The sequence below is a fragment of the Ranitomeya imitator genome, chromosome 2 (genome assembly GCF_032444005.1).
Source record: "Ranitomeya imitator isolate aRanImi1 chromosome 2, aRanImi1.pri, whole genome shotgun sequence".
NCBI lineage: Eukaryota > Metazoa > Chordata > Amphibia > Anura > Dendrobatidae > Ranitomeya > Ranitomeya imitator.
The window spans coordinates 524,813,790-525,061,866 of record NC_091283.1 but is presented as its reverse complement, the minus strand read 5'-3'; the positions used below and the strand labels follow the sequence as shown (position 1 = coordinate 525,061,866).

The 248,077-nt window shown below is 44.6% G+C and overlaps 2 protein-coding genes across 8 annotated transcripts; both read right to left on the bottom strand.

Moving 5' to 3' along the window:
- Positions 1-50,034: 50,034 nt before the first annotated feature.
- Positions 50,035-186,684, bottom strand: ATP6V0A1 (ATPase H+ transporting V0 subunit a1). 7 transcript variants are annotated; one of them, XM_069751817.1, is made up of 22 exons: positions 186,412-186,684; positions 130,331-130,482; positions 126,983-127,061; positions 126,562-126,659; positions 123,238-123,366; positions 99,883-99,989; positions 97,179-97,305; positions 92,771-92,853; positions 91,854-91,947; positions 91,327-91,539; positions 90,810-90,960; positions 90,573-90,712; positions 83,084-83,247; positions 81,159-81,249; positions 80,959-81,077; positions 80,609-80,825; positions 74,562-74,669; positions 72,001-72,108; positions 70,241-70,258; positions 65,913-66,030; positions 62,542-62,713; positions 50,035-51,660 (listed from the first exon to the last, which is right to left on the bottom strand). In XM_069751817.1, the coding sequence occupies exons 2-22, from the start codon at positions 130,445-130,447 to the stop codon at positions 51,567-51,569; spliced, it is 2,547 nt and encodes an 848-aa protein (XP_069607918.1). In that variant the 5' UTR covers positions 130,448-130,482; positions 186,412-186,684; the 3' UTR covers positions 50,035-51,566. The 7 variants fall into 7 exon arrangements, with proteins under 7 accessions (XP_069607918.1, XP_069607921.1, XP_069607922.1 ...); XM_069751820.1 differs by having other exon boundaries at positions 99,883-99,965; XM_069751821.1 differs by lacking the exon at positions 186,412-186,684 and adding an exon at positions 130,573-130,850 and having other exon boundaries at positions 99,883-99,965.
- LOC138664834 (uncharacterized) lies at positions 133,194-135,989 on the bottom strand. The gene is made up of 2 exons (XM_069751824.1): positions 135,628-135,989; positions 133,194-134,843 (listed from the first exon to the last, which is right to left on the bottom strand). The coding sequence occupies exons 1-2, from the start codon at positions 135,866-135,868 to the stop codon at positions 133,333-133,335; spliced, it is 1,752 nt and encodes a 583-aa protein (XP_069607925.1). The 5' UTR covers positions 135,869-135,989; the 3' UTR covers positions 133,194-133,332.
- Positions 186,685-248,077: the final 61,393 nt, after the last annotated feature.

The window sequence follows — 248,077 nt, the reverse complement described above, 5'->3', positions numbered from 1 at the left end:
GACTACATCTTCCCAAGTACAGGTGCAGGAAAGCCAAATAAATGACATCAAGGCAGGAGGTCGGTTACAAAAATTTCTAGGGGGTTGGCAGAAAATCTCAAAATCCTTGGATTCTGCAGGTAATTGCTCAGGGGTACAAACTAAAGTTCTCCAACCGTCCCCCAGAAACATTTGTAGTAACCAGACCCTGTCCGCTCTTAGATTCCTCTATGTGGAGAAACATCCAGGAGTTGTTAGAGGCAATCATCCCGGTACCCGTCTCAGAAAGAGGCAAGGGCCATTATTCTCACTTGTTCTCAATAAAAAAAAAAAAAAAAACCTTCGGGAGACTCCCGAACGATCATAAATTTAAAACCCTTGAACAAGTGGGTCAGGTACAAAAGATTCAGGATGGAATCTATAAGGTCCACAACGCCTCTCATAGACAAAGACAAGGTGATGTGTACCTTAGATCTAAGCAATGCATACTACCATGTCCCAATACACGCTTCCTACCAGAGGTTTCTGAGATTCGCCCTGATGAACAAAGGAGTAATGTATCACTTCCAGTTCAGATGTCTCCCCTTCGGCCTTGCTTCAGCGCCCAGAATTTTTACCAAACTAATGTCGGAGGTAGTAGCCTATCTAAGGAACCAGAATATTGCCATAGTGCCATAACTGGACGACTTTCTGGTAATGGCGAGGTCGGAGAAACTTCTCAAGATAGACTGCAGCTTCACACTATCCATTCTACAGGACCTGGGGTGGATTGTGAATTGGAAAAAATCATGCCTGGTCCCAAATTCCAGAATGAAATTTTTGGGGGTCATATTAGATTCCAATGCCAGAACATCTTTTTTACCAGAAGACAGACAGAAGGCCTTGATCAGGCACATAACCAATTCAGAAGGAGTACCCCTTCCATAAGAGAGGCAATGAGGATTCTGGGCCTAATGATGGCATGTATACCCTGTGTGAAGTGGAGCCAATTCCACTCGCGAGGGTTACAGAAAGAGATTTTGAAATCTTGGAACAAGAGACAGGACTCTCTACACAAGAAGATGATTGTTTCTCCGTCAGGAAAGAAATCCCTAACCTGGTGGACCACACTGAAGAACCTAAAAGTGGGGGTTCCATGGGTCCTCGATCCCTGTCACTGTTACTACAGACGCCAGTCAATTCGGATGGGGCGGACATATAGAAAGGACATACTACCAGGGAGAATTGAGTCCTCAGATTGCCGCAAGGTCGTCAAATTTCAGAGAGCCGTATACGATCTGGAAGGTGCTATACCACGCCCAGTCACAGGTCAGAGACAGACATGTAAGAATACTGTCCGACAATGTGACAGCAATGGCATTTCTAAGACACCAAGGAGGTCCGAAACATCCACCGCTGCAATCAGGGCCGGCTCCAGGTTTTTGAGGGCCCCGGGCGAAAGAGTCTCAGTGGGCCCCCCCTTTAACACATATCACGATTCATGATCGCATATAAACACAGCCATGTAGTATATAACACAGCCCACGCAGTATATAGCACAGCCACGTAGCATACAACACAGCCACATAGTATATAGCACAGCCCACGTAGCATATAACAGCCCATATAGTATATAATATGGCCCACGTACTTTATAGAACAGCCATGTAGTATATAGCACAGCCCACGTAGCATATAACAGCCCACATAGTATATAACACGGCCCATGTAGTATATAGCACAGCCCACGTAGCACATAACAGCCCATATAGTATATAGCACAGCCACATATTATATAACATAGCCCATGTAGTATATAGAACAGCCATGTAGTATATAGCACAGCCCACGAAGCATATAACAGCCCACGTAGTATATAACACGGCCCACGTAGTATATAGAACAGCCATGTAGTATATAGCACAGCCATGTGGCATACCCCCAAGAATGGCCCCATAGTCCAGTACTCACTGTTAGTTACAGAAAAAAAACACTCACCTCTCAACGTTCCCGCGCCGCGCTGCTCCCTCCCTGCTCCAGTCTCGGCGGCTGCCGCTGCACTGCCTGACACACAGCGTCCCGCAGCTGCAGTGTCAGGGGCAGAGTGGGGAATGATGGGAGAGGGAGCATCAGGTGACACTCCTCCGTCATTTGCAGACGCCGGTAAAGTTCAAAGCGGCGGCGGGGGAGTTGGCGCTTGCGACAGGCGGCCCCCCTGCCTCACAGGGGCCCCATAGCAGCTGCGTGATGTGCCGCTAGCTGAGGGCCCCTGGGGGAGCGGGGCACTGGCAGCTGCCTGCCCCTAACGCCGGCCCTGAATGGGCCCCCCTGTCTCGCCAGGGCCCCGGCACTTGCCCGGGTACTGATGCCGGCCCTGGCTGCAATACTTAGCAGACCAGATCTTCAGATGGGTGGAGAAATCTGTCAAATCCATCTCGGAAGTTCACCTGGAAGGCGCCAAAAACCAGGTAGCAGACTTCTTGAGCAGAACGCCTGTACATCCAGGAGAATGGGAACTAAACCCAGAAATATTCAGCAGTCTGTGCTAGCAGTGGGGAACACCTCAGGTGGATCTTTTTGCCATCAGGTCAAATGCAAAGACCAGAGCATTTTTCTCTCTCAATCTTCTAGATGGAGCCACAGGAGTAGACTCCTTGTCTCAGTATGGGGGGAGAAGGTCTCCTGTACGCATTTCCGCCTCTTCCTCTGATACCGAAGACACTCAGGAAGATACGGGATGAGAGAGCAACTGTAATCCTGGTGGTTCCTTTTTGGCCAAAAAGGAGCTGGTTCTCTCTACTATCCAGAATGTCAACAGAGAAACCAATCTTACTACAGAACAGGCAAGACCTTCTACTGCAGGGGCCCGTGTTCCACAAAGACCAAGACTCTCTACACCTATCTGCTTTGATCCTGAATGGCGAACCCTAAGATCCAGAGGCCTGTCAGAGGATGTCATTACCACACTGCAGGCAAGCAGAAAGCCGGTGACCTGAGCGATCTATAACAAAATCTGGAAGCGTTATTGTTCCTTCCTAGGAGAGGTTCCTGTGGATACTTCAAAACCTGACATTCCCAGAATCCTCAACTTACTGCAACTCGGTTTTGAGAAGGGCCTCCGGCTTAGTACTTTAAAAGTACAGATTGCAGCGCTGTCTTTTTTGAGATGTCACTAGCCTCCCATCCTTGGATTGCAAGATTTTCCAGGGCCACACAGAGAATGAGACCACTTGTAAGAAAATCAACTCCTCCTTGGGACCTAAACTTGGTCCTTAATGCCCTGTGTAAAACCCCGTACTTGTTATCAGAAGATATAGGCATAGCCAATCTCTCCTTTAAAACTGCCTTCCTGATTGCCATCACGTCAGCTAAAAGATTGGGGGAGATGCAGGCTCTATCCACTCAGGACCCATATCTTCAGATCTTTGATGACAGGATAGTCTTAAGGTACCTTCACACATAACGATTTCATTAATGATATCGTTGCAACGTCATGCTTTTTGTGACGTAGCAACGATCCCGCTAACGATCTCGTTATGTGTGACAGCGACCAACGATCAGGCCCCTGCTGGGAGATCGTTGGTCGTTGGGGAATGATCAGGCCCTTTTTTTGGTCGCTAATCACCCACTGTCATCGCTGGATCGGCGTGTGTGACGCCGATCCAGTGATGTGGTCACTTGTAACCACCGTAAATATTGGGTTACTAAGCGCAGGGCCGCGCTTAGTAACCCGACATTTACCCTGGTTACCATTGTAAAAGTAAAAAAAAAAAAAAACAGTACAAACTCACATTCCGATGTCTGTCACGTCCCCCGCCGTCAGCTTCCCTGCACTGACTGTCAGTGCCGGCCGTAAAGCAGAGCACAGTGGTGATGTCACCGCTGTGCTCTGCTTTACGGCCGGCGCTGACGCAGTCAGTGTGGGAAGCTGAAGGCGGGGGACGTGACAGACATCGGAATGTGAGTATGTAGTGTTTTTTTTTTTTTTTTACTTTTACAATGGTAACCAGGATAAATATCGGGTTACTAAGCGCGGCCCTGCACTTAGTAACCCGATGTTTACCCTGGTTACCCGGGTGCTGCAGGGGGACTTCGGCATCGTTGAAGACAGTTTCAACGATGCCGAAGTCTTTCCCCTGATCGTTGGTCGCTGGAGAGAGCTGTCTGTGTGACAGCTCCCCATCGACCACACGACGACTTACCAACGATCACGGCCAGGTCGTATCGCTGGTCGTGATGGTTGGTAAGTCGTATAGTGTAACGGTACCTTTAACCAGGCCTTCCTCCCCAAGGTAGTGTCCTCAACAAATATAAATCAGGAGATAATCCTTCCCTCATTCTGCCAACACCCTAGAAACACAAAGGAAGGGGTCTACCATAACCTTGACGCTAGGGAGACTGTTCTAAAATACCTGGAGCGACGGAAGGTTGGTGACGGGACACTAACTTGTTCATACAGTACGGGGGTCCAAATAGAGGTTGTAAGACAGCAAAATCAACCATGATAAACCAGCATATACAGACCAAGGGAAATATCCCCCGGATATTCTTAGAGCCCATTCAACTCGAGCTATCTCTACATCATGAGCAGAGAAGTGGGGAGCCTCAGCAGAGCAAATTTGTAGGGGGCGACTTGGACCAGTCTTTCTACCTTTGCCAGACACTATAAATTAGATGTCTCATCAGATCAGTTAGCTTTTGGTAGAAAAGTATTACATGCAGTAGTCCCACCCTAGTTTACCATCCTTTGGTATTTCTCCAATGGTGCTGTCAGGTGGTGAACTGGAAAACGGTAATTAGACCCACCGGTAATTGTATTTCCAGGAATCCATCCTGACAGCACTACTAGTTCCCTCCCACTGCAAGTTTATACTATTGACTAATGTGATGTAACATTGGTGTAAAACTGTTAATAAACGCTCTTTTTTGTATCCATCCAGATGTGGTACTTAGAAAATCACTGATGGGTGGAGTGGGGAGGGTACTTTTAACCGCTTGTTGTTCCTGTCCCACTGAGGGTAAGAAGGACGTCCTCCAATGGTGCTGTCAGGATGGATTCCTGGAAATACAATACCGGTAGGTCTAATTACCGTTTTTTCTCTGAGTTCCACTCCTGGTTTTGGCATACAAGTATTGATGTAAAATACTGATGTGTGAATGAGGCCTAATTTTTTGGGGTTTATGGTGGAGTATGTTAGCATTCGGGCCCCCACTTTGTCTAAAACTGGCCATGGCCGGAGCTGTGCAGTTCAGCAACTGAAAACATCTGTCTGGCAGCAGAAACAGCTGATTAGTAGGGGTCGCCACACCCCCACCAATCTTGTATCAATGTCCTATTGATTTGAATAGGAGGCGGATGTGCAGTTCCCTGCAACCGCCACTACAAGTAGACGGAGCAGCTCGGCAAGTGAGTGCTTCAGGCCACTGACACTCATAACAGCTGACCGGCAGGGGTGCCGAGTGTCAGACACCAGCCAATCAGACATCAATGTAAAAAGTAGTGGACAACGTCTTTCAGACTTTTTCTACTTTCTTGCCCTCTCCATTCTATATTTATATTTTACTGCTTTGTTCTCAAAAGAAGGGCAAGTTATACTGTACATGGAATTCTTAAAGCCTAGTGTATGTTTAATATTCCTGTGATAATTATAGTGTCCGGTCTGGAGTGTGGAAGCTTGTGGTCTGCTGGTGACGGACTGCTGGAACACCACCCTCATTATTGACATATGCATGAAACATCCTCACCCCATCATCAGACACTGGAGACATTGAACTACGAATAGGTCTTCATTATATTCTGTAACATCAGAACAGTGCTGTCCAAATTTGTCAAATGTGCAGGAAACAGACACGCTTGGCCTATGTTGGATATATTGGGCAAACCGCGTATATAAATCACACATGGAATACCTAAGCTACTGCAATGCCCTGCACATGGGGTAAGCAACATAGCAAATCAGAAGAATTACACTATATTTCTAATTGAAGATATTTCCTAATATTATTACTATTACTACACCTACTACATATTGGGATAGGATCTGTGAGATGGGAATACCCCTTTAAGGCTGTGTTCACACGTTGCGGTTTTTTCGCAGTTTTTTCGCGTTTTTTCCCGATAAAAACGCTATAGAACCCGCAAAAAAAACACATACAATAAGCATCCCATCATTTAGAATGAATTCCGCATGTTTTGTGCACATGATGCGTTTTTTTCCGTGAAAAAAACGCATCGCGGCAAAAAACGCAGCATGTTTATTAATTTTCCGGTTTTTTTGCGGATTTCCCACTCCAAAATGCATTGGGAAGTGTCTGGAAAAAACAGCGGCAAAAACGCGGCAAAATCGCGGCAAAAATGCATGCGGTTTTCTTGCAGAAAATGTCCGGAATTCTCAGGAATTTTCTGCAAGAAATCCTGAACGTGTGCACATAGCCTAACTCTTCCATATACCTGCATAAACCTTGTAATATGACATTTAGTCAATCAGCGCCATCTATGGGTAACTGCTCGAACTGCAGATTTAGTTCGACTTTTAAAAGTGACTGGATTTTCTCACTGAAGTGATGATGGATTATGAATAGTGTATGTAGCTCTTCCACAGACAAGTCCAGCAATTCCTTTAACATTTCCAGTCCATTCCTCAGTTACTGAGAAATCAAGATTTTGATAAGCAAAACTAAGCTGAAACACTATTTGTAGACCTAAAGCCTCTGTCACTCCAGCTCTTTTCCCCCACACAATATCGCCTCCTCCTGCTTGACCAACAGCCACTGCGCCCTCTCACTTTACACAAAAGAGTTGTCAATCAAGAGCAGACCTGGGCAAGATGCGGCCCGCGGGCCGCATCCTACCCGCCTGATGATTTTAAATGGCCCGGCACCGCTCAGCCAGCCGCCAGACACTTCTGAGCAGCCCATGATTAAGATGGCCGCCGGAGTGCGTTGGTCATATGACTGCACCCTGCCATACCCCTTGACTCCGCCCGCTGTCTGATGCCTTGATCAAATGGGGCCCCATGTGATCTTGCGTCGGCGTTCAGGGCGACACTGGTGGGTGGGCGGGGCGGTGCTCACTGGCCGGCCCTTTACATCATGTGCGTACGTCACTCCAGCGCCGCGCAGGATGTGCTGCGGTGAAAGTTGCTGGCTGGCGGTGTCCTTCGGGTGAGTATCCGCGTGGTCGGGGGGAGAGGGTTTCCCTGTGTTGCTGGGGAATGTGAGGGAAGGGGGCTACTACATGGGGCTGCCGCGGCTATCACATACTGGGGGGGGGGGGGCAGGGCAGGGCAGGGGGGAATGCTATCAGTGGGGATCACCTACAAGGGATGGCTACATTAAGGGATAAAATATAGTATCCCTATATACAGTATACAGTATCCCTAATACTATATTGTATCCCTTAATGTAGCCATCCCTTGTAGGTGATCCCCACTGATAGCAATCCCCCCTGCCCCCCCAGTATGTGATATCCCCCACTTCAGGTAGTATTCTCCATGTAGCACCCAATTATTGGGGGCCACATGGATAATACTACCTAAAGTGGGGGATATCACATACTGGGGGGGCAGGAAGAATAATCTTTTGGCCGACAGTTATGAGCCCTGATCCTCCCATTAAATCACCCGAAACACAAATTATGGCGGACCAGCTTAGAGCCTATGTTATATAGGGTACGCTGCCATATAGTGCAGCCACCGGATACCCAGGGTGACACGGGGGTGCAGGATACAGAGAGACACAGGGGTGCAGGATACACAGGGGTGCAGGATACACAGGGAGACACATGGGTGCAGGATACACAGGGAGACACAGGGGTGCAGAATATACAGGGAGACACAGTGGTGCAGGAGACACAGGGGTGCAGAAAACACAGGGTGACACAGTGGTGCAGGATACACAGGGAGACACGGGTGCAGGAGACACAGGGGTGCAGAATACACAGGGAGACACAGAGGAGCAGAATACACAGGGTGACAGTGGTGCAGGATACACAGGGGTGCAGAATACACAGGGTGACACAGGGGTGCAGGATACACAGGGTGACACTAATTGGGGGCTACATGGAGAATACTACCTAAAGTGGGGGATATCACATACTGGGGGGGCAGGGCAGGGGGGATTGCCATCAGTGGGGATCACCTACAGGGGATGGCTACATTAAGGGATACTACATATTGGGGGCTACATGGAGAATAATACCTAAAGTGGGGGATATCACATACTGGGGAGGGGAGAGTTTAACATACTGTTTGTTTATGAAAAGATAGCATATGACATATGCATACTATTGGGTAAAAATTAGTTAATTATATTAGTCCGGCCCTCTAAAACCATCCCAATTTCTCATGCGGCCCCATGGCAAAACTGCCCACCCCTGGTCAAGAGGAAGCACCGCTAGACTGGGAACAAAGCTGGAGTGACAGAGGCTTCATTCAGATCTACACCAGCTCTTCAGCATTGTTTGCTGACGTAATAATCCATCCATGTGCCCTGGGCCAATTTGACCAGCGACAGATTATTACATCATGTTAATCAATCACGCACCAGGGTGTTGTGGGGGCGATAGCCACCAGGTGTCAGCTGATTCAGACAGCTGACACCTGGGACTAAGTGCCAGGAGCGGTCACACTCTGCTCCTCGTACTTTAGCCCCTGAATTGATCGCAGCATTCTGGGAGCCAGCAGAAGGCTGACAACCCCCCTGCCTTTGGATTGGAGACCCCGCCGCGGGGTCCCAATTGTTGCCATGATGACCCGATGTCATCACTAGTTAACCCCTTTAGTAAACACCATAAAAATAAAAAACAAGGCAAAAAACAATGCTTTATCATCATACCGCTGAACAAAAAGTGGAATAAAATGCGATTAAAGATGGATATAAACAAACATGATACCGCTGAAAACGTCATCTTGTCCTGCAAAAAAACAAGCCACCATACAGCTCCATCAACAGAAAAATAAAAAGTTATAGCTCTCAGAATAAAGCGATGCAAAAATAATCATTTGGTCTATAAAATATTTTTTATTGTGTAAAAGCGCCAAAACATAAAAAAATATAAATGAGGAATCGCTGTAATCGTACTATCCCGAAGAATAAAGTTGTTTGAACCCCACCTCCTCATATCCCACCTCCGAAAAAAAAAAAAATCCTGAATTGATGGTTTTTGTTCATTTTGCCTCCCAAAAATCGGAATAGAAAGCGATAAAAAAAAGTCATGTGTCCGAAAATGGTACCAATAAAAACGTCAACTTGTCCCACAAGAAACAAGCACTCACATGACTCTGTGGGCCAAAATATGGAAAAATTAACCCCTTCCCGACCCATGACGCCACGTAGGCATCATGAAAGTCGGTGCCAATCCAACCCATGACGCCTATGTGGCGTCATGGAAAGATCGCGTCCCTGCAGATCGGGTGAAAGGGTTAACTCCAATTTCACCCGGTCTGCAGGGACAGGGGGAGTGGTAGTACAGCCCAGGGGGGTGGCTTCACACCCCCAAACCCCCTTCCCCCCCCCGTTGCTACGATCGCTCTGATTGGCAGTTTCACTTTCAACAGCCAATCAGAGCTATTTGTAATATTTCACCTATTAAAACTGGTGAAATATTACAATATCATCCAAAAGCGGATTTGAATCCAATTCACCGCACGAAGAGATCCATAAAGGTTAAAAATAACATATCTTTATTGATAATACAATATAAAAACACACACAAAAGACAAGACTTGATATACAAATAACAAAGTGTCCTATGGGGGGAGAGACATTACCGCACTGGCCGCAAAATATATCGCAAAATATATCACAAAATCAATCAATATCCCAGATATATAAACGAATGTAGCCACTGCTAAGGCTGCCACTTGATATCATGGCACCAAGAGGTTGGTACACAAAATGAGAATGCTTGGTCTGGGGGAAAATGTGTGTAAATGGGTTAGTAACTGGCTTAGTGATAGAAAGCAGAGGGTGGTTATAAATGGTATAGTCTCTAACTGGGTCGCTGTGACCAGTGGGGTACCGCAGGGGTCAGTATTGGGACCTGTTCTCTTCAACATATTCATTAATGATCTGGTAGAAGGTTTACACAGTAAAATATCGATATTTGCAGATGATACAAAACTATGTAAAGCAGTTAATACAAGAGAAGATAGTATTCTGCTACAGATGGATCTGGATAAGTTGGAAACTTGGGCTGAAAGGTGGCAGATGAGGTTTAACAATGATAAATGTAAGGTTATACACATGGGAAGAGGGAATCAATATCACCATTACACACTGAACGGGAAACCACTGGGTAAATCTGACAGGGAGAAGGACTTGGGGATCCTAGTTAATGATAAACTTACCTGGAGCAGCCAGTGCCAGGCAGCAGCTGCCAAGGCAAACAGGATCATGGGGTGCATTAAAAGAGGTCTGGATACACATGATGAGAGCATTATACTGCCTCTGTACAAATCCCTAGTTAGACCGCACATGGAGTACTGTGTCCAGTTTTGGGCACCGGTGCTCAGGAAGGATATAATGGAACTAGAGAGAGTACAAAGGAGGGCAACAAAATTAATAAAGGGGATGGGAGAACTACAATACCCAGATAGATTAGCGAAATTAAGATTATTTAGTCTAGAAAAAAGACGACTGAGGGGCGATCTAATAACCATGTATAAGTATATAAGGGGACAATACAAATATCTCGCTGAGGATCTGTTTATACCAAGGAAGGTGACGGGCACAAGGGGGCATTCTTTGCGTCTGGAGGAGAGAAGGTTTTTCCACCAACATAGAAGAGGATTCTTTACTGTTAGGGCAGTGAGAATCTGGAATTGCTTGCCTGAGGAGGTGGTGATGGCGAACTCAGTCGAGGGGTTCAAGAGAGGCCTGGATGTCTTCCTGGAGCAGAACAATATTGTATCATACAATTATTAGGTTCTGTAGAAGGACGTAGATCTGGGTATTTATTATGATGGAATATAGGCTGAACTGGATGGACAAATGTCTTTTTTCGGCCTTACTAACTATGTTACTATGTTACTATGTTACTATGGCAGGAAGGCTGTAAAAAATACTAATGGCTACGGTACAGTTCAGGGTGGGAAAATGCAAGGTGGAGCCCTAATGCCCCCATGTGCCAATGCAATAACCTTGTCCACATACCATACACTGTGCTATATAACCAGACTTCCCCACAATCACTGATACAGCAAGCACATAAGCCAGCGGAGTGGAAGTATTACCTGATGGTGCGGTGTGCCTCGATTCCCCCATGCGCCCCGATGCGCGTTTCGCCCAAGTTTCTTCCGGGGGCGGAAGAATCCCCCGGAAGAATCTTGGGCGAAACGCGCGTCGGGGCGCATGGGGGAATCGAGGCACACCTCACCATCAGGTAATACTTCCACTCCGCTGGCTTATGTGCTTGCTGTATCAGTGATTGTGGGGAAGTCTGGTTATATAGCACAGTGTATGGTATGTGGACAAGTTTATTGCATTGGCACATGGGGGCATTAGGGCTCCACCTTGCATTTTCCCACCGTGAACTGTACGGTAGCCATTCGTATTTTTTACAGCCTTCCCACCATGATATCAAGTGGCAGCCTTAGCAGTGGCTACATTCGTTTATATATCTGGGATATTGATTGATTTTGGATATATTTTGCGGCCAGTGCGGTAATGTCTCTCCCCCCATAGGACACTTTGTTATTTGTATATCAAGTCTTGTCTTTTGTGTGTGTTTTTATATTGTATTATCAATAAAGATATGTTATTTTTAACCTTTATGGATTTCTTCGTGCGGTGAATTGGATTTAAATCCGCTTTTGGATGATATAGTTAGTTGAAGTGCCATATATAGCTCATCTATAGACATTTGTTCATATGAAATAATACAATCCAGCCATGGCTGATGCTGCAATATCATCGGCCATGGCTGGAAACACTGGTCTGCACCCCCCTCCACCCCACCGATCTCCCCGCCAGTCCTCCGATCAGTCCTGTACACAGCTCCGCTCCCCTCCGTCCTCCTGTCCGCTCCCCCCCGTACTCCAATCCCACCCCCGTGCTCCAATCCACCCCCCCTGCACTCCGATCCACCCCCCGGTGCTCCAATCCACCCCCCCGTGCTCCGATCCACCCCCGTGCTCCGATCCACCCCCCCATGCTCCGATTCACCCCCCGTGCTCCCCCCCCCCACCCCATCATACTTACCGAGCCTCCCGGGGTCCGTCCGTCTTCTCCAAGGGCGCTGCCATCTTCCAAAATGGCGGGCGCATGCGCAGTGCGCCCGCCGAATCTGCCGGTCGGCAGATTTGTTTCAAGTGCATTTTGATCACTGTGAAAACCTATCACAGTGATCAAAATAAAAAAATACTAAATGACCCCCCCAACCTTTGTCACCATCATAGGTAGGGACAATAATAAAATAAAGAAATTTTTATTTTTTTCTTCCACTAAGGTTGGGGTAAGAACTAGGGTTAGGGTCCCTAGGGTTAGGATTACGGTTAGGGTTTCGTTATGTGCACACGTATTCTGGTCCTCTGCGGATTTTTCCGCAGCGAATTTGATAAATCCGCAGTGCTAAACCGCTACGGATTTACCGCGGTTTTTCTGCGCATTTCGCTGCGGTTTTACAACTGCAGTTTACTATTGGAGCAGTTGTAAAACCGCTGCGGAATCCGCAGAAAGTAGTGACATGCTGCGGTATGTAAACCCCTGCGTTTCCGTGCAGTTTTTCTGCAGCATGTGTACAGCGATTTTTCTTTCCCATAGGTTTACATTGAACTGTAAACTCATGGGAAACTGCTGCGGATCCGCAGCGTTTTCCGCAGTGTGTGCACATACCTTTAGAATTAGGCTATGTGCACACTGTGCGGATTTGGCTGCGGATTCGCAGCAGTGTTCCATCAGGTTTACAGTACCAAGTAAACCTATGGAAAACCAAATCCGCTGTGCCCATGGTGCGGAAAATACCGCGCGGAAACGCTGCGTTGTATTTTCCGCAGCATATCAATACTTTGTGCGGATTCCGCAGCGTTTTACACCTGTTCCTCAATAGGAATCCGCAGGTGAAATCCGCACAAAAAACACTGGAAATCCGCGGTAAATCCACAAGTAAAACGCAGTGCCTTTTACCCACGGATTTTTCAAAAATGGTGCTGAAAAATCTCACACGAATCCGCAACGTGGGCACATAGCCTTAGGGTTAGGGTTGGAATTAGGGTTGTGGTTAGGGTTGTGATTAGGGTTATGGCTACAGTTGGGATTAGGATTAGGGGTGTGTTGGGGTTAGTGTTGGAGGTAGAATTGAGGGGTTTCCACTGTTTAGGCACATCAGGGATCTCCAAACGCAACATGGCGCCACCATTGATTCCAGCCAATCTTGTATTCAAAAAGTCAAATGGTGCTCCCTCACTTCCGAGCCCCGACGTGTGCCCAAACAGTGGTTTACCCCCACATATGGGGTACCAGCATACTCAGGACAAACTGCGCAACAATTATTGGGGTCCAATTTCTCCAGTTACCCTTGTGAAAATAAAAAATTTCTTGCTAAAAACATCATTTTTGAGGAAAGGAAAATGATTTTTTATTTTCACGGCTCTGCGTTGTAAACGTCTGTGAAGCACTTGGGGGTTCAAAGTGCTCACCATGTATCTAGATAAGATCCTTGGGGGGTCTAGTTTCCAAAATGGGGTCACTTGTGGGGGGGTTCTACTGTTTAGGCACACCAGGGGCTCTGCAAATGCAACGTGACGCCCACAGACCATTCCATCAAAGTCTGCATTTCAAAAGTCACTACTTCCCTTCTGAGCCCCGACGTGTGCCCAAACAGTGGTTTACCCCCTCACATAGGGTAGCGGCGTACTCAGGAGAAACTGGACAACAACTTTTGGGGTCCAATTTCTCCTGTAACCCTTGGGAAAATAAAAAATTCTGGGCTAAAAAATTATTTTTGAGGAAAGAAAACGTATTTATTATTTTCACGGCTCTGCGTTATAAACTTCTGTGAAGCACTTGGGGGTTCAAAGTGCTCACCACACATCTAGATAAGTTCCTTTCGGGGTCTAGTTTCTAACATCAGGGTCTCTGCAAACACAACGTGACGCCCACAGAGCATTCCATCAAAGTCTGCATTTCAAAAGTCACTACTTCCCTTCTGAGCCCCGGCATGTGCCCAAACAGTGGTTTACCCCCACATATGGGGTATCAGCGTACTCAGGAGAAACTGAAGGAACGTAATAGCAACAATGGATGTTAAATATATATAAAGAATAATAAATAATAAAAAGTATATGTATATATATATAAAAACTAATCACTAGTTGCTAAAAAGTAAAAGAGTGGCAGACCACCCGGATTTAGTATAAAAGAATCAAAGAACTTACAAAGGACTCCCAATACTAGTAAAAAAATATATATGTATATATATGAGACAAAACGATATACTTATATATATAAAAAGGCACAAAAAGATAAGTCAGATAAAAAAAAGCCTTTATTTATAATAGTATGGCAACATCAGCACAAAAGTGCATGTGCTTGGGAATAAATATACACAGGTGTACAGGTAGACAATACGATATAAAAAATATATATAAAAACAGTCCCACAATCTAATTATAAGCGCATGTATGAGAAAAAGTTATTGTTATGTGCATACAAGGGGAATAGTGTAACAGGTGAAAAAAAGTGCTAAATCTAAACTAAAAAATTGAATAAAATCTATTATATAAGTGTGTCCTCAAAGAGACAACGTGCAATAAGTGTAACCATATGATTTGTGCAAAATTGCATATAAAAGGAAAAGAGACAAGGTCTACAGTGATACATATGTCCCCCACTGCACAATAGTATCAAGACATGCGCACAAATATCCGCTGTAAAAGATATGTGGGAATTGACAAAATGCTGAACGTATATATACCTGTCGGTCCTGCAGGCCCAAGCACAGAGCACCCCGACGCGCGTTTCGGTGATTTCTTCGTCAGGGGGTGATGTGCAGGCAGAACCGAGAGGTTATATATACTCACCAGAGGCGCCAATAAGAGTGGGCTGAAGACTATTGCGGCGCACGCGCCGTCAGGAGGACACCGGAAGCGCTCAGAGCCAGCGTCACACAACCCGGCAGTGGAAAAGCGGCTGCTAGGCAACCAAGACGCTGGATGAGAGCCAGCCGGGACACAGGCAGTGCATGCGCACAGTCATGCCCAACGCTATGGACGCTGGAAGGTTGGAAACAATGCCAGGTATGGACAAAAAACAGGGCTGGGGATGAGGAAAAGAGGGGGGGGGGAAGGGGGAAGAGAAGGGAAGGAACAAAGTAATCCAAATGAAACCGCTTTGTTTGCTAATCTAAAAAACGGTAGCTGCCATATGGTGTACATTGTGGGTACAAAGACCGATTTGAATAGAAATATATAATATGTGCAAAAAATACATATAACCCAATACATAAAAATTAATAATAAATAACGAGGTTATCTCATTTGTATATAGTATATAATGTAAGAAAATAAGTGCATCGTAAGAAATGCACAAAGCATACCGCATGTATATCAGCCCCTAAATTAATAATAATAACCATAGATGTATAGAGATAAGTCTATGTGATATTTGATGAACAAAAATGCATATGACATGAAAGAATGGAAATTATAACATAAATATAATATACAAAAATTCTTTATCTTCCATCCAGTGGGATCCATATGGAGAAATCTTGACCCGATGAATAGTATCATAATATCACGAAGTCACTCAGGGAAACATCATTCCAAACAATACGAGCTTAAGAAAAAAAATATATATATATTTTTAAGTAAAATTACCATTACAATTAAGAACATTAAAATGGAGTCAGGGGGTAAGAGAGGGGGGGGGACAGGGGAGGGGGGGGGACAGGGGAGGGGGGGGAAGGGGGAAAAAAGGAAGGGAAGGGGGAAAGGGGGGGGAAGGGAAAGGGGGAAAGGGGGGGAAGGGAAAGGGGGAAAGGGGGGGAGGAGGAGAAGGGAGGGAGGGGGGAGGAGGAGGAGGAGAAGGGAGGGAGGGGGGAAGGAGGAGGAGAAGGGAGGGAGGGGAAGAGGGGTAAGGAAAAGAGGGGGAGAAGATATTGGGAGGGGGGAGTGGGGAAGAAAAGGGGGAAGGAGAAGGGGAAGGAAAGGGAAGGGGAGAAGTGTTATGACCTGGTGGTTAAGAGCACCCGACCTGATAGTTAAACTCATACAGGACGAGCTCTGGGATGTGGGAGCTCTGCTGACCGCAAGCCCTAATCCTATCGCACACACTAGAAATAGCCGTGGAGCGCTCCTGACGCTCCCTATGCACCTCATCACAGCCTAAGAGCTAGCTAGCCCTAGAGAAGAAAATAAAGCCTACCTTGCCTCAGAGAAATACCCCAAAGGAATAGGCAGCCCCCCACATGTAATGACTGTGAGTAAAGATGAAAGTCACAAACACAGAAATGAGATAGGTTTCAGCAAAGGGAGGCACGACTTACTAAATAGACAGAGGATAGGAAAGGAATCTTTGCGGTCAGCACAAAATCCTACAAAAGACCACGCAGAGTGTGCAAAAGGGTCCTCCGCACCGACTCACGGTGCGGGGGGTGCCACCCTGCATCCCAGAGCTTCCAGCTAGCAAGACAAAATCAAGATAACCAGCTGGACAAAGAAACAAGAACAATAATAACAATCAGGAACTTAGCTTCTGCAGGAGAAGACAGGACACCAGACAGATCCAGGAGCGAACTGAACCAATGCTAAAACATTGACAGCTGGCATGGAGAAACGATCTGAGTGGAGTTAAATAGAGAAGCCAACCAAAGGATAAACCACGTCACCTGTGTAAGGAACCTCAGAAGCAGCAGCTCCACTCACAGCCACCAGAGGGAGCCCACAGACCGAACTCACCGAAGTACCATTCATGACCACAGGAGGGAGCTCGACAACAGAATTCACAACAGAGAAGAGAGGAAAGGAAGGGGGGAAAAAAGGGGGAAGGGGAAGGGAGGAATAAAAGGGGGGAGGGGGGAAGTAGATAGGGAAGGGGGAGGGGGGGGGAGAGGGGGAGAGGGGAAGGAATGGAGAATATTAAAATACTATAAAAATGTCCCTATCTTGCTGTCATGGGATATGTCAACATAAATATAAATGTATCAGTTTATTATTATCCAATTTAAAAATATATAACATAAGCGTAAACAAAGATTACAACTCAACCCAAAACAGCAACACAAGGGGAAAAAAACATCATAAAATGCCATACAATATCAAATAAAAATAATTATAAATAAAAAATGGGGGGTAAGTATATACTAAAACAAATCATAAGAGTATTTGTGATGTCTACACACAATATATAATATATATCTACCATTATGGGATATAAGGATATTATCATGTATTATTTTGTGTGTATACAAAGACATAGTCACAAATTCACTTGCGTAAATAAAAAGGTTCTGAGCATGGAATACTACTAGTTCACAAAAAAGTGACAAAGCTTAAATTTTCGTTCAGCCCGAGAGGTGTAACCATTTTTAGGGTCCAAATCCACTTGGCCTCCATCATGGCCAAGGGAGTACTTACCTTACCAGCTCTGATGGTAGGATTAATCATATCAATCCCAATAACACATAGAAGAGAGGCATCAGAGTTATGGAAATTCTTAAAATGCTTGGGAAGGGTCTTCAGTGTAGTTAAATCTTCCACTTCCTTAGCTGCAATAATGCCCCGTCCATGCTCCCGAATTCGTACTTTTAATTGTCGTGTAGTGAGGCCCACGTAAATCAGTAAGCAAGGGCATGTAGCATAATAGATTACAGCTTTGGTGTTACATGTTATGGGATATTTTATTTCATAAGAGTTTTGACCATCTGAGCTGGAGAATGTTTTAGCTCTTCTGATATTTGGACACGCCACGCATTTACCGCAAGGGTGACAACCCCTCACTGGTTTCTGAGATGATAGGAAAGAATTGGGTTCGTTAGTATAGTGGCTTTTTACTAACTTATCACCTAAATTGGCACACCTTCTGAATGTTATACTGGGCTTCTTATCAATATATTGGGAGATTATTGGGTCAGCCTGTAAGATGGGCCATGATTTCTCCAAATAAAACCTTAATAGTTCAGTTTGACCATTAAATTGAGTAATATATCTTACAGTTTGATGGGTACTTGGTGGTTTTGAAGAATACAAGGCTTGATGTCTAGTTGTGTTTTTTGCCCTGTTATAAGCCCTTTTAACTGAACGGCGGCTGTAGCCACGGTCCAAAAATCTCAATTTTAAATCCTCAGCCTGTTTTTTAAAATCTTCATCATCTGAGCAAATTCGGCTAAGCCGTAGAAATTGGCCGATCGGAATTGACCGTATCATTGATGGTGGATGTGCAGAAGATGGATGTAAAAAGGAGTTGACTGCTGTGGGTTTGCGGAACAAACTAGTCTTCAAACAGCCATCATTATCCCTACGAATGTTAACATCCAAAAAATGTATATGGTCCTTGCTATACTGATATGTCAAATGTATATTATATGCATTTTGATTTAGCTGACCAATAAATACCTTTAAAGTTTCGGCTGGTCCCTGCCAGATCAAAAATACGTCATCGATGTACCGCGCCCAAAAAAGGACACGGACCATCGACGGCATATGATCTGACAGGAACAGGTCCCTCTCCCACAGCCCCAGAAACAGTCCAGCATAAGCAGGCGCAAAAGAAGCGCCCATGGCTGTTCCCTGGAGCTGTAGGTAGAAGGACCCTTTGAAGAGGAAAAAATTATGGGATAAAGAAAAAAGTAATAGTTGCTCCACAAAAGATCCCATATGGTTGGATGTAGAAGATGATTGTAAAAAGTACTTTGCTGCACGAACACCGTCTGCATGGCGTATATTTGTGTATAATGATTCGACGTCGCACGTCACTAATAAAGTGTCCGTGTCGACGTATAAACCATCCACTTTTTTCAAAAATTCATTTGTATCTTTAATGAAAGATGGTAAGGTTTCCACAAGAGGTTGTAATTCGAAATCCAAAAACCTATTTACGTGTTCCAAATAATTTCCGCAGCCAGAGATGATTGGCCTTCCCGGAGGTGTCGTTTGATTTTTATGGATTTTGAGCAGCAGATAAAGGGTGGGAATGGAAGGTTCACTAATTTGCAATACAGAAAATAATTCCCCATTGATAACTCCATTATCCTTTGCTTCCCCTAATTAAGCCAATAATTCAGCCTGAAATTTAATCAGAGGATTGTAAGTTAATTTTTTGTAGCATGTGCCATCCTTCACTTTATTAGTGACGTGCGACGTCGAATCATTATACACAAATATACGCCACGCAGACGGTGTTCGTGCAGCAAAGTACTTTTTACAATCATCTTCTACATCCAACCATATGGGATCTTTTGTGGAGCAACTATTACTTTTTTCTTTATCCCATAATGTTTTCCTCTTCAAAGGGTCCTTCTACCTACAGCTCCAGGGAACAGCCATGGGCGCTTCTTTTGCTCCTGCTTACGCTGGACTGTTCCTGGGGCTGTGGGAGAGGGACCTGTTCCTGTCAGATCTTGTGCCGTCAATGGGCTGCATCCTTTTTGGGGCGCGGTACATCGACGACGTATTTTTGATCTGGCAGGGACCAGCTGAAACTTTAAAGGTATTTATTGGTCAGCTAAATCAAAATGCATATAATATACATTTGACATATCAGTATAGCAAGGACCATATAGATTTTTTGGATGTTAACATTCGTAGGGATAATGATGGCTGTTTGAAGACTAGTTTGTTCCGCAAACCCACAGCAGTCAACTCCTTTTTACATCCATCTTCTGCGCATCCACCATCAATGATACGGTCAATTCCGATCGGCCAATTTCTTGTATTCTTCAAAACCACCAAGTACCCATCAAACTGTAAGATATATTACTCAATTTAATGGTCAAACTGAACTATTAAGGTTTTATTTGGAGAAATCATGGCCCATCTTACAGGCTGACCCAATAATCTCCCAATATATTGATAAGAAGCCCAGTATAACATTCAGAAGGTGTGCCAATTTAGGTGATAAGTTAGTAAAAAGCCACTATACTAACGAACCCAATTCTTTCCTATCATCTCAGAAACCAGTGAGGGGTTGTCACCCTTGCGGTAAATGCGTGGCGTGTCCAAATATCATAAGAGCTAAAACATTCTCCAGCTCAGATGGTCAAAACTCTTATGAAATAAAATATTCCATAACATGTAACACCAAAGCTGTAATCTATTATGCTACATGCCCTTGCTCACTGATTTACGTGGGCCTCACTACACGACAATTAAAAGTACGAATTCGGGAGCATGTACGGGGCATTATTGCAGCTAAGGAAGTGGAAATTTAACTACACTGAAGACCCTTCCCAAGCATTTTAAGAATTTCCATAACTCTGATGCCTCTCTTCTACGTGTTATTGGGATTGATATGATTAATCCTACCATCAGAGCTGGTAAGGTAAGTACTCCCTTGGCCATGATGGAGGCCAAGTGGATTTGGACCCTAAAAACGGTTACACCACGCGGGCTGAACGAAAATTTAAGCTTTGCCCCTTTTTTGTGAACTAGTATATTCCATGCGCAGAACCTTTTTATTTACGCAAGTGAATTTGTGACTATGTCTTTGTATACACACAAAATAATACATGATATCCTTATATCCCATAATGGTAGATATATATTATATATTGTGTGTAGACATCACAAATACTCTTATGATTTGTTTTAGTATATACTTACCCATTTTTTATTTATAATTATTTTTATTTAATATTGTATGGCATTTTATGATGTTTTTTTCCCCTTGTGTTGCTGTTTTGGGTTGAGTCGTAATCTTTGTTTATGCTTATGTTATATATTTTTAAATTGGATAATAATAAATTGATACAGTCATATTTATGTTGACATATCCCATGACAGCAAGATAGGGACATTTTTATAGTATTTTAATATTCTCCATTCCTTCCCCCCTCCCCCTCTTCCCCCTATCTACTTCCCCCCCTCCCCCCTTCTTTCCTCCCTTCCCCTCCCCCCTTTTTCCCCCCTTCCTTTCCTCTCTTCTCCCTTTCCCCCTTTTCTTCCCCCCTCCCAATATCTTCTTCTCTCCCTCTCTTCCTTACCCCTCTCCCTCCCCTCTTCCCTTCTCCTCCTCCCCCCCTTTCCCCCCTCCCTTCTCTTCCTTTTTTCCCCCTTCCCCACCCTCTCTTACCCCCTGACTCCATTTTAATGTTAATTGTAATGGTAATATTACTTAAAAATATATATTTTTTTTTTTTCTTAAGCTCGTATTGTTTGGAATGATGTTTCCCTGAGTGACTTCGTGATATTATGATACTATTCATCGGGTCAAGATTTCTCCATATGGATCCCACTGGATGGAAGATAAAGAATTTTTGTATATTATATTTATGTTATAATTTCCATTCTTTCATGTCATATACATTTTTGTTCATCAAATATCACATAGACTTACCTATATACATCTATGGTTATTATTGTTATTAATTTAGGGGCTGATATACATGCGGTATGCTTTGTGCATTTCTTACGATGCACTTATTTTCTTACATTATATACTATATACAAATGAGATAACCTCGTTATTTATTATTAATTTTTTTGTATTGGGTTATATATATTTTTTGCACATATTATATATTTCTATTCAAATCGGTCTTTGTACCCACAATGTACACCATATGGCAGCTACCGTTTTTTAGATTAGCAAACAAAGCGGTTTAATTTGGATTACTTTGTTCCTTCCCTTCTCTTCCCCCTTTACCCCCCCTCTGTTCCTCATCCCCAGCCCTGTTTTTTGTCCATACCTGGCATTGTTTTCAACCTTCCAGCGTCCATAGCGTTGGGCATGACTGTGCGCATGCACTGCCTGTGTCCCGGCTGGCTCTCATCCAGCGTCTTGGTTGCCTAGCAGCGGCTTTTCCACTGCCGGGTTGCGTGACGCTGGCTCTGAGCGCTTCCGTGCGCCGCAATAGTCTTCAGCCCACTCTTATTGGCGCCTCTGGTGAGTATATATAACCCCTCGGTTCTGCCTGCACATCACCCCCTGACGAAGGAATCACCGAAGCCCGCGTCGGGGTGCTCTGTGCTTGGGCCCGCAAGACCGACAGGTATATATACGTTCAGCATTTTGTCAATTCCCACATATCTTTTACAGCGGATATTTGTGCACGTCTTGATACTATTGTGCAGCGGGGGACATATGTATCACTGTAGACCTTGTCTCTTTTCCTTTTATATGCAATTTTGCACAAATCATATGGTTACACTTATTGCACGTTGTCTCTTTGAGGACACACTTATATAATAGATTTTATTCATTTTTTTAGTTTAGATTTAGCACTTTTTTCACCTGTTACACTATTCCCCTTGTATGCACATAACAATAACTTTTTCTCATACATGCACTTATAATTAGATCGTGGGACTGTTTTTATATATATTTTTTATATCGTATTGTCTACCTGTACACCTGTGTATATTTATTCTCCAAGCACATGCACTTTTGTGCTGATGTTGCCATACTATTATAAATAAAGGCTTTTTTTTATCTGACTTATCTTTTTGTGCCTTTTTATATACATATAAGTATATCGTTTTGTCTCATATACAGTGCCTACAAGTAGTATTCAACCCCCTGCAGATTTAGCAGGTTTACACATTTGGAATTAACTTGGCATTGTGACATTTGGACTGTAGATCAGCCTGGAAGTGTGAAATGCACTGCAGCAAAAAAGAATGTTATTTCTTTGTTTATTTTTCTTTTTAAATTGTGAAAAGTCTTTTCAGAGGGTCATTTATTATTCAACCCCTCAACCCACCAGAATTCTGTTTGGTTCCCCTAAAGTATTAAGAAGTAGCTCAGGCACAAAGAACAATGAGCTTCATATGTTTGGATCAATTATCTCTTTTTCCAGCCTTTTCTGACTATTTAAGACCCTCCCCAAACTTGTGAACAGCACTCATACATGGTCAACATGGGAAAGACAAAAGAGAATTCCAAGGCCATCAGAGACAAGATCGTGGAGGGTCACAAGGCTGGCAAGAGGTACAAAACCCTTTCCAAGGAGTTGGGCCTACCTGTCTCCACTGTTGGGAGCATCATCCGGAAAAGGCGGAAATGGAAGGCTTATGGAACTACTGTTAGCCTTCCACGGCCTGGACAGCCTTTGAAAGTTTCCTCCCGTGCCGAGGCCAGGCTTGTCCGAAGAGTCAAGGCTAACCCAAGGACAACAAGGAAGGAGCTCCGGGAAGATCTCATGGCAGTGGGGACATTGGTTTCAGTCAATACCATAAGTAACGTACTCCACCGCAATGGTCTCCGTTCCAGACGAGCCCGTAAGGTACCTTTACTTTCAAAGCGTCATGTCAAGGCTCGTCTACAGTTTGCTCATGATCACTTGGAGGACTCTGAGACTGACTGGGTCAAGGTTCTCTGGTCTGATGAGACCAAGATCGAGATCTTTGATGCCAACCACACACGTGACGTTTGGAGACTGGATGGCACTGCATACGAACCCAAGAATACCATCCCTACAGTCAAGCATGGTGGTGGCAGCATCATGCTGTGGGGCTGTTTCTCAGCCAAGGGGCCTGGCCATCTGGTCCGCATCCATGGGAAGATGGATAGCACGGCCTACCTGGAGATTTTGGCCAAGAACCTCCGCTCCTCCATCAAGGATCTTAAGATGGGTCGTCAATTCATCTTCCAACAAGACAACGACCCAAAGCACACAGCCAAGAAAACCAAGGCCTGGTTCAAGAGGCAAAAAATCAAGGTGTTGCAGTGGCCTAGTCAGTCTCCTGACCTTAACCCAATTGAAAACTTGTGGAAGGAGCTCAAGATTAAAGTCCACATGAGACACCCAAAGAACCTAGATAACTTGGAGAAGATCTGCATGGAGGAGGGGCCAAGATAACTCCAGAGACCTGTGCCGGCCTGATCAGGTCTTATAAAAGACGATTATTATTAGCTGTAATTGCAAACAAAGGTTATTCCACAAAATATTAAACCTAGGGGTTGAATAATAATTGACCCACACTTTTATGTTTAAAATTTATAAAAATTTAACTTAGCAACAAAACTTTTTGGTTTGTAAGATTTATGCATCTGTTAATAAATCCTGCTCTTGTTTGAAGTTTGAAGGCTCTAACTTATTTGCATCTTATTAAACCTGCTAAATCTGCAGGGGGTTGAATACTACTTGTAGGCACTGTATATACATATATTTTTTTTTTACTAGTATTGGGAGTCCTTTGTAAGTTCTTTGATTCTTTTATCAGGAGAAACTGGACAACAACATTTGGGGTCAACTTTCTCCTATTACCCTTGGCAAAATAGGAAATTCCAGGCTAAAAAATAATTTTTGAGGAAAGAAAAATTATTTTTTATTTTCGTGGCTCTGCGTTATAAACTTCTGTTTAGCACCTGGGGGTTTAAAGTGCCCAATATGCATCTAGATAAGTTCCTTGGGGGGTCTAGTTTCCAAAATGGGGTCACTTGTGGGGGAGCTCCAATGTTTAGGCACACAGGGGCTCTCCAAACGCGACATGGTGTCCGCTAACGATTGGAGCTAATTTTCCATTCAAAAAGTCAAATGGCGCGCTGTTGTGAATTCTGTGGCAGAGCTCCCTCCTGTGGTCACAAGTGGTACTTCGGCTGATTCTCTCTGTGAGCTTCCGTTGGTGGAGGAAAGTGGTACTGCGGCTTCTGAGTTTCCTTCCTCAGGTGATGTGGTGAAGTCGTTAGGTGCTGCTCTATTTAACTCCACCTAGTGCTTTGATCCTGGCCTCCGGTCAATATTCTAGTATTGGACCTGTTTGCTCCTGGATCGTTCCTGTGGCCTGCTGCTCTGCATAGCTAAGTTCTGCTTTGCTATTTTGTTTGCTGTTTTTTTTCTGTCCAGCTTGTCTATTTGTTTTTATTGCTTGCTGGAAGCTCTGGGACGCAGAGGGTGTACATCCGTGCCGTTAGTTCGGTACGGAGGGTCTTTTTGCCCCCTTTGCGTGGTTTTTTGTAGGGTTTTGTGTTGACCGCAAAGTTACCTTTCCTATCCTCGCTCTGTTCAGAAAGTCGGGCCTCACTTTGCTAAATCTATTTCATCTCTAGGTTTGTCTTTTCATCTTAACTCACAGTCATTATATGTGGGGGCTGCCTTTTCCTTTGGGGTATTTCTCTGAGGCAAGGTAGGCTTATTTTCTATCTTCAGGCTAGCTAGTTTCTCAGGCTGTGCCGAGTTGCATAGGGAGCGTTAGGCGCAATCCACGGCTGCCTCTAGTGTGGTTGGAGAGGATTAGGGATTGCGGTCAGCAGAGTTCCCACGTCTCAGAGCTCGTTCTATGTTTTTGGGTTATTTTCAGGTCACTGTATGTGCTCTGACCTCTATGTCCATTGTGGTACTGAATTACCTTATCATAACAGCGCGCCTTCCCTTCCGAGCCCTGCCGTTTGCCCAAACAGTGGTTTACCTCCACATATGAGATATCGGCGTACTCGAGAGAAATTGCCCAACAAGTTTTAGATCCATTTTCTCCTATTGCCCATGTGAAAATGAAAAAATTGAGGCGAAAATAAATTTTTTGTGAAAAAAAGTACTTTTTCATTTTTACGGATCAATTTGTGAAGCACCTGAGGGTTTAAAGTGCTCACTAGGCATCTAAATAAGTTACTTGGTGGGTCTGTATATACATATTTTTTTTTTTTTACTAGTATTGGGAGTCCTTTGTAAGTTCTTTGATTCTTTTATCAGGAGAAACTGGACAACAACATTTGGGGTCAACTTTCTCCTATTACCCTTGGCAAAATAGGAAATTCCAGGCTAAAAAATAATTTTTGAGGAAAGAAAAATTATTTTTTATTTTCGTGGCTCTGCGTTATAAACTTCTGTTTAGCACCTGGGGGTTTAAAGTGCCCAATATGCATCTAGATAAGTTCCTTGGGGGGTCGTTTCCAAAATGGGGTCACTTGTGGGGGAGCTCCAATGTTTAGGTACACAGGGGCTCTCCAAACGAGACATGGTGTCCGCTAACGATGGAGATAATTTTTCATTCAAAAAGTCAAATGGCGCTCCTTCCCTTCCGAGCCTTACCATGTGCCCAAACAGTGGTTTACCCCCACATGTGAGGTATCGGTGTACTCAGGAGAAATTGCCCAACAAATTTTAGGATCCATTTTATCCTGTTGCCCATGTGAAAATGAAAAAAATTGAGGCTAAAAGAATTTTTTTTGTGAAAAAAAGTACTTTTTCATTTTTACGGATCAATTTCTGAAGCACCTGAGGGTTTAAAGTGCTCACTATGCATCTAGATAAGTTCCTTGGGGCGTCTAGTTTCCAAAATGGGGTCACTTGTGGGGGAGCTCCAATTTTTAGGCACACGGGGGCTCTCCAAACGCGACATGGTGTCCGCTAAAGAGTGGAGCCAATTTTTCATTCAAAAAGTCAAATGGCGCTCCTTCCCTTCCAAGCCCTGCCGTGCGCCCAAACAGTGGTTTACCCCCACATATGAGGTATCAGCGTACTCAGGACAAATTGGACAACAACTTTCGTGGTTCAGTTTCTCCTTTTACCATTGGGAAAATAAAAAAATTGTTGCTAAAAGATCGTTTTTGTGACTAAAAAGTTAAATGTTCATTTTTTCCTTCCATGTTGCTTCTGCTGCTGTGAAGCACCTGAAGGGTTAATAAACTTCTTGAATGTGGTTTTGTGCACCTTGAGGGGTGCAGTTTTTAGAATGGTGTCACTTTTTTGTATTTTCAGCCATATAGACCCCTCAAACTGACTTCAAATGTGAGGTGGTCCCTAAAAAAAATGGTTTTGTAAATTTCGTTGTAAAAATGAGAAATCGCTGGTCAAATTTTAACCCTTATAACTTCCTAGCAAAAAAAAATTTTGTTTCCAAAATTGTGTTGATGTAAAGTAGACATGTTGGAAATGTTATTTATTAACTATTTTGTGTCACATAACTCTCTGGTTTAACAGAATAAAAATTAAAAATGTGAAAATTGTGAAATTTTCAAAATTTTTCGCCAAATTTCCGTTTTTATCACAAATAAACGCAGAATTTATTGACCTAAATTTACCACTAACATGAAGCCCAATATGTCACGAAAAAACAATCTCAGAACCGCTACGATCCGTTGAAGCGTTTCTGAGTTATTACCTCATAAAGGGACACTGGTCAGAATTGCAAAAAACGGTCAGGTCATTAAGGTCAAAATAGGCTGGGTCATGAAGGGGTTAAAGCTCTCAAAATTTGGTGATGCAAAAAATATTTTTTTGCAATAAGAAGCATCTTTAGTTTGTGACAGCAGCCGAACATAAAAAGCTGCTATAAATCTGGTATCGCTGTAATCACACCGACCCGAAGAATAAAGTCACCTAATCACATACTAGACGAGGGACGATGTAAGAAATAAATAAAACCAATTCTTCACCTGCTGTTGATTTTTTCATTCAAAATTCCAAAGATCGCAGTAAGGCTCGGGGCACATTTATCCTGTGCTCTGCGCTTACACCGGGGTTTCCGTGTAAATATGTGATTCAGACGGAAACTCTTGCGGAAGGTTCCCTATAATGAGACAGATGGAGCCACTGTGGATGCCATAGGACCTGTGATCCAGCCGTGTGTGTCTTTTTAGGATTGCATAAAAGGGCAGTTGGCCACTGTTTTCTGCTCTTCTGAAAAGAACACCGCTGAACAGAGGCAGACGGAGTCCAGAGTAACTCTCCTGCCTCATTATAGTGAATGGATCCATCGGGGGTTTCATATGAATCACATCCCTCAGATTTGGATGGAAACCCCAAACTAAGTGGTCAGCATAGAGCGCTGGATAAATGTGATCCAAAAAGTTAAGTAAAATGTTCCCAATAAAAGCTTCCACTCAATCAACAAAAAAAAAAAAAAAAGGCAAGCTCTCACTCAGGTCTGTCATCTGTTAACGTTACTCGTAGCACATAGGCTCTGGAAAAGCGAAATGGCTCCTCACCCGCCAAAAGAAATTCAGCAAATTCTCTGCTCTCAAATCCATATGGCCCCTCCCTTCTGAGCCCCAGTGTTTCTAAACCACATACAGTGGGGAAAAAAGTATTTAGTCAGCCACTAGTGATGAGCTAGTATGCTCGTTACTCGAGTTTCTCCGAGCATGTTTGGGTGGTCTCCGAGTATTTCGGCGTGCTCAGAGATTTACTTCATGTCGACAGCAGCTGAATGATTTGCGGCTACTAGACAGCCTGAGTACATACCTGATAGGCAATCCCCACATGTATTCCAGCTGTCTAGCAGCCGCAAATCACGCAGCTGCGTCAACAAGCTAAATCTCCGAGCATGCCAAAATACTCAGAGATCACCCGAGCATGCTTGGAGAAACTAAAGTAACGAGCACACTTGCTCCTAAGCCACCAATTGTGCAAGTTATCCCACTTAAAAAGATGATTAAAAAAAATGGGATATAGAGGTAGATTTTTCTCTGTGCCGCTCCTAAAATTAGAACTCCAATTAAGTAATCCAATAAAAAAGTGGCTTTATTCAATGCATTTCGGAGCACCACGGCTCCTTCATCAGGATACCACATGAAATATCTATGATGAAGGAGCCGTGGGGCTCCGAAACACATTGAATAAAGCCAGTTTTTTATCGGATTACTTAATTGGACTTCTAATTTTAGGAGCGGCGCAGAGAAAAATCTTACTCTGTATCCCATTTATTTTAATCTTTGGTGTGGTCACGAGGAGACCGCTTGATCTGCAGCAGTGTAAGTCTCTGAGCCTTTGTAAGGGCTGGGTCTGGTGAGTAAATTTGATTAGAATTTATTTCTTTATATCCAGATAAGACCCTATTGCACTGTTTATTTCCTTCTAGCCCTTCACGGACTTAAAAAGGGAGAGGCCTGTAATTGACATCATAGGCAGACCACAACTATGAGAGTCAAAATGAGAAAACAAATCCAGAAAATCACCTTGTCTGATTTGGCAAGATTTTGCAAATTATGGTGGAAAATAAGTATTTGGTCATTAACAAAAGTTCATCTTAATATTTTGTTATATATCCTGTGAAGGAACAAATTATGAAAGATTCTCCATTTTGTGCTTTGACTCCATTTTGTTGTTGGTTAAAGATAAATTCTGTTATTTACTTAGGTAGAAGGTTACAGCTGCTATGAAATAACTCTGTCCTGTTTCTCCCGAAGATAACATTTTGTTATTCAGCTAGTCTATGGTTCATAATTGGTATAAAGACCTTGAGTATTCTAACTCGAGTGAGCCAGATAAGAGACTCGTGGGTGTATCGCTATACAAGACTGAGGCATCTGTTAATATGTTTTTTATGCCAAAAAGACACGACCATATCTGTAGTTTCCATTTTTCCTGTATCCTCATGGGTTAAGTTTTTCCTGCATTCTTATAGGTTAAGAATTGTGAGCGTATTCTTATGCTGATTCGTTGAAGTATAATTTCTATGACTATGAAAACTCATACACAATAAACGGGGGCCCAGAGATCTGCTCGATCCCCCACACAGAGGCACGAGTCTCCGTCTGGTCATTTTCAGTTGCCGGCAACGCCCTTTAGATTAATTTGGAAATCACTGAGTCAACCGTGAAGGACCACTTTAGATCCTCCCTCAACAGCTTGGCGCCCGTAACGTGGGGCCCCAAACAGGAACGCCTCTGCCCCCCGGAGGACAACAAGACAAAGGACCCTCGGAGCGGACACAGGCACTGGAAAATTGGGACTGATCATCCCCCACAACAACCACGGTAAGTTGGCAGTTATACTGTCCAGACTGACCGTTTGGTGTGGTTTTCCTGTGTTTGTTGCTGCAAAGAGGATCTGAGGTTTGTCCCCGATGGTGGGGTGATTTTTGGGTGGACTCATAGAGGTGTAGTTCCGTTGGGAGCCCAGTGCTCGAACCGTACCTCATAAGAGACGGACACCCCGGATTGACCAGTGATGTAATTCTCTTTATAGTCAAAATATCCTGAATTCCTGATCATTGTTAGAATCAGGCGCGGTGAGGTGATCAAAGATTGGGTAGGATACGTAACTCAGGAATATATAGAAATATACAGTATATATATCCAGAGGTATTCGGAGGGAAGTCTAAGATGCCCTCCTCCTTTCACTGAGTACCACGTTTTTGGGTTGTCCCAGCGGGGGACAGGTAAACCTAGTGAAATAGACTATATACGGCCGCTCTGGTACTATACACGACAAAGTAAGGATATTTAGCTCTAAAGGAGAATTATGTTTCCATGGAAGTAAGAGAAGACTTTGAATTTGTGTGATGAATCTGATATTGTTAGCCCAAAGATGAGGAAAATATTCTCAATCATTGGTTTTTCTAAGGTGTTCTGGCATATGAATTGTGTGATGAAGGTTTTGTAGAAATTAATTAAGTCTGAGAACTCCTGTATTCTGTTTCTGTGTATAGATTTCCAAAATATCCGATGGGAGGGGTAGGTCAAACAGCTGCGCTATTGCTTTCTTTTGTGTTGAGGAATGCTGTGATGTTCTTATCTGTTCTGTGTTTCTGGTATGGAGGGGGCACAATGCTGCGTCCTCTCTGAATTTTCTATCCTTGTGTAGCATGTGCTGGGAGATCTGTGCTGTATTTAAAGCAATAGTACAATATTGTATTGAAGTAGAAAGAAATATTGTAAGTTTAAAGTAAAAAATGGCGCCTAGTTTTAGAAGGAAACTTGAAAGAGATTGTTTGGTTATCAGTGTGATTGAAAGATTGGTAAAAGATTCACCTGCTTCAAGTTGAGTGGTTGATATATAGCAAATTAAGGATTAACAGAGAAAGTGAATTCTGATTTGTTTTTGTTACGTTGAAAAAAGGAAAGTTGTCTATTACTATGACAAAAACTGGATGTTTGTGGTGCAAGAAGGAACTGAGAAAGTGATTGAGGGTAATGTGTTAGAAAGACAAATTAAAAATAATAATCTGAAACAGGGAGTCTCCCTGCTAGATGATAAGGTCCCTCCCCAGGAAATCAAGCCTCTTCTCCCGACTGTAAGCTCTGTGCCCCTTAACCCCAAAGCTCCAATATATCCTGGGTTGCCAAAACTCAGTGCGCCCCCACCCTATGATCCTGCCGGGTGGATTTGTGATGTATGCAGAGTTACTAATTCTCAGTGGAGACAGGTCTGTTACAATTGTGAAGCAAGAAGACCTGGAGTTGTAGCCCCCACCTTTCCCTTGCTAAACGCTGACGGCACTTATTATCAGCCACCGCCAGCACCAGTCCCTGCTATGCTTAGTATTGCTAGTGGTTATGAGTATCCACCCCCTCCTACTTTAGTTACCCGATTCAGAAACATCCCCCATGGCCTTCTATAGACAAATAGCAGCGAATCGAGAGATTTATTCCACTCCCCGGAAAGATCTGTTACACTTACTCCATGTGAAGGCTGGAGAGGGGTATTTTCCAATTATTGAGGGTGGCATAATGTATAATGTGAACGGGGGAACCTATGAGAGTGATGTTGATTTCTGTAATGCTTTAAGGGTTTGGGCACAAGATAGACTAGCGGACCAAGCTACCTCCCTCACAGATGTCACACAGGACAAGGGGGAGACTGCCGAGAAGTTCTATGGGCGTCTTATGGTAGTACTTAAAGATTTGGGGTTTTCACTGTATAATAAAGCCCATTCACACTTATTTGTGGCAGCTTTGATGTCCGGCCTTAAATCTGAATTGAAAGAGGCAATAATGTCAGTTAGACCTGACATCGAGAATTCCACTCCGGACGATGCACTAAAAGTAATTAAAAGTTTTCAAAAGAATTTAGCACATTCTGCATCAACAGTAAAATCAAGGGTTAACACTGTAGCTGCAGTAGCTGCAGGGATTTCTGCTCCAATCTCAGCCCCCCCCCACAGCTGGAAGGACGCAGCTCCATTCCTTATCAGTGGGCCCACCAGACTCCAGCTCCAGCCCTCCTCCCACCTTACACAAATCCAGTCCCATACTCCAATATCCATTTTAAGCCTATGTCTGGGAATCTCCCTCCCAAGCCTCGCCATGTCAATTCTCAGATCGAGAGCTTGTTTTAATTAGAGTAGATGGCAGACCCAATAAATATACTCTCACAAAACCCATCCCTGTGGGACCTTTCCCTGAAGTTACTGCTCAGTTTGTAATCTCTCCCTCATGTCCGGTAAATTTACTGGGGGCAGATTTATTATCACAGTTCCGCTCCAGAATATAATTCCAAGATGCTGGTCAAATGGTATTTACGTTCTATAACCCCTATGCAGATGAACATAATGAGATGTATAACTTACACGCCCTTCCCACGGTTATGATGGCCCTGATGGGCCCAGATCCACCCTCAATAATGCCTGTAAAACCAGTAAAAGTGTTTCTCAAACCTGGTGCCCCTTTCCCCAAAGTCCATCAGTACCCTTTGAAATATGATCAGGAGCAGGGCCTCAAGGGGCAAATACAAACGTTTCTCGATAATGGTGCCCTGGTACCCTGTGTTTCTCCATGTAACACGCCCTTGTTTCCCGTTAAGAAAAAGACCCCACCCAGCCAACCCCCTGTGTACCGGCTGGTACAAGACCTACAGGCAGTTAATGCAGCTACTGTTCTAGAAACTCCAGTGGTGCCTAATCCACATACTCTTATCCCAGATACCTCAAGACGCTGCTTGGTTCACAGTTATCGACCTTGCCAATGCCTTCTTCAGCATTCCATTACACCCAGATTGCCAGTTTCTGTTTGCATTCACTTATCAGGGATGACAATTGATGTGGACAGTTATGCCACAAGGGGCCCAAAACAGTCCCAGTTTGCAAAAAATATGGGCCAATGTCTTTTACCCTGGCAGTTAGAATATCCTTATGTCACGCTGCTTCAGTATGTGGGTAACCTTTTGTTGTGTGCACAGACAGAGCAGGAAGCCATTGTTGCCACTGTTAGCCTTCTCAAGTATCTGGCAGATCTGAACTGTCGGGTTTCAGCCTCGAAACTTCGGTTCTGCCTTGGTCAAGTGATATTTTGGGGTCACTGTCTCCTTCAGGGTGCCAGACACCTCACAGAAGAAAGAAAAATAGCAGTCAGCTCCCTTCCTTTCCCAAAAGATGACACTGCACTCCAGCGTTTTCTTGGACTATGTACTTCTTGTTGTCAGTGAATACCGGACGCATCCCGCATAATGCAGCCTCTCAACAATGCCCTGAAAGATGGTTCAAGATATGATGATTTTAGCAGATTCCACACCGGATACGCTGTTACTACGGAAGACACTGTATTGCCCGGAGCTGCACTCCCTCCCTCACTGTCAGCACAAGAAGTAGAATTTCAGGCTCTGTCTGCTGCATGTGTTCTGGCCAAAGACAGGCGGGCTAATATATACATGGACTCACAGTATGCATTTGGTATTGCTCATGATTTCGGAGCCCTATGGTCCAATCGAGGATTTGTTACTACTGCCGGGACTCCAGTGAAGAATGCTGAAGCTGTTAAAACCCTCATGGACTCAATCAAATTACCTACTCAGGTGGCCATTATCAAAGTTAAGGAGCACGGTCCTATGAACAGTCCAGACTGGTGGTAACGCCTTTGCGGCTATGCAAGCAAAAGCTGCTGCTCTTCTACCCGTTGAACCACCCATACCAGCTATGGTGACCACACGCTCTCAGCGTAAACAGTTACAAGAAACACTGACTCTACAGGAACCTGATGATCTATGCCAGACTGAGGTTTTCTGCCGGACCCCGCGAGACCGCTTAATGACGATGCAGAGAATATCTCCAAAGGAAGAGGTGAAGCAGTGGAAGGCTGATGGAGCATGTATGGACAATGGTCTCTGGAAAAAGGACCAACTTGTGTGTCTCCCTAAGCGGATGTACCCTGCTATTGCCACGTGGGCACATGGGCCCACATATCGAGAAAAAAAAAAAAACAGGCCCTAGCCCTGGTACAAAAATTCTACTGGGCTCCAGGTATTTCTACAGTCCTGACAGCACTCAACCGTATATGTAATATCTGTCAGACCTGCAATCCCGGTCAACTTCAAAGTGTACCCCCGAAGCAACTTGCTAAGCCCGACTATCCTTTCCAAAGGCTCCAGGTGGACCATATCACGTTGCCTAAGTCTGGAAGGTATGAATATTGTCTGGTGGTTGTCGACATGTTCTCCAGTTGGCCGGAAGCATTCCCCGTTACCAACATGACTGCAAAGACCACAGCAAAGAAACTGGTGATGGAAGTTATATGCAGATATGGTGTTCCAGAAGTCGATGAAAGTGACCAAGGCCCGGCCATTTCTTCTCATGTGTATCAGGAGGTTCTGACAATGCTTGGATTCACTGTAGCCCTCCATACTCCGTACCATCCACAATCCAGTGGGAAAGTTAAGAGGCTGAACGGCACACTGAAGGGACAATTGACCAAAATGATGCAGGAGACTACAGCTCCATGGCCAGGGCTCTTACACATTCGTACTACCCCTATTGCAAAACATGGCCTGTCCCCATATGAGATATTGTTTGGTGCTAGGTTCTCAGTTGCAAATTTCCAGTCTCAGTAGTTATCAGAAGAAACTGACCGTGCTGTTCAATATGCTATTCAGCTTAGTAAAAATGTTGCTAACACCCATGTTTTAGTTTCTTCTTTCCTTCCAGATTCAGCAGAAACCGACACTTGTCACAATTTGAAGCCTGGTGGTTTAATGGTCGTGAAAAGCTATGTCAGAAAACACGGACTAGAACCCTTGTATGACGGTCCCTACCAAGTCCTCCTCATTACTCCTATGTCAGTAAAGCTGGAAGGAAGGCCGACGTGGATCCACGTATCGCACTGCAAGCTGGTCAAACAGACTAGTGGCAAATAAGGGGACATGATGTTTTGGTTTTTCGTATTTCCATATAATAATATTGATAACCGAATGGGACAGCCTAAATTCTCCAACATCCTTGAATAATAAGTTTGTACAATATCATGAAAGATTAATAGTACGGATGGGTATAGCCAATAAAATTGTTAGTTCTATTTTCATTTACCCTATGATTACACAAATGTGGGATAAATTGCTTAGGGCCACAGATTATCCAGATGATCAAATTTGGGATATATTGGATATACTTAATACTACTGTTGCTGTCCAAAACTAACTTATCATAGTCACTAATCAACACACTGTAGTACTGGATTACTTAACAGCAGTACAGGGTGGTATGTGTCAGATTATTGGACCCGCATGCTGTCATTATATAGAACCCAATAGTACAATAAAGTTAAAGTTAGAGGACATTCAAAGATTTAGAGATCAATATGATAAAGACAATGACCGTAATAAGGACAGTTGGTGGTCTGACATTCTCCTTTCTTAATCCAGCCAATTGGTTTGAGGGACTTGGGGGCTGGATAGCTGGAATCTTGTAAAGTTTGTTACACATCGCTGCCTTTATCCTTGTCATGTATGTAATACTAAAACTTGTTCTTTGGTGTATTTCTGTATGTATTAGGAAATTCTGCACTAAGACAACTAATGATGAAACCAAAAGCGTTGCCACCCCTGCTCTCTACACCGATTTCACAAAGTTACCAGATGAAGATGTTGAAGCCAAGCGCATGGCTATCTTCAAAAGATCCCCACCACCGTTATCAACAATTGTTATTCATAAATTCTAGTATACAGGGGGGACGGGTACGCCGCAACAGCCATGGCTGGTAACATGGCACCAGTCATGTGAAGACCAGTACCCCTCGAGCTTATAGCTTGGGATAGTACCTCTGATGCTGGACATTAATTAACAAAATTTATCTACGGGGGAATGTGAAGGAACAAATTATGAAAGATTCTCCATTTTGTGCTTTGACTCCATTTTGTTGTTGGTTAAAGATAAATTCTGTTATTTAATTAGGTAGAAGGTTACAGCTGCTATGAAATAACTCTGTCCTGTTTCTCACGAAGATAACATTTTGTTATTCAGCTAGTCTATGGTTCATAATTGGTATAAAGACCTTGAGTATTCTAACTCGAGTGTGCCAGATAAGAGACTCGTGGGTGTATCGCTATACAAGACTGAGGCATCTGTTAATATGTTTTTTATGCCAAAAAGACACGACCATATCTGTAGTTTTCATTTTTCCTGTATCCTCATGGGTTAAGTTTTTCCTGCATTCTTATAGGTTAAGAATTGTGAGCGTATTCTTATGCTGATTGGTTGAAGTATAATTTCTATGACTATGAAAACTCATACACAATAAACGGGGGCCCAGAGATCTGCTCGATCCCCCACACAGAGGCACGAGTCTCCGTCTGGTCATTTTCAGTTGCCGGCAACGCCCTTTAGATTAATTTGGAAATCACTGAGTCAACCGTGAAGGATCACTTTAGATCCTCCCTCAACAATCCTTTGTTGACAATGAGAGGTCAAACATTTTCTGTATGTCCACACAAGGTTGGCACACACTGTTGGTGGTATGTTGGCCCATTCCTCCATGCAGATCTCCTCTAGAGCAGTGGTGTTTTGGGCCTGTCGCTGGGCAACACGGGCTTTTTATCTCCCTCCAAAGGTTTTCTATGGGGGTTGAGCTCTGGAGACTGGATAGGCCACTCCAGGACCTTTGTAAGATTCTTACAAAGCCACTATTTTGTTGCCCTGGCAGTGTTCTTGGGATCATTATCATGCTGAAAAACCCATCCACGTTTCATCTTCAATGCCCTTACTGATGGAAGATTTGCACTCAAAATCACACGATACATGGCCCCATTCATTCTTTCATGTACACGGATCAGTCATCCTGGTCCCTTTGCAGAGAAACAGTCCCAAAGCATGATGTTGACACCCCCATGCTTTACAGTAGGTATATGTTCTTCGGATGCAACTCAGCATTCTGTCTCCTCGAGTTTTGTTTCTACCAAACATTTCTACTTTGGTTTCATCAGACCATATGACATTCTCCCAATACTCTTCTGGATAATCCAAATGTTCTCTAGCAAACTTCAGACGGGCCCGGACATGTACTGGCTTTAGCAGGGGGACATGTCTGCCACTGCAGGATCTGAGTCCCTGGCGGCGTAGTGTGTTACTGATGGTAGCCTTTGTTACGGTGGTCCCAGCTCTATACAGGTCATTCACTAGGTCCCCCGTGTGGTTCTGGGCTTTTTGCTCACCGTTCTTGTGATCATTTTGCCCCCACGAGGTGAGATCTTGCATGGAGCCCCAGATCGAGGGAGATCAGTGGTCTTGTATGTCTTCCATTTTCTTCTTATTGCTCCCACAGTTGATTTCATCACACCAAGCTGCTTGCCTACTGCAGATTCAGTCTTACCAGCCTGGTACAGGGCTACAATTTTGTTTCTGGTGTCCTTCGACAGCTCTTTGGTCTTCACCATAGGTGACCAAATACTTATTTTCCACCATAATTTGCAAAATAAATCTTGCCAAATCAGACAAGGTGATTTTCTGGATTTGTTTTCTCATTTTGACTCTCATAGTTGTGGTCTACCTATGATGGCAATTACAGGCCTCTCTCATCTTTTTTAAGTGGGAGAACTTGCACAATTGGTGGCTGACTAAATACTCTTTGCCCCACTGTGTTGTGCACACATTTGGCATTTCTGAAGCGATGCGTTCACATATAGGGTTTTTTTGTTCTGGCACCTCAGGGGCTCTGTCAATATGACATGACAAACTGTATGATGCAATTTCTCCTGTTACCCTTTTGAAAATCCAAACTTGGGGCCAAAATAACATTTTTGTGGTGAAAATGTGATTTTTTTTTCATTTACACGGCTCAAAGTTATAAACTTTTGAGAAGCACCTGGGGGTTCAAGGTGCTCACCACGCATCAAAATACATTCCAAAATTGTGTCACTTGTGGGGAGTTTCCACTGTTTAGGCACATCAGGAGCTGTGCAAATGGAACATGACGTCCGCTAATTAATCCAGGAAATTTTACATTCAAAAAGTCAAATGACGCTCCTTCCCTTCAGGGCTCTGCCGTGGCCCAAACAGTAGTTTTCGCCTTCATATTGGGTACCGGCGTACTCAGGAGAAATTGCACAACAAATTATATTGTGCAATTGCTCCTCTTACCCTTATGAAAATGCAATATTTTGTGCTAAAAACATTTGTGGGTAAAATTTTATTTTTTTTGTCTAAACGTTATAAATTTCTGTGAAGCACCTGAGTGCTCACCACACATCTATATCAGTTCCCTGAGGGGTCTAGTTTCCAAAATGGTGGCACTTGTGGGGGACTTTCACTGTTTAGGCACGTCAGAGGCGCTCCAAACGCAACAGGGCATCCGCCAAATTGTTCCAGTAAATTTTACATTCAAAAAGTTGAATGGGGCTCCTTCCCTGCCGAGCGCCCAAACAATGGTTTTCTCCCTCACATGGGGTATCGGCATGGTCACGAGAAATTACACAATAAATTTGGGGGTACATTTTTTTCCTGTTACCCTTAGCAAAATAAAAAAAATTGGATCTGAAGTAATTTTTTTGTGAAATAAAGTTAAATGTTCATGTTTTTTTCCACATTCCAAAAAGTCCTGTAACGCACCTGCAGGGCTAATAATCTTCTTGAATGTGGATTTGAGCACCTTGATGGGTGCAGTTTTTAGAATTGATTTTCATATCTTTTATCATTTAAACCCCTCAAAGTGACTTCAAATGTGATGTGGACCTTTAAAAAAATGGTTTTGTAAATTTTGTTGTAATAATAGTAACATAGTAACATAGTAACATAGTTAGTAAGGCCGAAAAAAGACATTTGTCCATCCAGTTCAGCCTATATTCCATCATAATAAATCCCCAGATCTACGTCCTTCTACAGAACCTAATAATTGTATGATACAATATTGTTCTGCTCCAGGAAGACATCCAGGCCTCTCTTGAACCCCTCGACTGAGTTCGCCATCACCACCTCCTCAGGCAAGCAATTCCAGATTCTCACTGCCCTAACAGTAAAGAATCCTCTTCTATGTTGGTGAAAAAACCTTCTCTCCTCCAGACGCAAAGAATGCCCCCTTGTGCCCGTCACCTTCCTTGGTATAAACAGATCCTCAGCGAGATATTTGTATTGTCCCCTTATATACTTATACATGGTTATTAGACCGCCCCTCAGTCTTTTTTCTAGACTAAATAATCCTAATTTCGCTAATCTATCTCGGTATTGTAGTTCTCCCATCCCCATTATTAATTTTGTTGCCCTCCTTTGTACTCTCTCTAGTTCCATTATATCCTTCCTGAGCACCGGTGCCCAAAACTGGACACAGTACTCCATGTGCGGTCTAACTAGGGATTTGTACAGAGGCAGTATAATGCTCTCATCATGTGTATCCAGACCTCTTTTAATGCACCCCATGATCCTGTTTGCCTTGGCAGCTGCTGCCTGGCACTGGCTGCTCCAGGTAAGTTTATCATTAACTAGGATCCCCAAGTCCTTCTCCCTGTCAGATTTACCCAGTGGTTTCCCATTCAATGTGTAATGGTGATATTGATTCCTTCTTCCCATGTGTATAACCTTACATTTATCATTGTTAAACCTCATCTGCCACCTTTCAGCCCAAGTTTCCAACTTATCCAGATCCATCTGTAGCAGAATACTATCTTCTCTTGTATTAACTGCTTTACATAGTTTTGTATCATCTGCAAATATCGATATTTTACTGTGTAAACCTTCTACCAGATCATTAATGAATATGTTGAAGAGAACAGGTCCCAATACTGACCCCTGCGGTACCCCACTGGTCACAGCGACCCAGTTAGAGACTATACCATTTATAACCACCCTCTGAAAAATTGCTAACAATAAAAAATTGTTCCAAAATTGTGCGGATGTAATGTAGACATGTGGGAAATGCTACTTTTTGTGTGACATATCTCTGTGATTTAGGGGCATGAAAACTCAAAGTTGGAAAATTGCAAAATTTTCGCTAAATTTCCATTTCTTTTACCAATAAACTTAACTCATATGAAAGAAATGTTACCACTATCATGAAGCACAATATGTCATGAAAAAAATCTCAATCACCAGGATCCGATGAAGCGTTCTAGCATTATAGCCACATAAAGTGACAGTGGTCAGAATTGTAAAAATTGGCCTGGTCATTAACGTGCAAACAACCTTCAGGGGTAAACGGGCTAAAAGAGCTGCAAGAACAAAAATTGTTTGGGGGGTGAAATCCTGCTGACAGATTTCCTTTAAGTGGTGGGTCATTTCAAAAACTGCAAGCCCCAGAACACAGTTAAATAATATATAGGAAGATCTGACTCTTCATGGACTCCAAAAGCTCAATTTATATCATCAAATCATCTACTACAGTTTATTCTGAACTTCCATCTCCAGGCAGAGGAATGCAGGCTGCCCAGTGCCACTCTCCTGCAGGAGAGCAATTTTATGATTTTTTTTCTTCAACTTTTCCTTGTCTATTAGGATATATATACAGATAAATATGACACATCAACATGGTAATCAGAACAATCTTTAGAATTTCATAGATATACTCAATATATAAAAATAAATATATATACCATGTAAACTACAACAAAGGAATTGTAGAGCCTATCATCAGTTACTACATAGACAACGACAAAAAAGATGATCAAAAGGCCAAATATTACTAATAAAATCACAATTTTTATTGAAAAACATTATAAAAACATGCAGCAAAGGTGCACAGAGAGAGACGAACCACTCCAAAAATCACATTCACCCATATACACGCACAACCACGGAAAATAGAGTAATGTCCAAATCTATCTGCTATGTCCTAGGAAACAGCTATTATTATAAATAATCTATATAGTCGTCCTCATAATAGGACACTCCACATACACCTATAATGGGCAGGACATAAGTCCCAAAGTATGTGCTACCTATATGTAAAGCTCTATCACATCTCCCGGGCATAGATACATCCACCGCACAAATAGAAAATGGTACCCGACCAAGAGGCTACATAATTACCTTGGTATGGTAGTGGGGGATGTGACTCACACCCGTAGCCGCGCGTGCGCCCCGACGCACGTTTCGGTCTCCTTTTTCAAGGCCCCTTGAAAAAGGAGACCGATACGTGCGTCGGGGCGCACGCGCGGCTACGGGTGTTAGAGTCACATCCCCCACTACCATACCAAGGTAAATTATGTGCATGGCTGTTTATAATATGTAGCCTCTTGGTCGGGTACCATTTTCTATTTGTGCGGTGGATGTATCTATGCCCGGGAGATGTGATAGAGCTTTACATATAGGTAGCACATACTTTGGGACTTATGTCCTGCCCATTATAGGTGTATGTGGAGTGTCCTATTATGAGGACGACTATATAGATTATTTATAATAATAGCTGTTTCCTAGGACATAGCAGATAGATTTGGACATTACTCTATTTTCCGTGGTTGTGCGTGTATATGGGTGAATGTGATTTTTGGAGTGGTTCGTCTCTCTCTGTGCACCTTTGCTGTATGTTTTTATAATGTTTTTCAATAAAAATTGTGATTTTATTAGTAATATTTGGCCTTTTGATCATCTTTTTTGTCGTTGTCTATTAGGATATATGCACAGTGTTTTGAGGCAACTAAACTGCGATTTCTACTGGAAACTGCTTTGAGAAATGCACCAGGTTGAGGTAGTTTTTACCACCCCAAGAAGAGGTTTTGAAGTGGGTTTTTTTGCAGCCTTTTAAATGGACAGTTCCCAGTTTGGAGGATTTCCATTGGGAAACGCATTTCTCAAATCCTGAAAAGGAAGAAAAATGTTCAGTTTTTACAATAGAAGTGAATAGGAAAAGTCTTTCAAGCATTTTTTCCAAGACATTTTTGGAGGGGAACCTGTTCCAAAAGACTCCTCAAATACCCCTATGTGCATATACCAAAAGTCTTCCTACACAATCTTCGCCGTCTCCACAAAGACAAATAGTACCCCCTAAAAAGTAATTACTAAGTGGTATATTTGAAAACATAAGTATAATAGTACATCCTTTAGTCACATATAAAAGAATTGTGGAAAACACCTTAATAGGCATGAGTGGTCTTAGTTACTATTCTGAATACTCATTCTGCTTTGCATATATAATTGTGATAGTCTTAGTTACTCACCGGATAACGGTGTTTTTCGGTGTCCATGACAGCACTATGGAGAGAGGGGATCTGCCCTTCAGGAACAGGAAAACCTACAGATACATAAGGGCGGCACCTCTCCCACACATCAGTTGGTTTACAGAGCACAAGAGGACCACCAAGGTTAATAGCATACATAATAAACAATGATACAATAACTAACTTCACTACCCGTGAATTATATAAACAAAGGAAGAGGTGTACACCCAGAACTTAAGAAGACGGGAGGGTATGTACAGGTGCTGTCATGGACTCCGAGAAACACCGTTAACCGGTGAGTAACTAAGACTTTATCGGTCGTCCATGATAGCACTACGGAGAGAATTACAGAGAGTAACTAACTAGGGAGGGACTACGGCTTGCAGCACTCTTACACCAAAAGAGAGGTCAGAAGAGGTACCCAGGTTCAATCTATAGTGGTTATAGAATGTGTTTGGAGAAGACCAAGTAGCAGCCTTACAAATTTGGTCGATCGACACCTCCAATCTTTCCGCCCACGAAGCCGCCATAGTTCTAGTGGAATGCGCTTTTAGACCTTCAGGCGCCGGCTTGCCCTTTGAGACGTATGCCAGCGAGATAGCCTTCCTGATCCATCTAGCTAAAGTAGATTTCGATGCTCTGTGACCTTTCCTACTACCCTGATAGGATACGAATAGGGCGTTATCTATCTTCCAGGGATCGGCTACTGCTAGATATTCCAGGATACATCTTTTTACATCTAAAGTGTGTAGCTTCCTTTCCTTATCGTTAGTAGGATTGGGGAGAAAAGATGGAAGAACTATTTCCTGTGTTCTGTGGAATCTGGACACTACTTTAGGAAGATATGCAGGATCAGGGGACAGTACTACTCTATCATCGCTAAGCTGCATGTAAGGGGGAACCCTGGATAATGCTTGGATGTCGCCTATCCTACGTGCCGATGTTAGGGCCACCAGGAAGGCTACTTTAAAGGTACCGTCACACTTAGCGACACTGCAGCGATACCGACAACGATCCGGATCGCTGCAGCGTCGCTGTTTGGTCGCTGGAGAGCTGTCACACAGACAGCTCTCCAGCGACCAACGATCCCGAGGTCCCCGGTAACCAGGGTAAACATCGGGTAACTAAGCGCAGGGCCGCGCTTAGTAACCCGATGTTTACCCTGGTTACCAGCGTAAAAAAACAAACAGTACATACTTACATTCAGCTGTCTGTCCCTTGCCGTCTGGTTCCTGCACTGACTGCTGGCCGTAAAGTGAAAGTGAAAGCACAGCACAGCGGTGAGTCACACAGCGGTGACTCACCGCTGTGGCTGTGCTCTGCTTTCACTTTACGGCCAGCAGTCAGTGCAGGAACCAGACGGCAAGGGACAGACAGCTGAATGTAAGTATGTACTGTTTGTTTTTTTACGCTGGTAACCAGGGTAAACATCGGGTTACTAAGCGCGGCCCTGCGCTTAGTTACCCGATGTTTACCCTGGTTACCAGTGAAGACATCGCTGAATCGGTGTCACACACGCCGATTCAGCGATGTCTACGGGGAGTCCAGCGACGAAATAAAGTTCTGGACTTTCTTCCCCGACCAGCGATCTCCCAGCAGGGGCCTGATCGCTGCTGCCTGTCACACTGGACGATATCGCTAGCGAGGACGCTGCAACGTCACGGATCGCTAGCGATATCGTCTAGTGTGACAGTACCTAATGAGATAGATTTTTAATAGAGGCTGAAGAAATTGGCTCAAATGGGGCCTCTGTCATGGCTGAGAGGACTAGGTTCAGGTCCCATGGCATGACCCTATTCTTTACCATTGGCCTAGACCGTTTTGTCGCCCTGATGAATCTGCTGACCCACTAATTCTCAGCAATGTTGCAGCCAAAGAGGGCCCCTAAGGCCGATACCTGCACTTTAAGAGTATTTGGGGATAACCCCATATCTAACCCCCTCTGTAAGAATTCCAAAATCTGGTCTATCGGTATTGACTGACCAGCTATTACCCCCGAGATCTGAAGAAATCTCTTCCAGATCCTGACAAATTTTTGTGGTGATTATTTTTCTGCTCTTCAGCAGTGTTAATGAGACCCGGAGAGAACCCCTATCCTTTAACAGTGCCCACTCAAAATCCACGCCGTCAGATGAAGGCCAACCGCCCGAGGATAGTAGACTGGGCCCTGGGATAGGAGATCCGGGATGTCTGGCAAGACCCATGGGTCGGATATTGACTTAGCCCTTAGGCATGGAAACCACGTCCTTCTGGACCAGAAGGGGGCAATTACTATCACTGTGGCCTTGTCCTTCCTGATTTTCCTCACCACCAGAGGATGTAGAGACAGGGGAGGATAGGCGTAAGCTAGCCTGAAGTTCCAGTCTATGAGGAGGGCGTCTACTGACAAAGGGTTTTCTCTGGGGTTCAGAGAGCAGAATTGTGTCACTTTTCTGTTTTCTTTTGTGGCAAACAGGTCTACCTCCGGTTGACCCCACCTTTGCACGATGAGGTCGAAGACGCAGCCGTTCAGGGACCACTCTCCCTGGCTCAACGTGTTGCGGCTTAAGAAATCCGCCAGTGTTTTCTGCTCCTCTTATGTGAAGAGCCGTCAATGAGAGAAGATGTTGCTCTGCTAGCTGGAACAGACAATCTGCTACGCACATTAGGGATTTGGAACGGGTCCCGCCTTGGTGGTTTATATATGCCACGGTGACCCGATTGTCCGAGAATACCCGCACATGGTGGCCCTGTAGATAGACAAGGAGTGTTTTAACTGCCTGTTCCACTGCCGTTAACTCCTTCAGGTTGGAGGACATTTCCATCTGACACTGATCCCAAAGCCCCTGGACCAATATATCCCCATGTGAGCCCCCCACCCAGAAGGGCTAGCATCTGAGGTGAATATACGAGTTACATTATATTCCCAGGGGACCCCCGTGGACAGGTTCTCTCGGTCTAGCCACCATTCAAGGGATACAATAGTGTCTTGGGATAGGGTCAGCAGGCTCTCCAGACATCCCCCCAACCTTTTTTTGTTGTAACAGCACCTCGCCCTGAAGTATCCTCGTATGATACTGGGCCCATCGGACCGCTGGAATACAGGACGAGAAAGAGCCTAACAGAGACATGGCTCTTCTAAGGGACATGGTGGGGTTTTTAGAGGCGTTTAGCACCTGAAGGTGCAGGCGATCAATTTTCTCATGAGGCAAACGGCATTCCTGAACCTGGGAATCCAGGGTCAGGCCTAAAAATCGCTGCACCGTTATGGGCTGTAACCGTGATTTTTTAACATTTAGCATCCACCCCAGACGCTCCAAGGTAGACATTACTTTATGTAACTGTTCCAGACAGTGATCCGCCGTTTTACCTACGATAAGGAGATCGTCCAGGTAGGGGATTATTAGAATGTCAGACATGTAGGTGTGCCATAACTTCAGCCATTACCTTGGTAAACACCCCAGGGGCGACCGATATACCAAAGGGGAGGGCCCTCTACTGGAAGTGTCTGACTACCCCATCCAACCGTACCGTCACCCTCAAGAATCGTTGGTGTCCTGCATAAATGGGGATATGGTAATAGGCGTCCTTTAAATCCAATACTACCATAAAGCAGTTTTTAAACAGTAGCTTTATTGCGGTGTTAATAGTCTCCATTTTAAATGATTGTACGGTCAGGAAATTGGTAAGAGCCCTAAGGTTAATAATTGTTCTGAAGGAGCCGTCAGGTTTACGTATCAGGAATAGAAGAGAATAGAATCCTCTACCCTGTTCTCCTTCCGAAACCTCTGATAGGACATTCTTATTGAGCAGGTCGTGAACTTCCGTTTCCAGGGCCGCCTGTTCTGCTGGAGAGGACCTGAGTGGCGTAATTCTGAAAAAATTCTGAGGGATAGAGGAGAACTCTAGCCACACCCGTAGCTATTATTCCCAAAATCCAATCGCTACTGGAGATTTTGGACCAAGCCAGGTAGAAGGCAGATAGTCTACCTCCCACCGGGGCGACTAGTCATTGGGGTGGTTTTTTGACCTCACGGGATGGCTCCTGACGTCCCCCACCTCCAAACATAAATCCAGTACCTTTCTTCTTTTTATCGTCCCATCTGCTCTGGTCTCTAGCTGGTCTCCTTCAGAAGAACCTTTTCCCTGCGCAGGGACGCCTGTAAGAAGTAGTCGGTAGACTGGAAAATTTCTTCTTCTCGTCTCCGGCTTTCTCCAGCAGTTCATCTAGGACTGGACCGAACAGGTATTCCCCTTCGCATGGGATAGAGCACAGACGAGATCTGGATTGAAGGTCACCCGGCCAACATTTCAGCCATAGGGCGCTGCATTTGACAATCCTGCCGCTCTAGCCGCCATTCTTGCAGAATCTGCAGATGCGTCCGCGAGAAAGGCAGCGGCATTCTGAATTGTTGGCAGGAATTTTAACATAGATTCTCTGGAGACTCCCTCTTCCAATTTGGACCCTAGTTGACCCAGCCAGACCATCATTGATCTAGCTGCACATGTCGCAGCTACTGCAGGTCTTAGGGCACCCGCCGACATTTCCCATGTCCCTTTAAGAAAAGAATCAGCCTTCTTATCAAGAGGATCCTTTAGGGAAGCCATGTCGTCAAAGGGAATAGATGATTTTTTTTAGACGCTTTAGCCACCGCTGCGTCCAATTTTGGTGCCTTAGCCCATGTGTTCACCAGGGGGTCCTCAAAGGGATATCTACGTTTAAAGGACGGTGGAAAGGAGCCTTTTTTCTCTGGCTTTTTCCATTCCCTTTTGATAAGGTTCTGAACCTTGTCATTAAGCGGAAATGACCTACACTTTTTGGGGTCTAGACCGCCAAACATTAGGTCCTGCGCTGAAAGTTCTGGCCTTTCGTCAGCCACCCCCATGGTCGATCTAACTGATTTGATCAGCTTGTCCATCTGGTCCAGCGGGAAACAGAAACGATTAGAATCCTCTTCTGAAGAGGACGCCGAGGAGACAGAGGTTTCTGAATCATTCTCCCTTCTAGGGCCAGCGGATGAATCCGAATCTGAGGCGCTAGGCTCCCTTCTTCTTTTGGAGGGCTTCCCCCGGGACAGGGATTTCAGGGAATCTTTCACCTCCTTCCTGATAATCTCCCTAAGGTTTGACATCAAATCAGGAGACTCTTCCGCCACCTATGGGAGCGGAGAAAAAGGCTATGTAATTTATCCGGTGCTACCGCTATACAGTGTTCCCATCAATCTATTCCCTACCGTCTGCCGCACACACGACTGACAAAGTCTTTTAGGGTAGGCGTCTGGCAAAGGGCAACTGCATAGTGCGCACTCCTTGTTTTTTACCTTACCAGCGCATTTTTTCCCCTAAGGAAATAAACATGGGAAAAGACTGCATCAGGGTACGTTCACGAAGATCTCTTACCCAGGCAATAGCGGTAGGTACCGGATTACTGGGGGGTCGGTCCAGATCCTTCTGTTTAGATCTGCGACTGGGCTGATCACTGCGTCCGCGGGTCTTCGGCTGGGGGTTCGCATGGGACCTCTCCGAGGCTCTGTCCTGCTCCTGCTCCAGCAGACAGACGGTAGCTTCTGGCTCATCCATAGCTGCAGATGGGCTCACAAGCAGCCCTGCAGCGTTCTGTTCGGCTATATATAGCCCTTCCACCGGATCCGGAACATGTGCAGGTGCGTGGCCAAATTCACCCCCCCAAGTGCCGAACCCTGCTCCACCCCCCTCCGCCTCCAATCACTCCCTCCCTGCCCCCGCCGCATGCAGGACAGCGGCGTTCTCAGTAAAAAGCCGGCCGGCGTTTGGTTTCCGGTCCTGGCCCTGCGCGTCACTTCCGGTATCGGCCAGTGCGCTCAGGGATGCGTACGGAAGCCGGGGACGGTGCCGCCGGACCCCCCAGCCGCCCGCCGCCATACCACCGCCGCTCATGGCCGCAGCACAGCGGCGATCGCGGCAGAAGCCGGCGTCCGACCCCCGGCTCCAGCCCCGCCCCCGCCGACCTCCGAACCGAAAGGAGCGCAGAGGGCACTCCTGGAAGCCTGCACCGCACCGACGAGGACCAGAGGCGGGGAAGACCGAGGCCCAGGAGGGTGAACGGACCCGGGGAGGGGGAGGGGGGGACATACTCACCTCGCTGGCCTCTGGGGACGGACCTCCTCCGGACGCTGCTCCACCCTGCACTGCTCACTGTCGTGGAGTCCTACCCGGACCCACCGTGGCGCTTTCAGGGACCCGCACTGCCCGAGGTAGGAGACCCCCTCGCTACCTGGGTCGGACAGTCGGCCTGGGTATTGATAGGTGAACGAAGTCGTCGTATCTGAAGGGAATCCTGTCCTCCAGGAACAGGAAACCAACTGATGCGTGGGAGAGGTGCCGCCCTTATGTATCTGTAGGTTTCCTGTTCCTGAAGGGCGGATCCCCTCTCTCCGTAGTGCTGTCATGGACGACTGATAAAATGCGTCTTTACTACCACAATGTCATATATTTGATTAAGCAATTAGCATTGACTGTTGTCATAATTGTCTTTGCATTTACTTTGGTTCCCTTATATAACAGGAGCATAATTATGCACTAGCACTTTATATGATGTAAGATGGTTACCGGAGACATAGTTAATGGGAGGTATAAATCAGAGAGGTGGTTCTTGTCATCTGTGATGTACACCTGCAGTATTGCGTAAGTGCACATAGTACCAACAGGCTTGCTTGGTGCATCTGGGCCAGATTTTACAGGCAGCCTGAGAGATGGGCGGGTCTGGCTGCCCACATAACCCAACTCTAGGTGTGATTCAAATGGGGTCTGTTGTTTGACACATGGTCTGTGTGTGTGGAAGAAGTCCTCCTGTGTGTTATCTCCACACTGAGCCAGTATACTGGATGTTATCCAGCCTGTGTGACCAGTACTCGCTATAGATGTCAAGAACTGCTTACTTTGTTTTGCCTGCACTGAAAGGCAGTTTATTTTTCCTTTGCTTGTGGCTCATTTATGAAGAACCAATAAACCAGCATGGACATTTAAATGCTAATGCTTCTTATGTTGCCACATGACGCGCCCAGGTAAGTACCAATCTCACAAGGTTTTTTTGTATATTTATAGGATATCTTATAGGACTATATCTTTGCACTAGCACTTTATATTTTTTCTTTGCTCCTATATAAAACATTGTCATTATACATCAGCAATTCATACTATTCTCTGCCTATGAGATATTAACTGTGTAATAATTTAGCATTTTTATATGTACTCAATCACTCCCTCTGGACATTGGATATTTCCCCTTTTGTCCCCGTCATGCTTTTATGTTTTTTATGGTTATTGGTTTGTTGTTATCTTATTTGTTGTCCCCTCGTTATCAATAAAATATGATTATATTTCACAATATGGTGGTTGGAAAAAAAATTACCGTATATATGTATATACACACACATTTAAGAATACACAGATACTCCACAGCAAAGCCATTTTTCCCTTGTTTTATATCTCATCCATCATTGTGGCATACGGCTAACGAATTTGAGATGTCTGCCAGGTGCTTGAATTGAATCAAGCTGCTAGTTATAGAAAATGCTTGCATCTGGGCTGCCACAAGAGAAATCTTGCTAAATGCCAATTACTATGGGAAGGCTTAGTTTAGTTTTAATGAGTGCCGCCAACATGAGATTCTGTTGACAAGGTGTTTAAATACATCTGGCCACAAGGGGTCAGTGTTGCTTTACAGGTCAATGTTTCATTAGCGCATAGTAGTGGTAACGCCCAGTCTAAAAGCCCCATACAGAGTAGGCCATATAATGTGTATAAATGTCCTCCTGAAATTTGGTATAACAGGCATTTTGAATTTCAAAGCTCAATTCATTTACTATCACTGGAAATAAGTCACCACTACCGATGAGCGACAGCCGCTTCCTCCATTTTCATAGAAAACTCATGAACATTGCAAATTAATCATCAGATTTTCTAAATAACATCAGAAGATGTAGTTCAGTGGAATCAGAGCAGAAGACAAGTGCCCATTTCCTGGTTGTCATAAATTAACGTTTTATTATCAGAGGCAGGGAAACTTCATTTACTGATTCACAGCAGCAACAATAGGGTCACATCTGAATTTGACAGCAAATTTAAGAATCACTGACGTAAACACATATGATACAGTGAGAGTTGTCGGCCACGATGGATTAATATGTCTGTAAATTAGAGTTAAAAGTGTACATGTAATTTCCAGAAGGTGGCGCTACAGCCCCTATGGACTAAGTAATTATTCATTTACTGGACATAAGCTAACCCCTCAGTTGTGTCACCAGTGGCCAAGAGTCATACTGATACAAAATAGGCTTGTAAAAGGTCTACCCCGTGTGTGAAAAGTGCGCTGCACACTATATAACAGCCATCTAACAGCCCCCTCCAGAAATGAATCCGGTCCTTTTCTTGCATTATAAAAGGGAAGAACCAATAAGTCTCCAGTTCCGAGTGCATATATTATAGCCCAATATGTTACACCTGTGCAGAGTAATCACACATTGAAGTTCCACATCCTACTGGCATGGTGGCCTGTGACCCTCTGCCAACACCTCCAGCCATAAAGCCCTGGCAGATAAGTGTCATCACTGGGTCATAGTGATACTAATCAGAGTTCAACTATTTCGGCGTTTTGACCAGCAACCTCAACGTCTGATAACTACACCGGCGTTAGACTTTTTAAAATGCAGGAAATGACTTTTAGATCTAGAGTTCTCCTTTAATGAAGAGCACCATGTTATTCTTCACGATCAGCAACCCATGTCTTACTTTCCAAGGCTAGCCTTATAAGTGCTCTGATCAGGAGAGGCCGACAACTATATGGAAACTAGATTGGGTACATGCTGATGGCTCAATATTGCCGACCCCCACACATCCGAAGATGGATGATGTTGCTGCAATGGTCATTAATGATAGAGGACATTTATCATTAGCCCACTGCGATCATCAAGAGGTTAATAGTTGATTTATAATTGTTGTCAACATTTCTGATCCCAGAGACCATGTATAAAGATGGGGCAATGGTGTGGTGCCCCCATATGTGGCTCCGAGGATGAGCTATGAGAAATTAGCCCTGAAGTAAATGCTATTAAGTACCCAATAGGATGGTGTCTTGTAAGAGCCTTGGTAACACAACATGGGATTTTATCTTCACATCCATTTTTGTGTATTAAGTGCCAAATAATTACTGCAATATAATGAGCGATGCAAAAAAAAAAATTAAAATTCCTACTGAGAAAAATAATGAGGTAGAGGATGGTGCGGATAACCCAGATGTGTGCACATGAAGAACCCTCCTGTTCTGTAGCTATGATTCCACAGAGAGAGCCCCCTAGTGGCAAACACTGTTACACCCCCACTTCTGGTGGCTGCCAACCACAGCGAGGCTCCTCTGTGCAACACACCAAGTCCGGACTATCATGAGACTACTGCGGGCCTATGAAGCATGAAGGACAGGAAGGACACAACAATACACCACGGCACGGCAGGACGAAGGGGAGGCGGAGTGGCACACACTGGATGGTCGATTTCACTCATCAAATCGGCCCTCTCTGATGGTCTCGAACGAGAATGGCATGAACTTAAACCCTGTCCCAACGTAGAACTTGTTCTGAAATTCCACCCTGGAGGAGAAAAAGAAAGAAAGGCAGTATTTTATTAAAAGATGGAGGATGACGCAGATCTCTCTTCATCTTCTCACATAGGTTTTACAGCAACTGGTGAGAGGTGGTGGCTCAGTGGTTAGCAGTTACCTCACAGCACTGGGGCCCAACACAACAAATCCATGGCGTTTCCATGTGCTTTTTCACATTTCCTCAGAGTACTCTGCCTACTTTCCACATGCCAAAAACTTGCTAATAAATTGGTCCTAGTCAATGCTGGAGATAATAAGGCGCCCCCTGGGGGCAGGAACTGTTACTGCAGAATATGTAGGCAACTGGAAAACCCCTCAACCCGGGTGCTGAAGAACCTCTTTAAGGCTTAGTTAACGGATTCACAGGTGGCTCTATCACAAAATTCCCCTTTCTTCAAAGACTTTTATTCAGGCATAAAACATTTATTGTTATTTGGGTATTTTCTGTCATATTGACCCCCCCAATCTCACTTCAAATGTGAGGTGGTCCCTAAACAAAATGGTTTTGTAAATTTAGTTGGAAAAATTAGAAATTGCTGGTCAACTTCTAACCCTTATAACGTCCTAACAAAAAAAAATTATGTTTCCAAAATTGTGCTGATGTAAAAGTTGACATGTGGGAAATGTTATTTATTAACTAATAATACCAAATAGATACCACGCTTGAGGAGAAAGGAGAAAAAACCTCATAGAGTGACCCAAGGATCAACTACCAAGCAAAGCCACAATTCTACTCCAGTTGGTAGAATGATAGTATAAATGGTTAAAATAGTTAAGACAACCCAATAAACTGCTGCATAATAAGCTTGTATTCCTGTCAACAAAAAGAAACCCGTAGCTACCAGCTTACCTATATGTGTTAGGTGCTACGGCGTGTGGTGCGCTGTTGGATGGAGGTTTACTTGCTGGTTACAGGTGACCGAGGCTGCGGCGCTGTCTGTACCAGGTGGTGGAGCGCGATGTGGGACCAGGGACGCTCCGGCCGGTAGCGCTTTCTGGAAACCACGAGGAGTGAAAAAAATGGCCGATAGGCTCCTCCTACTTGTGACATCACGTTCAGTATGGAGCGCTAAGGCGCTCAAAAAAGGGGGAAGAAGGAGACTAACCAACGTGTTTCAAAGAGGCTGCGCTCTTCTTCATCAGGGTTACCGCTATCCAAACACCCCTGCCATATATACACTCTAGCTGTATTTGCACACCACCCACCCTTTTAACCCCGAACTCCCCAACAAGTGCCCATACCTCCAAGTATTACTCCTGTATGCATAATAGAAAGCGAGAATTTTCATTGATCAAGCATCAGAAATGTGCCATATTATATTTATGGTTACTTCACAGATGCTTCCGCTGTAAATAAGTGCACATATGTATTTAATTTTTGTTTTTAAAATACATATGTGCACTTATTTACAGCGGAAGCATCTTGGAGTAGAATTGTGGCTTTGCTTGGTAGTTGATCCTTGGGTCACTCTACAAGGTTTTTTTCTCCTTAAGTGCGGAATCTATTTGGTATTATAAGAGGTATATATATCTAATATATAATTGCCTAGAATACTACTTCCTGCAATTTGTGCCAACTTCCGTGGCTTTGTCCGGAGCTAATGTCCGGAGCTAATGTCCGGAGATAAGTGACGTCAACAGTGTCCAGTGTCTGATTGGTTGCCGCCTGCTGCGAGCGACCAATCAGAAACGTGCCGTACTGTGACACACTCCGCCCGCCATTTTGGTGTGATTTTTGAATTTTTACCTCACAGCAAGTTTCTACTGCGTGGAGGCGGGCCCAGTGACGTTGCTCTTCAAGCTCCTGCCGAATTTCGTCAAAAAATGATAATACCATTTACCAAAACTATATATATTTAGTTGTGAAGTGGTTCAGTGACATTTTCACACCAATTTTGAACTTTTGTTTGGTGTTTTCTCCATATACTGCCTATTATTCACTGACTGTTATACTGAGAGACTGCCGTTTATTAACCTCTTCTTTGCCACATCTAATATATAATTGCCTAGAATACTACTTCCTGCAATTTGTGCTAACTTCCGTGGCTTTGTCCGGAGCTAATGTCCGGAGATTAATTGCCTAGAATACTACTTCCTGCAATTTGTGCCAACTTCCGTGGCTTTGTCCGGAGCTAATGTCCGGAGCTAATGTCCGGAGCTAATGTCCGGAGATAAGTGACGTCAACAGTGTCCAGTGTCTGATTGGTTGCCGCCTGCTGCGAGCGACCAATCAGAAACGTGCCGTACTATGACACACTCCGCTCGCCATTTTGGTGTGATTTTTGAATTTTTACTTAAATAACAAGAATTGTCAAGAGCTGGTGAGTGCAGCCATTTTTTGTTCTTTCTTACCATTATTTATTAATTGTATTATTCTTACATTTGAATAAATAAAGTATATATGGATTCTAGACTCCCGATTCTTTAGAATCGGGCTGCCATCTAGTGTATATATATATATATATATATATATATATATATATATATATATATATATATATATATATATATATATATATATATATATATATATATATGTGTATGTATATATATATATATACACACACACATATTACATATATATATACAGTGGGGCAAAAAAGTATTTAGTCAGTCAGCAATAGTGCAAGTTCCACCACTTAAAAAGATGAGAGGCGTCTGTAATTTACATCATAGGTAGACCTCAACTATGGGAGACAAACTGAGAAAAAAAAATCCAGAAAATCACATTGTCTGTTTTTTTTAACATTTTATTTGCATATTATGGTGGAAAATAAGTATTTGGTCAGAAACAAAATTTCATCTCAATACTTTGTTATATATCCTTTGTTGGCAATGACAGGTCAAACGTTTTCTGTAAGTCTTCACAAGGTTGCCACACACCGTTGTTGGTATGTTGGCCCATTCCTCCAGGCAGATCTTCTCTAGAGCAGTGATGTTTTTGGCTTTTCGCTTGGCAACACGGACTTTCAACTCCCTCCAAAGGTTTTCTATAGGGTTGAGATCTGGAGACTGGCTAGGCCACTCCAGGACCTTGAAATGCTTCTTACGAAGCCACTCCTTCGTTGCCCTGGCGGTGTGCTTTGGATCATTGTCATGTTGAAAGACCCAGCCACGTTTCATCTTCAATGCCCTTGCTGATGGAAGGAGGTTTGCACTCAAAATCTCACGATACATGGCCCCATTCATTCTTTCATGTACCCGGATCATTCGTCCTGGCCCCTTTGCAGAGAAACAGCCCCAAAGCATGAGGTTTCCACCACCATGCTTTACAGTAGGTATGGTGTTTGATGGATGCAACTCAGTATTCTTTTTCCTCCAAACACGACAAGTTGTGTTTCTACCAAACAGTTCCAGTTTGGTTTCATCAGACCATAGGACATTCTCCCAAAACTCCTCTGGATCATCCAAATGCTCTCTAGCAAACTTCAGACGGGCCCGGACATGTACTGGCTTAAGCAGTGGGACACGTCTGGCACTGCAGGATCTGAGTCCATGGTGGCGTAGTGTGTTACTTATGGTAGGCCTTGTTACATTGGTCCCAGCTCTCTGCAGTTCATTCACTAGGTCCCCCCGCGTGGTTCTGGGATTTTTGCTCACCGTTCTTGTGATCATTCTGACCCCACGGGGTGGGATTTTGCATGGAGCCCCAGATCGAGGGAGATTATCAGTTGTCTTGTATGTCTTCCATTTTCTAATTATTGCTCCCACTGTTGATTTCTTCACTCCAAGCTGGTTGGCTATTGCAGATTCAGACTTCCCAGCCTGGTGCAGGGCTACAATTTTGTTTCTGGTGTCCTTTGACAGCTCTTTGGTCTTCACCATAGTGGAGTTTGGAGTCAGACTGTTTGAGGGTGTGCACAGGTGTCTTTTTATACTGATAACAAGTTTAAACAGGTGCCATTACTACAGGTAATGAGTGGAGGAAAGAGGAGACTCTTAAAGAAGAAGTTACAGGTCTGTGAGAGCCACAAATCTTGATTGTTTGTTTCTGACCAAATACTTATTTTCCACCATAATATGCAAATAAAATGTTAAAAAAACAGACAATGTGATTTTCTGGATTTTTTTTTCTCAGTTTGTCTCCCATAGTTGAGGTCTACCTATGATTTACCGTATTTTTCGGACTATAAGACGCACCGGACCATAAGACGCACCCCAAATTTGGGGTGAAAATTGCAGAAAAAAAGATTTTTTATAACATGGGGGTCCGTCTTATTGTCCGAATTTACAGTATCTTATGGCGGTGGCAGAGCAGGGTCACAGGAGGCAAGGTGGGGTGATGCTGGGATGAGGAGGTGCTGGGATGAGAAGGTGCTGGGATGAGAAGGTGCTGGGATCAGGAGGTGCTGGGATCAGGAGGTGCTGGGATCAGGAGGTGCTGGGATCAGGAGGTGCTGGGATCAGGAGGTGCTGGGATGAGAAGGTGCTGGGATCAGGAGGTGCTGGGATCAGGAGGTGCTGGGATCAGGAGGTGCTGGGATCAGGAGGTGCTGGGATCAGGAGGTGCTGGGATGAGGAGGTGCTGGGATCAGGAGGTGCTGGGATCAGGAGGTGCAGTGAGAGGTATGGCGTGAGAGGGGTCCCTGGCGTACCATGCAGGCTTACCTAGGTGGCAGAGGTGCGGTGGCAGAGGTCCGGTGGCAGAGGTGCAGTGGCGGGGGTGTGGCAGCAGAGGAGGCGCAGGAAGCGGGGTCCCTTTCCCCGGTATGGTGATGCAGCAGGCCCGGTATGCAGCAGAGCCGGGTGAATCCTCTTGCTATCGGTGGGCGCGGCCATCTTCCTGAGGCCGCGCGTGTGCAGATGAAGCGCTCTGCTCCCGGGGCTTCAGGAAAATGGCCGCGGGAGGCCGCGCATGCGCAGATGGAGATCGCGGCGGCCATTTTCCTGAAGCCCCGGGAAGCAGAGCGCTCCATCTGCGCACGCGCGGCCTCCGGAAAATGGCCGCCACCACCGATAAGAGGATTCACCCGGCTCTGCTGCATACCGGGCCTGCTGCATCACCATACCGGGGAAAGGGACCCCACTTACTGCGCCTCCTCTGCCGCCACACCCCCGCAACCGCACCTCTGCCACCTAGGTAAGCCTGCATTGCGACTATTAGACGCACCCCCCATTTTCCCCCCTTTTTTGGGGGGGAAAAAGTGCGTCTTTTAGTCCGAAAAATACGGTAAATTACAGACGCCTCTTATCTTTTTAAGTGGTGGAACTTGCACTATTGCTGACTGACTAAATACTTTTTTGCCCCACTGTATATATGGGTTGGCACTGGTTTGGTTCCAGCAGCTGAGGAATATTGCTTTCTAGGGTGAGCGCCAGTGTGATTCTATATTATTACTTATTTATTAACTATTTTGTGTGACACGACTCTCCATCCAATATAATTGCACAAAAATTACAAGATTGAAAATTGCTAAATTAACATTTTTTTTTTCATAAACAAACGCAAGTTATATCGAAGAAATTTTACCACCAACAAGAAAAACAATAAGTCACAAAAAAAAATTCTCATAATCAGTGGGATCAGTTGAAGCGTTCCAGAGCTATAACCTCATAAAGTGACAGTGGTCAGAATTGTAAAAATTGGCCTGGTCATTAAGGTCAAAATTGGCTCGGTCACTAAGGGGTTAAAGTCTGCAACAACGATAAATACTTTACATTTTCAACACAACTATCTAACTTTCATAAGCTATGTATAAATACCTCCAGGAAAACCATTAATGTTATGAATATTGTGGACAAGGGCTGTATAAATCCCACACAAGTAAGATCCATAATTCTGCCTTTAAAAAAAAAAAAAAAAAAGGGCTTTGGACGACGTTTATGCTTTTCTGCTTAAGATTTTTGCAGTCAGAGGCAGGAATGCTGGAGGTCTGCCATGGCTTCCACCAGCTCCATCCAAATAAGGAAAAAAAAAGACAATTTGCTTCCAGATATGATGAGCGGAATAAGTCCCGTATAAGGAACTATTCATAGTGATGGGTCGTGTAGAGTACTTATCCTCCCAAAGTCACTGGACCCATAGTGTCATCATGAAAATCACAAGTGGTAACGGTGGGCTGGATGCCAAACTCTGATGAGTCATTTCTTTTTGATCTGGACACCAGAAATAATATTTTGTCTGTGGGAAACTACACAGCAGTAATTTTGCTATATAAAAACAAGCAAAAATAAAGAGGTAAAGGAAAGACCATCATGTAAAGTTACAGCCAAAAACAGGAGTTGGTGAAAAATGCAGAAGTGGTACCGTGCAAGTAATTCTATTATACTTTTTCTCTGATTGTTCCACTTCTATCACACACTGTATATATAAATTTGCAGGATGTGCTGCAAATGTTTTCATAACAATTTGAGAATGTTATTAAATGTCCTATAAATGTCTGCTGTGTTCCTGATCTATAGATCTAGTCTTTTAGTGGAGATGAATCTGTGCTGCACTTTATGTACATGCTCAGTAGTGACCAGTGCTCTGGAGTCTGAGTCGGAGGTTTGGCTTACAGACTCCACAGCCCTGTATAGCATTATGACATTATTCCTATTTACGGTACCTTTAATTAGAAAACCAGATTTGTTTAGTCTGGAAAGGTTAATTTTAGTACATTAAGTTAGCTGCCATCTTGTTATACTTAACAGAAATCTGTCCTGGAATAATAATAGGACAGGAGCCTGTGAGCATGTGCAGTAGGAAACTCCCTTGCTGTGACCTGGAAAGCTTGACAGTACATGGTATAGGTCATCTCCAGGTCACAGCAGCAGAGTATCCTACTGCACATGCTCACAGGCACTTATCTCAATAACGATTTAGGACCAATTAATTCTAAAACATTTGGTGGCCACTTTAATTCTCCCTAGGCAAAATGAGTATAATACGCTTCTTAAAAGGTATTCAGGAATTTATTCAAAATTACATTTTCTCTATTTATGTATTTTTCACAATTCTCGCATAACTCGATTAATTTAAACCAAACCTGTGCAGTAGACTCATCGGATGTCATTCGGTCGCCCATAAGTGTTCCACCTAGTTTGCTCTCTATGTTCCTCCTCAACTGCATGTGAAAATGCAATCATAGTAACTCTTTAGTAGCCCCATTTTAAAGAGGGCCTGTGCTTGTTAAAAAAAAAAATTGAGTTAAATACCTTGTAAAATTCATGGGCTCCCCCAATTCTGTTGCCTTTTTCCATTTTGCGTTGCTCCACTGTAGAGATATTCACATTTGTTGATTTTTTGAGTGGAGTATGGAAAATCTCCGCTTGCAGACCAACTGAATGTGTCTTCAGTAGTCTTTGAGGGAAAGTGCATTCACCCCTTCCTCCCAGATGCCGCCTTCTTGACTGTTTTGAAACTGGTCAGTTGCTGAGCTGTGATTGGCAGTATATGGGAGTGAGGGGTGAAAAAGCGCATGCCCTCACAGAAGACTCTGCTTACGGACAAACTGGGCATCTCTTCAGAGATTTCCCATACTACGCTCCAAGAGCAAAAAAAGGTAAATATTTCTGAAATGGAGCAAAGCAGTACGAAATGAAAAAAAAAAGTGGCAGAATCAGTGGAACTCGGCAATTTTTCCAAGATTGGTATTATATTTTTTGGAGCACGTGACAGGTCCTCTTTAGATCAATTTTTCAAAAACATGTAGCCTTTGCAAGGCATTTTAATGTAGCAATTACCACTGTAGCCATTGCAAAGAAAAGTAGCCATATGCAGTGTTACTGCTGCCTAGCAGAGGTACTGTTATTCTCTATCTTGTGCAATGAACCCCTTCTGCTGCTGAACCCATGGATACATGATATGGAATAGTATCATCTGCTAGCTTAGGCTACTTTCACACTAGCGTTAACTGCAATCCGCCGCAATGCGTCGTTTTGCAGAAAAAACGCATCCTGCAAAAGTGCTTGCAGGATGCGTTTTTTCCCCATAGACTTGTATTGACGACGCATTGTGACGGATTGCCACATGTCGCATCCGTCGTGCGACGGATGCGTCGTGCTTCTGCGGACCGTCGGGAGCAAAAAACGCTACATGTGACTTTTTTGCTCCTGACGGACCGCTTCTTCCGACCGCGAATGCGCGGCCGGAACTCCGCCCCCACCTCTCGCACCTTACAATGGGGCAGCGGATGCGCCGGAGAAATGCATCCGCTGCCTCCGTTGTGCAATGCGTTAAACGCTAGCGTCGGAATCTCTCCCCGACGCATTGCGACGGGGAGATTCCGACGCTAGTGTGAAAGTAGCCTTAAAGTTCCATCCTCTGAGCAGGTGACTCCTTAAAAATGCAGCAGCTACTTCCAACAATAAGGCTATGTGCACACGTTCAGGATTTCTTGCAGAAATTTCCTGAGAAAATCCTGAAATTTTCTGCAAGAAATAGGCATGCTTTTTACCGCGTTTTTGGTGCTTTGTTTGCGGATTTTTCCGGACATTTCCCAATGCATTATATAGTGGGAAATCCGCAAAAAAAAAAATCGGCAAAATTAATGAACATGCTACGTTTTTTTATCGCGATGCGTTTTATTCGCGGAAAAAAAATGCATCATGTGCACAAAAATTGCGGAATTCATTAAAATGATGGGATGCATAATGTATGCTGTTTTTTTGCGGTTTTATCGGAAAAAACGCAAAAAATCAGCAACGTGTGCACACAGCCTAAATGATATACCTTCTCATTCATTCAACGCAGGTGAAATCTTTACTACAGGAGGCAGCGGTGCAGGGAGTACACAGCAGGCTTATCTACTCCATGTGTTAGAGATATGACAGGTATGTTATTGCATGTCCAGAAGTGACAATCTCGGGTTTCATTGTGATTCCAAGCTTAAATTAGAGCAGCTCTGTAGCTGAGCACTCACGCCACCACTGAGCAAGCCATGTGAATCCCTTCCATGTGAGCAGACAAATATTTAATTTGTCCTTTGGTTGCAGATATATGGATTTAACCAAATTACCTCCATGACAAAAAAAGTGGAAGCATTTTCTCCTGTGGCTCTTCAGCTGTTACAAAGCTACAACTCCCATCATGCCATATCTAACTGCGGCTGTCAGAAAAGGCTGGCAGTTGTTGCAGTTTTGCAACAAGAGAAAAGCAAGAGGTTGTAAACCACCATGTTAGACCATCAAAGTAACCAAAACATTACTATTTTATGACTGACATCCTGCGATTATTAGCAGGTTCCCTCCAAAGCTGACTGCTATGATGTCTCCCATGCACTGCACACAAAGAAATATTGAGATCTTGATTGCCTATATTTCTAAAACCTCTTTCACACCTTCCATTTTTAACAATCAGTCACAATCCGTCAAAATGATGAAAAGACGGATCCTGTGCAAATTGTAAAAAACTGATGCACTGGATCCGTTTTTTTGATGGATCCGTCGAGGCAGTTGCTGAAATTTAAGGCTATGTGCACACGTTGTGTTGTGTTAAGGCTATGTGCACAACACAACCCATTAAATTCAATGGGATTCTCACCTTCCCGTGGCCCCCGCAGCCTTCCCGCTCCTCGCGATGCTCCCGGCAGCTCCCGTCTCCAGTGATGCCTTGCGAGATAATGACCCATAATGACGTAGTGGTCTCGCGTGATGCTACGTCATCTGTGGTCATTTCGCTAGGCATCACTGGGAACGGGAGCTGGCGGGAGCATCGCAAGGAGCGGGAAGGCTGCCGGAAGGTGAGAATATCAAGATTTATTTTTTTTTAATTATTTTTAACATTATATCTTTTTACTATTGATGCTGCATAGGCATCAATAGTAAAAAGAGAGAGAGCGAGAGAGAGAATTTCCCCAACTGGAAATTCTTCAGCGCATGCTCAGTTTCAAAAGACTGAAGCAGTCGCTGGATTCCATCTTTTGACGGCCAGCGACGGATCCTGCGTCCATAGGCTTCCATTATAGCCAACGACGGACGCAGCTGCATCCATCGCTGGCCGCTTTTTTGACGTACAAAAAAAGTTCCTCTGTGCGTTGTCTCCGCCCGACGGACAGCAATTCTACAACAGATCCAGCGCATGACGGATGAAACGGAAGGTCATCTGTCACAATCTGTCGCTAATACAAGTCTATGAGAAAAAAACGGATCCAGCAGAAACATTTGCTGGACCCGTTTTTTTCTAAAAACGATGGATTGTGACTGATGGTAAAAAACGGAAGGGTGAAAGAGGCCTAACACACACTGCATCAGCGCGGAGGACATTAGACAGCAGTACTGAGTGGTGTAGCTGTGAACTCAGTCTGTGTAACTGTACCTCATTCTAAATCTGCTCCCGCCTACTCTCCATCTGCAAAGACTCCATTTGGCATCAACTGTAAACTGATCTATATCACTACGGCGATAATCTGTGTTCATCTTTGCCTCTCAGAACATGCATTTACTAGTGCAATTAAGGGTGAGTAATCAGGGCAAAAAAAGAAGGGGAAAAAAAGTGGTGTATAAGTTAAGAAAAACATTTTTTGTGTAAAAGCTTCTTGCCCATGCTTGTAATATAAATATATGGAAAACTTTAAAATGACTGCTGTTCATAAATTTTTATTTATTTTTACTCACTTACATAGCACCATTAACAGCACAGCGCTTTACAGATATTATTGGCACGGTCTCCATTGGGGCTCACAATCTAAATTCCCTATCAGTATGTCTTTGGAATGTGGGAGGAAACCGGATAAAACCCACGCAAACACGGGGAGAACATACAAACTTCTTACAGATGTGTCCTTGGTGGGATTTGAACCCAGGACTCTAGTGCTACAAGGAAACAGTGCTAACCACTGAGCCACAGTCCTGCCCCTTAAGAGGATTTTTATCAGCAAAACTATTTGTACAAAGATCACTTTTACTTTAGAACAAAAGAAGCCAACATTGATTTGGTATTGCTACTTACCAGTGCAGACGAAGGGCATGCAAGAAAGCTGACAAACCCTCCATGATGAGCAGGATGGCAATGGTGAGTGTTGAAAATGCGGCAAACACTAAGACCAGGAGAATGCCGCCTCCGAGGTTACCCACATTCAGACCAACATGCATCACCATCGTCCACAAGACCTCAGAGAGCTCTACAGAACAATGAGAACCAAAATTATAATAACTACTATCATTTTATTAGTTTCCCTACTCAAGATCATAGTTATGCTCACTGCAGCCTCATTTATGCTTTCCATCAAGTCATGATTGTCAGGAGAGACCCTTGTATCTTAGGTTTACGATAATGTTGTGCTGTGTTCAATCATACCATAGAATAAAAGGTTTCCTTAAATCTTTAAAGGGAACCTGTCACATTACACATACAGCAGGTACAGAAAGTATTCAGACCCCTTTACATTTTTCACTCTGTTTCATTGCAGCCATTCAAAAAAGTTCTTTTTTTTTCTCATTAATGTACACTCTGCACCCCATTTTGACTAAAAAAAAAACCCCAGAAAAGTAAACATTTTTGCAAATTTATTAAGAGAGAAAAACTGAAATATCACATGGTCATAGGTATTCAGAGCCTTTGCTCAGTATTGAGTAGAAGCACCTTTTGAGCTAGTGCAGCCATGAGTCTTCTTGGGAATGATGCAACAAGTTTTTCACACCTGGATTTGGGGGTCCTCTGCCATTCTTCCTTGCAGATCCTCTCCAGTTCCGTCAGGTTGGATGGTGAACGTTGGTGGACAGCCATTTTCAGGTCTCTCCAGAGATGCTCAATTGGGTTTAGGTCAGGGCTCTGGATGGGCCAGTCAAGAATGGTCACAGAGTTGTTCTGAAGCCACTCCTTTGTTATTTACTTTCATATGTCTTGCACTTCAAAATTTTCGCAACATTTCTGTTTTTTTCACAAATAAACGCAGGTAATATCAAATAAATGTTACCACTACCATGAAGTACAATATGTCACGAGAAAATGTCAGAATCATCAGGATCGGTTGAAGCGTTCCAGAGTTATAACCTCATAAAGGGACAGTGGTCAGAATGGTAAAAATTGGCTCGGTCATTAACGTGCAAACCACCCTTGGGGGTTAAAGGAGAAAAAATGAACTTTTTTTGAATTTACCAAATGGCTGCAATGAAACAAAGAGTGAAAAATTTAAAGAGGTCTGAATACTTTCCGTACCCACTGTACAATGTTATAGTGGACAACATTGTATAGAGAAGCTGCGCAGAATGGTATGTAGGCTTGTTGGAAAAGATTCAGTATAACTATTTTATGCAGTGAAATCTCTGGTGTTTGTATACATAAGAGTCCAGTGAGCGGTGACTTGCTACTGTGATTGACAGTCTTCCCTGTATGACTGTACATGCAGAGACAGTTGTCAATCACTAAATGCATATAGGGGCTCAGCACTGTACTACCAGGCAATATACCTCATTCAGCCTAATATGCACTGTAGACACTTTACTTAGTTGCTGCTATATCCCATTACCAACATACTGGACTTATCTGTTGCACATTATAGGAGTCTGCATTATCTGACAGCTTTATGATGCATAGCCACTGTGCCTTACAATGCACATGAATATATTTTATTTATACTGTCTGGTGTTTTTTCTGGACATAAATCTAGTCTACAACTATTTATACATGCTTTTTACATCACTTTTTACTATGGATGCTACGTATGCAGCATCAATAGTAAAAACTTATAATTTTAAAAATAATTTTAAAAAAACCATTATATTCTCACCTTCAAGCATCCGCCTTTCCCGCTCCTCATGAGGCTCCGGTCCCAAAAATGCATTGCGGCAGTAGCTCGAGATGACGTAGCGGTCTCGCGAGATGACGTAGCGGTCTCGCTCATCACAGGTTATTGCCCCAAGGCATTACTGGGAACGGAGCGTCGCGAGGAGCATCGTTAAAAGCCTGGGCTGGATCCGGGGGCCGCTGGAAGGCAAGTATATAACTATTTTTTATTTTAATTGTTTTTTTAACAAGGATATGGTGCCCACATTGCTATATACTACGCTGCTGTGCTATATACTACGTGGGCTGTGTTATATACTGCGTGGCTGTGCAACATACGTGGGCTGTGTTATATACTGCGTGGGGTGTATTACATACTACGTGGCTGTGCAATATACTACGTAGCTGTGTTATATACTACGTGGCTGTGCTATATACTACGTGGGCTGTATTATATACTGCGTGGGCTGTGCTATATAGTACGTGGGCTGTATTATATATACTACGTGGCTGGGCAATATACTACGTGACTGGGCAATATACTACGTGACTGGGCAATATACTACGTGACTGGGCAATATACTACGTGACTGGGCAATATACTACGTGACTGGGCAATATACTACGTGACTGGGCAATATACTATGTGGCTGTGCTATATACTATGTGGGCTGTGTTATATGCTATGTGGGCTGTGAGACTCTTTCGCCCGGGGCCTTCAAAAACCTGGAGCTGGCCCTAGCTTCACTGATTAGTCGCGCCCGGCCGGCCACGAACAATCAGCGACAGATGCAGTCCAGCCACAAATTGGCGCAGGATTTGAAACCACGCATCGCTGATTGGTGGCGCCCAGCTGGCCGAATCCTGTGTATTCATTGTATTATTCTGAAATCTTCATAAATAAACTATATTCTAGTATACCCGATGCGTTAGAATCGGGTGACAATCTAGTCTATATATATTTGAATATGTGCAGTTTGCTGCTAGACTGTCTATGGTGCACTCAAAGATAATTATTATTTTTTCAATGTGGAACCCCCACATGCCAGTGGTGATATATACATGAGCCAATGGGGCTGATTGATTGTTTATTGGAAATACACTGGCATGTGTGGATCTCTATTGTTAATTGTTCACTCAACCTTGATTGAGTTCCCTGTATCAATTATTGGGCCTTCAATGAATACCTGTTATGACACTGATCATCTAGGCGTTGGTATGTTGTCTGTGTAGTCAGTTTATTTTTGCATTTGTATCGCCTTTAAAAAGTGATTTTATGTAAGGTTTTTTTTTTATCCCTTTTTTGATTCAATAAAAAATACATTTATTTTACTAGGCATATTCTTCCTCATCTTTTGTATTGATGGAAGTTCCTAAATTTGGGGCCTGTAAGTAGGTGGATTCACTAAATGCATGAGTCCAGTGGGTGGTCCTATTCAACCAATAGGGATTTCAATGAATAAACTCCCACAAAACTCTAACCAATCTGATCAGCTCCTCCAGCTCCATAACATCATGTCTGCAGATCAGATACCATTTTCAACATGAGGGATACCCTTTAATCTAAAATACATTAAAAATGGCTAGATACTTACGAGCATGTGCCAGACTCAGAGCCCAAAGTCGGAGATATGAGGCTGTATTAGAAATGCACCCCAGGCAGTATTCGATGGTATGAATGGCCTGGTTGACCACAACATCTCCAAAGTTAAACTGTAACCATAAGAACATAGGACAGCAGGTTACACTGAGGTACTGGATGATCGTGGTTTTCATGCTGTGAAGGATGGCCCAGCAGTTGCGTGTTCACCAGTGATAGACGCATCACACCCATACAGCCAAAAACCAGAATGCGTGGTGGATGGACCCGACCATGAATAGGTGATAGCACTATCGTGCCACAAAAAGCCGACTTGGTTGTTGTTACAGTGGCTAATAAGAGCTCACCCGTGAGAAAACATCACCCTTATTTATAGTGCAAGTCATCTTTGTACTTACAGATTCGACTATTACCAAAGAAACGTGAAATTCCTCTAATTCCGTGTTAGAGACCTCTACATCTGTATCCGTGTTAGAGACCTCTACAGAGTCTGATTGATCGGAGTACTGGGTATGAAGCTGGGGAATGGAGGGGCGAAATCAGAGACCAGACATGGTGCATTGCAGGACCAGAATCAGGAGGCATGATATGAATTAATAATAACAGGTACAGGTATCGGGTCTATGGCTGCAGCCGGAGATCTATCCTGTGTATGAACCTTGCAGCGTTGAATTTTAAGGGGAAGCTGCAAGTTGTAATCACGTGGGCATCTTAAAAGGGTATGGTCCCATATGTGAATGCAGATTGTGGTCGAATACCACGCCAATGAGTAGGTGTGAATGAGAGCAGGAGTTTGCCAGTAACACCTACGTATTAAAAGTACAATTTTGCAATAAATCATATGTGCAGATGAGAATAATCAGCAGCAACACCAAGGGTCCACGCCTTACCCTAAGGTTATATACAACTTTCCACTGAATTTTTTTTATTTTTGTATTGTTCATTTGATTTCCAGATGAAAAATTAAGCAACTTTCTACATGGTCTTCATTATTTGTCCTTCATATAGCCAGCTGGTCCCAAAATCTGACACAAATTCACTCTGTTCCCCACTCCTATTTTCTCAGTGTTCAGGATAGCAGTCAGTATGAGAAGGGGCCTATACATGACAGATCAATGAGGACAAGGGGAAAAAAAACATTTATCTTATTAGGGAGGATAGCCTACAGAGTCGTCATTTTAGGAGGGGCACACAAAGAAGGGGGGGGGGGGGGGAAAATCACTACAGGAATGAAGTTGTGCCCCTGCCTGAGAGCTAGTAAAGACATCAGCACCCTAGACAAACAAATCTCACATCCAGCCTCTATTACCAAGAGGGACACTCTCAGAGAAAAATCTGAATCCAGAAGCAAACTGTTCAGGTCTGAAAATGGATGAAAGAATGAAGACTAACTTCATGCACCAGTTTTAGTAAAGGAACCCCTAACATATACAGGTGCATCTCACAAAATTAGAATATCATCAAAAAAGTTAATACAGAAAGTGAAAATCATTATGTAGTCATTGCAAACAGAGTGATCTATTTCAAGTGTTTATTTCTGTTAATGTTGATGATTATTGCTTACAGCCAATGAAAACCCAAAAGTCATTATCTCAGTAAATTAGAATACCTTATAACACCAGCTTGAAAAATGATTTTAAAATCCGAAATGTTGGCCTATTGAAATGTATGTTCAGTAAATGCACTCAATACTTGGTTGGGGCTCCTATTGCATCAATTACTGCATCAATGCAGCGTGGCATGGAGGCGATCAGCCTGTGGCACTGCTGAGGTGCTATGGAAGCCCAGGTTGCTTTGATAGCAGCCTTCAGCTCCTCTGCATTGTTGGGTCTGGTGTATCATCTTCCTCTTTACAATACCCCATAGATTCTCTATGGGGTTAAGGTCAGGTGAGTTTTCTGGCCAATCAAGCACAGTGATACTGTTGTTTGTAAACCAGGTATTGGTACCTTTGGCGGTATGGACAGGTGACAAGTCCTACTGGACAATGGACCGGGGTGTGCATGATAAAAGTATATCTGTAAGTCTGTTATAATCATGTATTATGGGACATGGACACCTGATTTTATCTAATTGATAATTGATTATGGAGTCAATTTTAACTATAATCACGCAGCACGTAATGCATTATATTTATTAACAATGAATCTAAAAAGATTTTTTTTCAATTTGCACAGATGCACTTTTTTATTGATTGTCACTTCATGCACTTTTTAACAGTTTTGTAATATTGCACATAATGAATTTATTAATGAGATATGTATGTGTTTCATATAAAAGGCTGTCTCGCTCATGTGTTCACTGCTTGAAAAAGGATATTACATCCGAAACGATGCCACGCCGTTCAGGCAATAAAGTCCACTCTTTCTCTTCAGTTTTTTGTGCTGCTTTCCTTTTTTTGATTTGACCATTGGATTACTGGTTGGGAAAGCTTTGCATAACATTTGAGGTAATATTGGATGCTGTTCCAACTTTATATATATATATATATATATATATATATATATATATATATATATATATATATATATATATATATATATATATATATATATATATATATATATAAAAAAAATTTCACTACAAAAGGGTGACAATAGCCTCCGAATTCCCTATCTAATGGTGACTTCTTACGATATTGGACTTAGTGAGAATGTGTTAAAGAAAGACTGCACTGAGAAGGTGGTTGGTGATAGGTATAAAATGGATAATAAAGAAACAGAAGATTTTATTAACATAGTTAAACCACTGAGCGGAAAAGGGTCGATTTACCAAACCGTTTATATGGTGGCATTTTAGGTTAACACCCAACCTCATACTGATCTTTGAGGCTCTGTGATAATCTAATGTTAATTTGGTAAAACTGTAGGGGCTGCAGGAGTGACTGCCTTAGTAATGACCCTAAAATGGATCTGTATTACAACTCTGTGACTTGCCTAATAATCATTAAATAGTGGCAATGGGTCCAATTCTAAGTTCATCTGGTAACACAAAAATTGTACGCCTGTCCTTTCTTCCCACCCCCTCCTTTACTATAAACTTGGAAATATTTCTTACTACATTTAGCATCTTGGCGATATATTTACAGGCAGGTAATTTAAACGTTCCAACCGTTTCATGCCGCCCATAGAATAATATAGGATACTGCGGCATTTTAGAGAGAATGGCTGAACCTGGCGCATGGAGAGGTTCCTTTTGAGGTCTGATGGACGAGGCTTTCTATATTTGAATATAGAAAACAACCTGTCAATCAAGCAGTGCCAGGGGAGGGGGAATGGTGGTGGTAAAGCTGGCGGTGCCCGCCCAGCAGACTCCTCCTATTTCCAAGCAGTTTTCCGGTTAATGCTCACTTCTATGGTCGGCGGACAGAAGGGACGGTAACATCTTATGCAACCTTTACACTGCTGACGAACAACAGCAGATTCATGAAATGGTTAAAACAACTCAAGATATGTGATGTAACCAGTCCAAAGACGGCTTATAACATCATCAATATCATTCTATTATTGTGTGGCCCTTTTACAGGTAGTGGGGCCACATCAAGGTTGGTCAGCACAGGCCTCTGCAATAAAATATTATACATTACAGATTTCCCATACCAAAAGATTACTTTGGCATCAATCCCAAGCATAATTAATATACTACAAAACACTCACAGAAACATAACTAGATAATAACCACACAGATTCACCACATATCAATCCACACAAACTACAGATGGGACTACTGTCACTGGTAGACGCTACACATACTGGTAGACTAGCCACACATATTCAATATAACGCAATACCAATCACTGATATATATGTATACGATTACCTATACATATATAAAAAGGGACATCTTATAAATTATACTCTCTGCATTATACTTGACAGTTAAAAGTGCAGTTCCTGGAGATTCTTTGCCAAGTCTTCACTTACACGGCATTTTTTCTTATTCACATGCTATGCGGACCCACATAATAAGGCATAGCAAGAATGTAAACACCAGAAATACCAATATAGCACAAAACGCCAAAAATGTAAGATCTAAACTCACATCATTAAACTGCTGAGCTTTTAGGGAGGGGAACTGCACTTTTAAGGCTATCCAGAGAAAGCAAAGCAACTATACATCAGGATGGGACATGAAGACGGACATGATGTTATTAGCTTATGGATGATTCCTGGAGCCCCTTGAAAGCCCGCCAAGCACATGAAAGAAGTCACAATTAAAACATCAGCCCTGTAATGGATAAAATTAATATGGCGGTGAAATAAAATGAAAATTCCAGGACTCCTCGGCTGATTCGAGGGCATGCACAATGGACGTCAGTCTTACCACTTCCTCCACGGCAGGCTTGGAATAATATAAATCCAGATTTAATACAGGGTTAAAAGAAAAAGGAATACAGGTTAGACAAAATATCGCTTTAAAACTTCAGTCCCTCTAAATAGGTCCTAAAATGGAATTAAAAGGCAAAAATAATACTAATAGCAGTAGTCATAGTAAGCCTACGGCAATCATATGTAGACTGCGGGTATGAGCAATTAATCAGAAGAGGTTTCATGTTATATAAATGGAAAATAATCAGTGCATGAAAGGGTTACATGTAGTGAGATTAACTATACGCTGTCTGGACAGCACAAGCAATACAATGGGCAGCAATACCCCAATGCAAGAGATTGTTTACTCATTCAGTCATGGGAAATAGTGTAATATCTAAATTCTCAAATATAAAATGGATTGTATGTTGTAATCCTGCAATAGCCCAGAATAGAGAGCCGTGCACCAAAAGTAGCATCAAGCCCGTCCATCGTAGTGCTGCCGGGGGGAGACATGGCAGCAACAGAAGAATGCTGAGGGTTCACAAAGCTGACTTTTATCTAAAAAAAAGGGAGGTCTTTATAGGACCCCAAGTGAAGGAAATCTTAACACAAGGCTGATCCACTGCGGACTCAGACATGACAGTGCCAGTTTGGCGGATATGGTGGACAATCAGCAAATATTGGAACAGTTTGAAATACCTCTTTCTATAAAAATGTGAGCACTCTACACAAGTGCGTGCATCGCAGTCCGATGGCTGACCGCAATGTATGAATGTGTGACTATGGCCTTAAACTCAGTACATGTACAAGCCTCATCCAAGATCAAACCAGGCCAGTCTGTCAAAAAAAATTAACAAAAAATATCGGTTTTCCATGTGTTTTGAACGGATCCATTGCAAAATGTTAATGTGAAAAAAAAAACAGAATTCAGTTTTTAAAAACCGATGAAAAAAAATTGAGCTTAAAGGGATAATGGAAAAAAAACAGGTCTCGAGGGATGTAAACCCAAAAACAGATGTGTGAATGCAGTCTTATGTCAGTGTTGGACGTCATGATTTGGATGTGGAGCGTGTATGGACCCGTCCATGCTCCAATTCCGATACATCTAATTTACAGTCAAGAATGGTCCTTAAAATTGCCACTTTCTTACACTGTTTTTCTACAGCAACCAAAAACAACTTGTAACCCTCTTGTAGGAGAGAACACTCAATGACGACACTTTGGAAACATTAGCTAAATGTTCTCATTGTGGATTTGATGGAGAATTTCTGCTGCTTATCCGCAGCATTCCCGCATCACATGCGTTACATGTGGATTTTATTGTGTATGTCAGCCTATACATTGCAGGAATGAAGACCGCAAAGAACGGACGTGCTGCGTGTTGTATAATCTGAACAGCAATCTGTTATGTGTAAATGTTTATTACATGTAGTTGAGATTTTCAAAATGTCACTGACTTAGCTGGCGCTACCTTACGCTACCAATTATCTGCATGGAAAACCCACAACTTTGGCATTTATCCTTTGGCAGGAGGATACACATCCGGCCTGCAGCTTTGCATCCAGGTGTTATAAATACACCCCAGATGATGGGAAAAGCTGCACAACAGTCTGAGGGACTGACATTTCAAAGCAATGGACTGAGAATCAGATCTAAAGGCAAGAACACTGATTAACCCTTCAGAGCCAGCGCCGCTTGCAACACTTCGCACACTCAGGTATTGCAGGCCCCACTAGCAGTGATGGGGAGAAATGACAATGTAAAATGCTTTACCTCTTCGCCTTCCTCCGAGTGCATGGACAGCTGATCGTGCTGAATAATTTCGGCATCTTCTTCCGTGGGACCGTTACCAACGCGGATACCTCCGAAGTTATGCGTACCCTGGATTAGTGGGTGCGGGGAGGGGTATTTATAAATCAGGGTCAGGGCTCTCAGCCTATCAGCATGCTCTATTTCCTCACCCCGCATTTATCATCCGAAATCTATCTGAACCCCCTCGTAAACTTGGATTAGTTTAGCCGGCTACCACACAGTTTGGCTATTCCACACATTATATTAAAAAAAAAGTCTTATCCCAGAATAATAGCAGTTTTTGAAAGAGAAACCCTGATTTATAATTTAATAGCGTTAATGCTACGTGCCACTTACGTGATAAGAGGGGGTCTGCCACACACACTGTAATAAGACGGTGTCCGCATCTCTTACCCCATAACGTGGTGGTGGCACTAACCTTATTAACTTATAAAACACACCAGGAAAAGCTAACCCACCCTCTAGGAAAGAGAACATGCTGGAATATAGAGACAGCACAGCTACAGAGGAGTTTAAAACAGAGGTCACAGATTTAGCTGGTGGCAAGAAATCCTGTATTTATGAGGCGAGGTTTAAAGGAAAACTCAACAAAGACAATGCACGAAAAACAATATCCCACCACTTCCTCCCATAATCTCATTTTCTTGTATACTATTTTGTCTTGTATTACAAATACAACCGCAAAATATATAGGGGAATCTTCTCTCTGAGTCTCTGGCGTTCCATTCCTCCTTCACACTGTCCTGTGCCTGGCTGTGCGACAACTGGCTGCAGCAGAAAGCTCCCCCTCTGCAGTGGGATAAAAGATAGCTAAGCCCAGTCGCTCGTTAAGGTGGGGTGGCTTTAGTTGGCTATCGGGCGAATGTGGAACTGGAAAGGAGATCATTTTCTGCAGAGCTGTCCGTTGCACAATAATGCAGAAAATTCTAGACTTCACAGCGAAGGCAACTTTAATTCTTATTTCATTTATTCATTTATTTCTCAGCTTAGTGTTCCTTTAAAGCCCAATTGCTTATGCCTAATCCTTTCATTAAGAAAACAAAAAAAATTAAGGGGTTATCCAGGACTTTTGAGATTATTTCCTCTGGGCCCAAGAACTGTTCCGGCCTGTTCTGCACTGCTACAATGTCTGCCGGACCAGAGCGGTCAGGGACCACTCCTGCTGGCGATTCTCCTGCTTCCTGTGAGGTCACCACGATAGAGCAGCTTCTCTTCTAAACTGCTGTGCTTATGGGGTGTCACTGCTGACATCATGCTGCATGACAGCTGGCTTCCCTCTGCCAAACTGCAGGGAGCCGGCTATCAATCAACATGAATTCGGCAGTGACACCCTGTTGACAGTGCAGCCCGGAAGAGGAAGAGCTGTTCAGTTAATGTGAGGTCAAAAGAAGCAGCACACTCACCACCTGAGCCAGGAGAGATGTCGCCGGGCAGCTGCCATAAAGCTCTTTGCCCCATAGAAAAACAATCCAAAACTTCTCAATAACCCATTGAAACTCCTAAAAAGAACTCTTTCCACATACATCACCAACCCCATTTTCAAATCGGTGTTGCATTTCGTGGTTCAAGTCTGCATCCAAACTTCGGCTGAAATGGGCAGACATGTTCCATAACTACTTCTAGCATGAAGGGTGGAGTATTTCTGCCTTGTTCTCTCCTAGGTCCATATCTGAAACTTTGTCTGAGACCACCAGTGTTGGGGTTTGTTTACGCGGGCCGACCTGGGGAACTACATGATTGCAGATCAGCTGCTTGTTTTCTGATCGGCAGTCATTTAATAAACTGTTTACAGAGATAGACCGCTCTTGACGAAGCGCACTGAATGCTCTGTAAAATAGATCGCCAACTGTACATAAGCTGCCATTGTTCCTGGAGTGCGAGTTCTGTTTACACAGGAAGATTTGCTGCACGGAATGAGATGATCTCTGCGCAGACCAGAAGACCATTTTTGTTAAGAGTTTTGCTCGGGTGACGGGTGATCGCCGCCTGTTTCATTCACTACAATAGTGCAGTGTAAAATGACCACGATGTCTGCCAAGATAAGATGGGAGGAAGGTGGCTAACTGCGCTTCATGGCATGTTGTATCTGGTAACCTGTAAAAGGTTGTTTGTTTTTAAAGGGATTTTGCATTCACATCAACACTAAAGGATAAGTTATCCGTAGCTTGTGATGGAGCAATCTCTAACACTGAAGCAAAGACTTCAATACTCAAACATAATCTATAAAATGTAACCACTGTTTTAAACTCGTGAGAACAGGTAAGAAAGGTACAGATCTATACATACACGCACACATCAATGAATATTTCAAAAACAGTCATCTCCGATGAATATTAGGAGATGACATGTGATAGAAGGCGGTGGATGCCAGATGTGTCCGTGCATATACACATTTTGGAAGACAAGAGTCCTCACCACCTGCAGAGTCACTCCATCGTTGCATATCAGCAGACCCCATGTGACAGGGCAGGGGTAAGGTATCGAAACAGCAAACAAAGGATTTATAAGTGCCTGGTACTCACCAAGTGCTTCCTCCTAAGGTATTGGTGGCGAAGCATGACAGGCTTAAGGACCAGCATCCAAGGCACACAGAGAAAAGCACAGACCACCAGGAAACACTGCAGTCCTTTCTGAAAGACACAAGTTTACAACAATAAGTGCAAATCTGAAAATGAAGAGAACATTGGGCGCTTAAACACCCCGATATAGGGTGTATGGATATAGACTAAAACAGATCACTAGTCTTGTTTATCATAAAATACTATATTTTATTAAAGTCACATAGACAATACAGGTCATAGTGTAAATATATCCACAGTCCCCCTGAGGAAGCCAAAGCGAAACGAGCATTGTGGTCCGGGTGTGACGTACAGGCACTTCAGTACATATGGGTAAGAGGATTTTAAACTATTTAGTCGATTTGTTACAATTTGTCTTCTCATGGTTTATATCTATGTTCATACCTGTCTCCCCTGCCATTCAATCATACCATCATGCAGTGACAGAAATTACCTGGGACGTCTGGGGTCGCATGTGTACGAATTGTAGAGGGTTTATTACTCACCATTAGAGGTATATATTGTGTTCACAAACTCCCTCCATTTACAGTGGAATTGTATGTACAGATATTCCATGTACAGTATGTCGGTCTTTCATAGGGAGCCTGCACTATTTGGATACAAAATTATGTAGTTATACCTGTCTAATAGCTCCCCTTGTTTTGGATATTATTTTCTTGCCTGCACTGTCACCCCATGGTTGTATAGTTGCCCGTCTCTTTATATAGATGTTACTTCTATGTGTATATATTTACACTATAACCTGTTTTGAGATGTGACTTTTAGAAAAATTACCGTAGTATTTTATGATAAACAAGACTAGTGATCTGTTTTAGTCTATATCCATATACCCTATACCGAGGGGTTCTCTATTCATTTTCTGCATTGTTTGGGGAGTATTATTAAAGATGAGGGTTCTTGTTTCAATCCGCAATTCTGGCTATGTATATATAATAAGTGCAAATCTGCACAGAGATTGAACCATATTGTCCAATTATTACAACGTCACAGGAAATACAGGGTGGAGCGCGGTAATTTGCTGATTTGGGAATGAAATAAAAAAATTATGATTAGAAAAATTTATTTTATATTTTAATTATACTGAACAGTAATGGAATTTTTAAATTACATAGTTTTAAATAGTGTATCTGGCAAATGTCGACCTTCGCTATCCACACACTGCTGCATGCGTTTTCTGAAGTTTTCATGAACTCTAACAAGCATGTCCACTGGTATTCTGCCAATTTCAGCTTCAATATTGTTCCTTAGGTCTTCCAAGGTGTTGGGACGGTTGATATACACCTTAGACTTCAGGTAACCCCAAAGGAAAAAATCGCATGGGGCTAAATCTGGTGAGCGTGCTGGCCAGTTCACATCTCCCCTCAAAGAGATAAGCCGTCCAGGAAACATTTGCCTCAAACAATTCATGGTAACCCTCGCTGTGTGTGTGAAAATGTGCCTCATCAGAAAAAAACACAATTGCGTCACGGGGTATCGTTGCCAACATGTCTTCACAAGAGGTCCGCCGTGTCAAATAGTCCCATGCTGACAAATGTTGGACCACGCACATTTTATACGGGTGAAAATTCAGTTCATCATGAAGAATCCGGTGGAGAGAACGTCTTGAAATGCCAAGAGCAAATGATTGCTTCCGAGCAGAGCGTTTCGGAGATTGCAGTACTGCTGCTCTAACGCTCTCGATGTTTTGTGGTGTTGTAATCCTTCTCTCAGGTCCCCTTCGTACACATGACACATTCCCTGCTGTTCTGAATGCATTCACCCAATTTACAATTGATTGCCGTCCAGGAACACGTCCGCGTGGAGGAACAGCGAATTGTAAACGAAAAGCACGCTGCACTGCAATGATCGAGTGGGCATTTGAAAAATACGCTTCAACACAAAATGACCTCTCCTCACGTGTCCACTGCATGATGGCAACTGAAAGGCAGAGGAATACAAATCTCCCATCAGCCACTGTAAGCCACACCCACTCTCCCCTCTCTTCGACCGACAGTGCTGCCACAGCATGCAGTGCAAAAAAGCAAATTACCGCGCTCCACCCTGTATAACACAGCAATTATATACAGTCATGGCCAAAAGTTTTGAGAATGACACCAAAATTATATTTTCACACGATCTGCTGCCCTCTGGTTTTTATTAGTGTTTGTCTCATGTTTATATCACATACAGAAATATAATTGCAATCATATTATGAGTACCAATAGGTTATATTGACAGTTAGAATGAGTTAATGCAGAAAGTCAATATTTGCAGTGTTGACCCTTCTTCTTCAAGACCTCTGCAATTCTCCCTGGCATGCTCTCAATCAACTTCTGGACCAAATCCTGACTGATAGCAGTCCATTCTTGCATAATCAATGCTTGCATTTTGCCAGAATTTGTTGGTTTTTGTTTGTCCACCCGTCTCTTGATGATTGACCACAAGTTCTCAATGGGATTAAGATTTGGGGAGTTTCCAGGCCATGGACCCAAAATCTCTTTGTTTTGTTCCATGAGCCATTTAGTTATCACCTTTGCTTTATGGCAAGGTGCTCCATCATGCTGGAAAAGGCATTGTTGGGCACCAAACTGCTCTTGGACGGTTGGGAGAAGTTGCTCTTGGAGGACATTCTGGTACCATTCTTTATTCATGGCTGTGTTTTTAGACAAGACTGTGAGTGAGCCGATTCCCTTGGCTGAGAAGCAATCCCACACATGAATGGTTTCAGGATGCTTTACAGTTGGCATGAGACAAGACTGGTGGTATCGCTCACCTCTTCTTATCCAAATAAGCTGTTTTCCAGATGTCCCAAACAATCGAAAAGGGGATTCATCAGAGAAAATGACTTTGCCCCAGTCCTCAGCAGTCCACTCGCTGTACCTTTTGCAGAATATCAGTCGGTCCCTGATGTTTTTCTGGAGAGAAGTGGCTTCTTTGCTGCCCTCCTTGAAACCAGGTCTTGCTCAAAGAGTCTCCGCCTCACAGTGCGTGCAGAAGCACTCACACCAGCCTGCTGCCATTCCTGAGCAAGCTCGGCACTGCTGGTAGTCCGATCCCGCAGCTGAAACAGTTTTAAGATACGGTCCTGGCGCTTGCTGGTCTTTCTTGGGTGCCCTGGAGCCTTTTTGACAACAATGGGAGCTCTCTCCTTGAAGTTCTTGATGATGCGATAGATTGACTGAGGTGCAATCTTTGTAGCTGCGATACTCTTCCCTGTTAGGCCATTTTTGTGCAGTGCAATGATGGCTGCATGTGTTTCTTTAGAGATAACCATGGTTAACTGAAGAGAAACAATGATACCAAGCACCAGCCTCATTTTAAAGTGTCCAGTAATGTCATTCTTACTTAATCATGACTGAATGATCGCCAGCCCTGTCCTCATCAACACCCACACCTGTGTTAATGGATCAATCACTAAAACGATGTTAGCTGCTCCTTTTAAGTCAGGACTGCAATGATGTTGAAATGTGTTTTGGGTGTTAAAGTTCATTTTCTGGGCAAATATTGACTTTGCAAGCTTACATTGCTGTTAAGCTGATCACTCTGACATTCAGGAGTATATGCAAATTGCCATTAGAAAAAAGGAAGCAGTAGACTTTGAAAAAATTAATATTTGTCTCATTCTCAAAATTTTTGTCCATGACTGTAGTGCTTTGGTTAGCTATGCAAATCCCAGCATCATGTCATGTATGGTCTTTCTTAGCAGTACTTTCTTTTAAAGTCCAATCTACAGACACTGTGTGGCAGCAGCGCCTTAAATTTTGTGAGGGGTTCCCATAATCTGTACATATTTCATAAACATGTCTTATGTATGTCTTGGGCAGCACGGTGGCACAGTGGTTAGCACTGCAGCCTTGCAGCGCTGGGGTCAGCATCTGCAAAGAGTTTGTATGTTCTCTCCGTGTTTGCGTGGGTTTCCTCCGGGCACTCCGGTTTCCTCCCACATTCCAAAGACATACTGATAGGGATTCTAGATTGTGAGCCCCATCGGGGACAGTGATGATAATGTGTGCAAAACTGTAAAGCGCTGCGGAATATGTTAGCGCTATATGAAAAAAAAAATAAAGAAGATTATGTACATGGGATGGGCAAAATCCCTACAACTGTGATGTACTATATTATCAAACCTTTTCTATGGATACTCACAATGACTCTGTAATTTCGGGTTCTAGCTCGGACGTTACTAATTAAACAAAGGCAAGGCTTAGATATCAGAAAAAAAGGAAAAACAGGTTTCTAACTAATGATAACTTCTCTGGTGGTGTAATGAAGTGATGGGGTGAATGCCACTCATTTATGTACTCCAAGTTAGAAAAGGGAGGTATCAGTAAACTCCTGGGTTTCTGTGCAGCGTGGAAAGTATACACAACCCTTATTCACATATACATAGTAACATAGTAACATAGTTAGTAAGGCCGAAAAAAGACATTTGTCCATCCAGTTCAGCCTATATTCCATCATAATAAATCCCCAGATCTACAATCTTCTACAGAACCTAATAATTGTATGATACAATATTGTTCTGCTCCTGGAAGACATCCAGGCCTCTCTTGAACCCCTCGACTGAGTTCGCCATCACCACCTCCTCAGGCAAGCAATTCCAGATTCTCACTGCCCTAACAGTAAAGAATCCTCTTCTATGTTGGTGAAAAAACCTTCTCTCCTCCAGACGCAAAGAATGCCCCCTTGTGCCCGTCACCTTCCTTGGTATAAACAGATCCTCAGCGAGATATTTGTATTGTCCCCTTATATACTTATACATGGTTATTAGATCGCCCCTCAGTCGTCTTTTTTCTAGACTAAATAATCCTAATTTCGCTAATCTATCTGGGTATTGTAGTTCTCCCATCCCCTTTATTAATTTTGTTGCCCTCCTTTGTACTCTCTCTAGTTCTATTATATCCTTCCCGAGCACCGGTGCCCAAAACTGGACACAGTACTCCATGTGCGGTCTAACTAGGGATTTGTACAGAGGCAGTATAATGCTCTCTTCATGTGTATCCAGACCTCTTTTAATGCACCCCATGATCCTGTTTGCCTTGGCAGCTGCTGCCTGGCACTGGCTGCTCCAGGTAAGTTTATCATTAACTAGGATCCCCAAGTCCTTCTCCCTGTCAGATTTACCCAGTGGTTTCCCATTCAGTGTCTAATGGTGATATTGATTCCTTCTTCCCATGTGTATAACCTTACATTTATCATTGTTAAACCTTATCTGCCACCTTTCAGCCCAAGTTTCCAACTTATCCAGATCCATCTGTAGCAGAATACTATCTTCTCTTTTATTAACTGCTTTACATATAGTCAAAGCCCTTGCTCAGCTCCGCCCGCACAAACGCGCAGGCCCACAAAACTCCGTCCGTGCACACGTGCAGGCACGCAGAGCTCCATACATGCGTAGGCCCGCAGAGCTCTGCCAGCGCGCACACACAGGCCTGCAGAGCTTCGCCCGCGCCCACGCACAGGCCCACAGTGCTCCACCCACTCACACAGGCCCGCAGAGCTCCACCCACTCACACAGGCCCGCAGAGCTCCACCCACGCACACAGGCCCGCAGAGCTCCGCCCGCCCACACAGGCCCGCAGAGCTCCCCCTGCGTACATATACATAATCACACATCACCAATTAACCCATTTTTCTGCTGTCACACTCTGCAGGTATCCTTCATCAATTTAATTCATGAGTAGTTCAGTACCAGGTATAAATTATTCTTCATATTGCATCCTAGGAACCTCCAGATTATCAAATGTGAAATCCTGGAAGGTGCTACAGCTAATTAGGACCTTGCAGGTCATGTTCAGTTTCCCAATGCACATATTTTAAAGGGAATAGAAAAATAAGATGCTTTTTTTTCCCTAGAAAAGGCATCACTTTTTAAATGGGTTATGACAGGGATTACAATTCTGCAACATGAATGGCATTTTCCATAATACAAAAAGAAAACACATTATATGTCCAATATTTCTCAGATTTTTAAACCAGATTTAGCACCCCACATACACTAATGCTCCTACCTGTCCACTATAAAGCATAGGAAAAGATGGATCACTGTAGTTGAAGAGGAACATGTTAATGAAGTGAATCAGGAGACTTGGTGCATCCTTCGAGGTGGAGGCATCATAGGCGCACCACTTGAAAAGTATAAGAATAACCAAGTAACCAAAAAGAGATGACATGAAGATCATTTCCGGTATAAACCCAAGGTAAATGTTCAAAGGCTTCTTGAAATATCTAGAAAACAAAAGAAGAGCAGATACGGTCTTGTTTTCAGCAAGTATCCAGCTTAGCCAATATGTGGAAAACTATGGACAAGGCAGCCATTGTCAGAGCTGCTGTTTGCAACCCTTTCAATATATGTACTTACAGATGGTTAAGGAGACTAAGTGTAACCCCAAAAAGCATATGTACGATGCCAAGGACAACAGACATTTTCATTTTGAAGGAATTCAGGAAGGTCAGCTTGTTAGTTGCTATGCTCCAAATCTGTTAAGAAATCGTGAAAATAATGGCAACCATTCAATAAAACATAAGAAATATCTGCTAAGAACGCAGTTAGCCACTTACCGGATCAATCCCAAATGGATAAGGTCCATTGAACACTCCATTAACGTCTGGGTCCAGCTGGAGGACTGATGCACTCTTAAGAAGTTCCTCTCTATAATGGAAAATGAAATGTGACCGATATGAGAACGTTCACATCACAACAGAAGTATTTTGACAGTGCCACGCAAACATATTGAAGAGAGTAGGTCTTGGAGTTGGGACATGGAGAACTTCAGTGTTTATGTTTCTTCCCGCGCAGACTGAAACCTCTCTGACTGTGGCCTCGCACTGTGGATCTTTTGCAGTCACTCATAGGTTTTTGACCACCTGCCTCCTCAGGAATATTGTGGCAGCTATTAATACCTTCTTCTTTCCGCCATGTCCAGGTAGTGTAGCCAATGTGACTAACTTTGGACTTACGAACTCTGCATCCAACTGCATCTCTAGGAACATTCAAAGAATGTCTTGAAAGGGCTAAGATTTGCCAGTAGTGCTGCTAGAAGCTGATGTTTACCTATACATCATGGTTGCAGCACATCACAACAGCCAAAAAAGGGGCTAATATTTTCTGATACGCAATTGTCATTAAAAGTGGCATTTTGTGATAAATTTGGAGAAGCCACTTATTACATTAGTGGTGTTGAGCGATTTATGTTGTTCTTGTTTCAAATCATTTATTAGCAAAATTTACAAATTAATTTACAATGAGGGTTAAACGATTTTGATGGCAACTATATGTGGAAATTTGACATGTAAATACCTTCTGCCATAGAGCACATTGGTGTGTGTCCTGTAACCCACAGGAATTACTTAAAAGGGTGTTCTCAAGTCTCAAAAATTCTCTCTTATAATGTGTATAGGAGATAACTTTCCAACCACTGTAGACCCAACTGATCCAGAGAACCAGACATCTTCAGAGCCCCAACTGATTCGACTGGAGGGTGATCACACTGCTTCTCCATTCATTCTAATAGAAGCACCAAAGATCAGCCAAGCACTGCACTTGATAATTTGCATTACTCACATTAAGAATGAATGGAGCGGTAATGCACATGATCAACTTCAGCTCCATTCAGCCAAATTCAAATAGACTTGGAAATATTGACACCTAGGTCAATTGTCAAAAGAGGTTTCAAGGTGAACCTTCCCTTTAAATTCTGCCATGCATAAACACACACAATGGTGGAAATGTGATTTAACACAAGTGTTAAGGTACCGTCACACAACGATATCGTTAACGAAATCGTTATGCATGACAGCGACCAACGATCAGGCCCCTGCTGGGAGAACGTTGGTCGCTGGGGAAAGTCCAGGACTTTATTTCGTCGCTGGATCTCCCGCTGACATTGCTGAATCAGCGTGTGTGACGCCGATTCAGCGATGTCTTCACTGGTAACCAGGGTAAACATCGGGTTACTAAGCACAGGGCCGCGCTTAGTAACCCGATGTTTACCCTGGTTACCATTGTAAATGTAAAAAAAAAACACTACATACTTACATTCCGGTGTCTGGTCACGTCTCTTGCCTTCAGCTTCCCGCACTGACTGGTGAGCGCCGGCCGGCCGTAAAGTACAGCGCAGCGGTGACGTCACCGCTGTGCTTTACGGCCAGCGCTCAGTCAGTGCGGGAAGCTGAAGGCTAGGGACCTGACCAGACACCGGAATGTAAGTATGTAGTTTTTTTTTTTTTTTAACTTTTACAATGGTAACCAGGGTAAACATTGGGTTACTAAGCGCGCCCCTGCACTTAGTAACCCGATGCTTACCCTGGTTACCCGGGGACTTCGGCATCGTTGGTCGCTGGAGAGAGCTGTCTGTGTGACAGCTCTCCAGCGACCAAACAGCGACGCTGCAGTGATCAACATCGTTGTCTAGATCGCTGCAGCGTCGCTTAATGTCACGGTACCTTTAATGGAACTGAAATCACCCAAACTATCGGATACTCACGTCCAGTTGGCCTTTGTATTGGTAAACATGGGCCTAACACTCCAAGAAGAGCCAAAAAGGTTAAGAGCCTTGGAAAAGCAATCATTGTAGATAAGGCCAGTGTAGACGGAGAAAATGCCCATCAGAAGAATGATATATCTGCCACTAAACACCATGTTGAAGAGCTGTGAGCAAACAGGAAATTGTTACAAAGATTGGCAATAATACACACAAATGGGTTTTACTGTGCTAGAAAAGAAAAAGGTTGTCCAGGCATCTAATATTGAAAGATCCTTAGGATATGTCATTGATATCAGCACCCCCACTATCAGCTGTTATTAGCTCTGGGAGAGTATGAGTGGATGCGAGTTCTCTGCAGCAGCCACTATAGGCTGAATAGTACCGAGATGTCCACAATGTCTACATCCAACAGCCGCCAGAGCGAATCCAAGATGGTTGTGGGGGGGATGTAGAGTGTTGGAACCACACGGATCTGATACTGATCACCTAGCCACAGGATAGATCAGAAATATTAGTTGTCCAGATTACCCCTTTACATTTTTGTAAAGGCATCTTTTTCTATGTTTAAAGGTGACAATTATTTTTACAATAAATGAAAAATCATAAAAATGGTATCTTCCCCTGCACCACCTTGGGATTTTTCGTTTTTGCATTTTCACTTTTTTTTGTTCCCCTTCTTCCCAGAGCCGTAATTTTTTTATTTTTCGGTTAACCCCTTCCCGACCCATGATGCCACGTAGGTGTCATGAAAGTCGGTGCCAATCCGACCCATGACGCCTATGTGGCGTCATGGAAAGATCGCGTCCCTGCAGATCCGGTGAAAGGGTTAACTCCCATTTCACCCGATCTGCAGGGACAGGGGGAGTGGTAGTTTAGCCCAGGGGGGGTGGCTTCACCCCCTCGTGGCTACGATCGCTCTGATTGGCTGTTGAAAGTGAAACTGCCAATCAGAGCGATTTGTAATATTTCACCTATTATAACGGGTGAAATATTACAATCCAGCCATGGCCGATGCTGCAATATCATCGGCCATGGCTGGAAATACTAACGTGCCCCCACCCCACCCCACCGATCGCCCCCCCAGCCCCCCGATCTGGCTGGTACACTGCTCCGGCTCCCCTCCATCCAGTGCTCCGCTCCCCCCCGTGCTCTTGTCCGCTCCCCCCGTGCTCCAATCACCCCCCCGTGCTCCAATCACCCCCCCTGCATTCCGATCCACCACCCCCCTGCCCCCCGTGCTCCGTTCCACCCCCCGTGCTCCGTTCCAGCCCCCCCGTGCTCCGTTCCACGCCTGCCGCGCTCCGATCCCCCCCCCACGTGGTTCCCCCCCCCCACCCCATCATACTTACCGATCCTGCCGGGGTCCCGTCCGTCTTCTCCCTGGGCGCCGCCATCTTCCAAAATGGCGGGCGCATGCGCAGTGCGCCCGCCGAATCTGCCGGCCGGCAGATTTGTTCCAAAGTGCATTTTGATCACTGAGATATAATCTATCTCAGTGATCAAAATAAAAAAAATAATAAATGACCCCCCCCCCCTTTGTCACCCCTATAGGTAGGGACAATAAAAAAATAAAGAAAATTTTTTTTTTCCACTAATGTTAGAATAGGGTTAGGGGTAGGGGTAGGGTTAGGGGTAGGGTTAGGGGCAGGGTTAGGGGTAGGGTTAGGGGTAGGGTTAGGGGTAGGGTTAGGGGTAGGGCTAGGGCTAGGGTTAGGGCTAGGGTTAGGGCTAGGGTTAGGGGTAGGGTTAGGGTTTCGGTATGTGCACACGTATTCTGGTCCTCTGCGGATTTTTCCGCTGCGGATTTGATAAATCCGCAGTGCTAAATCGCTGCGGATTTATGGCGGATTTACCGCGTTTTTTTCTGCGCATTTCACTGCGGTTTTACAATTGCGATTTTCTATTTGAGCAGTTGTAAAACCGCTGCGGAATCCGCACAAAGAAGTGACATGCTGCGGAATGTAAACCGCTGCGTTTCCGTGCAGTTTTTCCGCAGCATGTGTACATCGATTTTTGTTTCCCATAGGTTTACATTGAACTGTAAACTCATGGGAAACTGCTGCGGATCTGCAGCGTTTTCCGCAGTGTGCACATACCTTTAGAATTAGGCTATGTGCACACGGTGCGGATTTGGCTGCGGATTGGCCGCTGCGGATTCGCAGCAGTATTCCATCAGGTTTACAGTACCATGTAAACATATGAAAAACCAAATCCGCTGTGCCCATGGTGCAGAAAATACCGCGCGGAAACGCTGCGTTGTATTTTCCGCAGCATGTCAATTCTTTGCGCGGATTCCGCAGCGTTTTACACCTGTTCCTCAATAGGAATCCGCAGGTGAAATCCGCACAAAAAACACTGGAAATCCGCGGAAAATCCGCAGGTAAAACGCAGTGCCTTTTACCCGTGGATTTTTCAAAAATGGTACGGAAATATCTCACACGAATCCGCAACGTGGGCACATAGCCTTAGGGTTAGGGTTGGAATTAGGGTTGTGGTTAGGGTTGTGATTAGGGTTATGGCTACAGTTGGGATTAGGGTTAGGGGTGTGTTGGGGTTAGTGTTGGAGGTAGAATTGAGGGGTTACCACTGTTTAGGCACATCAGGGGTCTCCAAACGCAACATGGCGCCACCATTGATTCCAGCCAATCTCGTATTCAAAAAGTCAAATGGTGCTCCCTCAATTCCGAGCCCCGACGTGTGCCCAAACAGTGGTTTACCCCCACATATGGGGTATCAGTGTACTCAGGATAAACTGCGCAACAATTACTGGGGTCCAATTTCTCCTGTTACCCTTGAGAATCTAAAAAAATGCTTGCTAAAACATCATTTTTGAGGAAAGAAAAATGATTTTTTATTTTCACGGCTCTGCGTTGTAAACGTCTGTGAAGCACTTGGGGGTTCAAAGTGCTCACCACATATCTAGATAAGTTCCTTGGGGGGTCTAGTTTCTAAAATGGGGTCACTTGTGGGGGGTTTCTACTGTTTAGGCACACCAGGAGCTCTGCAAACGCTATGTGACGCCCGCAGACCATTCCATCAAAGTCTGCATTTCAAAAGTCACTACTTCCCTTCTGAGCCCCGACGTGTGCCCAAACAGTGGTTTACCCCCACACATGGGGTATCAGCGTACTCAGGAGAAACTGGACAACAACTATTGGGGTCCAATTTCTCCTGTTACCCTTAGGAAAATAAAAAATTCTGGGCTAAATAATTATTTTTGAGGAAAGAAAACGTATTTATTATTTTCACGGCTCTGCATTATAAACTTCTATGAAGCACTTGGGGGTTCAAAGTGCTCACCACACATCTAGATAAGTTCCTTTGGGGGTCTAGTTTCCAAAATGGGGTCACTTGTGGGGGGTTTCTACTGTTAAGCCACATCAGGGGCTCTGCAAACGCAACGTGACGCCCACAGAGCATTCCATCAAAGTCTGCATTTCAAAACGTCACTACTTCACTTCCGAGCCTCGGCATGTGCCCAAACAGTGGTTTACCCCCACATATGGGGTATCAGCGTACTCAGGAGAAACTGGACAACAACTTTTGGGGTCAAATTTCTCCTGTTACCCTTGGGAAAATAAAAAATTGCAGGCTAAAAGATCATTTTTGAGAAAATAATTTTTTTTTTTTTTAATTCATGGCTCTGCGTTATAAACTTCTGTGAAGCACTTGGGGGTTCAAAGTCCTCACTACACATCTAGATTAGTTCCTTTGGGGGTCTAGTTTCCAAAATGGGGTCATTTCTGGGGGATCTCCAATGTTTAGGCACACAGGGGCTCTCCAAACGTGACATGGTGTCCGCTAATGATTGGAGCTAATTTTCCATTTAAAAAGCCAAATGGCGTTCAAAGTGCTCACCACACATCTAGATAAGTTCCTTTCGGGGTCTAGTTTCCAAAATGGGGTCACTTGTGGGGGGTTTCTACTGTTAAGCCACATCAGGGGCTCTGCAAACGCAACGTGACGCCCACAGAGCATTCCATCAAAGTCTGCATTTCAAAACGTCACTACTTCACTTCCGAGCCTCGGCATGTGCCCAAACAGTGGTTTACCCCCACATATGGGGTATCAGCGTACTCAGGACAAACTGGAGAACAATATTTGGGGTCCAATTTCTCCTATTATCCTTGGCAAAATAGGAAATTCCAGGCTAAAAAAATCATTTTTGAGGAAAGAAAAATTATTTTTTATTTTCATGGCTCTGCGTTATAAACTTCTGTGAAGCACCTGGGGGTTTAAAGTGCTCAATATGCATCTAGATAAGTTCCTTGGGGGGTCTAGTTTCCAAAATGGGGTCACTTGTGGGGGAGCTTCAATGTTTAGGCACACAGGGGCTCTCCAAACGCGACATGGTGTCCGCTAACAATTGGAGCTAATTTTCCATTCAAAAAGTCAAATGGCGCGCCTTCCCTTCCGAGCCCTGCTGAGTGCCCAAACAGTGGTTTACCCCCACATATGAGGTATCGGCGTACTCGGGAGAAATTGCCCAACAAATTTTATGATCCATTTTATCCTACTGCCCATGTGAAAATGAAAAAATTGAGGCGAAAAGAATTTTTTTGTGAAAAAAAAGTACTTTTTCATTTTTACAGATCAATTTGTGAAGCACCTGAGGGTTTAAAGTGCTCACTAGGCATCTAAATAAGTTACTTGGGGGGTCTAGTTTCCAAAATGGGGTCACTTGTGGGGGAGCGCCAATGTTTAGGCACACAGGAGCTATCCAAACGCGACATGGTGTCTGCTAACGATGGAAATAATTTTTCATTCAAAAAGTCAAATGGCGCTCCTTCCCTTCCAAGCCCTGCCGTGCGCCCAAACAGTGGTTTACCCCCACATATGAGTTATCAGCGTACTCAGGACAAATTGGACAACAACTTTTGTGGTTCAGTTTCTCCTTTTACCATTGGGAAAATAAAAAAATTGTTGCTAAAAGATAATTTTTGTGACTAAAAAGTTAAATGTTCATTTTTTCCTTCCATGTTGCTTCTGCTGCTGTGAAGCACCTGAAGGGTTAATAAACTTCTTGAATGTGGTTTTGAGTACCTTGAGGGGTGCAGTTTTTAGAATGGTGTCACTTTTGGGTATTTTCAGCCATATAGACCCCTCAAACTGACTTCAAATGTGAGGTGGTCCCTAAAAAAAATGGTTTTGTAAATTTCATTGTAAAAATGACAAATCGCTGGTCAAATTTTAACCCTTATAACTTCCTAACAAAAAAAAAATTTTGTTTCCAAAATTGTGCTGATGTAAAGTAAACATGTGGGAAATGTTATTTATTAACTATTTTGTGTCACATATCTCTCTGGTTTAACAGAATAAAAATTCAAAATGTGAAAATTGCGAAATTTTCAAAATTTTCGCCAAATTTCCGTTTTTATCACAAATAAGCGCAGAATTTATTGACCTAAATTTACCACTAACATGAAGCCCAATATGTCATGAAAAAACAATCTCAGAACCGCTAGGATCCATTGAAGCGTTCCTGAGTTATTACCTCATAAAGGGACACTGGTCAGAATTGCAAAAAACGGCAAGGTCTTTAAGGTCAAAATAGGCTGGGTCATGAAGGGGTTAATATGGCCGTGTGACGGCTTGTGTTTTGCAGAACGAGATGTACTTTTGAACGACAGCATTGGTTTTACCATATTATCTACTGGAAAATGGGACAAAATCAAAGTGCGGTGAAATTGCAAAAAAGTGCCATTCCACAATTGCTTTTTGGGTTGTTTTTTTTCACCAAATGCCAAAATTGACCTGCCATTAGGATTCTCCAGGTCATTACAAGTTCATAGACACCAAACATGTATAGGCTCCTTTTTATTAAAGTGGTGAAAAAAATTCCAAAGTTTGTAAAAAAAAAAAAAAAAAAACAACTGACGCAATTTTCCGAGATCCATAGCGTCTCCATTTTTCAGGATCTGAGATTGGGTGAGGGCTTATTTTTTGAACACCAAGCTGATGTTTTTATTGATACCATTTTTTGGTAGATACAATGTTTTGATACCGTTATTGCATTTTATTGCAATGTTTCGGCAACCAAAATAAACATAATTCTGCTGTTTTGATTTTTTTAATCGTTATGCAGTTTACCGATCAGATTCTTTTTATATTTTGATAGATCGGACATTTTTAGATGCAGTGATACCAATTATGTGTATTGTTAATTTTGTTTTTAATGTTTTATTTTGAAGATGATTTGAACTTTCATTTTTTTTTATATTTTTACTTTTTACTGGCTTCAATAGTATCCTTAGGAGACCTGAAGCTGCGATCATCACTTGTGCTACACATATAAGGGCTTTAGCCTTGCTATGTGTAGCTAAAATGATCATCTGCTATGAACGCCGGCCACAGGTCGGTGCTCATAGCAGATCGGCAATGACAACCACAGGGATCACCTGCAGACCCCGGGTTGTCATGCCAACCCATCAGCGACAGTGATCATGTGACAAAGGCACTGATGGGTGGAGTTACTGACGCGCTTACGGTAAGCGCAAGTTAAATGCTGCTGTCAAAACTTGACGGGGCATTTAACTAGTTAACAGCAGCGAGTGGATTGCGATTCCACCCATGGCTGTTAGGGGCACATGACAGATGACCAAATCAGTTGTCATGTGCCGGAAAAGATGCAGGCTCAGTGCCAGAATCAAAGGAGGATACATGACCTATGATGTATATAAATGTCATAGGTCATGAAGGGGTTAAATCCATATATTTAAAACGGAGTTGTACAGGACTAGAGAAACTGCGCCACCCCCTAACCATCAGCTGTGCATGGTATTTCAGCTCTATTCATGTCTGTAGGACGGAATTGCAATGATCATATGCTGCCACGGTCTGTTTCTTTTTGCTGTAGAGCAGACTTCACATTAACAGCACTGCAGCTAGTAACTAAGTTCAGACATTTTGCAGAGGTCACTGAGCTCAATGATTGGCTGCAGCACTGTCGACATAGTGTCACTGCTGCAGCCAAATAAGAGACCGAGGCAGCGGCGGAGACACAGCATTAGTCCCAAGGGGTGTAAGCAAAGAAAGTTCCTTTTTTTAACCAATTCTTCATCAGCGCACAGAATCAGGGGAAAAAAAGTAAGGTTTCGGCCTTTGTCAGCACTGGTTTTTCTTTTTTTTACATTTTGGCTTGATAAAGGCTAAAAAGTTGCTTCTTTCTGCCTGATTTTGTGCTCTGATTAATACATAATTGGCTATGGGATTTCCTTGGTGCATAGGATATTCTTGTGAATTCATCAGCGCCCAGATGGGGACTTGGGACGTGCTGCAAGAAAGCAGGGAACTAAAGGAATGGCGAGTGGTCGGAGGGCCACACGAATATGATTCAATATTTGGACAGTATTCAATGTGTTCAGCCTGCTGTACTGTCAAATTGGAATTTATTTTGCCTGCAGTCACGAAATGATTGCTAAATGTTTTGTAAGAATAGATTTCTTTTAAGGATGGAGTACTTTACCGTTGGTCAACTGTGGATGATTACCTCATTGTCTGTCTTTTGTGAGAGAATTCGGCTTTCCCTTACAACCATCCAAACTCCAAACAGGGTCATCAGGATCCCGTGTCCAAAGTCACCAAACATCACAGCAAACAAGAAGGGAAAAGTGATAATTGTATACGGAGCTAGAAAAAAGATAAAAACAAAAAAGTAAGTCAGACATCTTGTTATTCAATTATTAATACATAATATTTATTATATGGCAGGTTCTAGAAAAGATACCTGGATTTATTTCCCGGTAACTGCCAATACCATAGGCATCGACAAGATTCTGGAAACCATAAGTGAACTTGTTGGTCTTGTTGTAAGTTGGTGGGGTCTGGTTAGTCTGCATCCTGTTCAGGATGGAAGGGACCGTAGATCCGCTATGCTCCTGAAAATTACAGAAATTTACAGAAAAATTAAAAAGTTGCTGTCTAATTTGGATAGTTCAGTAGTGAACACTGAGTGCGCGTTCTCACAGAGCAAGAAGAGATTAAATGGCTGACGGACGTCAAAATACAGTTGCCGGACCAAGCACTGCGGTCTCGGGGAACTTGCCTGGTGCCGGTTAAAAGGCCATCAAGGGCAGTAAGCGGCCCCCGCCCTGAAGTTCCCCACCAATGCCCTAAGCGCTCATGCCACTCTATCGAGGAACAGCTCTGGTTTTAGTCATTTTTGGGGAAGCCAAAAATCAGACATGTATCACCTCTCATTCGTAAGAAAAATCCTTTAAGAATAGAGACACAATAATACTCACTGTGCCTCTCCTGAGAGCAAACTGGATGGAATCCAGATCGGCCACTGGGCACCAGACTTCTGCAATCAGACACTTCTGTGTAACATCGATGTTGCACAGGTTCAGTGTATGGTAAATGGCCTTCATTTTTCTGACCTTAATAAACCAGACTCGGATTGTTTTAGCAGCAGCTTGAAGGACGCGCTGGCGATGATCTTCAGTTTGGTTAAGAACCTAAAATGAGGAAAGGTGCAATTATGAGTTGTATTTCTTCCTGTAATCCCCAATCTATAGTTGTTCTTCATTATCTACCTGAATGGCGTGTGAATATTTGGTGGAGATGGGGGTTATGCATACATTTATATTCAATGTGGGCCAAAAGAAGAACTCTGTAACCGAGCTGCAGCAGACGACCGTAAACCCATCCACACATTGCCTGCCATATTTTTCAAGAAACTTTGCAGTTACTCTAATATTTAGCTATTCTTCATGTAGAAGATTTATCTATTCCAATACATACAGGATAAACAGCCCCTTTAAAGATTTACCATCTGCAAATCATCTATCCTTGTGTTCACTCCAGCCGCCATCTCTTTGCGCTCCTGTGGGGTCTCAGGACAGGGGTAAAGTGAAGCTCGAAATCTGTGAAGCAAAACAAATAAGAAAAAAACTTTTAAATGGAAAGAGGCTGACATCAGCAGTAAAGCAAAAGGATCGTGGCCAGGTATTCAGAGCTACAGGCTTATGTAAGGCCCGGCAGGAAGTCATCTGTGGGAGGAATAGTGACCAGAAGAGGCCTGATGGATGGATACTCCGCAGAGCTCTGCTGCGGCTCAAAGGAAACTCAAGAAAGAGACCCTCTGCTACGATGTGTATAGCCCCTAATAAGGCACATCGCAAAGGGTATTATTACTGGGACAACCCTTTAGTGGGTTTGTCCAGGATTAGAAAAACAGACACAGCAGCACCCGACCATAAGTTGTGCATAGTATTGCAGCTCAGCTCTTTTCACTTCACGGGGGCAGAATTGCAATATCAGAAACAGCCCATGCTCAGGAGGGGCACTGTTTCCGATACAAAGCAGCCACAGTTTTGAACCATAAAGTACATAGAAATTAGTCATCCAAATTTAGTTAAAATATAAAAGTGCATCAGCATTCAGAATGCTTAAATGTGGTTTAAGAGCGGTTGGCAGTGGAATATTCCTTGCACGAGTTGCTTAGGAGTATGAAAAAAAGGATCAAATCTGCTCTAGAAACAGCGCCAATCTGGTCTATGTGCATGGTCTTGTAGAGTAGTCAATTGAATGTGGATGAGCTGCAGTTCTAGGCACAGCATATGTAAAGGAGACTTGCTGGTTAATGACAAAAATACCTATATAATCTTGGTTGTCTAGTGTTTTATAATCTTAAACATAGAAACGCATATAAAGAAAACAGTAATCTACTGGATGGGCAGGAGTTACCCTTCACAGATCTTCTTCACTCTGTTCTTCAGCTGGTCTCCTTGGAAGAAGATGATGAATACAGACTTGTGGACACTGTCGCCCTGTAAAGCGGAACCACATGAGATCATGTAAAGGAAAAGCTCTCTGGGCATAATGATTGTATCAAATAATTTATATTCACCACAAAGTACAAATTCTCATCACCTTTCCTTAGATCTCTATGCTGAGCAGTTCCTCTGTTATAACACGTACAAAATTTGGAATACATTGAGTAATGGGGGTTTCCAGTTGTGTGGGGGAAGGGAGAGAGACATCCATGGACAGTCTGACACCGACCATACTGATTGGATGATGTCAGACTGGGTTGGGACACACACACCCAGTTGTCAAATTACTCTCAATTAAACAAATGCTGAAAACTAATGCTCCAGAATTGTTATTTTTTGGGAGGCAATACAAGTATTGGCTACAACACACAAGAATGGTGACCGATCATTCATAGCACAAGTCCCAGGAGACAAAAGCATTGCTTTGCATAGGTGGTCTGCTACAAGAAAGCTGCAACTAGTAACAATGGCACCTTTATGATAAATGTCTGCCCTCTCAAGACAAAGTTAGTTAAAAAGTAACATTTACTTCCTGCTATACATACGTTACAATAGAAAAATTAAGCCTCTCAGGGTATGTTCCCACGGTCAGTAATCGCTGAGGGTTGGACGCATACATCCACAGCGTCCAGATATTACAGCATAGGGGATGGGATTTCAAGAAATCCCATGTCCAGTATATGTCCTGAGACTCCGGCGGCTTACCTGTGGAGATGGACAGTTGGCGCGTCTTTCCAGACTGCAGCATGTCAATTTATCTTGCGGAGACACTCAGTCCCCACAAGATAAAGGTCACCTGTACAATGTATTGGATGTGGCGATTCTGCACGGTTCAGTGATCACATGCAGAATCAGTTGCATTCAAAAGCCGGAAGCGCTTTGTACACAGCGGACATGTGCTACGTCCAAAGTGCTGCCGATTACTGACCGTCTGCACCTGCCCTCACATATCCTGACGGACAAATCAGCAACATGTCTGACCAAGTGGCCAGAAAGCAGGTACATGTACTAAACATCTAGTCAAGCAGGAGGAGGTGGCGCTGGGCTGGAAAAGAGCCGGAGTGACGGAGGCTTTATGTCTACCATAGCCATTTGCATATCAACACGGATTTCTCAATAATGGAGGAACGGACCGGCCATAAAAACATTGCTGTAATTGTCATGCACTTTTAAATAGTTTAGGTGGAGGATTTGTAATCCTGCCCGCAGATTCTCTGTAAATTCAATGAGCAGCATGTAATTGTGTAGCCGAACTCCACTACTCTCCACAATGACCTTAAAGAAAACCGTTGGATGAATTCACAGTACATATGCTATACGCTAGCTAAGCAAGGTACCTTGGCAAAGTGCCACTGACCATATTTTCATTGGCAGGAAGTCCAAAGCTTGGAAAAGGCAGCTTTGATCTGGCACTGACTTATGGGCACTGCCCACCAAATGTTTTCTGCAGATAAGCAGTCTAATCACTATGACTCATTCACAGAACATTTGTCTTACTCACCAGGCCAGGAGGTTCAGTGCTTTAATGTGAACCATAGTACAGACAGAAGTAAAACAAATCTGCAAGACTAAAGCTAGCAGTACACACTGGAGGAAGGTAAACCAAACTTGGAAACCACAGAACTTGGAAGAAAGAAAGATTGGTCATACCAGATTCCACATGCCTGATCTTCCCCCAAGCAGTAAGCCACTCTCTCCATTGAAATAAACATATACAGTGCCTTGAAAAAGTATTCATACTCCATGAACTCTTCTACAGTTTTTCACTATATATTCGCAAACTTAGAAGTATTTTATTGGAATTTTATGTGCTATATCAACACTAAGAAAAAAAGTATTTGTGAAAAAGTCTGAAAATTGTGACGTGCATTTGTATTCAGTCCCCGAGCCAATACATTGTAGAACCACCTTTCTCTGCAATTACTGCTGCAATTCTTTTGAGGTACAGCTTTGCCCATCTAGAGGCTGACATTTTTGCCCATTCTTCTCTGCGAAATAGCTCTAGCTGAAAAAACATCCCCACCAACAAACATGGAGGTGGCAGCATGATGCTGTGGGGAAGCTTTTCTTCAGCAGGGACAGGGAAGCTGGTCAGAGTTGATGGGGAGATGGATGGTGCTAAATACAGGGTAATTCTAGAGGAAAACCTTAGAGGCTGCTGATGACTTGAGACTGATGTGTAGGTTCACCTTCCAGCAGGACAACGACCCTAAACCTACTGCCAGAGCCACAATGGATGGTTTACATCAAAGCATACTCGTGTGTGAATGGCTCAGTCACAGTCCAGACCTAAGTCCCATTGAGAATCTGTGGCAAGACTTGATTGCTGGTCACAGATGCCTCCATCCAATCTCACTGAGATAGAGCAAGATTGTAAAGAGGAATGGGCAAAAACGTCAGCCACTAAATGTGCAAATCTGGTAGAGACATACCCCAAATGACTTGCAGCAGTAATTGCAGCCAAAGGTTGTCCTACAAACTATCAGACTACAGGGGGCTGAATACAAATGCATGTCACAACTTTCAGATTTATATATTTAAAAAATCATGTATCATTTTCATTACACTTCACAAATACTTGCTACTTTGTGTTGATATATCCCTAACTCCAAATAAAATACATTAAGTTTGTGGGTGTAGGGTAAAAAAATGTGGGAAAGCTCACAGGGTGTGAACACTTTTTCAAGGGACTGTATGCTCAGTCGTCAGCTATGTAACATTCTTTAATAGTGTATGTCTCCTTCTCCTGCACCATAGATCGTCAACTGGAAGCTGAGATAAGGAGGGTTGTTTGACAAAGAGCTGGTGCTTGTGGCTGATACTCTCTCCCTGGTATCTGACCCTTCACTCCATCATTTCCCCAGCAGAGGGGGCACACTACAAGTATTATCTTCATGTACTGAGAGATTTAAAGGACAAGTATAACAATTGACATTTCCACTTTCAAATCAGAGCTAATTACAAGCTGTCTGGACTGGTCGCATAATGGGGAGCACAAGCAAGTGGGGGACACTGTAAACAGCTGTAGTAGTGCAGATAGACATGAGACCTTCCTGTGTTTGTATGTGGGATATGGAGATATGGCTAAGGAAGTCAATCTGTTAATCAGTGGGGACTGAGCTCATTCTGAAGGCACTTCCTTGGCAGTACAATACAAAGAACAAAATGAACAGAGAAAGGCTGCCAAACCAGGGACATATCACACACAAAGGCCACGGCTGGTATAATGGAAGTCTAAAAAAAATCATTACGGTCAGATCATTGGAAAATAATATCTGCATCAATGACCCATGTCAAAGTTCATCACAAACACACACATAGCGTGGCCACATCACACACACCACGGCATGACCTCACCACAACCCACGGCATGGCCTCACCACACACCACGGCATGACCTCACCACACACCACGGCATGACCTCACCACAACCCATGGCATGGCCTCACCACACACCACGGCATGGCCTCACCACACACCACGGCATGGCCTCACCACACACCACGGCATGACCTCACCACACACCACGGCATGACCTCACCACAACCCACGGCATGGCCTCACCACACACCACGGCATGGCCTCACCACACACCACGGCATGGCCTCACCACACACCACGGCATGGCCTCACCACACACCACGGCATGGCCTCACCACACACCACGGCATGGCCTCACCACACACCACGGCATGGCCTCACCACACACCACGGCATGGCCTCATCACATACACACACACACACACTTTATAACTAAAATTAAAGCTGCACACTGAAGCCCTATAACATGTAAATATTTAATATATGAAATTGGAACTGCATTACTGCTGTAGAAAACATGGTAAAAAATGAAGGTACTTAGCACACAAATTGGACAATTCGTGCGAGCCTGACAGTCATTGACGAGGTGTACTCTTTTGTTGGGACCACGAATTGGCCAATTTGTGCGCAATATACCTTCATTTTTAACATGTTTTCTACAGCAGTAATGCAGCTTGAGTTTCATATATTCAATATTTACATATTATAGCGCTTCAGTGTGCAGCTTTAATTTGTTATATACAGTGGCTCGCACCTGTTCACACTTGTCTTCTTATGTTTGGAAGTGCTGGACAGTTTTTTTATATTTCTAGTACACACCCATATACACACAGCACATCCTCAACAGACACACACCCTGAATGTATAGATCCAGCGCTACCATTTATAGTCAACTATTGTACGCATGAACAAACGCCATTATTTTAGCCCTAGCGTATTTATTTCACCTATCAAGAAACAGTCCCGATATCTGAAAACTACTGGACAAGTCTTCTTACCGTCACTGGATCTTCCAAAGGGTTTTCAATTTCGGCCTGTCGTAGAAACACATTACCCCGACAAACTCGCCACAACATCCTTTCAAATGTGGGAATCCTCTCACGGTTGATCACACCGGCCACAAACCTGAGACACATAAGGGAGAATAGTACAAAGTTAAAGAATATTAAAGGGATTCTAAATATATATATAATGCCCAAAGGAGAATTTAACAGAAGTGGTCAGAATGTTTTTGCCTTTGTGACAGCCCTCCTTTTGCAAACTTTAAAGGTGTCCTTAGTGGCGCTGATTTGTCATTTTGCCATACGCCGATTCATTTAGTCTCACTCTGCTCACAAAGGTGAATGTAGTACCTTATCCCAAGCCAGGGGCATCAATGAAACCATATAGTACAGAATAAGGAGTGGGCAGCGGGACATTACTCTGCATCTCCACCACCTTCATTGGAAGGAACGTGTTGGCACACGGTGCGAGCAGGCATTAAAATTCATTTTTAATAAAATCATTCACCAACTGGGGCGAAGGACAGCTTTGAGCATTGCAGGAAGCCAATCAGGTAATCGAGCTCTTCCGTTGGCAAAACCTTTCCTATAGGTTCCCTTCAGCAAACTTACTGATATACTTTTTTCTTAGTCAACCCTTTTAACCCCTTCGTGACCATCAATGTCTTTTTACTGACCTGCGATATAAGAGACTAGCATCCCCAACAGGTGACGATCCAGCAGCTGTATATTATAGCTGACAACGTGCATCAGCCACGATCAGTGGTGGCACCGACTATGGTCGTATAACCCCTTAAATGCTGCTGTCAAAAGTGACTACAGAATCTAGATGGTAAACCTAGTGAGGGGGCTCCCTCTTTAACCCCATGGACACCCTGAAATCTTGATCGTGTGATCCTGATGTTTCATTTTGGTGGTAAAAATAATTTTTCTTCATTTCTATTATGCCACTTTGCAATACCGTATATACTCGTGTATAAGCCGAGTTTTCAGCACATTTTTTGTCCTGAAAACGCCCCCATTGGCTTATACACAAGTCATTGTCCGAGAAAGACGGATGGGGAGGGAGAGCAGCGGGTCACAGAGGCAGGAACCGGCGGCTGAAGCTAGAGCCTGTGCCCGCTGATAAAAGAGAAATTAATATTCATTGCGCTGGCCTGGCAGTGAATATTCATTTCTCTTACAGCGCGCAGAGTTACAGCCACAGCTGTCGACTTCCCTTCCCTGCCCTCACTGCGTCTCGTTCCAGTGCCAGCAGCTCCTGGGGCCGGACGATCACATGTCCCCCGGTCATTAAGGTAATAAATATTCACTTCTCTCCACTCCTATAAGCATGGAGTGAATATTCATTACCTTAATGAGCGGGGACACGTGATTGCTCAGCCGGAAGAGTTTCTGGCATGGAACGAGATGCAGCGACAGCACGTAGGGAAGGTAAGTAGGATGTGTTTTGTTTTTTTGTTGTTTTTTTTTAAATTATTTTTTATATAGGAACCATGCATACAAGGACAGGGATAGGGAGTCATGCATACAAGGAAATGGGATAAGGAGCCATGCATACAGGGATAGGGAACCATGCATACAAGGACAGGGACAGGCAGCCATGCATACAAGGACAGGGACGGGCAGCCATGCATACAAGGACAGGGACGGGGAGCAATGCATACAAGGACAGGAATGGGGAGCCATGCATACAAGGACAGGGGAGCCATGCATACAAGGACAGGGGAGCCATGAATACAAGGACAGGGATGGGGAGCCATGCATACAAGGATAGGGATGAGGGGACAATGCATACTTGGCTTATACTCGAGTCAATAAGTTTTCCCAGTTTTTCGTGGCAAAATTTGGTGACTCGGATTATACGCAGGTCGACTTATACATGAGTATATACGGTAATTCCTAAAATGTACCTGAAGCGTTAAACTACCTGACAGCAATTTTGAATACGTTGAAGGTTGCGGTTTTTAAAAATGGTATAACCTTTGGGGAGTTTCCAATATATAGGACGCCCAAAGTCACTTGAAAACTGAATAGGTCCCTAAAATAATAATAGGTTTTATAAATTCCCTTAAAAAAAAATATTGCTACATGTTTAAATGTTGTCATGTGATATGATTATCTGGATTAAAGAGATATTCAAAGCTTGAAAATTATTGATTTTTTGAAATGTCAAATTTCTGATATTTTTATAAGTAAACTCAAAACATATTGACCATTATCATAAAGTATAATGTGTCATGAAAAGAAATCTCAAAAACAATTAGATATATTGAAGCATTCTAGAGTTATTACTACATAAAGTGACACTGGTCAGGTTTAAATAATTTGGGCTTGTTGTGGAATAGCTGACAACGTGCAGTAAAAATACAGCAAAAACAGGTCAAATTTTAGCTGATTGAATGGTTCCTTTCAACATATTTTCATGTAGGGAAACACTGAAGTCCCTCAAAAATTGTAGTAAAGACAATTTTACAGTAAATTATGGGCGACTCCAGAGAGGAAACATGGTCAGTCGTTCTCTATTAGTGAAGCTCCAAGTCTCCACTGGGAAAAGGGATGCGGTGCCTAAGCAAACATTTTTGGTACATCAGAGCAATATGCCACTAATTTTAAGTTCATGAAAACTCCTTCAGATTCCACATAACCATTTATGCGATTATTGACCAAAATCTGGGGAAGGTGAGGCTTCTGTACCAACCCGAGTCTCAGCGGAGCTCCTCTTCCCATCTCGCTGGGCTCCAACAACGAAGACGATTCCTCCAGTAGATCCGGATCCGCCATCTGCTGATGATGATGCAATTGAGCCTGAATTCACAAACCAATTAATAACTAATCAAACCAGTTAGTGGCATGCAGGGGCCATGGGGGGCAGGCATGAGAGCCAGGTGAAGGGGTACACAGAGATTAAGTGGGGATGTCTATGTATCAAGGCAGTCGGCTCCATTCACGGATGATTGCTAATTTTGATTTAAAGGACAGGAGTCAGGGCTCGGGCATGTGCCACATGGCATTAACAGTTTCTCCACTACATGGTTTGGGAAATTATTTTCAGAGTTGAACCCTGAAATTGAATTGAAGAACAGATTGCATTAATACATAGACCTTGGAAGGAAATCTCATCAAAGACATTAAGCAGTTATGGGCTGCAGAATAGGGATATGTGTGACAAGGATGTCAGAGGAAGTGAACACTATACCCATTAATGTAAAAGATTTCATTATGGTGAAATAAAGCCGGCGGGCATTCCTGCCATTATTGCTTCTTGTACTGAAGGCTACAAAGTTTGATATTCCAGATTTACAGTTGTCAGCATTAGGCTTTAAATAACAACGTAGCTACCCAAACTGCAGAAGCCATATAAAGCCCGCTTACAGGGGCCGTTGATAGCCTGCACGTGCCCACCTAATATCACCACCACTGGACTGTGTATACATAGCAGCTGAGCCAATATCGCCATCAGCAGCACATCTGATCGGCAGACAGGTAATGTGCTACCGACACTATCCTAACTGTATTGGGACTGACTAATTGTATGAGTGATCACTTATCCCAAAGCAGATTGCATCAGCCCACAAGTGGGATCTTTAAAAGGAGCACAGATTGGAGCTTGTTATGGGCAGAAGTCTGCCTGTGCAATTGTACTTTAGGGGTTAATGGATGATCAAGTCACATGGAGCTATTCGATTTATAACTAAAGCCGGCCTATAAGTTGGGAGGAAATGCGTGCTGTATGAATATGAAGGACAGGTCTGTAGAACTAGTTTTAAGCATCCCCTATTGGGGCGCAAAAGCTGCATGTAGAAGAGCCATTTTGCCTATGGCCCTTTTAATGAGAGATTGGGTACATTCAGTGACCGCAAGCTTTAGTCTTAAAGGGGAGCGGTACAGATGACATCACACATCGGCTTGGACACTAGCAGCGGGCATCACGGCACACGTCCTATGTGGCATGTGGGGACTTAACGCAAGTCATTGGCACCACTCAACCTCACGATGCAAAACTAAGTAGGGCAATGCAACCCCTTTAATGAGCTGATCGACTGGTTACATAATAAACTTTGCTCTCTTTATGGGAACCCATGTATACCTGCCATTATGAACACTGACAATACATTTGTGACTCCATCAGGTTACACTCTAATGTACCAGAATTGGAGCCATCAGAGCTTGGCATAAAGATATGCAGTACCCTGGTCCGGCAGACCAGGGCAATGCAAACTTTCTTGGCTGGTACTCCATTATCAACATCCTGGGCGATCCTTGATATTGCTTATTTTTTTACCCCTGGCATGAAAATGAAGCCTTATGAGACATTATTATCCGAGCGAGTCCCACCACAATGCCATGACATCGCGGGGGCCGAGTGGATGACAAAATTCAAGTGTCAGCCAAGAAAGTTCCCACAGCCCTGGTCCAGCAGCACCAACATGGACATTATACCAAGGTCCTGAGAAACTTTTTGGCTCAATGCTAGGAGTCCCTTATTTTCTGGTATAACTTCCATGATGATAAGTAGGTGAAATTAAAATTGTGACGGGGCTGTATATTAAAGTAAGGATTACATTTTGGGTATAGTTTTCAACGGCCTTCGTTTAGCAAACCAGTTGAACTGAAAATCTAGCCTTGTTATTCACAGAAACCCATCAGAGCTTAATCTTTCATTTCTGAAAGCGTTCTAGAAAAATCTAAAGTAGCAAAGTGATTGGGTCCTATAAGCAACGTGGGCAGATTATTCGCTTAGACAGTTTCAATAAACGAGACCCAATGTTCCCCTAAATCCTGTATGTAGAATAACCTATTTGCAGCAGCAATTGGCTCAAAACAAAGCATTTGTCGTCACAAAGCAACCACATCACCACAACACTGCAGAAAGTACTCCATTAGGGGGTCAAATAAAAGAGGCACAGGTATAACCACAAACCCGGGCTAAATGAAAGACAGGAAATGTGCACGGCTATGTGGGAGGATACACTGATTACAGCAGAATGGAGAGGACAAAAATGTGCACACAACAAAAAAGCAAAAAATAATTAAGGGATCCAGGATGTAACTGTCCAGATGTGTGTACAGGAAGGTGTTAACCTACAAGGTACAGCTATTCTTCAGCTACAGAAAGTCTGTCTTGTGCTCATAAACATCACGCTAAAAGCAAGATGGTGGCAAGAATGGAAAAAAATCTTTCAGACCCAGAATTTGATCTTCAATAGGTCTATACTTAAGATACACAAGTACATACACTGCTCAAAAAAATAAAGGGAACACTAAAATACCACATCCTAGATATCACTGAATGAAATATTTCAGTTGCAAATCTTTATTCATTACATAGTGGAATGTGTTGAGAACAATAAAACATAAAAAATGATCAATGTAAATCAAAATGAATATCCCATGGAGGTCTGGAGTTGGAATGATGCTCAAAATCAAAACGTGGAAAATGAAGTTACAGGCTGATCCAACTTCAGTGGAAATGTCTCAAGACGAGGAAATGATTTTCAGTTGTGTGTGTTCCCTCCATGTGCCTGTACCACCTCCCTACAATGCCTGGGCATGCTCCTGATGAGGCTCCTGGACAGTCTGTGGTGCAACGTGACGTTGGTGGATGGTGCGAGACAGGATGTCCCAGAGGTGGTAAATCGGATTCAGGTCTGGGGAACGGGCGGGCCAGTCCATAGCTTCAATGCCTTCATCTGGCAGGAACTGCTGACGCACTCCAGCCACATGAAGTCTGGCATTGTCCTGAATTAGGAGAAACCCAGGGCCAAATGCACCAGCATATGGTCTCACAAGGGGTCTGAGGATCTCATCTCTGAACCTAATGGCAGACAGGCTACCTCTGGGAGCACATGGAGAGCTGTGTGGCCCTCCAAAGAAATGCCGCACCACACCATTACTGACTCATTGCCAAACTGGTCATGCTGAAGGATGTTGCAGACAGCAGATCGCTCTCCACGGCGTCTCCTGACTCTGTCACGTCTGTCACATGTGCTCAGTGTGAACCTGCTTTCATCTGTGAAGAACACAGGGCGCCAGTGGCAAATTTACCAATCCTGGTGTTCTGTGGCTAATGCACGGTGTTGGGCTGTGAGCACAACCCCCATCTGTGGAAGTCGGGCAGTCAGACCATCCTCAAGGGTTTCTAAACGTTTGTGCAGACACATTCCTTTCACAAAGGCTGAGTTAGCGGTCCTGCTGCTGGGTTGTTGCCCTCCTACGGCCCCCTCCACTTCTCCTGGTAGCGCCTCCAGCCTCTGGACATTACACTGGCAGACACCGCAAACCTTCTTGCCACAGCTCGCTTTGTTGTTCCATCCTGGATGAGCTGCACTACCTGAGCCACTTGTGTGGGTTGTAGAGTCCATCTCATGCTACCACAAGTGTGAAAGCACAACCAACATTCAAAAGTGACCAAAGCATCAGCCAGAAAGCATTGGTACTGAGATGTGGTCTGTGGTCCCCACCTGCAGAACCACTCCTTTATAGAGGGTGTCTTGATAATTGCCAATAATTTCCATCTGTTGTCTATTCCATTTGCACAACAGCATGTGAAATTGATTGTCAGTGTTACTTCCTAAGTGCACAGTTTGATTTCACAGAAGTTTGATTTACTTGGAGTTATAGTCTGTTGTTTAAGTGTTCCCTTTATTTTTTGAGCAGTGTATTAATGTATGTCTGCACTTATCAATCCTACCAAGTATACAAGATAAAATGGTGAAGTACTTGGCCATAGGAGTAAAAAGACAAAAATTTTGAAACTGCATGAAATGGATTTAGAAAGCTTGGATACGATAATGTGCCTGGAAATCTTAATATTAAATGCTTGGAGGAACAAAAAAGGGGGACAATGGAGAGAGAAAGTGGAAAAAAAGGCAGCACAACAGCTATGAATGGAAAACAACACCTTTCAAAAAGTAGAATTGGATATTTTAGAGCTGTATCCCAACTTTACGCCTATTGACTCTCGATTCTACATATTTGACTTTACTCCTAGTCATTTTAAAGGACATCGTCACTTTTTTTGTCAAATTATTTTTACACTAAGGTTTAATTAACAATTTTAGACAGTTTAGCTTCTACAGCCTCTATTTATCACATTACATGACAGACTGCAGAAAAAGAGTAGACAAGGAAAATGGTGTGCACTCAGGTCAGGGACAAGGAGGTGCTGGTAAACTGGCCGTGAGGTCAAGTCAATCATTCAAAAAGGATTACCGCACACTCAAGACTGGTAAGATGCAAAAAGGTGTATGCCAATTTTATTGAAGAAAACAACACAAAAAGAAGTGGTTGCCACATTTATATTCATTTGAAATAGACAAAACCCGATGTTTCGACCCTCCCGGGTCTTACTCATGGGGTTACTCAAGTCCTTTGACATAGATGCATAATAGTGGCAGTGGTAGGGGGTGTACGACCGATCCCTTGTTAAGGCACAACCTTATAATAAAGCCAGTCCGGGCAGAAGTGTCCCAGGAGCACAGAATCTGGGTGGTGAGGGCCGTTAGACACCTAGTGGGTCTGAAAAGGGTCCCTGGGAGGATTAGCGTCTTTCCGGGTCTCCCCCAGGACATCGCAGCAAGGCGCGGGATGCGCCGCTAATCCTCCCAGGGACCCTTTTCAGACCCACTAGGTGTCTAACGGCCCTCACCACCCAGATACTGTGCTCCCGGGACACTTCTGCCCGGACTGGCTTTATTATAAGGTTGTGCCTTAACAAGGGATCGGTCGTACACCCCCTACCAGTGCCACTATTATGCATCTATGTCAAAGGACTTGAGTAACCCCATGAGTAAGACCCGGGAGGGTCGAAACGTCGGGTTTTGTCTATTTCAAATGAATATAAATGTGGCAACCACTTCTTTTTGTTTTGTTTTCTTCAATAAAATTGGCATACACCTTTTTGCATCTTACCAGTCTTGAGACTGCAGAAAAAGACATTTTAAAGTTTTCCATTAGAGGTATACATTGGAGGGCTGCAATATATTCCACTCCAAAGACATATATGTAGCCCCTGGGAGAGGTATGTCCGAGGTGAAGAAGGGGGGGGGGGGAAATAGGCTGAAGAGGTGTACCATTCATGGGGGCAGGGGCCCTAGAATTTCTAAAAATGGGAAATTCAGAAGTAATCTGGCCATTTTATTAAAAATGGAATTACAATGGAATTACTAACGAAGGGATACAGCCTAAAAATATGAAATAAAATACAAGGGCGGCTACATTTAAGAAAAGTATAAAAACAGTACAAAATCTGATGAATTATAGGGGAGGGCTGCATCCTAAAAACCTCTAGGACACGGTCACGGAGGGTTGGATCCTGTGTGCCAGGAACTATGTAAAAATAGGCCCAACTCAATCAATGTAGGAGGCTTTGTTTGATCCTACATGTCTTACTTTCCATTTTTTTCCATGTAAAATCTTTATATATTAGTTCATTTCTTAACAAGCTGTTAGGATGCAGCCTCCTGATAAGATTCAGCAATTACGACAACGTGCAGAAGACTGATGAGATGGTAGACAGGAGGGTGAAGTCAGGATACCACCTGCATGCCAATAACCGCTTCATTGATCAAGACGGGCGCAATCATAATAGCCATCTGCCGATCTTACCATCTTATACTAGCATTTACCGGTTACACAGAAGGCTGGCAATACTCTAGCATTAAGCAGCATTCAGCCAAACAAAATGGGGGGAGGGGTTGGTGGGGGTTCACTGGCACTTACCTTAAATATACACCCCACCATGTTAAACCTCCCCATAACACAACTAAGAATAGCAACTGCTGCTCAGAAATGGGTTACTGCCTGTTATGTCAAAGCAAAAAAGGGTTAAACCTGCACTGATCTTACCAGCTGCTAGTGCTTAACATATAATGGAAACCAGGAAGCAACAAATAGCAAATCTGGAGGAGAAAAGCTAAAAATGGGAATATTAATAGGAAGACCCAGCGAGCAGGGTCAGGTGCGAGGATGGAGAGCATGGGCAGGTACACAGAGAGATATGGGAGCACACAAGCAGGGAACAGAAGAGACCGATAGGTCCGTACACATAATCGCTCTCTTCATATTACCGTGCACCAAAGCCCCCCAATAGTGCCTGGATTATGGGGGCTGTGATCCACAGTCACAATCCCTCATGAGTGTTATGGTCTATAGTTAGTTGATGGCTCGCTGTCACCAACACTGCAGCGGACTAGGTCATTCAATGACAGGAGTATTAAACCCTGAAATCAGGCCACAGGAAAGCTAGAAGCAGAAGTAAGGAAGCAAAAGTCAGGAAAAATGTCCCGTACTCACCCTAAGGGTAGGAACGTTCCTTAATTGTCTTTTAATGACTACTTTTCTCTATGGATGCGGCGTGTGACACTGCATACCCCCAATTTGTATGGCTACACTATACTGGCATTAGAGGGAATTGGTCACCAAGTTTTTGTTACCCCACAACTGACAGCAGCATGATTCCAGTACTGCATCACTTACTGGGGTGCTTGCAGCAGTTTTGATTAAATCACAGCTTTATCTGTAGCAGATCTGACAGTTCTCTGAATGCTGATTTCTGTATAACCCCACCCACATCGCTGATTGGCAGATGTCTGTGTACACTGTACATAGGCAGAAAGCAGCCAATAAGGAACAAGGGTGGAGTTATACTGAGCTCATGAACATGGAGGACTATTACTCTATAGTGATAAATCGTTGATTATCATCAAGAGATTATCAAAACTACATCAAACAGACCAATAAGTAACATCGCTAGAAAAAGGGTCTATGTCTCTACACTATGCCATTAGGTGGCAAAAATCTGGTGGCCGATTCCCTTTAAGGACCTGTTGAGACTTCATTCCTGCAGAGAGTTAAAGGGAACCTGTAAGCAGGATTGCGCACAGTGACCTATAGACAGTGTCAGGTCGGTGCCGTCATACTGATACCTTGTGTGATGAAATCAGTCTTGTGGTTGTTGTGTAATCTTTATTTTCAGTTTTGAGTTAATGATATGCTCATGCCCCAGGGTGGCCTGTGGAGGGGGTCTTCATGTGGTGCTCTGATTAGGTATTCATAATGCAGACTGCTGACAGGTCACTGATCCCTCACTGACCCGCCCCCTAGTTTACATAATGAATATACTAATGTGTATTTTAAAAAAAGCATGTCACTTAATCAAAATGGCGGCACCTGCGCACGCTCTCTCATCGGTTATTGCCTATTAACTTCCTGTGTTTCCAAGAAAAAAAAATCACCATCAATATGGCGCCGTCGGGTGTGCCTGTGCATTAGCATCTATCATGTTCAGATAGATGCTACTACTCAAGCGTTGCCGAGGGATCTTTGCTGCTGCAGCCAAAAAAAATATACTATACAACAAAATGGCACCAGCGCTTGCGCAGTAGCATCTCTTGGTACGAGATAGATGCTACTGCGCATGCACCGCCAGTTTGCTGTAGTGTAAAGTTTTTGGGTTTTTTTTACGGCGACAACAAGAAGCCAGTGGAGGCGCTTGTGCAGTAGCATCGATCGGAACATGATAGAGGCTAATTTACAGGCACACCTGACGGCGCCATATTGATGGTGTCAGCAGTCTTCATTATCTATATACATAATTGTCTAAGGGGTACTTCCGTCTGTCTGTCTTTCTGTCACGGTTATTCGTTCGCTGATTGGTCTCGGCAGCTGCCTGTCATGGCTGCCGCGACCAATCAGCGACGGCCACAGTCCGATTAGTCCCTCCCCTACTCACCTGCACTCACTGTCCGGCGCCCGCTCCGTAATCCCCTCCACTCACCGCTTACACAGGGTTAATGGCAGCGGTAACGGCCCGCGGTGTAACGCGCTCCGTTACCGCTGCTATTAACCCTGTGTGTCCCCAACTATTTACTATTGATGCTGCCAATGCGGCATCAATAGTAAAAATATGTCATGTTAAAAATAATTTAAAAAAAAAACAAAAAACCTGCTATACTCACCCTCCGCCGCCTTTCTCGCTCCTCTCCACGCTCCCGGGACCGCTCCATTGCAAGCGCCAGCTTCCGCTCCCATCCCAGGGCTGGTGTGCGACAAGGACCTGCCGTGACGTCACGGTCAGTCATGTGACCGCGACGTCATCATAGGTCCTGCTCACACCAGCCCTGGGACGGGACCGAAAGCTGCCGCTTGCAATGGAGCGGTCCTGGGAGCGTGGAGAGGAGCGAGAAAGGCGGCGGAGGGTAAGTATAGCAGGACTACAACGGGCTATAGGTGAGTATATGTTTATTTATTTTTTTTAACTCTCTATACTACGTGGCTCTGTGCTGGGCAATATACTACGTGACTGGGCAATATACTACGTGGCTCTGCTATATACTATGTGGCTGGGCAATATACCGTACTACGTGGGCTGTGCTATATACTATGTGGCTGGGCAATATACTACATCGCTGAGCAATATACTACGTGACTGGGCAATATACTACGTGGCTGGGCAATATACTACGTGGCTGGCCAATATACTACGTGGCTGGCCAATATACTACGTGGACATGCATATTCTAGAATACCCGATGCGTTAGAATCGGGCCACCATCTAGTGCATATATAATCAGAGCACCACATACCTCAGTCCCGCCTTAGGGCACGAGCACATCATTAACTACAAACTGAAAATAAAGATTAAGAAACAGCCACAAGACGGATTTCATCAACCAAGATATCATTGTATTCAGTATAACGGCGCCAACCTGACACTGTGTGTAGGTTACTGTGCACAATCCTGCTGACAGGTTCCCTTTAAGAAATTCTACCTGGGATTCAATGAAAACCTCCGACATGGCTAAAACCTACAATCAAGTTCAAATAAACTCAGTTTGTGTCTTTTTCTGAAACCGTCCATCGTTTCAGACAGGCACTAAAACCTGGTCTGGTACGTATGTGTGCCCTTATGAAAAGAATTACACTTTCAGAAAAAAGCAACCGAGTTCATTTAAACTCATTGCAGTGTATGGCCCCATCAGGCTTTGTCGAAAACAAGAACAAGAATCTCCAAAACTCTCAACTCCCGCACTTGCCAATAAGAATTCTCTCATGCTGCATTGGTTTTCTAGAATGCGCTACCATAGGCAGTTAGGCATTAACCTAACATCCACCGTTTTAAGCATGACCTAAAATAAATATATTTTTATGGAAGCCTATCACATTCCCTAACCTAACTCTTCCATGACTCCCTAATCTAACTTATTCCTTGGTTTACTCTCATTCTAGATTATTTCTCAGCACCTGATCCCTCTACCCAACACGGTTGTCCACATCTCATGTTCTTATATCTGTGCACAAGGAAATAAATGCTGGCTGCTGACCTGCTCATCTAGATTAAAGGGAGGCCATCATCAGAAAATGACTGCTTGTTTAACCCCTTAACCCCCGGAGTTTTTTTTCCGGTTTTGCATTGTCGTTTTTCGCTCTCACCTTCCCAGAGCCATAACTTTGTAATTTTTCCATCAATATGGCCATGTGAGGGCTTATTTTTTGCAGGACGAGTTGTACTTTTGAACGACACCATTGGTTTTACCATGTCGTGTACTAGAGATTGGGAAAAAATTCCAAATGCTGTGAAATTGCAAAAAAAAAAATGCAATCCCACACTGGTTTTTTGTTTGGCTTTTTTGTTAGGTTCACTAAATGCTAAAACTGACCTGCCATTACGATTCTCCAGGACATTATGAATTCATAGATAAAAAACAACCTACACATGTTTGGTGTCCAAGTGCTCAACAAAAATTCCAAACTTTGCTCACAAAAAAAAAGCGCAATTTTCCGATACCCGTAGCATCTCCATTTTTCGTGATCTGGGGTCGGGTGAGGGCTTATTTTTTGTGTGCCGAACTGATGTTTTTAATGATAGCATTTTGGTGCAGATATGATCTTTTGATCGCCTGTTATTGCATTTTAATGCAATGTTGCGGTGACCAAAAAACGCAATTCTGGTGTTTTGACTTTTTTCTCGCAACGCCGTTTAGCGATCAGGTTAATCCTTTTATTTTATTGATAGATCGGGCGATTCTGAACGCGGCGATACCAAATATGTGTAGGTTTGATATTTGTTTTTTATTGTTTTATTTTGAATGGGGCGAAAGGGGGGTGATTTAAACTTTTATATTTTTTAAATGTTTTCATATTTTTTTAAAAAAAATTTAATTTTTTTTTTTACTTTTGTCATGCTTCAATAGCCTCCATGGGAGATTAGAAGCTGCCACAACTTGATTGCCTCTGCTACATAGAGGAGATGCTCAGATCACCTCTGTGTAGCAGAATTACAGCATTGCTATGGGCGCCGATCACAGGGTGGTGCTCACAGCAATCTCGCATCAATAACCATAGAGGTCTCAAGGAGACCTCTGGTTGTCATGCCTATGCACCGATGACCTCCAATCATGTGACGGGGGTCACTGGTGCATGCATTCCCTGCCGGATGGCCAGAAGCTCTTGTTAAATGCCGCTGTCAGAGTTTAACAGCGGCATTTAACTAGTTAATAGGCGCGGGTGGATCGCGATTCCGCACGCGCCTATTGCAAGCACTTGTCAGCTGTTCAAAAAAAGCTGACATGTCCCGACTTTGATGCGGGCTCACAGCCGGAGCCCACATCAAAGCGGGGGTCCTGCTACCGGACGTACTATTCTGTCCAATGGCAGAAAGGGGTTAATTCCATTTTTTTTAATTTTCTGTGTGTGTTTTTAAAAACACTGTACCCACATCACAATCATCATAAAAAAAAACAACTTAGACCTAATTATCAGATCCTCTGAGATTTGAGAGAATGTCAGTTCTGATTTGCTGTCTGCACAGGTTCCACCAATCACAAGAGATGTCACAGCTGCCCCTTCCTCTACAATGACCTTGGTACACGCTCATTAGATGCTTCAATATAAAAAAAAAAAAAAAAAAAAATAGGATCACAGTCAAACAGAATGCGATATGGACGGAAAAAAAAAAAAGAGCCTTTCTCTCCCCAAAATAAAATACATTGTGTACATAATTTTCCCCTGATGCTCATATATGATCTCATATGATCTTATATTTAATTGTACTTTTTTGGCCCGCCTTTTTGCTTTTTATTATTTTTCTTATTTCTATCATATTTTATAATAACACGTACACATTTTCAAACTATTATTGTCCTGTTGCAATTCTATATTTTCCAAGTACAGGCACATTGTACTAGTGCTACCGTTTGCCAAATAATATTTAATAAAGGCATTTTTATTTCATTATTTTATTATATTTGTATTATTTTTGAGATCCTACGTTGGGTTATATTGTTCTCTTCAGTGTCCGGAATGGTCTGCCATTCTCTTTTCTCTAGCAGCCATATTTTCTTGTATTGATATATGATTTTATCGATCCATTCCCCTATTTATCCAAACACAGCCGTTGAAAGCGTTTTTGCCTTCATCTATCCCTTTTCTCATTGTCCGTTAAAGAGAAAGTGGTCCTCACTCCGGTATGAATTGTTATGTATTATTCTGATCTGGTTTGTACATGCTGCTCTGAATTGTACAACGCTGCAGAATATGCTGGTGCTATAGCCAGATCATTACTACTTTTATTATTATGGGGAGCTGGCATATGAGCAAGAGATGGGAAAATGAGAAACAGTGTAAACAAGAAGCAAGATAGAGACAAAGATTGTAGCAAGTGACAGAAATGGGAAAACAGTGTAAGCAGATGGCAAGAAAAGAGAAACAAAGCTTAAATGGAACCTGTCTCATTAAAATGCAGTCCAATCTATAGGTTCCATGTTATAGAGCAGAGGGAGAAGAGCAGATTTAGGCTATGTGCACACGTTATTAACACCTAAGGCTACTTTCACACTAGCGTCGGTACGGGCCCGTCGCAGTGCGTTGGGCAGACGTACCGACGCATGCTGTGAAGTAAAATCACAACGGGGGCAGCGGATGCAGTTTGACAAGGCATCCGCTGCCCCATTGTAAGGTCCGGGGAGGAGGGGGCGGAGTTCCGGCCGCACATGCGCGGTCGGAAACAGGGATTTTTGTGTTACTCACCGTAAAATCCTTTTCTCCGAGTCGTTCATTGGGGGACACAGGACTGTGGGTGTATGCTACTGCCGCCAGGAGGCTGACACTAAGTAGGTATAAAAAAAAAAGTTAGCTCCTCCTCCATAGTATACAGGTCCTACTCAAAAAATTAGCATATAGTGTTACATTTCATTATTTACCATAATGTAATGATTACAATTAAACTTTCATATATTATAGATTCATTATCCACCAACTGAAATTTGTCAGGTCTTTTATTGTTTTAATACTGATGATTTTGGCATACAACTCCTGATAACCCAAAAAACCTGTCTCAATAAATTAGCATATTTCACCCATCCAATCAAATAAAAGTGTTTTTTAATAACAAACAAAAAAACCAACAAATAATAATGTTCAGTTATGCACTCAATACTTGGTCGGGAATCCTTTGGCAGAAATGACTGCTTCAATGCGGCGTGGCATGGAGGCAATCAGCCTGTGACACTGCTGAGATGTTATGGAGGCCCAGGATGCTTCAATAGCGGCCTTAAGCTCATCCAGAGTGTTGGGTCTTGCGTCTCTCAACTTTCTCTTCACAATATCCCACAGATTCTCTATGGGGTTCAGGTCAGGAGAGTTGGCAGGCCAATTGAGCACAGTAATACCATGGTCAGTAAACCATTTACCAGTGGTTTTGGCACTGTGAGCAGGTGCCAGGTCGTGCTGAAAAATGAAATCTTCATCTCCATAAAGCATTTCAGCCGATGGAAGCATAAAGTGCTCCAAAATCTCCTGATAGCTAGCTGCATTGACCCTGCCCTTGATGAAACACAGTGGACCAACACCAGCAGCTGACATGGCACCCCACACCATCACTGACTGTGGGTACTTGACACTGGACTTCAGGCATTTTGGCATTTCCTTTCTCCCCAGTCTTCCTCCAGACTCTGGCACCTTGATTTCCGAATGACATGCAAAATTTGCTTTCATCAGAAAAAAGTACTTGGGACCACTTAGCAACAGTCCAGTGCTGCTTCTCTGTAGCTCAAAAGTGGCTTTACCTGGGGAATGCGGCACCTGTAGCCCATTTCCTGCACACGCCTGTGCACGGTGGCTCTGGATGTTTCCACACCAGACTCAGTCCACTGCTTCCTCAGGTTCCCCAAGGTCTGGAATCGGTCCTTCTCCACAATCTTCCTCAGGGTCCGGTCTCCTCTTCTCGTTGCACAGCGTTTTCTGCCACATTGTTTCCTTCCAACAGACTTACCATTGAGGTGCCTTGATACAGCACTCTGGGAACAGCCTATTTGTTGAGAAATTTCTTTCTGGGTCTTACCCTTTTGCTTGAGGGTGTCAATGATGGCCTTCTTGACATCTGTCAGGTCGCTAGTCTTACCCATGATGGGGGTTTTGAGTAATGAACCAGGCAGGGAGTTTATAAAAGCCTCAGGTATCTTTTGCATGTGTTTAGAGTTAATTAGTTGATTCAGAAGATTAGGGTAATAGGTCGTTTAGAGAACCTTTTCTTGATATGCTAATTTATTGAGACAGGTTTTTTGGGTTATCAGGAGTTGTATGCCAAAATCATCAGTATTAAAACAATAAAAGACCTGACAAATTTCAGTTGGTGGATAATGAATCTATAATATATGAAAGTTTAATTGTAATCATTACATTATGGTAAATAATGAAATTTAACACTATATGCTAATTTTTTGAGAAGGACCTGTACACCTTGCCACTGGCCCTGACAGCTCCAGTTTGGTGCACAAGCAGTAGGAGATAGAGAAAACAAAACAGCATTAGAGCAAAGACAACATGTCTAGAATAATACTATAGTCTGAACAACTCCATAGACAAATAAAATGAATAGGGAGGGAGCTGTGTCCCCCAATGAACGACTCGGAGAAAAGGATTTTACGGTGAGTAACACAAAAATCCCTGTTTCTCCATCGTCTCATTGGGGGACACAGGACTGTGGGATGTCCCAAAGCAGTCCCAGGGTGGGAAGAAGACTCACTGGAAGAAAACCCCTAGGCACTTACCGCCTATAGGTGTGATACCGCAGCCTGAAGAATTTTCCTTCCCAAACTTGCATCAGCAGAGGCCTGAGTGTGGATATTATAATGTTTAGAGAAAGTGTGCAGGCTGGACCAAGTGGCCGCTGTGCAAACCTGCTCTGCTGAAGCTTGGAAGGAAGCCCCTACCGCCCGAGTAGAGTGTGCCCTGATCCCAGCCGGGATGGCTGCACCCTTGATACGGTAGGCCTCCTGAATAGTGGTTCCCATCCATCTGGCTAAGGTCGACCTAGAGACTGCGAGTCCCTTTTTATGACCCGCAGGAAGAACGAACAGAACATCCGTCTTTCGAAAAGAAGCGGTCCGAGAAACGTATCTTCTCAGAGCTCTCACCAAATCTAGAGTATGGAGAGCTTTTTCCACCCGGTGTGTAGGCGCAGGACAAAAAGAAGGCAAGACAATGTCCTCATTAATGTGGAATGAGGAGACTACTTTTGGCAGGAAAGAAGGAGCTGGTCTCAGCACCACCTTATCCTGATGAAATTGTAGAAACGGCGCCTGACAGGACAAGGCCGCTAATTCCGATACCCGCCTAATGGAAGTTATAGCTACCAGAAACAAAACCTTCCAAGAAAGGTACATTAAAGGAACGTCTTGGAGGGGCTTAAATGGAGGTTCCTGAAGAGCACTCAAGACCAAATTAAGGTCCCAAGCTTCTATTGGAGCTTTGTAAGGAGGGACTATATGAGAGACTCCCTGCAAAAAAGTTTTTACTTGCAGATTGGTAGCGATCCTGTGCTGGAAAAAAAACGATAAGGCTGATATTTGCCTCCTAAGGGTACTTGGAGCGAGACCTGAGTCTAGACCAGATTGGAGAAAAGCTAGGACATTAGGAATGGAAAACCGAAGAGGAGGAAGACCCTTCTTCCTGCACCATGAGAGAAAGACTTTCCAGGTGTGGTGGTAAATGCGTGCTGAAGCTGTCTTTCGAGCATTAACCATAGTTGAGGCTACTTTCTGAGAAAAACCAGCCTGGGTCAGAATCCAAGATTCAACGGCCAAGCCGTCAAACGCAGGGCCTCTAAGTTCTGGTGGAATATCGGCCCCTGCGACAGAAGATCTGGCTGCATTGGTAGCTGCCAAGGAACCCCGACGATCAGCTGAACTAGGTCTGCGTACCATGACCTCCGAGGCCAATCTGGGGCGACTAGAATTGTCGGAACTCCCTCTAACTTGATCTTCCTGACGACCTTTGGAAGCAGCGCCAGAGGGGGAAACAGATATGGAAGACGAAATTGGTTCCAAGATAGGACTAGTGCGTCTACGGCAATTGCTCCTGGATCTCGAAACCATGCAACGAACCTGGGTACTTTGCTATTCGACCCGGTGGCCATTAGATCCACGTCCGGGATTCACCAGCGTAGACATATCTGCCGAAAAACATCGGGGTGAAGAGACCATTCCCCGGGCGCAAGCCCCTGTCGGCTCAGAAAGTCCGCTGCCCAGTTCTCCTTGCCCGGGATGTAAACTGCCGAGATCACAGAGTGATTGTTCTCGGCCCAGTGGAGGACTTGTCCTACCTCGCGCATGGCTGATCTGCTGCGAGTGCCCCCCTGATGATTTACGTAGGCCACGGCCGTGGCATTGTCCGATTGGATCCGCACCGGGCGACCCGCCAGAAGATGGTGAAAGTGCTGCAAAGCCAGCCAAATTGCCCTTATTTCCAACAGATTGATTGGAAGGGTTGATTCCCTTGGGGACCAACGACCTTGAGCCGTGTGCTGGAGAAACACTGCTCCCCAACCGAGAAGGCTGGCGTCTGTAGTGACTACCAGCCAATTAACTGGAGGAAAGGCTTTCCCCTGAAGTAGGGAGGAACTCCTCATCCACCATATCAGGGATTGCCTGACCCCAGGAGCCAGACGACACCTGAGGTTGAGAGACAAAGGACTCCTGTCCCAGGCTGACAGAAGTGCCTGTTGGAGTGGACGAAGATGGAATTAGGTGAATGGAACCGCTTCTATAGCTGTTACCATCCTGCCCAAGACCTTCATGCAGAACCGGATTGAATGGAAACTTGGCTGCCGAAGTATTTTTACCTCCTGCCGGAGACAAAGCACCTTGTCCTGGGGTAAAATAGTTAGCCCCCGAGAGGTGTCGAAGATCATCCCTAAAAAAGAGATCTTCCGAGATGGTACTAGAGATGACTTCTTTAAATTGACCAGCCACCCTAGATGAGCTAGGGTGTCCAAAGAGATGTTGACGTTGTCCCTGCATGCCTGAAAAGTTGGTCCTTTGACTAAGAGATCGTCTAAGTAAGGCAGAATGACTATGCCTCGAGAGTGCAGGATTGACACCATTGTTGCCATCACCTTCGTGAACACCCTGGGAGCAGTGGCGAGCCCGAAAGGTAATGCAGTGAATTGGAAGTGTCGCTCGCCTATGGAAAACCGTAGAAATTTTTGATGAGGAGGAAATATAGGAACGTGCAGATAGGCGTCTTGAATATCTATGGAAGCCAGGAATTCTCCCCTTTCCATAGCCGCAATGACCGAGCGGAGAGATTCCATACGGAAGCGACGAGTGCTGATGAATTTGTTTAGACACTTTAGGTCCAGAATGGGTCTCACGGTCCCATTCTTTTTGGGAACCGTAAACAGATTTGAATAAAAACCCCTTGAACCTTTCTTCCTTTGGAACAGGGACATGACCCCGTTGGACTGAAGAGACTCGACTGCTCTGAATAAAGCTCTTAGACGGGTTTTTGAACTGGGAAGACTGGACGGAAAAAACCAGCCTGGAGGGAGACCGGAAAACTCTATTTTGTACCCTGAAACCACCAGGTCTCTTACCCATCTGTCGTGAACAACTGACAGCCAGGACTGATGGAACAGTAGTAGGCGACCGCCTACTCTGTTGGAAGCGACGAGAGGCTGCCTCCAGTCATTTAGCCGAAGATCGAGGATATCTAGATCCCCTAGATCTTGACGGTTGATACCGCATTCTTGCCAATGGATTGGCCCTATAGGAGACCTGGTGCTCCCGGTCTTGGACAGGCCGACTTGGGGGACCTGTGCTTGGTGCCGCAGACCACCGGGAGTTACGAAAGGATTTAAATCTTGCTTGAAATTGGCGACGAAAAAGTTGCTTAACCTTTTGTTGAGGAAGGAAATTACTTTTACCTCCCGTGGTATCAGATATAAGCTGATCCAATTTTTCGCCAAAAAGACGGACACCTTGATAAGGAAGGGATGTAAGGGACTTCTTTGAAGTAGAGTCCGCCTGCCAATTTCTTAGCCATAGGGCCCTTCTGATAGCAATAGCATTTGCCGCAGCCAACGCTGAACAATTTGCCGCATCCAAGGATGCATTAATCAGATAATTTCCTGCTAAAGATATCTGATTTGACATCTCTATTACCTCTACAGGAAACCCCTTATCCTGAAGAGCCTTAGTTACAGACTCTGACCAAGCTATCATAGCTTTGGCAACCCATGTGGCCGCAAAAGACGGTGCGAGGGCTGACCCTGAAGCCTCAAACAGAGAACGAGCTAGACTCTCTAGGAGCCGATCAGTCGGATCCTTAATAGACGACCCATTAGGAAGAGACAGCAACTTACTAGAGGCCAAACGGGATACGGGAGGATCCACTGAAGGGGATTCTGCCCACTTTTTACAAAGCTCTGGAGCGAACGGATACCTTGCACCTAGGGCCTTCTGGCCTAAGAAACGTTTATCCGGTCGCTCCATGTGACGTTGGACTAAATCCTCAAACTCAGGATGAGTAGAAAACACCTTATGAGGTTGCTTGAATTTCTTAAAGGACACCTTATGACCAGAAGGTAAGGTGGCCACATCCTCTACTCCCAAGGTCTGGTTAACGGCCTCAATGAGACTGTCAACAGATTCCTGATAACCAGGAGCTTCTAAATCAAAAGACCCCTCTGAGTCATAGTCCGAACCGTGCTCACTCAATTCCGCAGGAGAGGGAGATCGAGAGACAGGATTCAAAGATGCTGATGCACCTGACGGACCGGGAGACGCTGTGTGGGATCGTTTCCCCTGTGTCTGCCTAGAGGGAGTACGGCCCCTGCAGGCCGGAGGATCCTGAAAATCGGAAGATCTTTCCAAAACAGGCGGATGAATGTCCCTGACAGGGGCTTGAAGGGACTCAACCGCCTTTGTTAGAGACGCCATAGACTGCGTTAATGATATGACCCACTCAGGGGGAGACTCTGCCGACCCAGGTACAGGCACACCCGGCAGGATAGCCGGCGGGGAAGCAGACAGGGTAGCAGACGGGGGCTCCTGCACGCGCTCGGAATCACAAGCCTCACAGAAATGGTTACTTTGCGCATGCGGAAAAGTAGACTGACAGGTAATGCATGAGGTATACAGAACTGAGTGAGTCTTAGTCTTTCTAGACATGACTCTATTACTGCTGCTGCTGCTGCTATGCTCCGTATCTCCTTATGAGCTACTAGGTCTAGAACAAATACTGTTGTCAGGCTGAGGGAAGTAGCACTTACCCCAGTCCTGTGTCCCCGTATGCTCTCAAACACTGAACCATGTCTCCTGTGCAAACCACACATATAAACTAATTCACAGGGCGGATGCCTGAAAAAAGTGGGAGGAGTTACCGCACATGGACCCGGTTTAGGCCGAAGCAGGGATCTAGATTTTACTCTTTCCCCTGCTCTCCCGGGAAAGCTGGGTGCTCGAAACCGGAAGTAAACCGTCGCCATGGAGGCGGGACTTCCCCCAGACTACAAGACCCATAATGCCACAGGCTGTACAGAAAAAACAGGAAGCCGCCGAAAAAGGGGCGGGACTTCCGCCCATGCTCAGACTACAAGATCCATAATGCCTCAGCGAACAGGAAACCGCCTAAAAAAGGGGCGGGACTTCCGCCCATGCCTCTGCTGAAGTTTGCTTGTGGGGAAAAAACGCTGGAAACCAGCACAGCGTCGGATATAGTCGCCAGCAGAACGCGCGATGAAGCAGGAGCTCCCCCCTGTGCAGCCCTCTGACAGCGCATAAGGTTAGACATAAAAAATCCACATATAAATATATATATACATATATAAATATTAAAAGACGGTGCAGGCACCCTAACTCCTTACACCCTTCAGAAGGCGAGGAGAGGGACCGTCTGCCTCCTTTAAACACCGTAGTCGTGCATTGGTGATGAAGTGGAGGCTGCACGGACAAGGAATGAATGCCTGTACAACCTAGGGTTCCGTTACCTCAGGGTGGTCAGGTTCTTAGTCCGGCAAAAAAAATCCCACGTCGCGGGAAAGGATACGTGGAGCCGACACTCCACGTGCTCGCCCGTTGTTGGTTTGGGGAGATCGGACCCCTTCAAAAGGGTCCGTCGCCCCTGTCTTATCTTCAGAGAAAAAAGCATCTGGGAAAACCCAGAGATGTGCCTCCTACGGACACTAAGCATAAACTGGAGCTGTCAGGGCCAGTGGCAAGGTGTATACTATGGAGGAGGAGCTAACTTTTTTTTTTTTATACCTACTTAGTGTCAGCCTCCTGGCGGCAGTAGCATACACCCACAGTCCTGTGTCCCCCAATGAGACGATGGAGAAAAAGCGGACCTGACGGACAAAAAAACGTTGCAAGCAATGTTTGTCCCAACGGACTGCAAAAACACGTTGCATCCGTCGCACGACGGATGCAACGTGTGGCAATCCGTCACAATGCGTCGCTAATTGAAGTCTATGGAGAAAAAACGCATCCTGCAGGCAACTTTGCAGGATGCGTTTTTTTCTTCAAAACGACGCATTGTGACGTACGTCAAAAAAACGGTAGGGGGAAAGTAGCCTTACAAATGTCCAAGAAATTAACAGAAACGGGCGGCGGGGACCTTTTGTTTCCAGCACCAAGCCAGCTTATACTTAGTGAGTGTATTATGTCTCTCTATCATTAGCCTGATTTTGTATTTTATGGTCGGTTTCGGCCTTGATGCACTATGCACCTTATATTTGTGTAAAATCATAGCTAAATTTCAGGGCTGTGGAGTTGGAGTTAGTTTTGGTTGGAGTCAGAGTCGGTAGAAATGTACCGACTCCAACTTTTAAAAAAATGTATTAATATTTCATAATTGAACTTTCATATGAATTTTATAAATGTTACTCAAATATATGTTCTATCAAACTATGATCAACAGTGATAAGCAGATAAGAACACAGCCAGTACATTTCAGCAGAATTTTTCATGTTCACTAAAAGAAATTGATAAATTTGACCGTTCATCAAAAATAATAGTGCAACAAGGGATTCTCCTCTCTATCCTGACATTGTCAGAGATGTTGCCCGAGTGGTTACTGCTTTGCCACCAACCCAAGTTAGTGTAGAGAGGTTGTTCTCTGCTCTCAAATAATTAGATCAGATTTGAGGGCATCCATGAAGGAGGATCTGACAGACGCAATACTTTTTCTGAGGACAAATTTATAGATTACAAGAGTTTAGAGAAGTTTCTAAAAGTTATTTGCTATATTCGAATTGTATTCTAATAAACATAGTTTTTGCTCTAAGTGGTCTGATTACTTATATGATGGTAAGAAACTGAATAAGCACGATGTTAATATTTGACAACAGTAAATTTATTGTTACGAATTGGCCATTTATGAAGGAGTCGGAGCCGGAGTCGGAACTTGATAAAATCCAGGAGACGGAGTCGGAGTTGCAACTGTGGCTTACCGACTCCACAGTCCTGCTAAATTTACATTTGCACTTTCGGACGCTGGTTGTCCATTTTCTATTTATATACGATATTAGAGTCATTAACTTATAGTTACTGGATTTATAGCACTGGCAAATTGGGCTGGTCACATTGTGCCCTTTGTTTATTGGTTTCCAGTGGTTCTCTTTTTATTGTTGTTATTTAAGAGAAATAAACGCTAATTGAAGGATTATACTCGTCTGTGGTCTTTTAGACACCGATGTTTTGTTGTGGCTATATGTGCACACTAGGGTTGAGCGAAACGGGTCGGCCATTTCAGAAGTCGCCGACTTTTGGCAAAGTCGGGTTTCATGAAACCCGACCCGACCCCTATGTGGGGTCGGCAATGAAGTCGGCGATCTTCTGAATCTGGTATCGGAATTCCGATCCCGAGTTCCAATATGTTTGCAATATCGGAAATCGGTATCGGAATCCATATTTAAGTGTAAAATAAAGAATTAAAATAAAAAATATCGCTATACTTACCCTCTGACGCGCCCTGGTACTAACCGGCAGCCTTTCTTCCTTCGAATCAGCGCTTGCAGGACCTTGCGGTGACGTCGCGGCTTGTGACCGCTCGCGCGACCAATCACAAGCCGCAAGGTCCTGCAAGCGCTGATTCTTAGGAAGGAAGGCTGCCGGAAAGAAGCAGGGCGCGTCCGAGGGCGAGTATATACCTAATAGGAATATACTCACCCTCGGACGCGCCCTGCTTCTTTCCGGCAGCCTTCCTTCCTAAGAATCAGCGCTTGCAGGACCTTGCGGTGACGTCGCGGCTTGTGATTGGTCGCGCGAGCGGTCACATGGGCGGTCGCGCGACCAATCACAAGCCGCGACGTCACCGCAAGGTCCTGCAAGCGCTGATTCGAAGGAAGGAAGGTTCCCGGTTAGTACCAGGGCGCGTCCGAGTGTGAGTATAGCGATATTTTTTATTTTAATTCTTTATTTTACACTTAAATATGGATCGCAGGGACTGAAGGAGAGTTTCCTCTCACACGTTGCGATTGGGGTGCAGAATTTTCCGCACAAAATCCGCATCTCCTGGCAGAAACCGCAGGTGCGGAATAGCCGCAGATTTTATGCGGATTTTGTGCGGTTTTTCTGCGGTTTTTACGCCTGCAGATTTCTATTATGGAAGGGGTCAGAAACGCTGCAGTTCCGCACAAAAGTAGCAGCATGCTACTTCTTTTGTTCCGCAGCGGTTTTCATGCGGATTTTTCCGCACCATTAGCACAGCTTTTTTTTTTTTTTCAATTGATTTACATTGTACTGTAAATCACTGTGCGGAACTGCAGCGTTTCTGCGCGGAAAAATCCGCTGTGGATCTGCACAAATTCCACATCGTGTGCACACAGCCTAATGTATAGTTTTGTGAGAAAAGACTCGATAGATCCAATCATTTAATCCTCTGCTCTTTCATGGACTTTTGGTCCAGTGGGCGGTTCTATCAGTGACTGAAAGCGGTCTCTGTGCACACTAATACAAAGAAAGCTGTCAGTCACTGATAGGACCCAAAATCCCAGATCAGTGGTATAAATGATAAAACATGGATTATACTGAATCTATACTCTGTTCCAACCCTGCTCTATAACATGGTGCCCATATGCAGAATACCATAGGATTGCATGGGAATGCGTTTTTAAGCTTTTTTTAGCGTTTCCGCTGCAGCACAAAACACGGCAAAAATGCACAAAAAACGCAACGTGGGCACATAGCCTATGGGGAAGCAAAAAGAAAGACAACAGCAACACGGTAAATCAAATACCGAGAAAATGCGTCAGCAGAGAAATTATGCACTATTAATGGAAAATCGTATCATGCACCATTAGACTCAAGAAAATGGAAGAGAGGAAACAGTGATATGACATTAAATATGTAGGAAGGTAAAGCAAGCTGCAAGCTTAACAAGGGTGACACTACTGGAAGGCGGTAGGAGAAAAAAAATATACATGTTCTAGCAGATGAGATGCCAAAACATAATGAAGGCAACACTGCATCCAACACCCCGAACCTCACTCTCTCCGGATACAATCACTTTATATAGAACTTTATAAAAGAGGATGATGATGGTGTCAGCATTGATAATAATCTATGCGTTGCCCTGGTTACACAAAGAAACAAACTCTACCTCTGCAGGAACTGACTGTAAATATATCAGGCCTGATAACTACCCTCACAATACCGGAGGACAAAGGTTACTATCCAGGATGGGAAAAAAAGGCTCCATTCACAACCCTAGGACAAAAACCCATTCTTTTGTTATTACGGTAACTTCTGAAATCAGGAGACAAAGAAACGCTGACCTCATCAAAAAATTGTTGGGTTTTGCGCAGGATAAATTTTAACTCTGTCAGCTCCAGAAAGTTCCTCTTCAAAGCTTCTTGGTTGGTATTAATCTCTTTCAATTCATTCTCAATCTTCTCAAAATTGGCCTGTTAGTAAGAGACAAAATGTGACTAGCAAATGCAAGGAGGGAATTCAGCAGGAACAGGACATGAGAACGAAGCGAATGCAAAACCACAACTCACAGCATGCTCTGAATGCCTGTAATTGGAGATCACTGCTCTAAGAAAACCCCACTGAGAAGCTGGTACAGTTGGAACATTCTACTTATAAAACGTACAAAACTAATTAATTTATACAGTAACCGTTGTTTTCATTTTTATTTCATAAATCAATAGTGCACGTGAAAATAAGCAACTTAATTAAGACGACGGTTACTCTCTAGTAAAGGTCACCATTATTTTCACTTTTTAGTACTAGGAGCTAGCATTCTTTTATGTTAGGGAAAGTAGCGAGAAAGTGGCGATGTCGTGCCACCAGCACATCTATACACCATTGGCTGATTATTCTGGTGACAGCGGCGAGTGACAGGCAGCCACTACGGTGCTTAAAGGAGTTTTACGGGACTACTTAAATTATTTACTATGGCCCTAAGAATTAACAGGCAAGTTGTTGCTAATTATTGGCTTGTTCGACCCAGCACTGGCTCAGAGCAGTCCTGCTGGCGATTCTGCTACTTGACGTCAACAGAGCAGCTCTTCCTCACTGCTCTGTTGACGGGTTTGACAGCCGGCATCATGGTGATTAACAGCTGTCAGTCATGCCCCAACAACAGAGCAGAGCAAAAAGAAGCATCTGCTCTATCAACTTGACATCAGTGGAAGCCGCAAAGTCACCAGCAGGAGGGGTCAGTGACCACTCTTAGCTGGCAGAGATCTAAGCTTGGCAGAACAAGGCAAGCGGTTATTAACTACCTGCCTGTTAGTTCTTAGGCCCACAGTAAAAAAAATAATAATAATAATCACAGATAACCCTTTTAAAAGCACAGATAATAAATATTACTTCATCATAGTTTGCAGCATTTCATTCTGGACTATGAATCACAGAATGTTAACTTACAGCAACATAGCTGTCTAATGTCTAATGTTCCTGCAGATTGATAACCAAATAAAAAGCCCCTTTAAATATATAGTGGCTGTGACCAGCAGCTGCCACTAATGACATTTCACCATGTTGGAAATCCTGAGTGACCTACTAGAACAGATCTAACCAGTACGACAGTTTTAAAGGGAACCTGTCACCCCAAAATCAAAGGTGAGGTAAGCCCCGGATGTATACTGAAAGATGAGAAAAAGAGATTATATTATACTCACCTGGACGGGCGGTCCGATCCGATGGGCGTCGCAGGTCTGGGGCCGCCCATCTTCATAGGATGACGTCCTCTTCTTGTCTTCACGCTGCGGCTCCTGCGCAGGCGTACTTTATCTGACCTGTTGAGGGCAGAGCAAAGTACTGCAGTGCGCAGGTGCCGGGAAAGGTCAGAGAGGCCCAGCGCCTGCGCACTGCAGTACTTTGCTCTGCCCTCAACAGAGCAGACAAAGCACGCCTGCGCAGGAGCCGCTGCGTGAAGACAAGAGGAGGATGTCATCCTATGAAGATGGAAGGCCCTGGACCTGCGATGCCCATCGGATCGGACCGCCCGCCCAGGTGAGTATAATATAACCTCTTTTTATCATCTTTCAGGATACATTGGGGGCTTATCTACAGCATTACAGAATGCTGTAGATAAGCCCCTGATGCCGGTGGCCACAACTCCTATACGATTTTGGGGGTGACAGGTTCCCTTTAAAGCACCTTTTTAAGACTTCAATATTGATGACCTATCCTAGAACCCAAGGTCATCAATATCATATCGGTGGGACACCCAGGAATGTAAGGTGGTGTGCAGACGACTGGTTTGGGTCCTGCATTCTTGTGCATACCTGTCAAATAAAACCGGGTACGATTTATATGTTTTACTATGTGTACCGTGTAATATGGTAGCATTTGATTCTATTTTAGTGTGCTGACCAATGTACTTGTGCTTATACATTGTGCAAGTAATGTTTATATGTCTCTAGGTGTAAAAGATAGAGGCAGGGTTATGCAGGATTTAGGACAGTGGAGGGCACTATAGAGTTAGATATTAGAGTGTGTTGATAACTGGTTTCAGCCGGAGTAGTGACAGTTGAAAAAGGGGGCGGGCCAGTGTAGTGGCAGGGAGAGTGCCTTTCTGAGGTAAATTTTCAGGTAGTGGGAGGAGCTAGAGCAGTGTGAGGAGAATTGTTCTAGAAGGTTTTTAGTTGGAGTATAGGAAGAAGAACAGAGAGGTCATATACTGGAGCTGTGGTAATACCGAGGCTCGTCAATCCAGGCCCTACGGGTGGAAAGACATTGGAGCACCAGCAGATCTGGGCAGCATGAGCGAAATAGCGGCTAGGCTTATGGGAAACTTCCGTAAAGTCAGAGACCTACGGTCTGACAAGGATTGGCAACGGCATCCTTTACTTTCTCCCAGGATGGGGAAATGGACAAGGAGCACCAGGAACAAGCTAGCCCGGCTAATCAGGAAGCTGCAGTACCGGGAGATATGGTACAGGGACACATGCCGTCAATAAGGACCAGGGACAGCCCAGGGACAAGAGTGTCTGTAGCATGTGGAGATTGCTGTGTGGTGTCTAAAGTGGATGAGCTCAGTAAAGTTTTGTTGAAAATGAATCTGGACTTTGAGACTCTGTGTGTGTTGCTGAAGAAAGCTGAGACTCTGCAGCTTGAGGAAAACTCTGACCCACAGGTGGGTGAAATGCCCAACACACACAGCGCACCAGAGAAAGGACATTTTTTAATGAAGCGGGGTGCAATGGAAGTACAGAAACCCCTCGGCACGACTACCACCCTGGCCCCCGGTACACCCAGCACCTCCTTCAAGCAGCTGTGTGCAGATTCCAATGGACATGATGTTTAGAGCCTGAACAACAAATCTTCATGCACCATGTAGTGGCCGTTCTCAGGTACTGCAACTTCATTCACTTCTATTGAGGTTATTCGGAGCCGAGTTGCAGTACCTGAGAGCAGCGACTACAAAGTATACGGAGCTATGTGTTCAGCTCGGTGTTTACACCCAGATGATCGTGACAGGTGAAGGTGGATGGAAGGGCGACGGAAGTCAACAGATCTGAAATTAATGACCTAGGTATAGTTCATCAATATCCAAGTCATTGAAAATCCCTTTTACAGAGGAGTAGACTCTCAAGAAGAATGAGTGGATAATAGACCAATAAATGCATAGCAGCCTATAATCTCACCTCCAGGTCAATCATGTCCCTAGGAAAGGGAACTTCTGGGTTCTCTCCGGTGTCAAGAATTGGGATACTTGCTTTTTTAATCTCCTTCTCTACAAACCCTGTAGGTAAAAGAACAGGACATCAGCCTTTTAAAAACTCAGATTTTTTTAGGACGAGAATTAATAAGAGCAAAGCAGACAACTTCCAGAAAGTCTTATTTCTTGGTGGGTTTCACTGGTGGCCGCGGATGGAAGTGCGTAAACGCTGTCACAATCTGATGGAAAAATTTAACTTCAAGAAAAGTCTCATGTGACAGCAGAAAATAAAATCAGTTGTTAAATAAAAATCTGAATAAGTACCAATAATGCACGCCCTGTCCCATAAGGCTCAGCTCAGGGAAATCAATGAGGGCCCGAGAAGGTGAAGGAAAATCTACACTTACGCAGTTTACGGTCCATCTCCTCACATCTTCTGACTTCATTAACAAATTTCCTCTGAAAAACGTTCACATCCGGATTTAACTAAATAAAAAAAAAAAAAACCATCAGCGTGTAAGGGATGTACGTAGTGATTGAGAACAACACTTATCTAACAAATGAAATTCCATTATCAGGACCTACACACAGAAATGGAGCGGGACAGAATGTGTCAGTATACAGGCAGAATATTAATGCAATTGTCCCGTACTTTTATATTGAGGACCCATCATCAGTATAAGATCAGTGGGGGTAATACACCGGGCATAGCCAACCGTTCAGCTGCCATCTCCTCCAGTGGTGACCAGATGTATACAGTGCATGGAGCCGAACACTCAGGAAAAGTGGATCCCAAACACTTTATATACATCATGAATAGTGAAAATACTAACCCTTCCTGGGGTCCAGCGCTTGTTCTCTGTTGCTGCTCTGGTCTTAGTCTTTTAGCCGAAACGATGATGTCAACATTTCATATCACAGCTGCAGCTAATCATGGAGCTCGGCAGCTAATGCCGTCTACATCAGCAGAGCTGCTGAGCTCAGTGACTAGCTGCAGCAGTGAGATAAGCGGTCAATGTGATGTCACCAGAGCATCCAAAACATTGAGACCAGAGTGTTTTTTATATTGTGTCTATAAAAGAATTTAGGGTCGAACCACTTTTCTGAAAGTGGAAAACCCTTTTAACTTTAAGAAATGACTTTTCACTTGATGCTTAAAAAAAAAAAAATCCAACTGCATGTGAGGAAGCAATGTGACAGAGAAAAAGCTGAGCAAGCAAGACACAATATGAAAGTATTAATTGCGAACGGCCAGGATAGCAGTTTGTCCATTAACAATTAAAGGGAATCTGTCAGCAGGTTTTGCTACCTCATTTGAGAGAAGTGGAATGTAGACAAAGAGAAGGTGAATCCAATCACTTAGTTTACTGGGTGCAGGCGCTCTGACACAATCAGAGCTTCTAGATTTACAATGAAGCAGAGCTGAGAAAGCTAACCCCGCCCATAGCAGGCTCTCTGTGTACAAAGTCCATGGACAGTGAGCTGCTTATCACAGTGGGAGGGGCGTTGCCGATCTAGTCTGGCAATGGTAATCTCTTAGAGATAAATCCTTCACCGTTAATACAGTACGCACTTTGACAAGAGACACATCCCTGAATTCTGTGTTTTAGCCTCTATCTCCTGCTGTCCTCAGATTACATAGCAAAAGCCTGCTGACAGATAATTGAAAATTGATCAATTTGAGAATGGTAGTATCTGGGCTAGTCGGCCTCCACTCCTTTCTATTCTATGCACAAATGGCAGAAAAGTATGGAAATACAAGCTGGTTGTAAATATGAAATTCGCAGCAATCCTGTGCAGAAACACTGAACATTTTATGGAGACCGGCTAAAATGGAATCAAAGTTATCTTATTATACAGTAACAATCGTGATAAATGTGGCAATATTTCAGACATCACTGTATATCATGGGATGGAGTACTAAACAGTGACTTCAGTCACATATTCAGACAGGCTGTCGTGATGCTACCGAGCAGAATGGTCACAGGAAATCATTTCTCTTTGTGATTTCCTGATATTGTCTCTTCTGTAGAGCTAAAGCTGAGATTCCGCAGACAACGTTGTTCTTTAGAAGTGCTGAGGAACAGACCTCACTACGTGTTATGCAAAGAAACCCGCAAAACTGGGACTCTACATATCAGACGTGACCTATCCATCCCACCTTGTTCAGTCTTCCAGAACTATACCGTATTCATTGCCGTGTTCCCCTTCTCTAAATATTCCACCATCTACCAACTCTCTGCTTGTAGTCAATGAATAAGAAAAAATAAAAGTAAAAAAAATGTTAAGATCTTTAAAAGACATGAGGTTTTTTTTGGCAATAAAGCAAAGATATGGACTCCGCTCTAATTACATGGAGCAATCATCGCCACTCTTCAAACTGTATGGGGAGTATGTGTTCAACGTGCAGAATCACATTCTTCAGATGAAGAGTCCTTTTTTCTTATTCTTTTTAATAGAAATCGGTGGAGACCTCAGCGCTCAGACCCATAATAATCTGCAGGTTATCCCATATCTTAGGGGATAACTTTGGATTCAGTTCTCATTTTGCGAAGTCCGTAAAAAGTCTAAATGGGTTATCTTGTCTAAAACTAAAAGTCAGCAGTTAGTCTGAGACTGCAAACTTGTGAATCCTGACATCTAGCACAGTGCGCGCTGTGGGGATTCTCCAATGTCAAGACAGGTGGTCATGTGACATGCATACTCCCGGCCACATCCCCACCAGACTTTTTCCGGTCTCATCCAATACATTTGCATTCAGCAAGGCTGCGCCCATCTAGTCAGGATGTCGAATACGCAGAATTTAATTGTTATAATGGTATAGAAAATAATCTGGTTTTAAAATTAAAGGGGTTCATCCATATTCTGTCCTCAGGAGCAAATCACTCCCTTGCCTTTTTCCAGAGGGCGGGGTGCTCCAGACTGATTTGACAGAGCCAGTGTCATGGTTGCGTGGCTAGTCGAAATTCTGCATTTTCTGATACTGTAAGTGGAGGCAGCGTTGCATCTACAGCAATTAAGGAGTGCAGGGACACTGTAGCTTATCATGTCCAGCAATCCCGACAGCTAAAAGGGGTCCACTACTAGGACAACGCCTTCTCGATCTGAATGTTTGCCCCCGGTTAAAATAAAAACACCTATACTCCCCTTCCTGGTGTTCACGTGCGGTTATGTCATGTGAGCCCTGCGCCCAATCAGCGCTGGCATCACTGTCCCCGCCTTTGGACGTATAAGTAATCCACAGGCGGTGAGAGCGGCTGCTCTAGGACTTCCTCTTGATTACGTATAAGTGAGAAAGCGGGGACAGTGATGCCAGCGCTGACTGGGCGCAGGGCTCACATGACATAACCGTATGTGACCACCAGGAACACAAGTGCCGACACTGCTGCAACGGCATCGGAGTTGAGAAGTGTTTTTATTTTAATAGGGGCAAACATTCAGAGTGAGAACTGGTTGTCCTACTAGTGGACAACCCCTTTAAGACCAGAGCTTGCAAGCTGTAGAGCAGAGATTTTTGCAAGTGTGATCTACTTGCCTAGTAGACCGGCCACCTCTGATGAGACTGCAGCGGTGACTGGTAGCCTAGAGAAGAGAAGTACACTATAAAATTTAAAATTCCGCCACTCTTGAGAAGGGAGAAAATTTTAGTAAATGGTATGTTGCAATCTTGCTGGTTTTTACAAGCACAATGTAATTTTACCCATGTAACACAGACCTCGATGTCACATCATTTCTGCGCAATGTTGGACACTTACGTCACGGAACTGCACTTTTCCCAGCTCTCCCAGTTCACTGACACAGCAGTAAGCAGCTTCAGACTGGAGAAACAGTTGTGCCAATGTCATCTCTTCGCTGCGGAAAAGCTCCCCCATGTTTGTGGATTGGCCTGACGCTTATCCAAATAACACTAAAAGAAAAAGAAAAACGAAAGATAAACAAACCTATACATAGCAATTCATATAATAAGATACTCAGAAAGGCACAGTGTTAACCTCACCAGAAACTGTTGTGAAGCGACACCAAAAATAATTAAAATCCATAATGGGTTCCCTGAAATGGAGGATATACAACTGGAGGTAAAAGTTCAGTTTTGGAAGCTTTCTAAAAGGGGATGTCTTCCAGACAGCGACAAGACCCGATTCCAGCGATGTGTCACTTGTCGGCCTGCATACTGTCATTTTGATACATTCACTGTTTCCTCTGCTACAGATCTATCAGTTCTAATTAAATTTTGAGCCCTGTATAACTCCAGCCACATCAGTGATTGGCAGCCCTCTGTGGAAAAAGGCAGAAAATTGCTAATCAGTGGGGGGGGGAAGGGTTACACAGAGCAGTTGACTAGGAGGAAGGAGACACCTAGTCCTGTACTGATAATCTCCTGCTGATAAAACACTGATTTTATTGAAAGAGCAACAGGCCAGTAGCTGGTACATCATTGGAATCAGGGTCTCAGCCTTACATCATACTGCTCGCACATTACAAAGCAAAAACTTAGTGACTTATTCAATTTATGAATCACTTGATATTAACATTTTCTTACCATACATATGTGTCATAAAAGATGACTAGTTAGGACACACATGTAGTGTAAAATCATTCCATAGTCACTGCCATTTTTTCTTAAAGGGATATTCCCATGTTCATAAATACATAGTTAGAGCCAGAGTGCGACTATAAATACAAGCAATTTTGCCATTTAAATTTTTAAATTTTTTTAGCCATTCTTCAAATTTTAACCCTTTTCCTTATTTACAGTTTGTTGCCTAGGATATGTTTGACTAGCAGCATTCAGTTCTACAGATAGACATAGAATCAGAAAATGATAGTGTTGGAGACCTCCAGGGTCATAATGTCCAACCCCTTGATCAACCCAGGATTAGCAAAACAAGTCATGACAATTGTTATTCACTTTGAACACCAGGTGGCACCACAATATGCAAGTAAAAGTGATAACTTTTTACAGCCAATCCATATAAAAGAAAAAAATATTAAAAGTGATGGACAATGCAGGTTCTGCTCAATAGGGCAAAAGACTATGTTAAAATTACTGTTGTCACTTTAAATTAGCTGTAATGCTCTGTTAGTGAGGTCTAATGTGGTAATAGCACTATCTGCTGACAATGAATTGTATTACATTTTGTTTTTTCATTAAAGCAATCAATTGCATTGTGGGAGAAACGAATACATTTTGGGTAAGAAGGTCCTGGTCAAATAGTCATTTGTATGAAGCAATCTAGCAGAACAGTTGTATAAAACTTTCTCCTGCATTATGGTACTAAACTCCAGTATCCTGGATAAAGTATATCTGTTTTACCATCCACATTCATACATTTATATTCTATACACCCATTTGATGACTAATAAACAAGTTAGACTACAGAGAACGCCAATTTTGGAAGACAGAGAAGGTTTATGCTGTATATCAGATTGTACACCATGAGAACGTGTAGGAAAACATTACAATGCCCGTAACCAAACAAAGTGTCAAAAGGAAAACCTTGGCTTCAATCAGTGTTTTCTCTTAACCCCTTTACGACCTATGATATATAGGCACTCCATAAGGGCTCCAGCGCTGAGCCAGCATGTTTCTGGCACATGTCAGTTGATGAAATCAGCCGACATGTGCCCCTAACAGCCACAGGTGGAATCACAATCCACCTGCAGCTGTTAACATGTTAAATGCCGCTGTCAATCTCTGACAGCAGTATTTAACATGCTCACACTGGAAGTGCGTCACAAACCCCGCCCATGTCACATGACCACGGGTTGCCGATGGATTGACATATTTGGTATCGTTGTGTTCAGAAACACTCAATCAAAATATAAAAATAATTAATCCAATCAGTAAATGGCACAAAAAAATCTAAATGCCAGAATTAAGTTTTTTTGGTCACCGCAATATTGCAATAAAATGCAATAACAGACTATCAAAAGATCTTATCTACACCAAAACAGTATCAATAAAAATGTCAGCTCGGCGCGCAAAAAATAAGCACCCACCCGGGCTCAGATAAGAAAAAATGGAGACGCTACAGTTCTCGAAAAATAGAGTTGTTTTTCTTTGCAAACTTTGTTGAGGTTTTTTTCACCACTTGAATAAAACAGAACCTTTGGTATCTGTGAACTCGTAATAACATGAAGAATCATATTGGCAGGTCAGCTTTGGAATTTCGTGAACATGGTAAAAAAAAAAAAAATAGAATTGTGGAACTGCGCTTGGGAATTATTTTTCCCCGTTTTCCAGTACATCATATGGTAAATACAATTTTGTAGTTCAAAAGTAAAACTCGTCCCGCAAAAAAAAAGCCTGAACACGGCCATATTGACCAAAAAATTAAAAATTAAAAGTTATGACTCTGGGAAGAAGGGGAGCAAAAAACTGAAAGGCAAAAACGGATAACGCCAATGTTGTGAATGGGTTACAAACAGGGTGGATAAAAATCTTGATTTTTTTAAAAAAAAAATCAAAAAAATCAGATTTTTTTGATTTAAATCCGATTTTTTTGATTTAAATCATTTGATTTAAATCAGATTTTTTAATCAAGTTGTACACAAGCAAAACTTTGTCTTTTTGCAAATCTAATTGTTTTACACAAATAAAAATATTAAAACAGTTGATTATGAAACCTAATAATTTTTATTTGCACTATTAAACACTCAGAATTGAACTACAGAGAGTAAGTACTTTTTAACAATAGCCTATCTCTAACGTTTGAAGTAAGCAAACGTCTTCAGTGAATACATCAGTCCTTTAAGCCTACTGTTTATTTAGGACTTTTAATAGGAAAACCAGTTGTCCTGCTTTAGCAGTTCCTAAGCGGTTTCGGACTGTTGTGTGGCTGTGCACAAAACCAAATGAAGAAAACAATCTCTCTACTCCTGCGGATGAAGCCGATGCAGTCAGTAGCTGAGTAGCTAGATTTATTATCTTTGCTGGAAGAACAAGTGATTGCGACTTCCACCAGTCCAGTGGTTTTAGTTCATTAACGACGTTATCTGCAAACATGTATTTTTGAAATGGTGCAGATTCACACTTCAATTTCAGCACAGTTGCCACAATGTCATGGTTAGTATTGGCGAGCCACTCCATTGCAGAGTTGATTTCCGCCTCAGATAATTTTTTCCCTCTGTAGATGGGATGCAAGATATTGGCTAAATAGTGTTCTTCTTTTAATGCTTGGTCCTTGCGGTGCTGTATTGCAACCTTTACATTGTTTGAGAGGTTCAAGCGATCTAGAGAACCTTCTAAATCTTTCCAAACTTCTGTGGCATCAGCTATGGTTGCAGTATCTTTCTGCATTTTATCCAACGCAATCGATATTGGCTTTAACCTTTCCAAAAGGTCCTCGGCATTTCTCTTCACACCAAGATTTAATACTTTGCTTCGTATATTAGCATCAATTTTATCCCGATGTGTTTCGCAAATGGACAGTAATTTTGACCAGTTGTTAATAAACATTTCCAAGCAGTCAGCCAAGGTATTCCATCTAACATCTTGTGGTAGAACCAACTTCAGTCCTCCCATTTCCTTGTAGGTTGCATGTGCAAAATGATTATTGCGGAAATATTTAACAATTTCTACAACATGTTCCTTGACACTCGAAATATGCAGGTCTTTTGCCAAAAGATGCAACAAATGGGCAGAACAACCGTATGTAATGACATTTGTGTCATCCTCATGTGCCAGTTCCGCTCGCATTTTTGCCACATTGCTTGCGTTATCAGTAACTAAGCTCCTTACTTTACATCCAAACTGTTCTTGGCATTGGTGAATTGAGTTCTTAGCAATTTCAAGTAAATATTCAGCAGTATGTGAATTTCCAGATGTGTCGATTGTGTCTGTAAGGTAAGTTTCACCATCTTCTGTTGTGACACAAGTGCAAATTATGGGGTCGTTGTGGATGTTGCTCCAACCATCCAAGCTCATGTTAACAACCTTGTCTTTCAAATATTTTGTACAAGCCGCTCTTTCTATGTCGTATACAGCCTGAAGATGTTTTCCTGAGATATCAAATCTACTTGGTGGTTTGTAGCCTGGTCTAATTCCTTCGATCATTTGTACAAACAATGGGTGCTCAACTAGTCGGAAAGAAGAATTGGTTGCAAATATGAATTTAGCAATTAATTCATCAAAATGTTCTTTCTGGCTCGTCGTAGTCTTTAAGATGAATTTTTCTACACTTTGCACGCAAAGTTTTTTTTGGGGCTGCTTTGTTGAAGTTGTACCCAGATATTGATTGTCACGTGCAGCACAAGCCATATTTGACCCTGAAAGCACAGAAATTAAAAATATAAATCGACTGCGTATTTGAAGAAATATAACGAAAATATTTTGAAACAAACTTTTTGAACAATGTAATGGTCCTCGTCCTATAAGGGCTGTCTCAAAAGTTATGCTACTCAAGTTTTCCGGTGAAGTTGCTGTAATACTGGTAACTAATATCAGAGCAACTGAAAAAAATTATGTCACAAAAGTTTTAAAAATGTTTTTTTTAAAAAATGGTCAATTTGGCAGACTTCAAAAGTGAATTGCAGCCTACAATAAAAAAAAAAATAAGCGTATACACACTTTATTTTTACTTAAAGGACATGTGCACCTTTATTTTTTAAGGTGCAGTGTGCACATGTCCTCCCCCCGCAGCTCTCTTACCTCCGATGTCAGCGCTGCGGGGATCCGTGGCTTCGTTCTGCCCGTCCGCGAGCGCGCCTCCATTCATTTCAATGGAGCGTGCGGCCCGCTGACGTCACGCCGCTGGATCACTGCGAGTAGGCCGCAACCGGAGGACGGGAGGCGGACGGTCAAAACGAAGCCACGGATCTCAGCGCTGCGGGGATCGGAGGTAAGAGCGCTGCGGGGGGGGAGGAAATGTGCACCTTAAAAAAATAAAGGTGCACATGTCCTTTAGCGTTAATTTTCTGTGAAATATTGCCTTAACATAAATTTAAATTCTATACTCCAGAACTACTAGTGCTAGAAATTTCTCTTTTCATAGACTTTAACCATCCCAGTAAAATGTCTGTTAAAAAAATAGGTTGTAATTGCCAGACTTACTAGTACTAGGCTCCTGGTGCATAAGAAGCTGTGGGGGTTCATTGACATTAGTTGTATCACTATCAACATCTTCATTTCCCTTCTGGTTGCAGTTTTCATAATGTGATTTCAAACGGCAAACAAGTCCTTGGATATCCTTTTGACAGTATTTGCACTTTGCTCTTGCACCTTTCTTTCCAAGATCTGCTGCTGGCATCTCAACAAAATGAACCCAAATAGGGTCTCTCTTACGACCTGCCATGGCTCACACAGATCACTTATGAAGTTTGATTGTTACTACAGCCAAGTACTGCTGACTATCCAACAAGTTTGGGCATGTCAACTGAATGGAAAAAGAAACTAAACCAAAAGTGAAACCAAGCTAGAAGTGTGGAATTAAAGGGGCAGTATGAACAAAATGTGGAGGCTATTAATAGTTTATACAATTAAGACATGCTGCTTTTAAACACCTACCTATTGCCATATAGTAAAACAAAAAAGATTTTTACTTACTTTGGGGTCCCCCCCTCACCCTGGCGTTAGATCGTTGCCCCTAGTTTCGTCCGTGTAACTATGGGCGCACATGCGCACTGCTCTCACTTCTCATTTTAATCGTGATTTATATTAAAAAAAACCTTTTGATTTAAATCAGTGATTTAAATCATGATTAAAATCATGATTTAAATCGATCCGATTTAAATAGAAAAAAATCTTTTGATTTAAATCGTGATTTAAATCATGATTTAAATCGGCGTGATTTAAATCAATCCACCCTGGTTACAAAAGTCCCATTAAAAGGGAACCTGTCATATTAAAAAAAAAAAAAACTCATTACCTGCAGATATAGGGTTAATCTGCAGGTCAATAGCATTCTGACACCGTTCAGCCGCCACACTGAAAACCCTGCCAGGAGGAAAATAACGCACGTCCGACAGGTTCAATCATAGCTCAGTGCATAGTTAACGGGGCTGATATACAGCATTCTATAAATGCTGTGTATCTGCCCCCAACCCGACCTGCAAGAGAAGAAAATAACTTTTATTATACTCACCTACAGGGTGGCCCGGTCCAATGGGCGTCACCGATCTTGGTCTGGCGCTTTGTGTGGATGACGTGGATGTTGAGGGCAGAGCAAAGTACTGCAGTGCCCAGGTGCTGGGAAAGGTCAAAGAGCCCCGGCGCATGAGCATTGCAGTACTTTGCTCTGCCCTCAACAGGTCAGAGAAGTGCGCCGTCGCAGGAGTACTGTGCCGAGGAGACTGTGTGGATGACGAAGGGATGCGTCATCCACACGAAGCAAGCATGAAGGCGGGGATCGTAAGATGGGAGGCGCCAGACCAATACCAGAGATGCCCTTCAGACCGGACCGCCCCGCAGGTGAGTATAATAAAAGTTATTTTTCTTCTCTTACAGATCGGGCTGGAGGCAGATATACAATCAGTGAAGGTTTGGGGAGCCATGTCATCTGCTGGTGTAGGTCCACTGTGTTTTAGCAAAACCAAAGTCAGCGCAGCCGTCTACCAGGAAGTTTTAAAGTACTTCATGCTTCCCTCTGCCGACAAGCTTTTTGGAGATGGAAATTTCATTCTCCATCAGGACTTGGCACCTGTCCATACCGCCAAAAGCACCAATACCTGGTTTAAAAACAGTATCACTGATTGATTGACCAGCAAACTCGCCTGACCTTAACTCCATAGAGAATCTATGGGGTATTGTAAAGCGGAAGATGAGAGACACCAGACCCAACAATGCAGACGAGCTGAAGGCTGCTATCAAAGCAACCTGGGCTTCCATAACACCTCAGCAGTGCCACAGACTGATCGCCTCCACGCTGCATTGATGCAGTAATTTATGCCAAAGGAGCCCGACCAAGTATTGAGAGCATTTACTAAACATACATTTCAGTAGGCCAACATTTTGGATTTTAAAAACATTTTTCAAGCTGGTGTTATATAGTATTCTAATTTTCTGAGATAATGACTTTTGGGTTTTCACTGGCTGTAAACCATAACCATCAACATTAACAGAAATAAACACATGCAATTGATAACTCTGTTTGTAATAACTCTATATAATATATGAGTTTCACTTTTTGTATTGAAGAACTGAAATAAATTAACTTTTTGATGATATCCTAATTTTGTGAGATGCACCTGTACAGCATTATAGAATGCTGTATATCAGCCCTGAAAGGTGATGGCCGTATCTCTTATCGGCCAAACCTGGTGACAGGTTCCCCTTAATGCATAAAGGGGTAGTCTGGATTAGAAAATACATTTTTAAATACCCTATGAGAAAATAAAAACAGAGGGAAATCCCACACTCAAGGCCTTAACTATTAGCCACAGAAAAGAGAAGCAAGTGTTGCTTTTAGGAAAGCACCTTTTTATAATAAGAACTACAGTATGTTAAAGCACCACTTCAGCAGGTTTTTTTTTATTCCAGCGCTGCAGTGGTACAACTAACCTAAGTCCCCCAACCCTAGTGTCATACTTCCCAGTGTGCTCCGGCTGGCCTCTACAGGATGTCACCTTCTTTATCGCTGGGCGAGTCGGAAGTCACAACGCAATCTAAGTCTATGAGAGCCAGAACAAAGCCCTCTACACGGAGAGCTTGTGACCATTACTGTGGACTCCGATCTGATCTTTCAGATGGCGGATCTGGACCAGAGACACACTGGGAACAGCTGAAGATGGCAGCTGATAAGCATAATAAGGGAACTTAGGACTAATGGCACCACTCCAGCTCTGAAATAAAATTAAAAAAAAAAACCACTGGAGTGGTGCTTTAGAGAAGTTGTCCACTACTTGGACAAATCTTTCTCATACCCCATGCTTGGCCCCGATAAAATAAAAAATGTTATACTCGCATTGTGCGCTGATACCATTCCAGCAGTGTTGGCACTCGCTCTCTCCGGGGCTCCTGTGCGGTTGCTTTGACAAGCGAGCCTGGAGACCATCAGCGCTGGCGTCACTGGCCCCGCCTTCTGTTGAATTGAAAAAGTAGAGGAAGTCAGGTATCAGCCGTAGCCATGATTTCCTCTTCATATTCAATTCGACAGAAGATGGGGACAGTGATGCCGCCAGGACCATGAGTGTCGACTCCACTAGAACGGTGCCGCCAAAAGGAGGCAAGTATAGGCTTTTCTGTTTTATCAGGGACAAACATTTAGATCAAGAAGGGGTTGTCCTAGCAGTAGACAACCCCTTTAAGGCTATGTGCACACGTAGGAAATGTGGTGCAGAATTTTCTGCACTAAATCTGCATCTGCATATTTGATGCAGTTTCTATGCAGTTTCTGCACAGTACAATGTAAATCAATGTGAAAAAAAAAAAGCTGTGCACATGGTGCAGAAAAATCTGCGCAGAAACGCTGCAGAACTGCACAAAAGAAGCGACATGCACTTCTTTGAAATCTGCAGCGTTTCTGCGCAGATTTTTCTGCACCATGTGCACAGCTTTTTTTTTTCACATTGATTTACATTGTACTGTAAATCACAGTGCAGTTCTGCAGCAGAAAAATCTGCTGCAGTTCTGCACTAAATCTGCATCGTGTGCACATACCCTTAGCCTAAAGGAGCTTTCCACCCCCTGTATTTTTTATTTTTTTTTTTTAAATACAACAATGGCAAACTGGCTATAGCTAAAGTAAAAGAAACAGTACCTTTTACTTGCCGATCCCCAGTTGCTCTCCCTTCATGCAGAACAGAGGAGTGGTGGGAGACCAACAGGTGAGAAGGTTTCCTCTCTTTTTGTCAGCAGGAATGTACAAGGCACTGTTCTATAAGACATCTGAAAAAGGCTCGTTCCAAACAAAACATTTTATAGCGACTGTCAGCACAGAATGACTCACAGTGGGGCCAGTCATTTAAATATACCTTCCCACCTGCTTGTTTTCCACCCATCTCCTCTTTTTCTAGAAATCCAGGAGATGAAAAGGTGGAATTAAATGATTGGTAGTGATGAGCGAATATACCATACTCGTTACTCGAGATTTCTCGGGCACGCTCGGTAGCCCTCCGAGTATTTTTTTAGTGCTCGGAGATTTAGTTTTTCTTGCCGCAGCTGAATGATTTACATCTGTTAGCCAGCATAAGTACATGTGGGGGTTCCCTAGCAACCAGGCAACCCCAACATGTACTTATGCTAACAGATGTAAATCATTCAGCTGCGGCAAGAAAAACTAAATCTCCGAGCACTAAAAAATACTCGAAGGACCCCCGAGCGTGCTCGAGAAATCTCGAGTAACGAGTATATTCGCTCATCACTAATGATAGGACCTGCTGCGCAACACTGAGCGGTGAGACTTCGTTTAAACAGTCATCTTGTGCTTACAGAGTCCCTTTTAAGATATCTAAAGACCCCCTAAACAGATTCTGCCTGTGCTCAGGGTTGTAACCCACACATTGGACATCTGTGATTCAGAGATGTGAAACTCTTTCTAATGTAAATGACTCCCTGTAGATCTAACACTGATTTATACAAATATCTGCTCAGAGTAATGAAATACTACACTGTTCTGTCAATAAAGGAAATATCACCTTCTCCCCATGCAGGAGACCAACTGAATATGATATCCATGAAGCCTTGCCAATGCTTATTACCCAAATAAACAGAGTAAGAAGTCTGTATGGACATAAAAGATGGCACAAATGTAAATAAATATCATTAAGACTCATCTATTCAGCTACAAAATGTATTTGGATAAGTCTGCAGGCTACATCAGTAATAAACACTGCGCAGTTAAAAAGTCTGTCACCCCAAAAACTTGACAGTCTACTTATACAGTCCTGTAGGGGACTTATCCTCTATGATGCTCATCCCTGTGTGTAACTTTAGTTGGAAGAAAAACGGATTTCATATGCAAATAAGGGCCTCTGGTGCACCCATGGCATGGCCAAGGGCTCACTGCACTATTTTGCCACCTTGATCAACATGCCATGGACCTCCTTTTAGCTTGACTGACCAAGCTTGCTTATCCAGAGCAGAGATACAAAAGTAGGCCGAACTTGCAATGTATGTACTCTGCCATTAAAGCAGTAAATGTTGTTAGTCCATGAAGCCAAACTAATGTCAGATGTTACAAGGTAAATGGAAATCAGAGACAGATCTCCAGGATCCCAGTGATAAGGGGATCATTTGCCACCCCTGAAGCCCACATCAAAGCAGGGGATCTGACCTCGGACGTACTATCCCATCCGAGGTCAGAAAGGGGTTAAAATGGAGACTTCCCGAAAAAAAAAACCAATGAGGTAAGGTCCCCCTAGAATTAGTAACCAGCAAAGGCTAGGCAGACCGCTGCGGGCTGATATCAATAGGATAGGAAGGGACCATGGATACTGACCCCCTCCCAGACTAAAAAAAAAAAAAATCAGCTTAGTGTCACCCCAGAAATTGTGCATCCATAAGACAGGCCAATTCTGGCACTTAGCCTTGCTCTTCCCACTAACCCAGTTGGTGGTAGTAAGTGGGGTCACAGTTGGGGGGTTGATGTCACCTTTGTATTATCAGGTGACATGAAGCCCAGGGATTAGTAATGGAGGGGAGTCTATAAGACACCCCCATTACTAACTCCATAGTCAAATTGTAAAAAAAAACAAAAAAAACAAACAGAATAAAGTCCTTTATTTGAAATATTGACAGACGGCTTTACGCCCAATGCTTTGAAGCCCATGTCCACTGTGAAAAAATAAAAATAAAGCAACATAATCCTCACCTGTCCACGACATGAATATAATATTCCATTCTGTCCATAGCTGATGCTAGCTCGGCAAATCTTCTTGGAACGCTGAATGCTGGCATCAGGCGAGCATTCAGCATGTCAGGAAACAGAGACACTGAGCTGGCAGGAAGAAGGTGAGAGGAGTTCACATCCAATGAACTCCTTTCAACTCACTGACATCACCGCGAGCGTGAGAAAGTTCTTGTGCTCCCGATGCAGTCAGAAAGGTCATTGGAGTTCAGGAACCAATACATTTTTTTTTTCACCACAATAACGTCAGCGCTGTGAGAACTTTTCCACGGCGCTCACGCTAATGCCATTTAGGTGAACAGAGTTCATTAGATATGAACTCCTCTCACCTTTTTACCTGTCACAAGGCACTGAACTGCGCATGCACGCGCACCTCAGTGTCTCTACTTCCTGACATGCTGAAATTTCGCATCATGCCAGTGTTCAGCATGCCAAGTAGATATAGCACAGCTAGAGCAGTCTATGGACAACATGGATTACTATCTTCCCATCGGAGGTGTGAGGAATAAGTGTTTTTTTTTTTTGTTTTTTGTTTTTCTTTTTAACTCTTTTACAGGGGACATGGGTATCGGAGGATTATCTTCAAGTCGTGGACAGGTGAGAATTATGTTGCTTTATTACTTTTTTATACAGGAGACATGGGCTTCAATGGATTGAGTGTAAAGGTGAATATAAAAGTGTTTGCTTAGTTTTAATTCAATAAAGGAGTCTGTGTCATTATTTCAAATAAAGGACTTTATTCAGGGTACTTTTTCTTTACTATGTGACAATGGGGTTAGTAATGGGGATGTTTTATAGACATCTCTCCACTATACTAACCACTGAGCTTGATGTCGGACTGCTAATGCAAAGCAGACACCAACCCCCCCCCCCAGCTATCACCCCACTTGCCACCGCCACAGGGCAAGTGGGAAGAGCGAGGCCAAGTGCCAGAATTGGCCCATCTTATGAATGCACAATATACACTGCTCAAAAAAATAAAGGGAACACTAAAATACCACATCCTAGATATCACTGAATTAAATATTCCAGATGCAAATCTTTATTCATTACATAGTGGAATGCGTTGAGAAGTATAAAACATAAAAATGATCAATGTAAATCAAAATTAATATCCCATGGAGGTCTGAATTTGGAATGATACTCAAAATCAAAGTGGGAAATCAAATTACAGGCTGATCCTACTTCAGTGGAAATGCCTCAAGACAAGTAAATGATGCTCAGTAGTGTGTGTGGCCTCCACGTGCCTGTATGACCTCCCTACAACGCCTGGGCATGCTCCTGATGAGGCGGCAGATAGTCTCCTGAGGGATCTCCTCCCAGACCTGGACTAAAGCATCCGCCAACTACTGAACAGTCTGTGGTGCAACGTGAAGTTGGTGGATGGTGCGAGACATGATGTCCCAGATGTTTTCAATCGGATTCAGGTCTGGGGAACGGGTGGGCCAGTGCATAGCTTCAATGCCTCCATCTTGCAGGAACTGCTGACGCACTCCAACCACATGAGGTCTGGCATTGTCCTGCATTAGGAGGAACCCAGGGCCAACCGCATATGGTCTCACAAGGGGTCTGAGGATCTCATCTCGGAACCAAATGGCAGTCAGGCTACCTCTGGCGAGCACATGGAGGGCTGTGCGGCCCTCCAAAGAAATGCCACCCCACGCCATTACTGACCCACTGCGAAACCGGTCATGCTGAAGGATGCTGTAGGCAGCAGATCGCTCTCCATGGCGTCTCCAGACTCTGCCACGTCTGTCACATGTGCTCAGTGTGAACCTTCTTTCATCTGTGAAAAGCACAGGGCGCCAGTGGCAAATTTGCCAGTCCTGGTGTTCTGTGGCAAATGCCAAGCGTCCTGCATGGTGTTGGGCTGAGAGCACAACCCCCATCTGTGGAAGTCGGACACTCAGACCATCCTCATTGAGTCGGTCTCTAACCGTTTGTGCAGACACATGCACATTTGTGGCCTGCTGGAGGTCATTTTGCAGGGCTCTGGCAGCGCTCCTCCTTGCACAAAGGCTGAGGTAGCGGTCCTGCTGCTGGGTTGTTGCCCTCCTACGGCCCCCTCCACGTCTCCTGGTGTACTGGCATGTCTCTTGATAGCGCCTCCAGCCTCTGGACACTACGCTGACAGACACAGCAAACGATCTTGCCACAGCTGCCATCCTGGATGAGCTGCACTACCTGAGCCACTTGTGTGGGTTGTAGAGTCTGTCTCATGCAACCATGAGTGTGAAAGCACAACCAACATTCAAAAGTGACCAAAACATCAGCCAGAAAGCATTGGTACTGAGATGTGGTCTGTGGTCCCCACTTGTAGAACCACTCCTTTATTGAGGGTGTCTTGATAATTGCCAATAATTTCCATCTGTTGTCTATTCCATTTGCACAACAGCATGTGAAATTGATTGTCAAAGAGTGTTGCTTCCTAAGTGGACAGTTTAATTTCACAGAAGTTTGATTTACTTGGAGTTATATTCTGTTGTTTAAGTGTTCCCTTTATGTTTTTGACCAGTGTATAGTCACAATATAGCCTCAATCCCCTGATGATGCCAGTGGTACTGGTGAAACATGCTGGGGAGGCTTAGGGCAGTTTTTAATAGCACGTCAGTGAACTCTCTTGGGGCAATATATATATAGTATATAAGTAGCAGCCGCACCTTGATCCACATGAATGAAATGACATGTATATAGGTAGGACTATTAGCACTATAAATAGGACGAAAGATTATTCCATTACTAATACGCTGGAGTCCACCAAGTGAAACGGACTCTGTGCTAGTTTTAAGGTTTTTAGTTTCCTTTAGTAGTTAATAATAAACGCTAATATTTAGTTAAGGGATCTGTTGCCTTTCGGCAAACTGTTAATTATGGAGTGCCATAATTGGGGCATCTTATGGATGCGCCATTTCTGGGGTGGTTGAGAGCTGTTGTTCTTTGTCTGGGATGGGGCCAAAATCCATGGCTCCTTCCTAGCCTACTAATATCATCCCACAGCTGTCTACCTAGCCTATGCAGGTTATTAATTATAGGGGGGGACCTTTAGTCATTTTTTGGGGGGTGTCCCCATTTTAATAACAAGTAAAGGCTAAGTATACTGCTTTGAGCTGACATTAATAGACTGGGAAGATGCATGTTTATTATCCCCTTCCCAGGTTATACACATCTGGCCCCAGCTGTCTGCTTTCCCTCTACAGGTGAATAAAACTTAAGGGGACCCCAGGTCCGTTTTTTCAGGAAATTATTTAGTAATAAAAATATATCTATAGTAAGCTACACAGGTAAAGCACTGACTTTACATCTCATTCAGATATCTATCCATCTATAGATATTGAAGAATACTTCCTCGGAAAACTGTTTAAATGACAGAATTACACAGTGTAAAAGCTCATGTTAAAATCGCAATGCAATCGGATCGCATTCGGATGCTAGGTAACAAAAATCGCATTGTACTCGCATGAAAATCACATGACCCTTGCATAACACTCGGTCCACTTTTTTGGACTGATATCGGACTTTTTTTTTTTTTTCTACTTACCGTAAGTTTGGTAGGAGCCCTCATACTGAGAGTGGAGCCACAAACCTTTAAGGATACCACATTATAGCCCTGTACATTAGCCTTGAAAATAAAATTGTAAGTACATCAACACATTGAAGGGAAAGGACCTCTGAACCTGCCTTGTGACCAGGTAAAGATCAGTGAGAATACGTCTAGTACTATACTACATACAACAAGCAGTTCTGAATGTCGTGAATATAATAGGGAAAATTCTTCATAGATCAGTTGAGAACAAAGGGACAAAGCAAAGTCAGAAGTCTCTTGGGTGGGTGGATATAAGTCTCCCGGGTGGGTGGAAATATCACATGGGAAGCAGCTGACAAACGGAAAACCATCATCTGATTAATTGGGCCTTACAGCAGTGCTTTTACTGCCAGAATAATAAGATAGATACTGGCTTCTGTCACTGGAATTTCTCTAAAGGCCCCCAGACAAATTTGTTGAACACTGGCCAAAATGACTTATTTCAACAGGACCAGAGTACCATCTAATGTGTATGAAGGTGTCCTGACTAAGAACAAAAGGATCAGGACATGCTAGATTTCAAGATGCCCAATCGTCTTTTTTTTGCTTTACACAGTAACCTTTCCCCCTCTCCATAAAGGGAGCACATACATGTTTGGCCTTATTGGTGGTGCATGTGTATGGCAGTGGGGAATAGTTGTGGGATGACAGCCATCTAAGGTGTATGGCCACCACCTTTATATGGTCGATCTGACAAAATAGATAGCCAAACAGACATGGCTTTATAGACAAGAAAGAATGATCAAAGTCCCTGTGGCTTCATAATACAGAAGCATTTGCATGAATGGGTGGTACCACTTCCATAACACAACATGCATGGAAGCATTATTGGTATGAGTGATTGGGCAATGAATGTCACTTCATCTTTGATTTCGCATTAGCTTAAGATGTAATGAAGTCTCACTCATTCGGTGTTCTTCTCCTTCCACTAGTACACACCGGATTTTCAGAAAGGACGAGTCAGGAGCAATTTACTGGCACTTTCATCCACAAGGAAAAGTCCAAACCAAGACACGACACCCGTTTATTTCATCTGATGAACCCTCTGTTACACATTGTGGTTTGCAGGTTATCTACGTAGCTAGGACTATTCCCTGCGGATCAAAGTGCCAGTAGATTGGTCCCAAGTTTCATTCTGAACAATATCTTCTACATTTCAGCACCTCCCAACCCAGTACACTCAACGGGAGCCAGAATTTGGACTCAGGCAGCGATCATCAAAAGAGTTAGTTGTGATATATCAAGAAACGCTCAAAGTGAGGGTAACTCCATCCAGAGGAATATCTTCCGAATAAAAGAAAAAGCAAGGGAGAATTCAGCACATCCGTCAGATAAATTATATTATACAATTTTCATTGCAGGTCCATTAAAAACACAAAATTCCATGCAGACGTTAACTCATACGGATACTAGCAGATTAATAATTTTTAAATTATTATCAGATGGATGTGCTGAATTCTTCCTTGCTTTTTCTGTTAATGCTGTGCATGTCAGCAGAATATGCACCCAACAATAAAGATTCTGTTCAGCAAAGATTTCAGAAAGAAAGCCTTCCTTTTTGGTCCTACCGTATCTCTCTCCAATATCTCTGTGGTCCAGCATAGGAAAGCTGTTTCTTTTTCTTACATATTCCCACATACTATATTCTCCACTAGTACAATCTGGACATGTACAATAAACCTAGGTGCTATTCGATGACAGAAGAACAGAGAAAGTGCACGATTTTGGTACAACTGTATGAAAAAAAAAAAAGACATGGAACTGCATCACCCATCTGACCAACCTGATTACTCCAGGAATGCTGTACATACTGCTGGTGCCAGACCAACCAATAATAGTAATGAGGGCAGGTTTAGAAAGTTGGCCAAAAGGGCTGTATGAACTAGGGTTCTCACTGAAAAATCGGATGACAGGTTCCCTATAACCCCTTGTCAAGATACTGTAGGCAAGGACTTGCAGGGTCATGATGCAAACATTGCTTTCTAGGCAGTTTCTACAGAAATAGCAATTTTGCTGGTTCTTCATAAATGATCAGTTTTTCCTGTAGAAAAGTTCTAGGATATGTATAATAAATGCTTTACACTGGTGGTTATTAGTAAGAAGCCTCAACCTACGAGGACATTGTGTAATGTTATATTTTTTTTGTTAATCAAAGGATCCACAGGATAAGTTCTAAATATCAGATGGATGCGGATCCCACCACAGTATAAGTCATCAATCTCTTGGGATGGTATGGAGAGGTGGCCTCACACATGCTGCGCTCTCCATTCACTTGAATAAGGGTAAGTCCACACAGGGCGTTTTTGCTGCTGTTTTATGGTAATTTTCAGCTGCTTTTTACAGTACCAGCAAAGCCTGAGATTTCAGAAATCTCATGCACACACATTGGTTTTTTTTTGTCATAAGGATTTTGTCCTTTCCAGTGTTTTTTTTTTTTCACATAGAGCATGTCACTTCTTTTAGCATTTTTGCAGCGTTTTTCACCCATTGACTTGAATGGATGGTGAAAAAAACGCTGCAAATACGCAGCGTATTTGCTGCCGAAAATTCAAGGACAGCAGGATGTGACATCACGCTCGGCTCTGCTACCTCTAGATGGCAGGCTGCATGATGCGTCCATACAGCCTGTTATCCAGCAGAGCGGACCCGATCCCCATTCACTTGAATAGGGGGGTCCGACAATACAGTGTTTGACATGTTGTCATATGCATGAGAGCACAGCAAACACCGCTTCTGATCAGCGGTGAAACCATCCCAGCCGATCAGACAGGCGAAGTTCCCACGCTGTCAGAAGACAGCGTGAGCGCACGGCTGTGATCGGAGGTGAAAACTTCACCTCCGATCACTGGAGTCAGCTGATGGGACTACTGCTCACATCATCTGACACCTTCAGCCGCTAATAACAGTCAGAGCAGGAGCAGATGATGGGAGTATTCATTAATCGCTCCTGCGCTGTAAAAAAAACAAACAAAAAAAACCCTGCCTGGGTTCCCCCCTATTTTTTTGATAACCAGCCAGGCAAAACTCACAGCTGGGGGTCTGCAATCATCAGCTGTTAGCATTAGAAAGGCTGGTTATCAAGAATAGAGGGGTCCCCATGCGTTTTTTTTTTTTTTTTTAATTATTTAAATAAATAATAAAAAAAATTAAAAAAAAAATGGTGTTTAGTCTCCCCCATTTTTGACAACCAGCCTTGCTAAAGTAAAAATATTAGATGTGCCAATTCTGGCACTTTGCCTGGCTCTTTCCACTTGCCCAGTAGCGGTGGCAAGTGGGGTAATGTTTATGGGGTTGATGTCACCTTTGTATTGTCAGGCAACATCAAGCCCACAGGTCAATAATGGAGAGGTGTCTATAAAGACACCTATCCATTACTAATCCTATAGTTGTATGCTAAATAAAAACAGCCAGAAAAAAAAGCCTTTTATTAGAAATAAAAAACAAAACAGTTTTCCATTTTTATTTAAAAATAACAAACACAGTTCTACTCACCAAACACTTATTCCAATGAAGCACTCGTTCTCCTTGTCAGGCCGACGAACCGATGACCCCTGATCATGTGACGGGGGTCACCAGTGCGCGTATTTCCGGCCCGATGGCTGGAAAAGCGATTTAAATGCTGCTTGCTATCAGAGTTTGACAGCGGTATTTAACTATTTAATAGCTGCGGGTGGATCACGATTCTATCCGCGGCTATTGCAGGCACATGTCAGCTGTTCAAAACAGCTGTCATATCCCGGAAAAGATGTGGGCACCGGAGCACACATCAAAGCGGGGAAGTTTCTATTCTAACCTGTCAGTGTGATTTTACTGTACGAGGCACATGAATTGCTGGTTGTTCAAATGATCTAGACTAGAGGTTTGGTTACAGGAAGCAGTTTTATTTTCCTCTAGGGGCACTCAACTTTATTAGCATGCACAAAGACAATTTAGACCCAAAAACGCATGAAAAAAGGCACCAAAATATGCGTTTTTGCCGCAACTTCTTTCCAGAAAAAAAAAGACAGCAAAAACGCCCAGTGTGAACTTACCCTAAAAGTTAAGAAAGCTGCTCAGCATGCTTGGGTTGGGATACACAACTTTCTAGTGTTATGGCAGAGACCTATTCATTTTGAGGACTACATATATAAAAAAAAAAACCTGTGTATTGGCTGAAAGATCAGGAAGTTAGTTATCACAAAAGAAGATTTGTCCTCAAAGAAATAGGTGCAATTTACTAGACTCCTGACTTCCTCAGAAGAACAAACAGCACCTGATAATGACAACCCCAGAAACAAGAGACCATTATACAGACACCGCTTCCTTATAATCTAGTGATAGTGGTAGCTGTCATAGTTTACTGTGATGTGAAGTCTGCAGAAAGGCTTGAGCAGGAACCACAAAAAGTCTGTTCATTAAAGGGAACCAGTAAAAAGTGTGCCCAAGCAGTCACAGGAAGGTAACTACCAACCTGCCAACGTCACATTAATGGAGCAGGGGTGTCAACATCATTCTGATATGTAGCGAGAAGTCGGTTGTCAATCAGCATGACATCGGCAGTCATGCTCTGTCGACAGAGCACCACTGTTTGGGCGCAAGGCAAAGCTTGAAAGAGAAGGGGCGCCGTTTGACTTTTTCAATGCAAAATTGGCTGGAATTGAGATCGGATGCCATGTCGCGTTTGGCAAGCCCCTGATGTGCCTAAACAGTGGAAACTCCCCCCCCCCCCCCACAAGTCACACCATTTTGGAAACTAGACCTTAAGGAACTTTTCTAGATGTGTGGTGAGCACTTTGAACCCCCAAGTGCTTCACAGAAGTTTATAATGTAGAGCCGTGAAAATAAAAAAATCTTTTTTTCCCTCAAAAATGATTTTTTTAGCCCGCAATATTTTATTTTCACAAGGGTAGCAGGAGAAATTACACCACGAAAGTTATTGTCCAGTTTGTCCCGAGTACGCCGATACCCCATATGTGAGGGTAAACCACTGCTAGGGCGCACATCAAGGCTCGGAAGCAGTGACATTTTAAAATGCAGACTTTGATGGAATGGTCTGCGGGCGTCATGTTGCGTTTGCACAGCTCCTGATGTACCTAAACAGTAGAAACCCCCCTACAAGTGACGCAGAGCCGTGAAAATAAAAAATAACTTTTTCCACAAAAATGATTTTTTTAGCCCCTAATTAGTTCTCAAGGGTAACAGGAGAAACTGGACCCTAAAAGTTGCTGTCCAATTTGTCCTGAGTACGCTGATCCCCCACTTGTGGGGGTAAACCACTGTTTGGGCGCACGGCAGAGCTCAGAAGGGATGGAGCACCATTTGACTTTTTGAACGCAAAATTCGCTGGAATCAATGGTGGAGCCATGTCGCGTTTGGAGTCCCTCTGATGTACCTAAACAGTGGAAACCCCCTCAATTCTATCTCCAACACACCCCTAACCCTAATCCCAACCCTTATCCCTAAACCCAAGGCTAACCCTAATCCCAAGGCTAACCCTAATCCCAAACCCAACCCTAATCTCAACCCTAATCAAAACCCTAATCTCAACTCTAACCCTAACTATAGCCCCAACCTTAACCCTAACTTTAACCCCAACCCTAACTTTAGCCCAACTCACTTTAGCCCAACTGTAACCCTAATTGGAAAAGAGAAATAAATACATTTTCCTTATTTTATTATTTTTTTCCTAACTAAGAGGGTGATGGGGGGGGGGGGGGGGAGAGTAATTTTCTCCCGGAAGAAGCTGGGGGCATGGGGTCTCAGGGGGCCATGGAGGGTCAACAGAGGTACCGGGGGGGGGGGGGGTGGGGGGGAAATCGGGGACTCTATTTCTCTCTCCTCTGATGTGTGATAAGAGAGGGAAATGAAATGGCACATCTGACTTTTTTTTTGCAGCAGCAGCTGTTACACAGTTAGTAACGGAGATCGCAAAGCAGAGGTTGGTAAAAAATGACCAGAATCATGTTCTTTGGAGTCTCGGCTACCCCCAGCAGCAGAGATCTGCCGGGTGCCGGCCGATTCGGCGGTTACACTGCGCATGCGCCCGCCATTTTCTTCCCAGGAGATAGCGGCGCCAATGGGGGGGGGGGAGCAAGAGGGCCGAGGAGCACCGGGAGGTACTGAGGAGGGATCGGGAACCCTATTTCTCTGTCCTCTGATGTCCAATCACATCAGAGGACAGAGAAATTAAATGGCAAGCAGCGCTTTTTTTTTTTTGCAGTCGCCGGCATAAGGTCAATACCCCTGGCAGCCGAGACCCCAGAGAAAATCTGACTCTGGGGGTCGCTATAGACTTTTTTTTCCTTTTTCCGTTGATTAAAGGGAATCTGTCACCCCCAAAATCGAAGATGAGCTAAGCCCACCAGCATCAGGTGCTTACCTACAGCATTCTGGATTGTATCCCGAAAGATGAGAAAAAGAGGTTAGATTATAGTCACCCAGGGGCGGTCCCGCTGCAGTCCCTGTTGAGAGCAGAGCAAAGTACTGCAGTGCGCAGGCGTCGGGAAAGGTCAGAGGCCCGGTGCCTGCGCACTGCAGTACTTTTCTCTGCCCTCAACAGGGCAAAGTGCGCCTGCGGGAGCTTGAAGACAAGAAGAGGACGTCATCCTATGAAGAAAGGAGACCCCGAACCGGACCGCAACGCATATCGGATCGGACCGCCCACCCAGGTGAGTATAATCTAACCTCTTTTCTCATCTTTCAGGATACATCGGGGGGCTTATCTACAGCATTCCAAAATGCTGTAGATAAGCCCCTGATGCTGGTGGGCTTAGCTCATCTTCGATTTTGGGGGTGACAGGTTCCCTTTAACGGCGCTAAGGTTTAAGTATCCTTAACTACCACTGTTAAAAAAGATGTATCGGCGGTTGTTAAGGGATTAATTATCAACATCCATGTGTATGTTTTTTTTTTTTCAATCTGTGTGTCATCCATGTGACATACCAGAATACAATGCAGAATAGAAATTACAGATTTTTAACCCCTTTCTGACATTAGACGTACTATCCCGTCGAGGTAGGGTGGGCCCGTATGCCCACCGACGGGATAGTACGTCATAGCTATCGACCGCGCTCACGGGGGGAGCGCGGCCGATCGCGGGTGGGTGTAAGCTGACATCCGGCACTATCTGCCAGGAGCGGTCACGGACCGCTCCTGCCACATTAACCCCCGAAACACTGCGATCAAACATGATCGCAGTGTTCCGGGGCATAGGGGACCATCGCGCAGGGAGGGGGCTCCCAGGGACCCTCGGTACAACACGATGTGCTCGCGTTGTACCGAGCGTCTCCTCCCTGCAGGCCCCGGATCCAAAATGGCCGTGGGGCTGCATCCGGGGCCTGCAGGGAGGTGGCTTACCAGCGCCTGCTCAGAGGAGGTGCTGGGAAGCCTCTCTGCAGTGCTCGTCAGATCGCTCATCTGACACAGTGCTCTGCAAAGTGTCAGATCAGCGATCTTACACTACAACATGATGCCCCCCACCCCCCGGGGAAATGTTATAGTGTAAAAAAAAAAAATATATATATATATATATATATATATATATATATATATATATATATATATATATATATATATATATATATATATATATATATATATATATATATATATATATATATATATATATACACACACACATATACATACAGATGTGTAAAAAAAAAAATAAAAAAAAAAAAAATCCCTTAAAAATATATATATTTATGAATATATATATTTCTTAGGGATTTTTATTTATTTATTTTTTACACATCTGAATATATATATATATATATATATATATATATATATATATATATATATATATATATATATATATATATATATATATATATATATATATATATATATATATTCATTCAAGCAAAAAACAGGCAGCACTCCATTGTATCTTGATTATCTTGTGCAGAGTTTATTCAGACCCACATGTCTTTATCACGACGTTTCGGCTCGAACTGAGCCTTTCTCAAATATATATATATATATATATATATTTCCCATACATACATTTCTTTAGCTAAATAAAAAAAAAAACAATAGGAGTACACATATTCAGTATCGCTGCGTCCGTAACGACCCGATCTATAAAACTGTCCCATTAGTTAACCCCTTCAGTGAACACCTTAAAAAAAAAAAAGAGGCATAAAACAACGCTTTATTATCATACCGCCGAACAAAAAGTGGAATAACACGCGATCAAAAAGACGGATATAAATAAACATGGTACCGCTGAAAACGTCATCTTGTCCCGCAAAAAACGAGCAGCCATACAGCATCAGCGAAAAAAATTTAAAAAAGTTATAGTCCTCAGAATAAAGCGATGCAAAAAAAATTATTTTTTCTATAAAATAGTTTTTATCGTATAAAAGCGCCAAAACATAAAAAAATGATATACATGAGGTATTGCTGTAATCATACTGACCCGAAGAATAAAACTGCTTTATCCATTTTACCAAACGCGGAACGGTATAAACGCCCCCCAAAAGAAATTCATGAATAGCTGGTTTTTGGTCATTCTGCCTCACAAAAATCGGAATAAAAAGCGATCAAAAAATTTCACATGCCCGAAAATGTTACCAATAAAAACGTCAACTCGTCCCGCAAAAAAGCAAGACCTCACATGACTCTGTGGGCCAAAATATGGAAAAATCATATCTCTCAAAATGTGGTAACGCAAAAAATATTTTTTGCAATAAAAAGCGTCTTTTAGTGTGTGAAGGCTGCCAATCATAAAAATCCGCTAGAAAACCCGCTACAAATAGTAAATCAAACCCCCCTTCATCACCCCCTTAGTTAGGGAAAATTAAAAAAAAAATTATTTCCATTTTCCCATTAGGGTTAGGGCTAGGGTTAAGTTTAAGGCTAGGGTTGGGGCTAGGGTTAGGGCTGGGGCTAGGGTTAGGATTACATTTACAGTTGGAATTAGTGTTAGGGGTGTGTCAGGGTTAGGGGTGTGGTTAGGGTTGGGACTAGGGTTAGGGGTGTGGTTGGGGTTAGGGGTGTGGTTGGGATTAGGGTTAGGGTTTCAGTTAGAATTAGGGGTTTCCACTGTTTAGTCACATCAGGGGCTCTCCAAACGCAACACAGGGTCCAATCTCAATTCAAGTCAATTTTGCATTGAAAAGTGAAGCTCTGCCATGCGCCCAAACAGTGGTTTACCCCCACATATGGGGTATCAGCATACTCAGGACAAATTGCACAACAACTTTTGGGGTCCAATTTCTTCTCTTACCCTTGGGAAAATAAAAAAAATTGGGGGCGAAAAGATCATTTTTGTGAAAAAATATGTTTTTTTATTTTTACGGCTCTGCATTATAAACTTCTGTGAAGCACTTGGTGGGTCAAAGTGCTCACCACACATCTAGATTAGTTCCTTAGGGGTAAACATGTACCATCTGGGACCACATAAATAAAGGGGTGCCACAGAGACAAAAACCCATGTGGACGTCTCAAAGATACACCACACGGACACTCCCAAACATATTAGCAAACATATGAAAAAATGGAGTAAAAAATCCAAAAGTAATACAAAAATAAGTTTATTACAGAGAAATGATAAACACAACAAATAAATGGACTAGGACCAGGTAATAACAGGACACACAAATCCTAACCAAAGATGTTCAGTATTGAGGATGGGTAAGGTGCCAAAGTGCCACATAGAGCGACCAAAAATGTCCGGAATGCATTGGTAAATAAGTGACCAAATCAATATGCGTGCTATATCATTCCAGGGACAAGGTCCCAAACTAAGAAAATCGCTTACCCATAATAATGTACTGTCAGGATCGGTATCCCCGCCGCCACCGACGCGCGTTTCACTTTCTTCCTCAAGGTGCGGTCTGCAAACTCTGCTTTGGGAAAATGGCCGCCACGATCGCCATCTGCGCACGCGCGGCATCCCGCGGCCATTTTCCTGAAGCCCCGTGCAGCAGAGCACTCCATCTGCGCACGCGCGGCCTCAGGAAGATGGCCGCCCCCACCGATTTCAAGGGTAATAGCGCAGATCGCGCGCTTTTTCTTCACCTGCGCGCAGTGGATTCGGCACTTGGACATGCGCACACCACTACGCCACCAGCGGAAAGCTGGGGAAGAAAAGAGCGATGTCAGCACGCCCACCTGACCCGACCAGCCTGATTGACAGGCAAAAATGGCGACTTTGGTAATGTATTTCGCAGCATAGGTGGGGAATCAGGGTACACTACATACACTATTGTAACGCACAGCGCAGGCCCTATTTAACAGTATTTTTATCTCAATCTGAAAAAACGGGGTGACCGGTTCCCTTTAAGCGACGCTGCAGCGATATAGACAACGATGCCGATCGCTGCAGCGTCGCTGTTTAGACGTTGTGTGGTCGCTGGAGAGCTGTCACACAGACCGCTCTCCAGCGACCAACGATGCCGAACTCCCCGGGTAACCAGGGTAAACATTGGGTTACTAAGCGCAGGGCCGCGCTTAGTAACCCGATGTTTACCCTGGTTACCATTTTAAATGTAAAAAAAAAAACCACTACATACTTACATTCCGGTGTCTGTAATGTCCCCCGGCGTCAGCTTCCCTGCACTGTGTAAGCGCCGGCCATAAAGCAGAGCGGTGACGTCACCGCTGTGCCCTGCTTTACGGCCGGCCGGCAATAGCTGCTGCAATAGCGATGATGACTGCCATTTTGTATCGAAATGCATAAAAATTTGCCACATTTATCACTAAAGACGAAGTGCACTCAGAAATTCTGACATGACATTTTCCAACAAAGTCCATATTAGAAAGTCTGTGCAAGGGGTATAAAAACCATCAGCAAAGCATAAAAGATAAGCCACAGTCTGCGCAGTGGCTAGCCTGATTCTGTCTTTAGATTACAGTTACTTCCTTTTTGACATTTTATCAAGGGGAAGAGTAACAGAAGAAAACAGAGGCAATGAAATGGCCCAGACCTCTGTGTGAATGATTATACGTGTGCACACGGCTTGTATCATTTCTTACCTTGAACTAGAGAATTTGCTTATAAATTCTTTCTAATAAAAGTGCTATCTCAGACGTATCAAAGCCCCAAAAAATCTGCAAGGTATGTATACTTTGCCCTGAATGCAGTGGACGTTAAAGCTTAAGAGACCAGTTCTGCAATCATTTACAGACCTGATAAAAAGCAACAACAGTGGCAGAACTGAGCATTTTAACACCGACGGTATCACTGTATCCAACTAATTATTCATAGGCTCTTCACCTATTGGAGCTAGAGAGCTGCAGCCTAATGCTCATGCACCCCAAAGGACACACAATGTAGTCATATACTAATAAATATAGTGGTGGTAGTAGTCCTCTATCGTTAGAAGTAATGTTCAGAGAATACACACACTCATATTCTCTGAACTTTACTTTATCTAATGGCACTGCTGATTTCACAACTTCAAGAGTTTTTTTCAGGATAAAGCAGGCTATATGGTTTGATCAGGGCATTTACTGGGACCACTAGTCTTAGGGTATGTGCACACGTTGCAGATTTGCCTGCGGATTTTTCTGTACTAAATCCGCAGGTCTTGGCAGAAAACGCAGGTGTGTTTTTGATGCGGTTTTTTGCTCGGTTTTGATGCGGTTTTTGATGCTGTTTTGAAAGCAAAATAAAGATGTATTATTGAACAAAAAAAAAAAAAATTTGTGATGTCATGTCTTGTCCAACCTCCTCTTTTACAGACAGACAGACAGATAGATAGATAGATGGAATGAGATAGATAGATGTAGATAGATATATGGATAGTTAGGCTACTTTCGCACATCAGGTTTTTGCCGTCAGGCACAATCCCGCGAGTTTTGAAAAAACTTTCGCCGGATCCGGTTTTTTCTCAGAGTTGCGTTAGCGACCGGTTTTCGCCAGATGGCCTCATGTTTCATCTGTTTTTTGCCAGATCTGTAAAAAAACAACTTTCCGCTGGACGGAGATAACATACAGAGGAAAGTTTTTCCTGTCCAGTGAAAAAACGCGCAGCGACTGATCCGGCTAAAAATGTATCAAACAGATGTGAAATGATGAATCCGGCCTCCGGATCCGGTTTTTCATGAAATTTTTCCATCAAAATCATGCACATTTTCCGTTCTCTCTCTCTCTCTCTCACTATTTTCAACAGATCCGTTTTTCCACAAATTCACCGGATCCTGCCAGACGGAAACAAACTGATGTGTGAAAGTAGCCTAACTATCCATATATCTATCTACATCTATCCATCAGGCAGGATCCGGCGAATTTTTGAAAAAACGGATCCGTTGCAAATAGTGAAAAACTGATACAACTAATCCGTTTTTTTTTTTTAGAGAGAAAGATGTGCATGATTTCAATGGAAAAATGGAAAAAAAAAAATGCATGAAAAACCGGATTCGGAGGCCGGATTCTTCATTTCACATCTCAGTTTCATACGTTTTTCACCGGGTAAGTCGCTGTGCGTTTTTTCGCCAGACAGAAAAACCGTTTGCCTGTACTTTTTCTCCATCCGCCGGAAACAGCTTTTTTGACGGATCTGGCAAAAAAACGGATGAAACGTGTGGCCATCAGGCGCAATCCGGCACGAATACAACTCTATGAGAAAAAAAAGGATCAGTTTTTTTTTTCAAAACTCGCCGGATTGTGCCTGACGGTAAAAACCTGATGTGTGAAAGCAGCCAGATATATGGATATATACATCTATGAATCTATAGATATATCTATCTATAAATATATCTATAGATAGAGATATCCATAGATATATAATATCAAGGCCGATGTTTCTTAATGAGCGTTTAAAAAAGAAAAATGGCATGGGCTCCGGCGCAATTTTCTGCACCAGAGGGGGAAAGCCGACGGCTGGGGGCCAATATTTGTAGCCTGGGAAGGGGGTAATACCCATGGCCCTCCCAGGCTATGATTATCAGCCCGCAGCTGTCTGCGTAGCCTTTACTAGCTAATAAAATAGGGGGACCCCCCCCCCCCCAAAAAAAAAAATGACGTGCTACATTTTATAGCCAGAAAGGCTACGCAGACAGCTGCGGGCTGATAATCATAGCCTAGAGAGGGGCCATGGATATTGGCCCCCCCACGGCTACAAATACCAGCCCGCAGCCGCCCCAGAAATGGCGCATCTGTGAGATGCGCCAATTCTGGCACTTAGCCCCTCTCTTCCCACTCTCGAGTAGCGGTGGGATATGGGGTAATAAGGGGATAATGTCACCTTGCTATTGTAAGGTAACATTAAGCCGGATTAATAATGGAGAGGTGTCAATAAGACGCCTATCCATTATTAATCCTAGAGTAGTGAAAGAGTTTAAAAAAAAAAAATTAAGACAGCCAGAAAACAGTAATTAGACCTACTGGTAATTGTATTTCCAGGAATCCATCCTGACAGCACACTGGAGGACGTCCTTCTTATCCTTGATGGGACGGGAAACACGAGAGGTTAAAAGGACCCTTCCCCTACCACCCTTCAGTGGTTTTCCAAAGTAACACATCTGGATGGATGCAAAAACAAAGGTTTATTCCAACAAAATAATCAATCATACAAATGTTACATCACATGAGTATAAAGATCATACATTAGGGAGGGAACTAATAGTGCTGTCAGGATGGATTCCTGGAAATACAATTACCAGTAGGTCTAATTACTGTTTTCCAGGTCACCACCTGACCGCACAAGGAGAATGGTATTTAGGGTGGGACCAATGCTTGAAGTACCTTTCTACCGAAAGCCAACTGAGGTGACACTACATCTAACTTATAGTGTTTAGAAAAGGTACTAAGGCTAGACCATGATGCAGCCCTGCAGATCTGATCTGCCGTAGCCCCCCCTTTCTCTGCCCATGACGTGGCCATGGCCCTAGATGAATGGGCTTTGATGTTGACCGGGGAATTCTGCCCTTTAGCTTTATAGGCTAAACGGATTGTGGATTTTATCCACCGTGCGATAGTCGCTTTAGACGCTTTTCTCCCTTTATTTGGACCCCTGAACTGAACGAACAAATTGTTGTCCTGTCTCCAGGGTCTAGATAAATCAAGGTACCTGAGTATCGTGTCTCTTACGTCTAAGTTGTGGTAAAATCTTTCCTTTTGATTTTTAGGGAACTGGCAAAACGACAGTAAAACAATCTCCTGATTCATATTAGTATCTGAAACGACCTTAGGGAGAAAAGCCGGATCGAGTCTTCGTACTAATTTATCCTCGAAGATCTGTAAATACGGATTCTGTAGCGATAGAGCCTGTAGTTCCCCTAATCTTTTTGCCGACGTGATCGCAACTAAAAATGCGGTTTTAAGGGAGAGTTTGTTGATTTCTATATCCCTTGTTACATCCCACGCCTGTTAACATAGGAAATTCAGAACCAAGTTCAGATCCCACGGCGGGACTGATCTTCTAATCAATGGTTTTAGTCTCTGGACTGCTCTAGAGAATCTACTAATCCAGGGATGGGCAGATAGGGAAGAATCGAAAAATACACTCAGGGACGCTATTTGGACCCTTAATGTACTCGGTCTAAGACCTTTTTGAAACCCTGACTGCATAAAGTCAAGAATTTTGGGGATATTTGGATGGTCAGTATCAACTGTCATCTCTCCGCAAACCCCACAGAATCGCTTCCATATTTTTGTATAGATAGCCGATGTCACCGGCTTCCTGCTGGCTTGAAGGGTAGAAATGACGTCATCTGAAAACCCTTTTGCTCTCAAGACCTTCCATTCAGGATCCAGGCCGCCAGCTGAAGTGCTCCTGGATTCTGGTGTAGAACTGGACCCTGTAGAAGAAGATCCTCTCTTTCTGGTAACAGGAGGGGTTTTTCCACCGACAGGTTTCTTAACAAAGGAAACCAACTTAGTTTCGGCCAGTGAGGAGCTATGAGGATGACTTTGGCCTCGTCCTCGCATCCTGAGTGTTCTCGGGATCATTGCTAGAGGAGGGAATGCATACAGAAGACCGTGGTTCCAGGGTTGTGAGAAGGCATCGATCGCGGCTGGACTTTCCCAGGGGTTTAGGGAGTAGAAGATCTTGACCTTTGCATTTTCTTTTGTAGCAAATAGGTCCACCGTCGGCTTCCCCCAACGTTGACACAGATCTCTGAATACCTCGCTGTTCAGTTCCCACTCCGTAGGTGATACACTTTTCCTGCTGAGGAAATCTGCAAACTGGTTCTTGGAATCCTCCAGGTGAACCGCAGAGTGACAGAACCGACCTTTCTGCCCACCTGAAGATCTGTTCCGCCAGATCCTGTAATGCCAGATGTCTTGGGCCCCCTTGATGCCGCAGAAAGGCTACAGTTGTCGTGCTGTGTGAGAAGACCTTCACATGTTTGATCTGCAGCAGATGTTGCGCCGCCGTTAAGACCTTCCAAACCGCATGTAGTTCTCTGTGGTTCGATGACTGGTTGCTGTCTTTTCTTTCCCAGCGACCTTGAAAATATCTTCCTTGGACATGACCTCCCCAACCGAGCTGACTTGCATCTGTCGTAACCGATACGCTCGGTGTTTGAAGCCATGGCAACCCCAGTCGGAGGTTTCTGGAGAGAGTCCACCACACCAGGGATCTTTTGACCTGAGAAGTAAGGTTCAGAGTCCGGTTCAGTGAGTTCTGTCTTCTGTTCCAGCTCCTCAGAACTCCCTGCTGAAGCTGTCGAGAATGAAATTGACTCCATCTTACGCAAGGGATGCAGGCCGTCATCAGTCCCAGTACTTTCATCCCGTCTCTTATCATATTTCGGCCTCGAGAAAAGTGACGGATCTTCTCTATTATGCCCTTTAGCCTGTCTTCTGGAAGAAAGGACATTCTTGCTTGTGAGTCGAGCATGACTCCCAGGAATTTTATTCTGGGTTTTGGAATTAGATCTGATTTTTCCCAATTTATAATCCATCCCAGATTCTCTAGTGTTGAGATGAGGGACTGACAGTTGATCCTGAGCTGGACTTCCGAGTCTGCCGCTACTAAAAAGTCATCTAAGTAGGGAATCACCATTATATCCTGATTCCTCAGGTAAGCGACCACTTCCACCATAAGTTTTGTGAAAACCCTGGGAGCGGAAGCCAGGCCGAAGGGGAGACAGCGAAATTGGAAATAGTAGATCTTCCCTTCCATGTTTACCGCGAACCGCAGGAACCTCTGGTGATTTAGGTAAATGGTACATGGTAATATGCACTTTTTAAATCTAGAGTGCACATTACCATATATCTTCCCAACAGAGGGATGGTAGACCGAATCTACTCCATTTTGAACCTTTTGTAAAGGACCCAATTGTTTAGATGTTTCAAATTTATAATTGTCCTTGATTCTCCCGACGGTTTTGTTATTGAGAAGAGATTGGAGTAGTGACCTCTGCACTCTTCCCGAGGGGGTACCGGAACAATAGCCGCCATTTTTAAGAGGTCCTGTATATCTGACCACATGGGGGATGATGATTTTAGATGGGAACTGGACACCAGGAATCTTTCGGGAGGAAGGGATGTAAATTCTATTTTGTATCCCTGGGACATGGGACACTATCTGTTAGACCCATGGACTCATTGTAATCTCCCTCCATCCTCCCAGGAATCCGGCCAGACGACCCCCTACTCTGATGGCGTCATTTCCTGCGGTAGCTAGACCCTGATCCCGAGTAGCTCGCATCTTTGGTTTTGGGCCCGCTGTCCCCTCCTTTCTGGTAACTCCATCTACCCTGTTTTCCCTTACCCCTGTAATCGGGTTTTTGATTATAGCGGGGTCTCCGAAAGGGCTGGAATTTTTTAGGTTTTTCTTCCGGGAACCCTTTCTTTACGTCTGCGGCCTTTTCTAAGATATCGTCGAAGACCGGTCCGAAGACCCTGCCCCCGGAAAAAGGTATAGAACACAATTTGTTCTTAGAATGCATGTCACCCGACCAGCTTTTGAGCCAAATAGCTCTTCGGGCTGCATTAGATAGGGATTGACCCCTAGCCGCGAACCTAACATACTCTGCGGACGCGTCTGCCAAAAAGGTGGTTGCTAACTTTAGCAAAGGTAGGGATTTCAGGATAGTTTCCCTGGGAGTTTTGGCTATTAGTTGATCTCGAAGATCATCTAACCAAAGGTCCATGGAGCGAGCCACCGATGTCGCTGCAACATTAGCTCCAATAATCGCCGAAGAACTTTCCCAGGCCCTTTTTAAAAGGCCTTCTGCCTTCCTGTCCATTGGCTCTTTTAGATTGGAAGAGTCCTCAAAAGGAATTGCAGCCCTTTTGGATACTTTAGCCAATGGTATGTCTATCTTAGGTATATCAACCCACTCTTTGACTTCGTCTGGATCAAACGGCAAACGAAGTCTGAAGTCCTTAGGGATAGTCAGTCTTTTCTCCGCTTCCTCCCATTCCTCCAGAATCATGGATCTGATATGGGAGTTTACAGGGAAGACTTTAGAGGTCTGCGTGCGCAAGCCCCCGAACATCTCATCCTGAACAGAACAAGACGGCTGAGGCTCCTCGATCTGCATGGTATGCCGCACCGCCTCCAACAGTTCTCCTGTATCTGCGGCGGAGAACAAATATCTTCTCCCTTTCTCCGGAGGATCTCTACTCTCATCTTCCTCCTCTACCTCCGACCCAAAGGATGATGAGTCTTCAGAAGCGTAATCGACCCTCGGCCTTTTCCTTGGCCTCTCTGAAGCTGAAGGTGAGACTTGAGGGAGTACCAGACTTGAAACTGAAGCCTGAACTTTTTCTCTTATCATGGCTCTCATATTTGTCATAAGAGACGCCTGTTATAGTTTAGGCCTCTTTCACACTTCAGTTATTTGGCGTCAGTCTAAAACCGCCATTTTCCTCAAATAACGGATCCGTCATTTTTTTTGACGGATCCGTTATTTTCCCATAGACTTGCATTAGTGACGGATTGTGACGGATGGTCGTCCGTTCCATCCGCCATGCGACGGATCCGTCGACATTTGGCGGACGTTTTCTGAAAATAGACGGACATTGGAACGTTTTTTGTCAACGCCGAAATGGCGGATCGCGACGGATCCGTCGCGTCCGCCATTCCATAGAATGGGCGCCTATGGGTGACGGATCCGCCGCAACCGTTTTTTCGGCGGATCCGTCGCCCCAATCCGTTTTTTCAATTGCGCATGCTCCAAAAAGTAGATACTTCTCCCAGACAACCCCCAAGTAACGGATCCGTCAAAAAAACGGATCCGTTAGAACCGTTTTCGCAACAATTGTGACGGATCCGTCAATCCGTCACTATGTCGGTAGTGACTGACGCCAAAAGACTGAAGTGTGAAAGAGGCCTAAACTGCACAGATAGGACACTTCTTATTTCTACCGGGCTTCTTTACAGATTTCTCGGACAAGAAGGCTGCCTATAAAAAATTATATATATATATATATATATATATATATATATATATATATATATATATATATATATATATATATATATATATATATATATATATATATATATATATATATATATATATATATATATATCTCTCTCTCTATCTCAAACACTAGCGTCCTTTTTTTTTTTTTTTTAATCCAGGGCTTCCCTACTTACTAGTGCTGCCGACTCCTGCCCCTCTGCTCTACCCTGCACCATACCTTTTATTTCTGTTCCTCTGTTTAATTCAGCGCTCCTGCGCTCTCTACCGCTCTTCCTCTGCACTTCCTGTTGCAGAGACGCCATCCGTCCCCCTCAGCCGTAAACCGGAAGTGACGCACGGCCGGAAAGAGGAAGGTGCGGCGAGGATCTGCTTCCCCCAGTGGCCGCATGGAGACGCCGGCATCTGCAGAGGCCGCCGCCGCTGGGATCGCTCGCACCAGGGGATGCGACGGAAGGATCGAGAGCCCCCGCCAGGGAGAAGCGATCCCCATACCAGGAGCAGCGCTACACTGGTAGGCCGAGGGACCCTCGGGCGGGTGTCAGCCAGCGGGTGTCTCATGGGGGAAGGGTGAGGCAGAGCCCCCCCCCGATCCACATCCCCCCGCACAGAACGGTAGATCCTCTCGTCCATTCCTATCCATGATGGGACAGGAAAAACACTGAAGGGTGGTAGGGGGAGGGTCCTTTTAACCTCTCGTGTTTCCTGTCCCATCAAAGATAAGAAGAACGTCCTCCAGTGTGCTGTCAGGTGGTGACCTGGAAAAAAGTATTTTATTATTCTTAATTTAACCATACTTACCATACTTGAGCACCTGCAAAAAACGTAACATAATAAAACGTATACTCCCTGTCCGACGCAGTCCAATTAATAACGAGGGTCCCACGATGATCTCCCCTACAGAACAGCGACATCGGGTGATGTCACTGCTCTATGGACCTTCAGTGACACACTGACAGGAGACAATGGCTCCTGCAGTGTATCACTGAGGTTACCTTAGTTCAGGGTCTCACTTTATGGCATTGCTGCGTGGGAATTTTCTCAGACAGCAGTGCTACAAGTGAGACTAGGGACCTTTTTTACAGTGGCGGAGGAATACAGTGTGGAAGGAGATCTTCCGTCATTGTATTCCTGGAGGCCCTAGAGAGCGGTCGCATCAGCTGATGCTGCTGCTCTCCACGGGAGATCGTCATGGGACACTCGTTTTTATTGGATTTCTGTCGTTCAAGGAGTATAGTGTTTATTATTTTAATATTTTTTACAAGTGACACTGGCTTCGGGGATCAAGGTGACAAGTGATGGCGAGTATGTACTCTATGTTGTATGTACTGTATGTCTATATGTGTGAAGTATGAAGTATGTATAAGTATGTAGTGTGTCGCATGCATGTTTGTGGGGTTTTTTTGTTTTTTTACATTCAACACATTAGCCGGATGATTGGACTACTACTGTCCCATCATTGGCTAAGGTGTCAATCACTGTCATTGTAGCAGGCATAGCCCGATGGGACTTGTAGTCCCATCGGACGATGCCTGCACACACAAAGACCCCCGAGAGGCCCGCACAGACCCCCCGGCAGCCCGCACAGACCCCACCCGCATACACCGACACGCACAGTCTCCGCCCACGCACCACCCACACTCTTCCCCGCTCCTGATCTGCAGCGTTCACCCGCAGCCAAACCGCAGATCTATTTTATATCTGCGGTTTTGCTGTGGAAGTGCCCAACTCAATACAAGTCAATGGGTACCGAAACGCTGCAGATCCACACAAAGAATTGACATGCTGCGGAAAAAACAACGCTGCGTTTCCACGCATTTTTTCCGCAGCAAGTGCACAGCGGATTTGGTTTTCCATAGGTTTACATGGTACATGGAAAACTGCTGCAGATCTGCAGCATCAAAAACGCCTCGGATCCACGGTAAAAACCGCAACGTGTGCACACGGCCTTAGGCTTGTACAAGAATTTAATAAAAGGGGCCCTGTGCCCCTTTATTGTGGGCAGAGCTTATGGATGCAATGGAACAGGGCTCAGGGTCACACTGGATCTATGCAGATAAAGGGACTGTCAAAACAGGGCTTAGTGCATCATTAGGTGGTCAAACAGTAAAAAGGGGTATTCCCGTTTCCAAGATCCTATCCCAATATGTCATAGATGTAATAATAATAATATAAGCAAATGCCTCCAAATACCAACTCAGAATAACAATACTACATTTCTCTGTCACTAACCCTATGTGCAAGGCATTGCAGTAGCTTAGGTATCCATGGTTACGACCACTAACAGCCAACTGTCACTATATTAGTGGTCGTAATCATGGAAACCTAAGCTTGTGCAACTGCTATGCATTCCCTACATCATTATAGAGCCCCCTGACTCCCCTTCTATACTCGCAAAAACGTGTTTTAATGTGTCCCGTGCTGTATGGTAATTTCTCAGTCCGGTCCCATGGGCATGGTTTCGGGTCCACAGTTGGGCAAAGGGCGCACAAGGCTATATTTCTGAGCAGGCGCGAGATGTCGCACGGGACAAGAGACGCAACGTAAACGTAACCTAACTATGAAGTAGGACGGCGACAAGCAGCCGATGGGCGTGATGCAGAGACCAGAAACCATGCTCATCAGACCGGACTGAGAAACTGCCACACAGCACGGGACACATTAAGGCTATGTGCACACGTCCGGAATTGCAGTGGAAATTTCCGTGGCAATTCGGGAATTTCCTGCCACGGGTATATCGCATGCGGAATTGGCATGGGTTTTCCAGCTAAACACTAGCGTTTTCCAAGCGTAATTAACTTGCAGAATGCTAGCGTTTTCCAAGTGTAGCCAACTTTTTACTATTGATGCTGCCCCAGATGACTCAGCGGTCTTGCGAGACCCACGTCATCACAGGTCATTTCCGCAAAGCATCCTTGGGAACGCGAGCATCGTGAGGAGCAGGAAGGCTGCCGGAGACGCCGGAAGGTGAGAATATCACGATTATCATGTTATCTCCGGCGGTCATCTACAAGCTCTGCTACATCTGGATGTCAGGCATCCAGATGTAGCAGACCTGGACTCGTCATGGGACACTCGTTATTAAGAACTACGTCGGAACAGGGAGTACTTGTATTGGGTTGTTTGTTTGTTTTTTGTAGGAGATCAAGGCAATCGGGGAATTAGAAAAACAATAAAGATGGGAAACGGTGTGGTGTTTTATTTCATTAAAAGACTTTACTCTGGTTGTGTCTTTATTTAAGGCCTCTTTCACACTTCTGTCTTTTAGTTCCCGTTGAAATCCATTGATTTTTTTAAAAAACGGATCCAGGAAATTTTTCTGCTGGATCCTGTATTTTCCCATAGACTTGTATTAGCGACGGATAGCCATCCGTTTAATCCGTCGTGCACTGGATCCATCGGAAAATTGCTGTCCGTCGGGCGGGGACAATGCACAGAGGAACATTTTTAGTGTACATCAGAAAATCGCGCAGCAACGGATCCTGCACTGCCCGTCGTTAGCTATGATGGAAGCCTATGGGCGCAGCATCCGTCAATGACTGTCAAAAGCAGGAATTCAGTGACTGGTTCCGTCTTTTGAAACTGAGCATGCGTGGAAGAATTTCCAGTCAGGGAAATTCTCTCTCGCTCTTTTTACTATTGATGCTGCCTATGCAATGCAGCATCAATAGTAAAAAGATATGTTTAAAAAATTTTTTAAAAAAGCGCAATATTCTCACCTTCCAGCATCCCGCGCAGCGTTGCCGATGCTCGCAATGCTCCCGGCAGCTGGTGTTCCCAGTAATGCCTTGCAAAGTGACAAGATGACGTCGCTCATCAGAGGTTATTGCAACACAAGGCATTACTGAGAACGCCAGCTGCCGGTAGCATCGCGAGCATCGGCAACGCTGCGCGGGACGCCGAAAGGTGAGAATATTGCGTTTTTTTTGTTGTTTTTTTTTAAACATGGTTTGTGTTGTGTATGCGTTTTTGCAGACGAAAACCGCTGCGAAGATGCATACACAACAGGTGCACATAGCCTCGACGGGTCCGTCAGAAAAACGGGCCCCGTGCACCCGTTTTTTACAATCTGCACAGGATCCGTCATTTCAACATTTTGACGGATCCTGTGCAGATTGTAAAAACGGAAGTGTGAAAGAGGCCTAACCTGTAACAACTATAGGATTATTAATGGATAGGTGTCTTATTGAAACCTCTCCATTACTAAGCCAGGCTTGATGTCACATTTACTATACAAAGGTGTCGTTAACGCCCAAACTATTAGGGTATGTGCACACGCTGCGGATTTTGCTGCGGATTCGCAGCGGTTTCCCATGTGTTTACAGTATAATGTAAACCTATGGGAAACTAAATACTCAGTGCACATGCCGCGGAAATGCAGCGGTTTACATTCCGCAGCATGTCAATTCTTTGTGCGGATTCCGCTGCGGGTTTACACCTGCTCCAATAGAAAATTGCAGGTGTAAACCCGCAGCGGAATCCACAATAGAAACCGCGATAAATCCGCAGGGAAAAAAAAAAAAAATCGCTGCAGTTTTGCACTGCGGATTTATCAAATCCGCTGCGTAAAAATCAGCAGCCATCACAAATACGTGTGCACATACCCTTACCCCACTTGCCACCACGTAGGGCAAGTGGGAAGAGCGAGGCTAAATGCCGGAATTGGGGCATCTAAGGCTAAGTTCACATTTGCATTGGGCAGAGTTGCGGAGGGCTGCATACTTTCTCCGTTGAGACCCACCCACTGACTGCTGCACCTCTTCCATTCAGCTCCGCCTACATGCATCCTGGATACCTATCTTTAACATTGGGCATGCAGATGTATGCGGATGCTTTCGCATGCGTCGTTTTGACGCTGCGTCGACCGCAAAAAAAATGCAACATGCTGCGTTCGATGCAGTTCGGCGCAGTGTCAAAATGACGCATGCGGACGCCTCCGCATACATCCGCATGGCCTGGGTGCCCAATGTTAAAGATAGTTACAGTGGGCAGGGCTTAATGGAGGAAGTATGCAGCCCTCCGTTGCTCTGCCCAACACAAATATGAACACGGCCTTAGAGATGAGCTATTTCTGGGGCGGCTGGGAGCTGGTGTTTGTAGCCGGGGTAGATAATATCCATGGTCACTTCCTAGGCTATTAATATCAGCCCACAGCTGTCTGCTTAGCTTTTTCTGGTTATTAATTATATGAGGACCACACTTTTTTTTTTTTTTTTTTTGGGGGGGGAGGGGGGAGGTTACCTATTTTAATAGCCAGTAAAGGCTAAGTATACAGCTGTGAGCTGATATTAATAGCCTGGGAAGCTCCATGGGTATTACCCCCTTCCCAGGCTATAAACATTGGCCACCAGTCGCTGGCTTTCCTTCTGTCTTTTTTGGAAAATTGCATGGAAGCCCACGCCATTTTTAATAAAAAATATTTAGTTAAAAAAAAGGAAAGGACATTACATATTCCTGTGTGGCCAGTGTCACACTTGCGAGTGTGATGTGAGAAACTCGGCACTTGGGACCGGAGTGTGCGGCTGCATGTATTTCTATGCAGCCGCACACGTCGGTCCGAGTGCTGGCGGCAGCACCAGGTGTTGATGTAAGTTTCTCGCATCACACTTGCAAGTGTGACACCGGCCCGTCACGTACAATGTGACACAAGATTCAACATATGTAAATTAGTACACAGGCGTAGTAGGCTGGGTTCCCGCAGTTATTACGCATGTGACTAATAATTAGATGCGGTTTTACCACATGGGAAATTTAAGCTGCGGAGACTGAGCGTCTCCATATCATAAATAGACATGTTGCGGTCTGAAAAGACGCACAGCATGTCCGTTTACACAGGTCTACTGCCTGTGCCTTTGAACGCATAGTGGAGATGGGATTTCTTGAAATCCCATCCACTATGATGTAACATCTGGCTGCTGCGGGTTAGACGCTGCAGATGTATGCAGCGTCCAACCTGCAGCGTTTAATGACCATGTGCACGTACCCCATCTGCAAATAGGAAATCACTTTTTTTCTTCCCAGAAGCCAACTTTCAATAAGCTTTATTTCAAGTGACAAAAAAAACACAAGTAATGAAAAAAACGCATCAAAAACACATGTAAAAAACGCATCTAAAGGACATGCCAGTGACCTCAGCTGCAGATTTCACCTGCGTCAAATCCTGAACAAATACTAAGCCAATCCTGACTGTGGAAACATACCCTTAATCTTTCGATGCAATTCTCCCTCTGTGCTCCGTGTGGATGACACGTTCTTTGTCATCCACAGTCTCCCCGGCACCGTGCTCCTGTGCAGGTGTATTCTCTGCTGTGACTAGAGCAAAGTACTGCAGTGCTCAGGCACGGGAAAGGTCAAACAGCCCTGACTCGTGCACTGCAGAACTATACTCTACCCTAGTCAGAGAATCCCCTGCACAGGAGCGCGATGCCAGGGATGACATAATGACACAAAATCTACAAAAAGCAAGAAGTAGGTTGGTATCACAAGAGGAAGGGAGGCGCCGGACCAAGACCAGTGCCAACGCTCGGACCAGACCGCCCTGTAGGTGAGTATAATAAAAGCTCCCTTTCTTGTTGGTCAGGGTCTGGGCAGATATACAGAATTATAGAATACTGTATATTGGTCAAATGTGGTGACAGGTTCCCTTTAAGGGATTAAATATTTAGCCCCGCCATGATGCACTGAGCACTGGTACCTGGTTTGAACAGTCATTCTATGCACAGACTTGCTTTAAGCACCACAAAGTGACGTGTACAGTGTGTCTGACAGGTAAGTGATGAGTGTGTGCGCGTGTGTTGTGTTTACCTTGTGTGTCTGCTGTATGCATCCAATCTGTACGGCCAAGTTAATATTTACAATAAGGAATTACATTTCTTCTGTTTTAACAGAGGGTATCTGGGATTTAACAAAAAACAAACAAAATTGTACCCAAGCACTAATAGGCAGGTTGCAACTTACCTGCCTATTGTGCACAGCGTCGTTCTTCCCTGGCACAGAACGGTCACAGACCCTCCAGCCGGGGGGATTCAGAACAAACAGAATTCATGTATTAAATGTATCCATTGCATAAATAATTTGGATGCATAATGGCGCCACATTGATTATTGTGGCTTCCAATAAGTGTCTGTTCTTAGAATAGAATAAAAAGTTCCGAGTACTGCGCCTTTTCTTTCATAAAACCTGCAGTGTGCATGGCCAGCATGTAATGTGTAGGAGCTGGGACTTAGATGCCTTAAGCGGTACCTTCACACTAAGCGACGCTGCAGCGATACCGACAACGATCTCGATCGCTGCAGCGTCGCTGGAGAGCTGTCACACAGACAGCTCTCCAGCGACCAACGATGCCGAGGTCCCCGGTAACCAGGGTAAACATCGGGTTACTAAGCGCAAGGCCGCGCTTAGTAACCCGATGTTTACCCTGGTTACCATCGTAAAAGTAAAAAAAAAAAAACACTACATACTTACCTACCGCTGTCTGTCCCCGGCGCTCTGCTTCCCGCACTGACTGTGAGCACAGCGGCCGGAAAGCAGAGCGGTGACGTCACCGCTCTGCTTCCCGGCTGACCGGCGCTCACAGCCAGTGCAGGAAGCAGAGCGCCGGGGACAGACAGCTGAAGGTAAGTATGTAGTGTTTGTTTTTTTTACTTTTACGATGGTAACCAGGGTAAACATCGGGTTACTAAGCGCAGGGCCGCGCTTAGTAACCCGATGTTTACCCTAGTTACCAGTGAAGACATCGCTGAATCGGTGTCACACACGCCGATTCAGCGATGTCTGCAGGGAGTCCAGCGACGAAAGAAAGTTCTGGACTTCTAGCTCCGACCAACGACATCACAGCAGGATCCTGATCGCTGCTGCGTGTCAAACACAACGATATCGCTATCCAGAACGCTGCAACGTCACGGATCGCTATCGTTATCGTTGTGAAGTTGTTTAGTGTGAAGGTACCTTTACTTAAGCCATCAAAGTACGCCGTATTTACTCTTCCATCACCGGGTAACTTTTTTTCCACCACGTGGGACCTACATGAAATGCTTAAAGCGTAACTATCATTTTACTTTTTTACTTCACAAACCAGTAGCACTCATGAAAAAAAGCAAGCTGTAATATATCTCATAAGAAAGAAAAAAAAGCTTCTTTTCCCACAAACAAAGTACATTTTAATCAATAGATCTTGGAATAATACTAGTTCCACGATTGGATATGTATAAATAAAATGTGCCTGTGCAGAGATAATCTTATACATGTGGCCCTGCTGTGTGCTGTGTAATGGCTGTGTCTGACTGTGCGCGCATACATACACAACAATGGAGTATTTGTCACTACACACATACACTGGGTACAGAATTATTAGGCTAGTGAGAATTTTTTTTCCTAATTTCTATGCAGCTTTTCCAGTTCCAAACTACCGTATATAACCTTAAATGATTATTGGATGAAGCAGAGCAGGTGATGTGTATAATGGGGGAGGGTGCGGACTAAGGTTACAATCCCCCTCATCAAGGAGTACAGAATTATTAGGCAGCTGTTTTACGCAGGCAAAATGGGCCAAAAATTTTACTGACTCTGAAAAGTCAAAAATTGCTGCAAGTCTTATACAGGGATGCTCCACTCTTTACATTGCTAAGGCTATGTGCCCACAACCAGGATATAGCAGCGATTTGGATGCAGCATATTTTTTCTGCATCCAAAATGCTGCGTTCTAATCACGCAGGTAAATGCGCATGTGCTCACTGAATCATGCGGACTTACCGCATCTAATGAATGGCTACGGGAGAGACTAGAGTCTCCGCTGCAGATTATTGACGTGCTGTGGCTCGTACACCCGCAGTTGAGGTTACGCAGCGTCAAATAGAAGCACACTGGTCATGGGATTTCTTTAGATCCCATACACTGTGCTTGTAACCTAGAATGCAGGGTTTTGGACGCAGTGCAGGAGAGCTGCCTCCAAAATGCTGGTATTACGGAACGTGGGCACAAAGCGCAAGATATTGGGGCGTGATCACAGAATATCAAAAGTTGCACTAACAGTTGCACTAACAGCGGCACCCTTGGTCAAAATTACTATGATTGACAACAATTAAGCAAGTTGAAGATTAAATGATCTCTAAAAGACCTTAAGTTAAATAAGACACATTTCCTTTGTATTTTAGGCAAAAGAGAAAAATATTAAATTTTATAAATCTCCAAGGGTGCCCAATGCAAAAGTTTGGGCACCCTTGGAGATTTATGTCCTCAGATAACTTTAACCAAGGTTTCAGACCTTAATTTGCCTGTCAGGGTTAGGCCGGTTTCACACGTCAGTGGCTCCGGTATGTGTGGTGACAGTTTCCTCAGGTACCGCAGACACTGACTCACGTAGACACATTAAAATCAATGTGTCTCTGCACATGTCAGCGTGTTTTCACGGACCGTGTGTCCCTTTGAAAAACACGGAGACATGTCAGTGTTTGTGGGAGCGCACGTATCACACGGACCCATTAAAGTCAATGGGTCCGTGTAAAGCACGCACCGCACACGGATGCTGTCCATGTGCAGTTTGTGTGCCATGCAGGAGACAGCCCTACAGTAAGCGCTGTCCCCCCAGCTTGTGGTGCTGAAGCCTCATTCATTTCTTCTCTCCAGCAGCGTTCGCTGGAGCGAAGGAATGAAAAATCTTTTTTTTTTTTTTTTTTTTTGCGGTGTAAATAAAATTCCCGGTAATCTCCCCCCTCCCACCCCCTGTGCGCCTGCCCGCTGGCATTAAAATACTTACCCAGCTGCCTCAAAGCTTAATCCTCTGAGCATCGCAGCTCTTCCTGTATGAGCGGTCACATGGTGCCGCTTATTACAGTGATGAATATGCGGCTCCACCTCCCATAGGGGTGGAGCCGCATATTCATCACTGTAATGTGCGGCACCACGTGACCGCTCATACAGGACAAGCAGCGACGCTGAGAGGAAGCGCCGAGGGAGCTGGGTAAGTATTTTAATGCCAGCGGGCGGGCGCACAGGGGGTGGGAGGGGGGAGATTACCGGGAACTTTATTTTAAACACACAAAAAAATAACAAAAACAATGATTTCTCATTCCTTCTCTCCAGCGAACGCTGCTGGGAAGAAGGAATTAATTCTGGATTCAGCACCCAAAGCAGGGGACAGCGCTTAACTCTAGCGCTGTCTCCTGCACGGTGCGTGTGGTACCCAGTCGGCACACGGACGGCACAGGCTGCCGCACGTGTGCCACACTGATGTGCCACGTGAGCACACAGACACGGATAACTCCGGTAACGATTTTTTCCGGTACCGGAATTATCTGGACGTGTGGGACAGGCCTTATGGCTTGTTCACTATCATCGTTAGGAAAGGCCAGGTGATGCCAATTTCCCAGTTTTATAAAAATCCAGCCTCCTCTAACCTTGGGCTAAAAAACAGCAGCTATGAGTTCTTCTAAGCAGCTACCTAGCACTCTGAAAATGAAAATGGTGGAAGCCCACAAAGCAAGAGAAGGCTATAAGAAGATAGCAAAGCATTTTCAAGTTACTCTTTCCTCAGTTCGAAATATAATTAAGAAATAGCAGTTAACAGGAACAGTGGGAGGTCAAGATAAAGTCTGGAAGACCAAGCAAAATTTAATTGAGATCTGCTCATAGGATTGCTAGAGAGGCAAATCAGAACCCCTGCTTGACTGCAAAAGACCTTCAGAAAGATTTAGCAGATACTGGAGTTGTGGTACATTGTTCTACTGTACAGAGACAACTGCACAAATATGACCATCATGGAAGAGTCATCAAAAGAAAACCTGATGCATTTTGGAAACAAGTCCAGTGGACGACTGAGGTTAAAATAGAACTCTTTGGCCAAATTGATCAAAGGTATATCTGGAAAAACAAGAGCTCAGAATGTCAAGAAAAGAACATCTTGCAACCACTAAGCATGGGGGTGGATCAATCGTGCTTTGGGGTTGTGCTGCAGCCAATGGCACAGGGAACATATCACAGGTAGAGGGAATAATAGATTAATTAAATTTCAACAAATTCTTGCTGCAAACATAACACCGTCTGTAAAAAAGATGAAGTTGAAGAGAGGATGGTTTCTACAAATGGATAATGATACTAAACACATATCAAAATCCACAATAGATTACCTCAAAAGGTGCAAGCTGAAGGTTTTACAATGGCCCTCACAGTGCTCTGATTATCATTGCAAATCTTTGGCTAGACCTCACAAAAGCAGTACATGCAAGACAACCAAGGAATCTCACAGAACTGTTGAGGGCAGAGCAAAGTACTGCAGTGCGCAGGCGCCGGGAAAGGTCAGAGAGGCCCAGCGCCTGCGCACTGCAGTACTTTGCTCTGCCCTCAAGATGGCAAATCAGTACGCCTGCGCCGAAGCCGCAACAGCAGCAAGGAGGATGACAACATCATATTAAGATGGGAGGCGCCAGACCCGGATCTGCGACGCCCATCGGACCCAGACCGCAGCAGGAACACCCCTGGGTGAGTATAATCTAACTTGATTTTATTATCTTTCAGGTTACATCGGGGGCTTATCTACAGCATTACAGAATGCTGTAGATAAGCCCCTGATTACGGTGGCCGCAGTTTATAGCGGCAAAATGAGGTGACAGATTCCCTTTAACCTACAAAATGGCTTGGTCCTTAAGAGGTTAAATGGGAGATTTATGGTGAAGGAAGACAGTTCACTAGTGATGAGCGAGTGTACTCGTTGCTCGGGTTTTCCCTAGCACGCTCGGGTGGTCTCCGAGTATTTGTGACTGCTCAGAGAGTTAGTTTTCCTTGCCGCAGCTGCATGATTTATGGCTACTAGAGATCTTCATTACATGTGGGAATTCCCTAGCAACCAGGCAACCCCCACATGTGCTCAGGCTGGCTAGCAGCAGTAAATCATGCAGCAGCGTCCGCAAAACCTAAATCTCCAAGCACTAACAAATACTCGGAGGCCACCCGAGCGTGCTAGGGAAAACCAGAGCAACGAGTATACTCGCTCATCACTACAGTCCACCTCTCTGAACTGTGTCTGGGGGGCTGTGGTTGGTGCTGACCAAGAAGTGGATTGTTAACAGATTAAGAAACTCACAGACTCCGTGGATGAAAAGACGAGGACTGTTACTGAAAAGAAGAGGGTCTATATTGGGAACTGAAAGGTGATTAAAATGTATTTTTGTACATTTTCAGTTGTTTGGTTATTATTCACACTTTAACAGATGAAAAATAAATTGTATGGGAAAATTTACTTTTTCAATTAGTTGCTAAATAATTCTGCACTAAAGTTATTCTCCTGAGAAAAAGACAAAACCTAACTTCATTTAAATATTTAGGTTTATTAACCTTTCAGATTGAGTATCAGCACTGTAGTTGGCTGCATCTGTCACTGTACACTACATAGCTATGACGTCTGTAAAGCGCCATGGAATATGATGGAGCTGTATAAGGAAAAATATATATACTACAGATACACACACACACACAAACAGTGAAGAAAATAAGTATTTGACCCCTTACTGATTTTGTAAGTTTGCCCACAGCTGTCTTTAATGCAGGTAACGAGCTGATTAGGAGTGTCTAAGGCCATGTGCACACGTTGCGGATTTTGCTGCGGATCCGCAGCGGTTTTGACGCTGTGGATCTGCAGCAGTTTTCCATGCGTTGTACAGTACCATGTAAACCTATGGAAAACAAAATCCACAGTGCACAAGCTGCGGAAAGAAACGTGCGGAAGCGCAGCGTTGTTTATTCCGCAGCATGTCAATTCTTTGTTCGGATTCCGCAGCGGTTTACACCTGCTCCTCAATAGGAATCCGCACGTGTAAAACCGCAGGTGGAATCCGCACAAAAACCGTGGTAAATCCGTAGGTAATCTGCAGTGCGGTTTACCTGCGGATTTACAAGAACAGTGCGGCAAAATCTGCAGAGATTCCACCTACGTGTGCACATAGCCTAACTGGTCTGTAGAAGCCAGAACTCTTAATGGTTGGTAGGGGATCAAATACTTATTTCTCACTGCCAAATGCATATGAATTTATATACTGTATATACTCGAGTATAAGCTGAGATTTTCAGCCCATTTTTTGGGGGCTGAAAGTCCCCCTCTCGGCTTATACTCGAGTCATACCCGGGGGTCGGCAGGGGAGGAGGAGCGGGGGCTGTGTAATTATACTCACTTACTGCTGGCGCGGTCCCTGCACGTCCCTGCTTCTTCCAGTGCTGCAGATTCTTCCTGTACTGAGCGGTCACATAGAGGTGGAGCCGCATATTCATTACTGTAATGAGCGGTAACTGACAGCTCAATACAGGAAGATGCAGCGCTGGAAGAAGCAGGGACTGCACAGCGCCAGCAGTAGGTGAGTATACGGGGAGGGGAGCACTGCGCGATATTTACCGCTCCTCGTTCCGATGCGGCTCCGTCTTAATCGTCCTCTGGCTGTGACGCTCAGGTCAGAGGGTGCGGTGATGTAGTCCGTGCGCACCCTCTGCTGAATATCAGTGCTGAAGACTGAGCCGCACGAGGAGGAGGTAAATATTGAAAGTGCCGGGGGTCCTGAGCAAAGAGAGGCGAGTATGTGATGATTTTTTTTTTTAGCACAGCAAAAGCATATGGGGCAAGTGACTGTATGGAGCATCTTATGGGGCCATAACGCTTGTGCAGCATTATATGGGGCAAGTGACTGTATGGAGCATCTTATGGGGCCATAACACTTGTGCAGCACTATATGGGGCAAGTGAATTAATAAAATAACACAGTACACCCACAGTAGGTTTAAAATGATTTTCCTATCCCTTTATATAGGAGATATATAGATTAAAAATAAAAGAATATAGTAAACCACCAGGGTGCGCTGTGCCCGATTGTAGTGGAAACCACTACATAAGTGAGGCTAAAGACAAGGCAATACCACACGGACCAAAAAAGGAAAATATATACAAGGCACGGGAATATTAAAATATGGCTTTATTAAAAGGAATGCCAAATGTTACATAATCAAAAAATATTTAAAAACATAAACACTTCCACGTGACAACAGGATTATACGGCTATATATATTCACCAGCACTCTAACCTCCAATTTTACCAGGATTCAAATATTTAGGCTGTACAAGAGGGGGGTTTGGGGGGGGGGGGGGGGAAATAAAATAAAATGAATAATGTGCAAAATCTGCTCATATAAAGTGAATAAGTGCTTTGTAAGACCAATACGATTTAGCACATATACAGGGCGCATAGAAGGTGTATAAAACCTTTATAAAGATATATATTATTGCACATGAAAAAACCTAAAACCACAATCAATATGTGTAAAAATGTGGGGAAGGGGGTATAATACCCCTGTTATTTAAATAAAAGTTGGTTTACATAAAGTGCAAAATACAAGGTGCAGTAGAAAAAGTGATAGTGTGCCAGAATCTTACTCCAAGTGAATAAAAACCACCTTTGCAGAGAGCTACCATAGGGAAAAACAATGGCGTCCGCCTAAATTAGCATATAGCACTGTGCAGCTGTACGGCCAAAAATATAATAGTCACATATACCTGGGGAGGGGGGGGCTCTGTTCCTGGGTACGCGCTGACACAGGAACAGAGCCCCCCCCCTCCCCAGGTATATGTGACTATTATATTTTTGGCCGTACAGCTGCACAGTGCTATATGCTAATTTAGGCGGACGCCATTGTTTTTCCCTATGGTAGCTATCTGCAAAGGTGGTTTTTATTCACTTGGAGTAAGATTCTGGCACACTATCACTTTTTCTACTGCACCTTGTATTTTGCACTTTATGTAAACCAACTTTTATTTAAATAACAGGGGTATTATACCCCCTTCCCCACATTTTTACACATATTGATTGTGGTTTTAGGTTTTTTCATGTGCAATACCGGTTTTTACGTACCGGTAATAGGATTTTACAGAGTCCACGACAGCACCCACAACGAGAGAGGGGATCCGCCCACCTTCCGGACAGGAACCTACAGGTTAAAAAGGGGCGGTCCCCCTCGCCCTCCAGTTTGTGTTCCAGAGTACAAGGGATACCTCCAATGAATCAGTACATGACAATATTATCTTAAACATTACTAAATACCACCACCTCTATAGAGTGATCTCTAAGGCACACCTTCCAACAGAGTGCAGGAATAAGTAGCTAAATACGGGGGGGAATGTATGGGTGCTGTCGTGGACTCCGTAAAATCCTATTACCGGTACGTAAAAAACGGTTTTCCTATCGCCACGACAGCACCCACAACGAGAGACTTTCAAAGACTATTTAACTGGGAGGGACCACAGCACTAAGTACTGAACGGCCAAACTGTAAGCTGGAATTAGCAGATAGATCAAGGCGATTGTGCTTATAAAAGGTGGAAGGTGATGACCAAGTTGCCGCCTTACATATCATTTCAATGGGGACATCTGCCTTCTCCGCCCAGGATGATGCCATAGCCCGAGTGGAGTGCGCCCTGATGCCTTCTGGTGGTGTTACTCCCCTGGCAGAGTAAGCAAGACATATCGCTTCTCTAATCCATCTAGCAATAGAGTTCTTCGTGACACCAGAACCCTTTTTCCGATTCTGGAAAGAAACAAACAGAGCCCTACTCTGCCTCCAGCTTTGTGTCCTATCCAAGTATTCTAATATCGCCCTCTTTACATCTAGGGTATGATATTTTTTCTCCTCTTCTGAACCTGGATTTTCATAGAAAGATGGTAAATAAATCTCCTGACTTCTATGAAATTTAGTTGCTACTTTTGGCAAGTATGCAGGATCAGGTTTTAAGACAATCTTATCTTGGAGAATTATTAGATAGGGAGGATCTACTGATAACGCATGTATATCACTGACCCTCCTGGCAGATGTTAATGCTAAAAGTAGAGCTGTTTTTAAGGTTAAATTTTTCATTGAAATAGAGTCTAATGGCTCGAAAGGAGGTTCAGTCAACACCTCAAGCACCAAATTTAAATCCCAAGGGGGTATTCTTACAATATGGATTGGGTTAGAACGCTGACATGCCTTAATAAACCTAGCAACCCATCTATTACCAGCTATATCACTGTTATATAGAGCTCCCAAGGCTGAAACATGAACTCTTAAGGCCCCTTCACATTAAGCGACGCTGCAGCGATACCGACAAAGATCCGGATCGCTGCAGCGTCGCTGTTTGGTCGCTGGAGAGCTGTCACACAGACAGCTCTCCAGCGACCAACGATGCCGGTAACCAGGGTAAACATCGGGTAACTAAGCGCAGGGCCGCGCTTAGTAACCCGATGTTTACCCTGGTTACCATCCTAAAAGTAAAAAAAAAACAAACACTACATACTTACCTACCGCTGTCTGTCCTCCAGCGCTGTGCTCTGCACTCCTCCTGTACTGTCTGTGTGAGCACAGCGGCCGGAAAGCAGAGCGGTGACGTCACCGCTCTGCTTTCTGGCTGACCGACGCTCACAGCCAGTACAGGAGGAGTGCAGAGCACAGCGCTGGAGGACAGACGGCTGTAGGCAAGTATGTACTGTTTGTTTTTTTTTACTTTTAGGATGGTAACCAGGGTAAACATCGGGTTACTAAGCGCGGCCCTGCGCTTAGTTACCCGATGTTTACCCTGGTTACCAGTGAAGACATCGCTGGATCGGTGTCACACACGCCGATCCGTGTCACACACGCCGATCCAGCGATGTCAGCAGGAGTCCAGCGACGAAATAAAGTTCTGGACTTTATTCAGCGACCAACGATCTCCCAGCAGGGGCCTGATCGTTGGTCGCTGTCACACAGAACGATTTTATTAACGATATCGTTGCTACGTCACAAAAAGCAATGATATCGTTAACAATATCGTTATGTGTGAAGGTACCTTTAGAGTGTTGACTGCTAAACCCAATTCCCAGCCTTTCTGAAGGAATTCTAAAATAGCTGAAATCGGAGCCTTGTTTCCTAATGGTGGCTGATAAAACATAAGGAATTTCTTCCAAATTTTTGTATAGATCTTCGTAGTGACCTCCTTTCTGCTTTTCAATAAGGTGGCTATTAAAGCATTAGAGAACCCCCTCTCCCTCAGAATCTCCCTCTCAAGTTCCAAGCCGTTAAGTGAAGAGTCTCCAAATTTGGATGACGAAATGGACCTTGAGAAAGGAGTTCCGGAACTACTGGCAACACCCAGGGATCGGACACAGACATTGTCCTGAGGAGAGAGAACCAAGGCCTCCTGGGCCAAAAGGGGGCGATTAGAATCACTCTGGCTCTTTCCTCCCGGATCTTTCTGAGAACTATCGGAATCAGACACATTGGGGGAAAGGCATATGCCAGCTGGAAGTCCCAACGGACACGAAGGGAATCCACTATGAACGGTTGGTCTGCTATGTGTAAGGATGCGAACCTCCTGACCTTCCTGTTCTTCCTCGTGGCAAATAGATCTATTATCGGTAATCCCCACAGATTGACTATCTGATCGAATATCTGTTGGTTTAGGGACCACTCTCCCTGACGAAGGGAATGGCGACTGAGATAGTCCGCCTCTATATTGAGTTCCCCTTTTATATGAACTGCCGACAGGGATTGTAAGTGATTCTCGGCCAGAGACAATATCTGTGCTGTAGTGGTCATTAGGGATCGTGACCTTGTCCCCCCCTGATGATTGATGTATGCTACCACAGTCATATTGTCTGTTTGTATCTGTACATGCGAATTCCTCAGGGATGGTAGTAAGCAAAGAAGAGCCTGATTGACTGCAGCAAGCTCTCTTAGATTTGAGGAATTCTGGGACTCTTGAATCGACCATCGCCCTTGGGTTAGAATGTCTCCCATATGGGCTCCCCAACCGAACGGGCTGGCATCTGTTGTAACTACATTGTCCGGAGTGATGGTCCAGAGAACTCCTTTTGACAAATGTGCTAGATTGAGCCACCATCTTAGATTGTGAAGAGTGGCGGGTGATAATTTGAACTTTCTGCTTAGAGCACCGTGAAGATCTTTCTCTGCTTGAAGAACTTCGTATTGAAGCATTCGGGTATGAGCCTGAGCCCATCTCACCGCCGATATACACGCAGTCAAAGATCCCAGTAGAGAGTAGAGACATTGCGTCTCTTAGACTTAAGTTTGGAACTTCCCTTACGGCCGTGATCCTTTGAATGATCTTCTGCTTCTTGTCTTCTGGTAGGAAGGATGACTGATCTTCTGAGTCTAGAAGAACTCCTAGGAACATTTGACGTCTTCTGGGTTCCAGTTTTGACTTTTCCCAGTTGATAATCCATCCGAGTTCCTGTAGGGATGATATTATGGCATTTACCCTAGACGTACACTGAGCAATTGAATTTCCAACTATCAAAAAATCGTCTAGATAGGGCACTACAAGGGTTTCCTTTTCCCTGATATGGGCCATTACTTCCGAAACAACCTTTGTAAAAACTCTAGGTGCCATGGACAGGCCAAAGGGCATTGCCAAAAATTGAAAATGTTTAATCTGATGGTTTACCCATACTGCCATACTGAGGAATTGCTGGTGATTTCTGTGAACTGGAAGATGGTAGTACGCATCTTTTAGATCCAAGACCGACATGTAGCACCTAGGAAACAAAAGCTTAGTTGTTGATTTAATGGATTCCATCTTAAAAGCGTGGTACTGAAGATATTTATTTAATTTACGTAAATTTATGATAGTCCTAAAGGACCCATCAGGTTTAGAGATTAAGAATAGCGGAGAATAAAAACCCGTCTTCTCCTGATGTTTTGGTACTTCTTCAATAACTCGCTTTGTAAGCAATTGTTGAATCTCTAATTCTAAGGCCTGTTGTTGGGCCGGAGTGTCCAGTGATGTTACTACAAAATGATTTGGGGGAGTTCTCAAAAATTCTAATTTTAACCCTGACTCAACTACCCCCATTATCCAGGCACTAGAAGTTATTTTTCTCCATTCTTCTGAGAAGAACCTTAGTCTTCCCCCTACTGGTAGATCTGTTCTATCTGTAATTACGCCTACGTCTTGAGAAAGATGAAGGGTTCTTATAGTATCCACCTTTCTTCTTTTGATCCGACGTTTCCCAGTCACGATTATATCCCTGTTGGTCTGACTGGAATTTTCTGAAGGGCATGCGTCTCCGGAAGGCATTCCTAAAAGTGGGATTAAATGTTTTAGGAAATCCCTTCTTTCTGTCTTCTGCCTTTGCCAGGATGTCATCCAGCACCGAGCCGAATAGGTACTCACCCCTACATGGAATGGAGCACAATTTGGCTTTTGCCTGAGCATCCCCCTTCCAGGTCTTTAGCCAAAGTGCCCGTCGGGCTGCATTTGAGAGACCCGCCGATCTTGCAGCCAATTTCAGGGAATCAATCGAGGCATCGAGGCATCCGCTAGATAAGCCACTCCTTCCCTGACCTGAGACAGGGAGTTTAACAATTTATCCCTGGGTACTTTTGCTTTAAGCTGTTCCTCCAGCTGAGTCACCCAGACCATAACTGATCTTGCCGTACAGGTGCCTGCGATTGCGGGCTTAAAGGCTCCAGATGATGCTTCCCACACCTTCTTAAGGAGCATGTCAGCCTTCCTGTCTGAAGGATCTTTAAGGAGTCCTACATCCTCTAATGGTAGCGAGGCTGTTTTCGAGGTAGAGGCTACTGCCGCATCTACTTTTGGGATCTTCATCCACTGGGATAAGGTGTCATCCTCAAAGGGGTACCTTCTTTTTGCGGCTGAAGGTAAGAACCCTTTATCCAGCTTGTCCCACTCCCGTTTGACCAAATCTTTAATGGTATCTACCACCGGGAAAGCTTTGCGACTTCTCTGGCTCAGCCCTGCGAACATGATCTCCTGGGTTGTTTTCGGTTCTTTACTCTCAGCCACACCCATAGTCGCATGGACTGCCTTAATTAAAGTCTCCATATTATCGGTGGCAAAGGAAGGCCTTCCCTCCTCATCTGAGGAGGATGGTGATGAACTCTCCGAGCACTCGCCCTCTTGCAACGAAGGGCTGGAATCGGATACCATTTCCATACTACTCTTCTCATGCCGCTTAGATTTAAGGGAAGATTTTATTTCTTCCCTAATTACTTCCCTCAAATCCGATACACGGAGGGGGGCCTCTTCCGCTAACGTACGGCATATACACGTCTGACATAATTTCTTTACATAGGTGTCAGGTAGTGGCTCCGTGCATAACGCACACTGCTTATGTTTAGACTTTAAGACCTTCTTCCCCTATAACAAAGCATAGTATAGAAGACAATTGTATCAGCCAGTGGCTCAGATATAACACTCACCACTGCTGATGAAATTAGAGTACCGGTTTCTGAGGGGGTGAGGTGCGACGTGACGTCGGGTTGTCAGGGTCCTGCTGCCCGCGTGCCACATCTCCATTACGAGATCCGCTGCTCCTCCTCTGATCTCCTAACTGTCGGTGTTCGGCGTCTCCTGTGTAAGACATGTTGCCGCACACCACTCACCAAGCGCTGCCTTCTTTTCAAAGGTCCCGCGCTCCTCCTCCCGGCCTCCTCCGGAAGTCGTTAGATCACTTCCGGGTCATAAGCGCCGACCTGCTCCCGCAGCGTCGCGCGCGTGTGGACGACCCAGGGCGGCGTGCCTTCCCCCGGGAACGCCACTTCGAACGCTTGGCCATGCCGCTCCTTGCCAGACGAGGGGGGAAGCTGAACACAGGACTTCCCCCGACGCTGCTTCCGGGCCCCCGACTCTGCCGTTCTCACCTGGACACCGCACAGAGGCTTGGCGGACCCGGGTAGGTGAACGAGACCTGTAGGCTCCCGCCGTCCGGACAGGAACCCAAACTGGAGGGCGAGGGGGACCGCCCCTTTTTAACCTGTAGGTTCCTGTCCGGAAGGTGGGCGGATCCCCTCTCTCGTTGTGGGTGCTGTCGTGGCGATAGGAAAAATATATATCTTTATAAAGATTTTATACACCTTCTATGCGCCCTGTATATGTGCTAAATCGTATTGGTCTTACAAAGCACTTATTCACTTTATATGAGCAGATTTTGCACATTATTCATTTTATTTTATTTCCCCCCCCCCCCAAACCCCCCTCTTGTACAGCCTAAATATTTGAATCCTGGTAAAATTGGAGGTTAGAGTGCTGGTGAATATATATAGCCGTATAATCCTGTTGTCACGTGGAAGTGTTTATGTTTTTAAATATTTTTTGATTATGTAACATTTGGCATTCCTTTTAATAAAGCCATATTTTAATATTCCCGTGCCTTGTATATATTTTCCTTTTTTGGTCCGTGTGGTATTGCCTTGTCTTTAGGGGCAAGTGAATGTATAGAGCATCTTATGGGGCCATTACGCTTGTGCAGCACTATATGGGGCAAGTGACTGTATGGAGCATCTTATGGGGTCATAACGTTTGTACAGCACTATATAGGGCAAATATCTCTATGGAGCATCTTATGGGGCCCTTATTACCCTTTATGCAGGGTATATGGGGCATATTTTAATATGGAGCATCTAATGGGGCCCATCAAACTTTATGGAGCATTATATGGGGCTCCTGATTCAATATGGATATTCAAAAACACAACCTACTGATGTCTCAATTAATTTTAGTTTTATTGGTATCTATTTTTACTTTTGAAATTTACCGGTAGCTGCTGCATTTCCCACCCTAGGCTTATACTCGAGTCATTAAGTTTTCCCAGTTTTTTGTGGCAAAATTAGGGGGGGGGTCGGCTTATACTCGGGTCGGCTTATACTCGAGTATATACAGTAGTTTATACAATGTGAGTTTCTGGATTTTATTTTTGATGTTCTATCTCTCAATGTTAAAATTAACCTATCCTTAAAATTATAGACTGTTCATGTCATTGTCAGTGGGCAAACTTACAAAATCAGCAAGGGATCAAATGTATGTATGTATGTACAGTATGTATGTACAGTATGTATATTATAATAATAATATTATATTGCCTTGCAATGTTTTAATTTCCTGTTCTGTCCAGATGTCACTGTATCCCAGAATTCCAAGATGGGTGTCTCAATATGGAAACTGCTGCTGGTACCAATATATTGTGCGGTACCACCAGCCGAACACTGTCGCACCACACTCACACATGCAGTCTTTTACGCGGTACCACCAAGGAACAGCGTCGCGAACACGCCACCGCTGGGATCAGCCGAATGATTCACTGACTGCCACCATCTTTGTACAGGAGGAGCGCATGCGCAGTTTTAATGTGACCGCCACTGTCTGTCTACACAAAGATAGCGGTGGTCTGATTTACTGCACCTGATTTACACACACACTATATATGTAAGTGTGTATGTACATATAAGCACAACAAAGATTATATATATAATACACACATACACACACACCGTATATAAATATATTTGCACATACACACACGTACATATCATTAGCGCAGGGGTCCAAGAAGTAAGGGGGCTCTTTTCATGCAAGTGCATATGTGCATTAAGAGGACTGCTAAGGGCCCATATATTGTTCTTACAAAGGGGCTGCTTCTGCCTGTGTCCGCCCGTAGAGCATACAGGCAACCAGTATCGGACTGGGATGATATGGGCCCACCAATAACATTGACTTTTGAGGGGTCCACTTTTCACCTGCATGCAAATATTATACTACCTTCGTTCACAAATGTACCTATATCTCTATATAATAATAAACTGGGTAGCGTGGTTAATGAATGATGAGATGCTGCTTTTTTCTGTACAGAGCGATTCAAGTGAATTATGCCAAGTACTGCCCATACAGTGGGGTTGGGGTCCAGATCTACACCGGGGCCCACCGGGGGATTCCCCTGTTACCCTGTGGGCCAGTCCGAACCTACAGGCACATATAAACACATAGTTATGGCTGTATCTGTCAGTTTACACGTATGTACGTACGCATGCACCTACACTCTATAAATGTATAGATACATAACTAGGCTGTATCTGTCACTGCGCGCACACATACATATATACACGCACAGCCATGACACTGTACACCATATACAGACATATACACGCCACGACACTGTAATATATTATACATGTACACTATATACAGACACATATCCACACAGTACGCTATATACAGGCTGACAGCAGCAGATGAGCCTGTCCTGTGTGTACACCACATATTACTGCAGCAGCCTCTGTATAACGCCATACACATCACTCAGCTGCCGTCTGACATTCCCCATTTCTCCCCGTTCGTCCCCTTATTCCATAACCCCCTACCTTGTAGATGAGCGCTCAGCATCAGCTGCCCCTTCCTCCTCCTTGTGCCTGGAGACTAACCCAGTGACGTCACTGTCACGTCACCACCAGGAGAGCCAGGTGATGAGGCTCTTTAAGACGTTTTCCAGCTTCGTATAGTGATAAAAGAACACGAAGGTTTGTGTCACAGACGTCTAAGCTGCCATTATACTCCCTCCACTTGGCTGAACTAAATGACGATTCGTGCTGCCCATAACGAACATGGCCGCGGATGACAGCCGTTGTCTGTCACGTGACACGTTATCCTGGTGGAATGGGGGAAGGGACTATGCCGCAGTGAGGAGGGCGGGGTCACGTGACTCGCAGTGTGCTCATGAAGGTGTAGCTGCGCCCTGAGTGAGGCGCTCTGTGTGACGTGTGTCTGCTGTACATGAACTACACCTAGAAGGAGCTTAGTACTAATAACTGCAGGGACATGGCCGGTACAGAGCTCAGTCACATGAGGGCGCCTGCCCATGGCTCAGAACAGGTGTTGTCTTACCAACCACATCCCTAGGATGTGCCATCACACCCAACTGCCATGGGCAGTAGTTATGGCGCCCGAGCCAAAATTCTGTCAGAAATTGCTTCAAATATAAACTTCATATTTATAAAAACACTAGCTGAAGAGCCCGGCGTTGTCTGGGCATAGTAAATATCTGTGGTTAGTTATAGCACGTCACTTCTCTTATTTTCCCATCACGCCTCTCATTTTCCCAATCACATCTTTCATTTTCTCCCTCACACCTCTCATTTTCTCCCTCACATCTCTCCCTCACATCTCTCATTTTCTCCCTCACCCCTTTCATTCCCCGCTAACACTTGTGATTTCAACCGCACATCTGTCATTTTCCGATCACTCCACTATTTTCCCTCACTCCTCTCATTTTGCACTCACACCTTTTCATTTTCACCTCACACCTCTCATTTTCACCTCAGTATGTACATGTTTGTCATCTCCCTTATATATAGTATACACCTGTATGTCATCTCCTGTATATAGTATATACCTGTATGTCATCTCAATACCTGCTGTGTGTCATCTCCCCTGTATATAGTATATACCTGTATGTCATCTATATATAGTATGTACCTGTATGTCATCTCCTCCTGTATATAGTACATACCTGTGTGTCATCTCCCCTGTATATAGTATATATCTGTGTGTAATCTCCTGTATATAGTATATACCTGTATGTCATCTTCTATATATAACATATACCTGTATGTCATCTCCTCCTGTATATAGTATATACCTGTGTGTCATCTCTCCTGTATATAGTATATATCTGTGTCATCTCCCCTGTATATAGTATATACCTGTATGTCATCTTCTATATATAGCATATACCTGTATGTCATCTCCTCTTGTATATAGTATATATCTGTGTGTCATCTCCCCTGTATATAGTATATACCTGTATGTCATCTTCTATATATAGCATATACCTGTATGTCATCTCCTCTTGTATATAGTATATATCTGTGTGTCATCTCCCCTGTATATAGTATATACCTGTGTGTCATCTCCTCCTGTATTAGGCCTCGTTCACACGTTATTTGCTCAGTATTTTTACCTCAGTATTTGTAAGCTAAATTGGCAGCCTGATAAATCCCCAGCCAACAGGAAGCCCTCCCCCTGGCAGTATATATTAGCTCACACATACACATAATAGACAGGTCATGTGACTGACAGCTGCCATATTTCCTATATGGTACATTTGTTGCTCTTGTAGTTTGTCTGCTTATTAATCAGATTTTTATTTTTGAAGGATAATACCAGACTTGTGTGTGTTTTAGGGCGAGTTTCGTTTGTCAAGTTGTGTGTGTTGAGTTGCGTGTGGCGACATGCATGTAGCGACTTTTGTGAGATGAGTTTTGTGTGGGGACATGCGTGTAGCAACTTTTTGTGTGTCGAGTTGCATGTGACAGGTTAGTTTAGCAAGTTGTGTGCAGCAAGTTTTGCACATGCCAAGTTTTGCGTGTGGCGAGTTTTGTGTGTGGTGCCTTTTTGAGTATGTGCAAGTTTTGTGTGAGGCAACTTTTGCATGTGTTGCAACTTTTGTGCATGTGGCAATTTTTCCGCGTGTGCAAGTTTTGCATGTGACGAGTTTTCCATGAGGTGAGTTTTGCACTTGTGGCGAGTTTTGCGTGAGCCTATTTTTTGCATGTGGCGAGTTTTGAGCGGCGACTTTTGACTGTGCAAAATATTGTGGCTGTAGCTGCGACGGTGCAGAAGCCAATCCCGGACATACACACACACACATACAAACATTCAGCTTTATATATTAGATTTTTTACACTTTTATATGTTCAAAATGGCTGTGGCTAAGAGGAGACATAGGATGCATCAAATGTGCGCTATTTCTGAAGCAAATTATTTATGTGTGCCATTAGGAAAAGTAATAGTCCTCTATTGGACTATGGCCAATATGCCTGCCAGACTGGCCCACCTTTATAAATCACTAGGTTTATATGTTGTCAAAGGATTAACCCCTTAGTGACAGAGCCAATTTGGTACTTAATGACCGAGCCAATTTTTGCAATTCTGACCACTGTCACTTTATGAGGTTATAACTCTGGAACGCTTCAACGGATCCCGCTGATTCTGAGATTGTTTTTTCGTGACATATTGTACTTCATGTTAGTGGTAACATTTCTTCGATATTACTTGCGATTATTTATGAAAAAAACGGAAATATGGCGAAAATTTTTAAAATTTTGCAATTTTCAAACTTTGTATTTTTATGCCCTTAAATCAGAGAGATATGTCATGAAAAATAGTTAATAAATTACATTTCCCACATGTCTACTTTACATCAGCACAATTTTGGAAACAAAATTTTTTTTTGTTAGGGAGTTATAAGGGTTAAAAGTTGACCAGCAATTTCTCATTTTTACAACACCATTTTTTTTTAGGGACCACATCACATTTGAAGTCATTTTGAGGGGTCTATATGATAGAAAATAATGAAGTGTGACACCATTCTAAAAACTACACCCCTGAAGGTTCTCAAAACCACATTCAAGAAGTTTATTAACCCTTTACGTGCTTCACAGGAACTGAAACAATGTGGAAGGAAAAAATTAACATTTACCTTTTTTTTGCAAACATCTTAATTCAGAACCATTTTTTTTTTTTCACAAGTGTAAAAACAGAAATGTAACCATAAATTTTGTTATGCAATTTATCCTGAATACGCCAATACCCCATATGTGGGGGTAAACCACTGTTAGGACGCACCGCAGAACTTAGAAGTGAAGGAGCGCCGTTTGACTTTTTCAATGCAGAATTGGCTGGAATTGAGATCGGACACCATGTCACATTTAGAGAGCCCCTGATGTGCCTAAACAGTGGAAACTCCCCACAAGTGACACCATTTTGGAAACTAGACCCCTTAAGGAACTTATCTAGATGTGTGGTGAGTACTTTGAACCCCCAAGTGCTTCACAGAAGTTTATAACGTAGAGCCGTGAAAATAAAAAATCGCTTTTCTTTACACAAAAATGATCTTTTCGCCCACAAATTCTTATTTTCACAAGGGTAACAGGAGAAATTAGACCACAAAAGTTGTTGAGCAATTTCTCCTGAGTACGCTGATACCCAATATGTGGGGGTAAACAACTGTTAGGGCGCACCGCAGAGCTTGGAAGAGAAGGAGTGCCGTTTTACTTTTTCAATGTAGAATTGGCTGGAATTGAGATTGGACGCCATGTCGCGTTTGGAGAGCCCCTGATGTGCCTAAACAGTGGAAACCCCCCACAAGTGACACCATTTTGGAAACTAGACCCCTTAAGGAACTTATCTAGATGTGTGGCGAGCACTTTGAACCCCCATGTGCTTCACAGAAGTTTATAACGTAGAGCCGTGAAAAAAAAAATTGCATTTTTTCTACAAAAATGATCTTTTTGCCCACAAATTTTTATTTTCACAAGGGTAACAGGAGAAATTAGACCACTAAAGTTGTTGTGCAATTTCTCCTGAGTACGTCGATACCCAATATGTGGGGGTAAACCACTGTTTGGGCGCACCGCAGAGCTTGGAAGAGAAAGAGTGCCGTTTTACTTTTTCAATGTAGAATTGGCTGGAATTGAGATCGGACGCCATGTCGCGTTTGGAGAGCCCCTGATGTGCCTAAACAGTAGAAATCCCCCACAAGTGACCCCATTTTGGAAACTAGACCCCCCATGGAACTTATCTAGATGTGTGGTGAGAACCTTGAATGCCCAAGTGCTTCACAGAAGTTTATAATGCAGAGCCGTTAAAATAAAAAATATTTTTTTTTTCCACAAAAAAGATCTTTTAGCCACCAAATTTTTATTTTCACAAGGGTAACAAGAGAAATTGGACCCCAAAAGTTGTTGTCCAATTTGTCCTGAGTATGCTGGTACCCCATATGTGGGGGTAAACCACTGTTTGGGCGCACGGCAGAGCTCGGAAGGAAGGAGCGCCGTTTTGGAATGCAGACTTTGATAGAATGGTCTGCGGGTATTATGTTGCGTTTGCAGAGCCCCTGATGTACCTAACCAGTAGAAACCCTCCACAAGTGACCCCATTTTGGAAACTAGACCCCCCAAGGAACTTATCTAGATGTGTGGTGAGAACTTTGAATGCCCAAGTGCTTCACAGAAGTTTAGAATGCAGAGTCGTGAAAATAAAAAATATTATTTTTTTCCACAAAAAAGATATTGTAGCCCCCAAGTTTTTATTTTCACAAGGGTAACAGGAGAAATTGGACTGCAATAGTTGTTGTCCAATTTATCCCGAGTACGCTGATGCGCCATATGTGGGGGTAAACCACTGTTTGGGCGCACGGCAGAGCTCGGAAGGGAAGGAGCGCCTTTTTGGAATGCAGACTTTGATAGAATGGTCTGTGGGCATTATGTTGCGATTGCAGAGCCCCTGATGTACGTAAACTGTAGTAACCCCCCACAAGTGACCCCATTTTGGAAACTAGACCCCCCAAGGAACTTATCTAGATGTGTGGTGAGAACTTTGAATGCCCAAGTGCTTCACAGAAGTTTAGAATGCAGAGTCGTGAAAATAAAAAATATTTTTTTTTTTCACAAAAAAGATTTTGTAGCCCCCAAGTTTTTATTTTCACAAGGGTAACAAGAGAAATTGGACCCCAGAAGTTGTTGTCCAATTTATCCCGAGTACGCTGATGCCCCATATGTGGGGGTAACCCACTGTTTGGGCGCACGGCAGAGCTCAGAAGGGAGGGAGCACCATTTGACTTTTTGAGCGCAAAATTGGCAGTCGTATTTGGAGACCCCCTGATGTACCTAAACAGTGGAAACCCCCCAATTCTAGCTCCAACCCTAACCCCAACACACCCCTAACCCTAATCCCAACCTCATCCATAATCCTAATCACTAACCCTAACCATAATCACAACCCTTACCCCAAAACAACCCTAATGTCAACCCTAACCATAACCCTAATCAAAACCCTAAATCCAACACACCCCTAATCCTAATCTCAACCCTAACCTCAAACCTAACCCTAATCCCAATACACCCCTAATCACAACCCTAACCTTAACCCTAATCCCAAACCTAACCCTAATCCCAAGCGTAACCCTAATGCCAACCCTAATCCAAACCCTAACCCTAATACGAACCCTAATCCAAACCCTAACCCTAATCCCAGCTCTAACCCTAACTTTAGCCCCAACCCTAACCCTAGCCCTAGGGCTACTTTCACACTTGCGTCGTTTGGCATTCCGTCGCAATCCGTCGTTTTGGACAAGAAACGGATCCTGCAAATGTGCCCGCAGGATGCGTTTTTTGCCCATAGACTTGTATTGCCGACGGATCGTGACGGATGGCCACACGTCGCGTCCGTCGTGCACTGGATCAGTTGTGTTTTGGCGGAGCGTCGGCACAAAAAAAGTTCAATGAAACTTTTTTTGTATGTCGCATCCGCCATTTCTGACCGCGCATGCGTGGCCGTAACTCCGCCCCCTCCTCCCCAGGACATAGATTGGGCAGCGGATGTGTTGAAAAACTACAGCTGCTGCCCACGTTGTGCACAATTTTCACAACGTGCGTCGGTATGTCGGGCCGACGCATTGCGACGGCCCCGTACCGACGTAAGTGTGAAAGAAGCCTAACCCTAAGTTTAGCCCCAACCCTAACCCTAAATTTAGCCCCAACCCTAACCCTAAATTTAGCCCCAACCCTAACCCTAAATTTAGCCCCAACCCTAGCCCTAACCCTAGCCCTACCCCTAACCTAACCCTACCCCTAACCCTAACCTAACCCTACCCCTACCCCTAACCTAACCCTAACCTACCCCTAACCCTAACCTAACCCTACCCCTAACCCTACCCCTAACCTAACCCTAACCCTAACCTAACCCTACCCCTAACCCTACCCCTAACCCTACCCCTAACCCTACCCCTACCCCTAACCCTAACCTAACCCTACCCCTACCCCTAACCGTACCCCTAACCCTAATTTTAGCCCCAACTGCTGTTCTCCTGCCGGCCGGCAGATGGAGACAGATGGCGGGCGCACTGGGCATGCGTCCGCCATGTTCTGCTGCCGGCGGCCAGGAGGAGCAGCAAGAGGATCCAGGGACCTAGGTGAGTATGCTAGGGTCCCCGAATCCCCCTATTTCTCTGTCCTCTGATATGCGATCACATCAGAGGACAGAGAATTACACTTTACTTTTTTTTTTTTTTTTTTTTTTTTTGCGGTCGCCGGTAAACAGTTAATTACCGGCGATCGCAAAACAGGGGTCGGTAATACCGACCCCGATCGTGCTCTTTGGGGTCTCGGCTACCCCCGGCAGCCGAGACCCCAAAGATTCTCCCGGTGCCGGCCGGCGGGCGCACTGCGCATGCGCCCGCCATTTTGAAGATGGCGGCGCCCACCGGGAGACACGAGGAGCATCGGGGGAGCTAGGTGAGTATTGGGGGGCCACCTGGGACCCCTTTTCTCTGTCCTCCGATGTGCGATCACATCGGAGGACAGAGAAATTAAAAAGAGATCGCTTTTTTTTTTTTTTTTGCGATCGCCGGTAAACGGTTAATTACCGGCGATCGCAAATGCGGGGTGGGTTAAAAAAAACCCCGAATCATGTTCTCTGGGGTCTCGGCTACCCTCGGCAGCCGAGACCCCGGAGAAAATCGGCCTCTGGGGGGCGCTATGGACTTTTTCCACAGCGCCGTTAATTAACGGCGCTGTGGTTTAAGTACCCTTAGCGGCCGCCGTTAAAAGGCGTATCGGCGGTCGCTAAGGGGTTAAAGGGGTTGTCCGGCTTTAGCCTGTGAGGATTCTCAGGGAGCTGTTCTTGTGTGATTTGCATGCTCCCAGGCACATTCCAACTAGACTTGTCTGGCCTCCCTCTGTACACTTGCTAATGCAAGGCCAGGCTCTTCTGGTTGGCAAGTAAACAAACATGTAAATCAGTCATCGGAGAATCCTTACAATGCGCGCGATGTGAGGATTCGTAAGTCTGCAGTCACATAGAGTAACTGCAGATTTGTAGCCTAAGGCTGGAAAACCCCTTTAACATGACTGCAGTCATAGGGGTCCTGACTACGACCAGACCCATGTGGGTAGGGGCCCACCAACACCAGCACAAACTTCAACTGGATGTGCGTCCGCGGACGCACATTCAGTTGAAGTGTATTGCAGAGTAAATACCTGTCGGATCCGTGCACTGCAATACACACTGTTGGTCATTCAGAGGCCAGAAACTGACATCGACATGCACGTGACTGGGGTCGCATGGAAGTGACGTTCTGTGCTCCTGTCACTTTCACTCTGCTATCAGCTACTGGCTTCAGTAAAAGATGCTGCGCAGAGGGAAGGAGAATATGGGGAATATACTGTATGTACCAGTCGGGAAAGGTCAGAGAGGCCCAGCGCCTGCGCACAGCAGTACTCTGCTCTGCCCTCAACACGGCAGACAAAGTACGCCTGCGCAGTAGCCATGGCAGCAAGACAAGAAGAGGACGTCATCATATGAAGATGGGAGGTACCGGACCGCGACGCCCCCAACGGACCGGACCGCAGCGGGACCACCACATGGTGAATATAATATAACTTGTTTTTCTTATCTTTCAGGTTACATCAGGGGCTTATCTACAGCATTACAGAATTCTGTAGATAAGCCCCTGATGCCGGTGGCAGCAGCTTATAGGCGAATTTTGGGGTGACAGGTTCGCTTTAACCCCTTTCTGACATTAGACGTACTATCCCGTCGAGGTGGGGTGGGCCCCTATGACCACCGACGGGATAGTACGTCATATGCGATCGGCCGCGCTCACGGGGGGAACGCGGCCGGGTATCAGCTGCCAATCGCAGCTGACATCCGGCACTATGTGCCAGGAGCGGCACATTAACCCCCGGCACACCCCCCGACACTGAAGCCTGCAGCGCTCTAAGTCAGATCGGTGATCTGACAGAGTGCTATGCAAACTGTCAGATCATCGATCTGTGATGTCCCCCCCTGGGACAAAGTAAAAAAGTTTTTTAAAAAAAAATCCAAATGTGTAAGAAAAAAAAAAAAATCCTAAATAATGAAAAAAAAAAAATTATTCCCATAAATACATTTCTTTATCTAAATTTAAAAAAAAAACAATAAAAGTACACATATTTAGTATCGCCGCGTCCGTAACGACCCGACGTATAAAACTGGCCCACTAGTTAACCCCTTCAGTAAACACCATAAGAAAAAAAAAAAAAAACGAGGCAAAAAACAACGCTTTATTATCATACTGCCGAACAAAAAGTGGAATAACACGCGATCAAAAAGACGGATATAAATAATCATGGTACTGTTGAAAACGTCATCTTGTCCCGCAAAAAACGAGCCACCATACAGCATCATCAGCGAAAAAATAAAAAAGTTATAGTCCTGAGAATAAAGCGATGCAAAAATTATTATTTTTTCTATAAAATAGTTTTTATCGTATAAAAGCGCCAAAACATAAAAAAATGATATAAATGAGGTATCGCTGTAATCGTACTGACCCGAAGAATAAAACTGCTTTATCCATTTTTCCAAACGCGGAACGGTATAAACGCCTCCCCCAAAAGAATTTCATGAATAGCTGGTTTTTGGTCATTCTGCCTCACAAAAATCGGAATAAAAAGCGATCAAAAAATGTCACGTGCCCGAAAATGTTACCAATAAAAACGTCAACTCGTCCCGCAAAAAACAAGACCTCCCATGACTCTGTGGACCAAAATATGGAAAAATTATAGCTCTCAAAATGTGGTAACGCAAAAAATATTTTTTGCAATTAAAAGCGTCTTTCAGTGTGTGACGGCTGCCAATCATAAAAATCCGCTAAAAGACCCGCTATAAAAGTAAATCAAACCCCCCTTCATCACCCCCTTAGTTAGGGAAAAATTAAGGTTAGGGTTGGGGCTAGGGTTAAGGCTACAGTTAGGGTTGGGGCTAAAGTTACGGTTAGGGTTTAGATTACATTTACAGTTGGGAATAGGGTTGGGATTAGGGTTAGGGGTGTGTCAGGGTTAGAGGTGTGGTTAGGGTTACTGTTGGTATTAGGGTTAGGGGTGTGTTTGGATTATGGTTTCAGTTATAATTTGGGGGGTTTCCACTGTTTAGGCACATCAGGGGCTCTTCAAACGCGACATGGTGTCCGATCTCAATTCCAGCCAATTCTGCGTTGAAAAAGTAAAACAGTGCTCCTTCCCTTCAGACCTCTCCCGTGTGCCCAAACGGGTTTACCCCAACATATGGGGTATCAGCGTACTCAGGACAAATTGGACAACAACTTTTAGGGTCCAATTTCTCCTGTCACCCTTGGGAAAATACAAAACTGGGGGCTAAAAAATAATTTTTGTGGGGAAAAAAAAAGATTTTTTATTTTCACGGCTCTGCGTTATAAACTGTAGTGAAACACTTGGGGGCTCAAAGTTCTCACAACACATCTAGATAAGTTCCTTGGGGGGTCTAGTTTCCAATATGGGGTCACTTGTGGGGGGTTTCTACTGTTTAGGTACATGAGGGGCTCTGCAAACGCAATGTGACGCCTGCAGACCATTCCATCTAATTCTGCATTCCAAATGGCGCTCCTTCCCTTCCGAGCCCTCCCATGCGCCCAAACAGTGGTTCCCCCCACATATGTTGTATCAGCGCACTCAGGACAAATTGGACAACAAATTTTGAGGTCCAATTTCTCCTGTTACCCTCGGGAAAATACAAAACTGGGGGCTAAAAAATAATTTTTGTGGGAAAAAATTTTTGTTTTATTTTTACGGCTCTGCATTATAAACTTCTGTGAAGCCCTTGGTGGGTCAAAGTGCTCACCACACATCTAGATAAGTTCCTTAGGGGGTCTACTTTCTAAAATGGTGTCACTTGTGGGGGGTTTCTACTGTTTAGGTACATTAGGGGCTCTGCAAACGCAATGTGACACCTGCAGACCATTCTATCTAAGTCTGCATTCCAAATGGCGCTCCTTCCCTTCCGAGCCCTTCCATGCGCCCAAACAGTGGTTCCCCCCCACATATGGGGTATCATCGTACTCAGGACAAATTGGACAACAAATTTTGAGGTCCAATTTCTCCTGTTACCCTCGGGAAAATACAAAACTGGGGGCTAAAAAATAATTTTTTGGGGAAAAAATTTTTGTTTTATTTTTACGGCTCTGCATTATAAACTTCTGTGAAGCCCTTGGTGGGTCAAAGCGCTCACCAGACATCTAGATAAGTTCCTTAGGGGGTCTACTTTCCAAAATGGTGTCACTTGTGGGGGGTTTCTACTGCTTAGGTACATTTGGGGCTCTGCAAACGCAATGTGACACCTGCAGACCATTCCATCTAAGTCTGCATTCCAAATGGCACTCCTTCCCTTCCGAGCCCTCCCATGCGCCCAAACAGTGGTTCCCCCCCCCCCCCCCACATATGGGGTATCAGCGCACTCTGGACAAATTGGACAACAAATTTTGGGGTTCAATTTCTCCTGTTACCCTCGGGAAAATACAAAACTGGGGGCTAAAAAATAATTTTTGTGGGAAAAAATTTATGTTTTATTTTTACGGTTCTCCATTATAAACTTCTGTGAAGCCCTTGGTGGGTCAAAGCGCTCACCACACATCTAGATAAGTTCCTTAGGGGGTCTACTTTCCAAAATGGTGTCACTTGTGGGGGGTTTCAATTTTTAGGCACATCAGTGGCTCTCCAAACGCAACATGGCGTCCCATCTCAATTCCTGTCAATTTTGCATTGAAAAGTCAAACGGCGCTCCTTCCCTTCCGAGCTCTCCCATGCGCCCAAACAGTGGTTTACCCCCACATATGGGGTATCAGCGTATTCAGGACAAATTGTACAACAACTTTTGGGGTCCAATTTCTTCTCTTACTCTTGGGAAAATAAAAAATTGGGGGCGAAAAGATAATTTTTGTGAAAAAATATGATTTTTTTATTTTTACGGTTCTGCATTATAAACTTCTGTAAAGCACTCGGTGGGTCAAAGTACTCACCACACATCTAGATAAGTTCCTTAGGGGGTCTACTTTCCAAAATGGTGTCACTTGTGGGGGGTTTCAATGTTTAGGCACATCAGGGGCTCTCCAAACGCAACATGGTGTCCCATCTCAATTCCAGTCAATTTTGCATTGAAAAGTCAAATGGCGCTCCTTCGCTTCCGAGCTCTGTCATGCGCCCAAACAGTGGTTTACCCCCACATATGGGGTATCGGTGTACTCAGGACAAATTGTACAACAACGTTTGGGGTCCACTTTCTCCTGTTACCCTTGGTAAAATAAAACAAATTGGAGCAGAAGTAAATTTTTTATGAAAAAAAGTTAAATGTTCATTTTTATTTAAAAATTCCAAAAATTCCTGTGAAACACCTGAAGGGTTAATAAACTTCTTGAATGTGGTTTTGAGCACCTTGAGGGGTGCAGTTTTTAGAATGTTGTCACACTTGGGTATTTTCTATCATATAGACCCCTCAAAATGACTTCAAATGAGATGTGGTCCCTAAAAAAAATGGTGTTGTAAAAATGAGAAATTGCTGGTCAACTTTTAACCCTTATAACTCCCTAACAAAAAAAAATTTTCGTTCCAAAATTGTGCTGATGTAAAGTAGACATGTGGGAAATGTTACTCATTAAGTATTTTGTGTGACATATCTCTGTGATTTAATTGCATAAAAATTCAAAGTTGGAAAATTGCGAAATTTTCAAAATTTTCACCAAATTTCCGTTTTTTTCACAAATAAATGCAGGTAATATCAAAGAAATTTTACGACTATCATGAAGTACAATATGTCACGAGAAAATAATGTCAGAATCACTGGGATCCGTTGAAGCGTTCCAGAGTTATAACCTCATAAAGGGACAGTGGTCTGAATTGTAAAAATTGGCCCGGTCATTAACGTGCAAACCACCCTTGGGGGTAAAGGGGTTAAAGGACTGTTGAGGGACTTTGTGTACTGTGCTCCTGAGCTGATGGAGCTATTGTTGTGTTGGCTAATGGGCCTTTGGTTGCAAAGAATGAGGACATGCTGTGTCATGGTCTCTAAACTGGTGAGACCGGGATCATGCTGACCCATGGAGACAAATGAATGACCTGATGTCCCTACCAGCTTGCAGAAACTGGACTCTGTCCATGAACTGTTGGGCAACTGTTGTATGGGCCTAAGTGCCATTGTTTTACAGAAAACAGACATTTCTTCTGCAGTTCTAACCGAAAGAACCGCCTAATTGAAGTGATGTGCAGGAGAAGAACTTGGTAAGCGTCCAAGGATTGCTGGGAAGTTGTTATGTTGGCTTACAGCTCTTTTATTTTAGGGTCAGTACTTTCGCCGGCAATGGACACTTTATAGACTGAGAAGAAAAGACTGCGGGTTTTATGTGGTTTATGTGAATTTTATATCCTGTGTGTTGTCTTCCAGATTCCAAATTGGTCGAGGATGACCATGTTTAAAGAGAAGATGCTAGGGTCAGAATGTGTCTACCATTCGAGGTAGTGGGGAGTATGGAGCGGGCGCCGGGCACTGACTGCAGGGGATGTTGTGAATTCTGTGGCAGAGCTCCCTCCTGTGGTCACGAGTGGTACTGCGGCTTCTGAGTTTCCTTCCTCAGGTGATGTGGTGAAGTCGTTAGGTGCTGCTCTATTTAACTCCACCTAGTGCTTTGCTCCTAGCCTCCAGTCAATGTTCTAGTATTGGTCTTGCTTCCTCCTGGATCGTTCCTGTGGCCGTCTGCTCTGCATAAGCTAAGTTTTGCTTGTGTTATTTTTGTTTTGCTATTTTTTCTGTCCAGCTTGCTTAATTGTTTTTTCTTGCTTGCTGGAAGCTCTGGGACGCAGAGAGAGCACCTCCGTACCGTTAGTCGGTGCGGAGGGTCTTTTTGCCCCTCTGCGTGGTTGTTTGTAGGGTTTTGTGTTGACCGCAAAGTTATCTTTCCTATCTTCGGTCTGTTCAGTAAGTTGGGCCTCACTTTGCTAAATCTATTTCATCTCTGCGTTTGTATTTTCATCTCTACTCACAGTCATTATATGTGGGGGGCTGCCTTTTCCTTTGGGGTATTTCTCTGAGGCAAGGTAGGCTTGTTTTTCTATCTTAGGCCTAGCTAGTTTCTCAGGCTGTGCCGAGTTGCATAGGGAGCGTTAGGCGCAATCCACGGCTGCCTCTAGTGTGGTTGGATAGGATTAGGGATTGCGGTCAGCAGAGTTCCCACGTCTCAGAGCTCGTCCTATGTCTTTTGGTTATTGTCAGGTCACTTTGTGTGCTCTGAACTTCAAGGTCCATTGTGGTTCTGAATTACCTAATGTGACGGGGTGCACGGCAGAGCAAGAAGGGACAACAGGCCGAGGGATGATTCCACAGATTTATTATCAAGAACGCTGGAACAACACATGCAGGTAGATCTACAGAGTCCACAATTAGTCCAACGGAACAGGTTCGGGGGCACCTCCCGATAATCCTTGTGCCAGGTAACAAAGCAATAGTCCACACGAGTCCAAGGGATCCCAAAACAATCCCACGAACGACGAGATATGTCCTCAGCTCAAGTCTTGCCCCGTTCGCTTCCGCAGTCACAGATGGACATGGGGTCTTGCCTCAGCTAAGAATCCCCACTCCTTCTCCTTCAAGGATCAACTCACATCTGATCTCAAAATAAGAATGGATTGTCTGAGCTCCTGGGATCCGCCCATGAAGGGGCAGGGGTTACACCTTCTATTCAATGGTTGGGTCCACCAGAAGATTCTAGACTGGTGGGCTCCAGGCAGTCTATGTAATATGTACATTTGACTAGCCACCTGCTGTGAGGAAGAATGGCTATTCCTCCACTAGTGATGTTGACAAAGCTTAATTACATTAGAGCTTAGGGCTGCAAGTATTGGGGGAAGGAGACATTGTTACAGGTGAACTCCCAGCCAAGAAAATACATAAATTACAGCTAATAGAAACCAGAGAACAGTTACATACATCAAATGGCGTATTATTCAAATACAGGACAGGGCAAAAGTACATATCATGACACCTAATCATAACAGTACTGGAGGCCCAAAGTACTAATGCTTCTCAATAGAGGGAAAAAAGAAGTTCTGAGTGTTAGGACTGTCGGAACGCACCAAGACAGATGATAAAGGTGCGTTCGCAGTCCGGGGTCCACCGTGCAGGTGAGAACCTGCTGCTAGCAATTAGCAGACAATATGGCGGTACACTAAAGTATACACGCGTGGGTTAAACCTCACCCAGCGTGAAGAGAGCGATCCTGTTAATTCACAGGACCGCAGTACCGCACTAGTGCGCGAGCAAGTGGTCAGCGGACTTAACCCCAGAAGGGATTGGAGCCCGATTAGACCCTTGCTGGCGTAACACCGCAACTGGGTGTGTAGAGAACCTTAAGCAATCTGTGCACAAGAGTGCGAGCGATGCCGCACTAACGGACGCCACTAACCACCCAGACTCGGGTATGGAAAGCGCAAGGCAGGCGCACGGCGCCGTACTGGCAGGCACAGCTACAGGACGCTGTGATGTGTGTTAGTGCTGTAGGCTAAGTCGGGCGCTAGGTAGCAGCCATACACCTTCCGCGAACAGACATTCAATAGGGTAGGGGTTTCCAAGGACGACTTGCACTCACAACATACACACATAAGCAATTGTAAAACAATACTAGCGCATGGCCGTGCGGTCATGCGCAGTTTATATAGCAGCAGCACAGGAAGTGGCCACAGCACTTTTGCCCTTCTAGGACCTGCCAAGAGGACCAATGGAATGTGCTGCAGAGCCTGAGCACATGACCCTCGATCTCCAACGGGAGACCTTACACTGGGCATGCTCAGTACATGCAGACAAGGACTTAGTCCCAGAGAAGTCCGCTCGCTGCTGACCAGCACTGACTTTAAAGGCAGAGACTGGAGAAGCAGCACTAACTCTCAGAACAGAGTGAGAATGAGCAAGACGCTGGGACCGACGTCCTTGCTGAGCAGGCTCCACTGCGGCTGGACAAGAATGGGAGACCGCAGCGGAAGTGGCTCGAGATTCCCCCTGTGCAGAAGCGGGAACTCGACCCCTAACATTACCCCCCCCCCTAGGGCCCCCCCCTCCTTGGGCCTCGCTACGTTCGAAGGCAGCAATGAGCTGCGGGGCCCGAATGTGCTCAACAGGCTCCCAGGACCTGTCCTCGGGGCCATAACCCTTCCAGTCCACCAAATAAAATTTTTTACCACGCACCACCTTGCACCCCAAAATAGCGTTCACCTCATAATCGTCCGTAGACGAACCCGATGTCCCAGCAGATGACTCGGAAAAGCGGGACATATACACGGGTTTCAAGAGGGACACATGAAAGGTGTCGGTGATACCCAGGCGTGGCGGAAGGGCCAAACGATAGACCACAGGATTAACCTGCTCGAGGACCTTGAATGGACCCAAGTAGCGAGGAGCAAATTTAGTGGACTCAACTCGCAGCCTGATGTTACGGGCGGAGAGCCACACCAAGTCGCCAGGAGCAAAGGTCGGGGAGGGGCGCCGATGAGCATCTGCGGAGGACCTCATTCTCTCCTTAGAGGCCCGAATGGCATCCTGAGTGCGGTCCCAAATATCCCGTGCCTCCACAGCCCAGTCTGCCACCCTGGAGTCGGCGGAAGACACGGGCATAGGCACAGGTACCCGTGGATGCTGACCATAGTTGAGGAGGAATGGGGTTTGTCCAGTGGAGTCGGCAACGGCGTTGTTCAGTGCAAACTCTGCCCATGATAGCAAGGATGCCCAGTCATCCTGCCTGGCTGAAACAAAATGTCGCAGGTATGTGACCAAGGTCTGGTTGGCCCTCTCTACCAACCCATTCGTCTCGGGATGATAAGCGGAAGAGAGATTCAACTCAATACTGAGAAGACGACAGAGCTCTCTCCAGAACCGAGACGCAAACTGGGGACCCCGGTCACTGACAATTTTGTCTGGCATACCATGTAGGCGGAAGATATGTCTGATGAACAACGCTGCCAAGGCCCGTGCAGAAGGTAACCGCGGCAGCGGCACCAAATGCACCATTTTTGAGAAATGATCGGTGATGACCCAAATGATGGTACAGCCGCGAGACTTGGGCAAACCCACAACAAAGTCCATCCCGACCATCTCCCAGGGCCTATCTGCCACCGGCAAGGGATAGAGCAAACCAGCTGGCCTTTGACGCGGAGATTTATTTTTGGCGCAGGAGACACACGCCAGAACATAATCCCTGACATCCCGGACCATATGCGGCCACCAGTACGTCCTCGCCAGTAGCTCAGATGTCCTCTTTGTCCCAAAGTGTCCACCCACCCTGGACGAATGAGCCCAAGAGAGAACCTCCGGTCGCAAATTAATGGGCACAAAAGTCTTGCCCGGAGGCACAGACTCTAGTGATACCGGCGCCACGGTTCTCAGGCTCTCGGAAGGGACAATAAGCCGAGGCTCCTCTTCCTCCTCCTCAGTTGACATAAGGGAGCGAGAGAGAGCGTCAGCACGGATATTCTTCTCCCCGGCGAGATAATGAAGGGAAAAGTGGAACCGGGAGAAGAACAGGGACCATCTGGCCTGGCGAGAATTTAGCCGCTGGGCTGTCTGCAAATAGACCAAATTTTTGTGGTCCGTGTAAACTTGGAAGGGAAACCGCGCACCTTCCAGAAGGTGTCTCCACTCCGAAAAGGCCAACTTCATTGCTAGCAACTCCCTGTGCCCGATGGAGTAGTTCCTCTCCGCTGGCGTGAAGGTCTTGGAGAAGAAGAAGCATGGATGCTTCCGACCTTGAGCATCCTTTTGGTAGAGGACTGCTCCAGCACCAACGGACGAGGCATCCACCTCCAGTAGGAATGGCTTATCCACATCGGGACGATGTAAGATGGGAGCGCTAGCAAAGTGGGACTTAATAGAAGTGAAGGCCTTGGAGACCTCTTCCGACCACAATTTGGGATTCGCTCCCTTCTTGGTGAGGGCTACCAAGGGAGCCACCAGAGTTGAGAAGTGGGGAATGAACTGGCGGTAATAGTTTATGAACCCCATAAAGCGCTGCACCGCTTTAAGAGAATGGGGCTCTTGCCAGTCCATCACAGCCTGTAGTTTGGCAGGATCCATAGCCAATCCCTGGGCGGAGATGATATAGCCCAGGAAAGGTAAGGACTCCTGCTCAAACACACACTTCTCCAACTTTGCGTAAAGAGAGTTTGCCCGTAGGAGGTCGAAGACTCTGCCAACATCTCTCCGGTGGGAGTCAATATCTGGAGAAAAGATGAGAATATCATCCAGATAGACTACAACCGAGGTGGAAAGCATATCCCGGAAGATGTCGTTGACAAAGTCTTGAAAAACGGCAGGTGCATTACAGAGCCCGAAGGGCATCACCAGATACTCATAGTGCCCATCTCTGGTGTTAAATGCCGTTTTCCACTCGTCCCCCTCACGGATGCGAATCAGGTTGTAAGCACCCCGCAGATCTAGTTTTGTAAACACTCTAGCTCCCCGAAGCCTATCGAAAAGCTCAGATATCAACGGCAAAGGGTACTTGTTCTTAACTGTGATAGCATTAAGACCCCTGTAGTCTATGCATGGACGTAGTTCTCCATTCTTCTTCTGCACGAAGAAGAACCCTGCCCCAGCAGGTGACACTGACTTCCTAATGAACCCTCTTGCCAGATTCTCTTGTATGTACTGAGACATTGCCTCCGTTTCCGGGAGAGATAATGGATAGACTCGACCCCGGGGAGGCTCAGCACCAGGCAAGAGATCGATAGGACAGTCATAGGGGCGATGGGGCGGAAGGGTCTCCGCCGCCTTCTTGGAGAACACGTCTGCATAAGACCAATATTGCTTGGGGAGAGAGGATAGATCTGCGGGTACCTCAGTAGTAGCAACCTGAACGCACTCTCGGTGACACCTACCCCCACATGATTCACCCCATCCCAGAATTCTGCCTGAGGACCACTCGATGTGAGGAGAGTGGTACCGTAGCCAAGGTATCCCCAACAGGACCTCATCAATACCCTCAGGAATGATGAGTAGAGAAATAATCTCCTGATGGGATGGCGACAGGGACAGAGTAACAGGGATGGTCTGATGTGTTATCTGTGCGGGGAGTGTCGACCCATTCACCACTCGTACCGTTACTGGTTGGGATAGCATAACCAGGGGTATTGCGTGACGTTGGGCGAAGGCAGAAGACATAAAATTGCCCTCCGCCCCAGAATCCACGCAGAGGTCTACCGAGTGGGAGGATGAGCCAAAGGTAATTGTCCCCTTAAAGGACACTTTGGAGGCAAACGTCGCAGTGTCTAGTGCACCTCCACCTACTACCACTAGACGCTGACGTTTCCTCGACCGCTGATGACATCTGGTGGCAAGATGTCCTGACTGTTGGCAAACCTGGCAACCCTGGAGTGCACGAGCAGTCTGGGACTTAGATCCCGCTCGTGACACCACCTTAGGTTCCTGGAACTCAGGAGCCTGAACTGGAGATTCCAAAGGTTTGGCGAAGGTGGGAGCCAGCCGAAACCTCTGCCTACACTGGGCTCGCTCTAACCTCCGCTCGTGAAAACGGCGGTCAATGCGAGTAGATACTGCTATTAACTCCTCCAGTGTGGCGGGAATCTCCCTAGTGGCCAGAGCGTCCTTAACGTGGTCAGCCAGCCCCCTCCAAAATATAGGGATAAGGGCTTTATCCGACCACTCCAGCTCAGATGCCAGAGTGCGGAAATGGACGGCAAAAAGGCTGACCAAGGACGAGCCCTGAGTCAGTGCCAACAGTTGGAGCGCCGTGTCATGGGTGACACGAGGTCCTAGAAAGAACTGTTTCAGAGTGCTCAGGAATAACGGAGCACTCTGCACCACATGATCGCCACGCTCCCACAGCGGCGTAGCCCACTGCAACGCCCTGTCCGACAATAAGGAAATTATAAAGCCCACCTTAGCCCGCTCTGTAGGGAAACGAGAGGCCAGAAGCTCGAGATGTATTGAGCACTGACTCACGAAACCCCTACAGGACTTACTGTCACCAGAAAATTTCTCTGGTAGCGGGAGGCGAGATAGCGTCGGTACAGGAGCGGCAGTGGACAAGGTAGCTGCAGCCACACTTGCAGCCTGAACAGCGACAGCAGTAACATCCACAGCTGAGGTTGAACGCTCAAAAGCCGCCAACCTTCCCTCCAGCTGCTGGATGTACCGCTGTAAACGCTGATCGTCCGCCATTTTACTAGCCAGACCCTGGCGCTAGTATTCTGTTAGGACTGGCGGAACGCACCAAGACAGATGATAAAGGTGCGTTCGCAGTCCGGGGTCCACCGTGCAGGTGAGAACCTGCTGCTAGCAATTAGCAGACAATATGGCGGTACACTAAAGTATACACGCGTGGGTTAAACCTCACCCAGCGTGAAGAGAGCGATCCTGTTAATTCACAGGACCGCAGTACCGCACTAGTGCACGAGCAAGTGGTCAGCGGACTTAACCCCAGAAGGGATTGGAGCCCGATTAGACCCTTGCTGGCGTAACACCGCAACTGGGTGTGTAGAGAACCTTAAGCAATCTGTGCACAAGAGTGCGAGCGATGCCGCACTAACGGACGCCACTAACCACCCAGACTCGGGTATGGAAAGCGCAAGGCAGGCGCACGGCGCCGTACTGGCAGGCACAGCTACAGGACGCTGTGATGTGTGTTAGTGCTGTAGGCTAAGTCGGGCGCTAGGTAGCAGCCATACACCTTCCGCGAACAGACATTCAATAGGGTAGGGGTTTCCAAGGACGACTTGCACTCACAACATACACACATAAGCAATTGTAAAACAATACTAGCGCATGGCCGTGCGGTCATGCGCAGTTTATATAGCAGCAGCACAGGAAGTGGCCACAGCACTTTTGCCCTTCTAGGACCTGCCAAGAGGACCAATGGAATGTGCTGCAGAGCCTGAGCACATGACCCTCGATCTCCAACGGGAGACCTTACACTGGGCATGCTCAGTACATGCAGACAAGGACTTAGTCCCAGAGAAGTCCGCTCGCTGCTGACCAGCACTGACTTTAAAGGCAGAGACTGGAGAAGCAGCACTAACTCTCAGAACAGAGTGAGAATGAGCAAGACGCTGGGACCGACGTCCTTGCTGAGCAGGCTCCACTGCGGCTGGACAAGAATGGGAGACCGCAGCGGAAGTGGCTCGAGATTCCCCCTGTGCAGAAGCGGGAACTCGACCCCTAACACTGAGACCATTTTTTTTTCTTTGCACTGTGTTTTGCCTTTTTTTTCCCCTAGACATTTGGGTGGTTCAGGACACAGGTGTAGTGATGGACATTAAAGGTCTGTCTTCATGTGTGGATCATCTCACTGCACGAGTACAAAATATTCAAGACTTTGTGGTTCAGAATTCTATGTTAGAACCAAGAATTCCTATTCCTGATTTGTTTTCTGGAGATAGAGCAAAATTTCTGAGTTTCAAAAATAATTGTAAACTGTTTCTGGCTTTGAAACCTCGCTCCTCTGGTGACCCAGTTCAACAAGTTAGGATCATTATTTCTTTATTACGTGGCGACCCTCAAGACTGGGCATTTTCCCTTGCACCAGGAGATCCTGCATTATGTAATATTGATGTGTTTTTCCTGGCGCTCGGATTGCTGTACGATCAACCTAATTCGGTGGATCAGGCAGAGAAAAATTTGCTGGCTCTGTGTCAGGGTCAGGATGAGATAGAGATTTATTGTCAGAAGTTTAGAAAGTGGTCCGTGCTCACTCAATGGAATGAAGGTGCGCTGGCAGCTATTTTCAGAAAGGGTCTCTCTGAAGCCCTTAAGGATGTCATGGTGGGATTTCCCATGCCTGCTGGTCTGAATGAGTCTATGTCTTTGGCCATTCAGATCGGTCGACGCTTGCGTGAGCGTAAATCTGTGCACCATTTGGCGGTATTATACGAGCTTAAACCTGAGCCTATGCAGTGCGATAGGACTTTGACCAGAGTTGAACGGCAAGAACACAGACATTAGAATGGGCTGTGTTTCTACTGTGGTGATTCCACTCATGCTATCTCCGATTGTCCTAAGCGCACTAAGCGGTTCGCTAGGTCTGCCACCATTGGTACGGTACAGTCAAAATTTCTTTTGTCCGTTACTTTGATCTGCTCTTTGTCATCTTATTCTGTCATGGCATTTGTGGATTCAGGCGCTGCCCTGAATTTGATGGACTTGGAGTATGCTAGGCGTTGTGGGTTTTTCTTGGAGCCCTTGCAGTGTCCTATTCCATTGAGAGGAATTGATGCTACGCCTTTGGCCAAGAATAAGCCTCAGTACTGGACCCAGCTGACCATGTGCATGGCTCCTGCACATCAGGAGGATATTCGCTTTCTGGTGTTGCATAATCTGCATGATGTGGTCGTGTTGGGGTTGCCATGGCTACAAGTCCATAACCCAGTATTAGATTGGAAATCAATGTCTGTGTCCAGCTGGGGTTGTCAGGGGGTACATGGTGATGTCCCATTTCTATCTATTTCTTCATCAACCCCTTCTGAGGTCCCAGAGTTCTTGTCTGATTACCGGGATGTATTTGATGAGCCCAAGTCCAATGCCCTACCTCCGCATAGGGATTGTGATTGTGCTATCGATTTGATTCCTGGTAGTAAGTTTCCTAAAGGTCGACTGTTTAATTTATCTGTACCTGAGCACGCCGCTATGCGGAGTTACGTGCAGGAGTCCTTGGAGAAGGGTTATATTCGCCCGTCATCGTCGCCATTGGGAGCGGGGTTCTTTTTTGTGGCCAAGAAGGATGGTTCGCTGAGACCTTGTATAGATTACCGCCTTCTAAATAAAATCACGGTCAAATTTCAGTACCCCTTGCCGCTGCTATCTGATTTGTTTGCTCGGATCAAGGGGGCTAGTTGGTTCACCAAGATAGATCTTCGTGGTGCGTATAATCTTGTGCGTATTAAGCGGGGCGATGAATGGAAAACTGCATTTAATACGCCCGAGGGCCATTTTGAGTACCTAGTTATGCCTTTCGGACTTGCCAATGCTCCATCGGTGTTTCAGTCCTTTATGCATGACATCTTCCGAGAGTACCTGGATAAATTCCTGATTGTATACTTGGATGATATTTTGGTCTTCTCGGATGATTGGGAGTCTCATGTGAAGCAGGTCAGAATGGTGTTCCAGGTCCTGCGTGCTAATTCTTTGTTTGTGAAGGGATCAAAGTGTCTCTTTGGTGTTCAGAAGGTTTCATTTTTGGGGTTCATTTTTTCCCCTTCTACTATCGAGATGGACCCTGTTAAGGTCCAGGCCATCTATGATTGGACTCAGCCGACATCTCTGAAGAGTCTGCAAAAGTTCCTGGGCTTTGCTAATTTTTATCGTCGCTTCATCTGTAATTTTTCTAGTATTGCTAAACCATTGACCGATTTGACCAAGAAGGGTGCTGATGTGGTCAATTGGTCTTCTGCTGCTGTGGAAGCTTTTCAAGAGTTAAAGCGTCGTTTTTCTTCTGCCCCTGTGTTGTCAACCAGATGTTTCGCTTCCGTTCCAGGTCGAGGTTGATGCTTCTGAAATTGGAGCGGGGGCTGTTTTGTCGCAGAGAAGTTCTGATTGCTCTGTGATGAAACCATGCGCCTTCTTTTCCAGGAAGTTTTCGCCTGCTGAGCGAAATTATGATGTTGGCAATCGAGAGTTGCTGGCCATGAAGTGGGCATTCGAGGAGTGGCGTCATTGGCTTGAAGGAGCTAAGCATCGCGTGGTGGTCTTGACTGATCACAAGAACTTGACTTATCTCGAGTCTGCCAAACTGTTGAATCCTAGACAGGCTCGTTGGTCGCTGTTTTTCTCCCGTTTTGACTTTGTGGTTTCGTACCTTCCGGGCTCTAAAAATGTGAAGGCGGATGCCCTGTCTAGGAGTTTTGTGCCCGACTCTCCGGGTTTGTCTGAGCCAGCGGGTATTCTCAAAGAGGGAGTAATTTTGTCTGCCATCTCCCCTGATTTGCGGCGGGTGCTGCAAAAATTTCAGGCTAATAAACCTGATCGTTGCCCAGCGGAGAAACTGTTTGTCCCTGATAGGTGGACGAATAAAGTTATCTCTGAGGTTCATTGTTCGGTGTTGGCTGGTCATCCTGGAATCTTTGGTACCAGAGATTTAGTGGCTAGATCCTTTTGGTGGCCGTCTCTGTCGCGGGATGTGCGTTCTTTTGTGCAGTCCTGTGGGATTTGTGCTCTGGCTAAGCCCTGCTGTTCTCGTGCCAGTGGGTTGCTTTTGCACTTGCTGGTCCCGAAGAGGCCTTGGACACATATCTCTATGGATTTTATTTCGGATCTCCCCGTCTCTCAAAAAATGTCGGTCATTTGGGTGGTTTGTGATCGCTTCTCTAAGATGATCCATTTGGTACCCTTGTCTAAATTACCTTCCTCCTCTCATTTGGTGCCATTGTTCTTCCAGCATGTGGTTCGTTTACATGGCATTCCAGAGAACATCGTTTCTGACAGAGGTAACATAGTAACATAGTAACATAGTAACATAGTTAGTAAGGCCGAAAAAAGACATTTGTCCATCCAGTTCAGCCTATATTCCATCATAATAAATCCCCAGATCTACGTCCTTCTACAGAACCTAATAATTGTATGATACAATATTGTTCTGCTCCAGGAAGACATCCAGGCCTCTCTTGAACCCATCGACTGAGTTCGCCATCACCACCTCCTCAGGCAAGCAATTCCAGATTCTCACTGCCCTAACAGTAAAGAATCCTCTTCTATGTTGGTGGAAAGACCTTCTCTCCTCCAGACGCAAAGAATGCCCCCTTGTGCCCGTCACCTTCCTTGGTATAAACAGATCTTCAGCGAGATATTTGTATTGTCCCCTTATATACTTATACATGGTTATTAGATCGCCCCTCAGTCGTCTTTTTTCTAGACTAAATAATCCTAATTTCGCTAATCTATCTGGGTATTGTAGTTCTCCCATCCCCTTTATTAATTTTGTTGCCCTCCTTTGTACTCTCTCTAGGTCCATTATATCCTTCCTGAGCACCGGTGCACTGAGCACTGAGGTTCCCAGTTTGTTTCGAGGTTTTGGCGAGCTTTTCGTGCTAGGATGGGCATTGATTTGTCTTTTTCCTCGGCTTTCCATCCTCAGACTAATGGCCAGACCGAACGAACCAATCAGACCTTGGAAACATATCTGAGATGCTTTGTTTCTGCTGATCAGGATGATTGGGTGTCCTTCTTGCCTTTGGCTGAGTTCGCCCTTAATAATCGGGCCAGCTCGGCTACCTTGGTTTCGCCGTTTTTCTGCAACTCTGGGTTCCATCCTCGTTTCTCTTCAGGGCAGGTTGAGTCTTCGGACTGTCCTGGTGTGGATACGGTGGTGGACAGGTTACAGCAGATTTGGACTCATGTAGTGGACAATTTGACCTTGTCCCAGGAGAAGGCTCAACGTTTCGCTAATCGCAGATGCTGTGTGGGTCCCCGACTTCGTGTTGGGAATTTGGTTTGGTTGTCATCTCGTCATATTCCTATGAAGGTTTCCTCTCCTAAGTTTAAGCCTCGTTTCATTGGTCCGTATAGGATTTCTGAGGTTCTTAATCCTGTGTCTTTTCGTTTGACCCTTCCAGAGTCTTTTTCCATCCATAACGTATTCCATAGGTCATTGTTGCGGAGATACATGGCACCTATGGTTCCATCTGTTGATCCTCCTGCCCCGGTTTTGGTGGAGGGGGAGTTGGAGTATATTGTGGAGAAGATTTTGGATTCTCGTGTTTCGAGACGGAAACTCCAGTATCTGGTTAAGTGGAAGGGTTATGGTCAGGAAGATAATTCCTGGGTCTTTGCCTCTGATGTCCATGCTGCCGATCTTGTTCGTGCCTTTCATATGGCTCATCCTGGTCGGCCTGGGGGCTCTGGTGAGGGTTCGGTGACCCCTCCTCAAGGGGGGGGTACTGTTGTGAATTCTGTGGCAGAGCTCCCTCCTGTGGTCACGAGTGGTACTGCGGCTTCTGAGTTTCCTTCCTCAGGTGATGTGGTGAAGTCGTTAGGTGCTGCTCTATTTAACTCCACCTAGTGCTTTGCTCCTAGCCTCCAGTCAATGTTCTAGTATTGGTCTTGCTTCCTCCTGGATCGTTCCTGTGGCCGTCTGCTCTGCATAAGCTAAGTTTTGCTTGTGTTATTTTTGTTTTGCTATTTTTTCTGTCCAGCTTGCTTAATTGGTTTTTCTTGCTTGCTGGAAGCTCTGGGACGCAGAGGGAGCACCTCCGTACCGTTAGTCGGTGCGGAGGGTCTTTTTGCCCCTCTGCGTGGTTGTTTGTAGGGTTTTGTGTTGACCGCAAAGTTATCTTTCCTATCTTCGGTCTGTTCAGTAAGTTGGGCCTCACTTTGCTAAATCTATTTCATCTCTGCGTTTGTATTTTCATCTCTACTCACAGTCATTATATGTGGGGGGCTGCCTTTTCCTTTGGGGTATTTCTCTGAGGCAAGGTAGGCTTGTTTTTCTATCTTAGGCCTAGCTAGTTTCTCAGGCTGTGCCGAGTTGCATAGGGAGCGTTAGGCGCAATCCACGGCTGCCTCTAGTGTGGTTGGATAGGATTAGGGATTGCGGGACCCGTGGAAGCGCTATCGTCGGCGCGAAACGGCCGTCGTCACATCCTGCTCACCTCCTTGTTCGTCTGTTTCCCGATGCCGTGAAGACACCATGTTTGTGTTTTATCAATAAAAACTTGGACCACACAGGACCGGTGAGTGTTGCCGCTTCTTCTTACATAGTACCAGTGGCGTGACTTTTTTCCAGCGTGCACCTCGACCGGAGAGTCGGACCCATAGAAGTGACACGCACACCGTCTGTATCGCTGTTGGTTAAGGAAGGGCTGTGCGGCAGCTTTGCTCTAGATTCCTTTAGCGATCTAGACAACGATGCCGATCGCTGCAGCATCGCTGTGTGGTCGCTGGAGAGCTGTCACACAGACAGCTCTCCAGCGACCAACGATGCCAAAGTCCCCTGGTAACCAGGGTAAACATCGGGTTACTAAGCACAGGGCCGCGCTTAGTAACCCGATGTTTACCCTGGTTACCAGTGTAAATGTAAAAAAAAAACAAACACTACATACTTACATTCCGGTGTCTGTCGCGTCCCCCGGCGCTCTGCTTCCCTGCACTGTGTAAGCGCCGGCCGTAAAGCAGAGCGGTGACGTAACCGCTGTGCTCTGCTTTACGGCCAGCCGGCGCTGACACAGTGCAGGGAAGCAGAGCGCCGGGGGAGGCGACAGACACCGGAATGTAAGTATGTAGTGTTTGGTTTTTTTTACTGGACAAGCGGCGGATACTGCGTCCACGTTGTGCGCACTCTGGCTTCCTCCCACTGTGCGGTCTCCTCCTCTTTCCCTAGGAGCCATTCTTCCACTTCAGGGACAGTTTGTCCAGCGTATACATTGGGGCACTCTAGTTCCAAACTAAGTGAGGTACATTAAGGAAGGTCTATTGAATAGACCGAAACATCTGTATGTACTTTACCTCATTTAATAAATTCCCCCCCTTTGTTCACTGCAAGCAAATTGGTGTGTGCCGAGTTTATCACTAGTGTTGTAAAATAGTCATGGGAGGTTTGGCAGGGCTAGTTATGTGAGATGGGCGGGACAAACTAGCCACACACCCACAGTCCCATCCAGGGGAGTGGTTCAAGGCATATAATGTGACCAGGGTGTGGGTCACATGAAGTGCCTGTGTATGGTCACTGTGAGTGACCTGTGGAAGCCTGTGTTGCTTCCGGAACAGCACATGCTGGGGCTTCAGACTTGGTGGCCTGGGTATTGGACGGTCCCAGCTGGGGATGGACGTCCTGAATAGTACCCGGACTGGCCGCCTGTGTGATCCTGTGTAACCTGGGTGTTGGGAGGTCCTAGGAATAGGACCGGATCTCTGAATAGCAAGAGGTGAGGACCGGGATCTGCAGAGCCAGTGTCAGCTACTGTGAGGGGAAGCTACAGTCCTCGGTGGGTCTGGACTGACTATGTGTGCCGACCAGGCAAGTTGGTGATCCCCGTTTGGCAGCTTTCCCGGAAGAGTGAGGACTGACAAGGAGTTAGCAGGTGGGGCAGGAGCCCCCAGAAGGTACCATAGTCTGTTGGTGCTAATTGTTTCTATGAACTGTGTGGTAACCCACGGCAACTGGTCAGAGGAGGACCAGCGTGATTAGTTGCTGCAACCTGTGTGATATGAACTGTGTGGTAACCCACGGCAACTGGTCAGGAGGACGAGCGTGTTTAGTTACCACAGACTAAGGTTCTGAGACTTAATGTGAAGATAATGTGTTAACGAATGGACTACATGTAAGTCAGTGATATGCAACTTGGCTTACAATGCAGTTTATGCTGTACAAAATAAACCGTATGGACTGTTTTGTTTCAAAAAATCGTGCCCGTGTATGTCAATCCCGTGCCAAGCGAGTAATCCCCTACCCGTTAGTAAGAGCAATCTTACACCGTCTACTTTTTTCTTAAAATGACGCATCCTTTTAAAATGCAGCAATTTTCACATCATTTACGTGTGATTTGGTTTTGTTCTCATAGCGCTATACCTGTCCTGTTGAGGGCAGACCAAAGTACTGCAGTGCGCCTGCGCCGGAGCCACGATAGGAAGAAAAAAAGAGTACTTCATCGCATAAAGATGGGAGGCGCTGGACCCCGACCTAGGACGCCCATCGTACCAGGACCGCCCAAGGGTGAGTATAATCTAATCTGTTTTTCTCATCTTTCAGGATACATCGGGAGCTTATCTACAGCATTATAGAATGCATTACAGAATGCTGTAGACAAGCCCTTGATGGCAGTGGCCGCAGCTTATAGGCCAAAAATGGGGTGACAGATTCCCTTTAAACTATCTAGAAAGCAAGATTATAGAAGTTACAAGATGTGAGCCTGTGTTCTTAAAAAGGTCAGGGCTGAATTTCAGTCCCAGTCCGGCCCTGGTGTGCACCCTGACCTGCAGCTTTGTGAACCACCTCACCAGTTGAGCCTAACAATGTCGTAAAGACCTAAGCATATGCAGTTCTATACAAAAGCTGTCTTAACTCACATCATTTTCTGATTAGGCCATTACTGGAGGAAATTAAGGAATATAATTGGCAGTTCACTTATGGAATTAGGATAGCTTCTGATAGAGATTTGCCCTGATAAGACTATTCATTTTCATACTGTAATAGTGACAAGAGTTAATACTTGGTCTGTTATTCTTTGCATAAATAGAATGGTCCTTTGGGGGGAAAGCTGATTTACAGAACAATCACTGAAGCCATTGTGTAAGCTGTCAGAGGAACCGTAAAAATGAGATTACCAGGGACTGTCATCTCCATCATAATTCAAATGGCTCTAACTTCCTGCACCTTCTATTTAAAAAATGTAAAAAGGCATCTTCCATTATACAGTTTCCCACATCTGTGATTATTATCAACTGGAGTCAATCATGGCAGAATTACTGTTCAAACCAGGCACAGCTTTGCGCACCCTTTCCATGGCCACACATTTAAGTGCACCTTTCCACCTACCTGTCTTCCATCCTATGGACAGGCTATTATGAAAAAGTAGTGGCCCCTTTATCTATCTCCTATCCTAAAAGAAACTCAAGTATCATGTAGCGTCTGCCGTTGCCTTCGCATGGTTCCCCTCCTCCCACCATACTCATCGCCTCCGTCACGTGCTCCTGCTTCCTGGTCTGTGTGTGCGCTGCAGTTGCCTACTTTATGCATGCACGCTACCTTGCTTGTAAAGGAACAGAGCGTGCACATGGTAATCTACCCCCAGCTGACAGATGGCAGGCATTTAGTTGGGAACACCTGCTAGATGTCTCCCAGCCAATAGCTGGGAGGCATCTTGTATAAACGGCACCCTCCCCAATTGGGAGGTGCCTGAAGCAACCCCTATAGTTTAGTGTTAGGTGTGTTGGTGACTGCAACTGTATGTTGCCAGGACCCTCTCCCTAGTCTGTTAGAACAATTCCGTATCCTGTTTACTCATAGCCTATTATTGAGATTTCCCATCCTTTACTGTACCTGTAGTTGTGTATAGGTTACAAGTTATCCTGACAACCACGTCCGCAGTATCTGTACCCCGTGACCACATCAGTGGTACCAGAACTGTTTCCCATGTGGCCGTCCTGTCTGCACAGTTTGAACCTGTAACAAGTGGCCATCCTGCCTTGTCTTGGCCTCTCTATCTGAGTTAACATCTCTGACCCTTGGTGTCAGCAGCTACTGACGGACGCTGATCTGGACTAACACTAGGCAATTACCTGCAGCACAAGCCTGACCTCACCACTAGAGGCTCCTGTGAACACTAAGATAGCTCTTAGTCACGCCCCTCCAGGGTAAGTCCGGTCTGAGGCACAGTGGATCTATGAACCACGTGCGCCACCTGAGTGCGTAACATATTATTATTGACTTTTCCAACAGGACAGGTGTAATTTTACATCTGGCTAGTGCTTAGTGCTATTCATTGTATACTATGCAATTTTCACAAGATTGGCTAACTAAATAAAGTTTTTTTTTTTTAATCATTGGAGAACAACATCACGGTCAGAAGAATAGAAGGAACAAGGCAAAGACAATGGCCAGCATCCTGAAAGCTTGATACTATCAAAATAATGGTGGAGGAGACCCTAGTGGACATATCTTGGCTTTCACAAGATCATAGCATGGCAACCATTGGGAACTGCAATTATCATTGCAAGGAACCGATGGTTACTAAGGGGGTCTTGTGACACCCTTGTAACAATTTAAAAACCGTTGTTGCGATTGACAACTGTATTTAAGGGGTTAATCGGCCCCAATCAGTTGCAAAACCGGTCGCGTCCGAAATTGCAGGGTGTCAGCTGTCATGAATCGGCACTATTCTCTTATTTCTCAGTGCCGTTAAAAAGCGGCGCTGATGAATATGTACCTTAATGACTGCCGTTAAAAGGCATACCAGTGGTCGTTAAGGAGTTAACCTACAATTAGAGTCAACATTTCAGACTCTTGACCAACTAAAGAAAGAAACACATAAATTCAAAACTCAACATATAGATAACAATGTATGCCTCCTGGCTTACTGGAAATAGACGTCCGAATAATTAGTCACAGCCTTCATCATAGTCTCTTTCAGACAATGACAACTTTTTAGAGAAGAAGGCATATGGATGTCATTTACCAGGAGACAACCTTTGAGACAATACAGCTTCGACCCCACCTCAAAAGCATCAACCTAGACAATAAATGGTTAAGAATAATTGGGTTGCATGAGTACTGGAAAAGTGAAAAAACATGTCTTTAAAGAAGAAAATGCCTGTCGAATGCATTCAGAACACCTCGAGAAGTCCGTACCTTTCCTAGTCATGTCAGGGAGAAGTTTAACAATAGACGAGAAATTTTGGATAAATTTCCTCAAATAGTTTGTAAACCCAAAAAAGCATTGTAATGCTTTCAGATTTTCTGAGTTTCCATTCCAGGACCGCTCTGACCTTATCAGTTTCCATACGGAAACCTGCGGCTGACACTAAAGGCCCCTTCACATTAAGCGACGCTGCAGCGATACCGACAACGATCCAGATCGCTGCAGCGTCGCTGTTTGGTCGCTGGAGAGCTGTCACACAGACAGCTCTCCAGCGACCAACGATGCCGGTAACCAGGGTAAACATCGGGTAACTAAGCGCAGGGCCGCGCTTAGTAACCCGATGTTTACCCTGGTTACCATCCTAAAAGTAAAAAAAAAACAAACGCTACATACTTACCTACAGCTGTCTGTCCTCCAGCGCTGTGCTCTGCTCTCCTCCTGCACTGACTGTGAGCACAGCGGCCGGAAAGCACAGCGGTGACGTCACCGCTCTGCTTTCCGGCTGACCGACGCTCACAGCTAGTGCAGGAGGAGAGCAGAGCACAGCGCTGGAGGACAGACAGCTGTAGGTAAGTATGTAGCGTTTGTTTTTTTTTACTTTTAGGATGGTAACCAGGGTAAACATCGGGTTACTAAGCGCGGCCCTGCGCTTAGTTACCCGATGTTTACCCTGGTTACCAGTGAAGACATCGCTGGATCGGTGTCACACACGCCGATCCAGCGATGTCAGGAGGAGTCCAGCGACGAAATAAAGTTCTGGACTTTATTCAGTGACCAACGATCTCCCAGCAGGGGCCTGATCGTTGGTCGCTGTCACACATAACGATTTCATTAACGATATCGTTGCTACGTCACAAAAAGCAACGATATCGTTAACAATATCGTTATGTGTGAAGGTACCTTGAGAAACCTGAGAACTGAACTTCTTGAATGGCGAATACACACTTCTCCAGCTTGGCATACAGTTTATTATCCTTGTAGCGATTTCACTCACTCAGCTGCGACGGCTGACACTCAGGAGACGTGTTCCTTTAAAGTTCACTGGGTTTATTGCTTCATAAACCATGTGGCAAAACAACAGAAAGCAAAATAGCCTTTAGTTCAGGCAAAGGAAAACAAGGGTCCAGTTCATCCGGCTCAGTCCTGAAGCCGAACACACTCAGGAGGGTTTCACCTCCACACATATCTGCTGTGTAAAGGATTAGCCTGTCTTATATAGGACTAACCACACCCAGTAATCTATCACATGATTAGCCATGTGGTCTGACATCACCACAGGTCCTGAAACACAAATATATGGTTATATAAAACAACGCAATATTCCGGGCTACATTACAGCAACAAGGCACTTATGTGGCACATACCTCCCGTCGACTACACACCCTTTAGCCATGCTACATACCTCCCCCCTCTGCCTAAAGCCGTGGGGCTTGGCACTTTCTCCCACTAAACAAGGGATTCTTGATAGGGCATCCGCATTACCGTGCAGCTTTCCGGCCCGATGTTCCACATGGAAACTGAAGTCCTGCAGGGATAAGAACCAACGGGTGACCCTAGCATTTCTACCCTTCGTTTCCCTCATCCACCTAAGTGGGGCATGGTCGGATATCAGTCTAAATTTACGTCCCAGCAGATAGTACCGTAATGTGTCCACTGCCCATTTTATGGCCAAGCACTCCTTCTCAACGACTGAGTAGTTCTTTTCAGATGAGGACAGCTTCCTACTCAGATAGAGAACAGGATGCTCCTCCCCATGTAGTTCTTGGGAAAGGACTGCTCCCACCCCAACATCTGAGGCATCTGTCTGAAGAATAAACTCTTTCTTGAAGTTTGGGGCCATCAGAACGGGTTGCTTACACAAAGCGTTTTTCATTTCTTGGAAGGCTGACTCTGTTTCTTCGGACCACTTAACCATTACTGGTTTTGTCCCTTTTAGCAGGTCAGTCAGAGGCGCAGCCATCGTGGCGAAGTTTGGGATGAACCTCCTGTAATATCCCACGATTCCCAGGAAGGCTTTAACTTGCTTTTTGGAAACTGGTTTTGGCCACGTTTGAATTGCCTCCACTTTACTGATTTGGGGTTTTATTTCTCCGTGACCCACTATGTATCCAAGGTACTTAGCTTCTTCTTTACCCAAGGCACACTTCTTCGGGTTTATAGTAAACCCGGCCTCTCTTATAGCATCCAACACCGCTTGGACTTTCTCCAGATGACTCTCCCAGTCCGGGCTAAAGATGACGATATCATCTAGGTACGCAGCAGCGTAGGCCTTATGGGGTGCAAGGACTCTATCCATAGCCCTCTGGAAGGTCGCCGGAGCTCCCTGTAGGCCAAACGGCATCCGGGCATACTGGAAGCATCCATCAGGTGTCGAAAAGGCTGTCTTCTCCTTGGCTTCCTGCGCCATGGGGATCTGCCAATACCCCTTTGTCAGATCCAAGGTGGATATATATCTGGCGTGCCCAAGCCTTTCGATGAGCTCATCAACACGGGGCATGGGATAAGCGTCGAACTTGGAGACCTCATTCAACTTCCGATAGTCGTTGCAAAACCTCCACTCTCCATCAGGTTTTGGGACCAGGACAATTGGGCTTGACCAACCGCTCTTGGATTCCTCAATGACTCCAAGCCTCAACATACGCTCCACTTCCTTGGAGATAACTTCTCGACGAGCCTCAGGAATACGATAAGGTTTCACATTCACCCGCACATGGGGCTCTGTTAGGACCTCGTGCTCTATGACCTTCGTGTATCCTGGCAATTCTGAAAACAGGTCCCTGTTTTTCTGGAGTAACTCCCGGCACTGCTGTTTCTGGGTTTTCGAAAGCGTCTCTGCTATAGTAACCGCTCCAACCTCACCTTCTGGGTTGCTTAATAATGACGGAGTTACTGTCGGCTCTCTATCTTGCCATGGCTTGATGAGGTTGACATGGTAAACTTGGAATGGTTTCCGTCTTCCTGGTTGGTGAATTTTATAATTTACCTCACCAAGTTTCTCGACAACCTCATATGGCCCTTGCCATTTGGCCAAGAACTTGCTTTCCACCGTTGGAACTAACACCAGAACTCGGTCTCCCGGATTGAACTGCCTCACTCTTGCAGACCGGTTGTAGACCCTGGCTTGAGCTTCTTGTGCTTGGAGAAGGTGTTCTTTCACGATAGGCATCACCTTTGCAATCCTCTGCTGCATCAGGGCCACATGCTCAATGACGCTTCTGTGGGGCGTGACTTCGGCTTCCCAGGTTTCCTTGGCTATATCCAGGAGTCCTCGTGGATGTCGGCCATATAGAAGCTCAAACGGTGAGAACCCTGTGGAGGCCTGTGGAACTTCACGAATGGAAAACATCAGATAGGGTAAGAGACAATCCCAGTCTCTACCGTCTTTCTCTATAGCTTTTGTCAGCATGCTCTTTAGAGTCTTGTTAAACCTCTCAACAAGACCATCTGACTGGGGATGGTACACCGAGGTCCTCAACTGGGAGATCTTCAGGGCTTTGCATAACTCCCTCATCACCTTGCTCATGAAAGGTGTACCCTGGTCAGTCAGGATCTCCTTTGGCAGACCTGTCCGGGAAAAGACATGGACCAACTCGCGGGCTATGCTCTTTGAGGAAGAATTCCTCAAGGGAATTGCCTCAGGATAGCGTGTGGCATAGTCCAGGATGACTAATATATACTGATGGCCCCGAGCTGATTTAACTAAGGGACCGACTAAGTCCATGGCAATTCTCTCGAACGGTACCTCAATAATGGGCAGTGGCACAAGGGGGTTCCGGAAATGAGGAGTAGGAGCAGTTAGCTGACATGTAGGGCAGGACCTGCAATAGTTCACTATTTCCCGGTGACACCCAGGCCAATAGAACCTCTGCACAACCCTTTCCTGCGTTTTTTCCACCCCTAGGTGTCCACCCAAGATGTGTGAATGGGCCATGTCCAACACTTTCCGTCTATACGGACCCGGCACTATCAACTGCTCTACCAACTCCTCCCTTATTTTCGTGACCCGGTACAACAATTCCCCCCTCAACAGAAAATGGGGAAATCTTTTGTCTGCCCCCGGCTCCTGTACCACCCCGTCAATAACTGTGACATTATTAAAGGCTTCCCTCAGAGTGGGGTCCCTATGTTGGGCAGTCCCAAAATTTTCACCGGTAACCTCTAACTCCAGAATGTCAGATGTAGGGGATACTTCCTCCTCATCCCCAACCAGAACACAAAAAGGAAAGCTGTCTGCCTCTGGGTGTGGCGATACCGTTCCAGGGTTCACTGGTTCCCTGCCAGGGAGCTCAGAACCCTTTCCCCACAAATCCCAAAACAAACAGAAATCCCGGCCAATAATTATAGGGTGCAACAAGTCCTGAACTACGCCGACCATGTGGGATTCAGTGCCACATGCCGTTTCAATGTCCACCCTGGCCATAGGGTAGTCCTTTGCATCACCATGTATGCACCGCACTCCGACCTTCTTTCCTGGGAGCAGGTGAAGAGGAAAAGTGGCCCTCACCAGGGTCACTAGGCTCCCCGAGTCTAACAGTGCCGTTACTGCTTGATCGTTCACCTTTACGGGACACGCTTGAGGTCCCTCGTTGGATGGAGAGTTCACACTACAGACTGGATACGCATAGTATGAACAACGGCGTCCCATGCTGCAGTCCATCTGCTCAGTGGCTTGGGAACAACGGGCAGCTATATGTCCTGGCTTGTGGCACCTCCAACAAATAAATCACCCGTGGGGACCTTGGGCACCACCTCCCCCGCCCTTTGTGACCTTGGACGCACCACCCCTTTTTGGGACTCAGCTGCCCTCTGGGACCCCCAGTACGGCATGGGCTGCCTCCCGAAGGAGCCTTCCAACCCTTGGTATCTCTCAACCAGTCCGATCAGCTCGTCGGCATTCTGGGGATCACCCTGGGCAACCCAAGACTGTATAGGCCTCGGGAGGGAATGGACAAACCGATCCATCATCACCCGTTCTACCATCTGTGCAGGCGCAGAGGTCTCTGGCTGCAGCCATTTCTGGACCAGGTGCAACAGATCAAACATTTGGGAACGAGGTGGTTTGTCCCGGTGATAGCCCCAGGAGTGAACTCGCTGTGCCCTGACAGTCAGTGTCACCCCCAGACGTGCGAGAATCTCGGCTTTCAATTTGTGATACTCTTTGGCATCCTGCAAGGTCAAATCATAGTACGCCTTCTGGGGTTCTCCCGTCAGGTATGGCGCAAGTACCTCTGCCCACTGCTCTGGCGGAAGTTTTTCCCTCTCAGCGACCCTCTCAAACACCGTCAGGAAGGCCTCAACATCATCCCCGGGAGTCATTTTCTGCAATGCGCGTCTTACCGTCTTCCGGACGTGGGTGTCATCAGCCAAACCTGGGGTTGGGGCGCTCGCCTTGCCCTGGATGGCGGTTGCCAGAAGCTGCATCTGCTGCTGATGCTCCTGCTGGCTCTGTTGTAACTGCTGCCGTTGCTCCTGCTGGCTTTGCTGCATCTGCTGCCGTTGCTCCTGCTGGTTCTGTTGTATCTGCTGCTGGCTCTGTTGTATCTGCTGCATCAACAGCCTGTTGGTCTTTTGCTGCCTTTGCTCCTGCTGGACCAAGTGTTTCAGCAGGTCCTCCATTTTCTCCGGCAATGCTTGCTGGCTTGCAACAGCCTTGACCCAGGACATTCAAAAATAAACTCACGTCTCCGCTGGGAACGCTGCTCGCAGGTCTCCACCAATTGTAGCGATTTCACTCACTCAGCTGCGACGGCTGACACTCAGGAGACGTGTTCCTTTAAAGTTCACTGGGTTTATTGCTTCATAAACCATGTGGCAAAACAACAGAAAGCAAAATAGCCTTTAGTTCAGGCAAAGGAAAACAAGGGTCCAGTTCATCCGGCTCAGTCCTGAAGCCGAACACACTCAGGAGGGTTTCACCTCCACACATATCTGCTGTGTAAAGGATTAGCCTGTCTTATATAGGACTAACCACACCCAGTAATCTATCACATGATTAGCCATGTGGTCTGACATCACCACAGGTCCTGAAACACAAATATATGGTTATATAAAACAACGCAATATTCCGGGCTACATTACAGCAACAAGGCACTTATGTGGCACATACCTCCCGTCGACTACACACCCTTTAGCCATGCTACATCCTATAGACCCTGTAACACCTGCCTAACATGTACCTGATGAGACTTGAGATCGGGCAAGTAGATCAAAATATCGTTAAGATACACTACTACAAATCTATCCACGAGGTGACGGAAGATGTAATTAATGAAATGTGGGAGCACGGCAGTAGCATTAGTCAAACCAAAAGACATGACAAGGTATTCACACCCTTCTGGGGTGTTAAATGCCATCTTCCACTCATCTACCTCCTTATTCCTAATCAGATTATAGGCTCCCCTGAGATCCAACTTCGAGAACCATTTTGCCAAAAACAAAAAAACACCATAAGAGGAAAAACCTTTACTATTCTTGGCAAAAAAACACCAGTACACAGGCACAGATGCTTACCTGTCCAAGGCCTCCAAACAATTGCACTATCCAAGGTGCAGCGGATCCAAGTTAAGATGAAAAATACACAGGTGCAGGGCCGGACTGGCCATCGGGCAGTTCTGGCAAATGCCAGAAGGGCCGTTGCCAGTAGTGGACTGCTGACGCCGGTACAGTTGAATGCAATGATGGAGGAGAGAGCGTCTGCTGACGCTCCCTCTCCCATCATTCCCCGCTCTTCCTCTGACTCTCACTGTGTCCCAGGCAGTACAGCGGCAGCCGCCGAGACAGGAGTAGGGAGCAACGCGGGCACGAGGAGAGATGAGGAGGGTGTACTTTTTTTTTACTGGACTGTGGGGCCATTCTCAGGGGAGGAGAGATGCGGACTGTGCTGAATACTACTACTGTATGTGGTGGGCTGTGCTATATACTACTGTGTGGGCTGTGCTATATACTACTATGTGGACTATGCTATATACTACTATGTGGGCTGTGCTGTATACTACTATGTGGGCTGTGCTATATACTACTATGTGGGCTGTACTATATACTACTGTGTGGGGTGTGCTATATACTACTGTGTGGGCTGTGCTATATACTACTATGTGGGCTATGCTATATACTACTATGTGGGCTGTACTGTATCCTACTATGTGGGCTGTGCTATATACTACTATGTGGGCTGTACTGTATACTACTATGTGGGCTGTGCTATATACTACTATGTGGGCTGTGCTATATACTACTGTGTGGGGTGTGCTATATACTACTGTGTGGGCTGTGCTGTATACTACTATGTGGGCTGTGCTATATACTACTATGTGGGCTGTACTGTATACTACTATGTGGACTGTGCTATATACTACTGTGTGGGGTGTGCTATATACTGCTGTGTGGGCTGTGCTATATACTACTATGTGGGCTGTGCTATATACCACTGTGTGGGCTGTGCTGTATACTACTGTGTTGGCTTTGCTATACACTACTATGTGGGCTGTGCTATATACTACTGTGTGGGCTGTGCTGTATACTATTGTGTGGGCTTTGCTATATACTACTATGTGGTCTGTGCTATATTCTACTGTGTGGGCTGTGCTGTATACTACTGTGTGGGCAGTGCTGTATACTACTTTGTGGGCAGTGCTGTATACTTCTATGTGGGCTGTGCTATATACTACTGTGTGGGCTGTGCTGTATACTACTACGTGGGCTGTGCTGTATACTACTACGTGGGCTGTGTTGTATACTGCTACGTGGGCTGTGCTGTATACTACTACGTGGGCTGTGCTGTATACTACTCTGTGGGCTGTGCTGTATACTACTGTATGGGCTGTGCTGTATACTACTGTGTGGGCTGTGCTGTATACTACTACATGGGCTGTGTTATCTGCTATGCGGGTTGTGCTATATGCTGTGCGGGTTGTGCTATATACTATGCGGGTTGTGCTATGTACTTTGCGAGTTATGCTATATACTATGCTGGCTTTGCTATATACTATGCGGGTTGTGCCATATACTATTCGGGCTTTGCTATATACTATGCAGGTTGTGCTATATACTATGCGGGCATTGCTATATACTATGGGGGGTATATTATATTCTATGGGGGAGGCCGTGTTATATACTATGTGGCTGTGTTATATACTATTGTGGGGGTATATTATATTCTATGGGGGAGGCTGTGTTATATACTATGGGGGGCTGCATTATATTCTATGGGAGCTACATTATATATTATGGGGAGGTGGGCTGTATTATATTCTATGGGGGGCTGTATTAGATTTTATGAGGGATGATTGCATCATACTCTTTGATGGGGCTGAATTATATTCTGTGGGGAGGTGGGCTGTATTATATTCTATTCTGGGCTTACATTATATTCTATGGGGGGCTGTATTATATTTATATTCTTTGAGGGGTGATTGCATCATACTCTATGAGGGTGCTGCATTAAACTATGAGGGGGGCTGCATTATAGTCTATGGGGTGGCTGCATTATACTCTGGGTTGGCTGCATTATGCTCTGGGGTGGCTGCATTATATTCTGTAGGGTGGTGGCTGCATTATACTATATGTGGGCTGCATTATACTGTATTGAGGACTATGAGGAGTGTATTATGCTATATGGAGGACTGAGCAGTGTATTTTAATATATGGAGGACTATAGGGAGTGTATTATACTATATGGAGGACAGAGGTGCACATTATAATATATGGAGGACTATGGGGTGTATTTTACTAAACAAGTAAAATGCAGCATATTCAGATTGTTTTTGCTGGAGCAAAAATCATTGTTCTCAGGAGCACTTCGCCGGTGTAAACTGTAGATGTGCTGCTGATAACATGATACTGTATGGTGATCTGTTAGTGATCTATTAGTGGTTGTTCTGTCCCATCATTATTCCTCAGCTGGTGGAAAGAGGCCGGGAAACAAGCGTTGAACAACTTCAGTATTGTCGATCAAACTAATTTAGCGGCCTGAGATCAGCGCATGTAAATACAAACGAAATGCTTTTGTGTGATGTGCAATATGTTAGCATTTGGTTCCCCATTTTAAACTTTGCCTAGGGCCCCACTTTGCCAAAAACCGGCCCTGCCTACAAGAGTACAAAGATATTATAAAGTCACCATGTGACAAGTGGGCCTGTGTAACTCCAAATGCCAGGGCTGAATGTTAGTCCCAGTCCGGCCCTGCACAGGTGCAATAATACCGATAAGGCAGCCAGCCTACAATCAGGGATTGGCCGCTTGGTACACTGTGTAAACAAATAATCTGTATGTGGCATGTCCACACAGAAATGCAGAGCATCTGGCAAAGCCTATTATTGACGCCATATGGCGGGCCAACCAGTGCTGACTATAATGCATCCTGTGTGAACAGAGGCCACAGTTTACAGAGCCATCTGGGCCCAACTGCACCCTGAAAAATATATAAAGTGTACAAATGCAAAACAATGTATGCAAGGTATTGGTTCATATTATGGCCACAATACTTAAGCTGGAAACCCATGTCAAGGGTTTGTATTTGCCATCTTAACTTGGGTCCGCTGCACCTTGGATAGTGCAATTGTTTGGAGGCATTGGACAGGTAAGCATCTTTGCCTGTGTACTGGTGTTTTTAGAACCATTTTGCCCCAATAATCTGATTGAGCAAATCAAGTATGAGTGGGAGAGGATATGGGTCCCAGATAGTAATCCAATTTAACTCATGAAAGTCTTAACAGGGACGCATGCCCCCATTTTTCTCCTTAACGAAGAAGAACCTTGCTGCTACAGACGGAGACAAAGGTATAATATGTCCCTTGGGAAGACTCTCAGAGATATAGTCTTTCATGGCCAGTCTCTCAGGACCTGACAGATTGTATAATCTGGTCTTGGTCAACTTGGAACCCGGAAGTAAGTTCACAGGACAATCATACACACGATGAGGAGGCAGTTCTTGACACCTATTTTTAGAGAACACCTCCTCAAAAATCAGACAGAAAAGTTGGAATGTTTTTTATTGGAGACAATAGAGATAATAGTACCTAGGCAATTCTTTTTGCAAGAATCACTCAACTTGATTATCTCTCTGGCCTGCTAGTCTATGACTGGATTATGCATAGTCAACCAGGGAAAACCCAACACAGTAGAGAGGCCTTCCAGAAGGTAATAAAAATGGAGCGCTCTGTGAAGAACCCCTACACGAAGGATCACCTTATGTGCTATTTGTGTAAAGCTTCCCCGACCCAAAGGTTCTAAGTTTACCGCAAATATGGAAATGAACTTCGCCAGCTTACTACAGGAAATACAATGGATCTGAGCGAACCGAGCATATTGGCTCCTGCTCCACTATCCAGTAGGACATATATTGTCTATATTGTCTCAGTTTTCTTTACCTATAACCACTTCTGCAGGTTGTAATCCTCCACACAACCTGGGGTCAGAATTTTTCAAATGGTTTCTGGTGTTTCAGTATAGATGGACAAACCCCATTTAAATTACCCTTTTTGCCACAGTAAAAGCACACCCTCATTTTGCGGTGAACCGCAAGAGACCCATAACGGGGGAAAAGCCACCCGTAACTGCATAGTTACTTCAAAGTACACAGGGAGAACTTTAATTTGGGAAGTACCACAGTGGGTGGGGTCACTACAGGTCTATCCCTGAGGCATCTATAGATATGTATAGCAAGAGCCATGGAGGACTGCAACAATGCTGGAGTTTTGTACTGCACCAATGCATCTTTTAACCATTCAGACAGGCCATGACAAAACTGACTTCTAAGGGGAGGATTATTCCACTGTGTCAGTGGCTGATCTACAGAATTTGTTACAAAATTCCTCTGCTGGTCGGTCTCCCTGCTGGTTCTTACGTAGTTTAGATTCCTCATGGGACACCCAGTCCAGGTCATCATGAATGAGGCTAAGATCAGCGAAAAATCCATCCACCGACTGGAGTGACAATGAGTCAGATGAGCGTGAAAAGGCCCAGGATTGAAGATCTCCTTGAAGAAAGGAGACAACAATCCTCTCCCTCTGTACCTCACTCCCAGATGACCACGAATGAATGATATTGCCTTCCTCTCGGGGAGGGTGATGCCATGCATAGAAACGAGAAGAATCCCTTTGGCAGGTAAGCTGTACATTCAACACATTCTGACTGCAGGCCAGAAGGGGGAGCTCTGAACTCGGTTTTCAGGGGAGCTTCCCTAGATAATGTACATTCTGGTCTTGAGGAGGAGTTAGTTAGTCTGGTGCAGACAAGGAACAGAGAAGGAGCACAGGAGAAATCAGGAGCTAGAGGAGAGCTGAGAGTGGGCTCCCTCTAAGCTAGAGCACAGAAACCGGGCACCGGGAGCCCGAGGCTGTGAGGAGCTACAAATCCCACATTACAACTGAGGTACAGCATCAACCAGAGCCCTGAGTCACCGTGAATAGAGACCACAAGGAAACGGCTTGAGTTGCCTACCGTGCAGGTACTGTTCCAGGACAGGAGAGAAAGGTTACCTGGCCAGAAAGTCGCAGGCAGCAAGGGACTAATATTCAGTGCATAGTGGAAACCTTCCAATCTGACCTGACCAACGGGGTTCAATCCAGTTCCAGGCTGCCTGGACTCCACCGTCGCCTGTTGCCAGTACCCTGGACTGAAACTGACTGCCAACAGTAAACCAGGTAAAGACATTGCAACCCCGTGTTCTACATTTATTCTGGCACCACACCACTCTGGCCAAACACACCGGTAGCCCTGGGGACCCCACTTCACCTGTGGAAAGTGAAACCATCTTTGCTGCAGCACCATAACCCCTTTTAACCCCTTCATGACCCAGCCTATTTTGACCTTAATGACCTGGCCGTTTTTTGCAATTCTGACCAGTGTCCCTTTATGAGGTAATAACTCAGGAATGCTTCAACGGATCCAAGCGGTTCTGAGACTGTTTTTTCGTGACATATTGGGCTTCATGTTAGTGGTAAATTTAGGTCGATAATTTTTGCGTTTATTTGTGAAAAAAATCGGAAATTTGGCGAAAATTTTGAAAATATTGCAATTTTCAAATTTTGAATTTTTATTCTGTTAAACGAGAGAGTTATGTGACACAAAATAGTTAATAAATAACATTACCCACATGTCTAGTTTACATCAGCACAATTTTGGAAACAAAAATTTTTTTGCTAGGAAGTTATAAGGGTTTAATTTGACCAGCGATTTATCATTTTTACAACAAAATTTACAAAACCATTTTTTTAGGCACCACCTCACATTTGAAGTCAGTTTGAGGGGTCTATATGGCTGAAAATGCCCAAAAGTGACACCATTCTAAAAACTGCACCCCTCAAGGTGCTCAAAACCACATTCAAAAAGTTTATTAACCCTTCAGGTGCTTCACAGCAGCAGAAGCAACACGGAAGGAAAAAATGAGCATTTAACTTTTTAGTCACAAAAATGATCTTTTAGCAACAATTTTTTTATTTTCCCAAGGGTAAAAACAGAAACTGGACCCCAAAAGGTATTGTACAATTTGTCCTGAGTATGCCGATACCCCATATGTGGGGGAACCACTGTTTGGGCGCACGACAGGGCTCGGAAGGGAAGGAGCGCCATTTGACTTTTTCAATGAAAAATTGGCTCCAATCTTTAGCAGACACCATGTTGCGTTTGGAGAGCCTAAACATTGGAGCTAACCCCACAAGTGACCCCCATTTTGGAAACTGGGCAACAGGATAAAATTGATCCTAAAATGTGTTGGGCAATTTCTCCTGAGTACTCCAATACCTCATATGTGGTCACAAACCACTGTTTGTGCAAATGGCAAGGCTCGGAAGGGAAGGAGCGCCATTTGACTTTTGAATGAAAAATTAGCTTCAATCGTTAGCGGACACCATGTCGCGTTTGGAGAGCCCCTGTGTGCCTAAACATTGGAGCTCCCCCACAAGTAACCCCATTTTAGAAACTAGACCCCCTAAGGAACTTATCTAGATGCATAGTGAGCACTTTGAACCCCCAGGTTCTTCACAAATTGATCCGTAAAAATGAAAAAGTACTTTTTTTTTTCACAAAAAAATTTTTTAGCCACAATTTATTCATTTCCACATGGGAAACAGGATAAAATGGATCCTAAAATATATTGGGCAATTTCTCCTGAGTACACTGATACCTTACATGTGGGGGTAAACCACTGTTTGGGCACACGGCAGGACTCGGTAGGGAAGGAGCACCATTTGACTTTTTGAATGAAAAATTAGCTCCAATCGTTAGCGGACACCATGTCGCGTTGGGAGAGCCCCTGTGTGCCTAAACATTGAAGCTCCCCCACATGTGACCCCATTTTGGAAACTAGACCTCCCATGGAACTAATCTAGATGTGCGGTGACCATTTTAAACCCCCAAGTGCTTCACAGAAGTTTATAACGCAGAGCCGGGAAAATAAAAAATAATTTTTCTTTCCTCAAAAATTATTTTTTAGCCTGCAATTTTTTATTTTCACAAGAGTAACAGGAGAAATTGGCCAGTTTGTCCTGAGTACGCAGATACCCCATATGTGGGGCGGAACCACTGTTTGGGCACACGTCGGGTCTTGGAAGGGAAGTAGTGACGTTTTGGAATGCAGACTTTGATGGAATGGTCTGCGGGCATCATGTTACGTTTGTAGAGCCCCTGATGTGCATAAACAGTAGAAACCCCCCACAAGTGACCCCATTTTGGAAACTAGACCCCCCCAAGGAACTTATCTAGATGTGTGGTGAGCACTTTCAACCCCCAAGTGCTTCACAGAAGATTATAACGCAGAGCCGTGAAAATAAAAAATCATTTTTCTTTCCTCAAAAATTATGTTTCAGCAAGCAATTTTTTATTTTCGCAAGGATAACAGGAGAAATTGGACCCCAATAGTTGTTGCCCAGTTTGTCCTGAGTACGCTGGTACCCCATATGTGGGGGTACCATTTGACTTTTTGAACGCAAGATTGGCTGGAATCAATGGTGGCGCCATGTTGCGTTTGGAGACCCCTGATGTGTCTAAACAGTGGAAACCCCTCAATTCTAACTTCAACACTAACCCCAACACACCCCTAAGCCTAATCCCAACTGTAGCCATAACCCTAATCACAACCCTAACCCCAACACACCCCTAACCACAACCATAACCCCAACACACCCGTAACCCCAATCCCAACCCTAACCCTAATCCTAACCCTAATATCAACCCTAACCCTAATCCCAACCCTAACCACAACTTTAACCCCAACACACCCCTAACCATAACCCTAACCACAAGCCTAATCTTAACCCTATTTCCAACCCTAGCCCTAATTCCAACCATAACTCTAATTCCAACCCTAACCCTAAGGCTATGTGCCCACGTTGCGGATTCGTGTGAGATTTTTCCGCACGATTTTTGAAAAATCCGCAGGTAAAAGGCACTGCGTTTTACATGCTGATTTACAGCGGATTTCCAGTGTTTTTTTGCGCGGATTTCACCTGCGGATTCCTATTCAGGAACAGGTGTAAAACGCTGCGGAATCCGCACAAAGAATTGACATGTTGCGGAAAATACAACACAGCGTTTCTGCGTGGTATTTTCCGCACCATGGGCACAGCGGATTTGGGTTTACATGGTACTGTAAACCTGATGGAAAACTGCTACAAATCCGCAGCAACCAATCTTCTGCAGATCCGCGGCCAATCCACTGCGGATCTGCGGCCAATCCGCTGCGGATCCGCAGCCAAATCCGCACCGTGTGCACATAGCCTAATTCTAACCCTAACCCTAGTTCTAACCCTAACCCTAGTGGAAAAAAAACGTATTTTCTTTATTTTATTATTGTCCCTACCTATGGGGGTGATAAGGGGGGGGGGGTAATTTACTATTTTTTATATTTTGATCACTGTGATAGGTTTTATCACAGTGATCAAAATATAACTAGACCGAATCTGCCTGCCGGCAGATTCGGCGGGCGCATTGCGCATGCACCCACCATTTTGGAAGATGGCGGCGCCCATGGAGAAGACGGACGGACACCGGGAGGCTCGGTAACTATGGGGGGGAGAGATCAGAGCACGGGGGGGTATCGGAGCATGGGGGGGTGGGATCGGAGCACGGGAGGAGCGGACAGGAGGACGGGGGAGCAGACAGGATGAAGGAGGGAAGCGGAGCACAGGACGGAGGACTGAGGAGGAGATCGGTGGGGGTGGGGGGCAGATCAGGGTTTCCAGCCATGGCCGATGATATTGCAGCATCGGTCATGGCTGGATTGTAATATTTCACCAGTTTTCATAGGTGAAATATTACAAATCGCTCTGATTGGCAGTTTCACTTTCAACAGCCAATCAGAGCGATCGTATCCACGGGGGGTGAAGCCACCCCCCCTGGGCTGAAGTACCACTCCCCCTGTCCCTGCAGATCGGGTGAAATTGGAGTTAACCCTTTCACCCGATCAGCAGGGACGCGATCCCTCCATGACGCCACATAGGCGTCACAGGTCAGATTGGCACCGACTTTCATGACGCCTACGTGGCGTCACAGGTCGGGAAGGGGTTAAGCAGTGTTGGTCACTCTTGACCGAGAACCACAGGTGGCGTCACAAACTTTTAATACTTTCACATCCCATTTAAAGACTGTTCCCCTTTTACTTGGGCGCCCAGGGCCACGGACCGGGTTGCCGACACCGTGACCTCCCCTTTAACCCCTGCACAACATGCACCGTACTAATACAGCGCATTTCGTGTCTCCCCCTTTGATGTGGGCTCCGGCGCTGAGAGGGGGAGGGGGAGACAAAGTAATGACATGTCAGCTGTTTTGTACAGCTGACATGCGCGCGCAATTGCGGCAGGTGGACTCACGATCCACCTGCCACTATTAACTAGTTAAATGCCGTTGTCAAACACTGATGCAATTGGTGCAATTTGAGCTATCATTCTGCAGCATATGGCTGGCATTTTTTTTTTTATTCCAGGAGTAATATCACAAATGTTTGTGCCCATAGTAAAATACTTATTAGCCGCCATCATCTGCATACCACTTCGGTCTTGTTTTGCCATCTTATGACCACAGCTCGTTCTGGCTCTCATTGAGAAGTTACTTTTGGTTCACCCAGCAAACACTGGTCACAGCTATCAGAACAGGACCGATGCGGCGCCAAGAATAGCAGAAGACAGTAGCAGTTAAGTATGCAGCTACAGGCAGCGAACATGCATTAGTGAAACCACTGTGGCGGTGAACTATAAGAAATGCTAGTGTGGTACTTTAGTAGAAATGTGGGAATGGGAATAACATTTTTGGCATCTTTCATCTATAAAAGTAATGTAAAAATATGATTTAAAGCACAAAGAGCTACACAACAAGTTGTTAGCAGAGACTTTTGTGTTGTCATGTAGTATGTAGAGAAGAAGTGCTACATTTCACTTCAGTGCATGAAGATTAAACTAAACAAGTCATAATAGCTTCAGCAGGTCATCAACTATTGTTCCATTTCAGCTCACATAGAAGTATAGGTCATCTTTGGGTAAATACTTGGGTGCACATTATGGAACCGCATATTCAGATTTTGTTTCAGAATATTTCTATTATCAGAATAATGGTCTTTATTCATAACAGCAAAATAATGAGAAGAGTTAACAAAAGAAAGATGTGCATATTGTAGTGTGATTCTTTATTACCCAGAGAGGAGAGCTACAATGAACAGTGTTATCCAGTCCACTATATATCCTCTAGGGTTTCAGCACTTTGACAGAGGGTAATTACATTACTGAGGAGTTGACATAGTGACCTTTCCCACTATACCAGTGGGCTTGGTGACAATCTAATGGGTATGGAGGTCTCTTGACTCTCTGTCGACAGATGATATCAGGGGAAAGAAGGATCTGGTTTGTTCGATTTCAGACTGCCAATGCCCTTGTTCTTCAGGAGATAAGCGGCCACCAAATGGAGTCTGACAGCGGATCTCTAATAGAGAACACAGGAACATATCCCGTCACCAATGTTATTTATATTCACTATTGCTTTAATTTATTTACTTATAGCAGGATATTTATTCATTTTGGTTCTGTCTTGGGTTCTACTGAGAGAAGCAGTTGAGGGGAAATTCAACACCAGGCCCTTCTGTCCTGTGTAGATAGTATCTATGTGACTGCAGACTTGTGAATCCTAAGGGTACCGTCACACAGTGGCATTTTGATCGCTACGACGGCACGATTCATGACGTTCGAGCGATATATCCGTGACGTTCCAGCGATCTCGCTGTGTCTGACACGCTCCTGCGATCAGGGACCCCGCTGAGAATCGTACGTTGTAGCAGATCGTTTGAAACTTTCTTTCATCGTCTAGTGTCCCGCTGTGGCGGCATGATCGCATGGTGTAACAAAGGTGTGCACGATATTGTATACGATGTGCGCATAGTAACCAACGGCTTCTACATCGCACATACGTCATGAAATTATCACTCCAGCGTCGTACATTGCAAAGTGTGACAGCAGTCTACGACGCTGGAGCGATATTTTTACGACGCTGGAGCGTCACGAATCGTGCCGTCGTAGCGATCAAAATGCCACTGTGTGACGGTACCTTACGGGTATGTGCGCATGGTCAGGAATTGGCAGCGCTTTGAATGCAGCACATGTCCACTCCATCCAAAGCGCTGCCGGCTTTTGAACACAGGTGATTCCGCATGTGTTCATTGAACCGTGCGGAATCATGCACACAATACATTGCAGTCTAGAAAGATGTGCCACATGTCCGTCTCTCCAGGGGAGCCGCGGGTGTCTGTGCATGCGTTGTGGGAATGGGACTTCTTGAAATCCCATCGACTATGTTGTAACATCTGGACGCTGCGGGTTGGACACTGTGGGTGTACGCAGCGTCCAAACAGCAGCATTTACTGGATGTGAGAACATACCCTCACAGCACACGCAATGCGCACTCTCACATTTCTATGCGATTTGCATACTTCCAGCCACATTCCAATTAGACTAAGAACCCATGAGATCAAAGGTTCAAAACGCATGTGTTTTGAACCCTTTTCCTACTCTTTTTGTGAAATTTACACTGATGAAGATGTTTTAACAATTTTGGAATAAACATGGTTGTTGTCTACTCTGTGTGCTGGAGCTATTACCGTATATACTCGCATATGAGTAAAAGAGCACTTTAGGACACTATGGCTTTGCCTCTATTGATGGACCCCTGATGAGCCCCTATATCAGGAAGGGGTGGACTATGAAACAATTTACGTGACTCAGATAAGTAACTTGTTTTAGTTTCTATAGCTTGCTGGCCACAAACATTTATGGCAATAGATTTGATACTACATGTGGCATAGCGGTACCAGGAGAACTTGGTGAATGCATATATCTATTGGACTGTACCAGAGCTTGCTATGAAACTATTTCTATTCCTTTGGCTCACAATTTACTAAAGAGTAGATCTGGATGTTAATTTGACATTAGAGGACAATATATACATAGTCATTTTTGGATTTGCTCTTTTTCTTAGTCATGCCAATGACCGTTACAGCACGAGCCTTTGATATGAGTGCAATTTGTAGTCCTTTGAATGGACACTGTTTGGCAAACTCCCAATAAACTCTAGTGAATATTAGGGGGTTTATTCCTATTTTCTATCTTAGGAGAGGCTATTTATATATTTTTATAGCCAAAGGAATTAACTATTTGTGTGCATGGTGGTGGGTCTTGGGTTGGGTAGCTGACAGGGCCTTCAGGGATAAAAGGGACAGCCGTCGCGGAGTGGGGGCGCCGTGTCGAACTTAGGGTGCCAACATCCACTGTCAGGAAGGTACAGCGCGTGTAGGACTTTATTAGGGCCCCATTAGGTTTGTGTACCATTATCTTTAATCTGGCATCTTCCAGATTAGTACCCATGTACCAATACCTAATTTCAGTTTGGTGATGGTAATTTAAGTATTTGTCTAGTGTTTATCATTTGGTCTTTTTTATGAATAAAAAATGCTTTTAGGGTTTTGTTTTTCTGTGGTTTAGTTTATTTCCATTATACCCTAGTTACCATTTAGGTTGGTTTCTCTTCCCGTAGTGAGTGGCCATTGGTACCGCTCATTAAAGTAATGAATATGCGGCTCCACCCCTATGGGAGTGGAGTCGGGTCCATATTCATTATTGTAATGAGCGGTACCATGTGACCGCTCACTACAGGAAGGAGCTGCCGGCGCCGGAGAACCAGGGACTGCAGGGACCGCGCCAGGAGCAGGTGAGTATGATTAGACAGCTGCCGCTCCCCCTTCCCTGCCGACCCCTGTGTATTACTTGAGTATAAGCCGAGAATGGGCTGAAATTCTCGGCTTATACTCGAGTATATACAGTACCTTGGAATCTTCTGTGTGGGATTGATTCTCCCATGTGTTCCTGTATACTGTGTTTCCTATGATTGCTGGTTGATAGGAGGGTGAGAGGAACTATTTTTATCTTCGGTTTATGCTCCTGTATTCACAGTGTTAATGGTTTACTATTTTTGCTTCATATTTGGAAGGTTGCAGCTCACTCCCATATATACCTATAGACTTAATCAGTGCGTGAGCTTGTAATGTTTTCAGATCTTTGTAATGAAAGCAGCCTGTGAAGATGACATTATTCAGAGTTGAATTTGTACTCACATCCAGAGGGCTGTGGCTTGTTCCCAATCCTGCAGAAACAATATAAAGGAAATGGAACGACTGAATCATGGGCTCTTGTTGATGCCAAGCATATTTTTTTTGCCATCTGACATACAGTTGGAAGACTATTATTCCCCAATATTTAGTGGTTTACAGCATTTCAGTCCACAGTGAAATTCCTTTAACCCCCTTAAGGACCTACCGATTTTTCATGTGTGCCCTTTAATTTCTTCCATGTCTTGATCCAAGACATATCTTTTATAGTTTTCCCTTTGTATGAGGGTTTGAATTTGTCCAGGAAAAGTTGTAACTTTGAATTACATCATTTACTTTACCATATAATTGACTGAAAAAAATGAAAAAAATTCCAAGCTAGGTGAATTCATTGTATGGTAAAAATGACATGCAAACATGATTCTCCAGGCCACTACAATTACAGCAATACCAAACTTGCATGAATCAATTTAAGTGAAAAAATATAGAAATTTGTAAAAAAAAAAATTATGTTTTGCTTTGTGGCGCATTTTTCAGAGACCTGTAGTTTTTTTATTTTTCTAACAATTGAGCTGTGTGAGGGTTTATTTTTTGAATGGTGCGCTGTTTTATTGATACCGATTTGGGCTACATACATCTTTTCGGTTACATGTTAATTTTATATTTTGATATATTGGACTTTTAAGGATACAGCGATACCAAATGTGTTTTTTTTTTATTTATTTAATTTTATTGGGTGGGGGGGTGCAGAAACGGGGTGACTTGAATTTGTAAATTTCTTCTATATGTTAAAAAATGTTTTGCCTTATTTTCTTAATATTCTTAGAGAACTTGTACCTGTGAATATTTAGTTTGCTTGTTCTATATATAGCAATGCTACATTATTGCAGTAAATTGCATTATTGCAGTATGTAGTGTAAATGGAGGTCTCCCATGAAAGCCAACCTGGATGGATGGGTAAGTATGAAATACCAACTTTGGGGACCTGTGGCAAACTGCCATAGTAACCCATCAATACAACGTGATCGTGATGGGAGCCAGTATATGCTCACTGTTGACAACTGCATTCACATACCATAGTCAGAAACTGACAACAACATCTAATTGGCTAACAGCAGCAATTAAAACTTAGCCCCGGTTGCTCCTGATGCACATGGATGCTAGCTATGTAACACAGCCAGTATCTGCCTCATATGGAGCGGTCTAAGCTCCTGAGCCCCTTCAATACATATGAACCACAGCATAAATGTATATTTCCATTTTTTTGAGCAAAGGGGGTGTTAGTCCAGTATCAAATAATGCAGAAAATCTGATAATCTTTATTATTTATTAGACTATACAAATGCAATACATAGTAACATACATAGTAACATACCGTAGTTAGCAAGGCTGAAAAACGACATTTGTCCATCCAGTTCAGCCTATATTCCATCAGAATAAATCCCCAAATCTATGTCCTTCTAAGGAACACAATAACTGTAAGATAACAATATTGTTACACTCCAGGAAGACATCCAGGCCTCTCTTGAACCCCTCGACTGAGTTCGCCATCACCACCTCCTCAGGCAAGGAATTCCAGATTCCCACTGCCCTAACAGTAAAGAATCCTCTTCTATGTTGGTGGAAAAACCTTCTCTCCTCCAGACGCAGAGAATGCCCCCTTGTGACCGTCACCTTCCTTGGTATAAACAGATCCTCGGAGAGATATTTGTATTGTCCCCATATATCCTTATACATGGTTATTGGAGTCAGTGACGGACTCTGGCGAAATATGTTTCTAGAGCCTTAGTAGAAGATGTCATTCTCATCATGAAGTAGTTATTTCTCCTGTCATGTGTAATGGATATCTCCTGCAGTTTTGCTAATGCTGATTCCAGTGTCGGTAAATGAGACGAGAATTAGCGTTATGGAAGATGAGTCTATGAGAAACGTATTCAGCTGCCGACTCCGAGGAAGAAACTGCATGTTGTCTGTGGCCTAAAATATATAGGTTTCAATAGTAGTTGTCAAGAAGGAAACTAAATACTGTAAAATAACAAAAATACCATTCCTACTTGGGTCCCTGCCAGTCTCTGTATTTCCTGCTCAGTCCTAGTGAACTTTTGATTCCTACAGCCAATCAGTCGCTGAAGCAGTGAGTAACATAGCCAGTGATTTGGAGCATGGAGGAGATGTCTTAGTCAGTAATTCAACTTACGTTCATACAAGACTAAGAATACAACATCTACAAGTTCTATCTTCTTATATGTTTCCCTTAATATCTTCAGTAATTTACCCCTTCGTGACATGCGCCGTACTAGTACTGCGCTGCCGGCACTGCATTAGTGCCAGCAGCAGTACTAGTACGGCGCACCGATCACCGCGGTCTCGCGCTGAGCGCCGCGGTGATCGGGTGCGGGTGTCAGCTGTATATGACAGCTGACACCCCGCAGCGATGCCCACGATCGGCGCTATCGCCGATCGCGGGCATTTAACCCCTCTGATGCCGCTGTCAGTAGTGACAACGGCATAGAGGGGGATCGCGCAGGGACGGGGGCTCCCTGCGCTCTCCCACCGGAGCAACGCAATGAGATCACGTTGCTCCGGTGACCCGGAAGGAGTCCCCGGATCCAAGATGGCCGCCGGACTCCTTCCGGGTCATGAAGTGACCTGGCTAGCCGGCGCCTGCTAAGAGCAGGCGCCGGAAAGCCAGCTAAGCTGCCTGTCAGATCGTTGATCTGACAGTGTGCTATGCACAGTGTCAGATCAACGATCTGATCTAATACAGAGATGTCCCACCCTGGGACAATGTTAGAAAGTAAAAAAAAAAAAAAATAGAATGTGTAAAAAAAAATTAAAAAAAAAATCCCCAAATAAAAAAAACAAACATTTCCCAATAAATCCATTTATTTATGTAAAAAAAAACAAAAACAATAAATGTACACATATTTGGTATCGCCGCGTCCGTAACGACCCGCTCTATAAAACTATCCCACTAGTTAACCCCTTCAGTGAACACCGCAAAAAAAAAAAAAAAAAAACAAGGCAAAAAACAACGCTTTATTATCATACAGGTGAACAAAAAGTGGAATAACACGCGATCAAAACGACGGATATAAATAACCATGGTACCGCTGAAAACGTCATCTTGTCCCGCAAAAAAAAAGCCGCCATACAGCATCATCAGCAGAAAAATGAAAAAGTTATAGCTCTCAGAATAATGCGATGCAAAAACAATTATTTTTTTATATAAAATAGTTTTTATTGTGTAAAAGCGCCAAAACATAAAAAAATTACATAAATGAGGTATCGCTGTAATCGTACTGACCCGAAGAATAAAACTGCTTTATCCATTTTACCACACGTGGAACGGTATAAACGCCCCCCCTAAAAGAAATTCAGGAATAGCTGGTTTTTGTTCATTCCGCCTCCCAAAAATCGGAATAAAAAGCGATCAAAAAATGTCATCTGCCCGAAAATGTTACCAATAAAAACGTCAACTCGTCCCGCAAAAAACAAGACCTCATATGACTCTGTGGGCCAAAATATGGATAAATTATAGCTCTCAAAATGTGGTGATGCAAAAACTATTTTTTGCAATAAAAAGCGTCTTTTAGTGTGTGACAGCTGCCAATCATAAAAATCCGCCAAAAAAACGCTATAAAAGTAAATCAACCCCCCCTTCATCACCCCCTTAGTTAGGGAAAAATAATAAAATGTAAAAAAATGTATTTATTTCCATTTTCCCATTAGTGCTAGGGTTAGGGCTAGGGTTAGGGCTAGGGTTAGGGCTAGGGTTAGGGCTAGGGTTAGGGCTAGGGTTAGGGCTAGGGCTAGGGTTAGGGCTAGGGTTAGGGTTGGGGTTAGGGTTTCAGTTATAATTGGAGGTTTCCACTGTTTAGACACATCAGGGGCTCTCCAAACGCGACATGGCGTCCGATCTCAATTCCAGCCAATTCTCCTTTGAAAAAGTAAAACAGTGCTCCTTCCCTTCCGAGCTCTCCCGTGCGCCCAAACAGGGGTTTACCCCAACATATGGGGTATCAGCGTACTCAGGACAAGTTGGACAACAACTTTTGGGGTCCAATTTGTCATGTTACCCTTGGGAAAATAAAAACATAGGGGATAAAATATCATTTTCGTGGAAAAAAAATATTTTTTTATTTTCACGGCTCTGCGTTATAAACTGTAGTGAAACACTTGTTGGTTCAAAGCTCTCACAACACATCTAGAAAAGTTCCTTTGGGGGTCTAGTTTCCAATATGGGGTCACTTGTGGGGGGTTTCTACTGTTTAGGTACATCAGGGGCTCTGCAAATGCAACATGACGCCTGCAGACCAATCCATCTAAGTCTGCATTTCAAACGGTGCTCCTTCCCTTCCGAGCTCTGCCATGCACTCAAACGGTGGTTCCCCCCCACATGTGGGGTATCAGCGTACTCAGGACAAATTGGACAATAACATTTGTGGTCCAATTTCTCCTGTTACCCTTGGGGGAAAAAAATTGCGGGCTAAAACATCATTTTGTGGAAAGAAAAAATGATTTTTTAATTTTCACAATGCTACATTCTAAACTTTAGTGAAACAATTGGGGGTTAAAAGTGCTCACCACACATCTAGATAAGTTCCTTAGGGGGTCTTCTTTCCAAAATGGGGTCACTTGTGGGGGGTTTCCACTGTTAAGGCACGTCAGGGGCTCTCCAAATGCGACATGGTGTCCGATCTCAATTCCAGCCAATTTTGCATTGAAAAGTCAAATGGCACTCCTTCCCTTCCGAGCTCTGCCATGCGCTCAAACAGTGGTTTATCCCCATATATGAAGTATCGACGTACTCAGGACAAATTGCACAACTTTTGGGGTCCAATTTATCCTTTTACCCTTGGGAAAATAAAAAATTTGGGGCAAAAAGATCATTTTTTGTGAAAATTAATATAAATTTTTTTTTACGGCTCTACATTATAAACTTCTGTGAAGCACTTGGAGGTTCAAAGTGCTCACCACACATCTAGATTAGTTCCTTAGGGGGTCTACTTTCCAAAATGGTGTCACTTGTGGGGGTTTCCACTGTTTAGGCACATCAGGGGCTCTCCAATCGTGACATGGGCTCCGATCTCAATTCCAGCAAATCTTGCATTGAAAAGTCAAATGGCGCTCCTTCCCTTCCGAGCTCTGCCATGTGCCCAAACAGTGGTTTACCCCCACATATGGGGTATCGGCGTACTCAGGACAAATTGTACAACGACTTTTGTGGTCCAATTTCTCCTGTTACCCTTGGTAAAATGAAACAAATTGGACCTGAAGTAAAAATTTTGTGAAAAAAAAGTTAAATGTTCAATTTTTTTAAACATTCAAAAAATTCCTGTGAAGCACTTGAAGGGTTAATAAACTTTTTGAATGTGGTTTTGAGTACCTTGAGGGGTGCAGTTTTTAGAATGGTGTCACTTTTGGGCATTTTCTGTCATATAGACCCCTCAAAGTCACTTCAAGTGTGAGGTGGTCCGTAAAAAAATGGTTTTGCAAATTTTGTTGCAAAAATGAGAAATCGCTGGTCAACTTTTAACCCTTATAACGTCCTAACAAAAAAAAATTATGTTTCCAAAATTGTGCTGATGTAAAGCAGACATGTGGGAAATGTTGTTTATTAACTATATTATGTGATATAACTCTCTAATTTAAGGGCATAAAAACTAAGAGTTTGAAAATTGCTAAATTTTCATAATTTCCGACAAATTTTTGTTTTTTTCACAAATAAATGCAAGTCATATCAAAGAAGTTTTACCACTATCATGAAGTACAATATGTCACGAGAAAACAGTGTCAGAATCACCGGGATCCGTTGAAGCGTTTCAGAGTTATAACCTCATAAAGTGACAGTGGTCAGAATTGTAAAAATTGGCCCTGTCACTTAGGTGAAAACAGGCTTTGGGGTGAAGGGGTTAATCGCCCGACTAATTAATCTCTCTCCTCGCTACACTCCTGCTTCCCCTCTTTGCAAATCCCTTGACTGGCTCTCAATTTCCCAGCGTATCCAGTTTAACCCCTTCATGACCCAGCCTATTTTGACCTTAATGACCTGGCCATTTTTTGCAATTCTGACCAGTGTCCCTTTATGAGGTAATAACTCAGGAACGCTTCAACGGATCCTAGCGGTTCTGAGATTGTTTTTTCGTGACATATTGGGCTTCATGTTAGTGGTAAATGTAGGCCGATAATTTTTGCGTTTATTTCTAAAAAAAATCAGAAATTTGGCGAAAATTTTGAAAATTTTGCAATTTTCAAATTTTTAATTTTAATTCTGTAAAACCAGAGAGATATGTGACACAAAATAGTTAATAAATAACATTTCCTACATGTCTACTTTACATCAGCACAATTTTGGAAGCAAAATTTTTTTTTTGCTAGGAAGTTATACGGGTTAAAATTTGACCAACGATTTCTCATTTTTACAACAAAATTTACAAAACCATTTTTTTAGGGACCACCTCACATTTGAAGTCACTTTGAGGGGTCTATATGAGAGAAAATACCCAAAAGTGACACCATTCTAAAAACTGCACCCCTCAAGGTGCTCAAAACCACATTCAAGTAGTTTATTAACCCTTCAGGTGTTTCACAGCAGCAGAAGCAACATGGAAGGAAAAAATGAACATTTAACGTTTTAGTCACAAAAATGATCTTTTAGCAACATTTTTTTTTTTATTTTCCCAAGGGTAAAAGGAGAAACTCAACCCCAAAAGTTGTTGTCCAATTTGTCCTGAGTACGCTGAAACCTCATATGTGGGGGGAACCACTGTTTGGGCGCACGGCAGGGCTCGGAAGGGAAGGAGCGCCATTTGACTTTTTGAATGAAAAATTAGCTCCCATCTTTAGCGGACACCATGTCGCGTTTGGAGAGCCCCTGTGTGCCTAAACATTGGAGCTCCCCCACATGTGACCCCATTTTGGAAACTAGACCAACCAAGGAACTTATCTAGATGCATATTGAGCACTTTGAACCCCCAGGTGCTTCACAAATTGATCCATAAAAATGAAAACGTACTTTTTTCACAAAAATTTTATTTTAGCCTCAATTTTTTCAATTTTCACATGGGTATCAGGATAAAATGGATGATAAAATTTGTTGAGCAATTTCTCCTGAGTACAACGATATCTCACATGTGGGGGTAAACCACTGTTTGGGCGCACGGCAAGGCTCAGAAGGGAAGGAGCGCTATTTCACTTTTTGAATGGAAAATTAGTTCCATTCATTAGCGGACACCATGTTGCGTATGGAAGGTATGTAGTATATGTCAGGTTGGTGTGTGTGGTGTAGTATTCACCACACACACCAACCTGACGTACACTATACCAAACTACACACCAACCTGACGTACACTACGCCATACACACCAACCTGACACTACGTCAGGTTGGAGTGTGTAGTGTACATCAGGTTGGGGTGTGGTGTAGTGTACGTCAGGTTGGTGTGTGTGGTGTAGTGTACGTCAGGTTGGTGTGTGTGGTGTAGTGTACACCATACATACACACCAACCTGACGTACACTATACAACACCACACACCAACCTGACGTACACTACGCCATACACACCAACCTGACACTACGTCAGGTTGGAGTGTGTGGTGTAGTGTACGTCAGGTTGGTGTGTGGTGTAGTGTACGTCAGGTTGGTGTGTGTGGTGTAGTGTACACCATACACACACACCAACCTGACGTACACTATACCACACCACACACCAACCTCACGTACACTACGCCATACACACCAACCTGACACATTACGTCAGGTTGGAGTGTGTGGTGTAGTGTACGTCAGGTTGGGGTGTGGTGTAGTGTACGTCAGGTTGGGGTGTGTGGTGTAGTGTACACCATACACACACACCAACCTGATGTACACTATACCACACCACACACCAACCTCACGTACACTACGCCATACACACCAACCTGACACAATACGTCAGGTTGGAGTGTGTGGTGTAGTGTACGTCAGGTTGGGGTGTGGTGTAGTGTACGTCAGGTTGGGGTGTGTGGTGTAGTGTACACCATACACACACACCAACCTGACGTACACTATACAACACCACACACCAACCTGACGTACACTATACAACACCACACACCAACCTGACGTACACTACGCCATACACACCAACCTGACACACTACGTCAGGTTGGAGTGTGTGGTGTAGTGTACGTCAGGTTGGGGTGTGGTGTAGTGTACGTCAGGTTGGTGTGTGTGTGTGGTGTTGTGTATATCAGCCTGGTGTGGGTGAGTTCTGTAGGGGAATGTCAGGATGTGTTTAGTCCACGGACGTGTGATGAATTCTGAAGCATTCATTCAAACACAGTCCAAGTTTGTCGGGACACGTTTCACATTGGAAACGAGTTTCCCTTCTTATCCCCCTTTTATAGCACACCCGGCACCTTTTTTTTGCTCTCCCCTCACAAGGAAAATGTTGCCCTGGTACCATACTGGAGACTTGAGTTCCAGGGGTGCTGGGGCCCGCTCCTTCCTCGCCTCCAAACATTAGGGCCTTTATCACCGCCTCCTGGAACTGAAGGAAGGTGTTGTTGGTCTGGCCTGCACATCGTGATAGCACGTATGCGTTATACAGTGCCATTTGCACAGCCAGTTTTTTATACCACACCTTCGTCTTCCGCATGGCACTATAGGGCTGGAGGACTTGATCAGAAAGATCAACTCCCCCTATGTGTTTGTTGTACCCCAGGGCACAGTCCGGTTTGTGGACCTGTGCTGGGGTACCTCGAACGGTGGTGGCCGTGGTGCCGGGACCATGGATTGTGGTCAAGAAAAAGACGTCCCTTTTGTCTTTGAACTTAACCACAAGCATGTTGCCGCTACATTGGGCCCGGCTCTCACCCTTTGGGAGAGCCTGCTCAATTAGCGGCAAAGGGAGACCCCCCTTGTTTCTGCGCACGGTACCGCAAGCGACGGTAGCTCTGGCAGAGAGGGATTGAAAGAGTGGGATCCTTGTATAAAAGTTAACGTACAGATGGTAACCTTTATCAAGCAGTGGGTGGACCAAATCCCACACTATTTTCCCACTCACCCCCAGAGCAGGTGGACAATCTGGGGGCTGGATACTGCTGTCCTTTCCTTGATAAACTCTAAAGCTGAGAGTGTACCCTGAGGTACTCTCACAGATCTTGTAGAGTTTTATCCCGTACCTCGCCCTTTTGCTGGGCAGGTACTGACGGAACTGAAGCCTCCCTTTGAAGTGGATGAGGGATTCATCCACACAAATTTCCCTTTGGGGAATGTACACTTCAGCAAACTTGTTGCTGAAGTGTTCGATGACCGGCCGAATTTTGAACAGTCTATCAAAATTCGGGTCATCGCGAGGAAGGATGTCCGTGTTGTCCCTAAAGTGGAGAAATTTATGAATCGCCTCAAAACGTTTGCGAATCATAACCATGCCATATATTGGAGTTTGATATAAAATATCAGTACTCCAGTATTAGCGAATTTCTGGTTTCTTCACAATCCCCATGTGAAGTACCAGTCCCCAATATTTCATCATTTCTACGGAGTCAACGGGATTCCAAGTAGTAAATGATGAACTTGGGTTTTTGGCAAAAAATTGCAGGGCGTACAAATTTGTTTGCTCCACCATGAGACTGACGATTGACTCCGAGAAAAAGACTTTGAAAAAGTCTATTTCCCTGAGGTTGGCAGTCTCAAATTGGATTCCTGATTGGGGAATGAAATCAGGAATCCGTGGAGCAAAATTTTCAGGGACGGGGGTCCAAACGGGGGCACTAGTGCTAGCTTGGGCGTGACTAGCACTAGGTTGGGGGTTACTTCCACTTGGCTCCGGCTCTCCTCCCCTGGGCTCCGGCTCTCCTCCCCTGGGCTCCGGACGATTTCTCGACCTGCGACATCTTGGGGGTGGCGAGTCAGTGTCACTAGAGGAGGAAGAGTGGGAGGAATACAGAAAAGTGGTGTCCTCTCCCTCACTATCAGCTTCGGAGGCAAGAAAGGAATATGCCTCCTCAGCTGTGTACAGCCTTTGTGACTGGGATGACTGGGATGAGCGGGACATTGTGTGTGTGTGGTGTGTGTAAAAAACTAAACTTTATTATAGTGTGCGTGTGTGTATGTGCGAGTGTTTGGTGAAACTTTCTACTGCAGGAGGGGGCTGCCAGGCGCGGGGGCGGCTGCCAGGCGCGGGGGCAGCTGTCAGGAGCGGGGGCGGCTTTCAGGAGCGGGGGCGGCTGTCAAGAGCGGGGGCGGCTGTCAAGAGCGGGGGCGGATGTCAGGAGCGGGGGCGGATGTCAGGAGCGTGGGCGGCTGTCAGGAGCGGAGGCGGATGTCAGGAGCGGGGGCGGCTGTCAGGAGCGGGGGCGGCTGTCAGGAGCGGAGGCGGCTGTCAGGAGCGGGGGCAGATGTCAGGAGCAGGGTTTGGCTGTCAGGAGCGGGGGCGGCTGTCAGGAGCGGGGGCGGCTGTCAGGTGCGGGGGGGCAGAGGCGATGCAGTAGCAGATGGAATCAGCAGCAGCAGGGGGGGTGATCAGGGGGGCAGGGGGTGATCAGGGGGCAGGGGGTGATCAGGGGGGCAGGGGTGATCATGGGGGCAGGGGGTGCTCAAGTGGGCAGGGCGTGATCACCAGGGGGCAGGCGGGGGCTGTCAGGAGCTGGGAGAGCTGAGGTGATTGAGCTGGCAGCAGCAGCAGGGGGGGTGAAAAGGGGGGCAGGGGGTAAGATGGGGGGGGAGGGTGATCAGGGGGGCAGAGCGCAGAGGTGGATGGCAGAGAGGGGAGTACCTGGCGGCGGCGGCAGGAGCACAGGCAGCGGCGGCAGGAGCAGCGGCAGAGGCGGCAGGAGCCGCAGCAGAGCAGCAACAGCGGCGGCGATCGGGGGCAGGTATTACCGCAGGGTCCTCGTTCTCCAGCTTCCAGCAATGGGATGAGTCTGGAGAACGAGGGCAGACATATTTTACTCCGCCCCTACAGATCTGATTGGAGAGCTAGCGTCACATGGACGCTAGCTCCAATCAGAGCTGGAGGGGGTTAAATAAAGGTCACCCGGAGCGATCGTACACCCGGGGGGGGCAAAGCCACCCCCCGGGGTGAAGTACAGGTCCCCCTGCGGGTACGGTGACATTTAAATGACCCCGGTCACCGGACCCGCAGGGAAGCATTCCCGCCATGACGCCACGTAGGCGTCACAGGTCGGATTGGCACCGACTTTCATGACGCCTACGTGGCGTCAAAGGTCGGGAAGGGGTTAAACTACTAACACTGACCTACAAAGCCATCCATAACCTTTCTCCTCCATATATTTCCA

Bases quoted from the DNA above. Each gene is read 5' to 3' on its own strand.
- ATP6V0A1 (XM_069751817.1), bottom strand. From the start codon at position 130,447: ATGGGGGAGCTTTTCCGCAGCGAAGAGATGACATTGGCACAACTGTTT. The intron at 62,714-65,912 runs GTAAGTATCTAG...ATTGTTCTGTAG, and splicing joins TCTGAGTCTGGCACATGCTC to AGCTCTCTGAGGTCTTGTGG. The intron at 51,661-62,541 runs GTAAGTAGCAAT...TTTCTCCTCCAG, and splicing joins CATGCCCTTCGTCTGCACTG to GGTGGAATTTCAGAACAAGT.
- LOC138664834 (XM_069751824.1), bottom strand. From the start codon at position 135,868: ATGGCAGGTCGTAAGAGAGACCCTATTTGGGTTCATTTTGTTGAGATG. The intron at 134,844-135,627 runs GTAAGTCTGGCA...CTGTGCTTTCAG, and splicing joins GCACCAGGAGCCTAGTACTA to GGTCAAATATGGCTTGTGCT.